Source organism: Aulostomus chinensis, chromosome 14 (assembly GCF_037954235.1).
Source record: "Aulostomus chinensis isolate RoL2024-O1b breed Wild chromosome 14, RoL_Achi_v1.0, whole genome shotgun sequence".
Lineage (NCBI taxonomy): Eukaryota > Metazoa > Chordata > Actinopteri > Syngnathiformes > Aulostomidae > Aulostomus > Aulostomus chinensis.
In genome coordinates this window covers 24,742,917-24,992,772 of record NC_141333.1, presented here as the reverse complement: position 1 = coordinate 24,992,772, position 249,856 = coordinate 24,742,917, and the positions used below count along the sequence as shown (strand labels likewise).

The 249,856-nt window shown below is 43.4% G+C and overlaps 17 protein-coding genes across 41 annotated transcripts in view; 10 read left to right on the top strand and 7 right to left on the bottom strand.

The window, feature by feature from the left end:
* The first annotated feature begins 6,589 nt into the window (after window positions 1-6,589).
* Window positions 6,590-16,590, top strand: sap130a (Sin3A associated protein 130 a). 3 transcript variants are annotated; one of them, XM_086224985.1, is made up of 21 exons: window positions 6,590-6,709; window positions 7,562-7,688; window positions 7,771-8,036; window positions 8,857-9,024; window positions 9,114-9,240; window positions 9,358-9,473; window positions 9,560-9,684; window positions 10,072-10,219; window positions 10,319-10,409; window positions 10,769-10,876; window positions 10,960-11,101; window positions 11,613-11,728; window positions 11,889-12,185; window positions 12,274-12,436; window positions 12,715-12,813; window positions 12,903-13,264; window positions 13,352-13,597; window positions 13,669-13,794; window positions 13,904-14,007; window positions 14,958-15,071; window positions 15,366-16,590. In XM_086224985.1, the coding sequence occupies exons 2-21, from the start codon at window positions 7,577-7,579 to the stop codon at window positions 15,522-15,524; spliced, it is 3,189 nt and encodes a 1,062-aa protein (XP_086081111.1). In that variant the 5' UTR covers window positions 6,590-6,709; window positions 7,562-7,576; the 3' UTR covers window positions 15,525-16,590. The 3 variants fall into 3 exon arrangements, with proteins under 3 accessions (XP_086081111.1, XP_086081109.1, XP_086081110.1); XM_086224983.1 differs by having other exon boundaries at window positions 6,682-6,902; XM_086224984.1 differs by lacking the exon at window positions 6,590-6,709 and adding an exon at window positions 7,015-7,377.
* A 212-nt stretch (window positions 16,591-16,802) lies between these two features.
* On the top strand, window positions 16,803-40,196 carry myo7ba (myosin VIIBa). The gene is made up of 47 exons (XM_086225211.1): window positions 16,803-17,039; window positions 19,688-19,789; window positions 19,907-20,059; window positions 20,589-20,773; window positions 21,924-22,045; window positions 22,148-22,290; window positions 22,367-22,480; window positions 22,573-22,726; window positions 22,865-22,941; window positions 23,021-23,140; window positions 23,716-23,855; window positions 23,953-24,163; window positions 24,241-24,376; window positions 24,456-24,625; window positions 24,714-24,854; window positions 24,942-25,100; window positions 25,188-25,280; window positions 26,254-26,348; window positions 26,427-26,511; window positions 26,690-26,908; window positions 27,400-27,609; window positions 27,691-27,903; window positions 27,993-28,151; window positions 28,233-28,532; window positions 28,611-28,771; window positions 28,854-28,980; window positions 29,942-30,061; window positions 30,576-30,749; window positions 31,181-31,408; window positions 31,507-31,674; window positions 31,777-31,894; window positions 33,014-33,140; window positions 33,240-33,406; window positions 33,490-33,671; window positions 33,752-33,873; window positions 33,975-34,129; window positions 34,242-34,395; window positions 34,999-35,154; window positions 35,403-35,508; window positions 35,591-35,704; window positions 35,787-35,874; window positions 36,026-36,132; window positions 36,498-36,683; window positions 37,804-37,920; window positions 38,359-38,442; window positions 38,521-38,640; window positions 38,737-40,196. Exons 1-47 carry the CDS (start codon window positions 16,803-16,805, stop codon window positions 38,830-38,832), a joined length of 6,915 nt encoding a protein of 2,304 aa, XP_086081337.1. The 3' UTR covers window positions 38,833-40,196.
* A 730-nt stretch (window positions 40,197-40,926) lies between these two features.
* gpr17 (G protein-coupled receptor 17) lies at window positions 40,927-47,462 on the top strand. Its single transcript, XM_086224982.1, has 2 exons — window positions 40,927-40,978; window positions 45,803-47,462. Exons 1-2 carry the CDS (start codon window positions 40,971-40,973, stop codon window positions 46,827-46,829), a joined length of 1,035 nt encoding a protein of 344 aa, XP_086081108.1. The 5' UTR covers window positions 40,927-40,970; the 3' UTR covers window positions 46,830-47,462.
* A 144-nt stretch (window positions 47,463-47,606) lies between these two features.
* On the top strand, window positions 47,607-63,536 carry inpp5d (inositol polyphosphate-5-phosphatase D). Of its 2 annotated transcripts, XM_086224981.1 has the most exons (28): window positions 47,607-48,640; window positions 49,038-49,417; window positions 49,797-49,860; window positions 51,593-51,728; window positions 51,809-51,953; window positions 52,175-52,315; window positions 52,411-52,501; window positions 52,584-52,661; window positions 52,753-52,830; window positions 52,939-53,062; window positions 54,133-54,239; window positions 54,331-54,433; window positions 54,524-54,720; window positions 54,796-54,913; window positions 55,002-55,098; window positions 56,795-56,933; window positions 57,258-57,366; window positions 57,520-57,608; window positions 57,830-57,911; window positions 58,579-58,668; window positions 58,754-58,864; window positions 58,972-59,051; window positions 59,129-59,216; window positions 59,295-59,441; window positions 59,532-59,595; window positions 59,678-59,890; window positions 59,964-60,397; window positions 60,482-63,536. In XM_086224981.1, the coding sequence occupies exons 2-28, from the start codon at window positions 49,278-49,280 to the stop codon at window positions 60,514-60,516; spliced, it is 3,300 nt and encodes a 1,099-aa protein (XP_086081107.1). In that variant the 5' UTR covers window positions 47,607-48,640; window positions 49,038-49,277; the 3' UTR covers window positions 60,517-63,536. The 2 variants fall into 2 exon arrangements, with proteins under 2 accessions (XP_086081107.1, XP_086081106.1); XM_086224980.1 differs by having other exon boundaries at window positions 47,607-49,417.
* A 4,905-nt stretch (window positions 63,537-68,441) lies between these two features.
* Window positions 68,442-86,703, top strand: LOC147250330 (AP-1 complex subunit sigma-2). Of its 6 annotated transcripts, XM_086224972.1 has the most exons (8): window positions 68,442-68,527; window positions 69,088-69,266; window positions 72,054-72,162; window positions 72,248-72,385; window positions 74,775-74,805; window positions 79,471-79,533; window positions 81,055-84,058; window positions 84,397-86,700. In XM_086224972.1, the coding sequence occupies exons 2-6, from the start codon at window positions 69,088-69,090 to the stop codon at window positions 79,521-79,523; spliced, it is 510 nt and encodes a 169-aa protein (XP_086081098.1). In that variant the 5' UTR covers window positions 68,442-68,527; the 3' UTR covers window positions 79,524-79,533; window positions 81,055-84,058; window positions 84,397-86,700. The 6 variants fall into 6 exon arrangements, with proteins under 6 accessions (XP_086081098.1, XP_086081103.1, XP_086081104.1 ...); XM_086224977.1 differs by lacking the exon at window positions 79,471-79,533; XM_086224978.1 differs by lacking the exons at window positions 74,775-74,805; window positions 79,471-79,533.
* LOC147250329 (synapse-associated protein 1-like) lies at window positions 86,559-90,780 on the bottom strand. Of its 4 annotated transcripts, none has more exons than XM_086224969.1 (10): window positions 90,378-90,777; window positions 90,148-90,266; window positions 89,998-90,064; window positions 89,577-89,650; window positions 89,330-89,469; window positions 88,396-88,547; window positions 88,113-88,171; window positions 87,835-87,979; window positions 87,578-87,731; window positions 86,563-87,495 (listed from the first exon to the last, which is right to left on the bottom strand). In XM_086224969.1, the coding sequence occupies exons 1-9, from the start codon at window positions 90,550-90,552 to the stop codon at window positions 87,604-87,606; spliced, it is 1,059 nt and encodes a 352-aa protein (XP_086081095.1). In that variant the 5' UTR covers window positions 90,553-90,777; the 3' UTR covers window positions 86,563-87,495; window positions 87,578-87,603. The 4 variants fall into 4 exon arrangements, with proteins under 4 accessions (XP_086081097.1, XP_086081095.1, XP_086081094.1 ...); XM_086224970.1 differs by having other exon boundaries at window positions 86,565-87,431; XM_086224971.1 differs by having other exon boundaries at window positions 86,559-87,731; window positions 87,952-87,979; window positions 90,378-90,780.
* A 22-nt stretch (window positions 90,781-90,802) lies between these two features.
* Window positions 90,803-127,452, top strand: shroom2a (shroom family member 2a). Of its 4 annotated transcripts, XM_086224964.1 has the most exons (13): window positions 90,803-91,287; window positions 92,912-93,122; window positions 102,295-102,443; window positions 111,676-111,777; window positions 112,140-112,157; window positions 113,164-113,286; window positions 113,679-116,145; window positions 118,074-118,159; window positions 121,199-121,768; window positions 122,280-122,855; window positions 125,152-125,317; window positions 125,468-125,740; window positions 125,826-127,452. In XM_086224964.1, exons 2-13 carry the CDS (start codon window positions 92,916-92,918, stop codon window positions 126,096-126,098), a joined length of 5,010 nt encoding a protein of 1,669 aa, XP_086081090.1. In that variant the 5' UTR covers window positions 90,803-91,287; window positions 92,912-92,915; the 3' UTR covers window positions 126,099-127,452. The 4 variants fall into 4 exon arrangements, with proteins under 4 accessions (XP_086081090.1, XP_086081091.1, XP_086081092.1 ...); XM_086224965.1 differs by lacking the exon at window positions 111,676-111,777 and having other exon boundaries at window positions 90,804-91,287; XM_086224966.1 differs by lacking the exons at window positions 111,676-111,777; window positions 112,140-112,157 and having other exon boundaries at window positions 90,805-91,287.
* Window positions 127,453-129,239: 1,787 nt separating this feature from the next.
* Window positions 129,240-129,962, top strand: cldn34a (claudin 34a). Its single transcript, XM_086225210.1, has one exon. The coding sequence runs from the start codon at window positions 129,240-129,242 to the stop codon at window positions 129,960-129,962; it is 723 nt and encodes a 240-aa protein (XP_086081336.1).
* A 5,294-nt stretch (window positions 129,963-135,256) lies between these two features.
* On the bottom strand, window positions 135,257-137,518 carry cldn33b (claudin 33b). The gene has a single exon (XM_086223971.1). The coding sequence runs from the start codon at window positions 137,303-137,305 to the stop codon at window positions 136,646-136,648; it is 660 nt and encodes a 219-aa protein (XP_086080097.1). The 5' UTR covers window positions 137,306-137,518; the 3' UTR covers window positions 135,257-136,645.
* A 2,802-nt stretch (window positions 137,519-140,320) lies between these two features.
* wwc3 (WWC family member 3) lies at window positions 140,321-173,994 on the top strand. Of its 4 annotated transcripts, none has more exons than XM_086224961.1 (23): window positions 140,321-141,138; window positions 154,729-154,838; window positions 154,958-155,158; window positions 157,079-157,155; window positions 158,306-158,385; window positions 161,133-161,262; window positions 161,669-161,818; window positions 161,962-162,035; window positions 163,983-164,231; window positions 165,579-165,668; window positions 165,757-166,328; window positions 167,851-167,971; window positions 168,136-168,216; window positions 168,307-168,393; window positions 168,549-168,744; window positions 168,863-169,033; window positions 170,736-170,851; window positions 170,944-171,091; window positions 171,167-171,331; window positions 171,417-171,509; window positions 171,591-171,824; window positions 171,900-172,027; window positions 173,211-173,994. In XM_086224961.1, exons 1-23 carry the CDS (start codon window positions 140,993-140,995, stop codon window positions 173,275-173,277), a joined length of 3,486 nt encoding a protein of 1,161 aa, XP_086081087.1. In that variant the 5' UTR covers window positions 140,321-140,992; the 3' UTR covers window positions 173,278-173,994. The 4 variants fall into 4 exon arrangements, with proteins under 4 accessions (XP_086081087.1, XP_086081086.1, XP_086081085.1 ...); XM_086224960.1 differs by having other exon boundaries at window positions 171,152-171,331; window positions 171,594-171,824; XM_086224959.1 differs by having other exon boundaries at window positions 171,152-171,331.
* Window positions 173,995-174,840: 846 nt separating this feature from the next.
* Window positions 174,841-179,393, bottom strand: traf3ip2l (TRAF3 interacting protein 2-like). Of its 2 annotated transcripts, XM_086224952.1 has the most exons (10): window positions 179,048-179,392; window positions 178,131-178,215; window positions 176,511-177,121; window positions 176,358-176,400; window positions 176,219-176,283; window positions 176,040-176,137; window positions 175,894-175,962; window positions 175,644-175,760; window positions 175,429-175,503; window positions 174,841-175,327 (listed from the first exon to the last, which is right to left on the bottom strand). In XM_086224952.1, exons 2-10 carry the CDS (start codon window positions 178,172-178,174, stop codon window positions 175,181-175,183), a joined length of 1,269 nt encoding a protein of 422 aa, XP_086081078.1. In that variant the 5' UTR covers window positions 178,175-178,215; window positions 179,048-179,392; the 3' UTR covers window positions 174,841-175,180. The 2 variants fall into 2 exon arrangements, with proteins under 2 accessions (XP_086081078.1, XP_086081079.1); XM_086224953.1 differs by lacking the exon at window positions 178,131-178,215 and having other exon boundaries at window positions 179,048-179,393.
* A 471-nt stretch (window positions 179,394-179,864) lies between these two features.
* On the bottom strand, window positions 179,865-191,981 carry chd1l (chromodomain helicase DNA binding protein 1-like). Of its 2 annotated transcripts, XM_086224950.1 has the most exons (25): window positions 191,772-191,980; window positions 191,486-191,598; window positions 189,456-189,562; window positions 189,250-189,361; window positions 189,130-189,161; window positions 188,729-188,810; window positions 188,463-188,625; window positions 188,197-188,352; window positions 187,037-187,129; window positions 186,860-186,956; window positions 186,695-186,768; window positions 186,455-186,565; window positions 185,673-185,787; window positions 185,439-185,592; window positions 185,150-185,345; window positions 184,807-184,952; window positions 183,415-183,569; window positions 183,126-183,322; window positions 182,947-183,045; window positions 182,792-182,862; window positions 182,556-182,670; window positions 181,719-181,827; window positions 181,017-181,268; window positions 180,732-180,816; window positions 179,865-180,580 (listed from the first exon to the last, which is right to left on the bottom strand). In XM_086224950.1, exons 1-25 carry the CDS (start codon window positions 191,863-191,865, stop codon window positions 180,458-180,460), a joined length of 3,051 nt encoding a protein of 1,016 aa, XP_086081076.1. In that variant the 5' UTR covers window positions 191,866-191,980; the 3' UTR covers window positions 179,865-180,457. The 2 variants fall into 2 exon arrangements, with proteins under 2 accessions (XP_086081076.1, XP_086081077.1); XM_086224951.1 differs by lacking the exons at window positions 179,865-180,580; window positions 180,732-180,816; window positions 181,719-181,827 and having other exon boundaries at window positions 181,084-181,268; window positions 191,772-191,981.
* Window positions 191,982-193,836: 1,855 nt separating this feature from the next.
* sft2d2a (SFT2 domain containing 2a) lies at window positions 193,837-197,894 on the bottom strand. 3 transcript variants are annotated; one of them, XM_086223765.1, is made up of 9 exons: window positions 197,832-197,894; window positions 197,616-197,760; window positions 197,447-197,536; window positions 197,092-197,177; window positions 196,886-196,967; window positions 194,525-194,560; window positions 194,395-194,453; window positions 194,274-194,303; window positions 193,837-194,187 (listed from the first exon to the last, which is right to left on the bottom strand). In XM_086223765.1, exons 2-9 carry the CDS (start codon window positions 197,679-197,681, stop codon window positions 194,148-194,150), a joined length of 489 nt encoding a protein of 162 aa, XP_086079891.1. In that variant the 5' UTR covers window positions 197,682-197,760; window positions 197,832-197,894; the 3' UTR covers window positions 193,837-194,147. The 3 variants fall into 3 exon arrangements, with proteins under 3 accessions (XP_086079891.1, XP_086079892.1, XP_086079890.1); XM_086223766.1 differs by having other exon boundaries at window positions 197,616-197,692; window positions 197,761-197,858; XM_086223764.1 differs by lacking the exon at window positions 197,832-197,894 and having other exon boundaries at window positions 197,616-197,825.
* A 1,532-nt stretch (window positions 197,895-199,426) lies between these two features.
* On the bottom strand, window positions 199,427-215,076 carry tmem45a (transmembrane protein 45a). Of its 2 annotated transcripts, none has more exons than XM_086223932.1 (6): window positions 214,866-215,076; window positions 202,300-202,500; window positions 201,958-202,170; window positions 201,229-201,413; window positions 200,446-200,588; window positions 199,427-200,359 (listed from the first exon to the last, which is right to left on the bottom strand). In XM_086223932.1, exons 2-6 carry the CDS (start codon window positions 202,493-202,495, stop codon window positions 200,263-200,265), a joined length of 834 nt encoding a protein of 277 aa, XP_086080058.1. In that variant the 5' UTR covers window positions 202,496-202,500; window positions 214,866-215,076; the 3' UTR covers window positions 199,427-200,262. The 2 variants fall into 2 exon arrangements, with proteins under 2 accessions (XP_086080058.1, XP_086080059.1); XM_086223933.1 differs by lacking the exon at window positions 214,866-215,076 and adding an exon at window positions 204,817-205,404.
* Window positions 215,077-218,402: 3,326 nt separating this feature from the next.
* Window positions 218,403-224,442, bottom strand: lnp1 (leukemia NUP98 fusion partner 1). 2 transcript variants are annotated; one of them, XM_086223783.1, is made up of 4 exons: window positions 223,874-224,440; window positions 221,071-221,316; window positions 220,208-220,306; window positions 218,403-218,913 (listed from the first exon to the last, which is right to left on the bottom strand). In XM_086223783.1, the coding sequence occupies exons 1-4, from the start codon at window positions 224,051-224,053 to the stop codon at window positions 218,806-218,808; spliced, it is 633 nt and encodes a 210-aa protein (XP_086079909.1). In that variant the 5' UTR covers window positions 224,054-224,440; the 3' UTR covers window positions 218,403-218,805. The 2 variants fall into 2 exon arrangements, with proteins under 2 accessions (XP_086079909.1, XP_086079908.1); XM_086223782.1 differs by lacking the exon at window positions 218,403-218,913 and adding an exon at window positions 218,926-219,975 and having other exon boundaries at window positions 223,874-224,442.
* A 4,521-nt stretch (window positions 224,443-228,963) lies between these two features.
* On the top strand, window positions 228,964-239,656 carry tomm70 (translocase of outer mitochondrial membrane 70). Its single transcript, XM_086225132.1, has 12 exons — window positions 228,964-229,336; window positions 230,828-231,001; window positions 234,503-234,629; window positions 234,762-234,871; window positions 234,962-235,110; window positions 236,137-236,344; window positions 236,448-236,582; window positions 236,703-236,810; window positions 237,453-237,569; window positions 237,698-237,795; window positions 237,893-238,015; window positions 238,099-239,656. The coding sequence occupies exons 1-12, from the start codon at window positions 229,097-229,099 to the stop codon at window positions 238,250-238,252; spliced, it is 1,743 nt and encodes a 580-aa protein (XP_086081258.1). The 5' UTR covers window positions 228,964-229,096; the 3' UTR covers window positions 238,253-239,656.
* A 524-nt stretch (window positions 239,657-240,180) lies between these two features.
* tbc1d23 (TBC1 domain family, member 23) overlaps window positions 240,181-249,856 on the top strand; it is an 11,231-nt gene continuing 1,555 nt past the window's right edge. The window contains exons 1-19 of one of the 2 annotated variants that reach the window (XM_086224941.1): window positions 240,181-240,301; window positions 241,619-241,730; window positions 243,550-243,655; window positions 244,174-244,378; window positions 244,468-244,591; window positions 244,689-244,813; window positions 244,898-244,944; window positions 245,023-245,126; window positions 245,219-245,341; window positions 245,426-245,518; window positions 245,628-245,798; window positions 245,882-245,924; window positions 246,014-246,120; window positions 246,210-246,352; window positions 247,278-247,322; window positions 247,992-248,080; window positions 248,194-248,329; window positions 249,201-249,395; window positions 249,724-249,856. The exon at window positions 249,724-249,856 is cut by the window's right edge and continues 1,555 nt beyond it. In XM_086224941.1, coding sequence (XP_086081067.1) covers window positions 240,264-240,301; window positions 241,619-241,730; window positions 243,550-243,655; window positions 244,174-244,378; window positions 244,468-244,591; window positions 244,689-244,813; window positions 244,898-244,944; window positions 245,023-245,126; window positions 245,219-245,341; window positions 245,426-245,518; window positions 245,628-245,798; window positions 245,882-245,924; window positions 246,014-246,120; window positions 246,210-246,352; window positions 247,278-247,322; window positions 247,992-248,080; window positions 248,194-248,329; window positions 249,201-249,395; window positions 249,724-249,808 — 2,091 coding nt within the window. In that variant the 5' untranslated portion in view covers window positions 240,181-240,263 and the 3' untranslated portion in view covers window positions 249,809-249,856. The remainder of the gene's footprint in view (window positions 240,302-241,618; window positions 241,731-243,549; window positions 243,656-244,173; window positions 244,379-244,467; window positions 244,592-244,688; window positions 244,814-244,897; window positions 244,945-245,022; window positions 245,127-245,218; window positions 245,342-245,425; window positions 245,519-245,627; window positions 245,799-245,881; window positions 245,925-246,013; window positions 246,121-246,209; window positions 246,353-247,277; window positions 247,323-247,991; window positions 248,081-248,193; window positions 248,330-249,200; window positions 249,396-249,723) is intronic. The other variant, XM_086224942.1, reaches the window with a different exon arrangement.

Below are 249,856 nucleotides of genomic sequence, written 5' to 3'. Positions count from 1 at the left end.
TTAGAAAAAAATTGTGGGACAATGGGTCTTGTACCTCCATACAAACTTGCTCTTGCAGACTATAGGATTTTTAGCCACCATTTAGACTTACAGACGTGATGCAAAGCCTGATGTCATTTGCAACTATTTTATTAGTTATTCTCAGAACTGGCTTCCAGGCTTGCAAGGAGTAACTAGAGACACCATCAGGAGCAAGAAGTTACAAATAGCCATCAGACGTTGTTTGTGAGACTTAAACCGAGGGTTAAAAACCGTGTCGTGTGTAGTCAACAAATCTGAGAGAACAATTCGTGAATGAGGCCTGATGTTTTAGCGATGATCACAAACAGATCCAGAGCAGAAAATCATTCTGGAGACTCACTTTTAGGGAAATTGTGGTGTGTAAATGTATGACACTAAAGCGACTAACAGTGTTGGAGACCTCCAAACAAACTTGTCGCTGAGATTATTTCAAATCATCAGTGTCTCTAAAATAAAATGTTTCTTTCATGCCCTGGACATCTTGTTCCTGTACAAATAATCTGAGTACCCTTTATCTTTTGCAACAATTTGTGTCAGTATTTATCAGTACAAAGTCGGTACATGAATTTTCAACCTTTTTTTATGCTAAAGTTAATTCGTTTTGGAGGATTCTTCTGCCCCCTGTGGAGGTTGCGGTCTTGAACTGCTCTTAAAGTATCTGTTGCTAAAGAACAAACCAGAGCAAAGAAGAGGATGTGTATTGCACTGCAGTTGTACTTGATGGCCAGAGGCACAAGTCCAGGGGAATACTAATAGGACTGTCGGCAAGAGGTGTACATTTGCAGCTTGAACTCTCTGAAGGCCGTAAGACTTGACTCTCAAATGATGTGACTGGACACCTGAAAGCAAAAACAATGAAGCGTAACGTTTTTGGAAGGCTCAAATCCCAGAAGAGCTGCAAATAAAAAGCATTACGCAGCTTGAACATTTATGGATATTAGCTATGGGATCGGTTAAGAAAAAAAAGGGTTTTTTTTAGTCATAAATCCGTGACATGGCAATTGCTGGTTAAAGGACCATATCATGAAAAACCCTGGCGGTGCTTGCATGCATTTCCTGCACTCTCTGGTTTTCCTACCAATGCATAAGTAATGGAATGAATCTGACTAGTCACTTTTGCGTGGGTTGCCATCCTGTGATTCAGGACAACATCATAGGCAGCTCCATCCCTGATAACCACCACCACCCCTTGCAGCTCCCCCCCCCCCCCCCCCCCCCCACTATCCAGAGAAGTAGCCATTTTTTTCTTCTGTTTTTGTGCATCAGAGTAGATCAGCAGCATACAACGTTACAACCAGGGTACATTAAAAATGGTGAGTTACTGCTTTGTTACATACTGTATAAGAGCGCTGAACAAGCCTTGCTTAAGCAGTGACCCTTATTGTATCCTTAAAGGGATAGTTCACCCAAAAATGAAAATTCAGTTATTAACAACTCTCCCTCGTGCTGATGGAAGGTTGGGTGAAGTTGTTTTTTTTAGTTCACATATGACTTCTGGATTTTGACAGGAAAAGGTATCGCAGTAATCTACCTAAAAACTGAAGTTGACGCTGACCAATATTCAAACATTAAAAAAGTAAATTCTAAAAGTACTCCAAATGTCCTGATGCTGTCGCATGCCAAGTTGCTCGCCTGTGAAACTCCAGCAGTCTTTTGTGGACCGAATAACTTCAGCCGGCCTTCCATCAGCATGACGGTGGGCAGACGATGACTGAGTTTTCATTTATGGGTTTCCTTTCCCTTTAAGTAACACCTCACCCTACCCTTAAGCCCCCTAACCCCAAGCTAAGCATGCTAAATGCTCAGTCCTAGACAGTAAACAAGTTACTACAGATGCAGGGGACAGATGAGTCGAGTGGTTACATTTTAATTTTCATGTCTAGGTCCCATATAAAGTTAGCAAAAAGCTTTAAGTTTGTGGTAATAAAAAATAGCAAGAGCATCTATCAAAAATTCCCTGTGAATGTTGGTCGGTTGCAAGTGGTTCCCAGGGACTTACGGATCCAATCCAGAAAGTGACTCTGTGTAGGAAAGAAATGAAATGATTAGTCAGCATGTTGTGGATCTAGAGTGTGTGATGGGCGGACTTCTACCGTCTATGCAGGTAGACAACAGCACCTGAGTCAGCACTGAGGACCAGACACGGTCGCCAGGTGCAAGCTACGTACCTGTGAAGGGCACTTGAGTAGAAGTCTAGCAGAACAATGAGCTGAGGCGCGTAGACGGATGAGTAACCAGTGATTACAGTGTGAAACAGCGCAGAGGAATTCCTGCTGTCGTTAGTTGTGTTTACATAGGAGCGTATACATGTGTTATAAGTAGGTTACAAGATACTGTCATGTAGTTGAGAGCGAGCTTTGACTTTATGAATGTATACGTCTGCCGCAGGCACCTAAAAAAGGAGACTGGTTTATCAGCATGAACATGCTTACAGTAAAACATGTACTTGCAGTAGGTGAGGGTTGGCAGAGGTTATCACGGAAGACAAATAGTAATAATATGTGTGCTTGTATCTGCTTGATAGCCTTTGCTGTTAATGATCCATTAAAACTGTAAATGCTGCTTCACTCAAAATGTGTAAATCACAGCCATTAACAGCACATGTATTTGCATGATCCTACACTCCTAACCGCTCAAAAAATACTCATGTCAAATGAGTCAATGTTTATCCTTCCAGCGAATTCCTTCCTTTGGAATTCCTTTGAGTGGTGATTTTGATAGCAATGTTTGCTCCTTGTACCAAACTGACCTATTTCCTTACCTGCTGTCGCTCCCAGTGACTTTGAAACAAACGGGGGAATTTTTTTTTAAACAAAATCATGGATCTGTTGGACTTGAATCACATTTGATGTACTGTTAAGGATGGTTTAGAAAGAGAGGCTCATCCAAATGTACTGCTCTGCACAATGGACTTCAAATATCTCTGAAATATACGAATTTGCCTTCTAAAAAACAAAACTGAATTCAATAACCTTCGTTTAATTCATTCATCTATTGTTTGATGGGATATTCATATTTGATTAAGTTCATTTGTTTCAGTTTATTTTAATTCCTGATTAGGTCATCCAGGTTTTGAGTTATCTACCTGAAAAAAAAAATGGTTATACTGTGTTAAACATGCTTGTCTTTTGTAAAAGCAGTGTTTAAAAATGACACATGAAAACATAAATGATGTCCCTACATGCACGTACATCAACAATAGTGACCATCCCACGTAAAAGGGTGGATGAATCAGCCCAGTCATGGGAGAGAGACGTGGGTGAGATGTCCCTGTAAATCCCCACACACGTTAATGCCAAGTTGTCACACCTGTTGTGCCGCGTTCACAACGCCACCATCAGGAACGTCTTTTGTGGCGTTTCCCTCACTGTTTCTCTGTGAGGAGACATTCCTCTAAAGCCACATGCAATGTTACCATCACAACATTTTCTAAACTAAGTCAGCAGTACTATCTGAGGAATGCATGACATGACGGTTTCACCAGGTTCCGGTAAGATCGACACAGCAACAGGTGTGTGTGTGTGTGTGTGTGTGTGTGTGTGAATGAGTGAGTGAGAGAGAGAGAGAGCGAGCACAGCTGGTTGTGCCTCAGCATGCAGGAATGTCAGGACCCTTTATGAGCCAGATGGATGTCAAGGATGATGAGCCCACTGTGGATTACGTGGTATGCACTTAGAGAAAGGACAGTGTTATCATCGCAGGCTCAAAGCATTCTTGTGTTCTTCTGCATTTTTAAAATCATTCACAACTTCTTAAAAGAGCTGACACGACATTTATAAATCAGCTACAGCATTTATTTTAAATTGTCAAAGGGGACTGTTAGGGTTCTTTCCACCGTCTGAATAATTATATGAATTCTGGACAAATTGGCAACATTTAGCAACTCAAGAGCTGAAAAGCCTTGAATCCCTCAGGTGTCCTGCTCCAGGGAGGCGGCTGTAGATCCACTGGATCCAGTCTTATGCAATCAGAGATGCTTCACTCTCTGAAGAAAACAGACAAACCATGAAAACAGACAGGTGATGTGATAGAACATGCATTAGTACATGTAACACTTTTTTTTTTTTTTTTTAACCAGTGCATGGCCCCTTAATGTTGCCTCAACCAGAAATTTACGTGCATTTCCCTTTGTTTATGTTCTTACCGGTGATTCTGTTCCACCGATAACTGTCATTATGGGGACCTCAGAAATTGTGACATGAGGAGTGAATGCTACAAACTGCTTTGACAAAAAGGAAATATTGAATAAAAGAAAACTTTTTCAGGTTTCAAAGTTCCACATGATACTGGTGTACACGGAACTGAATCAAGATCAGCCTCTAAAATATTTGGGATGTCAGAAATCCTGCTAGGAGAGTTTAAATCAGATTGGCACCAAGCAAAGAGGACATTTATCTTTTCACCACTGAATATGAAAGCCTCCTTCTAGGGTTAAAATCTGCACATCCATCACTCTACACAGCGAAACTCAAACAAACATTCAAGTGCGGCAACAAGAAGAGGAACATATCTTTGACCCCACAGGGCCTTAAATAGAGAAATATGTCTGTATGTACATTATCAAGGTTCAAGGAAGCTCTATCGTCAATTCTCCAACATGTGTAACACATACAAAGGATTGAAGATCAATGGCCCACGGTGCTACAGTAAGCATTCAGTATACAAATATAAGTAAAGACAATATATAAGTAAAAACAAAGTGCAAAACAAGGCAGGGTGCAAAAAAGGTCAAAATACTAAGGCACAGACACAAGTGCAACAGCACACAAAGTGGCAGTGTTGTGAAAAAAAAATAGCAGTCGAAAGCTGCATAAAGTGGCTGGTGGGGTCAGAGTCCAGAGTTGGTGCCTACAGAGAGCCGAAGGGGTTGAGGGGGCAGAACAGGCAAAGAGTTCAGCTTGCTGACAGCCAGGTGGATGAAGCTGTCCTTAAGCCTGCTGGTCCTAGCCCGCAGACTCCGAAGTCTTCTGAAGAAGCTGCGTGATGAGTGGGTGGCATCACCCGCAATAAGGAGGGCTCTGCGGGTAAGGCGGGTGCTGTAGATGTCCTGCGGGGAGGGGAGGGAGGTTCCAACGATCTTCTCAGCTGCCCCCACAATGCGATTGAAGGTGTTGCAGCAGGATACGGTGCAGGCTCCGTCCCATGCAGTGATGCTGCTTGCAGGACCTTCTCTAGGGTTCCCCTGCTCCTCATGATGGGGGCTGGGGCTCTGGCTCTTCTCAGCTTGCGGAGGAAGTAGAGACGCTGTCAAGCTTTCTTGGCCAGTGGTGAGGTGTTGTCGGTCCAGTGGGGTCCTCCAGATGTGCACTCCCAGGAACTTGGTGCTGCTCACCCTCTCCACAGCAGCACCGTTGATGCTCAGAGGAGCCTGCTGAGTGAGTGCTCTGATTAAGTCCACCACTGTCTCCTTCGTCTTTTCCACATTCAGAGAGAGATTGTTGTCTGTGCACCACACGGCCAGGTGGCTCACCTCGCTCCCGTGGTCCGTCTGATCTCTGTTACTGATGGGACCCACCGCAAACTTGACGAAGAGGTTGGAGCTGTGTGTCAGTGAGCAGCTGTGGGTCGGCAGGGTGAAGAGGGGCCTCAGCACACGTCCCTGGGGGACCCCTGTGTTTAGAATCATGGTGCAAACGCAACAGAAATATGTAAAATAGCAATGTAAAAATAAAAACATACACATTCAACAAAAAAAATATACAAATATGTTAAGAAAGTGTATTATACAATACCAGTATATACTAGTGTAACAGTGGCCCAATAGGTAAGTTGAAGTTAGTAAAATGCATGTACTGAGGAGTGAAACATTGCATAAGTTGCAGTATGGAATAATTATCTCAATAACAACATAAATTACTTTTGAGCTATGAACTACATCTTCTCATTCGGTTCTGTGACCCACTGAACTAAATACCAGATTCCTTCAGCTGAGGAAGCTAAATAGAACTAGAACATCATTTGATTCAGTCGTTACCGTTTAGGTCACGCCAGTGGGGGCAACGTCAGTCCCGTGGCTGGCTACTGCCATCTAGCGTCTAGTCGGAGGTATCGCGGTAAGTTGCAGCTGTGTAGGTCCTTAATGGTCGTGAGCAGGTAGCCCGCATCAGCTCGAGGGTTGTGAAGCGGGAGAATCTTGAAGGACTGTCGTGACCTGCAAGGCAAGTGTCACGTGATACACAGAAACAGCCGACAGCGACAGTTTCGGAAAAGTACAAGTACTTATTTTCAATTGGGCTCGGTAACCACCAGACCACCGCGGTTCAGCACGTTGATGTTTCTTATGCGTGTTCATACTCTGCTGCATTTTTTAAAAAGTGCAGGATATTTTATGCCATAACAAAATGGGGAGGTTGGAGCTTAAACCGCCCTATAAAATAAACGTAAAGAGCTAGAACGGCTGAACATGAATACGTCAGTAATATTAAGCCCATATCATTAAATTTTATAACGCTAGTAAGCCCTTACGATACGAAATGGTGTGACTCTACGAGTTCGCGATGTTCTACTCAAGAAAGCATTAAATATTTTAATCAAATAACTTACGTTTTTGAAAAATCGCATTGAGTTACACTATGCCTGTCTGATTTGTGTGAGATTTAGTCGCTCGACCTCCTCCCTGACCACGTGACTTCCGTTGTGCCGATTGTAGCGGTCCGTGGAGCTTCACTCCTCCCGGGTGTAGGCCGAGGTTGGTCTAAGTATTTCCCGAGCTTCTATTGGTCGGCCTTACGGAGGTCTCAACGCGGATTGGATGAGTGAAGCAGGGAGGTCCAGCTCTCCATAAGCGTTCTTCCGGCTTACATGTTGGGGGAAAAAAGAAAAGACGAATGGAAAAAATTGTAATCCAAAAAACGACCATTGCCTAGTAACTTCGCGATACGGTAACGCCTGCACACATCCAGACACACATTTGGTTGTCTAGTCACACTAAGTTTACACTATTTTACTCTGAAAAAGTTCAGGATTTAGCATGAAAAACAGGCGGCACCAGTGTTAGCGATTCTTGCGTTAGCTTGTTGCTAGCTAACATAGCTGGCTAGCAAGCTAGCTTCCCAGTTTAAGCTTACCGAACCAGAACCGCCGGCTATCGTGTCTGTTATTTGGCTGAGCTGAAATCGCGTTTGGTCGTTTTCACGCAGCCAGTCAAAAAGCCGTTCATATACTAGAAGGTTCTCCAGATATTTGATGTGCATGGATCGAGTTGTTGACGGGCAGTTGTGTCATACTCTTGCTGACCATTTAACGCTGAACAACGGTCCACTAAAACAACCCGGACTTGTCTTTCCCAGTCAGGTTCAGTTGTGTATTAAATCAACACCGGCGGATCGATGTCACCGTTATAACGGCGGCTTCTGTGTGGGTGCTGGCATCATTAATAACCCGCTGCACTTCGTTTCCCTGTTTGTGTCCCGCGCCGCCCGTTAAGGGTTAAACCTGACGATTTTGATTCTGCATGCTCAGTACTTGCTCTGCGCGTTTGTTTTCAAATCTCTAAACGTGTTGTACGAGAATGAATTCGCATTCATTGATACTGTTTTAGGTCATTTAAGTCAAAATGAGCTCCCAGCAATTCCCACGACACGGGCTGCCTGCTTCCAGCGGGGGGGCGCCTCAGATCCCGGCTGGGGGGAACCTGGTGTCTGTCAATCAGCCGTCAAACCCACCAGGTAACTCGATGATACTGAAGTGGCCTGAGAATGATCGTACATGTCGAGAAAGATACCCGTTAACCATTACAATTTTTGTAAGCTGGTGCAGATGCCGACACTGGTCGGGAAGCGGACCATGGGCAGCAGGATCATCCACCTGCAGGGGGCGGGGGAACGCTGGCATTCAGAGATGACAAGCAGGAGACAATGGTGGTCAGACCTTATCCACAAGTACAGACGCACAGCCAGGCTCAAGCTGCTCCCCAAACTGTGCCAATCCAACCTGGCACACCTGTAACTCTACCTACCCCCTCAGTCCACCTCCCGCAGGGCCAGCCTGCAGTCCTTACCGATGGACAGATGAAGGTAATGGTCATTTCTCTCACTGTCTTGTGTACAAATGGATAGGAAACATGAGAGGTCTTTAACATCTCAAGCATGAGGTTAACTCAGTTGAGTTGTGCTTAGATCAGCAAAGGCAGACGTTGTTTTGCGTTTCTGGGCGAATGAACCCTTGCTGTCTGAGGATGAACTTGTCAACTTCTACATTGACGAATTATAGTTTAGTCACATTTGATAATCTTTAAAAATCTAGATGCTTGGCTGGTCTATTGCTGTGGTCAGTGTGGTCATTAAGGACCAAGAGTCTAAACCAATGGATTTTTAAAGGGTTCCCGTTTGCCAAAGTTAGCATTTTGGTAACTGGTCTGTGTGGATATCAAGAGCAAGCCCTCCACCATAAATGGCAGTTAGAACAAAAGAGAGCACAACAAACTGAACTGGAACGGAACCGCCACTGGCTCATTAGAGAGTCCACGTGATGCAGTTTTTGTTGTTTATTTTCTCTTGAAATTAGGAACACTGAGACCGAATTAAACACAAAATTTTAGAGCTAAAACTGCCCTTTCACATTTTTGGATTCATACAGATCATTTATAAATATCCACTTGATAAATGAAGTTGGTTGTGTCACAATTCTATACATCTATGACTGAATTAAGGGACCACATGCTTTTATTTTGTAAGCACTATACCTTTTCATAAATTAGAAAATAACCTCAAAATTAAAAAAAAAAAAGAAGCTGGGTTTGAGTTGCCATTTTGCTTTTATGTGGGGAATATGACATTTATGACAACGGCTCCTATCACCACTGGATGTCATTCATTTTTCTTGTACGTTCTCAAGGCTGTCCTGAAGCCACCCATGCCAAGTCGTCTCATTGCCCCGGCACCAGCTTCCAACCAGGGTCATATCCCCATTCCCCCGAAGGTGCCCAGTCACATTACTGTAACCATAGAGAGCAGCATCGCCACCACCCCGTCTATCCCCGTGGCAACCATCAGTGGTCAGCAGGTGAGTTCACTGCTCTTTTGCTCTTGATTCGTGTCTTTGTTCATTTCTTGCTCACTCTAAAGACATTGGCTGCGTTCCTTATGTTTCAGGGTCACTCTAGCAACTTACACCACCTGATGCCAACTAACATTCAGATTATTCGCGGCAGTGCTCCTGCACTGCAGATTGGGACCCCCGCAGTCCCTCCACAGACCTTCACATCTCATCTGCCCCGAGGTACATATGATGTAATAACAGCCATATGTCACGATGAAACAGCCGCTCGTCTCCTTTCCTCGACCACTTCTTTGCGGCAGTGTGTTTTCTCTATCGGTGTATTTTGTTGTCCTGTAGGTGCGGCTGCAGCAGCTGTTATGTCAAGCTCCAAAACTGTCCTGCGACCCGCCACTGGAGCAAGTGCAGGCCCCGGCCAGCCCACAGTGCAGCACATCATCCACCAGACAATTCAGGTGTGCAAATGTACTTGTTGTTACAGAGGATATTGTAGCGCTTGAGGTGTATTTTGTGTAACAATGTCTTACCTCTCTGTCTACAGTCCCGCCCTGCTGTAACAACGTCCACAGCTGTGCTTCCAACAGTGGTGGCCCCTATTTCAGCCACGAGAACTCAGTCTCCAGTTATCAGTCCGACGGCTACACACTCTGCAGAGGTGGCACATGGGTGAGCATTAATCATGCATGGAGATGCTGCTTTTACAGCTATGCAGCTACAATTTCCCTCCAGGGACTGTTTTTATGCCACTTACTTGTGTTTATTTTTCATATGAGAAATTCACATTTAGATTTCAAAGAAGTAGTCCGTTTTGTCCATGTAACAGCTATTTTGAAATGTGCTCTGAGTTTCTCCTGAACCGTTTTGCTGTTTCAAATCGGTTTATCGGTAAAGGCTTGTAGATATCCAAGTATCCATTTCGTAATTCTTTGAAAATATTAAGAATAATAGTTTGAATTGTATTGCATAGAGATATTTTCTGATTATGGCTTCTTGACAAAAACCAACTTTGACCGTATCAAAGGGGTCAGTAATATGAACTGTTGAACCTTTCAGGCGTCCAGGACTGACTATTCACCCCCCTCCGGCCACCGTCAGTATTCAGAGACCTCAGACGTCACGAGACACTGCCACACGGATCACACTGCCATCACACCCTGCACTCGGGGCTCAAAAGCCTCAGCCTCCACACACCATGACACAGGTGACTTCTGCTTGATGTTGACTAAACTCCTAACAAAAATAAAACAGTCACGTAAAAGAGTGACTGAAACCATCCCATCTTTTTTCCTGTGTCTCTCAGAAGCCCATCTTCAGTACTGTAACACCAGTAGCTGCAGCCACTGTGGCACCAATTGTAGCCACTAACACTGTGCCATCGACAACCACAATAGGTAATGGACTTATTTGTATTTAACGATTAGGGAGTTAGAATATGAAATGTTTGATCAAATATATGAATTCTAAATAGAAGAGTTATTCTGACATAAACATTAGAGCCTGGCTGGCAGTGGATTTTTGGGGAAGATGCCAATGTTTGGGTTTAAAAATTCTACCATCACTGTATCGGTGTGCTGTTCTAACATTCGGTAGAAGCTCATAAGTACTTTCAGCAAAATGTACTGAAAGTATCAAAAGTCAAATGACTCATTATGCAGCAGGGTTCAGTATTTAATGTGTTATATCACTGACATGTAATGGAGCTGCTTCAGGCTCCAGTGAATATTTCTAATCCTGCCCTCTTATTATGAAGGTACTGTGCCACACACCCAAATGACCAGTAGCGCTATTGTTACCATGACGATGGCCTCACACTCATCTCATGCTACAGCACCAGTCACCACCTCTGCCATTCCTGTCGGTAAGTTGAACACCAATGTGGGTAATCTTGGAGCGTTCTATAATGTTCCGATCTCCTAACCGTCCCCGTGCTGCGGCTCACAGCTAAAGTGGTCCCGCAGCCCATCGCCCACTCTTCAACCCGCGTGCAACCGGACTATTCAGGAGAGCGAGCCAACCTCATCCCCATCCCAGGCCATCGGTCATCTCCCAACCCTGTTACCATGGAAGCAAGAAGTGACAACAGGTGAGCGCACACAGTAGAGCACACGATACAAGGAAAAAAACCTCAATATAGCACAGTTGTCTTGATCATCCTTGTCAACCGATGTGAATATTTTGATATTTGTTATTCTTTCATAATGCATCGCGCCCTATCATAGTATACAGAATATTCCTGTAGAAAGCAGTCACATAACAACCCCTAATAGATGAATTGGTAATACTATCTGATAATATTATCCGAATAATAATATTGTCCTTGAGACAACAATTCACTGTTTTATAAGCTTTCATCAAAGCCTGATACAGACCAAAATTACGTTGTGTTTTCATTTGTATAACAAGAACATTTATACAATTCTGAAATTCTCTATATTATCTTTGAAATCATCTTCTGGCTGATTAGATATTTTGTTTTCCAAGTCTAAGTGTTGCACATCATGACTGAGTTTGTGAAGATGTTAAATATGATCAGAAGAATTCATCTCAGAGGGGAAATGCAAAGTTGCCTAAACTTGTACTGTTTACTGTGTCAGGCCCTCTGTGCCAGTGCAATTCCAGTATTTCCTGCCGGCATACTCCTCATCATACCCTCTGACACACACCTACACCCCCATCAGTAGCTCTGTATCCACCATTCGCCAATATCCAGGTAAGAACACCAGACTTTTGAACTGTCAGTCATCTGCACGGTCAATACGAAACTTATCTTGTATTATTTGCCTTGTCATGTGAAAGCTTGGAAACTGCAGCCTTGAGGTGAAACTAGATGGATAAATCTGACTCAACTTGTATTTCCCCCTTTCAATAAGTTACACCTCAAGCTCCAAGCTCAGCACTGCCCACCCAAGCTGTGGGAGGCGTGGCCACCACTGTCCATCTAAACCCCATGCAGCTGATGGCAGTGGATCGGATTGGTCTGCCATCTGCACAAATCAGCACCCAAGGGATCCAACCAGCACCGATCGCCGCACAAGGCATTCAGCCTGCGCCCATAGGAGTACAGGGCCTGCACACATCTGCATCCATCACAACGCAGGGAATACAGCAGGCGCCGATAGTCACTCAGCAACAGCAGCAGCAACAACCGCAGCCAGAAGCAAAACCTGGTGAATAGTGAACATGCACTGCTTCCTCGGAATACAATGGCTTTGATGAGTCCTGACTTTGTCTAATGATTGTTCTTATTTTACTCAGGCGTTGTTTTGGCTGATGGCTTTGTTGCTAGTCCAATAAGCAGCACATTCAGCACCACCCAGCCGGTAGCTACCATGGTGCAGGCACATGCACAGGGAGGCGCTCCCACCCTGGTTTCCTCCCCTAGACCCAGCATCCTGCGCAAGAAGCCTGCCAATGAAAGGTGAGATTAACACAATGTTGTGAGATACTGCACTTCAAAGTGTTCCAAAATGAGCATCTCCAGCTTGTTTTCTGCCATTACTTGACAAGGTAACCAGAATCCCCTTTTCAGTTTGCACACCTAAGTGCAACTGTGTATCATTCTCACAATGAGGCTTTTCACTGTGCCGTAGACACTTAAAAGTCAGTAAACAACCTGCAATTAATTAAGTAGCACAAATCCTTGAGTTCATAAAGCTATGAGTACCAAGCAAAACTTACTGTCGTCGTTTGTTTCAGTTGCGTTCGTAAGACCCTGATCCTCACGCAGCCCAATGAACCCAGCAGTGGCAGGATTGAGAGTGCTGTGAGAGGAGCAGGATCTCCCAGGCCTGCAGGGTGAGCACATTTGTCACATTGCTGGTTCGTATCCTGTCATTGTGACTTCCGCTGTGTCCCTAACCTGACACGTTTGATTCTTCTCCCAGTGTTAAACCCAAAGCTGAGGTGCACATGGCAGTTGCTCCTCCTGTCATGGCTACAGTAGAAGCACTACCCACTCAGGGAGGGGAGCAGCAGGCCGTGTCCTCAAATGCTCAACACCTGGCCCAAGCCATCCCCACCATGCTGGCCACACCAGGCCCGGTACCTCCCTCTCAGCCCTCCACTGTCCTCTCAGCCCTACCTGCAGCCATGGCTGTGACTCCACCCGTTCCTGCCTCAATGGCCAACACGGTGGCATCTCCCACTCAGCCTGCAGCCAGCGGCACCGCAGCTTGTGCTGCCAGTTCCACCTGCCCAGATGTGAAAGTCAAGCAGGAGATGGAGGCGATGGACTCGTCTCAGCCAGGTGAGTAGCGTTTCATTGGTGATGTGACCTGGAGAAAGTCTAACACTGAAATATACACAAATGTGAACCATGAGCCCTCCCCCTCAGATCCAAATGTGAACTTGACATCGGGCCCAGTTCTCACCAGCCAGGCCTCCACCCTGAGCACTCCTGCCACAGGAGACCTGATCCCTGGAGCCTCCCCAAGAAAGAAGCCACGCAAGCAGCAGCACGTTATTTCCACCGAAGAGAGTGAGATGGTGGAGACCAACAGCACAGATGAGGAGAAGGCCCCAGGCAGGCCCCTCACTGGCAGGGCTGAGAGGAGGGAGTCTCCACCGAGGGAATATGTTGGTAAGTATTCCCATCTGTTGTCAAGTGTTATCAACACTACCGTGTTTGCTAACACTTTTTTTCCCTGCCAGACGAGGAAGGAGTGCGCTATGTGCCCGTCAGGCCTCGGCCACCTGTTACCCTTTTGCGACATTACCGTAATCCCTGGAAAGCAGCCTACCACCACTTCCAGAGGTACAGCGACATTCGGGTCAAAGGTCAGTGGTTTCTGGCACATGTTAAAAAAAAAAAACCTCCTATCATTTTATCATTTCAGTACAACTGATTTGTTTTGTTTTTTTCCATCTTAACAATTCTGTCTCTCAGAGGAGAAGAAGGGCACCTTGCAGGACATGGCCAATCAGAGAGGTGTGGCATGCAGAGCACAAGGCTGGAAAATTCACCTGTGTGCTGCACAACTCAGGCAGTTGGTGAGTTCTGAGACACATCAGTCGGTTTGTATCACAGATCTTTGTGAGAATTCACTTAGAAATTGCATTGCCTTAGAATGACATACTGTCAGGGGTCGTAAACACGTGAAGCTTTTTTCCTCTCTGCCTGAAGAGAGAAGTCATAAACGTGTATTTAGCTTGAAGCTAATGGAGACTGACGACCAGGCGATTGGCGATCAGGTGGTGAACCAGCGATTGAATGGACGCATCGTGATCGTTTTATCCAAAGACAGTTGGATTGCCGATTGGCAGTTTTGGAGGGATGGTTGGTCTGCAGCATTAATGTTACGATGTGACTGTAAGCAAAATCAGCTTCATATCAAGCCTGACTCTAAAAGGCAGACTATAAATACAACTCGTCAGTTCAAAGGCATGGTGACATAAAGAGCAGATTTATAAAAGCAATGTTTCATTGTTTGTATTGCCATTGTGGCGAGTTTCTTTACCACAAGCTCAGCGAATCTGTCCACCATGCTCGCTGCCTTTCAGTGACGGACGCCCCCCAACACGATAGGATCATAAATCATCCATCTCCATTAAACAAGATTGGATGGTCTGAAAATAGAGCTGGTCGCCCTACCCTACTGATGACTAAAAACTGCAAAACTCTCCAAAACATCTGTTTACAGAATCATTGCACCACCCCATTTAATATCATTTGTATCCAGTTATATACTCAGTAATCCCCAAAAACCAAGATCTGGCTAAAAACAAACTAACTACAACACTAGTTTAGCGCAGCTGGGACGGAATGCATTCAGCTGAACTTGTTCACAATTACGCCCAACCATGAGTCTGTGTTTTCAGCTCAAGTCAAAGCGTTGGTGCATTACTGAGCATGAAAAAGTAAGGTGACTGACCATTGTGTGATGCATTTGGAGTATTTCATGGGACCTAAGATGTGTCTGTGTCTATTATTTGACTGGTAGTCGAATTTGGAGCACGATGTGTACAGCCGCCTCTCCACCCTTCAAGAGGGCCTGATCCCAAAGAAGAGAGCAAGTGCTGATGATGACCTTCACCGAATCAACGAGCTCATACAGGTAAGACAGTCAACCTCTGAGTGCAGCAATTCGATACGGTTCAGCTCAATAAGACACGTGTTTATTGGTCAAATGAACTAAGATCGGCATTCAAATGAATCTTATCATGTTAGGAGGGTAAAGAAGACCCGAGTGTATCAGCCCCTCAATTATTGTTGTGGTGATCATGCGCAAGCCAAGTTAAAGACTCACACTTATCAGCTCAGACGGCAGCAAATCCAGTAGCTGTGCATGTGGATGAGTGTGTCTGTGATCGGTCCCAGCAACTTGAGAGCACTGTCTTTCTGTCTCCAGGGTAACATGCAGCGCTGCAAGCTGGTCATGGACCAGGTGACCGAGGCCAGAGATACAATGATGAAAGTGCTTGAGCACAAGGACAAAGTGCTGAAGCTGCTCAACAAGAACAGTGCCGTCAAGAAGTCCTCCAAATTGAAGCGTAAAGAACGGGCATAAGTGGGACCTTCTTTTTTTTTTTTCTGTTGGCGCCACCATTGTCCCCCTCTGGAGGGGTGAAGGAGCTGCTCAGAATTTGGTGCTATGATTTGCTGCATACAATCGCAAGCACCCTCCTTATCTGCCTGAGAAGCAACAGGAGGGCTTCGAGACCCCCGAAGCAGAAAAGCCCATCAGGAGTAGGTTCTCATTCAAGACACGGCACACGCGATGAGCGTGGAGCTTTGTAGGTTGCAGTAGAGTGGCTTACTGGATGGCCCTGTCAGCCCCCCCACCCCACCCCTTGTTTATTTTTGATGATCCCAGAAGCCATTTTTACTAACTTAGTTTCTGCCTCTTTTTTTAAAACAAAGTCTGAACTGCCACATAGATATTAGGCACTAAATGCAGGTGCAGGGAATCCCACAAGTACTTCAGTGAGGGTGACGGACCTGAGTGGTATTGAATGGTATAAATCATCAATCATTTCTGCAGAGTCCTTCAGTCAACCGTATACAGACTACTCTCATCAACCTGTGCCTTCATTTGTCTGCATACATGAACTGGGATGTGTGAAAGCTGCTCCATATGCTGTTCAAATATTCACCTTTTAATACTACAAGGAAGCTCAGATTTGTTCCTCCAGTCAGTCAGCCACATGTAATGGCCCTCGAAAAGATTATGGAACAAGGAGGAGTGATTTTTAGGTTAAAAAAAATGAAAAAAGGATGAGAAGCTAATTTGAATTGATATATTATACACATATAAATGCACATATAATTTAAATCTTTCATCAGTCATCCGAGGAGACTGGACAAAGGTGATTCCAAGACTTGGATTTGGTTTCAGGAAGTCCATCAAGTGACAAAGAGCAAACCTACAGCGGATTCATGCGCATCACTCTTAACGTGTTCCTGGGTTTCCATTGACCCGTTTTTTCAAGTTTTGTACACAATGAAACATGTTGTGCTGTGAGATGTGCTGCTTCATTCTGCAGTGTACCAATAATGAGATGAAGTGAGCCAGAAACATTCAGCTATTGTACATTGTTTTTGTCTGTGTAATTATAGTAAAGATACTTAAACAACACCAGAGACGCGGTTTAGTTTGTGCTCAGCTTCGCTGTGATTAACGCTGACCTGAAGAAACGGGAAAGAGTTCATTTCCTTTTAAAGCTGCAACGGTCGACTGACAGAAAATGGGACGCAAACCTGCAGACGAGGTGAGTAAAAAGAGCAGGTACCAGTGGTTGGGTCAGTCTACCGGAGTAACGTTACTTCACACAGGGTAACCTGGCCGATGGGCGTCCCCTCCCTCCCTGCCTTTCCTCCGGATGTTCACCCGAGCGGAGTCTGCGTCACCAACCGCATGAGCCTCACTAGCGATACCGGGCTCCGAACAACAGCCGTCCGAATGACACTCGCTTGGCAGGGTGGCCTCTGCTCTACACTCGACCGACGAATCATTCCACTGATTAACTCAGTCATTCGAAGCTCGTCCGTCTGCCTCTTCACCGGCCTGCAGCCACGAGCCGAAGTAAACAAAAGCGCGTGGCTAGCTAGCAGCCACGTGACTCCACGGTCGGACTGATCGTTCTGACCCGCCTTGTCGATAAGAACTTATTCTTATCTAAAAAGTAATTTGGATCCATGCAATTTATTTGTCTTGACAGAGGGAACAGGTCTGTGTATACACAGATGCGTTTGAAACATTACGGTAAAGCCACAATTTGGTTTTAATTTAGTGGTTTTATAAGTTTGTGGGCTGCCTCTGTTTTTGCAGAGACAAACGGTAGGCTATGTATGAAAAACAAACAAAAATAAAACTATGATCACATCAGCATTTTGTTGAGCAGTCCGACTGCATCCGGCTCACGATCCCCTCAGGCAACACACTGATTATTACAAAGACGTGGATGGAGGCAGAAAATTCACTTTAAAAAGAAACTTTATGGTTCAAAATGCCGTCGTTACACAGGCATAACAACAAGCTTCAATAATTGTAAAATACTCCAAGCATCTTTTTATTTTTTAAAAAGGCTCATTGACCAATTATAATATACATATATATGTATATATATATACACACATATATATATATACGTATATACATGCATATATGTATATATACATACATACACATACATACATATGTGTGTGTATACGTATATATGTATGTGTATATATGTGTGTGCGTATATATATGTATATATATACATATATACACATATATACTGTATATATATACATACATACATATATATACACACACATATATATACACACACATATATACGTATATACATATATGTATATATACATACATACACATACATACATGTGTGTATATATGTATGTATGTATATGTATGTATGTATATATATGTGTGTGTATATATATGTATGTATGTATGTGTATATATATATGTATGTATATATATATATGTATATATATATATGTATATATATACACATATATACTGTATATATATGTGTGTGAGGCTGCACGGTGGTGCAGTGGTCAGCACTGTGGCCTCACAGCAAGAAGGTTCTGGGTTCGAGCCCCGGCTGCAGCACGGGGTCTTTCTGTGTGAGTCTCCATGTTCTCCCTGTTCCTGCTGGGTTCTCTCTGGTACTCCAGCTTCCTCCACAGTCCAAAGACATCAAGAGAGGACGAGGCTGATTGATACTCTAAATTGACTGTAGGTGTGACTGTGAGTGTGAATGGTTGTTTGTCTCTGTGTGTTGGCCCTGTGATGGACTGGCGACCTGTCCAGGGTGAACCCCGCCTCTCGCCCGTAGATGCTGGGATAGGCTCCACCCCCTGCGACCCTTACTAGTAAGGAGTAAGCGGAAGACGACGATGGATGGACGATATATATGTGAATGAATTTGTGTTATTATCTTGTTCCGTAGTTCTGGCATCTCACCTGTGTGTGGTTTTACATGGACTGTACCAATGTTGCAAGTTGATTGCTTTCCTATCTGTTTTATGGATCCTCCTCAGTATCATGCAGTCATTGACTTTCACATGTGATTATATGTCACGAAACATGATGAGACATGTTAGCTGGACAGATAAAAACCGCCTGAACAGTCCAGCAAAATGATAACAGCAACAGGTTTGGCTGGCTGTGACACAGTGTCAGTCCTCCTCTGTAGTTTGGTGCAGCGGATCAGTGCAAGAGTTCCCACACCTGGTACTGATGAAGTGTTTGAGGTAGTTCAGTGACTCCCTCATTCAGCTTCACTATCGGCTGTTTACAACTTGATTGCTTCCCAGCACAGCGCAGCACATCAGCAGTGCAGGGCCTATGATGAGTGTGTTTACTGGCATTTGTATATTACGCTTTCCTCTTTTAAGCACCACACCTCATGACCTGAGGGTCTGTCGTCCAACATCACATCTCCATGTGTTGTGAAACAAACCGTTTGGGACATGAAAATTACATGTATTTTTTTATGTTAACAATATCTTTATATATATATATATATATATATATATATATATATATATATATACACATACATACATGATCACATTTACACCTGTTAAATAACCACCGTCACTTTACACATTTAACAGCCAATGACTGGTGCACTGTGACGATATTACATCTGATCTGGTTCTGCCTCCACCCTGAGTCCTGCGGTCGGCTTCACTGGGAGGTTCTACCTTCTCGGGTGCAAAGTCAAAAGGCCATAAAGGGAAGCTTTGCTCAGAAAGCTTCCTGCTTCACTTTTCATTGAAGGAAAAGTTCCCTCAGCAGCAGGTAAGAGCTGATGCAACACACACACACATCAGAATGTTGAGAATAACTGCTTCAACTGACATTTTTAAAATTTTAATTTTATCATCATTTATTTCTTCTTATAACCAAAGGGATTCAGGATATTTTCCACAATATAAACCGAGTCAAATGGTCTGGATAGACCGAACCATGAGTGTGATATTGTTGATTATTACATATATACATACATACATGTCTGGGCTGAATCTGCAGTCACTGTGATTATGTAAATTTGGGTGATGGCAGTTTTGTGCTTTTCTTTTCAGGGTGAATCCAGATTTCAGCGATGCTACATTTAGCAAAGGTACCAAGGACTAACTATCTCTAAAACAACCTGATGTGTCATGATGTTCAGACAGTGAGATTTTCGGTACAACCTCATTTTTGTGTCTTAGGGAGACTTCGTGTGGGTGGACACTGGTGTCGGGTTACCCGTTGGTGCTCAGGTGAAGGTGACAGACACTGGCCAGCTTCAGCTGATCGATGATGAAGGGAAGGTAAAACACACACACACACACACACACACACACACACACACACACACAAAAGCTAACATTGACCAGGAAAATCAGAGTAAGCCTTCAAGATAATATCCTTCCCACAATAACACACAGGAGCACAAGGTCAACAAGAAGACGGAGGGTTCCATCCGGCCCATGCACCCCACCTCTGTCAAGGGTGTGGACGACATGATAAGGCTGGGTGACCTCAATGAGGCGGGGCTCCTCAGGAACCTCCTGGTGCGACACAAAGACGGCATCATCTATGTAAGTTTCTTTTCCTTGGATTCGCTCAGATCCACCCAGGTTTATGAGAGTGGAAATGCTTACACCTGTGCCCGTGTCTTCCCTTGTCTTTCATGGCTTCAGACTTTGACCCCAAGTTTATCACAGGGCTGTTTGTTTCCATGGAGACTAACGAGCCTCTATGTAACTGCATCAAAGCTCAACAGTGTATCTTCAGTTATGAATCAGGCCATTTTGTAATGCAGAAATAGTAAACATGGTGAATGCTGGGGGCAAAATCGACAAAGACAGATTTTGTCACACTTGGCTTGATACTATCAATCACGGCTTTCATGATCACAGCCACCACTGAAACTTTTACTCCCAGTGGTTTATACTTAGAACACAGATCTCGTGCTCTGCAACTCTGAAAAATAGATAACATAATTTGGTTGCTCTCTCTCTCTCTCGCTCTCTCTCTCTCTCTCTCTCTCTCACACACACACACTCACACACACAGACTTGTCGACTGTGCTCCTGAGTGATGGTTAACGTCCCTCTCTGTCTCCAGACGTACACAGGCTCTATTCTGGTGGCAGTCAACCCCTACCATCTGCTGCCCATCTACACCACAGAGTATGTGCACATGTACACGGATCGAAGGTTGGGTGAACTGCCGCCACACGTCTTCGCCATTGCCGACAGCTGCTTCTTCAACATGCGCCGCAACCGAAGGAACCAGTGCTGTGTCATCAGGTTCATATTTTGTCTGCAAAGATGTTCTGAGACTGAAGTTGTTTTATTTGTGCGTGGAATATCTTGCTCCAATGATTATGATCGTTAAGAAATAACGTGAAAAAAGAGGCTACAGAGCAGGAAGAGAAACTCCGCAAATTATATTTTGAACCACAAGAACTAAACTGAGTGTTAACTTCCTAAACTGCGTTTTCTGCATAAACTAAACTGGTGGATGAAGGACACTATATGTTTAGGGCATGCATTTTCACAATGATGGCTTATATGATGCACCTCAGACTCGAATGGTCCATGCTGTGCCCCTGCACCAGGTCATGGCAAAATTGGCCTGGTACTTTTTCCTTTATCCTTCTGGACTGTTTGTTGCAACTGCAGTAAACAAAAATGCTCATTGACAGCAGGGACGAGGCCAGCTGTGTGCGTCTCTTTTTAGGTTCAGGCTTGTCAATTAGCTTGTGCACAACTAGAAATCAGCTTGTAAGGGGCTAAACAAGCTATAAGAGCACTGCTGTGTTTTTTCTGGTCAGCAGAGCCTCCAGGCTGTTTTTTGTTTTTTTTCCCCCATACTACAAAAGCGAATCATCCCAACACATCGCAGCAGCCTGCCATCACTTCTCTGACACCTAGCCTGTCAGAAATGATGCAACAACACCACAGCACTCTGTTTCTCACAAAGCAAAATGCATTGGCCATCACGATGGCAAAGGAAATGAAATTATTACGACCAAGCAAGTCCCACTGTTCACGGTGATGCCAGAGCTTCCTAACATAGATACAGACCCTTGCTGACTGACCCTGCAGTTGTAGCTATGCAGCTATTGGCATGGCGTTCCTGATCCAGATACACGCTGTAACATTAAGAGGGATGGAAGTTTTATTGATTATTTTAAGGTTAAAAACCCTAATTTTCCAAGATAACGATGTAAATAATCCTGGCAATCCTCTCGTGTTTTAGGGTCCTTGTAAAGAATCACAACTGTGCTGCTTGTGGTTTGTATTCATTTGTGTCAGACGCATAAACACAAAGTCCACAATCCTGAATGTAGAGTCCTCTAATCTGTGTACTAACTATTTCAAGTACTACCTGCATAAAGGATGTTCTTGACTGCCTCTTCTGTATGCGTGCTGACCTCTCTGTATTCCTCCCCAGTGGAGAGTCTGGGGCAGGGAAAACCGAGAGCACCAAGCTCATGTTGCAGTTCCTGGCTGCAGTGAGCGGCCAGCACACCTGGATCGAGCAGCAGATCCTCGAAGCCAATCCCATCCTGGAGGGTATGGGAGCCTCAACACCCACATGGCATCATTCAACTCTCTTCATAATCAGCTGCATTTAGCATTCGATGCACTCTAATGGAATGCATGTCTACCTCTCAGCCTTTGGTAACGCCAAAACTGTTCGCAATGACAACTCCAGTCGTTTTGGGAAATACATCGACATCAGTTTCACCAAGGCAGGAGCTATTGAAGGAGCTCGCATTGAACAGTACCTGCTGGAGAAGTCCAGAGTGTGTCGTCAGGTGGGCAAATGGAAGATTTCTCAGGAGAAGTAATGTCAAAACATTTTTGATAAAGAGCATTTGTGTCCATGTGCAGGCGCCTGAGGAAAGAAACTACCACATCTTCTACTACATGCTGACGGGCATGCCGGATGAGCAGAAAAAGATTCTCTCCCTGGGAAACGCTACAGAGTACAACTATCTCACCATGGTACCGAAATAACTTTGGGAACCACTGAGCTGGTTTTCCAGGATGGATTTGTGTGAATCACAGAGAGATTCAGCTCTGTTGTGTATCACCAGGGGAAGTGCACCAGTTGTGAAGGGCGTGACGATGTGAGGGAATATGCCCACTTCCGTTCTGCTCTGAAGGTCCTCATGTTCTCCGAAAGTGACTCCTGGGAAATCAGCAAACTTCTAGCCGCCATCCTTCATATTGGGAATGTAGACTTCAAGGGTAAATATAGTACTGCATTTACTCTACCATATATATCTATCTATATCTATACATCTATATATCCACTGTATATCTATATTATATTTGTGTTTGTGTGTATTTATATAAGTTGTTAAACGTGAGATTGTTTTTCTTTAGGAACCATCGTAAATAACATCGAGGGCTGTGACGTTGTGGCATCATCCCATTTCAACATGGCTAGCCAACTTTTGGAGGTACGTTTAGGTTTAAAAAACAAAGAAAAGAACAAGTGAATAAGATGAGACCCTAATGGAATTTTCTCCATAACCTCAGGTGGACCCCAAAGCCCTGGAGAAGAGTCTGATTCAGCGCTCCTTCATGACCACCAGAGAGAGTGTGATCAAATCTCTGACCTCTGCTCAGGCTGTGGACGGCAGGGACGCCTTTGTCAAAGTAATAAACTTAAAGATTTTCAAGAGCTGCATTTATTTCAGAAATGCGTGTGCTGTACAGACGAGGCTGATTGATTCTCTAAATTGACCGTAGGTGTGACTGTGAGTGTGAATGGTTGTCTGTCTCTATGTGTTGGCCCTGCGATGGACTGGTGACCTGTCCAGGTTGAACCCTGCCTCTCGTCCGAAGGCTGCTGGGATAGGCTCCACCCCCCCACGACCCTTAACAGGATAAGAAGGAGAACATGCATGGATGGATTTTAGACATCCCCTTGACATCACTCTCCTAAAAACAAGTTTGGAATCATATAAAGCTGGAAATGGTAGACAACTGGTAGAACTGTTCTAAAAGAACAACCCAAGTCTTAACACAGAAATCAATCCTTAAAAATGATAAATATAACTAAGATGGATATTCCTTATTTCCAAAGGTAACACATAAACTTACCAACTAACTAACTAACTAACTAACTATCAAGGGCTTCTATAGGGGCATTGACATGAGGTAGGGTAATCCCTTAGGGCCAATTAAGATCATTGTGTGTGTAATTAGGGTTCTTTGTATTCTCTGTCCAGGCTATTTATGGACGACTTTTCATTTGGGTGGTGGACAAAATCAACACTGCCATTCACAAGCTGCCTGAGGATGCCAAAGACGTCAGGCACTCGATCGGCCTCCTCGACATCTTTGGTTTTGAGAACTTTAAAAAAAACAGGTCAGTGATCCCAACACAGAATCATAAATCTGGATAAATCTGGTGGAAGTGTATTTGTTGGAGGACACATTTTGATGTGGACTTTTTCATGCTGCAGCTTTGAGCAGCTCTGCATCAACTTCGCCAACGAGCAGCTGCAGCAGTTCTTCGTCAGGCATGTTTTCAAGCTGGAGCAGGAGGAGTATGCCCGGGAAAACATCGTTTGGAAGCACATTGACTACAAAGACAACCAGGACACCCTGGATGTGCTTGCTGTCAAACCCTTGAACATGCTGGCTCTTATTGATGAGGAGAGCAGCTTCCCCAAGGTCACCATCCTACTTGCGTGTGCAAATATCCTGCTGCGAAAGGCACATTTTAACTTTTCTGTCTTGGGTGTCTTCAGGGCACAGATGCCACTATGCTCCAAAAAATGAATCAGGTTCACGGGAAAGGGAACATCTACGTTCCCCCTAAGAACAACTATGAGACCCAGTTTGGAATCCTCCATTTCGCTGGAGAGGTCTACTACGACTCCAGAGGTAATTCTCAAACTAACCACAAGTCTTGAGTCCCTTAAAAGTCCTCTGTCACGTCCTTACTGGGTCTGTCCTGATTTAGGTTTCCTTGAGAAAAACCGCGATGCTCTCAGCTCCGACCTGATTCAGCTGGTGGAGACATCCACCAACAAACTGCTCAAACAAGTGTTCCAGTCTGAGCTGTCCTCCACCACACCCAAGAACAGCGCCAACCCCAAGATGATCATCACCCCCACCAGGAACGCCCTCCGGGTCAGTGTCATCCTCACAGTAATGATCAGCTGGTAATAAAACAACAGCAACAAAAATTGTATATAATTGTGATGTTTCTATTTGACAGCAAGTGAATGACGGCAAGAAGCGTGTACCAACATTGACGGGTCAGTTCCGTCAGTCCCTGGACTCACTGATGAAGACACTGACGGTGTGCCAGCCGTACTTCATACGCTGCATTAAGCCCAATGACTTCAAGAAGCCCATGGTGAGGAGAGGAGCCACATTAACTCAGCTGAAATATACAAACAAATATTTTCTGTATTATCAGTCACATCTCCTGCTTCTGTGTCAGCTGTTTGACAGAGATCTGTGCCTGCGCCAGCTCCGTTACTCCGGAATGATGGAGACAATCAGGATCCGGAAGGCTGGTTATCCTGTTCGCTACACATTCGATGAGTTCCTCCAACGCTACCGGGTTCTCCTGAAAACGTCCCACTGTGATCCCAAAACAGTCAGTTAGGCATTCTAAGAAAAACGTTTTGACAGCGTTCTTTATTCTGACCTCACCTTGGTTGCGACGCTTCCTCCGTTCTATCAGGAAAGTAACCAGAAGTGCTGTGAATGCATTTGTGAAGCTGTGCTCGCTGAAGAGGGCGACTGGAAGACCGGAAAGACAAAGATCTTCCTCAAGGTGCTGCCTTACAACACTACTGCTACTATTAATATTATTTCATTATGAAGTGAAAATACAGACAGCCGAAGCAATAGGACTAAAAACAAAAAACAATATTCAGCAAAATTGATACATAAAGCAAACAAACAAGCAAGCAGACAAAGAGAACCAGTAAAATGCTTATCATGATGACAATAATTAAAATAATGATAATAAAAGAAAAACCATACAAAAACAAAACAATATCAATGCAACAGCAGCTTCGCATTATTACGTACACTCTTTTGTTAATTGCTGTCATGTATGAAAGCATCGGTAATGGTTCAATAAGTCAGGTCACGTTAAATGAAAAAAACGTCAGATTGCTCAAATTAAACTGTGTGAATTCAGTCCAATAAAACAAGATAGATTGTAATGAAATTTTGACATTCATGGTCCCCAGGAGATCAACCTGCAAAGTTATGATTATCACCTTGTTACCAGGTTTTGTCTGTTCAATACCTTGGTTTATGTGGAACTTGTTATATTTTGGGAGATAATTAATGCACACAAAAGCTATTGGCCCTGGCATGAGGTGGAAGTGGAAGCTGCTAAATGTGCTGGAACATTAAGACCAGCGCGGCTTCAGAGTCAGAACCACCGATGCAGAAGAGAAAAAACAAACAAAACAGCACTGTGGGAAATATCAATGAGAGGTTGTTTTCAAAGGGTAACATTTTTGTGTGATAAATACAATATTATATCTATCTATCTATATATGTGTATGTATATATTTATATATGTGTGTGTGTGTGTGTGTGTGTGTGTGTGTGTGTATGTATATATGTATATATATATATATATATATATATATATATATATATATGAGAAGTTTGAATTTTTTTTCAAATTTAAATTTGTATCTGTGGCTAAATTTACTATTAAAGAATCAGTTGTTATGTGAATGTTTCTTCCCATCAAAAATCATCTTTTGTCACAACGTCCATCTCAGGACTTCCATGACACCATGCTTGAACTGGAGCGAATGAAACAACTGAATGGGAAGGCGCTTTTGATCCAGAAAGTCCTCCGGGGCTACAAATACAGGTATGGGGAGACAAAATAATTGAAGTGACATGTTGTATGATTGGCACCTACATGTGTGTGTGCGTTTGTCTTTGGCAGGAGAGAGTTCCTGAGGAAGCGGGCTGCTGCTGTTGTCATTCAGAAACACTGGAGAGGACACAAAGGCAGAAAACTGTACAAAGTGGTGAGTCTTCGGAAGGATGCGGCTGGTCAAATTCTACATTTCCAATCCCATAAAACGATGACTATTCCTCTGTTTCCAAAGCCTGATGTAGCTGCTTCCTCTTCACCGTGCAGGTCCCATGTTGCTAAAAATCCAAATGTTTATTCTAAAGCCTTTTCTATTCCTGCTCTGTTTCTAGGTCCAGCGGGGCTTCGCGAGGCTACAGGCAATTGTTCACTCGCGGCAGCTCTACCTCCAGTACAAGAAGGAGAGGCAGGCAGCCATCGTGCTGCAGGCCCGAGCCAGAGGCTACCTGGCCAGGAAGGAGTGGAAGAGACAGAGACAGGCTGTGATCCTCCTGCAGGCCCACACCAGGGGGATGCTGGCCAGAAAAACACTGGAAAAGATGAAGCGTGACGTGAGTTCAACTTCCAAGGACGATGGCTGAATCAGATTTATAAGAGGAGTGTGAGGTGGTCGTGACCGGTGGTTGAATGAGATATGATATGACACTTGACACTGACCTTGCCAACAAACAGGTGCTTTTATTGTATTAATACGTCTTAGTTCTAGTAAATTCAATTATTGTAGAAGAAGATCTAAATGTAAATACATGTAAAAGAACGTCATATTCCAAGAATTTTAACAAGTGAATTTCCTGACTGTACTGGCAGATTATTTGTACTTTTTACAAGCAAAGAAAGACAATCTCATTAGAATGTAGTCAGAACAATAATCTGCCAATGCAGTAATAAAAAAGTTGGTTTAAATCAGATCACATTTTCTTAAAAATAAGCCCTTTTATTTGATTGAGATGTTGTCTGGTAAGGGATTCAGTCTAAATGAGTTCATGTGTTCATGTGCAGCTGTTCGGTTTTTGTTTGTGTTCCCTTGTCATATTACATTCAGATGTACCTGTCAGCGAAAGAGAAAGAAGAAGAGAGGCGGCTCATTTTGGAGAGACAGAAACACTTGGAGGAGGTGCTGAGACAAAAGAAAGAGATGGAGACCAAAATCCAGTCTGAGTCCATCACAGACCAGGAGATGGTGGACAGCATCTTTGGTTTCCTGCCCAGTATGGTGGGAGGGCAGGAGGGGCAGGCGCCTGTGGGATTCGAGGTGTGTGAGACGTGATGTGACGTCCCCGTGAAGGCTAAGAATAATCAAGTGGATGAGTGACATCTGTGTGTCTGTTCTAAGAACTTTGAGGTGAAGAGGACTGCTCCCGAGGAGATCGACATAGATGACGTCCCCATGGAGGAAGAGCCCCCCATAGAAGATTACGATGACCTGGACGAGTACTCCTTCTCCAAATTTGCTTCCATGTACTTCCAGGGTGCAGCCTCCCCCACCCACATCCGCCAAAGGCTGCGACAGCCGCTGCTCTACCACGAGGATGAAGGAGATGTCCTGGTGCTTCCCTCAGACGACTCTGGAGTTCACCATCGATCTGCTGCTGTTTCATCCTAGTTACCACGGTGTGTCTTTTGTGTCATCAATAGGCTTCACTGACAGTTTGGTGGATTATTCTGAGGTTCATGGGAGATCTGCCTGAGCCAAAGAAGCAGGTCAAGGCAGCTTCCACCCAGGATCGCTTTCTGGCTCAAGACCTGATCACTAAAAAGGACAGACGCTTGAGCCATATGGTTGGCCTTGATCAGGTAAGTACCCTCCTAAAGCAAGATGCTAATTCATTTTTAAGCTCATCATATATTTTAAAAGGTCACCTCTGTCTGTTTTAGAGGGTCCTACGGAATAAAAAAGACAGAAAGGCTTCGGCAGTCCCAGAGGAGCCAACTCAAAACAGAAAAGGCTCCATGTTCACAGATCTGCTGACCAGAAACAGGAAACCATCTGCGGTTCCCAGTGAGACGGCTCAAAACCTCAAGACATACACTGTCCCAGAAGGAAGCCCTCGGCCAAGGAAGGGTTCCACATTCACTGACCTGCTGTCCAGAGGAAGAAAAGCATCCACCATTCAAGAGAATGGAATCCCGAAATCCACTTCAAACCTCAGGAAACCTTCCATCATTATGGAGGAGGTAAGGGGGAAGCCTTAAATCTGTACTATTGTAAGACTAATTTATTAAGCTGATGTTGATTTCATGTTTTTGTTACAGTCAGAGGATCAAACTGAAGTGTCCAAGCCTCCCACCCTGCAGACTGTCAGTGAAGATAATGATGTCATGGTTGGAGAGGGACCCACCCTGGACCGCCCGCTGACATCTCTTGAAAAACTCCACATCATTGTGGGATATGCTATTGTCCGACATGACCTCAGGTTGATGTTGTAAAATCAGTTCTTATTAAGGAATTTTTTTTTTTAACCATCTACTAATGACTCATTTGTGTTCTTTGTCCAGGGATGAGATTTACTGTCAGATCTGCAAGCAGCTTCAGGATAACAACAATCGCAACAGCTACTTCCGTGGCTGGATCCTGTTGTCTCTCTGTCTGGGTATTTTCCCTCCGAGTGAGCGCTTTATAAAAGTATGTGATTTTAAGAAAATCTACCTACATTATCCCCAATATGCTACATTTGACTTTTATCAGTTGAAAAACAGAACACAATTTAAGTTGCATGTTAGAAATTGCAAATGAATAAATGAAATTTATCAAATTTATGTGTTTTGACACTGAGGCTCGACTGAGAATGCATCCAGTAAAAGTCCTGCCTCCTGGAATCTGGTTGTCCATCCATCCATTGTCTTCCGCTTATCCCTACATTAAGGGTCGCGGGGGGGGTGGAGCCTATCCCAGCGTCAATGGGCGAGAGGCGGGGTTCACCCTGGACAGGTCACCAGTCCATCGCAGGGCCAACACATATAGAAAAAAAAACATTCACACTCACAGTCAATTTAGAGTATCAATCAGCCTCGTCCCCAATTGCATGTCTTTGGACTGTGGAGGAAGCTGGAGTACCAGAGAGAACCCACACAGGAACAGGGAGAACATGGAGACTCCACACAGAAAGATCCCGTGCCTGAGCTGGGACTCAAACCCGGAACCTTCTTGCTGTGAGGCGACAGTGCTGACCACTGCACCGCCGTGCAGCCGTAATCTGGTTGTGTTTAGCTAAAAAAGTGTTTTCATTCATATCATAAATAAAAGACATGGAACACATTTTGGGTGACTCAGCTTCTGTTCTTCAGCCCAAAAAAATGTGTTCAGTTTATTTCAAAACTCAGTAGCATTACGTAAGCGATATAATAACTTCAAATCCAAGCATGCATGAGGTGATGAAACTGAACACATGCAGGTTGAGTAAGACTTTGACTCATCATTCATTCATTTGCCTGTCATAAATATTATTTAGTTTCATTCATAAAGAAGGTTTGTCACAGCTCGTCTTATTTGTATTATGAACAGAAGTTCAGAAATAGACATTTTGTATCCCACATGCTGTGATAATATTTTACTCATCCATTTTTTTAATCTCTTGTCTTTGCAGTACCTTCAGAGTTTCATCCGTTTTGCTCCAGGGGGCTACTCCTCCTACTGTGCTGAGAGGCTGCGGCGCACAGTGATGAATGGAGTGCGAGGGGAGCCGCCTGCCTGGCTGGAGCTACAGGTATTGTAGCTGATATAAGAAGCTACAGCAAAAACTTTAAAGAGTCCGTGCACTCGAATTACACAGTTTTTTTGTGGTAGAGAGGAGGAGAAATTACCTTTGTGTTGCCAACATCTCCATCTTTGAAAACTGCCAGCAGTGAGGTGTGTGTGAGTGTTTGTTACCAATAGAACTAAGGACCTTGTTTCTGGAAAAAGATGTTGCTGATCTCAATCTTGAGGTTTTTTTTTTGTTTTTTTGTTTAATACCTCTCACCTAAAAAGAAAAAAAACAAACACCTAAAGCTTTCGCATGACCAAATACCAGTGTTTTTAAAGGACACATATCTATATAAATAAGACGTTTACTTGTAGATAATTTGTGTGTGTGTGTGTGTGTGTGTGTGTGAGAGAGAGAGAGAGAGAGAGAGAGAGAGAGAGAGATGAATTCGTATTCACCCCAAACTTGTCATTTCACACTCACGACAGATCTTGATTCCCGATAACCAACATAGTTGTTCTTTGTGCTTTGAAAGGCAACCAAGACAAAGAAGCCCATGATTGTGTCTGTGACGCTGATGGATGGGCGCGCCATTAATCTGCCTGTTGACTCAGCATCCACCTCCAAAGAGATCTGCCAGGTCCTCTCCAGCAAAATTAAACTCAAAGATCCCTTTGGCTTCTCCCTCTACGTGGCTCTGTATGAAAAGGTGAGCGTGTAGTTCCATCAGCTTAGTGTAGCGGCAGTGTAGCGGCAGTGTAGTGGTGGAGATGCCGGTGCAGATTCCTCCCATGAACCAAAAGCATGCAGGTCAGGTTAACTGGAGACTAACTTGCCTACAGAAGTGATTTTTTTGTCAGTCACCATGTGCCACTGATTAACTGGCTCATTACTATCACTAATTGACCAATGTTAATGAACGTTTAATGTCCTTGAAAAATTCTAGGAGTGGCTGTAGCGAATCCCTGGAGTTTACTAGGCTGAAAAATCAACATAAAAATGTTAGGAGATGTTCTTCTGTTCTTCTTGATGATTTCATCTAAATGTGGAGGCACAACATAACGGGCCCCAAGATGGATCCCTGAGTGACTAAGGGTTCATGGAAATATCTGTAACTTCATTTGTTGACTGATTGTGAAGGTGTGGGCGCTGGGGAGCAGCCGGGTGCACGTGATGGACGCCATCTCCCAGTGCGAGCAAGAAGTAAAGAGGAGAGGAGGACAGGAGCAGCACGCTCCATGGCGTCTCTTCTTTCGCAAGGAGGTCTTCACCCCCTGGCATGACTGCAAAGGGGACACGATCAGCACAGAACTCATCTACAAACAGATCATCCATGGTCTCAAGTTTGGAGAGTACCAGACTGACAAGGTGGACATATACAGTATTTTCATGTTTAACTCTCAAATTTCCTGTCATACCCTCCAATCTGTGACATATACTGTGTTTTTCCGCCTCTCTTGACACAGGAGGATAATTTAGTTGAGCTCGCTGCAAAGCATTTATACATCCAGCACGGCTCAGACAGCAGTCCAGAACATGTAAAGGAAGCTGTCCAGGCCTGCATCAGCAGCGCCCTCCTGGAGGCCAAGTCGGAGGAGAAATGGGTTCAAATGATCAGCACCGCTCATGCTCAGGTCAGTGACATCGCATGTCAGAATTATTCTACATGTTTGGGGGTAAGAATGCCTTTATACTGGTTTCTGTCTGTTTTTTTTTTCTTTTTCTCTACCATAAAGGGAAAGTATTTGAGTTCACGGCAGAAAGCAGATTCGGTGAAGGCAGAGATGGTGGACTATGCCCGCAATAAGTGGCCCATTTTCTTCTCTAGGTTCTTCGAGGTTTCCAAACTGTCTGGTAGGCATCCACTCACACAAAATGTTTCTGTTTTTCTGTTGCCATGCAAATCAATAATTTACAGTTTGACAAAATTTGGACATTTGTGATGGTGAGGTTACCCTCTCCTGGTCTGCGTGTTCCATCAGTCTGCTAACACGTTCAGTCAATTCAGAACCAGCCACTCACTCACAGATTTAATTGACTTTGGTTTTGATTTTATTTATTTCTTCAAATCATGGATACAGATACACTTGGAGATAAACTTGATAAATGATGAGTAGTGATGCAGTTTTCAACCAGGTCCCTCTGAGTAATTGGCTGCTACTTCTTGTGTCTATGACAAACGGGTGTGTGTATGACTATTTATGTGTGTATGACACAACCTACCACTGAAGTTATGACTGCAGCAAAGTAGTAATGAGAGAATAACTTGTTCCAGAACAGCAGTCGCCCTCCCCTGGATTGCAGAATCAAAGCTGCTTAGCTAAATTTAGACATTTGTCCTTAATGAAAACAGCAATAAAGCAGTACACCTGAAGACAGAGTAATGATTAATTAATTCAGGTGGTGCTGGTAAAACGATAGGAGGCTGCTGACCAGTTCCCATGATATCGAACCCTAATGGAGCTTCACAGTGAGCATGTTTAAATCTGACCCTGATTGATTTATTGTACACGTGCAACATGAATATTTAATAATATGAATTATAGAAGTAATGATTTTATCTTTTAACGTGCTCTTAAACTTCCCTACAATTATTCCCCCCGATACTTCTTGTGAGGGTTTCAAGCAATTCTCCTTCACACTCGTTTTTTTTTCACTATACGTTGTCTATTTGAGGGTTGTTGTTTTTTTGTGTGTTGAAAAAATAGAATGTAAATTTACAGCTGTTTATTCTTTAAATCCAACTGAACGGAGAAGCTCTGAATCCATGACTACTTGTCAGAAATATCATAGCTACTGTGTGATCCACTGAGAAATCACAAAAATGATTGACAGATGAACAGTATTAAAAAATAATGTTTGTCTTACAACTCAAATGTGAACGCGTCCTGCCTTCAGGTTGAGGAGAGGTTTGAGTGACTCTCATGTTGGACGGATTTATAGTCCTGCTCTGTCTTCCGTGGATGTTTCTAGGTCCTCCGCTGCCAAAAAGCAAGTTCATCGTGGCCATAAACTGGACTGGTATCATCTTCCTGGATGAGAGAGAGAAGAGGCTGCTGGAGCTCTCCTTCCCGGAGGTCACCGGAGTCAATACCATGAGGTAGAGACCACAAAAGAAGCACAAAAAGAAGCAAGGTCTTATTTTTAATTTCCTGTTTGAATGCTTTCGTTGGTGACCGGGCTGTGCTGGCTCACGCAGGGAGGGAAAAACGTCCGGTCACGCCGTGTGTCTGCTAACATTGAAAGGAGATTTCACTTTGAGTGGATCCACAGCTGAGGACATGGCAGAGCTTGTGACCATGTTCCTCAGCGGGCTAACTGAGCGCTCACAGTACGCCGTGGCCCTGAGGGAAGTCGACAGGCAAGGTCAGAACACTTTAGTCTTTGTTTCACACCTCATTCAGCGACTATTACTCACAGCGGAGTGACTTCGGAGTTGTCCTCTACAGATGACGTCACATTTCTGAGATTCAAGAAGGGAGAGCTCATCATAATTATCAAAGACCATGAGTTTTCTCAGCATCATGGTTGGATAATGGGCCAAAATGAGAGAACGGAACAAAAAGGAGCTGTCCCCTCTGATGCCATCTTAATCCTGCCAACGCTCAGCAAACCCACCAAGGAGGTCATGGTACGGAGACGGCTGGGGCACATCTTCGTCACTAGCAAAATATGGTTTAATAAAGGTAGTGTGTGTTTTCTTTTTTTCAGAGTCTCCTCAACCTCTCTCCCAACCAGAGGAAGAACATCATACTGACAAATCAGAAAGAAACAGGCACAATGGAGAGATTAGCTCCTGCCACGCTCAAAGAATTCTCCCTCGAGTACTTCAGGTATTTGAAAATGCCAAATATGCTCATTTGTAACTTTCTACCAGGTGGATAATGATCTGCAGGACAGTTCTAACTGCAGAGCTACTTGTCTTGTCACACAGGCAGCCCACGAAGGATGTGAACCGTCAGGTGATATCTAGAAACGCTGCTCCTGAGAGGCTGTGGGTGAACTCCAGAGAGCCCATCCGACAGCCCCTCCTCCAGAAACTGGTGAGCAACTCCGAGCTCAGTTACAAAGCCTGTCTGGCCTTCACTGATATCCTTGACTCACCATTTCCTGGTTTACTTGTCTACATACCGGAGTCATGACTTCTCTTCATAAAACTGCATGAGGTTCAGATTACTGTTCTTCCTTGACTGTCATGCACCGATCCTCAAGTATATGGGAGATTACCCCACTAAGCAGATGCAGAGTCCTCTTGAGCTAACTGACCAGATCTTTGAACCCGCCACTCAAAATGAGGCGCTCCGGGATGAGATCTATTGCCAGATCATGAAGCAGATGACCACCAATAACAACCGGTATGCTCTGATGTCACTTTCGTCACACAAAAGATACAGATACGATACAGATGTTTCATAGAGCTCCAGTCTTGCTTCTGGACATGATTGAAGGAAAGACATCTATGTTTTTGTTTTTTTTTATTCTTGATCTCTGGAATCATTTTTAAAAGACAGATATCCAGCACCCTTTCAGTTTATCTTATTTTTAACACCTCTGTACACTGGAATATATTTGGGATTTCGGCAGTGAGTTGGAAAAATACGGTATTTTAAGAGGTGAACTGTAATTCTGCGGTCGAGCATTTTGTGGACAAGGTTGTTAACTAGATGACATAAAGCTGAACAAGTATTAACTGGTTAATGTAAGTAGCTAATAGGAAGTAGTTGCAGTATAGTCTTGGAGTGTTTTCTTTATTTATAGAGTAGGAAGACACTTAAAGGGACACGACAACCTTTTTTTTTTTTGGAAAATAGTTTTAACTGCCATCTTACGAATGCAGCACAAAGGAGATAAAGCATCTATGGTAAATCTGTGTATTTCCGGGGAAAAAAGTTGTCATGTTCCTTTAATCTTTAACATAAAGCTTAACTTGCTCAATCTTTTTGTCATGGCTCACCCAGGTTCAGCATGGAGCAGGGCTGGCAGCTGCTGTGGCTCTGCTGCGGCCTGTTTCCTCCCAGCCAGTCTCTTCTGAAGCACACTCAGAGATTTCTGGAGTCGCGGCGCAGGGAGCCTCTGGCCAGCGACTGCCTGCAGCGCCTGCAGAGCTCACTGAGGTTAGCCTGTCATAGGATTGATGACTTATTCAACACTGAGCAGCAGGCAAACGCGTGACAGCATCTGAACCCAGAGAGACCAGATCATACTTGATTGAACTTGATTGCAGTGATGCTCCTCACAGTATCTGTTTCTACAGTTGTTTTAGCTCACCTGTATTAGCGTTATATCTGCACTCCATCCATGGGTTGTTGTGACAGATAAAAAGTAATAAAGATTTGATGGAGCCTTTCCTGTCTGTGTGTAGGATGGACCCCAGGAAGCTCCCACCACACCAGGTGGAAGTAGACGCTATCCAACAGAACAGCACCCAGATCTTCCACAAAATCCATTTCCCCAACGACTCAGAGGAGGTATCACATTTATAAAGTAACAGAAAGTGGCCCAAGTCAAACATTTTTTAGATATTGAGGGTGATCAATCACACATCTTCAGATATTTGAGGTGGCGACAAGCACCAGGATCAGGGATCTCATCCGGAACATTGCCAACCAGCTCAATCTGGCCTCAGCAGACGGCTTCAGTATCTTTGTCAAAACACATGACAAGGTGACATTTCTCAACCTCCCACATCATCATCTGCTGCGTCTGCTTCTTGGACCAACAGACAGTAACTGTGATTCTATTTTAGGTTCTAAGTTTGAGTGACACGGACTACTTCTTTGACAGCCTGAGACAAATCACAGACTGGTCCAAGAAAGCCAAGCGGATCAAAGAAGGTAAAAGACCAGACGTTATCTGATTAGTGTGCAACGGATATTTGACGGTTCTCTGGATGTACCAGTAGAAATCTGTGTGTGTGTGTGTGTGTGTGTGTGTGTGTGTGTGTGTGTGTGTGTGTGTGTGTGTGTGTGTGTGTGTGATCTGCAGGTGAGCAAATCAGCGTACAGTACCTCGTGTTCTTCATGAGGAAGCTGTGGTTCAACGTCATCCCTGGCAGAGACACTGAGGCTGATGTTATCTTCCATTTCCCACAGGTGCACTTCAGCCTTCATCTCTTTCTCCAGGCTAATTCATTTTTCCATTTTATGAACTCTTCTTGAGAATATAATCCTAGTATCAGTATGTCTCAGTAATCTCTGTATGAGATTAGAAAGAAGGACATTAAGATGTCATTACAGGTTGTGACCTATTTTTTGTCCCAATAAGTCGAAAATGTGGTGGAAAAGTCAGACTGTCCCAAATTGGTGGACAGTTACCAGACACACTTAATTGACAATAGTTTTGGCTTCCATCTTCTTCTTCTTCTTCTTATGCCTGACACCCCTACCAGGGTATAGGCAATAAGGGACCTCCAGTTCTTCAACCTTTGCATTCTTGTCTATCTGATTCTGGTTTCCAGGAAGAACCTAAATACCTGAGGGGCTATCATGTCTGCACCAGAGAGGAAATGGTCAACATTGGAGCTCTGCTTTTCAGGATAAAGGTCAGCAGTGACAAGAGCCAGTTTGTTATGATCCCTAAGATGCTAAAGGAGCTGGTTCCTGCAGACCAACTGAAGGCTATGTCTGAAAACGAGTGGAAGAAGGTACGCCTGTCTCACACTTCATTTATTTCATGTTAAGGTTTCCTTGATCCATATTCTGAGAGATATGTTTGGCGTTACTCTTTAATCCTCTATCATAATAACATTATGCACCTTTTTTGACTTTCCATATCATTTTGAAGACAGCTTTTATTCCTCCTCCAGCTCGCTACATTCGCTACTGCACTAGGTCATTTGATCTGATCAAGCAGGAGAACCTGTTGCTAGCTTGTGGCATTGCTTTCCTATTCTAGCAGCTAGCTTGGAAATCTTAGCACCAAACAGTACAACACATTTATGAGGGAAGCTAGCCGTTAGCGACAGCTGTTGGTCGATGGTCACAGTGGTCCAGAAGGACGTTTAAGTACGTTTCTGTTCCTCTTTGTCCCGTTTTGGTTCACTTGAAACCATATTAGAGTAATATAGTACTCTGCTAATTCTCAGACTTGAATGCTTCAGCATCCTGTGTTTTACTGCTTGTATGAAAAAAACTGTTTAATTTTGATTGAAAAGATCAAAACCAACAGACCCAGTCCTTCTGTATGATTGATACTGAGCAGAGGGGCCTTTTGTCCTGATAACTGGCTCGAAAGATAGATGATCAAACTCTTCATGACAACAGTAACATTTGTACTGAACTGTCACACTGCTTTAAGGTTGAACCCCCACCTTACCACACCTATATTCACCTCTGAGCGCTGCTCAAGATAGGCTTCATCATGTCAAACAAGATGTGCCCTGTAATTCTCAGCAAATCTAACCGAGGCAGGTGCAAACAGTTCGTTCTTTGAGAACATTTTTCAATGGAATGATGCACACTTAGTACCCTAGTGAAAACAGCTGCAGGGGGGCTCGTGTGGGATTGATTGAGATGTACAGCAGCCGTGTTTATCAGTCAAGGAAGATGACATCCAGCGTCAGATTGGTGCTGAGGGATGTCCGGCTTTAGATACACAGGTAAAACTTATTGAGAATTGATAGTAATTTTAAAAAGTCGCCTGTTTATGAACAATACCATGTTGTGCTACACACTATAACATATGGCCTGTAACTCCATGAGCAGCAGTGCAAACACAAGTGTATTGTATGTTCCTGTGTGATTTATGTGTGTTTTCATTTTCAGAGTATAGCTGCCGCCTATAACAAACATGCTGGTATGAGTGTTGAAGAAGCTAAGGTGGCGTTCCTGAAGGCGGTTTGCCGCTGGCCGACATTCGGCTGTGCCTTCTTTGAAGTGAAAGTAAGCTGGGTCTTGCATTAGGTGGTATATGGATTGCAAATGCTGCACTGCAATATCAGCGCAACATCAATACTTGCATGCATTGAAATGTTTTCTAATATTTCAGAATTGGCCCAGTGGCTTATAATTATAGAGGCCCAGTTTTGCTCAGGTCTCAGGAAACAGTGTGGTAAATTCATGATCATGGGCTTTTCTAAATGTTTCATACTTTTTCAAATTTACAATGTTTTCATGTGTTTGTCTTTAAACACAGAACATGAATTGACTTTTTCAACAAATGATTCATTTACATCAGTAAATATCAACTATCAGACAGATTTCGGGCTACAAATCCAGGACTGTGCATCTGTAATAACTTTATTTTCTCAGTCCGGCAAATCGCCATGGTGACAGTGAAGAAGATAATCTTCATATTGTCCCTCCTGACTTTTATTTCAGCAAACATCTGAACCAGGTTTTCCAGACATTGTGCGAATTGCCATCAGCAAGCAAGGACTGACAATCATCCACCCTAAAACCAAGGTTTGAAACATTGCGTTCAACATTGTGTCAGGTTTTGCTCTTGTGTCTGATCACGGGCAATTATTTTCTCCTCTGAAGGAGGTGCTGGTAAATCACCCATTCAACCGTATTGCTAACTGGTGTAGTGGAAGCACCTACTTTCACATGACAGTCGGCAGTTTGGTGAAGGGGAGCAAATTCCTGTGTGAAACGTCGCTGGTGAGACTTGTTTTAAATGGTTCTCTATTATGAGACAAGCAGGATTTGTGGACGTTCACCGGCACTTCTGACTGCCTCTGTGTCCTCCTTGAACAGGGTTACAAGATGGATGACCTTATTACCTCCTACGTCAACATGTACCTCCGAGAGAGGAAAGCCATTCAAACCAGGAACCAGCGCTTCAACATCTGAGTTCCACTGTGTGATGGAACTTGTATATACACACGCGCACACACACACACACACACACATGCGCACACACACACACACTTGCGAAAAGTTTAGTTCTTGAGAGATTAATACAAGTAGAGTAAAGGTAGCACGATGCTGTGCTGTCCTCACTTCATCTCTTTACTACACGAGGACCAACCCGTCTCAGTAATAAATGAACGTCAATCCCAAATATTTATCATGTAATTCAATGCGTTCTTTATCTACTTACAGTAACTTGACCACCTGTAACAGTAACAGTTGTTTTAGATCGGCATAACTAAATGTAGTATCACTATTCTACATTTATGTTTCTTCATTTAAGTTCATTCGCTGGTCAATAACTGTCAATGTAATCTATATTTTGGTGCAGAGATTTTGTGACACGGGCTGGATTTATGAATGGTGTTTGTCTTCCTCTGATCAAAAAAATGCATGTTGCGTTTGGCTGTTCATAGGTAATTTAAACATCCCAGTATATTTCATTTACAACTGTCTGTATCATATGTTTTTATACATTTATTTTCACGGTCGGCAGAAGACAGATTGCCTCAAGTGCAGGAGGCGGCAGGCTAGCAGGGTGGTGATGAATTTAAATTTATTGTTAAAATTAGCAAAATGCTAAAGCTGAAATATGAGCATGGTTAAACTAGTTTTATCCGTTAATCTAGTGGAACTGAGAGCCCGGAGCAAACCTGATGAAACAACGAAAAAAAAAACGAAGACAGAATTCATGGAACTGAAATACAACTGAACCAATCACACAACAGGAGAGCAGGCACATGCAGGCTAATTACTGCTAAGAAACAGAAGACAGTAAACAAAGCAAAACAAGAATGAGCTGTGAGATTTTAAAATGAAATAGGAAAATAGAAAAATAGAGGATGAGATTTTTTTTATTTTTATTAGAACAATAACAATCACGTCAAGTCCAAACTGGAAAAAAAAAATACAGAAGTCTCAAATCAAATCAACAGTCCTGTGACAGACATTTATATGTGCACAAAGTTTTCACATAAATGGACTTGAAGTTCTAAGCATATGTAAAATAACCCTTTAAGTTGTGAAATGTGTATTTGGTTGTGTAATCATGATATTTTTTTCCATGTGTATTAATCTTTCAGATCTTCACTTTACTCTCAAATGGTCACACATAAACATCACACTAGTTTCCCTCCATATTTATCTGCCCGCCTTAAAACCATAGAAGATACCCTGAGGAGATTTTGTGTAAACCAACAAAAGTTCATTGTTTCTTCTCTAAATGAATCGCGTGTATCTATGAGGCGTGAGAAATGTGGGAATTACGCATTTTCTTCTTCATTAAAAAAAAAAAAACATCTAAAAAGCCAAAAAGTGTCCATTGTGCCGTGTGTTTTGGTTTTCAGGCTTGTCCTCCTCTTCGTCTGTTTATGTATTGCTTGCTTCTTTCATGCTCACCAACTATTGAAAAAACGTGATAACAAGATTTTAAATGAGTCGTCCACGTGTTTGGATGCACCGACGTAAACATGATACACACCAAACAAGGACCTACTTATAAAAGCATTGGGCCTCTTGCACGAATGTGTTTCCCTTATAATTTGTTTCCCACCAAAGATCTTTTTCGGTTTTCCTTGAGACGAGTGGACGTCAGTGTCATATTTGAAGAAATTCAAAGGAACGAGACGGGCGGACAACTCCAAAACAGGGTGCCTCCAGCCAACAGCTGTCACCAGCATGGAGGTATAAAAAGGGAAATTAGTGTCCCTCAGGTTTCATGTCTGTGGTTAGTTACACTGCAGATTTGTGCAGAACTCAGCAGCCCATGTTTATTTTCCACTTGTTTGCACTTTCTGTTTAGTATTTTTAGGTTTGAAATAAAACCTCTCCACCCGCCAAGTTCTCCTATTTCTTGTATTCAGGCGAGATGTTTTGTCATTTACCTTGACATCTTTCGACTGCTGTCCTGCGAGAGTGGAAACATGGCTTCCTCAGAAGTGGCGCTGGTCTTTCTGTGACATGTCTTATCAGCTCTTGTTGCAGGCGTGGTCACCCTGTCGGGACCCCTGAGCTGATAAGACACGTCAAAGCAGGACCAGTGCGACTTCTGGGGAATACTGCGGAACGACAGTCGAAATATGTCAAGGTAAATGCCAACACATCTCGTCTGAATACAAGAAATAGAAAAACGTTCTAGAAGATTTGCAGACATTATTAATCTTTTTGGTCTCAGCAACCAGCTTTACAGTAATGTTCAACAAATGTCTGTCAGTTAGTGGTTATAGACACCCCTTGCTGGGTCTGTGGGATGGATTATGGCGTTGCGAGGCTCCAGTAGGCCTGATCACTTAAATTAAAAGTTAGATTTATGTTGGCAGCTCTATCAGGATGTGATACTCGCCAGTAAAACAGAGTTGTACCGCAGCGGCATGATCCAATCATGGTGCAGTGTTACGTGTGCTCTCACTATATTTACTTAGTGCTTTTTTAATTATGGCATGCAAGTCACTTCACAAAGTTGCCACATTCCTACACACACACACACACACACACACACACACACACAGCGGCTGCCATCTGACTCATCAGCAGCAGTAATGGGTTCAGTGTCTTGCTCAAGGACACTTCGTCATGGTCCCTGAAGTGGTCTCATCTCGCCGTGATGGAAATCCGTGTTATTCTCGTCACATATTCATCACCAAGGAGTTATTTTTAGCTCGTCATCGTCTCGTCTATGTCATGAAAAAAAGCCTCGTTGACAAACATATTTCGTCATCATTATTGTCTAAGAAATTAACACTGTTGTGGCACAAACAAGAAGGACAAAAATATCGATGAGTGAATGCAATCTGTCTTGGCTCCAAAACCTGAATCTGAATGTATAAATAAACTGTAAAGTGGTTCAGGGTCTGTCAGATAGAAACCATGCAACTGATCTCTGGTTACAACTCTCCACTTAAGAATCACAGTATTTCATGAAAGGAAAGGAAACAATTGACAACGACCTCAGAAAGAAACATTGGTAGCTCGCTAGCAGCCAGACATGCTAATGCTAGCAGTACCCAAGCACAGGGAGAGCTAACAGGGAGAGCTAACTAAATTCAATTTGTTTTTTTCCTAATATGAATTACCGCATTTCTGATGTTCAACAACTGCAGGAAACATCTGGGCTGGTGGCAAATGGATGGATGTTTTTCCAGTGTGCGAGGCAACCAGTGTGTGGGTGCTGAGGTTCACCGCTGACCCCGAGCGTCTGTAGTGGTTCAATATGAGACTTGATGTCCTGTGAGGGAGATATAATTAATTTATTGTTTTTACGGCAGTCATTCAACTCAGTGAGACCCATCTCAGAAAGCAGCTGCAGACGGGAGCCTGGTGAGACTCAGCAATGAAGTGAAACAAAATGCAATTCAGCCTGAGTTGCAGGCTGAATTGCATTTGTATGTTTCATACACGAGGCTCAATGTCCCATGGTGTTGCCAGAGAGAGGGTAACTATAAATAACTCCAAAGTTTTGATTGCTGAACAAGATTCTATTTTCAAATCTACAAATTTCCAATAAAACATATTCTTGACAGATGATTATTACTGCTGAGCTGAAACAGACAATAAGCCATTTTCCCTGTGGAAGCCTGTTGGTAACTGTTCAAAAACTCTTTTTGGACTGAGCCCTTACTGAAATGAGAAGAATAATATATCTTTGACTCCAAGCAATTACACAAGGCAATGTTTTTGCTTTACGGTTGTGAGACACACATCAGACAGAGTGGGGGGGAGCCCAACAAAAATGGGTGCTGTCCCAATTAGCACTTGGCAGTAGATTATCAGGGTAGTGATCTCAAGTCTTGTCTGCACATATAGTGGCTTCATTCAGGTCTGGAGAATACCATTTGCATATCGATGGCATCGGGAGGAAAAAGGGCTGATGTGTGTGATGCACAGCTGGGATCTGCAAGTATGAAAGAAATATTATCCCTCAGCCAGTGGGTCTTCTCTCCACATCTGTCTGGCGGCTATGTGACTGATTATTTTAGGCATTCCAATTCAGGAAGCCCCCAGGAGGGAGGGGACCAACAAGGGCCTCTGTTTCCTTCAAGCGTCCCCCCCCCCCCCCTTCACCCCCCTGAGTTCTTGTTTTTCGGTTGCTCTCCTACAGGGCATGAGGCCCTCTTTAGACCTTAACAGACCATCAACAACTGATCATCTCTGAGACTTCAGTCATAAACTTGCCAATTAACAACACAGGCCATCTTCTATCTATCAGTGGGAGGGTGGGAGTTTGGGAGCTCCACCACTTGGCTTGGTCTCCATGGAGTCATACCCGAAGATTCGTTGTGACTAAGGCATGCCATTCTTCTCCCCGCTGCTAAAATGCGCTGCTTATTCTGACTCAGGCTATTGTGGAGTGCACAAGTGGCTCTCTGAGGAGAGGGGATGGAGAAAGAAAGGGTGGGGTCAAGGTTCAAACGAAAGTCTCCTATTGGGACTCCCTCTCTGTTATCAAATTTGTTGAGACACAAAAAGAGCTACAGTCTCATTCCAAAGAGCATCTTGAGGGAGAGCAAAGAGGGTTAGAGGACAGCACTCTTTGTTGTCAGAGCTCCATGTCTGTGGCGCGGCGGTGCAACTCCCAGTCTTCTCTTCGCTCCACAAACAGCTCCTGCTCTGCTCCTGCTGTCGGCCACGTTGGGTCAGCAGCTGAATTTCCTCTCAGCCAACCTGCTTTTCTTGTTGCGTTGCCTTTTCTGAAGATCTCTGGTAAGTCTGATTTTAAACCTGAGAAATTTGTCAAACAACAGATATGGGGATGTTCATTTGTTTTTACCAAATTCGATACATTTCCTGATTTAAGTGTCCGTTTTGTCATAAATATCTCCACAGCTGATTTGATTTTTGATCAATTTTATACAAAGAACGAATTTAAAGCAAACTTTTTATTTTGTAAAGTTAACACATTTCACATTAACTTTATTTTTCTTGAGGTTTATTGTGTCAAGTTTAGTCTAATCCCTGGCAAGACCAGACCCGAGCTGCCCTCTTTGTTGTCACCAACTCTCTCTATTGTGATGCAGGCATATTTTAGGATTGTGTCTCACCAGGATTTTCCCCCCTGGGATCCCTATTTCTGGAGGCCTTTTCATTAATCTAAACGTTTCCTCGTTTGTTATCCCTGCAGGCACTGCAGCCGTCTCTTTGTGCTCCTTAATGTTGCGAGTCTGAGCTGTCACTGAGAAATGCCCTTAATTGCCAGTCAGAGCAGGACTCACAGTACACGCATACACACACTCGCTCTCACACACGCTATTCAGAGATAAGCTGCTACATCTGGATGGTTCCTTACGGGCAGACGTTTGGGCTGAGATTTAGCTCTGGCAAATAAAGACATAAAATCCTTTTCCGCTTCTTGTTAACGAGTTTGCAATTGTTCAACAATATTAATCACTCAATGTTTGTGGAGCTATCTGCGTTATACATTCTGGTTACTTCACCCAACACCCTTCACATCTGTGGGAACTGCAACACATGTTTTGATATTGATCTTGGAATCTGCTTGGCAGCCAAAGTTGAAGACCAAGAGGAGTCTTTTCCTCAATTAATTATTTTCAGACTTGTTCACGCCCCGGTGATGTTTGTGTAGATATCAGGCTAAGGCAGACATTGAACAGATTATAAAAACATATCAAGAGCAGTGGGGTGTTGGCGCTTGTCAGAGATGTCACAGGGACGGGGGAGTGGGAGGTTGCTTCTGAGGTGTGTCTCAATAGTTAGACAAAAAGAAACAATGTGCAATTGTTTGAGGAACGTTATTATACAGTCAAACTACAAAATTTAAATTTGTTGCTTTAGAAAACACACCAGATAGATATTCCTTAGAAAAATCCCTTTTGTCTATTCCTGTTAAAGAGAATAGTTTTGCAAATGTTTGTTCGCATCTTTCTTGTTGAGATGTGGATGAGACGGTCAACGCCTGTTAGCTGAGCTTCGCTAACCAGGGTCACGGTTATCATGGTACTTTTAAAAAAGGTTTCTAACATTCAAACATGGTGTGGTAACAGTGCAAGCAGACATTGTTACTTTTGGACAGAGCCAAGCTAACTGTTTCGCTCTGCTTCCTGTCTTGAAGTGATACTTCACCCAAAACAGGTTTGTTTGTTTTTTTCCTTTCAAGTTACGTACAAATAGATGTCTTGCGCTAACAACAACATTTTTTCCACCGCTGCATCGCCTCTTTGTGACTCCAGCATGCAGAGAGAGCCAGCCGGGTGTATTCAGCTTGAGGCTAATGAGTGACTGATTGCTGGTCCAGGATAAAGTACACCTTCTTTATCCAGCCATATTCTCAGTAATCCACAAACACTTTGGTTTGAGCACAAAAAACAACAACAAATAATTTGATTTGAGCTCAAATCAAACAAAGTATAGCACTTCTGGTTCGGTGCTCCTGTGAGCACCTTTACCTTTACAGACTCATCCTACTCCTCAACAACATGGCGAAACTTTCACCAGAGTACTTCTGTTCGAATGCTCCTTGATGAGCATACTAACTGACCTGTGAGGGCAGATTATAGAATTAACAAAAGACAAACAAGACTGAAGATCTAATGACTTCCTGGACATGGAGTGTGCAGAGGAAGTCCAAGTCTTGGAGTCATAAGAATGAAGTAATTACCTGCTGCGAGGGCACTGACATCTGTTGTTTCCTTGTGAGACTGGCACAGTGTCAAACACTCCCATGTCCATTGTGTGTGTGGGGGGGGGGACATGGTTTCCTGTCTCTGGCAACTTTGCTGTCTGAATACTAATAGTGAACTATTGTAGACATCAAAGCCACTTTAAAGTCACGATTTCAATTCATGGCAGAGATCAGACATCGTGTTTTTTTAATCTGTTCTACGTGATTAAACAATATCGTACGCTAGAGGAGAAATTGGAGAAGAGAGTTGTAAATCTGTTTTCTTTGCTTCCTCAGCCTCAAGATGGAGTCTGCGACCACAGAGCTGCCGTACATGCTATCCAATCAGTCATCGCAGAGTTGTGCAGCGATGGAGACGACAGCTGAGAACATTCTGTTTGGCTGCTTCTATATCCTTGTGTTCTTTCTGGCTCTGAACGGTAACAGCCTGGCTCTCTGGATCTTCTCGCACCAGCGTGGCACTTCCTCTCCCGCCAACGTCTTCTTAATCCACCTGGCTGTAGCAGACTTGTCATACGTGATCATCCTTCCCCTGAGGGCCACCTACCACCTCACTGGAGGTCACTGGCCCTTTGGGGAGGTGCCCTGCCGTGTGGCAGGCTTTTTGTTTTATGTCAACATGTACGCCAGCTTGTACTTCCTGGCCTGTGTGGCAGGGGACCGCTACCTGGCTGTGGTTCATGCTGTGAGGTCGCTGAAGGTTCGCCGTTCTCGCTATGCTCACATCATTAGCTTCTGTCTCTGGGCCCTCGTCACCATCTCCATGGCGCCCCTGCTGGTCACCCACCAGACGGCGGAGGTGGACGGCATGACGATGTGTTTGCAGCTGTATAGAGAGAAAGCCTCACATAAAGCACTGATCTCACTTGCCTTGGCCTTCATGCCACCGTTCCTCGCCACGCTGTCCTGTTACCTGCTCATCATTCACAGTCTACATCGGGGCTCCAGGTTAGAGCCGTCCCTCAAGCTGAGGGCCCTGCGCACCATTGGCTTGGTCATGCTCATCTATGTGGTGTGTTTCCTGCCATATCATGTGAGCAGGGCCACCTTCATCCTGGGTTATAACCACCCTGATGTATCGTGCCAGACACGCAGAGGCCTGAGCCTGGCTAACCGCATCACTTCCTCCCTCACTTGCTTGAACGGTGCCATGGACCCGCTGATCTACCTGTTTGGGGCAGAGAAATTCCGAGGAACTCTGATGCGGTTGTTTTGCAAAGATAGGCCAGCACCATCAGGGGCCACCAGCGGAGAGTTAAAGGGAACACGCGAGAGCTCTGTGAGTGCCAAGTCTGAATTCTGAAGAGGAGTAAATGGAACTTGATCTGGAATGCTGTGTCAATAAAATACTCTTCCGTTGTTGCCAAAAGGTTTTCCAAATATTAACCGCGGGAGGTTAATTTGGAGGGCACATTCACCATTCAGGGGATTAGTCATTCATATCGCAATGTGCTCAACTCTCCACACTGCTGCCTTAAGTTAAGGCCAGTTCAGCCTTCACAGTTATCCACGAGCTGACCAACCCAGTGCCAGGAGGAACCAACAGCACCAACTATCATATTTCCATTAGGGAATTCTGCAACTCACTCAAAATGTGCAAAAGCCTTCAAAGGTCATCCTCAGAGCCCTCAAATGCTTCGCACTTACAGACTTTTCAAAGTGACTGTTATGAGGTAGGGCCATCTGGAACATGCTTCTGCTTCTTTCATGTCTTGCAGCTGCATGTGACCTGGACAAGGTTCCTGTTGGTCAGCCTTGTGCTTACAACAGCTTCACGATGATGTTGGGTCAGACACCGAAAGACTGTATATATGTTTATGTACAAAGTCAACATGTCATGTGTATTTCCTATTATTTTTATCCGACCCTAAATGTGATGAAGACCAATCAGTTATCTTTTTTGTAATTTTGATTTCAACGATTTCCTTTTTAATAGCAGATAAAAAAACAAACCTCCATCCATCCATTTTCTTCCACTTATCCTGTTAAGGGTCATGGGGGGCTGGAGCCTACCCCAGCAGCTTTCAGGCGAGAGGCGGGGTTCACCCTGGACGGGTCGCCCCCTCTCTTGATGTCTTTGGACTGTGGGAGGAAGCTGGAGTACCAGAGAGAACCCACACAGGAACAGGGAGAACATGGAGACTCCACACAGAAAGATCCTGTGCCGAGCCAGGACTCGAACCCAGAACCTTCTTGCTGTGAGGCGACAGTGCTGACCACTGCACCACCGTGCAGCCCAGATAAAAAACAAACCACTGAATTTGCAAATACTTTGGGGATCAAATACAGGGAAAAAATTGGGGAAGTGCTAAATCTTGAACATTAACCTGACTCATCAAATGTGCATGTTAGCATGCGGAATTAACAATGTAGCTCAAGGTAGTGCTGTGCAGCCTCAGATCAGCTGGCATGCCTGTAAATGTACAGATGGTGTATTTGTAAACCCAAGTATGTATTGTTTCTGTGACTTTCTATTGTTGTGAGACACTGTTTATTTTGCTTGTGTTTGACAAATCTTCCTCATGTTGGCTTCTTTACTCACACATGTAGTTACTGTTATATCCACATTTCTATGATATTGCCCCTCTTCATGAATACTAACACTGCCATTTTACTGCAAATTGTTTGGGTAAAAAAGTCAGCATCAAAGGGTTATTGGACATAAAGGCGTTCATTTGACAGCTGGCTGTTACCACATATTCTTGATAATAAACTTGTAACCACAATGACAAACACACACTTCAGATAAAATCTTTCCTCTGATAAAAAAGAAAAACCGACAACTTGGTTGTATATAACATTTCTGTTCTTCTTTGCGATACTATGACTTCAAGTCCTTGTCGCTGTGTGAATCTTTGCGTGAGTTGGTATATCCTCTCAGTGCTGGCAGTGATGGCTGCCACGTCGACATGCTCTCTGCAACTGTGACAGACCTATTTCAAGCACAGAACAGAAACCCTCCAAGGCCACACTGACTTGTCACACGTAGTTCTCCTTTTGTGTCATGTGACCCAGGTTGTGGTTTTCAGCAGCTTCTTTTACTCCTCTTATTCTGCAAGACTTCCTGTCCATCACATGAAAACCACAAGCCACCCTTCACTTGTATTCCCAAATGTATGTATGTATTTCTGGTATTTCTTCATTCACGCTTGATAGCTTCTAAGGAAATATGATCACATTATTATTTTATCTTTTTCAAGGTTAAAGTGCAAATACTAGTAGAGCTTTAAAAAACAATAGAAATCTCACACGGAACCAAATGAAGCTTCTTATGCACATCATTTATTTTCGAGTGCATTCAATATGGACACTTTTCCTCTGGAACAAGCAAAAATCATCATATTTGTTTTTTTTTCTCTCTTCCCTTTTCGGCTGGTTCCACCTCACGTCGCCGTTTGCCGGACAGTTAACATAAACAAACACATCAGATATTAAAGGGCTTGGAATGCTGATTTGTGATGAAAGATTTCAACTGAAGTGATGGTCTGTGTTTCCATTTCTCGCACTGCAGGTCTGTACAAAGTACAGAGGAGGCAGCAAGGCCCTCCTCTCATAACTTCTCAAATGAGGAAGTTCAGAACAGAGCAAGTCACAGCTTCCTTTACAGCTTTCACTTGCAAGTGGATTAACAAGAGAATGAAAGGTTTTAAGAATATGCAATGTGAAAGATGAAAATAGCCAGGAAGAAAAACTGAGACTTCTTGTGGAATATAGTTTGAGTGGATGCAAAGCTATTGATTTGAGAGGCAGGATGTCAAACAATCAACCTTGGTGCCATGGCAATATAACTCGATCCAAAGCTGAGAATCTCCTATCCAAAGCAGCAAGAGATGGAAGTTTCCTGATTCGGGACAGTGAGTCCGTCCAGGGAGCATATGCCTTGTGTGTTTTGTAAGTAAAACTCAAGTTTTTAACTTGCGCACATGCTAATAAACTCTAACTTTAGTTTCTCTCAGCTTCCCTTCGCTAAAAATGTTTTAAACTCTCGTTCCTCAAACCTTTATAGGATGAAATATGTTCTGAGATGTAAGAGAAAGTGAATGAGAACGTTTCCCTCTTGTGTTAGACTGTATAATATTGTATTTTTCCACATACGCAATGCTAAAACTAGTTCCCCTTTAGTTGTCAAAATGTGAACCTCTTTGCCTTCTGCAGCTTTTATCAAGTTGAACATGGCAACCTGCATTTGCAATTCACCCGTCAACATGGTTCTTTACTTTACATGATCTTCCACTGGCAAACGTGCACTTTATTATCATTTTAACCACAGACACCAGAACTGTGTGCACACATACAGAATCCTGCCCAATGAGGATAAGAAGCTCTCTGTCCAGGTGGGTTGACAGTTCAATGAGTAAAATACATTATTCTATAAAGTGTCAACAGCAATTCTGAGGATGGGGGGGCTGCATCTCTTAAATTACGAGAAATAAAAACTGGGCAATTTTCAATGTTCCTGCACCTGTAGAGCTGGAACCTAGTTTGAGAAGTGCAACATATTTAGGTACCCAATATACAGTAGTTGTCACCATCAGTGACTAGCTTACATTAGAATTTCTCCGAAGTACAACTGTTGGTTTTTTTGGAAGAAGAAAGAGCATTCAAACTAATGAACATTTATCACAGTTTCTTTTGTTTGCTAGATGGCTAATGGCTGGTAAGGCATTCTAAAAAGATATCATAAAAACAAGGAAAACATCTAAACAAGCGTTCTCTAGACCAGGGATGCACAAACTGTTTCCATGGAGAGCCAAAACAGAAACCTAACGGTGGGCTGCAGGCAATGAATGCAAAATGGTGCTAAGATCCTACATTCCCTGAGCTGAGTATCCAAGAAACTTTTACATAGTTGACGAACATCTGAAAACTACATAGTTCAGCAACAAAAGGATGTGTTTTGTATGGTGCTTCCATTGTATTACAGATCGGTTTTCAGAGTTTTTCAAATACTGAAACATAAGAAAATGGTACTAATATAGAACAGCTGCAATATCAGCTCGATGTAGTGGACCTGGCACCTGATCAAATGACTGAAAAAGTAATAAATGATTATATACTTAAGAGCATTTCACTACAAAAATAAAACAGTTTAAAAAGGATTTACCGAATAATCCGACATTTACTGAAAAATTCCTTAATCAGAAATTTAAAACACATTAAAAATATCCCTGTTATTTAAATCATTATCTAAACTCCAGGCCTGAGGGTGTTTAAACTGAGCCAAAGTGCCCCCCTTTGGGCAGGCCTACTCTCAACACTGTGAAGAACAACAGGAAACAACAAGACATGAAACAGATGATAATTTGTAACAACAACACTGACTAATTATTACATGTAAAGTCACATGTGAATGCAAAATACACAGTAATCTTATTTTGACACATTGTGCTGTCGTGCATGGCATATTGCACATTAAGAAATAAGATTAAAGGTGAACATACAGGTTGGGCTTCGATGACAAATTCATTCATGCATTTTTTTAGCTTTTATTTCTGCACCAGGAGAAGCTACTGGAGCTAGAGGATGCAGCTTGGAACTGAATGTTAATAGGGACCAACACAATCATGCAATCAAGCTTCATCACCATAGAATTACAACAATGACGGGAGGTTTTGGTGATTGGAGAATAGGCAAGCATATAGGTATAATACTTTCTTCTGTGTGTATCATTTATTTTATAAATGAAGCGTATCATAAATAAAGTTGGTGAAAGAGGCAGTATACTTCACCTGTAGTCCTTCTGAGTGACAGGATAAAGATGGTTTAAAGGAGGTGCATCAGAGCTGCTCTGGCTTCTACATCAGTTTGTTGATCTGATTGGTTGAAGTTAGCATGAGATAGACGCACGGTTCGAAAGTGTCTTCCCTTTTCCTGTTTCTATTTGCAGCTTCTCAAATGGTTCTGAGAAACAATATTTGCAATGTGTCAGATTTTCCATTACCTGCTTTAGCCAAACAAGGTAATGGAAACAAATGTAAGAGCTCTGAATGATGTTTCGGTTCAACTCAGGCACTTTTGTACCACAACCGCTACAGACTAATGAGCCTCTTATGTTCTGTGCTTCAGGCATCTGAGGGAGTTCCTATTAGGTTTTTCTCCCTTCTGTCTGAGCTGGTGGAGGCATACTACAGTCCCAACATGGGTCTGGTCACACATCTGCAGTATTCTGTCCAAAGGGAGGAGGAGCTAGACGAGGAGCCAGGTCAAACATCCTCCATTCATCCATGGATTGGCTGTACTATAAAAATACATCTAAACCTCCTTGTTGTATGTGTCCTGCAGAATCCAGTAATCAACCGCCACAGCTTCCTCCCCGGAAATTCACTTCCAATGATGGAAAGGACTCAGAAGTCAAGACATCTGAGCAGGCCTGCAAGTCCCTCGCTGACACCTTCCTGATGAGACTGCAGCATGTGGACATGTCCACGTATGGTCACGTTTGCAAAAAAAAAACTGCATTGATTTAGCACAGATAGCAACGCATGCAAAATATCCACATGGGCTGCATGTGTAGGAAGCAGTCATTTCTAACATAGTGACTCCTTCGTATGATTATTGCCGCAGCAGGGATTTCTCACAGTAATTGGCTTCGCTGAAGGTGAACGCAAGATTTCTACGGAACACACTGATTCTACACTGTATTTCCAGTGTACCAGAGGAGCATCAGATGGCCATTCAAGACTACTTCAGGACCTCAATCTGTTTGGATGCTGAACATGTCCAGAATGGTAACCCCAATCTCCCCAGCCTAAAGAAGCTAACCATGGCACTCTGCAAGAATCTAAACAAGTAGGGTTATCAGTCAACAGACCGTACAAAGACGCCCTGATATCATTCAGCATGTGGCGAAGTAAACCACATTTATGCTCTTTGTTGTAATGTAGTGAAATTTCCCGCACCCTGCCAACTCTGGAGGTTTTTCATCAGTCTTTGGACCAACAGTTCCCATCAGGGATGGGACAATTTCCAAAGCATGTGGGTAGCAACCTTGATCCTTCATAGTATTTTCAACTTTAAAAAGATAAAAGTAATTGTATATTTGTCCTTTTATTTTCAGATGTATGCAGATTCAAGTGAATCTATTTCCTTTAGGCTGGAGCAACTCACTAAACTGCTCTACTCAATAGAGGATAAGGTAATGTTCAAATGCTCATTTTACCAATAATCACTCACTAATTGTCCATAAAACACGTGTTGGTCACAAAGAACTCTGTTTCTTTATTCAGGCTAAAAATGCTGTCTTTAATGCCACTGGATATGAAGGAGGTCACAGAAAATCCCTGATACCACCGGTTACCTTTGAGGTGCTAGTCTTAACTGACTGTTATGTCAAAATGTTTTTAAAAAATGAAGTGAAGTAAAATAACAAGCGTTTTGTGACGCAAGTGAATATACTCCATTCTCACTGGCAGGTCAAGCAAGAGTCTCTTGGTATTTCCATGAAAGTGTTCCTGAAAGTGGATGTCGAAAGTGGAAAGCTCTTCATCAAGAAGTCCAAAGATGGGCCTGAAGATAAATACTTTGTGCACAATAAAAGTAAGAACTTTGATAATCCTTTCACCTTTCTGCTCGGTAAGTCCATATAACATAGTCGACCAGCTAAACATTATTTCATGTTCTTGTTGGATGAGATGTACCATAATAGGGAGCCTATAATTTAACAGAGTGAAGCAAACAGAGATGATGCACACCTACATATGGTGGTATACTATCAATGTACTGAACAATGTACCTCTAACAACATATGACCACATAGGTCAGGTGGTTTGTTTCACTGAACCGTCTTAGAAGGTGCCTGTGTTTGAAAAAGTGCACATACCTGAAAAAAAGAAAAACCCCAAAAACAACAAAACTTGGAAGGTAATTGGAAGGCAGCAGGAGGAGGAGCAACAACATCTTTTCCATGCAGAAAAGCCTTCATTCTTTGAGAGAAGGGATACTCTCCAGTTCTGATGCTATAGCAGCTAACCTCCTCAGGAGCGGCCATTGTTGTTTTGACCAGGCAGTCTCACCGCAGTCACGTCTAAGCCTGGCCCCCCTGCCTGCTCAAATGACGCTGACACTGGTTTTGATGCGAATGCATAACTTGAAGCCTGACAGGAATCCTGGAATTGATGGCTTAAAAAAAACGCCACTGTGGATGACAACTGATGCTCTTTTATTGTTTTGAAAATTGCAACTATTATTATATATAATTGGCAGCGAATTGCAATAACAATGACAATTGACTTACACTGGTGTTGTAATGTATTAAATTCTGTAGTACCACCATGGAGTTTTAGCACATGACGTGTTAAGAGACTGTGATGACTGCATGTTTTTTCTGCCTGCCCAAACCCCTAGAATTGCTTTATGTTAACACTAAGGAGGTTCTAACATGGAATCGGTGCTGTATATAATCCCTCCCATATGGCATGTGCGTGACATCAGCTTCCTAGCATTTCCACTTTAAGCACATCAGCAAACACTGTCATTAACTCCAGGCATGACTGGGTACACGTACGACACCTCGCAGAGCGGCTAGTGTGGCCGTACATTTGTGTATTCGCCAATGTAACCTGACAATCCTGCGGAACCTCACAGGTGCTCTTTAATCTCTTTTTCAGTCCTTCAGCTGGTGAAATCGCAGAAAATGCATGCCAAACTTGTTATTGTGGTGGAGACTGAGAAAGAGAAGATTCTGCGTAAAGAGTTTGTGTTTGAGAACACAAAGGTAATCATTGTAATGAATGTAATGAAGGCTTCGGTGATGTGCAGTGTACGAGCCAAACTTTTTTAGATTTGCTTCTTCTGTGTCATACCAGAAAAGAGAGGGTTTTTGTCAACTTCTCCAACAAATGAAGAACAAACACTCTGAGAAGCCCGAACCAGACATGATCACAGTGTTTGTTGGCACCTGGAATATGGGTAACACAATAAAAGCAAATATCCCGATGAATCTGGATTCACGATTGATCCTATGTTGCAGCTGTAAAATATGTTCCCCCGATTCAACAGGGAATGCTGGTTTGCCCCACGATATCAATTCCTGGTTTCAGTGTAAGGGCCAAGGAAAGACCAAGGATGACACTGCAGATCACATCCCGCATGACTTTTATGTCATTGGGACGCAAGAGGATCCTTTGAGTGAGAGGGAGTGGGCCGATACGGTGAAAGGTGTCTTGAGGAACATCACAAATATCAGCTTTAAACAAGTGAGTGACTGAAGTTAAACAAAAATGCAGCCGCCACGCCGTCAGATAAAATCATATTCATCTCTCAACATCCAGGTAGTGATTCACACACTATGGAATATTCGGATCATTGTCCTGGTAAAGCCTGAGCACGAAAACAGGATCTCCCACGTTTTCTCAGACAGTGTGAAGACAGGCATCGCTAACACTCTAGGTGAGCGCTCCCTCTTCTCTACAGGCCTCTAACGCTGTGACATAAAGGTTCACCGGACAATGTGTGATCGGTGACATTTGCTCTGTAGGAAACAAGGGAGCAGTGGGAGTATCCTTCATGTTCAATGGTACATCCTTTAGTTTCGTCAACAGTCACTTGACCTCTGGAAGTGAGAAGAAGCTCAGGTGAGCAGGAAATCACATTTCCAAAACTAACAAGTTTTAGTACCATAGCTGTAACACAGTAGGCAAATTCAAAATGGAAGGCTACCGCTGTGTTTCCTGTTCGGTGTTAGGATGCCTCATTTGCAGGCATCTGTGGTGAGGATCTGGGAAAGGACAGGCCAGGTATGTTGATGTAGCCATTAGAGTCCAAACTCAACTGTGGTGATGTCACAGAGTCATTTTCAAGTGATGCCATCTTTGAGGAATAATCTGCATAAAACTCCAACTCACAAGCTTAGGTATGGGAGGTTGGTGTGCTAACAAGGAGGCTAAAACCACAAGCACTAGAATCTGTTGCCTCACCAGTGTGTCTGCTGAGGTGCTTTCTGAGTCTGAGTCTGACTTTGGCGTCCCTGGCCGCCTGGATGCTCATGAAATTCGTCGTTGTCATCATCGTCCTCCTCCTATCCGGTCGCAGGGGCAGCAGCCTCAGCAAGGAAGCCCAGACTGTCCTCCCCCCAGCCACTTCCACCAGCTCCTCCGGGGGAATCCAAAGGTGTTTCCAGGCCAGCCGAGAGATATAATCCCTCCAGCGCATCCTGGGTCGGCCACAGGGCCTCCTCCTGGCAGGGCAATCCTGGAACACCTCCTGAGGGAGGTCCAGGAGGCGTCCTCACCAGATGCCCGAACCAACTGACTCCTCTCGACATGGAATAGACATGAAATTTGAATTTGGAAATTCATGTAGCAACGGGTGCAACCTGCTTGGAGCCATTGTGAAGACAATCTCAACGCCCATAGTAGCATCACAAATAAAGACAGATTCACTTTTCTGATTCATCTATTAAAATAACATAAAAGTACAGCTGATAATGAAAAAAGGACATGGATAAAAGAAAAGCGTTGTTTTGTCAGACTTCCATTCGCCTATGCTGGCCTGAAGCTTTCATGTTTCTCTCTATATAAAAGCTTTTTTCATTACTAGAAGGCAGCAAACCTAACTCTGGCTAATTTAACCATACCAGTTATATTGTTTGTCATTGTACCACACATTCCATCACACTCGCACCTCAAAATCCAACCTAATCCCTAGGATATAACTGGAATAATGCCCAATGATGTGTCAATTGCCAAAAAAGTTAATTGAGGGCGAAGGTACCTGAACCAGACCTTTAATTCCTGTTTATGGACACCATGAAGGACATCATCCCACTTACACCACGGTCACTAGCCAAAAAAAAGATTATTCATTTATATTTTTAAGAAAGTTGGCACGGTGGAGCAGTGGTCAGCACTGTCTCCTCACAGCAAGAAGGTTCCAGGTTTGAGTCCCGGCTGGAGCCCGGGGTCTTTCTGTGTGAGTCTCCATGTTCTCCCTGTTCCTGTGTGGGTTCTCTCTGGTACTCCAGCTTCCTCCACAGTCCAAAGACATCAAGAGGGGACGAGGCTGATTGATACTCTAAATTGACCGTAGGTGTGACTGTGAGAGCCAATGGTTGTCTGTCTCTATGTGTTGGCCCTGTGATGGACTGGTGACCTGTCCAGGGTGAACCCCGCCTCTCACCTGAAGGCTGCTGGGATAGGCTCCACCCCCCCATGACCCTTAATAGGATGAGTTAGAAAATGGATGAATGGATGGAAAGTTTTACAAGAAACATCACCAAAAGTATTTCTAGTCTTGACATCATATTTTGTCTCTATCTTCCTCTTTCTGCAGGCGCAATCAAAACTACATCAACATCCTGCGATTCCTGAATCTGGGAGATAAAAAGCTCAATCCGTTTGACATCACAAACCGCTTCACCCACCTCTTCTGGCTCGGTGATCTGAACTACCGTGTTGAATTCCAATCCACTGTAAGTTGCAGACAATAAGGGAAATGCAAAGGAAATACAATATACTTTATATACTATCAAATGTATGTATATCTATATGTGTGTGTGTGTGTGTGTGTGTGTGTGTGCTATATATGTCTTCTTCAATTTAAGGAACCAGCATAACATTTTAGGTGAAGATATTTTTGTTAGACTTCTGCCTTGACAATTACTGCAGTAACATATCTTTCAGTTCTGTCTCACTGAGTGAACAACCTGTGAACAACCTGTGCATAGAAGAGTCTGTCAGGTGCTTAAGATCCTGAGCTTTTTTGGAAGGAAAAACTGCCCGGTTTTCCCTCACAGGAAGCAGAATACATGGTGACAAAGATCAAACAGCAGCAGTACCAGGAACTCCTCTGTAAAGACCAGCTCAGCATGGAGATGAATGACGAGAAGGTCTTCTTGCATTTTAGTAAGTCATGAATGAGCACACGGGGGAACCTGACCAGTGCATACGCCTAACCTGCAATATGTGGCATGTGATTGCCCACTTCTCATGACCTGGCGCTTGGATCCATTGTCAGCTTACATCAAAACATTAACATATTTATTGTTCTGATTTCAGATGAGGAGGAAATCTCTTTTGCACCCACATATCGTTTTGAGAGGTACACACGAGAAAAGTACGCCTACACCAAGGCCAAAGCAACAGGGGTACGCTCATGTTTAGTCAGATGTCTTTCCTTCCTTCCATGCCGTGTAGAAACATCTCATATCATAAACACAGAACATGCTCATTGCTGTAAGTCATCTTAGTGCATATGGCAGTACATTGAGACCTGTATAGCTCGCGATACGGCTCATTTACAGGCACCAGTTTAACCAGCTGACAAGCTTTCAGTCCTTGATTATGCATTTATGATGAATTCTTACAGACCAAATATAATTTACCCTCGTGGTGTGACCGAATCCTGTGGAAGTCATACCCTCTGGTTCATGTTGTCTGCCAAGCTTACGGTGGGTAACTCCTTATGAATATCATTACATAATAAATCACAAAATTAGATCACATCCTATCAGCTGAATTTGCACAATTTTAGCAATAGGATGGTATTAGCTTCTTGCTAGTTATTACTCATATTGGTATAGTCGTGTGGTCTGAAGTTTAGTTTGCATTGTTTGACTTTTCCTTTGTATAGAATGGCTGCACTTTTAATAATTCTGTCTCATAAACTTGTTTTCTTGGGATTTAATGGTTAGATAAGTCATTATTTCTTGATAATGAAACATGATTTCTTGTGACAACAGGCGAATTTGTCCCGTTAGTTTGATGAAACAATTCATCACTGTTGTCTCGATAGTAAGGGAAATGCATCGATGATAACACAGTTGATAACCTGGAATCACAAGATATCAGCTTCATTGAAGTGAAAGTGGGATATGTGGAGATATGTGGGAAGTAAATTCATTTATTCAAGCTGCAGACATTTTCAAATTGAATCAGAGTAACAAACAGATGCATGTCTATTCTTTTTTATCATGATTATTTTAAACTATTTCCATTTTAATCATATTTGGTTGCAATATGTTGTATTATTTTAGGTGTAGAATGCGTTGATTGCTGCCGGCAGGTGTGCTGTGTGATATTGGACAGGATAAAGTCGATAACCTGTCTAACTTGCAGGATGCACTCAGGACATCATGACCAGCGATCACTCACCTGTATTCGCCTCATTTGAAGTGGGAGTGGCCTCACAGTTTGTCTCCAAGCAAGGTATGATGATCATCTAGCCTTCATTACAGAAGAGTTGATGTGGTTGACCCTAAAACTGCCATGTGGCACTCTCCAAAATGTTCAGACCTAAACAGTGCACCTCCAGGCGGGATACAGATCATGAACTGTATGGCCACCTTGCAGACTAAATCAAAGACCAAGTTCTTCATCGAATACCATTCCAGCTGCTTGGAGAGTAGGTTTTGACTTTTTGATCAGCCATACTTTGATTACAACATCTTAAAGACAGAAGGTAGAAAAAACAAAACAAAACACTGCACATGTTTTGATAAATGCCTTCAGAAATGGTCAAGACATCAGAGGGCGAGAACATGGAGCACACTGACGGGTCAATTAAAGTTTGGTTTGGCAACCAAGCCCAGGTGAGCTCAAGATGCCGTTTTGTTGGTGTGCACTTGTTGTAGAGGCAAACAATCATCATCTTCACTATCTTTTCAAGCTCACCCCTATAATCTCTGACCCTGAATACCTTCTGGACCAACACATCCTCATCTGTGTGAAGTCGACAGACTGTGACGAGTCGTACGGTAAACACCTATCAATCACTGGCCCTAACACGCTGAACTGAGGGAGACTTACTGTTTGCTGGTGTGTTATTTCTGAAGGAGAGGGTTGTGTTGCGCTGCGAGCAGCTCAGTGCTGCTACACTGAGTTTCATATCACACTGACACACCACGGAGAGAAAACAGGCATTTTGAGTGGTGGCATCCAACTCCAGACATCTGCAGGCAAGCCTACTGAGAAGTTATACGGTGAGTCTGAACATTTTTATTCCCTCGACGACTCAGCATTTTCCCTCTCCACTTGTACTAGCGTAAGCCCCTGTTCCTCTCTGTTTCCAGATTTCATCAAAATTGAAAAGGATGACTCTGTCACCTCGAAAGGCAAAAGCAGTGACCCTAACAAGTGAGATTTTCCTTCAGCTTGTGGTTCATTTCAAGTAACATCACTTTAGAGTGTGTGATATATTCTGTCCTCTGGTTAACAGGACTTCTATAACCAAAGCACACGACATTTCTAATCCAAGTTACGTGGGAGTGACCTATAAATGTGGCAATGTGACAGATAGGGGCTGGAGTTACAGCATGCCACCAAAAAATCTCCCTGTTGCCAGCCAAGGGGGTAAAGACCCCCTGCGGAGCCCTTCTGATGTGGGCACACACAGTCCCCCTGGCAAACCATCCACCAACCAAAATCCAGTGTAAGAGTTGGTTTTACTGCTGCTCATAAATAACTGTAGGATATGACTCATAAAATGAGCCTTTGTCTTCCAGGCATGATGAAAAGATGTTTGACAATCCCCTGTATGGTTCCATGGGAAAACCCCACACTCAGAGTCAGGATCAAGATCCCCCACAGAAGGAGCACCTCACAATCCCAGATCCCATTTTTCTATCCAAACCAGCAGATGGAGACCCTGAACGTCCCCCAGTGCCCACACCACGCAACCGCTCCTACACCTGCTCTGAAACCAAACCTCTTCCAGGGGCCCCCAGCACTCAGCAATCCACAATGCAAAAGAAACCGGTGGTGCCCTCACGTTCACAAGGGTGTATGCCAAACAACCGGCCTCCTTTACCTGCCAAGTCACGGCCGAGCCCACTAGAGCCCCAGGCCCCAAAACCCAGAGACAACAGAGAAAGCACTGAACTCCCAAGTAAATACAGACCGGCTGTAAGACCTGGCCAGCTGCAGCCCCAAAAAGACAGTAAGGATGACCTCTCTGTAAACCATCAGTCTTACATTTATATTCACACCAAAGTTCACGCGATGGTACAAATTCTTTTTTCAGCTCAACCTGACGTTCCAAGACGGGCCGCTCTGTGAAGGGAGATCAGGCTGACCCCGGCTCTCAGCGAGTCACCCCCCACTCCCAAGTACACCCTGATGAGGACTCCTCGAGGGAAGTTGGTGTTTATCCCCGTTTCAATAAAGAATCTGTGGTTTGAATTAGAATGTTTGAATGATCTCTTAAGACTGCCTTCCCACACTGACATCCATTTCAAGAAAGCTGGACAGTGATTGGGTGCTTTTCTTTTTTGTATTCACGACTGTGTCCTTTCCTGGAGGAGCAACTGATTATTTAATTTTCAGCATGACATCTGACCCACTGTACCACTCGCTGTCTTCCTTCTTTACAACTCTCAAAAGTGTTTTTAAGGGTTTTAAAGAGGCAGCAGACTGAGCCTCTCTGCCTGTTTCAGAACCATGATACCGAAGGTTCAGCTTCAGCTTTAAACTGCTTAACGAAAAATGGATCCCATTCTCGGAGTTGCACTTCAGCACTGTTTTTTTTTTTTTTCTGTTGAGTCACAAAACAGCAGCATAGTGAAGAGTTTCAAGCATGTATTTAAATCCTCAGTAGCTGTAGTGAAAGCAGCATGCAGTACAGTAACAGTGATTCTGTGTTTTCTATTTTGTACATTTTGCCCCGGTGAGTTTTTAGAACTCAGCCAGCGCCGTTACAGTGAGCGGTTGTTTGAACTTAGACAGGTTGACTTTGTGGCTGGTGATGATAAAGTAGCTGAAGTCACCAGTAGTGGTGTCAAGCTTTCATTCCTCAACTCCATTCACACGTCTTATGTGTGTCTGAAATTAGAAGAGACCGACACTGGCTGCCAATTATTGAGTCCATCAGGATTTTGTGGTCCAACCAGTACCGACTGGCCAATAAAGGACTGTTTCTACTTTGTGGCTAAATTGGGTGTTAGGAGGTTTTCTGCCAGTGGGAATCGGGCTTAACAGAGATATGCTGAAGGATCTAAAGCTCTTTGGGGTTTTATAAGTTCTCTCTTCCTTGTTTAGGTTCTGAGAGAACTGAAATGATTGATCAGCAATTTTCATTTTGGTATCTGTGATAAAGGGCCCTCGCTGTAAAGCAGAACTCAAGGTTTTATAAGTTAGTGATACGATCCTCCTCAAACGTGCATGAACCCTTAGAGCCCCAAGCTGATTTTAGGGGTAATTTTACATCCTTTGCTTTTGAGCTTTTATCTTGGTCATTGTAAGGTCAATCTCTACATGCTGCATCTTGTTTTGTTTTTTCAGGACAGTCTATGCTATCAAGATAAAACCATCAGTTCACTTGGCACTGCTTACATATATTTTATAAAAAAATGTTAAAAAGAAAAATATTGCTTGTTTTTTGGGGGATTTTCTACATGTGTCTCATCGTAGAAGGTTTCCAGCACACATATCTGTGCATACTGAGTTGGGGGGGGCTCCCCTGGAATCTGACAATGTAAGCACCATAATGGTGGGACGTTCTATGACACCACCATTTGCAAAAACATGTGGTGTGTGCATGGCGAGAATAAAAGCCGTTTTACTGAAATAAAAACAAATTCTGCTCATGATGAAAACTATGATTCATTTGAAAAGAAACATGCATAAATAATTTTTTTTTAAAAATTACACACTGTTTCCAAGAACGCACAACTATATACAGATATCAAAAGGGATTTAACCCTCGTTATAACTTGAGATTGTACACTGCTCTGCCAAGGGCATCTTTCCAGTCTCTGAGACTGACCTGTAGTGACCTGACCTGAACCTGAACCGATCTGCACATGCACATGTACAGTAGCCGCCGTCCGGTAAAGTGTGTATGCCTGTGCTCTTCTGTTTACTTAATACTGTGTACACAGAGCCTCAATAAACTGAGGAGCAGGCCAGAACAGTGGCTTCACCCCCCTCTTGTGGTGATTTATGCTTCACTTCTGTCAGACATGACTGATGTACATGTAACAACAACAACAACGGTTCTTGAACCTGCTCAAGGACGTCTGTCTCATAGAGGCCAACAAGGTTGGGACAAGAGAAAGAAAGAAAGACCGATCTATCCTCACGGGCTAAGTGTTATTTCTTTTTTGCCTCATCTAACTTTGAAAAATCCTGTTTAAACAGGACAGAAGTATTTACAGAGACATTTTACCCAAAAGAAAGCAGATTTTCATAGTAACTTAATCAATTTATATACAATTTTCCCATTTCATTGGCCCACCTGTAGCAGGACTGGGTGTGGTTAAATAGTCTTAAGTTTAATGTTATGAACCTTCTTAAAAAAGGAATCTGCAGGTTTCAAAGGTAAACTTTCAAAGCAGTTCTGAAAAAAGCAATTGTGTGTGCAGACGTGCTACAGTTAGTTCTGATTTTCAATTTGGTTTCCATGAAAAGTAGGTCAAGTTGTCATTGACCCTCTTCACCAGTAGATGGCAGTATTTAAAAATATTATACATTACGTGTTTGCTACAAAAATCCTTGAACAGGAACTTCCTGGTGTGCGGGCCTTGTGCAGCTTCCTGCTTAGTATTCAAATACAAAAACTGTCAACAATACTGTCAAAAGTTGCTGAATTATCTAAGTTATTGATACAGATGTATCCAAGACTTTTTGTTCCATTTGGTATGTGATGTTTTATTCTGTTTTTGCAACATAGGCTACACCATGTATTTATGTGTTTACCTTTATCATGTCAGAACCACGCAAAAGTATCTGGATGAGTGTGCATGTCTTGATAATGTGGCAACCAATAAATGGCAATTGAAAAACAAAGAAGACACTTTGGTTGTTGTAACTGGGAACCCATCAGGGGTCCTGGCCTAATTTACAGCCCAGTTACAGGGCCACATGTGCTTCCTGTTTTAGAACTGCACCTTCCCCACTATACTATTACCAGCATCATCATCATCATCTTCATCATTGCATGTTCACCCTCACCTAAAACCTGCATGTTCTTTGGTTGCAACATCATGTTGCTCGTGAGAATTATTTGTCACTGTGCTAAAAAAGTACCCTGGGAATTATTCTCCAGTTGTCAAAAGCTGCAAAATTCTTTTACAAATAAAAGCCCACAACTGTAAAGAAGAAAGTGTGTACAACATTACAAACATACCAAACTTACACTGGACCCTTGTCTATTCGATATGTAATCTTCCTTTCTATCTTCTACCTTAAGATTAATCATCCGGGCAACTGAAGCAGAGAATCAGAGAGCACAAAAGCTCTCTCTGGAGGAATGAGGATGTTTTGCTAACGGGCATATTCCAGAGTGAAACAATCAGAATTCAGAATAGTAACACAAAACAGGACAAACCAGAATCACAAAGGATTCAGTCAAACCCAGGACAACTGCAAACTCACAGATATTCATGTGAAAAGAAAATGTGACAAATGCAATGAAAGCAAGTGTGTCTTATTGTTCCAGTCTCGTGAAACTCCATCATAGAACACTTGGAGGCTTGAGTGAAGTGTAGCAGCTTGCAGAACAATATGGAGGGAGGGCACTGTGCATGTGTTTAGCCACACCCACGTTACCTGTCTGTTGACGAGAGTGTAAAAAGCTGACTTACAATCACATGACACTTCCAATGTAAGGCCCACCTAGATTTGGACTCAGATCACTGGATTCTGAGCCAAGGGGGTGAAACGCGAAACAGTGGACCCCCCAAGCAGGTCAAGCACTCAGTGTCTCTTGACAAAAGTCTTTTGGTACCCATCCTGATTCAACCACTGATTCAGCCTCAACAAAAGTATTTCCCCTGAGCCCCTAACACAGGGGTGGGCTATCACGTGCCATGGAGGGCCGTGTGTATTCAGGTTTTCCTTCCAACCAAACACTTTAACAGGTGATTCCACTGATTAACTCTCTTCTGTGGCGGAAGGTGTGTTAATCAGTGGAATCACCTGTTAAAGTGTTTGGTTGGAAGGAAAACCGGCATACACACGGCCCTCCATGGCACATGGTTGCCCACCCCTGCCCGATCACTACTGTCTGAGTAAGTTTCAATTTCTGTGTACACATTAGTTTGGGAAAGGAATGTGTGTGAGCTCCAGACAGTATCAGTTATTATCAGTCCAGACGGTAATGGTCTACAATAATCACAAAGTTCACTCACGTACAGTCAGATTTATGTCACATAGGCCCTTGTTATCTCATCCAAATGCTGTTTGAAGGAGTATAGTAGTAATGATATCATAAAATTTTCCAGGTTTGTTAAGAGCCAGAGACTCCAGCTGCTGACACACCCAAGTCAAGTCAAGTCAATTTTATTTGTCTTGCACCAAATCACAACAAAAGTTCTCTCATGACACTTTCCAAGTAGAGCAGGTCCAGAACCACTCCTTCAATGAACCTCCACCCAACAATTCTCCATCAGCAGCACATCCTGCAACAGTGGTAACAAAAACCTTCCTATTGACAAGCAAGAACGTGGAGCAGATCCAGGATCAGTAGGGATGGCCTTCTGCTTTGACCAGTTGGGGGGAAAGAGAGCAGGAGAGCGGGGCAGAGACAAAGACAGACATACAGAAAGAAAGAGAGGGACAGATAAAGTGGGAGAGAGAGAGAAGAAGAGACTGATGGACAGACGGGTACGTGAGCAGGTGGAGCTACGGGTGGCAGCTGGAGCCTCTTCAGGTCTGCAGCCTCCTCCAGCAGCACCAGGATCTGGGATGAGGGGAGCCTGAAGGCTCTGGAGAAGAAGACAAGTTAGTAATACGTATGAGTATGATTTATATATGACACATATAGGAGGACAGAGTGGAGGAGAGAGAAGCCCAGTGCACCATGGGAGATCCCCCAGCAGTCTAAGCCACAGGTGTCATACTGGTCCAGTAAGGGCCAGTGTGGCTGCAGGTTTTTATTCCAACCAAGCAAAAGCAACACCTGATCCAACTTAAATCAATCAAGCCGTGTCCACACAGCTCATTTGTTGGATCAGGTGCTGCTTTTGCTTGGTTGGAATAAAAACCTGCAGCCACACCGGCCCTTACTGGACCAGTTGCACTGGACCGACTCTAAGCCTATAGCAGCAGATCTAAGGGCCAGCCTAAGCAGCCCAACTATAAGCCTGATCAAAAAGGAAGGTCTTAAGTCTGCTCTTAAACATAAAGAGGGTGTCTGCATCCCGGACCGAAACTGGGAGACAGTTCCACAGGAGGGGAGCCTGATAGCTGAAGGCTCTGGCTCCATTCTACTGTTAGAACTCTAGGAACCAGCAGGAACCCTGCATCCTGGGAGTGAAGGGTTCTAGCTGGATCATAGGGGACTAGGAGCTCTGTCAGGTATGAAGGAGCCTGACTGTTGAGGACTTTGATGGTAGAAGGAGAATTTTGAATTCTATTCTGAATTTGGAGCCAGTGGAGCCATGCAGGGAAGCCAGCACAGGAGAGACATGGTCTCTGCTACCAGTTCTAGTCAACACGTGGGCAGCAGTGTTCTGGACCAGCTGGAGAGTCTTTAGGGACCTCCTGGTGCAGCCTGATAGGAGGGAGGTGCAGTAATCCAGCCTGGAAGTGACAAAGGCAGGGACTAGTTTTTCTGCATCCTTTTGACACAGGATGTGTCTGATCTTAGCGATGTTACATAAATGAAAGAAAGCAGTCCTGGAGATTTGCTTAATGTGGGAGTTAAAGGACAGATCCTGATCAAAGAGAACTCCTAGGTTCCTTACGGTCGTGCTGGGGGCCAGGGTGATGCCATCCAGGGTACCTGTCTCATTAGATAGGGTGTCTCTAAGATGTTTCAGGCCCAGGACAATAACTTGAGTTTTGTCAGAGTTTAATAAAAGGAAATTATGGGTCCTCCATGTTTTTATGTCCTTTAGACAGGCCTCCAGTTTAGTCCGCTGGTTTATTCCATGTGGATGCATTGATGAGTACAGCTGAGTGTCGTCTGCATAGCAATGAAAATTAATCGAGTGTTTCCTAATAATGAGACTGAGAGGAAGCAGGTATAGGGTGAAGAGGACTGGTCCAAGCACAGAGCCTTGTGGAACACCATTACTGACTTTAGGAGGAGGAATTACTGTGAGGAAGTACAAAATGAGATCAGCCTCGTGAATATGACTGAAACCAGTTTAGTGCGGTTCCTTTAATGCCAATGACACGTTCCAGTCTCTGTGCAAGGATACGGTGGTCAGTGGTATCACAACGTGCATTAAGATCTAATCAGACCAGCACAGAGACGAGTCCCTCGTCTGATGCTAGTAGGAGGTCACTGGTAACTTTGACTAGTGCTGTTTCTGAGCTAGGATGAATCCTGAACCCTGACTGGAAATCCTCTAATAGGCTGTTGCTATGGAGAAGTCACAGAGCTGTTTAGCAACTGCTTTCTCCAGAATTTTGGAGAGAAAAGGAAGATTTAATATCTGTAGTTGGCCAAAACTCCTGGATCCAGGGTTGCTTTTTTGAGAAGGGGTTTAATTCCTGCTACTTTAAAGGACTGTGGGACGTAACCAGATAACAGCGACACATTGATCATATCTAAGAGGGAGGGGCTAACGAGGGGAGAGAGTCTTTGAGCAGCTTAGTGGGGATGGGGTCTAGAAGACAGGTGTAGGTTTAGAGGAGGAAATTATTGTACTGAACTCATGAAGGTCAACATCAGTGTTGAAGGATTCGCCTCCAAGCTCTAGGTGCATAAAGTCAGCCTATCCAGTGTTTTTACTCACAATCACTGCTCTGCTATGAAACTCTCAGCTGGTCAAAAGGGGGACTTGAACCGAAGCTGCCAAGAGTGATAGCCTAAACACAACGCCTTCCTGCCTGAATTGCGCTGAAGAGATTCTGGATCTCAAATTAATACAGCAAATAACATGCTGCTGCTCCTGAGGTTACTGCTGCATGTTTCTGCTCCAGCAGCAACTTTTACAATGCTACAGCGCCACCTACAGGGGAAACTGTAACAAATACAAGAGAAGTCCGGATTTGTTAACAATGTTGAAGTTATCATGGAATATTTATATTGAAGAAAATTAATTCTTATTGACTTTAATGTGTGGTATGTGGTATACAAGGTGGAGCTGCTGATGCCATTCTTCAGCATCTCCACATTGTCACAGAGAATAGTACCAAGTTAAATTTGAATCAAGACAACAGGACTGTGCAAGCATTATCCCCCCGTTGGTGGAATTATATTAGGTTTGCATATATATATATATATATATATATATATATATATATATATATATATATATAAAAATAAAATACATTGTGTGTGTGTGTGTGTGTGTGTGTGTGTGTGTGTGTGTGTGTGTGTGTTTGTATACACTAAAATCCAAACGTTCTGGATAATAATAATTTGCACATTTCTCACACATTCATAATCATTATGGCCCTGGGCTGCTTCAGTCCAGAATGGCTGTGCGCAGATATATTGGGTTGCTGCTTGTGAACGTGCATGTATCATTGCTGAAGCCCAAAGTATGGCTAAAGCTTTGAAAATCCTAACATATTCATAGCCCTTTAATTACGGCTTTGAAGAAGCATATTACTCGTTTACAGCAAGAGAATGAAATGTTTCTTCGAAAAATTGACAAATAAAACACTGTTTGCTGCAAAGACAGCTGAGTGCCCAGCAGTAGAGAAATACTGGAACATTTTCCGTGTTGTTAAGTGGTATCATACTGATTATTATAGGGTTAATGTTTTATCTCCTGTTAATTGATGGTGCGTTTTACTAATATTACTAAAATGAGGGTTAGGGAGTCTCAGAGCGCTCACTTCCATCCCTGCTGCCTCGGCCTTGAGGGTCCCCCCTGAAGGGACCGCAGGGGAACCGAACTCATCATTCGGTTTGATGCCTTTAGTGGAGATATTTCAATGGGCGGAACCCCTCGGTCGCTTGAAGTTTGATTGATATCTTGACAGCCAAACACATCCACATTGCCGATTTAAAGCATCGAAGAGGCGGGGCCTGTTTGCCTAAATGTTAGCCAATGAGCAGCCGTCTGAGGGCTTAAGCAGCCAATCAGAAACTTGATATCAACTGGCCGTGTTTCAGGGTGGCGTTGGGTGGTTCATTTCTTCTGAGGGGAAAACACTGCAATTATTTACGGTAAGTTGTTTTGAGAATATATTTTTAAACAGTTTAGATTTGAATATAACGCTACCTGTACGCTTGGTTGCATGTCGTATTTTAAACTAGCTAGTCGCCGAGCAGGCTAATTCCGCCCGCTGAATAACGGCGTTCAGGGCACTTCCGTTTAGCTGTCTTGAAAACCTTAAAGGCGAAATAAAATGTTTCACCTCGTGTCTTTGGTACAATCGCAATAAACTGGCGTTTTTAAATGTATTTAAAAAAAATTGAATTTTGTTTGATCTGTTCAAAACGAAAATGTTACAGGTTAATCAGCTGTTTACAGTTTAAACACATATAGGAGCAGACTACATACACATAACTTAACAAATATACTGGGATTATATATTTATTTTAAAGAGTTCCCTTTTTTTAACGCACCTAACTGGTTTTGTCTTGTCGTGTTGTACATTTTCGTGCACTCAATGGTGGATGTTTGTGAACGCTTTTCCAACCTCTCCACAGATGTCTGTAACCTCCCTCATCATCACACGCTGTCTCACATCGCTCACATTATGTCTCTCTGTTCTTCATCTCAGATGCAGTTCATGCTTCTATTCAGCAGACAAGGCAAACTAAGGCTTCAGAAATGGTATGTGCCCTTGTCGGATAAGGAGAAAAAGAAGATCACCAGAGAGTTGGTGCAGACAGTTCTGGCTCGGAAACCCAAAATGTGCAGCTTTCTGGAGTGGAGGGATCTCAAGATAGTATATAAGAGGTGCGTCAAAACTGGGACTGTTGAAAGTCACTGGAGACTCAAATCCACAATATCCTCCTAACTGTGTAATAAAGGGTGTAAGTAATAAGTATTAGAAACAAGTGTCTATTTAAGTTTTAAATATTTCGTTGTCTATGATTAATGAACTTTACTGGAATCGGCTCTGATTGAATGCTGTTGTGCTCTGACGTTCACTATGAAAATTACGCAGTAAAATGCTACGTACCCGTCTTTACATCAGTTGTCTCTTGAACATGAGAGTCTGCCTCTTTGAGTCAGAGCCATCTTGTCTTCACGTAGGCTGTTGTTTTCCCATCAATGATATCCTATCACTGTGCGGGTCGATTAACCCAGTCAAAGTGATCATTCTGCTTCTCCCTGGTTCCAGTCTGTGAGCCGTACCAGCCAGAATGTCTCTGTCTCTATCGGACCTTTCTCTCGCTCCTCTTTGTGCCATCATGCTTGTTTGGGCTTTCCCTGGGTGCACATCCACCAGTGAAGATGACAACTTGTCTTTCTTTTATTACCTGCTGCAACAGCATGTGGCTGAGGCTGACTTCGTTTCCACTGTGTGCGTGTGTGTGCGTGTGTGTTTGTGTCATCAAGGAAAATATATAGTACTGGAGACAACGACTGCTGCAGCAGCTAACACAGAGGTAGCCTGGTGAGACTATATTCGTGAGCTCAGATGTTTTCTGCTTTTATTGACATCATACACAAGCAAACATTTCAGGCATCATGCAATAATGCGCAGTTTACACCCAAAAAAAAAGACAGAAAAAAAAGACTGCTTGAGCAAGTCTAGTAACCTAAATTGTTCCAACAAAGAATTTCAGAATGTTTCCAATATTGGCTTTAAATCCTTCCATCCCACATAATCCTGAAATATTTACATAGATTAAGTGCTTTCCATGTACTGTCAAAGTATGTACTATAAACTTATACATTTTTCCTGTAATAGTACTCAAGCTATAATAGACATGATATTGACAGGGTGCAGTAACTCCTTGGACTGATGGTCGCTCTGAAAAAAACTCCCGCTGGAAAAAAACAAACAAACGTAAAATTTGCAGTCAAGATCTCCTGACAGAATCCACAGGGGTTGTTGTTCTACTTAACTCTTTGGATGGATGGATTTCATCCACTCATTTAATGAGTGGATAAGTTAAATATTGTTTTTCTAACTTCCTTGCATCCTTGTCTCGATTATAATGCTCTCAGGTGAAATCAAAGCCATCCACCTCTGAGCTTGAGAGACACAGACGGCCTCACCAGGCTGCACAGAGGTGGACAAGTTCTGACAGAATCACCTGTTGATAGGTTTTCTCATAGTTCTGAATGTTTGTTGTCACTCTCATATTTCTGGTTGCACATTCAGAGTCGAGAGACTCCAATTTGATAAAAATGCGCATTTTTTTCGGTTTTAGGTCAAACTTCCAGAAACTCGAAGTTCGTTTCTAGACGATTTTATGGCAGATCATTCGTGTGTCATTCGTAGACGTGGCTTAAAATGGGAGCGGTAGACTGGGGATGGCAGACTATTCAAGAATCCTGATGACCCAACAGGAACAGACCAACACAGGCGTTTATCTGCTGCGGATAAATAGTAATAAGAACGTTGTCATAATTATAAATTAAAACTGAACACCAGCGCCAGTAAGGACATCCTGTGATATTCAGTATGTTTGCAGTCGTGGAAATATCTTTTTTTTTCCTCTCTTTAATGTTCTGAATAGAGCTATCGTTCTGAATAACTTGTAAACAGCTATTCTCTTAAGAACTTTGTGGATGTTGGAACCTGAACGATACCTTCACCTTCAGTTAAGTTGTGAAAGATGTTCAGTTATTATTTTGAGAGGGTGATGATGACTGTTATTGAATATTGGTGTTGTTCTCATTAGTTTCTACGTGTTAATTGTGAATATTTGAAGACGTTTGAGAATCTGTCCTTAAATTTTGGACTGTAACTTTGAACCAGAGGAAATGAGAACGTAGGATGTCGTGGCGTATTTGCAGATGTCCCAGTGGGAGCCGTTATTTTGATCCAACAGTAGCTGCTTTTTGATGTTTAGCGGCTGATGTTGAAGCAATAAACTTAAGCACTAAACCGGAAACAGCAGTTAATGCAAGCCAATTTAAATGTTAACAATTATGTGTCATACATTGCTGGTGGAACTTGGCTTCAGCTTTACTTTTGACTGTTGAAAATACAACCTAGAATAAGGCTCGTGGATTCTTGCCTTACTCAAAGTCATGGATTGTAGATTTGACTGAGAACCTCTACAGCCACATTCGGGAGCTAATCCTGATAAAGAACACGTGCACAGGGTCTGACTGTTATCTGACTGTCTGTGTGTTGCACAATGTGACAGAGATACATTCTGAAAAATGTTGGGCTTTAGCAGTGGCCGGGTTTTCTTTTTAAACTGACCAGCTTAGCACATTGTGCCTTGCTGCCCTTCTGGTAGGATCAACTGACCACCTCCTTTGTTAGCCAATCATCACATGCTTAAAGAGCACCTTAGGGATTATGGAGGATAAAGAACCCTGCCAGAACGAGGCTTAACTGATCCAGCCCTCTGCTTCCGGTTACTGGTTTTTAAATGAATACCCTGCACAGAGGAATCACCAGGCCTTAATAACAAAGAAGCACCATCGCAGCTCTTTTTCAGTGAGCGCGGAGATCTTGTGTCACAGTGAGAAATACACAAAGTCAGCTCTTTATGTACTTTGCGAGGTTGATGATGCATTATTCAGGCGGTTGACTGACTTTTCACTCTGTTGCAGATATGCCAGTCTGTACTTCTGCTGTGCCATAGAGGACCAGGACAATGAGCTGATCACACTGGAGATCATCCACAGATATGTGGAGCTGCTGGATAAATACTTTGGCAGTGTGCGTTTGTGTTGTGTGTTCATTCTGTATCAATTGACCCCAGTCGAGCTTTGACTCTTCTCATGATCACATCTTTGCTCAACAGGTTTGTGAGCTGGACATCATTTTCAACTTTGAGAAGGCCTACTTCATTCTGGATGAGTTCTTGCTGGGTGGGGAAGCTCAGGAGACATCCAAAAAGAATGTATTGAAGGCCATTGAGCAGGCTGATCTGCTGCAGGAGGTAAGCCATCAAAGTTGTGACGGGGGGCAGAAATGGTTTCGTACGAATACTTGTTTTTTTTGCCCTACTTCATTAGTAAACTGCATCTCTTTATTCTTGATTTAGTGTGGTAGTACTGCTTACTCACTTTGCTGTGATTCAAGTTGGAGTGCTTGAATGTCACATAATTCAAATCAAATTGGAGTCCCTAAAGTATGACAGTATTGAGTTTGATTACAAACATTTTCTGAAGAATGTCCTCCTCTTTAGCATGGTGCTCGCCAGTCATATATTCCTGTTTATGTCGTCTCCCAGCAGTACTGGGACTTAAGTCAAACTGCACAAATCCTACACAAGTCTTAAAAAATGAGATTGAAGATTTGGAGCCATACAAATATGAACCTCAGAGTGACTAAACCCCCAAAACAACCTTTTACAGCTCATAACCAGTTCATATAGTTGTAGTATTGTACAGTTTATAGTTATTAAGTGTTACTGACCCAAGGTACACATTTTCACATCTTACAGTCAAGTATTTGAATTCTAAATATTAATATGAATAAAACATATAAAAGGGTGACTGCCCTCTACTGGTTGAAACACTGCTGTTTCAGTTAAATTTTGCTATAGACTGACCTGATGGCTGGTGGCGTAACAGTGACTGAACAACTGCCTGCCTCCCATAAAACCTACGTTCATCCCTGCTCTGTAGTGAGTTGTGTCAAGACCTCCTTATTGGCCCTGCAGCTGTGATGGTTTTTGGCTACTTATTTTTGAATCCGCTGTGATTCTTGCTATGAAAGCTTGTGTCTGTTACAAATTAAAGACTGCCCCAAGCTCTTGTGTACTTGCATTTTGCTCCAGCACCCGAATTGGTCACTGCAGCAGCGTCTTTTACAACTCTGGACAGTGTTTGTTTTCACAAAAGGGACAGAGGGAGTCAGCCTCATGAACACGGACAGACAACATGTTCCTCAGGCTGACGGCTGCAGATCCCAATGAACAAGCACGCATGTAAAACATGGGTTGACCTTGAAGACCCAACCAAATTGCTAGAATGCCAAATTAGGTGCACCAACCCTGCAGTGCAGTGCAGGCATCGACACCTGTCTGAACTACGCTGGGGTCATCTACAAATACCCCTGGTCGGGGGAAACAGCTACATCGGCCACATTAGTCACGCAGGTCAACAGACAGTGTTGTACACCTCATGATATCAGAGGCAGTGTTGAGCCGCAGAGCCGCCTGTTTTGTGAGTTGTTTTTATATTAACATCAATCAATCAAATTGATACAAATGATGAAGAGTAGCTGCAATGCAAACATCACTAGAACACTGATATCCTGCTTCAAACCTCCTCAGAGAACTCAGACACACACAGCTGGCCCACAGCTGCATTAATGGAGCTGCTGGTGGAGGGGAAAGTAAATGCTTGCATTGTCCAGCTGGTATTCCAAATTGAGGACAGCCCCAATGGGCACATCACAGGACTGCTGTGGTCACAGGCCTCGTGTCCTCCTTTGACCCTCTTATTTCATTGTATTTCTTATCCAAAAGGCCTCTCCAGTTCTGAAGAAGTTCCAGAACTGAAGAAGCCTCTTGGGTAAGAGGTGAAACGTCTCCTACACCAAAGGAAGTCCAGTTGCCTACGCCTAACCCTTAGACTCGGTTACAGAGATGTACCAAAAGCCTTTAATGTGCATCAAAGTGCTCTGGCGCCTCTATTTCAAAGGTTATTTTGATTTTGGAGGGTCAAAGGAGGACACGAGGCCTGTGACCACAGCAGTCCTGTGGTGTGGCCGTTGGGGCTGTCCTCAATTTGGCAAATGAGCTGGACAATGCAAGCATTTACTTTCCCCTCCACCAGCAGCTCCATTAATGCAGCTGTGGGCCAGCTGTGTGTGTCTGAGTTCTCTGTCCAAGAGTTAGGCGTGGAGGCTTAAAAGGCTTCTTCAGTTCTGAAGAAGTTCCGTAACTGAAGAAGCCTCTTGGATAAGAGGTGAAACGTCTTGTACACCAAAAGACGTCCAGTTGCCTACGCCTAATTCATCGACTGCCATGACTGTATGGCTATATGACATTATGACTGTAACCTGTTTACTTCAAAGCGCTGTTGCTGGGGGTTTAGTGACTCTTTAGGATTCAACTAAACATGAGGTTTGGTCAGCTAAGGGAGGCATAACTGCCACTCATTATTTGAAGGGAAGTCAGCTGGGGAGAGTTTCCTCATTGATCAGTATTTTATACCAGATCACCGTCTTCTGTCTGAGCTCCATATTGTCCATCTGTATGTCTTCCATTTTATTCCTTGTGATTTTTCTCTCATCTGCTTTACTGTCCTCAGTGTAGATTGCTTGCCCTGAATCAGCTGATATTTCTCTCTTTGCCTGTGTATTCTTGTGATTTCCAGAATATAGACTGTCAGACACGCCTTTTTGCAGGTACTGTTTGTAAAAGCCTACATAGCTCTTGCTGTAGTGTTAGATCAGTAGCTGTAGAGGTAATAGATTCATCAGCACACTCAGCGGAAAGAAACATACAAGCAATATTTCAAGTGGAAAAAAATGCACCACAGATCGTGAAGTTGCTGGTGTGTTTCTCTGCTTCATAACAACTTCTGCCTTGACATTTATATGTCACTGACTACACACTGACTAATAACACTTTTGTTACAGCACATCAACATTCAACACCTTTTACGAAAAGTGAAATGCAACATTCGACAGCTTGTGGTGTTTTAAAGATTTCAGTCAGAAATGCACATGAGGAGCAAACCCAAACACTGTAGAAAACATCACTACAATATGATGATGTGATTCCAGTCACCTCACAGGTGTTCCAGAAACCCAGAGATACATCTTTAGAAATGTCGATGCATGTAGACCCCATCTTAACTTAGCCATTCAAGATGTCTTTCCGAAGAATTTAGACGTGAGTTCGCACTGTCCAAACTTACTGTAGTTGACAGCTGACGTGTCGGGAGCACAGAAACAAAGCCCTACTGTCTGCCGTGCTGAGACCACTCACTGGCTCGCCGCCTCGATGAGATGTCCATGTCCCTGTAGACAGAGCGTTAGTTTGTGTAGCAAAGCCACACATTTGTTAATGTCAGAAAATCAAAGTGTGTGATGATTCAGGTAACCTTGAGGTTGTGTTATTAAGGAGAAATCAGAGAAATTAAAAAGGTTTCAAAGGATGTGTTTGTGAGAGCAGGTTTCAGCATTAAATACACAGTAAATGGCATATGACTGTATACTCTATTTGTTACACAGTAGTCTAGAACTGATCAAATCACTGTCGGAGGGCAGACTGATGGCTTTTGCTACGTTTGTTAAACACCGTGTTAATGCAAATAGCGAGCCAAAAGACCACGGCTAATGAGTTCCTGGCAGCAAAATCAGGCCACTGCTGCAGAGCCGTGAAGATCCAGAAGAGAAATGTACCAGGAAGTGCACTCAGATAACATTCTTCAAATTCAGCTATTAGGGACATCGTGTACTCAGCTGAGATGGCAGAAGAACACACATTTATTACCCAAGTAGAAGCACTAAATCAACCTGTTTATTCAATTAAAAGTAAATCTCTTAAATTTGCTCAAAATTAAAGAGTCTTTTATGTTGTTTTTGTTGTGCTTTAAAACTAAGGGCTGTTTTTTTTTTAACACGTAAGGAGTAGAAACTACAGATGTTTGTGTTCTAATGTAGGTCGAAAAAGTAAAAGGTTTGCAGATACCTTAAAAGAAGTAAGTAAAGTAACAAAATATTTGTACTTCGCCGCTTCCTGCCTCTGGTGCAAAGGCAGGGTATTTGGGTTCTGTCATTTGTCATCTTTGCATCAACGGGACTCAAGAGAAAAACAGAATTAAAACCAAAGAATCACCGGTTGCTGATGCATGTTGCTTTATGGAGATGAAGATTTACTGGTCACTCCTGTATTTATTGTTAGAGCACCTGACTGCACCATTAAAGGCAACATCCCAGCATATTTATTTTTGATTAGGAAGTATATTTATACTATTTAAACATCTCAGGCCTGTCTGCTGTTTTGAATTTTCACTTGAGTATGAAATTGCCTTTTGTTCTATTTGATGAAATCTATTTTCATTTTGTCTGTCGTAGTTTTGGGTTGGGTCACTAATTATATTTGCAAATGCTGAGACATTTGTGGGAGACATTACTTTAAATGTGAAGTAGTCTAAACTAAGCAAGGAAGTCATGCGATCAGGTTCAGTCTGGCCCTCAACCATTAACAGTGGGGTAGCTGCTGTCTAGCCACTTCCTTAATCTGGGAGGACAAACTGTGAGGTGGTGCATGGATCTGCGGTCAGCAGGACCATCAGTTAGCCTGGTGGTACAGAACATGCTGTGCTGTGATCCTCTAAGGTTTATGGTAAGTTCTTAATTTAGCCTCATCCTTTTATGGTTCTTGTGTGAGCAGCTATTTAATATCCTGCTCTCAGGATCCAAGCCTCAGGTTTGCCAGTTCACCTTAAGCCGGAGTCGTTGAGAGAAAGAGATCTCTGATTGGCTTGATTCTGTATTTATAGAGCCAGAGTGAAGACTGGGGGAGTTTGCCCAATGAGGAGATCTTGTAAAGAGCCTAGATTCCATCCATGCCTCCACCCAGGCACCTGGTAACTACCAGACTGGTGCAGTCAGCCAGTCAGCATGGGTTTCCAGTACTGCGTGCTGTGAACTTGTACTGCATGTCACTATGACTGTCTAGTAACGCTGAGTGAAATACCCATGACATTGTGTGAGGGTCATACCAGACATGAGCATTTGGGTCATGTCTGAGTCCACTCAGCTTCACTTACAGGCGGCATAATCACACACTTTTCAACTTGGTTGAGTTTCATTTCAAATTTGGATCATTTTGACAAAATCGTTTGGTTTTCTCCTCTCGGGTTCAATTTGTAGTTTGCTGAATGTTGCTCAGATTTGAAACGTGAAGTGGAAGAGCTATGCTGCCTGTGTGAAGTGCAGCCTGTTATTTTACTAACTGCACTGAATGAAATAACTGTGATTTATGATGATATTTGTTATTTACATAGGCCTCTAAACAGTAACACAATCCTGAAACCATTTTAATAACTTACATTGCCTGACCCCGAATCATCATTTTACATTTTAGGGATAACTTTCATTTAATATTTTATTATTAAAAAATCCTAGAAAAAAGGGAAAACCCATGCCATGTGTCTGTTTCAGCACTCTCAGATTTTCCTAACTTGTCCTTGGTATGAATATTTGAAAAGGGGTCACGAATACATTGTTTCATTTGCAGTTTCCTAAAATAGTTGGTGATTTTATGCCTCTATGGCAGCAGAGGCCGGGGGCAGTAGAATTAGTCCTAAAGTATGTCCATACATTCAATTTTTCATTAACCTGATATTTGGAATGCCTTTAGGGGAATTTCCTCAAATTACATTCAACTATCCACTGGGAAGATTTTGGTGGTCAAAGGTAAAGGTCACTGTCACCATAATAACTAAGGATATCTCAGCAACGCCTTGAGGAAATCTCTCTCTTACAATGTCAGAGAGAGGCCCACTGGGACTCTAGGATGAACTGACAGGAGTTCAGTGGTCAAAGGTCTCTGTCACAGGCACACATCTTGGAGGCACACAACTGCAACGGTGTGTTTTTTAGTTAGTTTTAAATTAGCGCCGTCAATTTAAAGTTTAACCAGCATCTCAGCTGAGCGTTGGGAGAGGATGAATGAGTGAGTCCTCTTGTGTAAGGACCCAGTGTTCAGGAAGAGAGAGGCTCAGTGCCCTGAGAAGAAGCTACTGTTGTCTTTATGTTCTGCTTGTTCTTAATGGTTTAATTTTACGGAGTTAGAAGCTGAACTACGGCTTTTAGTTCTTCACTTTGCTATTTGAGTCAAGTTTTGCTTGAATGTGTTTTTTTGTTTGTTTTAAGCAGCAGAAACTGACTGTCTTCACATTAGCAAGTAGTTTGTGTGCATTCCTTCATGATTCATAGTGGATTTTGACCTTTTCATCGGAGTTTTTAACTGTAAGTGAAGAAAAAAGAATACTGACAACAGTTAACTGAAGTAATGGTACTGCATTTGAGCAGTTTTCTGAACAGAAGTACCATTATCAATTAGTTATTGTTGTGCCTTTTCATTTCAAGGTCATATTATAATCAGAAGTATAAAACAAAATAAATGCAGAAGAGCTTATGTACTTGAATTATTGCACGATAATGTGGAGGAGCACTTCTGTAAAGTAATCAGGTTTCTTGGACCAGAGTGCAATTTTGAGATGTGTCATATAGTCACCATACATTGGTTTATAATATAGATTTGAATAAAAGTCCATCCATTTTCTACCTCTTATCCTGTTAAGGGTCGTGGGGGGGTGTAACCTATCCCACCAGCCTTCGGGCGAGAGGCGGGGTTCACCCTGGACAGGTCACCAGTCCATCACAGGGCCAGCACATAGAGACAGACAACCATTGGCTCTCAATTTAGAGTCTGGATTAACCTGGTCCCCTCTTAATGTCTTTGGACTGTGGGAGGAAGCTGGAGTACCAGAGAGAACCCACACAGGAACAGGGAGAACATGCAGACTCACACAGAAAGATCCCGTGCCCGAGCTGGGACTCAAACCCGGAACCTTCTTGCTGTGAGGCAACAGTGCCGACCACTGCACCACCGTGCAGCCTGTGAATAAAAGTCAATTTCCTGGTTTTTATAAGAAAGGACTTCATTTTTTAATATTGCAGAAGACATCAGTTGGTGATATAATGTTGGAGTTAAGCTGAGGTGCTTCTGGACCTGCTGCCTCTGGCTCTAAGTGGCATTAGTAGATTATAGTGCAGTAATTACATGGAAAACATACCACAGTGGATTTGGCCAAAGCTACTTTAATAAGCCTTTAATGAAACATGTCTCAGGAGCCGGTCATTACTTTGGTAGCTAGCAGATCTGCTTTTGCAATAATGATGCCTCTGAACAACTCAGCTCAACTCTGCATTTGGGTCCTCCGTGATGAATTGAGGGGAGAAACCCCCACCAAGAAGCCATTGTTCTTGTAGTTTATCTACTAGTCTCTGAGCATGAACTGGTGATGTTGACCTGAGCTGTTTGACTCACAGGTATGATGGTCCCAAATTTGGCCTCAGAGTCCTCAGGTCTTTTCCAGAATTAGGCCCACTGAGGTGAATACTCTGTGTTTGTGGATTTAGGTCGTCTGTACAACTAGAGCCCTTTAGTCATAATTAGCATCAGTGTTTTTTTACACGTGAGCCTGTCTGTAATGCAGTTCCTGCCCAGTTAGACCGTGTCCCTGTTCTCCTGTTCACTGTGACAGTCTGTCCACTGCTGGAAATGTTTGCACAGAAAACTAAATGTCTGTCTTTGTCAGTCTATCTCTGTTATGCTTTTCCCTATAGTCACTGACACTGTCCCCGCTACCTTATTATTTGTTTTCCAAAGTTTGAAGAGGCAACACAAATTAGAGTTACTTCCCATAGTTAGTTTCAAGTGCATGTCCATACCCTCTCATGTAAAAATCAACAGAATGTTCCTGTTTTTTCCCTCTGACTCAGGTAGGATGCAATTTCCTAAAGAAAACCATAACGATAGTTAAATCAAGCTTAAAGTCGTTCCCGCTGATCCCCTGATGAAGGCCGTGTTGGGCGACACGTGGAGAACGGCAAATTGTGGCGCAGCTGAAAATAATTAAGACTAATTAACAGCATCAGAGACAAAGGGCCTGTATTTCCAGTGGCTTAATCCACTCTATCTTTCGCAGTTGACTTCAACCCCACCTTACAATGAGCACCTGTTCATTTTTATTTTTAGTACAATGTTATGTGAAGGCAGCGTTCTTTGTCCTTCTGCAACTCAAGCTAAAATCACATTCAACCTGAACAGAGTAATAAAACACCCTGAGTGTGTTTGTGCTAAGGTCAGTCAGAATAGCAGAATTCTCCAAAAACGGTCCTCTAAATGGCAAATTAAAAGATCATCTTCCTCACAAATGCCGATGTTGGCTTTCTGTTTCAAGGATTAGATGAGAAGTTAGATGAGTAAGCATGCCGGAACTATTTCTTGGTGTCTGTGTGCCAAATGTCTTGCAGTCAAAGATCAAACAGGATATACCATGTTAATCAGAGAGCTTCAGATACGTAATTCACACATCAAAACAGATATGAGAATATGGTTTAAAAAAAAAAAAAAAAGGTCAAAGGATTTCTGAAAATGAGTAAACTGGTGAAAGGTTTTGGTCTAGTGCTGCATGATTAATCGGATCACAACATCAGCCGCTGCAATGCAATTGCAGTTTATTTTCAAAAGTTACTGCACAAATGTTGCAGAAATTGGTTTATTTTTATTGCTATTTATCAAAACATTCTTATTTTGAAAACTACTGCGCAATTGTTTTTGTTTTTTTCCATTATGAAATACGAGGTTGTGTGTATCAGAAAAACCCATTTCAAAATAATCAGTCATTTCTTGATCACCAAGCAAGTAGGTTCATGATGCCATTGCTGATCATGTTACAATTACGATATCGTACACAACAAGAAACGCGCTATCACTTGGTCATGCAGCACTAGTTTGGACTTTGTCACTCTACATCCTGCCTGCTGCCCTGTCTCCTGCATGTCCTGTGGTTGAATACGGTGCTGCAGTGTTGTTGTGTTTTCTAAGCTGTGTGCATTTCTCTCCCTCAGCCCCGTCATGAGTACTTTAATGTGCCTGTGTACTGACTGGCTGCCCTGGCTGCCGCTCCTGCTGCTGCTGCTGCTGCTGCTGCTACTGCTGCTATCCACCATGCATGCTGAGCTCCTCAGTGCCTGGCACCTTTCTCTCTGCCCTCTGAGCACCTGTCATTGTCACTGTTTTTGGGATGTTATAATATTCTCAGCTCACAATTCACTTCACGACATGACAAGCACGATACAAAGTTTTCATGATACTAAAGGAAAATGGTCACATTGAGGTTGGATCAGGGCTTTTCCACTCGTAGAGTTGCAGAGAGTCATAACCCATTTAGTCTGAGGTCAGTCATCACCGTGTCTTGGAAGTACTGATACCTTTAATGATGAAACATTGTCCCTTGCCTGTCATTGGGTCACTTCCTGTCGATTTCATTGCATCAGTTGAACACTAGGGTTGGGTACAATATGGTGCAATATTTGTAATGCAGAGTGCAAAGTTGGGCCATGGCAACACATCAGATTGAGGAGGTACCTCATCAAATGCAAAATATATCTAAAACCTGAAGACTGAACCTTACCTTGACAGCCTGAAAGTCCCACATGGTTGCAGATAATGTAGGAAAGACAGTTCCCTCCAATACCACCACCTTCCAATGGCACGACCCAGTACTTGGTACCAGCTCTGGTATTGTTTTAAATATGAATGGTACCCAACCCTATTGGAAACCTCTCTTTAATAGCAGCAAGTTTTCATGGCCTACAAGTATACTTTGGAGAATGTTCAGCTCAAGGTCCACTTACCACAAATTTTGTTGGTCTTTCAGACACATTAGGGGCAGGGTGGCTCAGGTGACCTCTGAGGCTCCTGTCCACCATCAGAGACAGGAAATGATTAGTCCACAGCACTGGTGGAAAGACCCAGCGTTGGTTTCCCAAACAAATTACACTGACATAATCTACTTTCCAAGGCGCCATGTTGACATGTCACGACAGGTAAACACAGGTGTAACTGATGAAAGAATGGGACTGTAATCAGTTTTTACCGTGCTTACAGGGGGGAAGACGAATGAGTGTATGTGTCCTGGTAGCTGCACCTCCGGCCGGTTGAGGTGCCTGTTTGGGGGAGAGGAAGGATTGGAATTATGGTCACCCTCGTACACTACATCCTCCTGGTGTAACTCTTCACTGTCAGATGAAGAGAGTAAAGTAACCACTCGACGTCATTCTTCTTATTTTAAAGTAGCAGATATTGTAGGCTGTAATGACCACCCATTTATAATGCTTTTTCCTTGCTTAACTTGAGATTGGTTTTTAGCCATTATCCTCTTTGATGGGCAGCAAAGCGATAAACAGGAATTGAAAATGGAGACTATTGCAAGATAATGTTGGTCAGTTTGGGCGTTACACTGGAGGAGTGAAGATGAACCTCGTGTCTCAGAAGTGCAACCAAACATCCTCACAGATTTAGGATCGAACTAACAAGTTTCAGCTCAGTGTTTAGCGTGGACTTGACATGCTAACTTAAGGTTCAGCTTATCTACGACAGGCCTACCTAATTAAGGCTCATAATTAGTATCATTGAGGACACCTGGGTTTACTCTGCTATGACATGTCAATCTGTCTGCACTGAATCCGGCCTATAAAGACTTTCTGGTAGAGAAATGTTAAAGCTCAGTAAGAAGTCTGTTAAGTGGACCTTGATCTAAGGACTTAATCTTTTTTAAACAGTCAGTATTTAGAATTTCGGATCTGTGTTGATTACCAAGAATGACACTGAACAAAACAATGCAGCCTTTTCATTCAGCCAATAACTTCAGCAGCCAATTGACATCTTTGGCTGAAATAAGCTGCTGTAGTTATCTCACTGAAAGGAAATCTGCACTCTTATTGAACGAGGATGAGAAGGATATTGAAAATGACTGTTTAACGTCTACGACTCTGATTTCACAGGTCAAATTTAGATAGGACAAGTCACAAGGACACCATTTTTATGACTTTACTTTGTCTGCAACTCAGTACATGGGTAAAGTGTGCCCCCTGTTGCACAGGTTGTACTCAAGTTGACAGTACACCTTAAAGGCTAAAGTATTTATTTGTAGAATGAAGTTTAGTAAGGAATGGTCACTTGTGAGGTTAGTTAAACACTAATTTCTGAAGTCTTTCTGTCCAAGTGGCACTGATTCCAACATGTGTAGGTTGCATATTTTTCTCTTGTGAATTCACATAAGCAGTCATGTGTTTTCTCTTCTTTTATGATGTCTGCAAGAATTTTTCCTGTTTGCATCGTCTCTTTAAATCACATGTATTCACATTTTATGGTCCTTAATTGTAATTAGGTGTCATTCTGTCTTCTCGTGTGTGCTGTTAATAAGCTGAGTTAACCTTTAGGCCCTGACTGTTATTCTGTTGATAAAATGAAAAGACAGGTGAGTGGTAGGATGAATGCTAAGGAAACATTTGCTCTTTGCACTGATTAAATAAGGGCTCTTTTGGCTTTCACACAATTATGATATTGAACATTAATCAGAACAATAATCTTGTTAGTTTTACATTTCCAGATATCAAGTACTCACTGCCTAAGCACTTAAAATGTTAGCACAATCTACTTTTGTCCTATGAACAACACAAAGTAGAACAAAATGAGAAATTTCAGCTATTTTATCAATGGTTAATAAATGTTTTTTAATTGTCATTAAAAACCCCAGTGTCTTTCTTTGATTGAATGGGCCTATGCCTGAGGACATTGTCAAGCACCATTTGCATTGCACATGGACATGCTAAACCAGTATGAAAGCTGGGTTAATAAATTATTACTGTAAAATATTTCCCTCAAGTGGGGAAGTCTGCAATTGGAGAATAATGCTGTTTATATTCAAAGAGCTGGTATCAGGATTACTCAACTCCAGTAGGAACCCCCTGTAACGAAGAAGAATGTTCAGCTCCTCTGAATATAAAGCACTGCTCTAAACCTCCTCTTCTCTTTACCTTCTGCTCAACCTTGTTTTAGGATGCAAAAGTAAGTGCTTCCTCTTCTTTCTGCCATGGGCCTCCAGCCCTGATGTTTATGTTGTCAGAAGCACATTAGCTCTGGTACAAACTATCACACAGGAAAAGACATGAAAATCCCTGACACCAGAAACATTCATGTATTTATTTCTTGTCACTTTAATAAAAATAATATTACTTTTAATGTCAAATCGTCCAATTCAGAAGGTACGAGGTAAATTGCATGGCGATTGAATGACTCTGAAACTGTTGAGGACGCGACGATGATACACCAGACAAAATGGGAGTTACTGTGTGCACTTAGGTGTGTGTATTTCACTGGAGTTGTGGTTCCTTCCCTCCTCACAGGATGCAGAGACCCCGCGCAGCGTGCTGGAGGAAATTGGACTGACATAAATGGCCCTCATCATCATCATCATCCACATGCCACATACTCCTCCTTCGACCAGCTGTCTTGCTGTATGTAGCTGATACAAACTCTCAAGTTATTTATTCATGCGCGCACACACACACACACACACACACACACACACACACAATTTTACTGTGCATTTCAATGTGACCTTGTCAGAAACAAGCCTTTTTTCCTTTTTTATTCTGAGAAATTGTAGCACTCGTTGTGTGTATTCTTCTGACTCATTCCTTCAGTGTGATGACCGTTAACTGTCACTACTTGGAAATGAAGGTTTTCTTTCTTTGTTTTTGTCTGCACTATAGATTAGACTGTATAGGTCTGTGGTACGCATGATGGTGCTGCACTTGATTTAAGTCACCAAAGCTAAGATGATCACTGTGTTTTGTGAGACCTTAATATTACGATATATTGTAAAGGGAAGTCAAAGTATTACATTTACAGAGCCAAAGAGGTATATTTCATCCTGCCTTAGTTTCCTAAATATTGCGTTGTGATTATCATAAATCTAGATTATTTCTAGCACCAAACATTTAGATGTATCCAAATGTACCCACTGAGCCCTCACTGTGCGGCACCGCTGCTTCCTGAGGTGGCATCACTGTGGATCAACTGGCTCGTCTCATACAGACTGTTCTCTCAGAGTCCAGAAGCAGATCAGGGTTGTTCGTCTGACTTTGAATTCTTTGCCATGATCTCTGATGTTTGTCCATTCCTCATCCATTACAATGAGACAATCTGTTACTGCTCCACAATTCAGATGTACCTGCATGAAACCACACTGTACCTGGTAGTAAAGTGCATTCTTCTCTGTATTATGAGCAAGACCTCAACGTGATTGTCTTATTTTTAATTTTTATTGGGATGAAAACATTTCACTAAATTGGCCCCGCTCACAGCTGCCAAAATGACGTCATCGAAGAGTAATCGGGTGTCATTAACATTAAAGTGATACTTTACCCAAAAGGTTTTTTTTTTTTTTAATTATTTTTTACAGTCGACTACTCAAAAGTGAGTGTCTTGAGGTCATTATGAAGGTTTTTCACCGCTGTGTGTGTTACTTGTGTGTGACTTGAGAATATAGAGAAGGCCAGCTACGCTAGCTTGCTACGAACAGTGCCCGGTGGCCACCTGCTACAAACATCAGCAAAATGAACTACAACTTTTCTGGTTGTATTTTTCTTTCACGGTAGAAAGATTATGGTTAGTCTGTTTATAAGTCAGAGGGTTACAATTCTCCAGCTAGCTAGCGGTCAGCAACAAGTGTGTATTCACCAGGAACACTGGCAGGAAATTTGAAAAATCATCATGAAACCTAGACATTTTATTAGTATGAGTCAATTATAAATTTTTGAATGAACAAATGACACTAAAAGATGAAAAGTTGCTTCATCTTTCAACACCTCACAGCGACGCTTTCAGAGATGGATAAGAGGGACATGGGCGACTGCTTTAGCCACTGTTTGTACAATTGTAAATAACAATGGTGGTATTTGTGCTAACCATGCAGACCAGTTCGACAATCTAAAATCACAATCTGTGCTTGAGTATTTTGTTTCAAATACACATTAACCCCAACAGGTGTCTCTTCACCTGCACTGTGAGGGTATTTGATAGACGACCTGCTTTTTGATAACCTGTTTAAGTGAACGCGCCACGTCGGTAGTGTTAAAACAAAGGCCGTGCGACATACTGTACAGCATGTGAACTACCTATGTGCTCCTGACATATAGAAGCTACGATTAGTAAACAGCAATAGTGTCACTGATTCACAGCTACTTTTTAAATGACGGACGCATCTACACATTAACACTCAGAATGCCTTGGTCGCAGCACTGTGCTAACGTCATAAACTGCCATTTAATCTGGATTTTACACTCCTTTTGCACACTTGATACATTTTTAAGATGCTGATATTCTTCAAACCAAAATGTTTTTTTTTTGTTCTTTTTTCTGTGTAACAGGTTCTTTTTAAAACTTTACTTCCTCGTTTGATTTCATATGCAAATGTTTGTCTACTGTTCAGCATGTGTTTACACGTGTTTGCCATTCTATACTGTAGAGAAAAACACAACAGCTTCAGCATGAAGGTAATATATAGAACTAGACTCTTGGGTCTCTTTTGTTTTGTTTTTTACTGAAGAAAAAATACAGTATTGCAAATGGAAAAAGAGGTGGATTGTGTTTTCATGTCAAGTTCAGCAATAAAGAATGCTTCAGGGCAAAGAATAGTTTCTTTCCTTGACTTCTCTACTGATCATTCTAGTGTTCACGTTGAGAAGACTGAAGGTGTCACAGTTCATGACATGATATTTGAAGTACGCTCGCTGGTCATGGCCTTACAAAAAAAAAAAAAAAGAATAATTTTGATTTTTTTTTTTTTTTCCGTTGGTAAAAAGCTGCAACAAAAGAAAACAATACACAGACTGTAATAATAAAGTTTGAGTTTATCTATGAATGTAACAGGTCTATGCAATTTCAAGCAAGAAAAAAAGGAAAGATTTTTAAAACTGCCTTCTTAAGTAATGCTTTCGTAAACAGTAAGATAACAATGCCTGTCCTCATTAAATCAGTTTATACAGTAAATGTGTGTAAAGGGCATTTTAAAAGATCCAGCCATTGTCTTATTCTGTGGAGAACCTAAGCAGGCTCAGGGAGAACATGCTACTCTACACATGGACGACAGGGATATAATTTATCTATAAATAAAAATGTCGGCTCAGTCACATGAAAAGAAAAGTTCAAGTTTAGAACATGTTCTATGGGTCACATGATGATAATGTACCTGTTTAATTCAGATCCTTTCAGCAGCAGACTGAACAGCATGGCTGCAGACATCCTGGTTGTCAATAATTCTGTTCTCAGTAATAGTGATAGTGAATTTCTCCATGCGTTACCTGGATTTTGGTAAACAACAAGTACTGATCATGACCACTGTGTCCCAGCAGGGAGGTTCCTCCTCCTCTGTTTCCTGCCACAGAAATACCACGGAATGCTTGATGAGGTTCAGTGGTATTTCTCAGTCTAAGAGGCTCCTGGAATATTTGGCCATTAGGGAAATTAATCATCGTACTAAAAGCACTTTTCTAACTTAAAAAGTGTCAAAGTAGCACTTACAACTGGAAGCGGTAGACTGAAGTGCTTTAACTGTCCTCTTTAAGCATCTCTTCAATCTCTCTGTCACAGTTATCGTCACACCTCTCATTATCAGCCAACACATCGTACTCCCGAAGCTCCGCCTGCAACTCTCTCTCCCAGTCAGCCATCTCCTCTAAAAAACAAAAAACAAAACAAAAAACAGGACTCATAAGTGGAATTTAATAACAAGCCACACTGATGCGTCCAGACAAACAAAGAGACGAATGAAAAGGTACCCTCCTGCGTGTCTGGCTGTTGCCGCTCGTCATGAACTAGCTGCAGCATCTCTTTGCGAAGGTCATCCTCATTTAGCTTGCAGGAGTCAAATGCATCGCTCACAAACTCAGACACACCTGGACTGGCTGGGATCTCCTCTTCATCCTTTCAGGACAACAGCATCAGGAGAACAGATTGTAACTAAACTTGTTTTGGACTGAAGCTTGCTATTACAATCAACTCCTCCAACATTTTCTTTTAGGTTTGATCACACAGAAGAGGGGAGGTGGTCCTTTACCTCACTGATCTTTGGTTTGGAACTGCTGATGGCAGCAGGGGGTTGTTGCTTAGCCACATCTGCAAAACAAATTTGAGGTTATCCATTAAGGAGGTGAAAAAGCAATTATGTTCCAGGAAAATTGTTTTCCTATAACTGCTTATAACGCGGATTTAAGAGTAGAACATTTCTCTAAACTACTGGGAAAATGCCATGTTGTTATTTGGTTCAAGGGATCATGTTGACAAAAATAAAATTCATTTTAGTAGATCTCAATAGTTTTACACTACAAATCAGATTTTACCCTCATGAAGACCATCATCCTGACTGGACACAGGTTTCCCATTGTCCCTCCACCCAGCAGCCTGGTGCGCTGCTAAAGCTGTGAGCTGAGCTGACTGTTTTATCAAGGACACGCGGTAGAAGTAATTCCTCCAGAACGCCTCCTCCTTTACCCTACAGTGTTGTAGAGGAAAGGCGGTTAAAGGGATAGTTCACCAAAAATTAAAATTCAGTCATTATCTACTCAACCTCACAACAAGAGAAGGTTGGATTAAGTGTTTGAAGTCCACAAAACACTGCTGGAGTTTCACAGGAAAAGGTGTTGCAGTAATTTACCCTTTAAGCAAACTGAATGGTGACCAGGTTACAAATGTCAAAAAAAATCCTCAATACTGCCTGTCTGGAATGACTTGAAGCCTCAAAATGCAAAATTGTTATATATATATATAAAAAAATAAAATAAAAACAAAAACGGCCTTGGCGCCATGTTTTTAGCTTCACCTTTGATGGTAGCCTGGAGCTCCCAGCCATGACACCATGTTTTTGGTGTCAATAAAAACAAAGCAACACCGCATGATGAGGCTTCAGGACACTCTGAGTACCTCTTGCAAGTGGTATGAAGACATTTTATGGTTTTATTATATTTTTTATATTTGAAAATTGGTCACCGTTCACTTCGGATGTTTGGGAGATTGCTGATACACTTTTTCCCGTAAAACACAATCAGTGTTTTGTGGGCTAAAAAAAACCTCATGTGTCCTTCCAGTGGCATAAGGGTGATCAGATAACGACTGAAACGGCTTGTTGGTCAACTGTGAAGCTCTGCAACACATTCATCAGTGTAAAATGTGCTGCACTAATAAAGTTTGATCGAGTGATTGATTGATTGATTGAAACAATCATCTGGAGCGATGTCCCTGATGACAACACAAGACCAGGTATTAAAATATTCTCACTGTTTGGGGACCAGATGGAAGCGCATCTTCCGAAGCAGCTCGTCTTCCTCTAACATCACCATGGCAACAGGATACATTTGCTCAAAGTCAAAGTGAAATTGCACCCCAGCAGGAGGGTCACGCAAAAAGTTTCGTTTATCCTGTCAACCAAAAAAAACAAAAAAAACATGTTGATTTCATTATACTGGTGTATAATGGAAGTATTTTTACTATCTGAAATATTGTGTGCGGAATAAAGATGAATTACAAGAGAAAGAGATAAAATCTGCTGCTGAATGGTGTCTTCTTCGTTAAAACCAACCCATGGAGGCACCGCCGCACCTACAAGGATTTATTACAAACAAATGTGACAGGCATGCCATTGCAATTTCTTTTTTTATTAGCATTATACACTCAGCCATGTTGCATGATATCACAAGGTAAACACAAGAGTAAATGATCAAGTTACTATCGGTTCCATTCCATTTAGTACATCTCAGCCAGTCTCAGCACAAGCAGCCCTGGCATGCTTACATGGAACAGGGCCATTAATAACTATGGCTCGTTTTATGTGTGTGTGTGTGTGTGTGTGTGTGTGTGTGTGTGTGTGTGTGTGTGTGTAACTACATGTCAAAATGGTAGCTGGTTAAAAGGTCTGTCAACAAATCTAACAAAAACAAGGTGCTTACCTAATTTTTTAGCATTTTTCTCCTGAACAAACTTTTCTTGCTCTTTCTGGAAATCACCCAAAATGGTCTGAAGAAAAAAATCCACATTTTTATGCCTTATTTTAACGTAATGGGGCAAGTACAATTCACAATGGACAGAGAAACATTTACCTTATCAATAATCCCATTGATATTCCCCTCCTCCACAGTTTTCTTTAATGTTTGTGCTGTTTCGATGACCGACTCGGACACTATTTTGGAGGCACTGCTGGCGATATTATAAACGTAACCTGTAAAGAACAAACACGACTGACAGTAAACTAACCAGAAAATTGCGGAGAAGCCTAAAGATCCAATGGGTGTACAAAATATATATAAAACTAGATATTAATCACACTTACCACTCAACCCCTTCGCTTTTTCGAGAAGGTGAGGTGGCTGTACACCTTTCTCAACAATCTGCTCGCTTTCTGTTGGTTTGTTTATCTCATGTATCATGTCTTCACCAACTGACTCGCTTTCTTGTTGACCAATCTCTTTTTCTATTCCAAGCCAGGCTCCCAAGTGCTTAAACATAGTTCATATGTCTTGCTAATATGTTTCGGCGAAGATATCTAAAATGCTATGCCCACCCAACTCGTTTAAAGGTCAATTTTACCACGAGTTTAGAACTTTACAATTGCTGCTAACGTTCCGCCTGGACTACTTCCGCGAATCAGTTAAGTATGGTCCTACTAAGCACCTGTAAGTTAACAGGTTGTCATAGAAACACACGCGTTCATTTTGTCCCTTACAGGTTCATCAAATTGCCATTTACTGGAGTACAAAGTTGTATTTGACGCCCAGAAGGGTTAGACAAAGCCTTCGTTTGGTGTTAGAAAATATGATGTGTTTTTTTTTTAATCTTTGCACATAAAGCAGAACATTTAAAAGAAAACAAACTTTTGTCAGACGACGATAGATGGCGCGCTTGTAGTGTATTTAGCTATGCGGCTGGTCTCCCTGTTGTCCACGGCAGCGGCTAGCTTAGCTTAGACAATTTAACTCTCCAGTGTCTGAGTCAGAGCGTCGTCGGTTGGTATCATGAAGGAGAATACGGACTGAACTCCTGCGTTAAATTCAACAGGGGAAAAAAAACCTCCCACAAAATCGTTTACGTAGCAGTGGAATATTTACAACGCGATGCGTTTGGGAATAAAACCGTTTCTAAAGACGGACGAAGTATGTTTGAGGTAGACCGGAGAGATAGCTGCGTGCCACCCCGGACAAAACGGCTGTGATCACCGGTTTATCCAGAAGTTCGATTCGCAGGTAAGGTCAGCCATTGAGCCATGAGGGTTTTTTTCCCCCCCGATAACTTGTCATAAAGATACTCGGTCAATTGCTTGATTTTATAACACGCGATTAGTTTGACACCAAGATAGAGTTGTCAGTTTTATGAGGCAGGTCTGATGTGCTGTGTTTATATGATTGTCGATACATGCGAAGATGGTTTCCATTGTTGTGTGAAGTTCTCGCACACATAAGAGCATTAAGTTGAAGGCAGCCTGTCTGGAGTATGACAACAGGTGCTTTCCCAGCTTTACACTTATCAAACATAAGTTTTAAGGAGATTCTTCATTATTGTGTTAAAAGTTACTAAAACCGTTCCCAAGACACAATGGAATTTTTGACAGAACATTCAGACATTGATGTTAACGTATTGATCCGTAGTTTCTTTTAAATGTAGAGTACATATTTTATTCAAGAGGCCATTATGGAGAATTGTTATTTCTAATCATTCCAGATTTGATGTGTTCACTGGCCTGGGACTAACCCAGTAAACTGAAGTGATGATGAACTCTTAAAAGAAGAAGCAGTTGTGCTGAAAAGATATCTGATGTCAAATTTAAACAAAAAGATAGAATATGCATGATGTATACTGAAAAATGTTACATATTTATCGAATGTCTGACCATCTGAACTATCACCAAGCGAAATTTAAATCTTGCCCAAAGCCTATTGGAATTTGCCAAAATAAAGTCACACTTCCTGTGTTGTTACAGCCCCCCTGGTGACCCTGCTCTGTATTGGTATGCTGTGATCATTTTTCTGTTGTTCCTAACCATAACTGTCAGCGAAGAGTGCTGACCTCTGCCCTGTTGAAACTACAGGGGGGCAATGAGCAGATAGAATTAACAAAAGTATCTAGACTAACACAGTTTTTGAAGATGCAGTTCTTCAAAATGGAATAGCTTAAGAGTACATTTTTGATTTAATTCTGGTATGTTTTGATGTGTTTATTTAGCTTACATGTGTATCATCGTGTAACACTTTGATGAAGAGAGGTATTATTTTTAATGTAGCATGCATCTGCAAAAGGAAGAAAAATACATAAGCCACAGATAAAGTAAGAAATTAGAGAATAAACTGATTAACTAAGGCTACTTATCAACCAGTATGTGGTGAGTCATAGAATAATTACTGAATTTGCTTCTCCATCCTCTAGCAGATACTCAGTTTCTTTGTTTTTAATGGAGATTGTAGAGCAGTCAGTAATCTTTCCAGGTCACGCTCAGGTTCAGCACGACTTAAAAGATCAGCAGTAAGACGTGGCAGCAGAGCGCGTTGCTGTGAAAGTGATCAGTAATATCCTTATCATTTCTTAACGACGGCCCAATGGAGTCACATGGCTGCCATTGGAATTCTATCGTGAGGATTTTGCAGTGAACTGGGTGGTAGGGTTGAGTGGGAGTTACAGCTGGATATCATTGACTTAGTACTGGAGCAGAGCATGCTTAGACCATGTCCCTGAGTTGGACCCTAAATAGGAAATAGAGGACTGAGTGTGATCCTCAAAAAATATTGGTCCACTTTACGATTTTAGGAAAAGTATTTGTCATGTGCTGCGTGAACATGCTCATGCTGTCTTTTTCTTTCTTTGCCTCCATATTAGTGCCATGGATGCCGAACATTATAAGAATGACCCACACTACATAGAAGCACAGAGACTTTGGCATGTGATGCAGAAACCAGGAGATGTGGAACAGAGGAGCAGAGATGGGGAAGGCTGGAAGCTGGTGGATATATTTCTTTCAGGAGGTGCACCATGGGGATTTACTCTCAGAGGGGGAGTGGAGCATCGAGAGCCTCTGCTCATAACCAAGGTAAATAGTCCAACAGACTGTTAGTGTTTCAGAGACAGCTGAGAATTTAGGTGGTGTGTGTGTATGTGTGTGTAGACTTTTAGCTGCAAGGCTGAAGTAGTTGTAGCTGTCTTTTTTCTTTTTTTTTTAAATCCTCAATCTTTATCATATAAATTTTCTCCAGTAAGTTGTTCATTTCAAGCAAAATCTAAAATGTAACATTAAAAAAAAAAACGATAAGAAATATACACATACAATTTTTACAAAAAGTCACTCCTCAAAACTGGAAGGTTTATCAGGTCAATAAGTAGAAAAGGTGTAACAGTAAAGAAGGGAACTTTGCTAACTGTTCACAATTACATCAACGTACTGTAAATGTCTAATCGTTATTGTACTCAAGTCTCTCTAAAGGTGTCCAAAAAAATTAGGAAAAAGGCTCCTCCTTTGGGTCACAAACAATGATTGCTCGCTGGTGAAGTAGGCTGCAACATAATTTGCACTTTATGTTTGCATAATCATCAGTGTGGTCATCAGGGCGCTGCTATTATCTCGTTCATTGCTGCCATATAAATCAACACAAGGTGCCGACTGCTTAGACATTCTGCTGTGCTGTTGTGTGTTATCAGCTTTTCCTTTGGGTTGATAATAGGATAGAGTAGTGTTGCCCAAAGTCAAGCCTGGAGGTCAAATTGTATAAGTTTGATTTGGCTGGCCATACAGTATGTTTTAAACAAAACAGTAGTAAAACTATTAACAACTATAATAAACAGCTTAAGAGTATAAAATGAATGCCCACAGTATATAGATGATCGCTTATGCTGGTTTCCTGTTTGTGAGGTAAAAATGCTCTTGATATGAGGATTATTTGATAATAATTTTGATCAGTCGATAGAGTGACACTTTCTATGACTTGTCAGTTTAGCGTGAGTGAAGCAAGAAAGACAAAGAGGCAGAGACGGTGGTACACTGACAAAAGGCATTATAATAACCATGTGTATGGCTTTTGGGCCTCTGCTCACCAGGAACACCTACCAACTTCTGTTGAGAACACTTGCACATTCTGCTTTTTTAAGGCTGTTGCTAATCGTTGAATAATTTCATCCAGAGATAGGGCTGCTCACTTATGGCAAAAAAAAGATCATGATTACGTCAAGGAGGTAATGGAATTGCCAGGGTGTGTCTGCTTGTTGTTGTTGTTGTTGTTGTTGTTGTTGTGGTTGTTTTTTTGAGGAATATCTCAAAAAACTAATGAACTTCTTTGATACGTTTGGTGGAAAGATAGGAAGGAAGATAGGTAATATTACAAGGAACGAGTGAGTAACTCAGAGGCGATCTGGATGAACGTGTTGAACCTGAAGACTGCTCCACTGGCAGTGGTTTAACTATAAGCTGTTTTCTGGATACTAAATACTTGAGTAGATTTCAGCTTCTGGAAATCATCTTGATGGTATTTTGGATTTATAAACCTATTGCAATATTACTGTACTGTATTGTATTGTGTCCACATAGCCTCCTCAGGGAATTGAGTGTTTTCTGTTTGTTCTAGATGATTTTGTTCTTTAACCTTAAAATTATGTAAAAATCTTTGTTGAACATAATTAATAATCATTCTTGCTTTTTTGTTAGTGTTCCTTTTCTAACTCCTTGACGCCAGAGTCTTTCCAAACAGTTGGACTGAGTTTATTTTTCTTGTTGGCCAAAGGCTCTTGCTGTCATCCCATCACAAAATGAGAGTATGTTTATGAAATAATAATCATCTTTATCGTGTTTTCATAATCATTGGAAGCCACTATCATATTAAATTAATCAAAATATAAGTTGGGTAATGGTTCAGCCCTACATTGAGCACATCTGGACAGGCAGCCACGCTTCAGACTGGGCTGATCTGTGCTGCCAAAGCATGTGGCACATTTGGCTGAATCTGTTGTTTTCATTTCAGAATTGTGTGTCAAGTTTCTCCAAAAATGTGACACTCGGTTGAACTTTATTTAATTCTTTTTCTGTGCCATGACCTTGCTAAATGAGTGAAATGCCCATGAGAGGGATACCTAACCACAGTACCGCCCAATCAGATCTGTTAACCTCACGTCTCTTTTGCCTGTGTAATGATTTACCATGAAAGACCTTGCTGGTTCATTTGATATGGTAAAATATCAGCACCTGTTAGACAGGAGCTTTGTCCCTGCTTCATTTTTGGCCGTCATTTCTGTATTGACCCAAAAGGGGGTCCAAAGTTCAGATGAGAGGAGTGAAACTAATAGCTTAGTTGTGAGCATACTCACCCCGTTACCGTACAAGTATGTGATTGTAGTGACTAGAATTCAGAACATTTTAAGTCTTTAAGCTACTAGAGCGAACATTGCCCAGTTGGACTGCAGCCCTCTGGTTTGATATTGGAAGCATTTACTAGTTAATGTTGGTCACTGAATACCACATCTACAACAAGGAGCAGCACCAGAGGACCTGTTTGCATCTGACGGTGAGATTATAATTCCTCTGAACATTAGAGAAGTCTGTCACTCTGGAATTCTCACCTGTATGATTAGATCTCTTGAAAGACTATTAACACTTTTCTCTTCCTGGCTGCGCTTAAAGACATTTCACTGTAAACTCACTAAGTAAATTGGTCATGGAACAGACTTAACACATTTGTCTAGCTGACTTGAAGTGCCTCAGAGTTCATTTTGCTGCCACTTTGGCTATGGTGTGTCTTGTTATAACCCACCTGGACATCTGTTTTGTTTTGTTTTTTTGTTTTGTTTTTGCTGAGTTAGATTTAAGTTCAAAAGGTAGCTTGTGGTACCAGGAACAAGGGAGGAATGTTGAAGCTTTGTTTGATTTTCTCAATATTGTGAATTATGTGTGACAGCCTCAAGCTCGTTGGAATGGCATGATGGGATAAATTAAGTCAGGATTAGTGCTCTCTATTTATTTATGCTCTTTTGGAGCAGGTCTCAGAGCAAAGGAGCTGATTTATAAAGGTCTCTCACTGAAATATTTATATTAACTAGATAAAGAGCTACGTTAACCTATTTCTACCCATCTCCAAAATATGATCAAACGTGTAACAAGTGATAAGGCCTGCAGTACATTTCTAAACCTTCAGCTCCTTAGTGGAGGGGAGGGGGCAATGAAAGCCTCTTATTACCAACATCTGTCTTTCTAATGATGTCTCCATTTGTGAGGTCATAAAGATGGACTCAAAGGCAACGTACTGAGGTACACTCATAAACCTGTGTACTGCCTGATGCAGTTTGTTGTTTGTATGTTGGTAATTTTATTGACATTGTAAGCTCCCATGTGAGTCTACTTTACCTACTTTTTTGTGAGCTGAATGTCACATGTAATCCTGCAATATCTATTTTTTTGACAATGCACAGAAGGAAGCATATAGTTTCTCTGTATTTACTTTCATCCATTTAGACCAAATGGAACAAAAGCTTTGTTTGACTGTTGAAGCCCTGACAAGAAGTCCACATCATTTTAGGCATTATTTTTGATATCCAGGGGGCATGAGGGCAATTCATTTTCCATTGAAGCCAATAGTTTAAGCATTTTTTCATGTTTCTATCTGCTGCGTGGGCTGTGCAATAAAAGTTTTTTGGGACGTTGACAGTTCTATCAAAAATGTTGGCCACATCTCCCCCACAGCTATGAACAAGTTGTCACTTTCTTGATGTCAGAAAACTACTTAAAGCTTTCCTTGTACTAATTAACTGTGTATGTTGGAAGAACAGGTTTTTACAGTGTGAATTATTAGTGTTTTCCCACATTCTAAGAAAATGAGACATTGTAATTCAAAGTGACAGGCCCTCTATCTGCAGCATAACTCAACTATCTTCAGCAGGAACTGACTAACTTTCCTAACTGCTGTTATAATCTATTATATTTATACTTCTTTTCATCTAAGCATACTTTTGTGATGTGGGCAGTGATGCCTGTCAGTTTAACCGATTGTTGTTAGAGGCCAAAATGATCAATTTATGAACTGCTTGTCTTTTCTTTTGTATGTTGGATTAATAAAGCAATGCATAACAAAAAAGGACCGGGCCCACAGTTTGATGAGAGGGTTAGAGTATTGGCTAGAAACATATCCTGGTTCTAATTAAAATTCTTAAGATTCCACTCATAGCTCAGGTTATATTTAAGGTCTTCGTGGACTTAAAGTCCTTTCTCTCAATAAACTTAAATAATCCTATTTTACAAAACACATCTGGTCATGCACCTCATGCACATGTTTAGTTTGCCAGAATGACATTTTATATGTACTGCAACATTGCTGGCTCTTACCGTACCAGTACCAGGCACACAAAACACATCTCTGTTCCTACACGCTGCCACAAATTAACTGCAGGTAAAGAGATTTATTCTGTTATGGAATCGATTGAGAACTTTTGTGGGCAAGATTTATTTTGACTATTCCAGGAGTGCAAAACATTGGCACTGGCAATGATTCATTGTAAAAGTGGTTTGTCGTGGAAGGAGATGTAAATATTCAAATAGTTTTCTGTTCTAGGAAATGGGATTTTGGAGGCAGGAATATGGAATGCTGGAAGGAATATTGAGTGAACTCAGAAGGTATAGGGTTAGTGTGTTCAAGGTGGGGGTTGCAGGTCAGCACAGTCTAACAACTCCATTTCTAACCAAAGCATCATCTCTTCTTATTGGCGCACATAAGTGAGCATATATACTGATTGTAATGTATCTTGGAAAAGCCAAAATGTGGTCGGGCCTAAAATTTGACATTGCCATCTATCAGGCAGTGGTTCTAGGGTGCATGGCTAAAACATTAGAAAAAATTAAATTATTTAATACCATCTCTTGGGAGTTCAGCTCCATCAATGCCACTAACATTCACAGCACTAAGCTAACAGTGATTTATTGTATTTATACAGGATCTCTGTAAAGGGTAGAACTTGTCTGTCTTCAAGCTGAGGTCAAATATGGGTTGAGTTTGTGTTTGTGGGTGCTGCTGGCTTGTCAAACAGCAATGAACACTCAGTATGATGTGTGAAGGCAGTGCCATGAGGTCTGAGTTCAGTGCCCTTGTCAGCAAACTGCACAGGACATCTGTCAGCAGAAAAGAGACATTCCTTGCCCTCATCACCACCACATCCTTCCCTTCATGTCCCACAAAGAGACAGGAGGCTATTTTTGAGGCTACTCTGGCATTCAGGATGGCTGCAGTTTCACTGATTATAGCCCAGAGGAAGATGGTAAACAAAGGACATGGTATGGCTGAGGCTGATTGGGTTGACATGGTGAAAAATGTTTAGAGAAGAAATATAAATCTCTTGTTGTTGATGTTGTGTGTCTTCCTTTATTCGCCCCTTTTGTTTTGCTTCATGCTGGCACTTGAGTCTGTTGGTTATTAGCAAAGCTCGTCATATTTTTAAAGTGGAACCTTGATCCTGTTATGCTGCTTTGAATAAAAGCCAGGCTCGGCTGGCCTGCAGATGTTCTAATGAGTTATTGACTCTGAAAACTGCCTTCTTTATGCTCTGTATACACAGCAGTATGTACCTATCTATTAATAATGTCATCAAGCAATCTGTTTTCAGACAGAGGGCCAGATGTGCATACGTTTGAGAGCCCAGAACAAACAGTGTCTTGGCTGTCCTGGGCAGTCTGCAGCAGAAACAAGCTGTGTCTTTCATTTGAATGTGCTAAACCAGTGGCTGATCTCATTATCAGGGCAAGTCACTGTCCTGTACCTCCCACCCCCCCAACACGCATGCACGCACGCACACACACACACACACACACACGAACAGAATCACTATTATCCCCACCAAAGGTCTTTTTTTTTTGGTGTCACTTGTTTGTTCATCAGCAGGATTAAGCAAAAAATTACGAGACCAATTTTTACCAAACAGTGAAGTTATAGGGCCACCTGGTGGCAACGGGAAATGACATGCTTGTTAACTGTTTATACTTTGATGTACTCCTCCCAGTCAGTGGACCAGCTCCATCTCATATTGGGTTGAGAAACCCCTTAAGAACATGGTGCTGGGTTACTCTGAAGACTGAGTTTTCGTTAGTCAGTGTTACCATGGCGAGGTTAGCGAGTTTGTTATTTTGATGTAGAACAGGTAAGTGTTCTAACTGGATTCGCGACGGTCAGATAAAACCTTGTATGTTTGATGAGAGTGCCTGAATGCCTGAAAACATCTCCAGAAGGAAGTTAAGGAATTTATTTAATTTCATTGCGCCACCTTGTGGTTACAGGACGTAGGTGATGGAACATACATCGTTTGATTTACATTAAAATTACACTGTCTTGTATTGAAATGCTGAACAGCAACATCATAAGTAAATATCTGCTCTCTAGCACACCTAGTGAACGAAGGGTGTGATAGTTGCACCAGAACGAAGGACATGATATTTGCACCAGAATGCACACATCCCTCTTGCAAAATCCAAATATTATGATTATGTTTCACCTCCTTCTACAGTAGTGTGAGCCACGTTATTGTATTCCATAGCCTGAACTTTGTACGCATGCTGGAATTTTTTTTCAGCGCACCCACTAAATAAGTGGTGAGGATTTGCTTAATTAACCAAAGTGAAATGGTTGGATACAAGTGAAATTTATAATCTACTCTGTCTACATATGGTCTTGGTGCTTCAACAAACAATATAACAATCCTCATTACATGTAACAGTTTCTCACATGTAGAAAGATAGCCACTTAGTCAAATGTGCATGCAGGGCCTTCACCCCACAGTTATTTATATATATTCATCACGCTGTTGTGCAGAGAGAATTGTTTTGCAGTTCCTGTGTTACTGGGGTATTTTGCATCCATTTTAGAAATTGTAACCTCCAGTGAATGTGTTTGTCAGTGTTGGACTCTCCCTCCACTACCATATCAGGAGCATGTCAGAAACATAGCCAGCCATCGTAAAACCCCTCACACTGAACTGCCTAAACCAACTGGATTTATTTAAATGGAAAGAGGCTCTGATCAGTGCTATCTGGGCTCTGTTTTTCTGCCCTGAGGTTGAAGACCATATAAGACGTAATGGTCTGTTGATGTACACATACCTCTGCTGTTCAGTCATCCAGCCCCCTCTCACAGGTCAAATTGAGAGCTCGTAATCAAGTGCAGAGCTTGGCTCTCGTGTGTTAATGTGCCAACTGCCAAGCGGGTTCTCGCTGCACTTCTTTTCACTGTGAGCTGTGCTGTTTGGAGCATCTCATGTCTCGACAGCATTCACCTTTTTACACATATCTATCACTTCAGACATGCTCGATTTAATAGCTCTCGTTGACCATCGTGTCATGGGTCCTCTCCAGAGATACACCAACACTTGAGTTCACTGTACCTCCCTCTGACAGATGTGTTATTCCAGGTGTCAGCCCTCAGACAAACCCAGGGTGGTTTGTTTTGATATCACGCCACTGGCTTGGAAAGCACCTTTTTAAGTATTTTTATAGCCTTTAAGTCTTGTCTTTAGAAGCTGGCCTTCCTACTGTTCGGATTGAAAAACAGTGCTTTTCTAATGTCACTGTAAAGCATTTTTCTTGTTAGTTATGCGTCTCTTGATTTTGATACTCTAACTGGCTGTTTGTTCACATATTTCAAAGTCTTTGGCAGTGAAAACATAGCATTAACCACTCACTCCATATCTTCTGAAGGTTCGTAATGATTAATATTTCATCATAAAAGTAACTGCTAATCGGTAGTTTCCTGCATTGAGGAGTGCCCAATCAGTGAAAAACAACCCCTGAACCTTCAGTAAACTAATACATTTTGACTTTCTGAACAGAGGTTAAAAAAAGAATTTCACCCCGAATCTCTGATTTCAAATGTTTGAGCTGTAGCTTCCAGGAAAGCCAAACATTTCTGGGTCCTGCTTCTCAGAACAGACTCTTTGGAGACTTGAACTTTTACAATGGCTAGGTCAGTGGTTCTCAGACTTTTTGGGTTGTGACCTCCCAGGTTAATCAGGTTGGTTCTGGTTCAAGCTCCAACCCACTCCTTGCACTTTTTTTGCCCACAAATGGAAAGATAAATTTAAATTTTGAATCAGTACATCCTTATCCTGTTGGAGGCAATGAAGGTACATTTTGGAGGAGTCTTGTAGTTTTTATTAACAGTTATAGTTTGAACTAACTCAGTGTAATTGATGCCAACACAAATCACGTCACTGTTACAGGGATTAGAATTGAAAAAACTTGGAAAACACCCAATTTCTTTCCTGACCTTCATGCTGAGGAACCCCTTCATATTTACGTCCAGTCGTGTGACATACATTACTTTTTTGTTTGTCTGTTTAAAAAAAATAAAAAGAAAAGAATTTTGATAAAATGTAATGATGATTTTTGTCCTTAAGGATTTGAATCACGTTTCTCTCATGAGGCCTACTGCCCTAGTCAGTTGTATTAGACAACAGAAAAGTTACCATCCAGGGTCACATTAGAAGAATCTGCTCTACTGGAGGTCATAACACTGCAGTAAATATCAGCGTTGTGTTAACACTGAGAAGTACACATTATCAAGGTTATGAGATTATTTGATCTTGGGAACTTCTACATTGTGTAGTCTTTTGGAACCTCTCGTAAACTGTGATTTGTTCTATTGTCCGATACATACACATTTTTAGGTGACAGACATTCATAAAGACTGTTGTCTATTTTTTTTTTTTTAAAGATTTCACAATCGTGTCATCCGGTACTCAGTTGTTGATGTTTTGACTTTGCAAATATATGAAAACTGAATTTTTGCCAAAAGGTGTCCTGCCCACCCACCATCCATCTAAAACCACTAAAAAGAAGTCAGGTTGTGAAGGTAGCAGTTCCAACAAGGAACCCCAGACTTCCTCTTCCCCATCTCCATCAACCAGCTCTGACTGGGGCGACGTTCTGGTGATCCCATCCCAGCGTGGAGATATCGGCCCTCCACCTGGTCCTCAGTCTGCCCTGCAGCCTCCCCCCAGCTGGAAGTGCCTGAGATGGCATCCTAACTAGAAGCCCAAACCACCATGTTTGATTCTAACATCTAAAGATGTTCTAAAGAAATCTAAAGAAAACAAGTTGAATAAAGGAAACTTTTAGAGAAAATGACAAGGAATTACCAAAGTGTTTTGTATCATGGCTGCTCATTTGCTAATTAGCTAGCAAGTCAACAGTAGTCTCTTTGTAATATTACGTAATTCTCACTTTTCCCTCTGCTGTGTTTGTGTTTCAGGTCGAGGATGCCAGCAAGGCAGCAGCTGTAGGTCTCCAGGTGGGAGATGAGCTTGTCAACATCAACGAGATTCCCCTGAGTGGTTACAGACAAGAGGCAATCTGCTTAGTGAAAGGATCCCATAAGACCCTCAGTCTGGTGGTGAAAAGGTAGGTAACCAATCCCCAGTTCTCCTCCCTGACCCTGTCCCTCTGCATCTGCTGCTGTTACATGTGGCCACCCCTCTTAGCCTAACAGGTCACCATAGTAACATCTCCAACATACCAGGGTGACAGAGGAGATTGAGGATCCTGGCCTTGCAACTGTTTGTACATGCGTCACACGACAAGCCCACTTCTGGGATTTCTAGCTGTCACTGTTCAGTTCTTGCTAACTGGACGATCCTGTTTTGCCAGGCTGTACTGGGTTATAGTTTAGGTTTGTGACAGTTTTTCTTGATGCTGAAAGAAGGAAAAGAGGTTGTGGGTGACGTCACACTGGCAGGTGTGGGAACGTTGACCTCTGGGATGTTAGCTAAATGCTGCACTTTGGCACTGAGGATTTTTTTTCGTCTATGAAGAACACCACACATCAGTTGCAAAGTGATGAGGCTTTATAACATAGTAGTTTGCTTTGTTCTCTTAAACCACAAATCTCACTCTTTCTTAATGACCAAAGAACAGTCTTCTGGTGAGCAGTAAACCAACAATAAATGATTGCATTGTCTACCTGTCATCAGTCAATCTTTGGGATTTATTGACTGTGGAGTTTCGTATTCATATTATTGTTTAACTGATGAATCATTTGTCAACTCAGTCCCGGAAGCCTTCTTACAAGTGGTCTTGTGTGTGCAACACTGGTTTCATTGTGTGTCTTTGCCTTCTGCATTTCTTTCTGTATTGTATCATATCATAACGTAATCCCTGAACAAATCCTACCGTACAAGGAAGTCCACTCACCATTTATCTCTCCACAAGGACGCTGCTCTGAGCCTCAGCCATTGTGTTTATGTCTCAAGAGACGTCTCTATTATAGGCCTTGAAAACATGAATGCGTGACTGTAAAAAACATTTTATTTAATTAATCATCATTTAATTATTGAATCATCTGTGCTATTTTTCGTATTTACATGTAAACTCACAAAACATGAAGCTTTTAATGTGTGTCAGCATAAAGGAAAACATATTTTGTTAACCAGCCACTTCCTAGGGTTCAATGTAAAAAAACAACAAAAAAAAAACCGCAATATTTTTGCACAATTATTTTTCAAGTTAAACAGTTTTGTGTGTTTGACATGACAGCTGTCTGCATGTTATGTTCTGCATACTGTGCACCAATCAGCAAGTGCTTGTATCACAATCGAATGAGTGTTTGCTCAAGCATTAGCCTCTGTTGAACGAACACAGATGTCCACGGCATCTACAGCCCTGATTGAGTTTTCATGGGAATCTCTTTAACCCTATAACTAAATGTTTGGTAACTGATGATGATCTCCTCCGAAGTTTTGTTTCTTGTTTAATCATGTCTATTTAATATAGAAAAATGATTTAATATCTAAACCTTCAGAAACATTTACTGACACTATCAGAATGGATTTTTCTAAGGTCACAGTGTTACTGCAGTTAGAATACCTATGAGCTTCATAATGAAGTGGTTTTGGAGATTATCACTCTGTCCTCCATCGTATTTGCTTGAATGTTAGCATACCAGCAGAAATGTGTCATTTATCATACAATACTGTGGCAACAGTTCTGAAACAAGGTGTGTGTAGGCTGTATGAACCAGCAGATGAGACTAAAGAAGGTATCATGAAAGGATCTGGTTATTGTTATTTCAGCAAGCTCAGGATTCTAAATGGAAAAAGATGTTTCCTTTAGGAACAAGTTTTATTGTTCATATTGTGTTTGAGACAGACGTTGAGTCCTGTGGGGCTGCCAGTTCCTTCCTGCTCCTCGTCTTTGTTTAAGAATTGACTTTGTGTCTCTTGAACAGTATATCCACTTCCACAGTCACTTTCCAAGGCCACTGTTATAAAAATTAAAAACTACTCATACTTTGTTTTTCAAACGTGTTACAGTTGTAACATTCCACATTACTGTGAGGTCTCAACTGGAGCATTAAAGCTTGTCTGGAGCTTGATCTGTGCCTGCACATGTAGGTTTCTGTCTGCCTGGAGAGACCTTCTTTTCTGTCTCAGCAATAATGTTGGATGTTTGAAAGAGGATCAGGAAGCTGTCGGAACCTGCTCCTCTCCACAGGTGTGGTCTCCACAAACAGCAGAGGGGCGGAGCTTGAGCCAGCCACTCATATGTTTTGTGTGTTGTGTAATGTCATCTGGTGGATGGGAGTAACCAAAAGGGGTGAGGCTTATCGCACATCATGTATTGCAGGGACAGGTGTGGTTACCTGTGTGGGAACATCTCATCGTCTTTGCACATGCCTCAACAAAACCAAGCAATTAAAGTTTTTAATGATACTTTTACACTTTGAAACAAAATCAAGGTGTGAGCTGTTGTAATTATATTTCTCATGCATGACTTGCTTGAAACGAATACAGCCCCATACGGTCATATACTATCATGTGCCACACTAGCCCACTGCTTTTGTACTGTTAGTCCTAATTGGGCATAAAGCAATACAAGTATTGGTAGTAACCAAACACGTATAGTCTTTATGTTGAGGCTTATATTTACTAGTTGACACTTTTTGCAGAGGATTGATTATCACAACAGTTGCAGTCGACTTACTGGTTGCAGCTCTAGAGATATTCTCTGGAATTTACAAGAGACCATGGATGCACAGACATAGTGCCTTGATTTGTTCAGCCCCTCTGTGCCGCTGTGCTCATAATCAATCAAAATATCTTTATGAGTTATTACATGACATTGTGTGATGTTGTAGACATCATTAAAATGAACCTACAAAGAATTGTCCCCCTTCTTTGCAGTTTCCCGAGGCATCATTAAAGCTTATTTAGGGAGTTTCAGATCCTCTCAGTTATTCAGCTGTCACTGTAGTTGTCTGCCCAGCAACTTTAAAGTTTGGTTGACTCTCATGGGCAGAGAGGTATTTATAAGAGCTAAAAGTGAATATAATATCCACCAAGTGAACAGAATCATGACCGAAATAAACTAATGTTGGTGTTAATCCATAACTGCTGACTGTTTGCCAACAACTAAAAAGTGATATGTCAGTGTTGTGCTCACAACTTGTTTCAGCTGCCCCCAAGTGGCCAAGAAATTAGGTAATGAAGCTTTAAAGCTGACTTCCCCAGAGCAGTATTGTATGATTCTCAGTCCTTTGTCCTCAGTGTTGCTTTCAAGGGCATCAGATTGATTGGTTTTTCCATGATGTCTTCACATTTTTTTGTTTTCCTCTTCAGGTTAGGACAGAGAGGATTGTGCTCTCCACCAGGACCCCTGTAGCCTGGACTACCTTCCTTTCCCTTCCCCGGGGTTGTTTGCGCTATATCCAAGCAACTAGGAGAATCATTAGACTGTACAACATGGAGCTTGTAACTTTTGGTTTCTGTTATTGTTACAGAGCAGCTGTAGTCACTGTCATATTCAGTTATTTTGCTCTAGAAGTTTCCTGTGGCAGTGTGGCCCTTCCTTTAGTTTTAGAGGTGTCAAAAATATACTTTCTACACTCAGGTTTCATGTTCATTCCTATGTTAGATGAGTCAGACCTGCACAGTTTGGTGCACAATCCAATTATACTTAGAAAAGCTTAGGCCTAACTTGCAGTGTACATGTTGATTAGAGGTTGCAGTGGAATAGCTTACATTTACAGGCCTTTGTTTTTCTAAATAAGCCTATGTAGCATGTGCGGAATGCTGTGCACCGAATTCTTGTTGTAAGTAGATTTCTTAAAATTGTTTGGGTCTCGGCTGAGGAAATCGTAGAGATTTCAGTGTAGCCCAATCCGAACTGCACCCCCTCAGTTGTTCTGTCGTTCATTCCACTGCTGAGGTGAGTTAACAGTAAATTGTTGAGGTTCCAAGATTTTACCAGTTTTACAGGAAAGAGGTTTCAGTTTAATCTCTTTTAAACCACAAAGAGATAATGCACATGCTCTCAAATATAAACAGAAACCGTCCACATTGGAGGAGTGTTGCTTTGTCATTGTTTGAAACACAGTAACATTTTGTTTCCTGGATCAGACAGAGATTTTTTGTCATCAGCTCTCTCCAATTACTGATATTGATGGGAAAAATCCTCCTATTACTGATATTGATGGGAAAAATCCTCCTGAGAGAACTACAGTCAGAGCATGTCATGGATTATATCCCATTTTAATTTTGACAATTTCTGATATGTCACTTTTATCTAGTGTTTGTGATATTCCAGTTCACAGTAAGTCAGTGTGAGTGTCTTCAGTTAATCTCCACTCTTTGTCATGGCTTTGTTTGTCCTCCATAACAGGTACTTACAAACAAATGAATGCTAACTGTGATTAGTGTTTTTATCGATACATTCACCAGCCACTAAATGCCCCAGTACATCCTGGACAGAGCTGATGTTAAAGGACACAGGACATGAAGGACATACTGTTGACCCCTCATACTCAGACAAAAGTTTTCCAGGTGCCTCTGCGCTGTGGGTCAGTCGGTGCAGGCACCCAGTAACTTGACAGCTGGTATGCCATTCAGCCCAGGAATGTGCTGGTCATTACTTGGGGCTCATGCTTCACTTCCCTTACCAGAAACATGACTGGTTTGATTGTAGGGTCTGCTGAAGAAGGCCATTGTGAGGTCCTCAGGGACCAATGGAATCCACCCACTCACCTGCAAGTGCATGTTCACTGCATTTCGTTGTGCGATTTTTGCGTCCTTTATTGAGACTTATTGGCAGTTATAACTTTAATTTAGCTACCCGTTTTCTGGTCCGAAGGGAAATACTTAGCTTTATTGGAGGGTATAGTTTCAAATTCTTGAAAAAAAGTGTACACTTGATTGGTACTTTGAGCAGCAGGGGAGCAATCAACCCACTCGATCTTGCCTGCAGGATCAAAGAGCCTGGATCTTTTTGTTGGGCAGTTGGTGTGTCTACTCCAGTTGGGACGTCACACTCCCCTCCCGTCCAGGATCCGTGCCCATGTCCCCTCACGGCTCACATACCGAGCACAGCAGATCATCCCACCTCTGACATCATTTGTGGCCAAGTGATTTTGCAGGCATCCCTGGTCTTAGTTTCTGTTCAACTGGATAACAAACCTGCAACCTGACTGCAACGACAAAGAGCCAGACTCTAAATAATAGAATTTTTTTTACCTTTGTTCTGCTTAAAGAATTTTCTTTGGTTGTTTTGGTTGCCCAATCGATCAAGGACTGCATCCAGCAATTTTTATAAGACTGTGCAAAACAGACAACTCAACATATCACATTTCAAAAGTACACAAAAGAACATTTTCATAACAATGGCAAGAGGAGCTGCATGAAAAGGGCACCAGTCACTGCACATTGTTGTGACTGATTAAGCTGTTTTCTGGCAACTTTTACAAATGATTCTTTTCAATAAATATTTTATCACGAGTCCATACTCTGGTGCAGTGACAGCAGTTTATCACATTTCATTTCCTTCCTATCAAGTTTAGGATGCCACAATTTTGTACTCATGAGATGTCTGTCTGAATTTCAAAAAATGTGAGCATGAATGATTACCACTAGAGTTTAAAAATAAGTAGAATTGTTCCAATAACATTTTGATACCTGAATTTTCTGTTACTGACCTGAAACTAGGTTATTACTTATTACTTCATGAACAAATAACACTCATTTTATTATTTGCTTAAGAAGCGTATCCTACTAACCTTGTAAGGATGAGATATGGAGTCCTATAAGCTGTATGGTCTGGCTAAAGCTAAATTCTTTTTGAAGAAACACATCCAGAGAATGAGGCCACAGATCTTTGTATTATCATATTTTGACTACCCCCAACATGCGTGCACACACACACATGCACGCACACACACACACACACACACACACACACACACACACACTCACAACTACACTCAACTTGATACTGTACATGTCAGTATTTTATCAGTGTAACTTTACCATGTACAATATTAGACACTTTGCTTTCATTTTGTTAGTCCCCTGACGAGAAGGAGTTGATTTACCAAAGTGGATAATATTAGCTAGAGTGGACTGAGAAGTAGCAGGGTTCTATTTCAGGGATAATATATGGTAGATTTAGAACCCTAAAAAAATAGTAAGTGAGCAAACTTGTTTGTTTGGTCAGAAATGGTTTATTAAATCAAGTACCACTTAAAATCAAATTTTGTGTGTCTTTAAATCCAACCAGTCGACGCATTCCATCATGAGTCATTTATATTTGACAACAAAATGCCATCGATTTTTGGAGCAAATGAGAATGTTAATCGTGTGAATATGTATACTGTTATATTAACTGATTTCAAAAAAACAAAATCTGTAATGAAACAGAATAATACAAAATGCCGATGGTCAATAGTTCTGGATATTTATCATGTGTTTGTGTCATCACATTGCCGACCTGCAGCTCCTGGGCAAGTGCAGCGCTCTTTACTCAAGCTTTCAGGAAATCGGGTGCCCTCGTACCCTAGAGATCAACCTGTTGCCATAGTAATGGGAGAAATGCATGTCAGCCTCACAACAGGGGAGATGGTAAGAGAGGAGTCCGGCATTTCATCCTATCATTAGCATATTAGCCGCTTAGCCAATGAGATGAAGCGAGGTTCGGGAATACTCTAAGGGGACTGGCTGTGACAATAGCCCTCCTCCCTCTCTTTACACTCTTTCACCTCCTTTCAGGGGTAAAACCTCTGTAATCCTGCAGGAAATCTCCCTCCTTCAACCTATTTCTGCTAGAAGAAATTAGTTTTAGTGATGGCTGCTTTTCCTTCTTGAATAATAAGGTTTAGAATTCTCACTTGGTGTGTGTTTGCAGGTCGTGGATCAGAGTGAGAGTTTAGTCATGATGCTCAGACCCCAGTGGTCCGCATGTCTCTCAAGTGTCTGTGGAATGTGGTGCCTGACCAGCACACGGGTACAACAGCTCTCACTTTATATTCCCAACTGAGCTTCACTTTTATTAATGTGTAGGTATGTTGGATAACACATTTCTTCTTGTGTCCAATTCGCGTTTCTACATCCAGATGTATGGTGAGTCAACATTTACTTTTTATGTCTTCAACCTTCTGACTTAAGTGTTGGAGGGCTGCCCAACTGCAGGTTTTTGTCTTGTTATGTTTAAATAAATGAGAAAGGAACACTGAACATGTTGGGAGTTTATTTGCCTGAGGTTATGACCTTAATTCTCTGTTATTGTTGTTATTGTTTGTCCTCATCATTCAGTGTGAGGTGGAGCATCATTTAGGTTAAGCTATGATCAACTGGACTAAGCATTCAACCCCAAACAAAAATTAATCTCTGAGGGAAAAGGCTTATAGTTAAAACAAATTTATCTGGGAATATTTAGAGCATTTAATCTGGTCAGGTGTCATTAATCAGTGGCTCAGTAATTCGTCTGGAATTGTAGAACATCATCCGTCTGGTTTACTTGTACACGTGTGAGCTGTTTAGTGTTAATGGGGTCTCTTCAGTGCTGGACACATTTGAGGTGAGATGGAGGTCTGAACCAATTGCTCAGAAAATGGTCTCTCTGCCCCTGCCCCCATTCCAACCAACTGATTCACTTTCCTAGCATATCTGTGCTGGCCCAGCTGTAGCCCTGACGATAGGCCTAATAAAACTAGCTTCATTTGCATACCAATAGCTGGCGCCATGTGTGGCTGCCTCCGAGTGCCCCAGAAACAGACATGGAGGACTGAGATCCACGTTGGCTTTTCTTTGTCCACTAAATAGGGTTTTACTCTAATCCACTATTAATGTTGTGGAATCGTCCCAAATTATTATATTTATTCAACTCTGTCTTGATCTTGTAGTCCTGTCATGGATCCAGTGAGTATGACTATAGTTTAGACAATAGGTTAAAATCAGTTTATGCTGTTCATTCAACCCAGAGGTTTGTTTTCAGGAAGAGAAGAAAAGCCTTCATCTGAAGGAAGCTGTTGTTTGGACCTCTTGTCAGCAGATCATTGAAGGCCTTAAGACAAGGTGACTGAAGGGGCAGGACCTCTTGACCTCATGGCTTTCTTCGGCCATCCCGAGTCCAATGAGAATGAATTCTTGACCACTGCAGTGTAGTGAAGTGGTTCACAGTTCCCTCTCGGTACAAGTGGTTTAGGTCTGGGATGCAGTGTAATGCTAATGATGGACAGATGCCTGGAAGAAACATTTAGAGGTGTGTGGAGTTGTTTTTCAATGTGTTTGGTTGTGTCTTTCAGAATTTGGAAGCTCTGAAACCACATAAATGTTTTCTAAAGGTCCGCAAGTATTACACTGTAAACTCGTGTCAAGGACTTTTCTTGGCACAGTTGATGTATGGCTGCATATTTAACTGAAATACTAAAAATCACAGGTGTATTTGAGCTGCACTTTACAGTCTTGTGTCACAACATGCCAGTAGAAATAACACATTTGAGAGACTTGCAAATCCTATTTTCAAGAAATACAGAAACATACTTGCTAGACTCACCATTCCCACTAAAACCCTGAGTCATGTCATCTTATCCTGCAGCCTGGGTCAGGTGGCTCATTTCAAGCAAGGGGGGATATTGTCTATAATTTGTTTAAAAATATTTTTCTTTTTTTTTCTCCTGACCCTTTCCATTATAAAATTGTACCTATAAATTCTGTACCCCTGCAAGTGTAACTACAGCACTATCAAAGTGCTCCTGTCAAATGATAGAAATGCTGCCTGGGAGGCAGACAACAGCTTGCATTGAGGGTTGAGGTGGCTGATCTGACTGTGTAAGAGATTCTCTATTCTCTAAGCCCCCTGCCCCATGCTGGGCTTGTCTTCCTCCAAGGACCATATGGCAAAGTCTGTGCAAAGCCTGCTCACCTCAGCTATGCCCTGTGCTGATAATACACCTAATGACAGATGAATACAATTGTGTGTCTCATCAGTTTTGCCCTCTGTGGTATTGCTTAATCATATTTCTGCATGAAAACTGTGACAACATGAGCACACATGAGGTAGACCAGCAGAGGGGGCTATAACACTGGGCATCAACTGCAGTTTACACTTAGATTAGATTGGTAGATTGCATGTTAGTGAGTAGTGAGACACAAATAGTCTTTTATAATTTAGCTGGGTCAGATATTTAGGGTAGTGTTTTAGTCTTGATGAGCTTTGCAACCAACATACTCAGTTGTCTGCAATTCCTTAGTGAGCACCAACTATGTCTGAGTGTAAATGCCACAGTTGGTGGTGTTTGTCTTTTCTTATCTGTGTGTCCACTCTCCTGTGGCTGAGCTCTTGGTGTGTGTTCCTCCTCCCTGCTGCCCAGGAATGTGAAAATGGTGGATATTGTAGCTCAGAAAATGCCCTCAGAGAATGACGTGCATGTGGCCAGAAGCTTTCTTACGAAGATTTTGCGAAGTTCCATGAGGTACAGTTCTTTGGCTCCATCGTAATCAGTAGTTCCTAATCCCATTTTCATCTCCTCCACTCCATTCCTGTGTGATCTGTACCCATAATCAAATGAATCATGTGTCTAGAAAGACTGTTGTCTTGATTCTTCTCATAGTTTCTCTCTTCTCCTGTGGTTTATTACCTGGCATGTCTATTTGGATTGTCCTGTGGTTCATGTCATTAGATGAATGATGTTCATTCCCTGTGTACAGCATGCTGGTGACATGTAGATAGAGGTTTCTTGTCTACATTAACTTGGAAATGTTCTAATAATTTTAGTCCATTTCATTTTTTACTGATTTGTTGTCATGGTTTACCTTCTCCTGACATGCATCACAGAAAGAACCGCTTTAAAGGGTATGTTCCACATGCATAGTTGTACTGTTTGTGATGAATCAGTAACATGCTGTAACTTTGAGTACAAGATGAACGATCAGCATATTCATACACTTACAGTTCCAGCCACTTTATCAGGTATACCTTTCTAGTACTAGGTCTGACCCCCTCTGTCGTAAAAAGCAGCAGGGGGAGGGCTGTACCAGCAGTTTCGGTTATAAAAACTGAAACTTCTTTTCCTTTCATCGATTGAAGAATTCACGTCTACTCTGCTGGCTGCCTCCTTCACATCTCACCTTGTAGCTGATGCCCCTTTTGCTGCCAAATAAGCACTTGTTCTTCCTAGCTGGGCCACCTGCTGGCCACTAGCATGAGAGAATCTCTAATGTCAGTCAATTAGACAGTAGATGAAATGTTGTCCCCATGACACAATTGGATGAAAGCTCCCTCATTTACATAATAAAGTAGAAATGCACAGGAACATTAAATTACTGACAGAAAATTGAAAAATGAGTGTAGGGAAGTAAACGGGAAAAATGCATAGGGGGAAAATGAATTTGTTATAACTTAAGTTTTATTTGCATTTTTGGATATATTTCACGTTATAAATTTTCCAAAATCCTGTAGAAATAAACATTTCCAAACTAGGTGGTGTAGTATAAGCAATATAAGCTGTACTCATTTGAAATGTGTTCTTTTTCATACCATTCTCCATAGAGTTGGTTGTACATGGAAAAATTCCAATAGATCAGCAGTTTCTAAAATACAGCAGCCCATTTTACATGAACAACCATGCCACATTCAAAGCCACTTAAATCAGCTTGATTCCAAGTTTTGGTCCTTCGTTTGAACCTCTTCACTATGTCTAAGTGCCTTTAGTTTCTGCCATGCCATGACCTTAAGCAGTTGAACAGGTGTACCTAATAACGTGGCTCTTGAGTGTATTTGGAAGCACACACTGATTTCCATAAAGGGGTTGCTTACTTATTTACTGTGTTTTTGTTTTGTTTTGTTTTTTTCTATACAGGCGAAATGAACCCATAAGCAGGCCTCACTCCTGGCACTCAACCAAGTTCAACGAAAGCCAATCTGAGACTGCCAAAACCCAGTCTCCTCCCACACAAGCCTGGCACACCACATATGATGCAAGGTAACACTCTGATGTTTGCTGCTTGACTCTCAGTATGTGATTATGCTTGAAGCGACTTCCCATAGAAGTTTCCCTTTGAGTAGTCATTCTGCAAGACTTGTTTTCTTGTGAGCTTTAACTTGTGAGAGGTTTTGGTGAATGTTGTAGTTCTTTTTTTTTTTACTTGGGTGATATTGTTTGTCTTATTGACAAGTGCTTTACCCTTGAATAAATACAACGATGGAGACAGCAAGAATTTAAGTTGTCATTGATACTGTATTGTTAAACTGCAGAGATTATAAAAAAAATAGCATATTGCTAACAAATTTCTATCTAAATTGATGAAAAAGCAAAAGACAGGATTTTGATTGTTTTTTCACTGCGTGTTCTTTTCTTTTTTTTTTAACTTCTAGCTCATCATCAACTGATCTTTCCTCCGGTTGGGAGCAAACAAACCTCCGCAGAGTGTCGGACCAGTTCAGCTCTCTTGGCAGCATGGATAGTCTAGAACATGTGTCACACCCGTACCCTGCTGGCCAGCTATCACCTGCTAAGTCCAACAACAGTATGGAGCACCTTGGAGGAGGAAAGCGTGACTCTGCCTACAGCTCCTTCTCCACCAGCTCAGGCACACCAGACTATACCCTCTCAAAGAGCAATGCTGCCTCAACAGAGAATGTGTTGTATAAAGTAAGTCAGTGGGATGCAGGAGGGAAGCACAACAGTGGCAGAAACAGCCAAGGCCTGATGGAGGGAGGCAAGCAAGATGACAAGCTCACATACTTTCAGATGCCAGGAGGCTGCGATGCTCCACACACCGATGACCAGGCCGGCTCCCGCCACTCCACTTCAAGTAGAACCAGCTATGGACCTGTTTGGAATGTTCCTGAAAAAAAGAAGACCACCTCCCCCTCTCCTCCCCCACCACCCCCTCCTACACGCAGTGACAGTTTTGCTGTTACCAAGGTACATGAGAGAGGGCTCATCATAAGTCACCCTGAGGGACCTAATTCACATGTCCCTTGTAAGACCTCTATGGAAAACCGCTGCAGCCATAATTTATCCCCGAAAAATGACAGGGACACTTTTTACCCTTCAGCTGAGACATCCAACCTTCAGTACAGTTCAAACAAACAGTACTCCCTGTCCAGCAGTGACGTACGGCAAGGTCAGGCGTCCCACATTAGCCAACCCCATCACCACAGACACCATAGTGACAAAAGCACTCCCTACTCTCAACCCTGGGCTGCATCTGGTCCAAAGCCACAGAACATTAGTGGCTATTTTTGTAGCATGCAGGAATTGCCTACAAATGGTTCTGGACAGCACTTTAGTCAGAACCAGAGAAGAAACTTAAGCACCTCGCAGGCAACCACAGCTACTGACCAAAACACTGAGAGCAGTGGACATAGCCGATACTACTGTATCACTTCATGCCAATCCACTCAACCGAACCCCCAGTCCTTGTCAGGGAAACCTGAGGACAGGAAAAGTATCACGGGTGTGGACGTGACACAGGCTGGAAATGAGCGGAGCTCTCTTAGCCCGCATTCAGTCACCAAAACCAAGTATCATCTGCCCCAGCAGCAGCAACACTCCTCGCTCAGCAGAGACAGTAACGGACAGAGCAAGCACCAATTTTCCACTGTTCTAGAAACCTCTGTACCGAAACCTGGTTGTGATGATAAGGGAAATCAGAGAGGACACAACTCATCAAATGCAGAAGCTCAGCATGCGATATGTCCCACTGGGAGACCATCTGAACAACGGAGGTCTCTTCCTCTGCAGCACAGAGAATTACCCCAAGACCTCAGACATACCAGCCAGGTAAGCAGCAAGATCTGCCCACAGGCGACCCCCATGCTTCACTCTCTGTCTGTTGATGCTACAGGCCGTGATGAGAAATCAAGAGACACAAACTGTGAGGAGTCCCTTGAAAGCAAGCAGATGAGACGCAGCGATCGTTTCGCCACGACATTAAGGAGTGAGATCCAGATGAGAAGAGCCAAGCTTCAGAAAAGTAAAAGTGCCGCTACCCTCCCTGGTTCTGAGGGTGAGACTGAAGAAGATCAGGATCTCTGGAAGACAGCTGAAAGCAGCACCCCAGCCTCTGCTGGTAGCCCCTTCACCAACACCTACAAGGATAATCTGAAGGAAGCACAAGCCAGAGTGCTCAAGGCGACTTCTTTCAGGAGGAAAGATCTGGAGCCGGTGTTGCTGGAGCATCCTGCCGCTGAGGCCTCACCCAACTACACATCCCCAACAATGGCCTGGAAAGATCTCACTCCTCTACCAACAGTGTCAGAGGCAGGAATGAGTAAATCGGGGTCGGCGGGTGGTCAGGTAACTCGCATCGGTAGCCGAAAACGCTTTCCAACAGAAAAGAAGGTGAAGTCCTTCTCTGAACCAGACAAAATCCATGAAGTTGGCATAAAAGAAAGACTCACAAGCAATGATAACACCAGCTCCTCACTGGACCAACAGAAACTCTTCAAAGAAAGTCAGAAACCAGCATTCCCCAATCGCATGCCCCCCCATGCCTATACTGAGAACCCCTCTGAGACCAAGGGCCAAGGTCTTGTCCCCTCCAGTGAAACAAAGCACACACTTACAGGGGTCAGGAGCAGAGAGTACACTGAGGAGCTCCAGGGAGTTCCACACTCCGCACACAAGCAGTCTGTCCTAGACCAGCAGAGACTAGGCACCTTCGCAGAATACGAGGCGAGGTGGAGTACACAGAAGAAAACTCCAGAGACGAGAGCTTCAGGACGATACCGGTCTGCTGACAACATCCTGGATCCAGGGCCAGAGGAGAGAAACAAAACAGCCTGTTTCCATGAGAGGTCCCGGTCCTCTCCCTCAGCTGACTTCTACGGGCAGGTGAGACGCGGTCTCATTCCTCATGATGCATTTAATTTGAAGCATAAACATTTTATTGAAACAAACAGAAATGGGGGAAGTGTTTTAGTGCCTTGCTTTCAGTGTTGTAGCCATGTCACCAGTTCTCGAGTTCGAGTCGGTCTTGAGTCCCCAGTGTTTTTGTCCAAGTCACCACTCAATTTTCAAGTTGAGTGTGAGTCAAGTCCAAGTCAGAGTTATCAAGAAGACTCGAGTCAAGTCATCATTCTGAGTTCAAGTCCAAGTCTGGAGTCATCAGGAATCGAGTGTAGGTCGAGTTCCAGGATTGCCCCCAGTGCTCCACTCTGGAAACAAAAAAGTAATAAGCATGTCAAACAGTCATACATCCTTCATGATGTCAGTTAACTATGTAGTAAAATGAATATATGAATGATGACTGAATAGATAAAGAATCTTAATGCCATTAGTCAGCAGTAAAATGTGGAAGAAAGAACTTTAAAAGTCAATAGTTTTGTCACGTGTAATAATCACTGTTATTCAGAAATGATGTGCAAGCTACTTGATAGCAACTGTTCTATGACAACCGCTCCTTAAATTGCCCGGTCATGTAAGGTTATAGCATCTCATTATTCAAGTTTAATTCAGCTATCACATTCTCTACCTTCACTCTCTGGCATTCTGTTTTATAATGAATGCTGAGCAATAATCCACCAAACGATAAACAATACCAAGTAAATCATTCACTGAAAACAATTTGAAGTTTTAAATGTTGTTGAAACATTGTGTAGGTTGACTGCATCGTCATCAAGTGAATTCAAGTGAAGAATTATGCTTTATTATTTTTAGCTGTTTGCTAATATTACAGTAGCCACTTTTGTTTTGAAGGCCAGGCGTCACTGATGCTTGTGTGCTCAGTTTCAATTTCAAGTCTGATGGGACAAGCTGACACTGCGGTGCACTGTATTACCTTGCGTGTGTTCATTTGACTTGGCAACGGCAAAACAATTGTGAGCTCATATGCGTCAGCATTCAGTTGTCTTAGCAAAGGCAACAGTGACAATCAGAATTGTAACCTAAACTGTTATTTTTCATGATACATCTCAGGAGACTGAAAGTGTGTTATACTTGATGCTTGGACCCAGAGCTAAGAAACGCTGCAAAAAGTAACATTATCAACACTGTCACATCGTAGAGGAACACTAACGCATAATGACACGACTTATGAACACGATTATGGAAAAGTCCAACAGTCGCCTCACTGTGATATCATCAAAGCACTTGGTTATATTGATGCGATTCTGCATGGAAGGCAGCCGCCTGCTGGCTTGTTGTATATTTATTGATAAATGAACTCACTTGACTCTAACGAAGAGACCTCAAAACAGATACATGGCATTTTAAGGTTTGTCTGGTCATGGAGCCTTCATGATGAAACCTTGTTGCCTTGCTAGGCTACACATCCATACCCTAACCCAGTATCAGTCGTTAATTTGAGAATGCGGTTGGTCACATCCTCACGTCAGTGCATAATTTCTTAAGGTGATTCCGCAGCACTCTGTCAGGTTTCTAGGGTGTACAAGTGTGAGTCCAGGTTGCACCGGACATTTTCAAGTTGAAAGAGCCTGAGTCATGAGTCATCAATTTTGCGACTCCAGTGCTTGCAGATATTGAAAGGTGGCTTTACATTTCATTCAGACAAACCGACTGGTTAAAGTCAAAGGCACAAGGGAAGGAGCCAAGTCAAATAATAACCAATGTTTGTTCATAATGACACACCCTCAGTTAAAGGCAGCGTGAGGGGCACTGATTGGCTGAATTTACTTGCACTTGCAGTATGAGTTGGTTAGAGACAGGAATTAGGCTCCTGGAATAAGAGGAAGGCTCTTTTCTGTAGGTTTAGCAGACATATCCGGATCACCAAAGATGTGTATGCCCTACTTTATCGACAGGAGATTCCTGCTCCTGCAATAAAGCCTGAGGCAGAATATTCCCAAAAGGAGACTGAACCTGCTGAGTCACTCAACACTGCCACAAGGTGAGTATTTTGATTGACTTGCAAATACATCTGTCTGTCTCTGATGGGAATACTTTTTGATTGGTGCATTTGATTGGGGTTTCACTTTCTGGGTAATCCTGAATAATCTGAGGTGTATGAAACTAATATTGCATATCATTAATGGATAGAGTTGAAATAAATGCAAGTTATTTTGTGTCCAGTATTCTGCTTGACAGTGTCTTTATTATTCTCTCAGCACATTTTGTGGGATATCTTGGTGTTTCTGCTCATGACCTTGATCAGGAGTGGAGGGCATCAGTTTTGGAGTAGAACAGTGAAGTCTTTATGATCTGTCAAGGCATACCAGTGGCACTGCCTTTGGCATGGAAGTGACAATGTAAGCCATTTCTCTGGCTGTGCTTTGTGTCGTTAAGTGGAGGCTCACTCTGTAGGCGAGGCATCTGCCCGCGTGTGACACTGAGGAAGTGTTTCTTCAGTCTCCCCCCAGAATGTAAAGGGGGTCATAGTCCAGGGGGTCAGCCTGAGGGGATGAAATTTAATTTAAAAAAAAAGGACTGTTAATTTGGAGTGAAAGTTGTTATCAATGATCAGATGGATTGCCACAGCATTATTTACAGAAAATTAAATTCTCAGAGGATAAATCCTACTGATTTAGTGCTGCCAGTCTGAGGGTTATGCAGCAGAGCAGGGCTGTCCACAGTGGGACCAGGGACCAAATTTGGTCTCTCAAAAGGTTTGTTATGGCCTGCCAGATGTAAATGATAGAATCATTAGTAGTAGTAGTTTCAAAAATGATGTAAATACCCGTTTATGCTGTTTTTCTGAGGTAAAAATTCTCTTTTACATATTTGGGATTCCTAATAGTTAGTAATTTGATCCAGTGGCCAAGTGACGCTTAACACAGGATGTAGCATGAATGAAAGAAAAGGAAGAGGAGGGGACAGCGGAGCACAGATACAAATTTCAACAACACAGTGTGTGTTTGTTTTTGGCCCATGGCCCTCCATGTAGTTTGAAATTTGGCCTTCCAAAGGAAGAAGTTTCGGCACCCTTTTAACTAGCTGAGTACTTACAATTGCAATTTGTACAAGAGCTTTGGTAATTGTAATTTTGTGTTGGTGTATGCTGCTGACCACAGGTTAAAATAAGGCACACAGAAATATAGAGGCGTGTGTAGTCACAGTGCATCAGACATGTCTCCATAGTGACTGTTTGTTTAGTGGGCTGGTTGACGTGTTCATGAAGATTGACAGTTTAATTTGATGATCCTATAACAGCTCTTGTCTTCTGAAAACAGTGACGTTGTTGTGTGTCTGAGTGTCCACCTCTTTGATGATGCTATGTTAAAAATATCAGCCATGACCATCCATTCAACGATTGAGTGGAAGCCAGCTCTATTTTGGTCCGACTCCATGCTTCAGTTTACTTACTGGGAGGAGTAGTACTTCAATCCATGTAAACAACCGTATACCTTCTCTGCCTGCCTCAATCTGGACCTTTTTAGTTCTCTTGCTTGCTTCCTGAAAACAACATCATTGCAAAATAATTGGTCACAATGAGTTGAGCTGTTTGGGGAAGAAAAAAAAAAAGCCAACTGTTTATTTTGTCTGGTGAGGTTATGAAGATGACTTCATTGACTTGTTACCAGTATTTCAGGAGTTAGAATCTTCTCTCCCACACATGAAACTCATCGAAGGGTGTAGAGTATCTTGTCTTGAGCAACCTCATTGTAAGAGCCACACACCATATGACACTCAAGTTTGCATTACAATAACAGTGGAGAGGAGGTTATTGTCATTGGAAGTTGAGGAGATGAGCTAAGGGAAGCTTGCCCCACCCAGATCGTGTCACTGATACAGGCGGAAACCAACAGGTGGCTTGTGAGAGCCTGTAGATACAATACACTCGCTGCTATGGACATGACAGGGTTAAAGTGCCTCTTTGGGTGAGTTGGAATTTTATTTTCGGTAGTTAAGGAAACATGCAGTTGCTGATGTTAAACTACTCATCTACCCAATGCTCACATTGCTGAGGCAGCTAAAAATGTAATCTTGTCAGGGTCAATAACTTAAAGATTTTGTTTGTCTCTTAATGTCAGAAGTAGCATGTGACAACTCTGATAGGCAGCAAAGCAATGGTAAAAACTGCTTTATCATATGAAGGGATGGGTATTGGTAAGGACCTTACAATATGTCTCAATGTACAGTTTTATTTCTTTGTATTGCTGTATATCATACAAGGGGCTTGAATACAGATACAGTATCCTGGGAAAAAAAAATAAAAAAAACAAGCAATATACTGCTCTATTGATTTTATACATACGCACAGCTAATTGCTACCAGAGTAACTCGTACTTTGCATCACTGGGATCACATGTCATGCTTGTGTACGGAAACTTTCTCATACTTTCTCAGAGCTGAGAGTAAAGCACAAGAAGGGAGCTGAAGCTTCAGTAACAACATTTCTCTTGACTTGTCAAAGCCTATGAGAATTCCAAGCTGGAGGTTTGAATGACGGCATCTGTCCGTCTTCATGTCACCACGCTGTATCTTGTGACTTAAGTATCAGTGCAAGTTTGTCTTTTTCTGAGTACTCCTAATTGGATTTGTATTGGAGCACTCACATGCATGCAAAGGTGATCTATGAGCGTGTTTTCAACCATACACTCTACATGTCGCCATAACCTCAAAGGATATAGCACGTAGTCTGGTTGACAACAACTCAAGCCTCCTATGATGTGTAACTTCACCTACAAAGAGTTAAAAGCCTAAATGGGAATCAGGCAGGAAAAAATGATCTGCCTCTTTCTTTGCACTGGAGGAGTATTTATTCCTCTTTGCAGACTTGTGGGAGCTGAAATATTCCTCGTCAGGCTGCCAGATGAGCAGTTACCAGGGAGGAGACTTTCAGAAGAGAGGGAGATGTGTGTCTTGTCATGCTGGCACAGTCTAATCATAGTGGCTGCTGGAGGCATGCTACAGTGTATTATTTGATTGAGCTACAGATGACAGCCCATTGCTGTGTTTGTAATTAAAAGCTTTTTACTGTGTTTGTCAGCTTCTCTGACAGAGGGCCTGGGGACTGCACAGTGGGAGACAAGCCTGTGGAGTTAGAATGTTACCCAGCGCCTCCCCCTCCACCCACGACAGGAGCCAACCCTGACTGCAGACATAGAGCTACCCCTGCAACTGTGAACCACAGACCCACATCCATCTCTCATAGTCTCCCAGAGTCTGCCCTCGCTCAGCCTGAGGACCACCGCTGCACTGAACCACTGTCTGGACCAAGAAGGAAGCCTCCCCCACCCAGATGTCCAGAGATCAACTCTCACGAGTCCCTCGATAGTTCCCAGAGTGAAGACTTCACCAACGGCTCCTCCACCAGTGATCCTAACTCCGCCTTTGTCACCACCCACTCTCCAAGGGAGGATTCTGAGCAGGGCAAGGGACTCGTGGACAAAGGACAAGGGGCAGTGCACCAGCTCTCTGCTTCCTCTCCCCCGGCTTCCTCCGGCAGACCTTCAGGGCTGGCCACTATGGAGCGGCAGCGCTCTCCATCACCGCAGTTTTCCCCACAGAGACTCAGCGATAAACCTCCGGTCTCTGTTCAAGATGAAGACTCGATCAGGTACCATTTCTGTCCCAACAGCATCCACACAAGTACAAATGTTGCTATTGCAGTTATCCGGCTTAAGCTTAGTTTGAACTCATTGTACTTTTCTGCTTTTTGTACAAAGGAGCTCATTGAGAGTTAAAATGTGAGAGGCATCAAGCAGCAGGACATGAGAGGGATTCTCTGCATATCTGTAAAAGCCACCGGCACTTCAGCTAAAATGCCGACAGTGTGACATGAAACGGGGCCGTTTGTTCATCTTGTTGATTCTGAACTAATTGGTATCATCTGTAGTAAACCTATGGCTCTGCAGTTTGGTTATTACAGCTAGCAGAAAGCAGAGCAGGGGGAGGAGTCCAGATGTCTTGGATATTCTTGCTCACTGGGCATGGAAAAAATCTCAGTTGCCATAATGCAATGAAACTTAAAATCAGCATACACCGCAGCAAGAGTTTTTCTTCTTTCACAGAAAGACACAGGGAGACTTTTGCGGTAAGCTTATTCCTCTCTTTCTCTCATATTTCAGGAAGGAACATGTGATAGAAAACCAAAATACCACAGTGAAGAAAGTACCCATCAGGATTGTGCACTCAGAGGGAATCACAGAGAAGGAGAGCTGCCCATTCTTGCGGCAGAGTGAAACGCCTGTTGCTGAAGCTGAGGGCCCAGACATCTGCCGGCTCGGCAGCCTGGGAGCTGCAGGGCAGGACTCTGTCTTCTGTGCTTTTACTCGGCAGAAAGACGTGGACAGTATGCCAACTGCTCAGGTAGACCGGAAGTCTCAGAGAGACTCATACATGACCACTGTTGGGAATCAAATCAACTCCAGCCGCCAGCAGCCACCACAGCCCACAAGCAAGGCAGGCAGCAACAAAGCAGCTGTGACCACAGGTCTGTCTGAGGACCAGAAGAGGGAGGAGCTGGCCAGGGACATCATGGGGAAGGATAAATCACTGGCTGATATTCTGGACCAGAGCAAGATGAAGACCACCATGGATTTGATGGAGGGCATCTTCCCTCAGGGCGAGCAGCTGCTGGAAGGGGCTCACCAGCGCAGGAAGGTTCCCTCCAAACAGACAGCGACCCGGCCTGCTGAGGAGAGGTCAGCCTCTAACTTCAGCTCCTTTACTGGGCCTGAGAGAGGGCCAGGCTAGATTACCAACTACCTGGAGTCATTTTAGATATGGGCCTTATTTTCTCATGTTCTGAGTCATGTTCTGAGTCAAAATGATCAATTCAGACAAAAAAAGACACACATGTCCTGTAAGGTGCTTGTTTTTGCCGTCAGGTGTGCTTCCGTCCATCTGTTTTTATGCACATTTTCTACATAAGTATTATTATAGATATGACAAATGTTTTAATGCTGGGGGGACGTGGTAAAGTCGGTCTATCAAAAGGTGCACATGAGTAAGTGCAATGGAAACAATTGAGTGAATAAATGAGGATGTACTTCAGTCCCGCGATGGTCAGGAACTCTCCAAGAGAACATGGCTGGAACATTAGTTGTTCAAAACTCACCGTGGCCGTTGTCTGATAGCAAGTTTTATATCATTGTTTCGCTGCACCCTTGACTTCTACAGTGGTTAATGGTAGAATTTTTGCACCACCTACTGCTTTCCTCCATGAACAAAGCAACACTCCGGAGTGGGATGGAAACATGCGTTCATTTTTTCCATTTTTTTTTTTTACCATATTTCTGAAAATTGAGGTCAAATTTATTGAACATATGGACAGAAAGCCAACTGTGGAGAGGCTCAGATTGTTACAAGTGTGTGACAACAGATGGACTTTCATGGCATCAGTCCTCTATGAATATTACTGCGTTTTGGAGTGACAGGTTTAGCTGTTATCCTGCAATGTTTCATGTGTCTTGATGCCAGGACAACTTTAGCTTTTCACAAGATATCCAGTCATGATTACAATGACTAGACACAACCTAATTGTGTTTTAATCCACTCGTACACAATCGCTCAGCGCAGAAAAATAAGGAAATCCACAGACATCTGTATTTTAACCTAACGTTAATACGATGTTATGCTAATTCTAGTCGTCTGTATTCCAACATCCATGTCTCTCTTGATGGCTCTTCAACTCTTACTCGTGTCATCTTCCTGCAAAAACTCCCCACCCACCAAATTTCAGGGCAAGACAGAAGTCTAGATCTGTAAGAGCCGTCTCCACAATGTTTTGTGACAGTCGCAATAACAACCTGAGTGCAAAAACAAGTACATCTCACACAGACAATGTCCGTGTTGCAGTTTAAAACATTCCGGCTCACTCTGATTCCAACATACTTTATCCTGTCAATAGTTGAAGAAGACTCACGTTTAAAAACGCCCAAATTATCCATTACCATGTGCTCTGTTCCACATGCAGTTCACCAGCTCTGATATGTCTTCACCTGTGTGTGGAAGCCTGCAGGTGAATCCAAGACAAACACTCCTGTCTTTTTGGGTCTTTGACTCACCGAGTCTTTCTAACCGTCCCAAACTTGTTGTTTCAGTTTGATGAATGCTTCCTTTTACACAAGTAAGGGTGTTTCCAGATTCCATTCCCCCAGATTACTAGAAGATTCTGCCCATCTTGTTGACAAATGTCACCCAAAGATAAAAAGAACACGTCATATCCTGCTGTCAGGATTCTCTTGTCAGTTTAACTAAACAATAGCAAAATGATCCCAACTTCATTGAAAGCATTTAAAACAAAGAGGTCCGTGAGTTTGATGGAAGTAAGGATGGGGGATTAAACTGTCAGGAATTTTTCTGTGTCTGGTGGGATGAAGGATTTGCATGAAGACCTTGTGTCACTCAGTGAAGACTAAAAGAAAGAAACAAATATGTTGACCCTTTCTACAGAAGCTTACTGCGTTCACCTGAGAAAAATGATTCCCTGTTTTGTTTTGTTTTTAATTACTGAGGTACATTTTCAGTAAAGAAAATCAGATTTTTCTGAATTAATGAGATCTGTTTCCTTTTTTAAATTCTGCAATGTTTTCTGAACAAATGAGATCATTTCTGAGTAAAAAAAAAAAAAAGATAATTTAACTTATCTCACTTTTTTTTTAAAAAGGAAGATATTTTTCCTCATGGTAAACCCATCTCATTCATTTAAGAAAAAATGGGCAGAAATGTTTACTTGCCATGAAAATATATCTCATAGCTTAAGGGAAATGGGGTCAGTGAGTGCACTAATGCTCTGTACCTAAAGCAACAAGCTGCAATGAAGCTTCGGTTAAGGGACTTTCTGTCTCACATGAGGTTTATGTCAGTCTTGCTTAAACAAAATTCTGAATTCATCCAGGAGAGATTGTTCTGGCCCTCCTACCAAACAATTCAATGACTAACTGTTTATCTGATACTCCGATTCGTAATAACACTGTTTTGTTATTTATATTCTAGAGAAAAGGAGGACAGTATGGCGGCTGCCGGCACCATGGTAACGAGCTCTACATATTACAGTACATCTGCTCCCAAAGCTGAACTTCTCATCAAGATGAAGGACATGCAAGAGCAGAATGAGGAAGACTCTGAAGATGAACTGGACATTGATCTGGCCAATAAGAAGGTATCAGTCACACATTTGGAGCACATCTGTATTTACTTCCCATGTGATGAAAAACTAGGAAGTACGCAAGGGAAATGAATACAGGAAATCTTGAAGTTAAGTTGAGGGGGAAAGAAACTTCAGTGTGCCATGTTTGCTTGCCATCTGCAGCAAGAGCTGATCGACAGCCTCAGCAAGAAGCTCCAAGTGCTGCGTGAGGCCAGGGAGAGTCTTCAGGAGGACGTCCTGGACAACAACGCCCTGGGAGACGAAGTGGAGGCCCAAGTCCAGCAGGTCTGCAAACCCAACGAGTTGGATAAGTTCCGTATGTTCGTTGGGGACCTGGACAAAGTGGTGAGCCTCCTGCTGTCCCTGTCAGGCCGTCTTGCCCGAGTGGAGAACGCTCTCAACAGTCTGGAGGAGGATGCTACGCCTGAGGAGAGAGTGAGTACACACAAAGCTTAAACATCTACTACATTTTTGTGTTCTCACACAAGAGGACTGAACGGATGTCACTGTTTTTCTCCAGCGTACGTTAACGGAGAAGAGGAAGCTGCTGATCCGACAGCATGAAGACGCAAAGGAGCTGAAGGAGAACCTGGACCGCCGGGAGCGTGTGGTGTATGACATCCTGGCCAGCTACCTGCAGGAGGACTGCCTCACAGACTACGAGCACTTTGTCAAGATGAAGTCTGCACTCATCATCGAGCAGCGCAAGCTGGAGGACAAAATCAAACTGGGCGAGGAGCAGCTCAAGTGTCTCATGGACAGTCTGCCGTTAGAGCAGAGGTTGTCTTTGTGAACCAGGCTCTCGGTTGTTTTGCTCTAAGTTGCAGTTGAAGCTGGTGTCCAGCAGAGGGGGACACAGACTAACAACCTGCTTGGATTTATGAGTCATTTTTCTCAGAAATCTGTGGTGAAACCTCAGCTGAGCCACTTCTTCGTCTTCTAACCGGAATGCCATAAAACCACTTGGACTGCCAGCATCAACATGTTGTGAAAGATGCTTTATTCCTGGCATCAAACAACCACTGTATCGAATGTCTTTCATGCCATTTTTGCTTTGTTTTTATTTTGTTTTTGTTTTTTTTAGTAATTTATTATAGCCTTTTGAATCTGTACAGGAGGGGACAGTATTTTATCTTGAACTGATATGAGCTGCCGTGCTACCTGATGTGTTAACACGCTGAGAAACTAGTATTTATCATGTTTAAATAATTTCACACAAAATACTTTCACACGACTTGATTTGGCCGAATATTTCAGTAAATACAGGGGTTTGTTTTGTCCGGAGCCCTTGAGCGAGGAGCTGTGAGCGTAGAGAATAAATACAAAGCTAGGAGACGATCATGTTGCCTCAGTTTAGTTATTTTGAGGCCTCGAGAGCTAACTTTTTCACAAATACATAATAAGTAAATTGAGGGAACTTGTACTTTCTTCTAGAAATAAAAATATTGTTTTCTCTATTTCCACAAACGTATTTATTCCTTTCTCCAAGGCTCCATAGTTTTTTGCTAAACGACTGTATATAATCTAGTGGCCTTTTACCGAGACTTCTGTGTCCTCACTTTTCTGCCACATGAAATGGGATAAACTGAGAGTGTGCAGGTTTTAGAGAGCACTTGTTCAACTTCACCAAACAGAAGAAGCACTACACATTCAGACTTTGGCTCAAATGAAATCTACATTTGAAGTGCCTGGAAGTCACCACGTTGTCACGGCGATCACTCTCCAGTCTTAAAGTTGCGTCTGTCAGTGCTGTTATGCTTCAGTCACACTCATGAAGTCTTGCTTAGATGATGAAATGGCCACATACACGTGGACCACTTTTGTATTTTTTATAGTCTTGTTAATTTACTGTGTATAGACACTCACGGTGGACACATAGTTACCACGGTCATGACTTGACTTCCAAGTTTAATTTGAAATCTAAGAACGCTTCAGGTTTTGCATTAAGAGAAAGGAGCAAAAGGCATTTTTGATCAGGTGGACCGTTGGTCCAGAACTGAAGACTGTTGTATTTCTAACTTTTTGGAGGACGTTTGTTTGTCACACTTGAATATGTTACAGTTTGACTCACTTGACACACTTCTACAGCCTGATTCTTAACACTTCATCAGCTGTGCTTCTTTATGTCTAATAAAGAGTCTGCTGAAGCCAAACGCTCGCGTCCTTTGGGGTTCTTGACTGGGATCAGCTCATTCTCCAGTGTCATTTATTAACTCAGCCACGCCATCACATCTGCTGATAATGCGGACGGCGAAGACTTTGACGTGACAAATATCTTTACAGGCACACGAGTGAGGTAAAATGCGGACAGCGACTAGCGTGGTTCCTGTGGAAATACCCCCTTTGTGCTGAGAAAGCCCGACCTGAACTGAAGCCATCAAGGTAAGTAAAAAGGATCAAATGTCACCTGGATTGTTTTATTCCCTCACTTAACTGGAACGATTTAAATGGACAATCATTAACCACAGATATGCTTGAACATCGTGTGCCAACGGTTACTGAAAACATTTTTTGGAGTACATGTCTATTGATGTAAATTTACCCGCTGGGAGAGATTCCCTGGAATCTCCAAAGCTAATCGTTTTTTTCTCTCACATACTGATCAGCTGATGTGTTGTTGACTCTGAAAAGAGGTACGTAAAATGTAGTAAATAGGAGCAGGAATGTTAACGTAATACTGCATTACTGAATTAAGGAAAAATTACACAAAGCAAGTCAAATTTAACATGCAACTCGTTTTACAGCCAGTTTACGTAACCCATGTTCTTGCATCGCGACGTGTATTGATGTGCGCCAGTAAGAATACAAGTGGAGAGATCTGCAGTGAATGTACAGCTTCACCTGGAAAATAAGAGTACCGACTGTAGAATGAAGCAATGTGACCGATCACATGTAAGCATGTACATTTAGGCTCACAATACAAGTTGTGAGAGCGAATAAACCTTTTATACCACAGTTGTGAATACATGTATGAATAACTACGCTGTTTTTCTTTCCCAGCAGAGAACCACACTCAATAAATGGAATTTAAAATGGAATTAGTCATTAAAAACCTCTGTGCCGTTTAACAGTAAGAGTACGTCATAACGTTGATGAATATTTAGTCTTGTACGAGTGCTGAATAAGTAGCAACTAATCATAAATGATCATTTATTCAGACCCAGCTTTCATCATCTTTGCTCTAACCCTTAAAGTTAACATGAGCTCTTTAGTAAAAAAGAAAAAATGTACTAGACTCATTAGTTAACAGTTAACTAAGCAGCAATTAACCATTATGCACGTGCTGTCCTTGTATCTGACACCTTTTATGTCTCATAATTCTTGTGCCTGAAAAACTTTACCTTTTTTTCTTTTTTTTTTCCCAAAAGGGGGAGTTACTGTCGTGGTTTGTTGGATTTCATGCAGATTTTTCATGACTACAATGCAAAATGCTAATTACTCAGATGGCACTGACTGTTCGGTTCCAAATGTTGCCCGCATCAGTTCAGTTCTCTAAGGACCCACATCTGGTCCAAGTCTTGCCCAGCTCATTAAACGCGGTTCACATCTGGCCCACACATCCCTCGCCCGTGCCGGAGCTGAGCCCTAAGTGCCAGCAGTGTCCCAGATCAGGTCCAGATGTTCTGGTAAAGTTACAGTGCTCCAGATGATGTGAACAGGCGATAGAGGAAAAAATATTACTTGTTTGGAAAATAAAGTGAGAAAAATATCGATAATTAAACGGTGATCGAACCCTTTAAGTGTGTCCTCTGTGGTTTGGCGCAATAATGGGTTCTCACAGGTTCCCTACTTGTTTCTCATCCTTGTTCCAGTATGCTGGGATCAGTGTTGCTCTGAGTTTGCACCTTTTTAACAGAACTGGATGCTTTTGTTTGCAGCTGCAGTGATGGATGTGCGGGTAGCTGCATGAGCGGAAACCATCGCCGTGGGCGGGATGATGTACCTGGCTCACACGGCTCACTGGCAGTTCCTGGGACTGGTGGCAGGATGCCTGGCATGGATCCTCACTATGACCACAGCTGGCATCAACGAGTGGCGGGTGTGGCACGTGGCTGACATGTCTGTCATCACCTCAGGCGTAGCCTGGGTGGGTATCTGGCGGGCTTGTTTCTACAGCCACGCCCTTCCCAACATAGAGAACTGTCAGAGCATCAGCATCTTGGACGACTTTGTTCCAACGGAGATGATTGTGGCTCAGGTGCTGATGATGCTGGCAGGCATCTGTGGCTTGGCAGGAAACATCAGCGGCTCAGTCGCTGTGAGGATGGCTTACTTCTCTGTGGACGGTCGTAAGAACATCAGGCTGGTCTTTGTGCTGGCAGGGACCCTGTATGTGCTCACGGCAGTGCTCGCCTTGGTGCCACTGGTGTGGAACATGAGATCTGTGCTGAACAACAACACCATAGACTTCCCTCCAGAGTTCCACCTTCCTCCAGCTCCCATCAGGCAGCAAGTGGGTTCGGCAATTGGTGTGGGCATCTTTGCCTCCATACTGATGCTCATCAGTGGGCTGCTTTTCTTCTGCTACCAGTACGTGTGGGAGGCCCTGAGCCCAGAGGCCCCCCGAGATGCACTCCACGGTCCCCAGACTGAAACAAGCCAGCCAGACAAACAGGGCGTAGAGAATCCTGCGTTTGACAACCAAGGCGTCCCATGATTCCCCGCTGGTACGACGTACTGATTTACTATAGCAGATTTTTCCTCCATCAGACTTCGTCAAATGTTTTTTCAAAGAAAAAAAAAAATCCATTTAAAACACAGTGCCACTAAATCCCAATGTGAGAATGGCTGGAGAACTTTTCTTCTCAAATTGTTGGCTCTCACGTTTTATTACCTTAAACACTGAGCTACACATCAATCCTGGACTGACCTCCATCTCTCTCCTCCAACCGCCGCCTGCATCGCCCCCCCCCCCCTTATTCCCTACTGTTACACCGGCCTGCGCTCCCCTTCCATGAACCAGTCTGCCATCCAGTCCCCCATCAAGCTGGCTTGCTCTCCCTGCCTCCCCTTCCATGAACCAGTCTGCCATCCAGTCCCCCATCAAGCTGGCTTGCTCTCCCTGCCTCCCCTTCCATGAACCAGTCCACCATCCAGTCCCCCATCAAGCTGGCTTGCTCTCCCTGCCTCCCCTTCCATGAACCAGTCTGCCATCCAGTCCCCCATCAAGCTGGCTTGCTCTCCCTGCCTCCCCTTCCATGAACCAGTCTACCATCCAGTCCCCCATCAAGCTGGCTTGCTCTCCCTGCCTCCCCTTCCAGAAGCTTCCTTCTTCAGCTGTTGTTAACATTTCCATGTTTCCCACATTTTGTATTGTAAACTGTTGTCTTGTCTGTACCAACATCTACTGCACGTCTGTCCGTCCTGGTGAGGGATCCCTCCTCTGATGCTCACCCTGAGGTTTCTCAGATTTTTCCCTGTTAAAAGGGTTTTCTATGGAGTTTTTCCTCAGTCAATGTGAGGGTCTGAGGGCAGAGGATGTTGTTATGATGCCATGAAGCTGGGAGACAAACTGGTGGGGAAAACGGGCTCTACAAATAAAATTGCCTGGCCTTGGATGTAAAAGGAAAATACGACATCATCCACTTCTGCAAAACAGAAACCTGACGGTAAATGGAATTGAATCTAAAAACAAAAAAAACTACAAGGAGTAAACAAGAAAAAACTGTGATATGCTCATTTTTAAAAAAGATGACAATGGCGCATATAACCAATGCAGTTAGGTAAATTAGAATAACTGCTTTGAACAAATATTCTTGTGAAGAACATGGCGGTCACTTTTAACTGAGAGACACACAGCAAGCATAGCGCACTTTCCCCTTGTCGGGGGAGAAAAAAAATCTCCAGATTTTCATGTGGAACTGCACAATTCTTTGATCGGTCCGGTCACATGACCAATGCTAAGTCTAATATACTCTCTCCTTTTATGTCCCAGCGTTTACTGGTAGAATTATCTGTCTCTTTACCTGTGAAACACTCCGCTAACGTTCACTAGCTGGTTGCTAACTTGCCTGTTGTTGGAAAGATGGCAACCTGTGTTTACCAGAACTTTTCACTTGAAATTACTGCCTGTTCCATACAGGAATTTGTTGGTTAAATTCCAACAGTGATATAAGGATTAAAGGGATTAAAAAAAAAGATATAAAAGCTGAAATATTTATAGTAATAATACTAATTATTTTGTTTTTCTATTTTTTTTGGGGGGGGGGTAGGATTATGATCCATCAAATTTGATTTTGAAATTTTGAATGAAAACTGCAATAGAGGTGGGTTAATTTACAGTTGAACAATACATTTTTTTCTTCAAAAACGATACACGACAATGCATCGAACAGTGAGGTACCTCCACATGTTGCTGTATAGCCACAGCTTGACCCACGCTGGGTTTTTGATGCTTTGCTGATGCTGGTCTCCTCTTTCTGGACTGCGCCTCATCTGCCATCCTTCACACACAAGTGCAGCCTTTCCTTGTCACATGACTGCTTTTGCAAATGTGCAGCTCATGAAAAAGTGCTACGTGTACATTTCAAAAACCAGCAATCCCTCTCATAGCACTCCAGCGTTGGGCGAAGCAGTACAGGAAGGCTGGTCGACCCCTCTTGTAAGACATCTCAACTTGAGTCTGACCAGGGGAGATGAGCTGGATATTAGTTAGATGTAGATATTAGTATATTGGTTTAGTTTTTTAGTATGAGTTTATTTTTTTCTCAAAGGAGCCCTAGCAAACTCCATTAACAGATTTTGATTGAAACTACAGTATTTTTTGAAAATTTAAATGTACATAAAAAACAAACTTCTACCCTCACTTGAGTTTTTTTTTTTTCCTTTTTGAAAAGTAAATGCATAAAGCCCTTTTTATATAATCTCTGATACAGCAGATCTTTTATTTATGTGACCGAGCAGTTCTTTTCTCTAGCCGCATCTGCACGGGGATTTCAACTTTGTCCTCGTCTCTCGTCAGCAGCTGTGTGTCCAATACCGTCTAAAAAGGACATGACAGTTTCATTTTGTCCAGCTCCTCAGAAACTCTCTCACTTCCTCCTCTACTCAGTTGCGACAGTGCAATGCCATCCTCTGGTGATATTACATATTTGCTCCAGACCAGTTGATGGAAACACACCTGACATGAAGTTTCTTTTGGCGACATATCCACAGTTGGCTTAAAATCAACTTTACAATTCAACAGAAACTCAAAAAGGGAGTCACTATTTCCTCTTGGGGTACAAAAAGGTATGACAAGGTGTGCCAGGCCAGTGCCCCCTGGTCTTCAAGCATGCAAACTACACTTCTAATATCAAAAAATGTTAAAGATAGCAATTCATTGTGCATGAATATATCTATATTTGTTGCTGCAGTCAAATCCCTGATTCAGTCCTCTGTTAATTGCAGCCAACCAGATTCTGTTTATTGGTCCTATGATGTGAATACAGATACTGGATTAAAGTTCAGTGAGAGTTCATGTAAAACATAAAAAGTTTATCACTTGTGTTGTCCAATAGTTCACTCTGAAGTAGAAGCCTGCATCTTCCCGTAGAGACCAATCAGCGTAACGTTGACAGGAACCGGGGGAGGTGACATGATGTGCAATGTGGGCTTCTAACGGGCCCCATGTGAGGAGGGATCTTAGCAGGTCAGGTTGACTTGGGGCCCTGCTCATGTGACCTGGGTGGGAGGCTGACGAGAGCAGGCATGTGAATATGAAGAGGGGGCCGCGAAGAGTGATCGTTGCCAGGGAAGGCACACGCACACACACACACACACACACACACACACACACACACACACACACATACACACTCTAGCCCAGTGGCCTGCTGCACCTCCCTGGAGGCGGCTAGCTGCAGAGAAGCAGAGAAACAAAAGACCCTCTTCAGCTGAGCACTGCTCTCTGTCAAAAACACGAGCCCTTGAAGTGGATGAGTGGCAGGCTTTTCCATGAAGGTGGTGAGGTTGCACGCAAAATCCGCCTATGTGGTATTGGAACATTGTAATAGAATTACCTCTAAAAACTGTGCAGCAACATTCCTCCAGATAAGAGAAAAGTATTCACATAATTCATCCTCAATTCCCACTCGTCTCTCCCAAGTCCTTCCCATTCCACTTGCACATTCCCCTCTGCTGATAAGCCTGACATAATACCTTGAGCTGGTTATGTTTTATCTAATCTGTTATGCTAAGTCATTTACTCTGAGCTATAATGGACGATAAGAAGGGTTTTAAGGAAGGAAGGTGATCAGTAACATGAACAACTACTTACAGTTCACTAAATCTGAGGCTGATAAACTCCTGACAGATTTGGTTTGGTAATCATCTGAAATGGCAATGAATGAAATGATCAACTTGTTATAGGGGATAGCAAAGTCTGATGGTAATCTACTTGAGGGTTTCCATAGTCAGCCACCCTATGATTCACTAATGATTCTATAATTCCACTTTATTGACCGAACCGTTGGAGATCAAAAATACTGCTCAGGTTAAACTTTTACTAAAGAGACCATATGATAATCTTGTGAAGTGCAACTCATTGTCAAAGATTAAACCAACCTTCACAACCTTTTTGGCTCTTGTCAAAAAAGCAATAACCTGTGTAGGTTAAAAACTGCTCTCAGAGGTAAAATCATTTCATATTTCATTTGTAAAAAGCACAGATTAGAGGAATAATTATTGCATGAGAGCTTTGAGAATGATTAAACTGTACCAACAAGTTCAACTCAGCCTCACCTGTTGCTTGTGCCTCCTCGCGTGGGAAATTTTTTGCAGAGGACCATTAACTTTTAATTTTTTGTACGTTTTCCTGACAATAAAATTAGCAAGAGAACATGAATTCATCCTTAGTATTTATGGAAGAAATAGAAGAAATTCAATCACTTGCTGTAGGAGTATTTCTGCACCCTAAAAAAAAATCATGTGGCGCCATATCATGAGCTATTACCTCAAAGATATGGAGAAAGAGGGACTGCGTTCATTTGGTTCACGGGTTATCTAGAAAACAGATACTTATACATAAACTCACAGAAACCAAAATTGTTCAGAGTAATGTGTGGGATTCCTCAGGGTTCAGAACTGGGACTGTTACCGTTAATTTTGTGCATGAATGGTATTTGTAAGGTGTCAAAGCAATGACATCATTTCAGTTGCTGATGACATAAATTTGTTTTGCCACAGGGACGATATGGAAGAACTCTCAGTTACAGGAAAATGGAAAAGGAAATGAAGATATATAAGTGGTTACTCTGATATGAAAAAAAATTAAATGAAAAATATCTTAAGTAGGCCCTGCAATGGACTGGTGACTCGTCCAGGGTGAACCCCACCTCCCAATGTCAGCTGGGATAAGCCCCCCCCCCCCCTTAACGGATAAGCTGTATAACAAAAGAAGCAAAAGCCTTGATAAATGCTAAATAAATAAATTTGTCCTAATTACAACAAACTGCATTGGAAACCACAAATTAATTCCATCATGGCAGAAGTATCAAAGTGAAATGCAATATTAAATAAAGCCCAAGATCTTTTTAATCAAGCCTCAGTTTACATCCTGTACAGTTCATTTATACTCCCCATACATCGCCTCCTGTGTGGAAATGCTAACACTTCCCATTCACTACCATTCATTGTGCTATGCTAACTAGCAGGTAGCTTGCCTCAGTTTTTCTCGCTCTAATGCAGCGCGGAGTACAGGAGGGTATCTCCCTTTATGTCTGGGTCACAGGAGGATGGACAACATCTGCCAAAAAGTTGGCTTGTTGCTTTAACACACACACACACACACACACACACACACACACACACACACACACACACACACACACACACACACACAGAGGGTGAGGGGAAATTTTGACAATTGTTAAATGTGGGCGTGGAGCTGTGGAAGACGTGTTTCACACACCTGCAATATCCAGCCCGCTGCTATCATATCTTATCAAACTCTTGTCTGATCTTTATCTCCACCTGAGCTGTCAGAACAGAGGGCCATGCGACAGTAAACCAAACAAAAATAAATCAATGACAAATTCAGAACTCGTCGACCCCGTTGGAGCAGCTTTATTTGTCTCTATTCGAACATAACTCTTTATGAGGAGAAGACAAGCCATTTCCTTTGTGTAAACCAGCCCCACAGCACTTTACGCTAATCAAAAGGAGCATCTCTGCAGTTGTTTGGTCTCCCTGCAGATAACTGCCCTCACACTGGGTGACACCAGCGCCTCCATGCAGCCTGCTTGGCGTCAGATGATAGAAGGGTGCCTCCCAACCCTCTTGTTCCTGACAAAGTCACTCCCATCCCCTTTTACTTATCCCCAAAAGCAAAGTCTTTCGTGTTTCCTGCCCCTGAACCACGGTATATTTTGGTGACATCATTATGTCTCATTAATGTCCTCCTATACTACATGAAAAACATGTGAAAGCTACTAATCGCCATTCTCCTTGAGAGGTGAGTCACTGTACCTCTGTCAGTGACAGAGGCAGCAGTCGGAGTGAAGAGAGCGGTGGCCTCTGACCTTTTGGCAAATTTGTGTAATTATGTCAAAGCGGGAGCCGTGAGGGTAACCTGGTCTACATTCTTCACAGTACACGCTGCCCATTAAAGCATTCATTAAACACAGCTTAGCTCAGCGAGTGACCAGGAAATCTGATGGAATTAGTCTCAAGCTGTGTTTCCACAAGACCCCCCCCTTACCACCACCACCGCAACTCAGCTAAGAGGGCGAGAGCAGGGACCACCTCAGACCAAAGAAGCCTACATGGTTATGTGACTAATGAAGCATTAGACGAGCCAGAGAGCAGCCACCGCTGACATAACTGGTTTCGTACCATCTCATTTTATCAACAAAAATAAATGTGCAACATGTTCGTAAAAAGAAGATCACCTAGTGCAGTACGAAAAAACAGACAAAATCATAAATTGAGTATAACTTTATGTGAATCATCTGACTGTGCGACGCAACGCAGCACATGATCAAACGTAGGTAGGCACAGGTAATCTGTGCTTCTTCTATTTCTGTTTTAGTTCTCATTTACAATCACAGCATTTTAAAAACTAAAGTGTCACGTGAAACACATTTTATAAGATTTTCTGTCTTGACAAGAGAAAGATCCTGAAGCCATCTTAGAGTAGAACATTTTATAAAACATTTCCTCAAGAAAAATATTTTAACTTCAGCAGGTTCCTTATTTTTCTGTCTTGTGTGATTGTTTGTTTGTTTTTCTAATAAACTACCCTGTAAGCTTTTTATCACAATTTTTCCACAAGCGCTGAAGCAACCATTATACTGTCCGTCTTCTATTAAAAAAAAGAGTATTTTAAAGGCAGGTTGACATGCTGCCGTCTCATTTAGTTCCTCAAACGTACTCTGGCCGCCTCCTGAAGGAAATGTCTGTATTCATCACCTGGTACCTCCGCTGCAGCACCGGCTGAGGCTCCACCTGTGAACATTGACAAGAGGAGACCAGAAGGATCCCGGCCACTACGAGGAGAAATCCTCCAACCCAGCCGCAGAACAAGGCGTCTCCAAACTCCCACCGCGGCACCACTTCAGGTACTTTTTCATCAAAGAAATGTATGACAGCGAAATGGGCCATATAGGAGACGGGGATCAGACACAGCACCCCAGAGACCATCCCCAGCACCCCTCCTGTGATGGTTAAAGTCTTCTTAGTATGAGAACCTCTGTGTTCTTTACAGCTGTTGACCAGGTAAAGTCCAGGTATAGCCACCAGAATTCCCAACATGCCCACAGCGAGGGAGGTACACATGAGGATACGGGCCAGCTTGAGGTCACTGGAGAGGCCCAGAAGACTATCATAAGCTCTGCACTCCATGCCACCAACATCCTGGACCACGCACGTCTCCCACAGGCCCAGCTCGTAGCTCTCTACCGGCAGCAGTGCCGTGGACATAGTTAGCCACTGTGGTAAGATAGTGGTGGCTAAAGCGCACAGCCATGCTCCAACGTAGACCAGCATCCCCAGCAGCTCTAAAGCACCGGCACACGTGTCCATCTTCCCCTCACTCTGGCCTCCACGCTCAACAGAGCTGCAAGACTTCTTCTCTGGATGCACTTAAGATGGAGAGGCCTGGGATATGGACAGACGCTGCTCGCCACCACTGATAATTTGAGTTGGCCACTCAGCCTCTGAGCTCTTTCACAACCACTCAAAGGAGCAGGCATCTGCTGTTGCAGGGAGGAGAGGGGGGCCCGCTCAGCCCTCCCCTTTGTGGTCCTCCTGCTTCCGCTGCAGTGCCAATGGGCAGCAGGGGCAGCAGTAGAGTGGTAGAGGTTGCCCGTCTTCCACTAGATCATTTTGTGCAAAAGGCCACAGGGGACATCATTAAATGTAGACGGGATATTATGTAAGTGTCTGTATGTGCAAAAATGAACTCCCCGATGTCTCATTTTTTTCGGAGACAGCCATTAAAACATGTAGATACGCCACAAATACACAGACAGGTTATTACATAGGCTGGAACAATCAACTGTGTGATTTAGATTACAACTGAAACAGCACTTACTGCTGTCCACCTGGTAAAGGAAAAGGTATAGAGAATCATAAAGGCACTGTTATGAATGTATCACGAGTCCTTCAGAGGAATCTTCTAGAAATGCCTTCAAGCTAATTCATTTAGTATCCATGTCCACCCAGATGGCGATAAAGAGGAAAAAACATCAGATCTCTCATTAGGGAAACCATGATGCTTCTTTTGGCGAAGTGTGGAGGAGTGAGCGCCATTCTTCCAAAACATATTCCCTCATTTAGTGTCTGCAAAGGTGCTCAGCTGACATGACGCTGACTGAGCTCCTCTGCTTTGCACATGCATTCTTTGTGTTTCTGCTTTTTCCCTGTAATCTAAAATGCACTGTATGTCACACACGGATAATTAAAAGTGCCTCCGAGGACAGGGAGATTTATCGATGATGACACCCGTAGTAATGCATGGCTTTAAAACTATATTCATCACTTCAGGACTGTTAGTCTCGCACTCAACTGCATGTGACTGAAAGTAAAACAACAGAGCTGCTTATTGTGTTCTTTCATATGAACGCTCCACAGCCTGTGGGAAATCATCGTAGGAGGCTATAGATCAGAGATGTGATGTGAGAAAGTGTTTCCCAGCCATAAATACACACGCGTGCGCGTGCACACACATACACATGTTCACACAAAAGGCTGTACACACTACAAACAAACATGCGAGAGATAAAAATGCAGAGATAAAATCCCCAGCCTGTTATTAACTCCTCCTCTTGTGGAGAACAAATGCTCAGCTGACTGAGCTGACGTCATGACAAAAACTACAAGTTTGTTCTGCTACACACACACACACACACACACACACAAACACACACACACACACACACTGCTGTCGTGCAGACCCACTTGTGCCATGCTCTGATGACACCCGTCTCAGAAACGCACTTCCCAAGGTACACAGGTAGGAAGATGAATCCTCACCCTGAATGCAAACTTTATTTTCCTGTGCACATGAAACGATGAGGAAGGGTTTTGCCAGTGGTGCTGCTGCTCCTGCTGGTAACAGACAGATGCAGTCAACAGCCCAGTGTCACCCAGAACACAACTTCAGCTCCAAACGGTCACTCAGATTCTTTTACAAAGACATGAATTCCCTTGCAAAATGAATGGGTGAACTTCGACACAACTAACACAGCATTAAACAACATTACCGCAATGACTTGATGGGGGTCGCAGTGTTCATCTGTTTGCGAGAGTCACTGATTTATTTTGATGGTCCCATCAGATGTTGTAATATGAACTGGCTGACACAGAGAGGGGTTCTTTATGGTCTGTCCATTCCATTTCTATGAATTAGAGATGAAGTGAGGAATTATTGCAGGTCAGGGCCGTTGTTATGACACGGCGTTAGTTTTATCGAAGTGAAACTAATGAATTAAAGAGTGTGCATGCACTTATCAGCCATCAGCCCGTACACGCTGAACATTCACATTCACATGTCTGCTGTCAGCAATGTGCAATGATGGTGCAATAAGATATTCTTATTTTTTCATTCTTTGTGTAATTTTTGTTTGTAATTGTCTAATATAAGTGTTAATATTTATCTTTTTATTTTGTTTTGTCTCATTTCATGTTTTTTCATTTTAATGTATATTATCCTTTCTTCTTCTCTCTAAATGCTGCTGAAACTATTTAAAGTTCCCCAGTGTGGGATAAATAAATATTCTTATTCTTATTATCAGCGTGCATTTTTCCAGCTATTTGTTGAGAAATCCTGTTACATTTGGTCCTTATATATTCTGCAGTGGCCTGTAAAATTGTCTGCCAATAAACTGTGATAATAGCAACATCTTAGCAAGCTAGTAGTTGTTGTGTTTATGGGTTAATCATTTGTCTTAAATATCCCAAAATTCCAAAGGGAATCAGTGACCTTAGTAGAGGGTCTTAAAACAGGGGTCTGGGGGTCCCAGCGATGCTGAGACCATATACGACCAAACAGGGTGACAGATTACGTATTTTTTTAAATAAAAGAAAACATAAAAATTGCGGTTTTGTTTTTTTTTTCAAACCCCAAGTCCATCATGTCTAAGAGAGTGGTTCTCGAAGTGCAAGTCGGGCTTCCCCAGGGGGCTCCAGAGAGCCTCCGGGAGCCTCGGTGACAGAGGTGCAATATTACATTGGTTATTAAATTATTTAACCAAGGGATGTTGCATTAATAGTTTAATGGTACGGGAATTGGCAATAAAGATTGTTCAGTCACATGATAGATTTTCTGAATTTCATAGTGAAATAAATGTCATAGGATGTATTTTTTTTAATTAATTTTAGTTTTAGATTGGATTCTTAATACAAAAAAGCAACACTGGGCCACTATTGTGTGACTCTCATATTAAATAAAATAATAATAATCCAACAAGACTCCAGGAACTGAGCAAAAGTTCAAAAAAACAAAACAAAACACCGAGTTTTGACCGCAGGGAATGACGGAGACCGACAGCAGGTAGCGCTGGTGTCTAACTAAAATTACTCCGCTGTAAACAACAAACCACTGGTCTGTCATTTCTTTCCGGCTGATGGTAATTGCCCTGATTTTAAAATAAATCAATCACATTTATTTTAACGATTTTGTGTTTGTGTAACAAGAACAACAATAACACATTTTTACTCTATAAAGCTAAACTGCCTGGCGGATCCACAGGTTGTTGCCCGACGGAGATGAACAGCTGCTAACAGTTATCGTCGCCTCTTTAGCCCAAACTAGCTGAACAGCGGTCGGGCTCAACCGCCGCACTAAAGTCATCCGGCGTGTGTTTGCTGCGTTAAGAAGCTGGAAAGTGCCGAGAAGCGAAGTTTCCCCATTGGACGGAGGAGCTCGCTCGTACGTCCGACCGTTTATGCAAATGCGGTCCTTCCCGAATATGGACACGGAGGAATGAAATATGGTGGAGGAGGCGAACATGGAGGACAGAGGACCGTGAGAGTGCTGCGCTAGTTTTTTTTTTCGGGGGGGGGGGGGGTGTTGAAAGAAACGTGGATGTACCTCCAGCGGGACTGTTTCGACGGACAACTTCGGTGGAAAGTTTTTTATTTACGTCTCCGTTGTTTGCGCCGACAAGTGCGTCGAGGTAGAGTTTGTTGTAATGCAGTGAAGACCGACTTCTTCGGGGGGATAAGAAGCAGGGCAGTGGGCTTGAGCCCTCTCACCATCCCGACGCTATGCCGTGGGTCAGCGGCGGTAAGCGGAGAGAGAGCTCGGAGCTGCCGCTGCCCGCGGGCTGGGAGGAAGCCCGGGACTACGATGGCAGAGTGTTTTTCATCGACCACAACACCCGGCAAACTTCATGGATTGACCCCAGAGATAGGTATGCTAAAGGCCTGGGAGCACTGGGATTATGCTCACTCTTATAATGGAAGATTACTTGCTTTTAACAAACTTGATTAACAGGAGGGGATGCCCGGCAGGGTGGTTCAGCCCCCGGGCCAGGGCAGTAAAGGTCCCTCCAGTCCCTTTAACATGATATGTTACGAGGTTATGATTAAAAGTGTAGCAGCGACGGATGAATCAGCTGAGATTTGGCAGCAGTTGGCCTCTCCACCTCCTGAAGAAGTTCCCATACAAACACGGGATGTAACGCCCATGGTAGCACACCGTGCTGCCGCCTCCCAGCTCATCTCCCGGGTTATCAATGTGCTGCTTTAAACGTCAAATCTAACCGGTTTGGACGCGGTAGTAGACCTCAGCAACCCTCCCGGTTTGCTGTGTTTCTAGGTTGCATTTAGTCTCCACTCGTGAAACCTGAGATTAATCTGTCTGTTCTTCATGGAAGAGGAAACTTGATGTCTGTCTCAGCCCTCGTTTACACTCATCATTTGGCTCAGTAGATTTATGACTTCTAGTGACCTGAAACATTCCTGCTTCGCACACCTAACAGAGAGCTATTGTTACCCCCCCACCCCCTTTCCTTTCTTACCCTTTGTATAAAAGACACCTCCTAAAGACTGTGTGTCAAGTGCAGCTCTCATGTCTGCTCCATAAAGTTGCACTTCACTTCCAAAAAAAACCCAACAACAGCAACCCCAAAAAACTGAAAATGTTTCACTGGATTGGAGAGCGGAGAGAGTAGCAGGGCAAGCACTGTGAACTCCAACTCCCAGAAATCTTTGTGAAAATATGTGAGGAATGCTTGTTGGGCCACTGGGAAAGCTGCAAGGATGTGCTTTTGTGGGGACTGGGATTTCACCGGCCCAGAAACGGGCTCGATCAGGCACTCTGAGCAGTGAGATTACTGGGAATTCTATCTTTGATTGCAACTGTAATTCCTGTATGAGGAGGGGAAGGCACTGGAATCGGAGTTATGAGTCACATTTGACCATGTAACTTTGCTTGTCCCTTCCTCTTTAAACGTGGACATTTTCAAGTAGATTTCATAACGCTGATTTTGACTGTGTAGTACGTGCATGCCATCAAGATAAGGAAAAAAAAATTGATTTCCTGGAAGGCCCCCTCCTCCCTGCGAGTTGATTAACCATTGTTATGTGAGGCTGATAGCAGTTTCACAAGATCTCATCGTCAGCATCCGAGGGGGGTGGTGGATAGGTTTGTTTTTTGTTTTGCATTTGCATTACTGAAGAATGGTTTGTGCATTCGTTCGGGTGCTCGCTCAGTGATTTAAAGGGGATCCCGGCCAGAGGAATGTCTGCAGTCACCACCTGATACAGACTTTCCAATAAATCACGCCACGATGCAGAGCTCAGGCTGACTTTTCCTCCAACGTGCAGGATACAACAATGTGTCAGCTATTGGTTCTGTGTTGCCGCTCTTAACAAACGTCCTTCTTTGTAACAGCTGCTGATAGATGCATGGAGACGAACGCAGCGAGTCTCACCCGCAGCCGGGTTTGACGGCTGATCTGTTGAAGCGCAGCGAGAATCAAGAGCTGGTAGTTGAGGATTGTCTGGTATCAGCTGCATGTTATTGTAGGTCATCATCATCGTCACGAGTTGCAGACTGTAATGGAGTGTGACGCTCTGCCACAAGAGATAATGTACAAGCCAGAGACTTGGTTAGAAAGTGACCGTGAGCAGATTCCTTAGATGTGTCACAAGGAATTAGAAGAAGAGAAGTGAAGAGTGCAGTTGTTTTTTTTGAATGTTTGGGTTTTTTTAAAACGATGTGGCTCCTTTTGGACATCTTAATGTTCGCCAGGATGAAGATTAGTTTGAACTGATGTAGGAAGAGCTGAAACGCTTAATGAAAATGAAGGAGCATCTATTTTGGAAGTTGGTAAAACATTCCCTTGTTTCAGTGGCTCTGTTAGGAGGATGTTCTGCTCTGTGTGGCCAGACTGTCTTTGGGATGTTGACGAGACAATCTGGTGAAGGAAATTGTGAATCACACCAGGGTTGTATGATGATATTGGCACATAAATGGTTTCTGCAGATATTGGTCTTTTTTTTTTTACAATTATATCAGCCCAGTGGATTATATATGTCAGCCCAGTTTTGCATCTGTTGTTGAATTAGGAGGAAAATGCGGGGAATATATGATTTAAGGCTTTTCTAAATGTCTTGGGAATGAATAATAACCTCACTTTGTTAAATTTACAATGTTAACCCTGTGTTTAAAAGTATATACAAGATGTGAATAATATATAAATTGTTTTATGCAGGTCACATCAACATCGGTAAATGTTTGCTACCCAATAGGTTGTAAAATGTCTACATATCAGATTTAGGCACAAACAAACAAAAAAAAATCATCCATGAAGTTCGCCTTTTTTTTTTTTAGAGGATACAGTTTCATGTGATAATCATCAGTTTGATTGATGGCTGAAAGGGGTCCTTATTTTGCAGCAACTAAACTTGTACTTGCGCCCTACTTTTGTGAGACTGTCACCTCAGGAAATTCCTTGAACGTCTCTGAACTTCTCAAGAAACAAAACCCCAGTATTACAGCTTTCGTGAATATATGTTGTGCAGGTACCGCCGTCCCGTGATCTGGTGTGTCGCGCCGCTCCCAGCGTGGGTCATCTGATGTGTTTGAGGCTCAAGTCTGCTGACCCTTTTAAAGAGGCGTATAAATGGCGGATTTATCAAGTAATCACTCAAACTCAAGGGCCTTTGAGCCACAACATAATTGTCGGTGATGATGGAGATGTGCTGCAGTGCAGCTGTGCACCAGCCATAGTTCAAGTTTGTTCCTGCTGGTTGTATCTGCGGCTGGAAGGAGCTGTTTTGGTTAGATGACAGCATGTAGAGAAAAATTGGAGCGATGTGTGAAAGCAGTGTGCAGATACCTGGGAAACTGATGCCTTCTCAGTTTACACACAGTTTATTTCAACGTAGAACAGCAGATTATTGTATCCGTCTATGATTAGGGCTCTATTCCCAACATCAAGAGGGAATTAAACCTCACGCTTTGCAAATCCTGTGTATTTCCTGCACTTATTACCTTTACCCCAATGTCTCTAAGGTGTGCGGACAGCTCGAGCAGGTCAGGGGCAGCCCTGCCAGCCTCTGCAGATAAGCCAAGCATTTCTGCGGGGCTGTTTTGTGGCTCTGGAATGAGCGTTATGTCAGGCATGCCTACACTAATGCCCAGGGGCTCTGCTTGCTTGCAGCCCCAGACAAAGCAGCAGAACAGAGGCAGTTCCCACGTGTCTGCCTCCTCCTCTCCATCCTGGGCCCGGTAGGCCTCCTTTATTAGCTCTGTTATGCAACAGCCATGGCCGGCCTGCCGCTCACCAAAGGGAGGCCTTTATACTTGGTCACAAAGCACACCAAATTCAATTATTCTGGAAAGGGTGAGCTGTGCTCGCAGCACCGAAAGGTTATTCACATGCGCCGAACCCGGCTTTCATTTTGCTTCCCCCAGTGTTTTCATTATGATGGCTCTTTTTTGTCTGTTAGTGGGGGGAGGGTACGAACACGACATCACTTGATCTGGTGTCATTTTGCTCGTGTGTTTCCTGTGTTATTTCTCACAAGAAGACAATAAGTTTTGTCTTTCACCTCGCTCTGAGTTTTGGAAGTTCAAACCTCCTACCACCTATATTTTCACTTAAGCATGCCTCTGATGTCCAGCACCCCTAGGTTCTTCACTTCAAAGTCAAATAATATGCAACAATTAAAAAGCCAGCAAAATACATTTCTCAAGGTCGAACTTTGCATTCACTCTCAAGTTGAGTGTGCAGCCAGGACATGAAGGTTGCTTGTGTTTAATGTGTATATTGTGAAGAATGCTACCTAAACAGGACATGCCAAACTCACTGGACTAGCTCAGAGCTGTGGGCCTCCATTGTTGTTTTTCCCTTCCACATAGCTGCACAATTCTTATTCAAAAACAAAGAATAATGGAGATGACAACACTGGTTCAGCCTTTTTTTTGTAGCCTGTATGTACCCAAGAGTACATTTTAGATGTAAATTCAGCACTTGGCTGACATCTGTATGAAACACAGTAACTTGTTTGTAACACACTTAAATGTAGTTGTAAACAGATATAACAACTTTACAAAGAGTTCATACGTACAGAATTTTTCAGCAATGGTAAGTGTGCAGACAGATGTGATACAGCTGCCAGAATGGCACAACCCTCATATCTGTGCTCCAAATATGAAGCAACTTAGTTTATCTCAAAGATCTCCTCACGCATGTATTGATATTTACAGCGATACTCATAAATGCTACTGAGTGTCTTAAAATGTGCAGAAAAACAATGATTATCACATTTAGAATCCTTAAAACAACACCTTTTTGCTGTCTTTAAAAATTCCAGATTACATAAATACAAAGCTATTTTTCGTTTCATGTGTTTAACTTCTGGACACAAGATGTCTCCTACTTCTGTAATGTCTCTTTTTCTTTCTGTATAAAGTTCCACGTTTTGTGTGTGTGTGTGTGTGTGCGCGCGCGCACATGCGCGCGCTGAATTTTGGACCAGGAACAACTTCCATAATATGTGTGATATCACAAATTATGGTCATGGGACCGCATTTTAAAGTCAGATTTTCACTGAACAAATTCCCACTTTGACTACTAAATGTGAGAACAGTATTCCATCCAGTGTCAAACTCAACACATGGCTCCGACATTTAAATGTAGGAACTAGAATATTAACATTTTTGACTGCAGGGGGACTTTACTGTACAGCTGAGCTAGTTCATGGAGGAGTCCTGGTCTAAAACTGTTTACATTATTTCTGCAAAGCTAACCAGGCGACTTCATCAAAAACTTGTCGAGGATATCTTTGGGTTAGCTGTCTTTGACAGAGCAGTGTTGCAATGGTGGCTATGAGCTCGTTCATTCAACCCAGGTTTTCTTGAGCCAGTTGTGAGCACGCGCATACAAAGTTGCTGCTTTGTCTTCAGATGACGGGTCACATACACAAGGGCCTCCAACTTCCCTCGGGAAGAATAAACCATCATCCTTAACAAACATGATGAATTAAATCAGGCTAAAAGCAACACACCCACAGTTACTGAAACCCATAAAACTAAGACTGAATAAAAAAACAAACTAAACTCGTAAATATGTCGCCTTGCAGATCATGTCAGGTCAACGAGTTCAAGACTTTTTCGCTTTAATCAGCGTCTGGTCTTTGTTCTCTTTATCTTGAATCTGCTCCGGAGCAGGTTAGGTCTGCAGGATCAGACAACGCCGTACTTTTGCCTTTCACAGTGGTAATGTCAGAATCATCAAATCACATTGGACATTGATGTGTCTCAGGCGAGAAACTAGCAAAAGCACAAGAGCCGTCAGCCATCTTGCTGGACCCCTCTAGTCCAGGTCATCCACGTGGAGCGTCAAGAGATATTGTCAATCATGGCAACGGAAGTGTCTGATGCTGGCAGTCTTGTGTTCTGAAAAAAGAAGAAGAAGTGATTGTGGACCCCATAGCAGAAAATATTCAGCAGTATAACATGATGCTACTGTAGCAGAGAGCTAACGTTATTACTCAGCTGCCATGGTAAGGTTGATCCCTTGAGGAGAGGTCAGAACGGCAGGGAAATACCACAGTTCAACAAATCTTTCCTTGGTCTCGGTGTTACGCCTGACAGCAGCAACAGATGCATCCTTCGTCTTCACCGTGATGTTTACATGAGTGCATCAGAGAGAGCTGCCATCCTATTGGTCAACATCGTATGGCCGCACGCTGCAAGAATTGTCACACCAAAAGAAAAAAAGCCTAAAAAGACGCAAAAAGCAAGACTCTCCATAGTGGGACATCCCAGAAACTTCATTAGAGGATTAGTCTCTCTCCATGGGATTTTATTGGTTTAGAATCTATAGTCTGATCCTGACATAGGTTACCGTGGTGATTGACATATCCCACTTACCAAAGCAGAAGGGCCAATCACTGTGAAATGTAAAACACTGGTTTAATGCCTCCAGATCCCCACACTCGGCCGTGATAAATAGTATCAAAACGCATACAGGTTTACAATGCACGCTGGCCACGTTGTGTTTCAATTATCAAACTCTCCCTCTGAATTAAAGTCCCATCAAAAAGTGAACTGCCTGATGTTATTTTTTACTTTTATTTATTTAGGGTAAATCAAGGGTCAATCTCTGAATTGTGGCAACTTTTCTCAGACTGAGGGAAAAAAAACTTATTGTGCAATATTTATAAGAAATCTGCCTGAGGTGCTAAATAAACACCATTTCTCCATAACTTGTCACTCTTTTTCTAATGGTGGGGTGTAAGTCATCTGTTCCTGAAGATAAAAATGCTCAACAATATTGACAGACATGGTCATCAGACACATTTTTCTGAAGCCAGCACCTTGTGATAGCCTTTATACCAGCTGCCAACAAAACCTTTAAGGGGTGGGAATCATCTTAACATAGCATGTCAGTAATGAAACCAAGGTAAAGGGATGTAGAGATTGTACCAATACTGAAACCCAATATTTATGAAATAATTTCCAAAAAGTCTAAATAAGTGGACAGGAACAAAAGACAACGGTGTGATCGACCAAAACCTCCCCACAGTACCAGTTTGTTTAGACTCCTGCTTTGGAGTAATGAAAAAAACAGAACTCTCTCCATGTCTGGGAGTTGATGGAGGAAACTGTTGTTCAGGAATAGGTGAACTGCTTTTGAGAGGCTGAAATTGTCTCACTAACTCGCATGTCTTGCTTCATGACGGAGGCCCTAGCTACTCGCTTTAGATTCATGTGTCTCACCCAGGCTGGAGGATGGCAGGGGTTTTCTCAACGTTTGTGCGCCCCACCCCACCTCAATATTTACTCCTCTCAGTTGGACAGTCCTTCCAGCCTGGCAGAAAGCTGTCATGACTGTTCTGCTCTTGTCATCGTTGACCCAACCCAGAGAGAAAAGCCCTTCCCATGTGTCCAGACGCTGTCTAAATGTGCACAGAGACAGAGATGGCGGTCTACTTATAGTAGACCTATTTCCATAAGATTTGACAGATAAAGGGAGAAGCGGGTCCGTCTGTCTATCAGCTGCTTTGAGCCGGGCTCTGAAATGCTGCCCCAGGTCCCCAGAGAGGCTGAGCATAAGTGACATTCCTCACAAAGTTGTTGTCCCGTTCCTTTTTTAACACAGAACGGCATTAGTGCAACAACACTTGTGGCCTTTCTTTTTCTCTCAATGTCTGCCCCCCCCCCCCCCCCCCCAAGGAGAAGAGCTAACAGAAGGAAAGCAAGAGGTCAAAACGGCAACCTGCAGAATTGTGTTGCTTCATGTACGATGTTGTTTAGGCTTTAATGTCAACTGGCTGAAGTATATGATGGACAGCAGCACTCTGAACCGTATGAACAGCTTGTCTGCTGCTGTCAGGTTAGTTTGCTGGTGTGGTGATTAAAGGGGACAGTTAGCCGGTAGCATCTTGGCTTCCATAATTAAATATACCAAGGAATATTATTTTTGGTGTCATGCAGTCATACGTTTGGCACTTCTTGGCTTGCACATTGTTGTGGTTGAGGAACAAAGGCTGAGGAGCTGCTGCTGCTGATGGGGATGACCCGACCAGACGGGGTCCGACAGCCCAGACTCCAGTTTCACATGCCTTTCTCATGCACCAGCTCGTCGCCGGGCAAAAGGGGGCTGCTGCAGATAGAAATATCCTCTGAGACAGCCCAGGATGGCACAGATTATTCTAGAATTAGCGGATGTCTTTGACAACTGAATATATTTATCAGGGAAGTCGTGAGAGTCAAGCAGGCCCTGCAGCATTTAAGTCCTCCACAGCTGAACATGCCCGTCATTCTCTTTCTATTTCAGATATCTCATTTTCTGTTTCCTCTTTGAATGAAAGAGGATCATGAATGTTTCAACGTTTTGCACAAAGAATAACTTACTTGTTTTTACTGCTGAGCCTAGCTAACCATACTACCTGACCGATAATGGAATACTGGGGCCAACATTGATTTTAGTGAGTGAAAACAATTCTTTATATTAGAGTTGGGCTGATCCCTATTCTCTAAGAGTCATCTATCACTCAGCCGTCTACCTTGGTTAGCTGGTTTATAGTTTGAACAAAGTCAGCATTTGTCTCTGAATCACCAGGCTTGAGAATAAAAACTAAGTGATGCAGCTAAAAGGCTACTGCGACCAAACTGACATCTCCATGTGGCTCAATGCAAGCTCATATTCTGGTGTATGTCAGAGCTGCGCCGAAAAACTGCTGGCCATTGCCGGTTCTTCTGAACTGGCCTTGTGGCGATGTAGTGATTTAGTGACAGCTGGATCGTGACGTAAATTCTTGATGATTTCTGTGATTGTGCTTCATTCTTCTCAGGTGTTGTTCCGCTGTGGTCGATGTTTTGGGGGTTTCTGAATTTAGGCTGCAATCAAACAGCTGCAGAATTATTACTCGAGCTTATGAGTCTACACCACAGTGGAACCTAAAAAGCTGAAAGGGGGGTTTTGAGGGTACTCTAGTAAACATTTGCACCACCTGCCTTTATAAACCATGTGATGCTAACATGCTAAAGAAAGCAAATATGTTGCTGCTCACTGGAAAGAAAGCCAAGCTGCGGTGATTGTCACACTTTTTGTGAGGATTTGGTCATGAACAGTGGAGCACGTGGACATTGTACCTGATGATGACATTATATGCAAAGCTAAAGGAACACCAGACCTTCCCACAATGTCTCCTGTGAGGGACATGATTATGTTCCCCAAATTTCTTGGTAAATTTTGTGTTCATATCCTTCCAGTAGCAGTTGGGACATTTTCTACAGAACCACAAATGTGAATCATATAAATGCAATGAAGTTATAAGGTAAATGAATCCTCTGTGGACCACAAATGTCTGTCTGAAATGTTGTGGGCTGGGATGGTGGTGATATTCCAGTGAGGGTCAAAGGTGGAATGTCAGATGACTGACATCGCCATCCATAGCGCCGTGCTGCTGCCGAATCCTCCTGACAGTCACGGCTTAGGAGGTCCTTTTTAATGACAAGAGAGTTGTATACCACAGTGGCATCTACCCCGCTGGCTGGTTACCAGGTCACAGCGTCAGCAGACAGTAGTTGAGCCAGGGTTACTGTGTCAGTCCAACAAGAACATGACACAATTATTTTTTTCCGACTGAGGGGAAAAACTGAATAATAGAGCATCCTTTTAACCCATGTCATGTTGCTCTTTGGGGTCATTATTTCATATTCCAAAGAAGGGTCCTGAAAATATGCTGATACATGAAGAGCAGTTAGTTTATTTCCCGACTGTACTCAGCCAATATTGCCCTTCCTCTGCTGTCGACTTCAGTGTGTGTGTGTGTGTGTGTGTGTGCGTGTGCGTGCGTGCGTGTGTGTGTGTGTGTGTGTGTGTGTGTGTGTGTGTGTGTGTGTGTGTGTGTGTGTGTGTGTCTTCATCTGTATGAGTCTGTGGCGCAGCGATTACCGTCTCCCCAGACCAAGACATGACTTGGAAAAACAGAGGCTTCTGTCACAAGACTGCACAACAAACCAGACATTCAGTTATTCTCTGATTCAGATCTGGGAGAGGACGTGTTTTCCTTCATGCCTCTGACTCCCTTGGGAGGTAAGAGGACAGTTCAGGACTGGACTGACTCTCTGACATCACATGACTTCCCATCCAAAGCCTCTTGTGTTACAACAGCTGTAATCCAACATATATAGCAATTACTGCCTGGGAATGCTTTCTCTCGACTCAGCTTGCTGTTCTTCCAGTCATCACTCCTCACTTACTCATTATTGAGATGAAACCTGACGGCGAAGGTGTGTGGCTGTCCTGTCTGAGTGTTCTTTAAGCATTTACTAGTGCACTTAATGTCTGGACATTTGTTTACCTTCAACAAACACTTGGAGCAGGAGCTGGTGGGGAGTGTGCTTGTGTTTGTCTTGTCCTTGTATCTTTGGCTCTGTGCGCATGGTTGAGTCACCTCCTTTAACTGTCACCATGCTGCTGGCGCTCTCTCGTCGATTGTGCAGGTATTTAAAAATGGCTGCATGTCGAGACAGGTGCTATCAAGGATGTGCGGCACTTTTTTGTTGATAGGCACCCACCTGGGTGCTTGCCTTGTAACAAGCAGTGAGACGTGACAAATAATATCGTAATAGTGTTGAGCTGTCAGTTGATTAGGAGAGTCGGATCACACACACACACACAGAGGAAAAAAACTAGAAGGATTCAGTTTAGGCCTTGTATTTTATTCAAATATTTTGAGAAGATGGTAGCAAAGGCAGAGGGTTTGGATATCATTGGAGAATTAAATTGAATTTTCGAGCTAGACATGGTCTTTCCACATTCATTGATGAAGATGTTAATCTAAATAATTTTGGTCATGATTTGATGTTGTGTTTTATGGAACCTTATATGATGATCTGAGGATCCCCCATTTTTTCTGAGGTAAAGCAAAAGCAAAAACCTGTGCTCCCTGTTCCACGCGATGACCAGAAGTTGGAGTGACCAGAAGGCTGAAGTATTTAAGACTGTATTGCTGTATTAAGACTGCAGCAAAAGGCAATCTGTGTTATTTAAATAAGGCCTATCAAGCCCCCCCGACAAGTGTGAGGGCTGATGTGTATTTTTGTCATCTAAATTCTCTCTTGGAAGTCTGCATGTGCTGGGCTTAATTGGCAGCACTGAAGAGAATAAATCTAATCATGTTGATTTTCTCTCTGCTTATTGAAAATTTGATTCTAGGAAGTAGGGTTACGAGCACAATTTGCGACATCACAAATATTTTGGAATCTGGTCTAATATTTAGTCAAGTTTGAATTCTCAAATGCACAAGTACTTAATATAGGTTTTATAGTAACAAAGTTGTGTGTCTTGCACTTAAACTTGAAAAATGTTTTTGTAATCTGCATTTCTTTTTCTAAAGTAGAGAGGAATAATTAGCATTTTATAATTTCGGAGTGGTTGTTATATTGTGTTCTGCATATTATTTATGGTGTTTTTGTATGTCCTAACCCTCTGTATAACAGGGAATCCTTGGAATCCTCACATTGGAATTTTCCACAGTTGTAGCGGCCAGTTATGGAAAGAGTTAAAACCCTCTGAGGTTAAAACTTCCCAACTCATATGATTGTGACAGCTGAGGGGACTCATTGTTGTTGTACAATTTACTCACAAGACAAAAAGGTCTGTTCAGGTCCTGAAGGATTTGATGCTCGTTATTGTTAACGAAATATCTTCGGGTTTATGATGATTTCCTCGAAACAACAAAGCATGTAAGGAAATCATTCATGAATTTTGTCAATGTTTTATGAAATGTTAAAAGATAAAAAGATTGGTGAACATCGCTGTTTCTACAATCATATGGCAAACCCATCGTCACCGTATTAATTCAGATGTTTTCATAGTCACGTCCCGTGAAGGAGAACTTGTATTTCAGGTTTGATCGTGTGAGCAGCTGATGGTTCTAGATACCTGAGAGTTGCGGTCACAGTCAAATTGAAATATTGACTTATGATCCGGCCATGCACAGTTAGCTGCACATCGTCCATCAAGACGGCTTGCTTCACCCAAAACGTGTGTAATGTCAAGGGCGTTTATTGAATGTAAAGCGTTATTGAGGGCTTTTGGAGAAACCCGTGGGATTCCTCTTCGATTAGGATGGCAAAAACTAAAGCTTGTGCCACTAATAATGTGTTTACAACACTGATGAGCTGCTAATGTCTTTGCCGTTATCTCAGATACTTCTTGATGTTTAAAAAAAGGTGAATAACTGTTTCCTTTTTAATTTGCTCTCTCACCATACCCTCCTTTATCAACCTTTGCCCTGGGATCATTTCTTCTGGTGTGTGTGTGGAGCTTCTGCGACGGTCTCCTGAGGAATGCGGTGCAGAATGCCTCGGCTACTCTCCCTGGGCTGTCCCCTCATTGTATGCATACCTCGCCAGGACCTGTCTGCATTGTGAGGGCTGATGGTTGCTGCCTGGCTGATTAATGGCAAACAGACAGTTGCTGTATGTGTCGCTGTCATCAGGCCCACTAGGTCACAGCTCTCTGAGTGTAGATTAGAAGCATCAGCAGCACATCAGCTTGATGTCATTAGCTTGGCCCCATCACTGTCACAGCCTGCTGATGGAAGCACCACTAATAAATCCTTACCCCTCTGGTGGATGGCTGTTGCTCAGGGGGTCTGGTGGGTTGTGTAGTCATTAAAAGGGTCCTGTTTTGATCTCCAGCTCCTCCAGAGGCCTTGTTGAGGTGTCCTTGAGCAAGACAGTGAACCCTAACTAATGCTGTCGCCATCAGTGAATGGGTGAAGCACTTTGAGTTATCGGTAGAGTAGAAAGCTATTATACAAATACTGTCCTTTTACTATTTTAGGGTTAAGGAAAAAAATGTGTCAGGCTTGGTGGATGCATTTATGTCATTATTTTTGTTTCATGACAAATGACGATGCACTGTGAGTGTCACAGCCTGTAGCAGCAATCCTACTGAGAATTATCGCCTGACTCTGTGGCTCCCCACAACTGAAGTTTATAGCTAGATGAAGTTGTCCAGTTTTCCAGCCACAACTTTTGGGGGATTGTCACCACTCTCATAATGTCATCGTCCACCACAGCAGTAAGCTGTCAGATAAAAAGCTTTAGCTGGGACAGACGAACACGGTTATGTGGTGAACATGAGGATGCGTCAGCTTCAGAGCCAGATATTTGTCTCAGGAGTAGCTAGTCTGCTACCAGTATGTCACTGTTGTGTTCACCCACACCAAAAGAAACGTCATTCAGTGCTGCTTTAAGATTAAACATTTTCACCATCTGAACTCAGTTGAACCTTGTAAACTGTGAGTTTGTAACTCTGCCAGCATAGAATTTTATTATGTTTGATTATGGATATTTTTTATGTACATCCATTAATCCTGTTCACTTTCTAAAAGCAGAAGGTCTGGAATTAGTTTCTCAATTAATGGAAGAACTTTTTAAACTTTTTTCTTAGAAATAAAGGTTCTAAATGTTTTTATTTTAATTTGAAATTCTGGGATATGAAGAATCTATTAAAAAAAAAAGTGTGTTAGACAGAATGATTCTGGTGTTATTCCAAGCGGGGAAATCTCAGAATCACATCGTCATGTTTACCAAATGAAGCAGCAGGACAAATAAAATCAAAGTCACGATGTGCACCTTTTGATACTGATGACCTGTGATGGGGTTCGTCTTGAAAGAAGCTGTGAGGCGGTGGCACATACAGAGTTCAGACGATCAGACCTTTGCTCTTTAACATGATTAATGCCGTTTAACTTTGCAATGGGAAGGAACCACAGCTACATTTGGAACTGAACGTTTTCAGCCTCGCCGACCAGCCGGTGATGCTGTAGGAACATCCAGATCAGTCTAGTTTCCAGGGATGACATCATCTCAAAGTCATATTTGTGATAGGCTCTCTCAAGATGAAAAAGAAGAGTTTGGGGTTGTTAAAACAGCAGGTAGCCAGCAGACTCAGGTTCACATGTGCAGGCGCCATCCGCAGTGTGACAGCTGCACTGATTTCATGTGTCGTATGTCGTAGGATCACCAAGCCGCTGACGTTTGCTGACTGTGTTGGAGATGAACTGCCTCTCGGGTGGGAGGAAGTTTATGACCAGCAAGTGGGAGTTTACTACATTGACCACATCAACAGTGAGTATCCCGGATGTCTGCACCAAAACAAGCTCATTATTGCAGGTTGCTGGGTCTCAAAGAAACTATTGCATTTCAGCATTCATTTATTAGCGAATTTTACTGTGCCCTGTTGTTAGAGACTACCCAGATTGAGAACCCCCGGACTCAATGGCGGCAGGAGCAGGAGCGCATGCTGAAGGAGTACCTGGTGGTGGCCCAGGAGGCCCTCGAAGCCAAGAAGGAGATGTACCTTATCAAGCAGCAGCGTCTGGAGCTGGCTCAGCAGGAAATGTTGCTCTTCCATGATCTCTCTGAGGACAACCGCTCTATCAGCAGCAGTAAGACACACTCCAGTTTCCACACCTGACACAGAATAGAGGGGCCTGTGCACACCTGGGAGGAGGATCCTTCCTTATGTCATCCGATCACACATGGACAGCACTGCTGCTGCTTCAACATGCGTCTTCACATGCAGTCTTCTGTGATTGGATCTTGTGATTCTGTGTGGGAATAATCTCCCACATTACTTCAGTTTTCAGTGTTTTAATCTGCGTATTTACCTGAGACAGTTTGATTTTATTACAAGTGGAACACTGTTTCATGTTGCTGAAATTTCTTCTTTGTTGCTGTAGATCAATGCATCTATTTATGTCTGAAATTTATAATGTTTCAGGAATAACCATCTAGCGTTGATGTCTGGTGTTTGAGTGGAGAGGGACCGAGTGAGAGAGAGAGAGAGATCAGCTGATGGGCAAGAGACATTCGCTCCAAATCGTAGAGTATGCAGCACCGCCAGCGCTACTTTCACGTGTTTACCAGTTGGAAATTAAAAGCAGAGGGGAAAAAAATGATCACGATACCCATCGCAGCTGCTTCTCAGAATGTTCCTAATAAATCAAACCACGAAGATGTTTAATGAAGCCATAATAATATCTCTTTATGAACTTTTGACATGGTCAGACTTGTGGAGCTTGTAATAGCGCTCTGCCGTTCGTGGGCTCGGCTGTGGGGTTTCTGCTTTAACAAAGGACATCAGCTGATGAGGCAGTCCTTCAGTGTGGGCCAGGACGCATTTGTGGACACACTTCTGAAAGAATGTGGCCACATGTTGCCCAGACCACCTCCATATGTGGTTTCAGTGATAGGATCTCCGGACGTAGTCAGGACACTTTGAGTGTGTGTACGACTGGTGTTAAGACTAACCACTGGTGATCGGATGGCTCTGGAAGGATCTTACAGCCTGCACACTGAGTCTGTTTTTGTTGTCTGAAATTGACGCGTGTTTAAAGAAAAAAAGAACCTTGTGCAGTATCAACCATATTTACAGACTAGCTTCCAAGTTCTTGGACGTCGGGATTTTTCAGTACAGGTTAAATGTTCAGCTTTTTTTTTCACATCCCTGCAAAATGTTTAAATGATCGTTTGACCATTTGCAGCCACCGTAGCCTACAGGGGAACAAAAACAATGAGTGTGATTAATAAGAATGAACAGAAACGAGAGAGAGAAAGAGAGTCTCTTTGTGTCTGTACCTCTAACATGCTGCCACTGCGGTTCAGGGTCGGTTGGTCCACAGAAACTGGTGATCTTCTTTCATTGTGTGGTTCCAGTATAGCTTGCAGCATATCAAACTGGACCCCTGACATTCTGAAATACACCTGGAAGTGATGAGGATATTTCCGCAGCTCCTTTGTCAGCAGGTGGAACCCTCCTTGCTCTTGTCTTGTTTTAGGATAAGAAGAAACCAGCATTTTCTTTTTCTTTTTTCAAGAAGTGACAGAAGCACAAAACCATCCTGACTGCTTCACCACTCCATTTGTCTCGTATTGTGAATTTTCGCATCGAATAAAAAAATTAATGCATTGGACTCATCGCGCAAGGAATCTATGCGTAACTTTTTCCCCCAGATTTAAAATACACATCCTCAAAAAAAAAAAAATGGACTCAGTATGCAAAGGCCTTAAGTAGCAGGTGTGACATGGCCTATGAGATTGTTTCAGAGAGGGGTTGAAGACCTGCAGGTTGCAGATCTATAGAAATGATTCTAAACTCCCTGTTCCTGCTTCACTCCACCCTCCCTTTTAACCACCTCCACCCAGTTCACCCTCTGACACACACAAAGGGTCCAGGGGGTGTCCTCACTGAGAGTGAAGGCAGAGAGATGACACCAAATCCCCATTCATGTATTTATCTTGTTCACCTTAAAAATCCGCACTATCCACTAATCACCCCCCCCAACTTTCTTTTTATGTTTTCACAGCGCTCTCCGGCTCATCCTCAAATGCGAAATACGACCCCGACCAAATCAAAGTGGAAATAGCTTGTAGAAGAGAGCGGGTAAGTCATTATCGGAGGAGAACAATGGGCCGCAGCAAGGGGCCCCTTTTGGGCAGAAAAGGGGGCTGGGGTGTGGCCCCTACAGGATACTGTGGCTCTGGCCCGGGGCCTCAAGAGGATGAGGATGAGATCATCATCAAAGGGTCAGGCAGAGGCTAGGTCACTGACTAACAGGGCCAAATCAGACATTTCTCTTCGCTCCGTCATGTGGGTGAGGTGCTTCCTGCATCAGGAACATTTCAACACGATGAGGAGGCTCCAGTTGTTCTGTTACTGGTAATATTCATTCACTAAGTGTGTTCTGGACTGGTGCCTAAATGTAGACTTCCCACTCACGAGCCGCATCCACAAATCTGCCGAGAGAATATGCGGTAGCCATTCGCATCTATGCTAAAGTGATTTATTGCTGAATTCAGCGTCATGACACTAATGAGTTTACGTTTCTAATGGAAATCTATCAATATGAATATAATTATTACAGATGTTCTGTAAAATGAATTACACACAGTGTGATCATTAGTGTTCAGTCCCATGAGATGTTCTTCTGTTTTCCCCATGTGGGAAAACTAGAGCAACAGCAGGATGATTGAGACTAAGAACTGGCTGAGAGTGTGCTGGTAATAATATCTTGGCCTACACACGCATACCACCATCTATGTAGGGTCCAGATGTATTTGAAAGGGGGTCCGATGGTGTCAGGTCTTGCGTACTGTGTTTTGTGTTTTTACGTGGTATATTTTATCTATTATTACAAAGAATAAATTGCCCTCCACATTCCTCCCAACATATTCAACCTAAACAGTCTCTAAACCAGATTATTACAGTTATAAAAATCACATACAACATTTATTTTATTATTTTAAGTGTTAGGAAGCATAATTGTCTGACTGGTCAGATGCTCTGTTAACATAATCTTGTTTTGATAAAGCGCTGGACTGAATCATTGCCCAGCCGTAGTTTTACATCACATTATGTCCTTATACATAAGTATCATATTTTTCTAAATCAAAACCTTGGGGGGGGGCTGTACAAACCCAGCCCGGCATTCCTCCATGTGAATAGTCATGAGTAAGCAGTTTGGGTCGGTGGTGGTGGTGAGAGAAGCCCTTTGTGCTCCATGGTAACCCGGTGCCTGGCCTTGTGTCTGCAGCTCTCCAGACTGAAGCAGGAGCTGGCCCAGGTGAAGCAGGAGCTGCAGTATAAGGAAATGGGAGTGGAGACCCTGCAGGAGTGAGTGTTCCTCTGCCTCTGTGTCCCAGACCCACCCTTCCTCCCATGGCCACCCTTCTCCTTCCTACAACACTGCTCCCCCACCCAAAGACCCTTTCCATGTTTTCATTCTCTCTTACCCTTCCTGTTCAGTCCTCAACTCTGTCTGTCTTTCTCTTCTCTTTGTCTCCCCTTGTGTATGATGTACAGAGTGATGTTACTAGATCACCAGCTCATCAAGGGGCTGAGATTGTAAAGATAAGTGAGCAAAAGGCCCTCTGACGCATTTGGAAACTGTGAGTGTTTCTACAGAATATTGAGGAGATGCTCATCTTAAGCTCATATTTTCAAGGAAGTTCCCCATCTTTCCTCTAGTTTGTGCTGATTTCCAAAATACACATAGTGTCTTTTTGTCCTGGGAACATTTCAGAGCTCTTCCAAAGTTTGATGTTAGAAATAGAAGCTCCGCCTCTCGGAGGAAAAAGAGAGTGTTTGAGAAAAGGCAAATGGAGGGAGTTTTTTGATGGAAAAGGGGACTCCACCTCAGGAAGAGGATGCACCAGTGGAGTGCAGGGAGCCAAGGCTCAGCCTGGAGAGGAAGTTGCTGTGTGGAAGGGGGGGGGGGGGGGCGTGGGCTTGAGCTTGAGAGCAGTTTCAAAAACAGAGATATCTGGCTGCAAATTCCTCTGCACTTCCTGAGTCCTGGCAAAGAGTCTCTTATCTGTCAGATAAAACACAACTGGAGGGATTCCCAGAATAGCCGGTAGAATACACAGCTTAGAGAAAAATGGAGGCGTGCTCCTCTTGAGTTTTTGTGTATGTGTTTGTGCCTTTGTGTGTGTGTGTGTGTGTGTGTGTGTGTGTGTGTGTGTGTGTGTGTGTGTGTGTCCTATTGTTTTCCCCACTGGTTTTTGCCCACTAGGGTTGAGGACCCTACAGCTGTTGTCAGCAATATAGCTAATTGTTCTCCCTGCCATGTCACATCAGATAAACCAGACAAACACTTTCTGTTGTAGAAACCCCCTCCTTAACCAAAAGAATGCAAGAGTTTATCTCTTTCGGACAGTTTGGGATAGCAGTATCTCCTTTGCTCATCTGTATTCCACCTTATCTTGACAAATTTCTTAGATGTTTAGACCCTGCGTACACTGAGCAGCAGCCGTGTAACCAAAATCTTTACTGGTGGAATTGAGAGGACTCAACATCAGCTCTGCATTCTTTAGCAAGCATCTGTGCTGCTCCACAGCATGCAGGGTGGGGGTTCAATTCAGGCAGGCACCGAGGGGTGGGTACTGCCTTTTTCTTTTTTTTCTTTTTTTTTTGCTAAGCATATAAACTCCTAGGCCCTGCCAGTGGGGTGGGGGGGAACAAAGCCGGACTTGTTTTGGGAGGAGGAGGCAGGGTCGGTGGATGAACAGTACCTGCTGTTGAAGGAGAGTGAAGGAAGCGGGTTGTGGTGAGCGCGGGGGCCACGTGCCAGGCCCAGAGATGGAGGAGGAGGAGGAGGCACCATGCTGCACTCCTTCAGACCCCATCCAGCAAACCCCTTACGCCCACTCAAGAACACAAGCCAGTTCACCTCAGACCGGGTCCGGCTCATCGATTTGCATGTTTAATTTCATAATCGACACGCTCGAACCATATGATGTCTAGACTTCTTTTAGCAAGCTGATACTCAATACTGGGAGTCTCAGGCCCACGTTCCCTTCTCAAAGGCTTGAAAACAGAGATTAGCATTTACACTGGCTTGTCACATGCAATGTGTGTATTTCATAACTTACCACAGACTAAAAATACTTGGGATGTTTGTCTGATGATTTTTTATTTTGTGTGACACATTTTCTCCTGACCTGCATTCCCACATAAGTGCCACCCTGTTACTATGAAGAGAATAAGACATGTCATTCCTAATTTGAAACTATTCAGCTGCGTAAACCGGGCCGACTGGATTCTTGTAAAAAAAAAAATAATTGGCTGATTGTACTTCTGTCTCTTGTAACCCCAATTTTTTTCACGCAAAATTGCAAATTGATGTCATGAAAAAAATGGTTTTTAACTGAACATAATCACAGTTCTGTCTTTTAACATAGCTGACCCACTGACTCGCAGCAGTGCCCTCATTCCTCGATTTAATTTCATTTTCCTGGTAGCTGGGCCAAAGTTGAGCTTTGTTCAGGAAGTCTCTGGGTATAGCATTTTGTCCATGTTCTGCAAGAGCAACATAGTCTCAATTAAAGAATCTCATGTTCATCAGGGTTCACACAGTTATGAGAAACATAAAAGTAAAACAATAGATAAATAAATAAAAAGAGTCAAGCCAGAAAACTTTGGGGCAATCATAGAAATTTGCTTTAAAATGGGGTTAAGTTGATTGGCTGAGAAAATCTCTTGGTCAGTCGTTGCATTTGTGTTTTTTAACTTGACTTCATTGTATCACATTGTTATTTTCCATCATTAATTTTAGTTAAACACACACTGGTAAAGTTTTGACATGGAATTCTGTATTTATTTTTCATCTTTAAACATAAATGTCAGAGAATATATGGTTCATGAACATTTTCCTCCAAAGTCTGATATAGACACCATGGGAAAATCATGGCATTCTCTTGGAAAACTATGTATGAACCTGTATTTTGATTATATGTCATGACACTGAAACATAAATGACATTGGTGACTTTTGGGAATCGAGGGAGGAATTCCAGTGATTGTCTCAGTCCTGGTTGAGGTGGATCTTCTGTATATAACCATGTCGTTTTCATCTCACAGGATTGACAGGAAGATGTCCTGCAGTCAGACGAACTACAAGCTTGACGAGGCTCAAGCCATCTTCAATGAGCTGCGTAGCATTAAGAAGGCCATCAGCACAGGCGAGAAGGAGAGGCAGGACCTCATCCAGGTATCTGAAGGGAAATTCTCCCTTTTGTTGCTGTTGGAATATTCAATGCTGACCTCTAGTGTCTGCTGCCTCTCCTCCCCATTGTCTTCAAAGCACATTTCCAGACGTCTGAATCACTGACCACATCTCCAATTCTGTCAGCAAACTAAAAAAGATAGAGGAATAAAGAATGAATAATTCAATCGCTTGAAGAGAGTGATTCATGTATGAAGGCATTTCCCGGTCATGATTTGTTTTAAGTGCACATACTGCAGGCAGACGACATCTTCAGTGTCAAAATGATGAAAGTTCACCTTTAAATTTTGGGTCAGGTTTTCTGCTTTGTCAAACGTCTCACCCAGATGATCCCATTGTGTCATCCATAGACTATTAACTCTTCATTGTGAATAACTATCCCACCCTCCAGAGCCTGGCAAAGCTGACGGTAAACTTCCAAAGCAGCTTGTCTATTAGCGACTCAGCCAGCGAGGTGGCGAACAGCACTGGAACCCCGGGGAACTCGTCCAACCTGCAGCAGTATTGTGACACTGGCTGCCAGACGGACATCATGGGAGAGGTAGGAGGCGCTACTGCTCCTACAGCTGCACGGGTGACACTGCAGGAAGCTCCTTGTAGTCCCCTGAAACATCTCAAATTGATACTGTGATTACTGTGAATTTCTAAAGCCACCTCTTCTCTTTTGTTATTTGTTTTTTTAAGTATGGCTCGCAGGATTCCTCTCATTTGGTGGACAAAGTGAAACTTAACTGGCAGTACGAGGAAGCCAAGAAAAAGTAAGTGTGTTTGTTGTCTAACTGCAGTAGTACTATGACACACGGCCATGCAGCACTGACTCACTGGTCCTCCTCATTGTCCAGTGGGAGGACGTGTTATGAATAGTATTTGTGGCTGGTGACCGTGGCTGCTGAGCGATGTCTGGCCAGTGGAATGAGCTGGGTGGTCACATTCTTCTCTGGCCTCACTGCTGCTGCTGCTGCTGCTGCTGACTGTGTGCTGCCTTTGTGTGTGCAGCCAGAGGAGAGGACTGCCCAGTGCCTGCCTGGGTGCACACCCTGCCACTCCACAAGGTGGTTTAATGTACACACTTTGTGTAGTTTGGCTAAATATATCCCAGTCCGCTCAGCCATACATTGGAAAAATCAGTAGCAACCAAAGTGTGAAATTCCTTTAATGCTGCAAAAGATCTTCTAATGATTGTTACACCCCTGGATGAGCAGTGTGAGCTCCACATGCAGGGCGCTGATATCTGCAGCAGCCAGAGTTGCCATGTTATTACTCTGGCTACATGATTCATGTTGCTGTGGTGACCCAGCAACAGCAATGCCAACCATGACATCAGGGAGGGAAGGAGAGGGAGACCTGTGGAAACTTGCATGCTCTGTCACTGAGTCACTCGGTCTGAAATCCAGCACATATAAACACAGTTATTTCATTTGAGCAGAGGACCCACTCTCTGAGGTCCCACCTACCTCTGTCTGAGTGTATGCACCTGTAAGACCCCTAGCTGGCTGCTGCTGCAGCAGTAATGGCTGGTCAGTGCTGGCATTGTAGCTTGAGCTGAAGTGTGTGCTGGACTGAAGAGTTGGGTCTTATAGAGGGGTGCATGTTGTAGTTTTCGGTAAAGGATTCAGTGTTTTTGGTGGGTTTTTTTGACAACGGAAAAAAACAAAACAAACTGAGCTGAAATGAATAGAATAAATTAGTTAAAATAAGTGAACATAGTCACTTCAGCATTTTGCTGCCAGTTATGGTCACTGTTGTGCTAGTGCCTGTACTCTACTCTGCACCGTCTCAGCAAGGGCGGAACTGTTGATGAGTGTGTGGCGCCCTACTTTTATGTGAAGCTACAAATATTAATACGTGGCCATGGAGAAAATTGCTTCACTGCACAGTCAGAAAACTACGTAGTTATTATGTTGTTTGGTTTTCAAGTGAAAATGTAGCAACATCAACTAGGAAGATGTAAAATTTCATTTGAAAGAGAAAGTAATTGCCCCTGATATGTTGGCTTACCTGCAGCTCGATATCTCACTCAGTTCAATACATTATAAGGCTGTAGCAAACATCTGCTTAGCTTAGATTAGCTTCATCCAGAAAAGAACTAGTGTTGTTTACAACTCTCCTTAAAAGCCCCAATGTGTGGGCTTACATCTCCAGGTAAACAAGTAAGATGTAACTGGTTAAATTTTAGCTTTAATGTTGCTGTAGGTGGTTAGCCAGGCTAGCAGTTTGCCGTAGTTCCAGTATGCTAAGCTGCTAAGTCAACCAACTGCTTGTAATGGAACTATTAAGTAAGAAAGCAAAAAGTGTATTTCCCACAGTCCTTCCTCTAAAAGCTGTAAATTGTGTGACTTTGACACTTTTTTTTAGTGTTTTATATAACTTGCAGTGATATTGGGGCTTCGATCACCAGATATTTTAACTGGAAAACACATTCGCTATTATCAGTTTAAAGTTGTTTTCATAATGTAATGATGTAATACAGTCGCTTTAAGCCTTGTGTGTGTGTGTGTGTGTGTGTGTGTGTGTGTGTGTGTGTGTGTGTGTGTGTGTGAGAGAGAGAGAGAGATCTGAGTCAATGGAGGTGTTCCCATTCCAGCAGCTCTTGATACAGTCATACATTTATGTAAAAGAATGTTTGCAACTAAGCTTCAGCTGTATCCAGAAGAAAAATAAAAACATATGTAAATCAGTTCTGACCCCCCCTTCTGTCCCATCAGGGTGCAGAGTATACAGCACCAGCTAGCACAGCTGGACAGTGAGAGCTGGTCAGGGCGCGCCGAGGCAGACCGGGACCGAGACTTCATGCAGTTGCTGCGAGAGAAGGAGGCCCTCCTTCAAGAGATCATCCTAGTCAGCAAGCAGCAGCACCCTCCGGAGACGCTGCTGCAACTGGAGGAGGAGCGCTCGCGGCTGGAGGAGGAGGTGCAGAGAGCCCACAGCTCCCAGAGCCAGGGAGCCAACCAGAGGTGAGCGAGATGACCTGGCTTCTTTAATGACACCAACAAAGTTTCATTGCCATGATTATGAGGTCTTTGAGCAATGAATGTTAACAGTCAGTTTTAAAGAAATGATGTAGGCTCACACCTAAGTGTTAACCAAAAGGAGACAAACACACACACTCACACACACACTCACACACACACACACACACACACACACACACACACACTCTAGGCTCATCTGATCGTCTACCCATCATTGGGCACATTTGAACCTTGCAATAAGTGGAGGGGCAGATTTCCCTCATGGTAGCACATGATCTTCACATAAATTGTCATGTGTATGTGTACCTCTTTCCCACTGCACACAGCACACAGGTTCTTCAAACCCAGGTGTCAGACCGCTGTTCCTCTTTCCAGTTGCCTTTCTGTTTTTTGGTTTGTTTGTTTTTTGCCTGGTGGGTCATGTTGAATGTCAACACATTGGCGCAGCTGAGGGAAGTGTACAGTTTAGTCAAAGCAGCACCAAATTGTAATATCTTGGGCATCTATTCAATGTTAGGCAGCTGCTGTAAAAGCAACATGGAGTGATTGAGTTCCAGGTGTTTTACAAACTCGGCACCGACTGAACTGTGTCAGAGCATGGCTGCCTGAACACAGACAAGTTCAATTTGTGGCTTAAATCCCTTAAAGTGAAGGAAGTTACCAGTGGCGTCACATACTGCTGCATTCCCACTGGGATGTAGTTAGTAAATAACCAGACAGGAAAGATTTAGGTTGGTAGACTGACAAACTAGCAGACGTGTCACAAAAATAACAACATTTCAAACCAAAAACATTTTCTTCTATTCACTGTATCTACTGTAATAATAGAGCTGCAACAACTACTCAGTAAGTCGATTGAGGAATGAGTGGCCATTGCCATCTATGGCGCTAATTGATTCTTTGTCTGAGTCCTTTCTTTTCAGCCACATGAGGATGTGCTGCTGCATTTTTTTTTGCCACGAATAGTATGTAGATGGTTTCAAGTAGCTGCCATACTGTAAGTGTAGGATGAAGACAACTCCATACTGTATAAGCTGATAAAGTGGAAATAGCTTTTGTCTGAGGTGAATTTGTGTGCTCACTATCAGTTTATCAGTTAGTTTTGGAGTTATGGTCTTGAGATTGGAGGGGAAGTAAGGGCGCCCTCATCGCCCAGTTTCCTCTGCAGGATTTCCACATGCGCGCTCTGATACAAACCTGCCCGCTGCTGTTTCTCAGTGGAATACCGCTTAAGCAGGACCGATGAATCTGTCAGCAGAGACCACACATGTTGCTCCGTTGTGTTACATGACAATAGAGGCATGATGCCATTGTATCATCCCATGACAGGCTCCTGCAGCAGGAGAAGAGGAATGTGCTGCTGAGACAGCTGGAGGAGGCGACACGCATCACCACCTACCTTCACTCCCAGCTGAAGAGGTGCAACACACACTCACACACTCATTCATTATGCTTCAGGTCATTCTTAGAGCTCATCTCTTGAATGGTGTTTCCTCTTCTCGAGCAGCCTGTCGGCCAGCTCTCTGACTGTGTCCTCCAGCAGCAGCCGCGGCTCTCTTGCCTCCAGCCGGGGCTCCCTGGCGTCCAGCCGAGGCTCCTTAAGCTCCATCAGTTTCAGCGACATCTATGGTGTTCCCCAGTATGAACGTCACGAGGGGGCCGGGGAACTGCTTGACCCCCACTTGCGCTACCTGCTGCCCCCAGAGACAATGTCCAGAGACTGCTCCATGTTCACTGTTGAACCCCTCAACCAGAGCAAAACCAAACGCTCCCATGACACCCCTCAGTCTCTGGCCTCCCTCTCCTCGCGCTCCTCGCTCTCCTCCCTGTCACCACCTAGCTCTCCCATGGACACCCCCTACCACTCTGCCCCTCAGGACTGCCCTCTCACACAGATGACAGAGGAGTACATGGAGCAGGCGAGCCGCGGACTGTTGGAGGGGCTGCGGGCCCAGTCACAACCCCTGTCACACTGTGCCATGTTAAGCAGCGAGGATACCCTCAACCCCGCTGCTGTGCATCAAGCAGACAGCAAGAGTCATCGAGACGGTGGAGTGCAGGGGGCTTTCACCAACTCAGGCAAGTCAAGTCAGTTTTGTTTGTCTTGCACCAAATCACAACAAAAGTTCTCTCATGACTCTTTCCAAGTAGAGCAGGTCCAGAACCACTCCTTCAATGAACCTCCACCCAACAATTCTCCATCAGCAGCACATCCTGCAACAGTGGTAACAAAAACCTTCCTATTGACAAGCAAGAACGTGGAGCAGATCCAGGATCAGTAGGGATGGCCTTCTGCTTTGACCAGTTGGGGGGAAAGAGAGCAGGAGAGCGGGGCAGAGACAAAGACAGACATACAGAAAGAAAGAGAGGGACAGATAAAGTGGGAGAGAGAGAGAAGAAGAGACTGATGGACAGACGGGTACGTGAGCAGGTGGAGCTACGGGTGGCAGCTGGAGCCTCTTCAGGTCTGCAGCCTCCTCCAGCAGCACCAGGATCTGGGATGAGGGGAGCCTGAAGGCTCTGGAGAAGAAGACAAGTTAGTAACACATGAGTATGGTTTATGTATGACACATATAGGAGGACAGAGTGGAGGAGAGAGAAGCCCAGTGCACCATGGGAGATCCCTCTGCAGTCTAAGCCTATAGCAGCAGATCTAAGGGCCAGCCTAAGCAGCCCAACTGCCTGGGCTGAGCCTGATCAAAAAGGAAGGTCTTAAGTCTGCTCACAGGAGGGGAGCCTGCAGGCTGAAGGCTCTGGCTCCATTCTACTGTTAGAACTCTAGGAACCAGCAGTAACCCTGCATCCTGGGAGTGAAGGGTTCTAGCTGGATCATAGGGGACTAGGAGCTCTGTCAGGGATGAAGGAGCCTGATTGTTGAGGACTTTGATGGTAGAAGGAGAATTTTGAATTCTATTCTGAATTTGGAGCCAGTGGAGCCATGCAGGGAAGCCAGCACAGGAGAGACCTGGTCTCTGCTACCAGTTCTAGTCAACATGCGGGCAGCAGTGTTCTGGACCAGCTGGAGAGTCTTTAGGGACCTCCTGGTGCAGCCTGATAGGAGGGAGGTGCAGTAATCCAGCCTGGAAGTGACAAAGCAGGGACTAGTTTTTCTGGATCTTTTTGACACAGGATGTGTCTGATCTTAGCGATGTTACGTAAATGAAAGAAAGCAGTCCTGGAGATTTGCTTTATGTGTGAGTTCAAGAACAGATCCTGATCAAAGAGAACTCCTAGGTTCCTTACAGTCGTGCTGGGGGCCAGGGTGCTGCCATCCAGGGTACCTGTCTCATCAGATAGGGTGTCTCTAAGATGTTGCGGGCCCAGGACAATAACTTGAGTTTTGTCAGAGTTTAATAAAAGGAAATTATGGGTCCTCCATGTTTTTATGTCCTTTAGACAGGCCTCCAGTTTAGTCTGCTGGTTTATTTCATGAGGATGCATTGATGAGTACAGCTGAGTGTCGTCTAACAGTGAAAAATAATCAAGTGTTTCCTTATTATGTGACCGAGTGGAGGTGAAGGATCTGATCCTTACGCTGGAAAGAATCTCCAGCACTTGATGGTTGTTGTGTTGGATGAACTTGCTTCTCTTTGCTCTGCAGGAGTGACCCTGAGGGGAAACAGTGCCAACAGAAGCGGCAGGAGGACCAGGAGAGTCTCTGCAGGTGTTTCAGAAGATGCGCTCGCCACAGACAGTGGCGTCTTTGAGGCCTGGGGCAGGAGGTGAGAGGAGGTCCACCCAATCAGTGCCACATCAGAACATGAGCTCCTGTGCCCCCTAGTGGCAATGGAGAAAAATGCAAATCAGACAAACAACAAACCCAAAGTATTTGCATCCAGTAATGTAAGAAAAAGTCTTATTTTGTGTTCCGTCGTTCCTCCAACAGGGCTGAGGAGTCTGAGGAGATGTCCTACATGAAAGAGCTGACGTCTGTGAGCGAGCCCACTCAGATCCAACTGGGACTGCTGTGAGTAAGCGGGGAGTGACAACTGTGCGTGACTCCTCCCCTGTTAGTATCCAACACCATATTCCCTCCCTCCATTTTTTCTCTTTGCAGGTGGGAGTCCAGTTCGCAGTCTTTGCGTCTTCACCTGCTACAGCTGAAGAATCTGAACAAGTCCATTGTGAGAGAGGGATATAAAGTGTGAGTACTTTCACCTCAGGAAATGTCAGCTCCCTCCTCGTCTATTTCCTCTCTCGGAGGAAACAAGTAACCATCCTACGCCCTGCTGCAAGTCACCATTTGCATTAGTCCTGTTGAGTCAGCACAAATCCAATGTTGTCAACGTTCACGTCCAGGTACGTGAAGGTGCACCTGATTCCACTGGACGCTGGCAGGGCCTGTGCCTTTTACTGTTGTACGGCGTTGGAGCCGCAGTCACACATGAGTTTCAATGAAGGCTTTCGTGTTCCTGTTCCTGCAAACGCCCTGGCGGTGTGCGCCCTGCAGCTGTCCGTGTGCTCGCTGGGACCTCAGGCTCAGGAGGAATTACTGGTGGGTCCTCATGCAGCATTCCCACTGATGAGAGTGAAGCCACATCAGCTCCGATGTTCTTCATTCATGTGGCTGATATCTACATGAAAACAATGACTGTGTGATCATGCGCCTGCAGGGCAGAGCCCAGGTGAGCCTGGCAGATTGTGAAGGAAGTGCCGAGATGGTGTACCACTGGTTGCGAGTTCAGATATTCAGCGGGACAGAGGTGCAGAGACCCGAACAGAAGAACCTTGGCCAGCGCAGACAGCACGACGGGCAGGAAGACGAGCAAAGACCCAGAGCCATGGTAACTACATATAGTAAATAATATCAATAATTAACAGGAGTGGAGTAGCAGTTCAACATGTGATGGCATGTATCGTTAAGGAGGTGGAAGAAGTTAAAGATGAGTAAACACACAACATCTGGGGACACAAAATCACAGACTTGGTGGGATGTGCAGTGGTTCTCCCTTAACATACAGAAAAGTCTCTGTGCCTCATGAAAGGCAAAGGCCTCTGTTTGCGTGTGAACAGTTTTGTCAAGAACAGATTTTAACAAATGCTTGCATTGTGACTCAAGTGATGGCAATTGGAGTCTGTCATTCAGTCCAATTATCAAAATACTTTACATCAGCATGTTAGCAAACTAATTAGCTCAAAGTAGTGCTGATGGTGTGGCTGCCGAATCTGACGGCCAGATTTACTAACGGTTTGGGTGTTAAAGTTACAAATGAGGTGCAGTCAGAATTAGCAGGAGAAAAGCGCAGACGTACTGTACCTGACTTTGTGACTGATGTCATGTGTATTTGTGGGAGTTAACCCTCTCAGGGCAGAAAAATGGGGAGGGATATTAAATTAAAAGTGCAATATGATTGGCAAAAGTTTGAAGGGGAGTCATTTCATGCCACAATTTAACTCAGAACAAAAAACTTCACTTAAGTATTGACTGACTCGCTCAGAGGAGGGCAGGGAAAGGGGCTTCACCTTCTCGCTCCCCACATTTGGTTGTGAATTAATTGGCACTAAGGGACTGCAGCCAGAAATTAGTAAACTGCTGCAATCTGACATCTTTCCTCTGTGAGAGCAGTATTTTCTTTTGTAGATGGTCCTTAATAAACCAATCTAAACCAAATAAAAGTGCACGGAAAGGTTCGTCTCTGAGGTTCCACCCAGCAACTGTAGACGTCTCCCTGCACGCCTGGTGACACTCACGCCAGCGTTCTCAGGCTTGAGTGAACCTTGTCCTTGTAGACAGCAGCAGCTTTCAAAGACCGACGTGTTATGATCCAAGTTATTTACCATGGAATTCACTGTAGCACACTCTTATAATGATTTAAAAAATAAAGTCTATATAAACATGATGAATATATGCATTATAACATAGAAAGTGTTTGAGTGTTGCAGCAGCTAAAGTCCTCCCCTGTACACACCCAACAAAATAGTCTAGACTTGCTGCACAGTCCAGGGACAGAGCTGCGCCTGACTTCCTAATGTTGCACCTCGCTAGCGGATCCCCTCCTGAAACAGCCGCTCCCAGTGACGCTGCTTTGGGATTGTGACCTCATACAAGTTTGTGCTGCTTAGTAAATTCAGTCTAGCTCACTTTCAAAGGAATTTTGTTTGAAGAATAAAGCAGCTATGTTCTCGCAGAGGTCTGAAGAGGGAGATGTAGATGTACGTAGGTCTGATCTGGAGGTAGCCTGTGACATGCATGCCTCATTTTGGTCACATTAATCATCTTGTCTCCAGACTTGAACCTGAAGGGACAGTCGTATTGTGGATTTGAGTCGGACAGGAATCCTCTTGGTTGCACATCACCTAACAGTTAACAATCCTGAGGCGCTAACAGAGAGACACAACTCTGTCGCATGAAACTGTAAATCTTGCGGCGCCTTTGGGAGAAATTCCTCCTGCCACTGTTGCTATGCAGCTGTTAGCTTCCAGTCTGCAGGTGTCCAGCTGGTTAAAGGGAGAAACTCACAGGAATGTGCTTCTGCGATGTTACAGGACACTGTATGTGCTCTACTGTCACGCACCACCACCCACCTGGAGGAGCGGGAGGCCGAGCTGGAGCTGCAGAGGCTGCAGAAGAAGGACGAACCGGGGGAGGCGGCATCTGAGAGGTGCTTCAGCAATTTTAATTGATCACACTTGCATGCGTACAGAATTCACCTCTTTTTTTCTCAGAGTTATTTGACTTGTGTGTGTTTTGCAGGAGCTGGCAGGCGGAATCTGTGGACAGCGGCTGCAGCAACAGCACAGCATGTACAGCTGCCTGCTTGGAGGGCTTGTGTGCAGAGGGCATCTGCGTCGCCTCCAGGGTGCGCTGTGACCAGACGACCCTCAAAGTCTCCATAATAAAGGTAAGATCTTCCTCACTGGTAGCCTGTAGCTGGTTCCTCTGACCCCTCCATCTTCATCAGTGTGGGCTATTGCAGGTGGAGAAGGCCACCATGACAGAGGGTCTGTACCCAGAGCCGGTGAGGGTCCGGCCCAAAGAGAGGGGCAGTCGTTGGGGTCATGCCTCCCCTTTCATGCGTGGCAGCACCATCGTTCGCTCCCAGACCTTCTCTCCTGGGGCTCGTAGCCAGTACGTCTGCAGGGTGAGTTTTGGAAAAGAAAAAAAAATTGACGTACGTAGGGTATATTTATGATAGAAGGTTTCATGAAATCTTGTTTTACTTTCAGTTGTACCGCAGTGACAGTGATAGCTCAACTTTACCAAAGAAATCCCCTTTTGTTAGAAACACATTGGAAAGAAGAACACTGCGATACAAGCAGGTACAGAGTGATGCATGATTCTCCACATCACGTGTGAGGCTGTCCCCTATTCCCTGTCTGAAGTGTGTTTGTGTGTGACAGCAGCAGTCATACCGCTCCTCCTTGGCTGAGCAGCCGACACGCACCTCCCTGGACCTGGAGCTGGATCTCCAGGCCTGCAGGACACGTCAGAGGCAGCTGATGGAGGAGCTGAGCGCCCTGAGGGAACTCAAGCTACGACTAGAGGAGCCACAGGCCAGCGAGGCCAGTGAGCTTCCCCACTGGGCTCTGAGAGACGAGCGCTTCCGCTGCCTGCTCAGGGAGGCCCAGAGACAGGTGAGACCTGCAGCAGAGTACAAGCCACCTGGGGTCCAGCCCCTCAAACTATGATTCTGGTTTGTTGCTCTGCAGGCGACCCAAAGCAAACAGGAGCAGCGTCAGGAGGAGGCGGCAGAGAGGAGGCTGAGGAAGGCTTCCAAAGAGGTTCTGCAGATGAGGGGGCAGAGCCAGAAGGAGCCCCTGCCTGTGCAGACTTTCAGGTGATGATTCGTGCTCAGCTTCCATGCTGCTGCTTCCTCACAGCCTTCTCAGGGCAAGAATATCGTTCCACAGACAGTAGAATTAGTGCTTAAGCATCAGTGGGAACGTTGGAGCAGCTCATGGACAACATTGACGCTGTTGAGTCACACGTCACACCTCAGCCAAAGAAAACCAGAATGCTGGACGAACTCACACGGGGTTTCACTGTGGTAGCCGGCAACGTTTCGTAAGGACAGATTCATCACTATGCAGATGTTATAAAACCTTACTGAGTAACCACAGGAGCTTGAAGGTGGTGAGCTTCTGCTGTGGGATATTAAAATACCTTCTTTTCCAAGACAGAGAGAGAGATGGAGGTTTCGACATGTTGCCTCTGCATTAAACAAATCTTGACTTGACGATGCGGTCATTAGTCATGTTCTCATGTCAGCATCTTTGTCTTCTTTCTTGTCATTACACAAGTGAAGCCACGCCCTCGAGCCTGTGTGCAGCTCAATACAATGAATAACAGAGGCCCAATACACATTTGGCTTCAGCACCTTCTTCATCTGCTTTGTCTGAGAAGGACAGCGAGGCATCACTGAGATCCAAGTGAACCTGGTGCAGTTTAACATGTTTATTGGTTTTCCATTTGTCATGCACCACTCATAAGTAAGTCAGCAAGTAGGTTAGCAGCAGACCCCCGTTTGAAGTGATGTCACACCAGAAGCCTCACAAGCATTTAAACCCAAGGAATCTGACCTTCAAGTTGCAGAAAATTTCCTGACATCCAATAGGAATCCATAACAAGCTACAAGAAAATGACCAGGAACTAAGTAGTTTGAAAACTTCACGATAAGAAAACTATGTTTCCAATGATTGAAATTTTATATCTCAAGGTCAGAAAAGTGATGCTTTGTCACGTTTTCTGTTTTTAAAATCCCCCGAATGTTGTTTTGGAAGGAAATGTGGATTTGAAGCCCACTTTGACAAAATCACGTTTTATATGTAACGCACGAACCGGAGGCTCAAGCTGAGAGGATCAAACCATTTGATCAGTACCACCAACAGTTGACGACAATGATCGGAACTTTATCGCACAAACAATAAGAGGATTATATTTACGCAACAAGCTGCTTCAAAATTTTTCAGGCTTTCATTTTATCAAGACAAAATGTGTATAAATTTGTTGTTTGTCTGCAGAGAGAAGATGGCTTTTTTCACCAGACCAAGGTTCAATATACCTCCGCTGCCGGCTGACGACGTATGAGAGCTCGCCGCTGTATTCTGTGACCTAACATGAAGTATTTGTTTCTGAACTCATGAAGTACAAAGTTCTTCCTCCCGAGGACGTCAGCGGGGCAGATGATGTTGAAGATGAGAAGGTTTCACAGTTTAAGAAGTGTTTGACCGGCTAAACACACCAGACTGTTACTGACAAACAGCTCGGCCGCTCATTTCCCTTTTTGGGGAAGACGCCGTTCCTAAGGACACATTCGCTCTCTCCCTCTCTCTCTTTACGCCTGTACGAGTTACTTCTCTTGTTTGTGCTTAAACGAAGCTGGAAGACGGGAACAAAAGTCGGTTTGGACAAATTCACTGTACTGTAACTTATTTTATAGTACTTTTCCTTGAAGGAAATTTAAGAAACGCTTCCTGCTTTTTAAGTGTATTTTGTAGCTTTGAACAAATAGCACTTCAGTGTTTTTACATACAGTAAAATGGAACTATTGTCTAATTTTGTTTCTATTACCTAATTCTTAAGATTTATTTACATCAAATGTCACTTTGTAATCCACTTTTATTACAGATGTCATTGTCTTTTTGTTATGTTATTAAAATTAATATTATTTCATGTACTTTTCAATATATGGATGAATATATGAAACACTGTATTCAGATTTTTTATGATGTCTGTATGAACATCTGCAGTGTTACCTCTTGTGAAAATAAAACCATTAAACCACATGAGCTGGACATGCAGGTTCATCAGTAGCGACGGAGAGCTCGTGGTCTGTGCACACGTTTTGGAAAAAAATTGTGAGGATGTCACACCTGATTTCTATACAACCACAAACGGGTTACAGTGACCCATTTGAGTCTGAACTTGCAGATTCTTGAGAAGCTCTACCACGCGCGCACGCACGCACACACAAGGCAAGCAGCTGTGTCAGCAGCTTATCAAGACTTCCTGTTTAAGTGTTTCCACCTTAGCCAGGCCCCATTTCTGCTTCTCTGCTCTCAGGCTGCATTCCTCCCAAGACAGCCAGAAGTCGCTCAGCTGGATGTCTGACTTGGAACTGTCAGGCAAGCGCACCAGCGTGTTGGTGTGCTTCACATCGCATCAGATTCTCGTGGCTTGTTCACAAACACAAACATGCCGCTCACTATTTGAAAAATGCTCTTAAAACCCCACAGGCAAACCAGTCCCAGGTCTGTGCTTGTCTGTGTTTTCACGGGCAAGTGTTCATTTGAGATGTACATCAAACCTACACACACACGCAAGATGACGGGTATTTCAACATGTAACCCTTCATTTGAAATCCTGAGCACAAACTATTTTCAGTATCACCTTACCTGATGTCATGTTCCAGCGCGGAATGAAACCTTGTGGAAACATAAATTTGATTATCTTGCAGTTGAACTGTGGGAAAACACCTTCTCAGCAGCCAACCGGCTCAGCACCTGATCAGAAGGCACACTTCTAAAGCAGCATCACCCAGACATCACCGAAGTGAAACCGGCGACCCATCTGCAGCCATTTCCTGTTTAGACAACAACTACAAAACGATGACGTCTTCAAAAAATTGGAGCAAAGGACATTCTTAATGTATTAACTTTTATTTTTTCTCATCAAAAAAAAGGAAAGAAAAACAGTGTTTGCATGAGATAGACACTGCACTCCAATAAAATCTGGCTGCTATTTACATCTCCTGATGACGGTGCACCCTGCAGCAAATTCATCACTGTTCTCTTCACTGTTGTGCATCGGGGAACTTGTCAGGTTGAAAAATGAATCAAAGCAGCAGCAGTAACCAGCGGCTCTGTGTTCAAAGTCATTCACTGTACTTACACGACAACTTCAAATGTCACAGTAAAATCAGATAAGACTCCGCCCACCCCCAGCATGAGGGTGGTTGTTATCGCATCAGTCCAGCCCCCTATTTCAGCGTCTATATGGGGATGGAGACGATGGTCGGAAGTTCCCCGATAGGAGGCGGATTATACTTCTCCACCCTCATCAACCGCCGCAGAATGTCATCACGGTCACGCGGCCACCCATAAACATGCGTGTTCTGAAGCCAGTTTGGCACATGACACTACAGAAACACACACAAGCAGGAGAAGGTGAGACTGCTGTTGTTGCGACGGCATAGACGTTTATCATTTCACAGCACGCAAGACGCTGTATAAAACCAACCTTTTTAGCCCCGGGGAACAAAATGGGAATGAACCTGAAATTCTTGCTTCCATTCTGGATGAATTCATTCTGGAGCTGCACGTCACACGAGAAGAAAAGAAAACCAAACTATATATATATATATATATATATATGTGTGTGTGTGTGTGTGTGTGTGTGTGTGTGGACAGTCAACAAAAACCAGAGCGAGATGTTGCAGTGGAGCAGCGGCCAACCTGCTTGTGTATGTAGACGGTGTTGCAGGTCCTCTCGTCGTTCTCCAGGCCGACGAGGGACGTCGTCACCGTCTCGTAGTACTTGGGACTGATGATTATGATGATCAGATACTCTTTCTGGGGGAGGGGAGAACATACTCATTCGGTGAGTTATTGTCACGGTTCTGAAACAGCTAGGCAGCTCCATAAATGCAATTTTTTTTCATGTTTTCACTGGAACTCGGTGGACAGTGATAATGGGGAGTGTTACCTGGCTGAGGTACCGCTCCATGAAGTCGATCTTGCTTATGCTCCTAAACTGCTGCTCAAAAATGTCGATCTGAAAGCAACGAAAGCCTCGGTGAGCGTTTATCCAAGGTCCTACCATCTCGAATCATAGAGAACATCCCTACGTACGTGGGTATCAAAGCCGTTGTGTCGCAGCAGAGCCACAAAGTTGATGATCTCATTGACGTGCTTGTCATTGTCTGCTTCATACGTGACAAACACCCTCCCTGTGTTCCAGAATAATCATACATGATGAAGGGATTTACATGCTGCAAGAGGAATGTGAGGGTCAGCAGGTCAACTCTTACTCTGCTCTAGTGACAGCTGCGTGCTGTAGGGGGCGTGCTTCTCCTCAGCTGGAGCGCTGCAGCCGCTGTGGCACAAATATGAGCTGCGTGAACTCAACATGGCCACCGAGGGGCAGAAGCACAATAAAAAACTACTCACATCCGTGTGAATCCAGCTCCAGGGAGTCGGCCAGCCGCTGGATCTGAGGCAGGAAAGACAAAGAGGGCCCTCATGACTGCAGCCAAAAAGTCTATGATGTCACAAGGATGCACGCATGTCCGTGTGAGGACTGATCAAGACAGTAGGACTTACAGTAGGGGCCATGCGTCTGGTGGTACCCAGGCCAGAGGGGCCTCCTGTTAAAGGCCTCTAAAGGGCACTGAGCACAGCAGGCAGCCCCCTGTGGCGAGCAGGTGTAGGGGGACAGGGTGTGGTGGCGGGTGGGGGGGTTGGAGTGCAGCGAGAGTGGCTGCTCCAGGCTGCTCTCTCCATCCGGAAAGGACAGGAATTTGTACCTGGAGAGGCAGCTGTCGCCGCAGCAGCTGGAGTAATCTTTGTGGCTCAGGGATGAGTGCAGGCTGCTGGGGTAGCCAGACCAGCTGCTGGCCATGCTCGGGGGCAGCCACGCGCCCTCAGCCTGGCTGGGGAACGGTGTGGGCTGGCTGTACCCTGCTGGCAAGCTGCGAGGGGGCCAGTAGCCACAGTAGCCTGGGCCGGGGTGCAGGGGAGAGTTGGGCTTGAGCCGCTGCTCGCTGTCTAGCCTGTGTCTGCTGGGCAGGGGGTCAGTGACGCTACTGTGCTCTGGAGGGGCGTGGGGGGTATCATGGCGCTGGACAACAGTGGCTTCTTGCTCCTGCATGCTCATGGTTTCATCGTCCTCTTGTGGCGTGTTGTAGTGGCTGCTCAGATACCGGCCCAGCAAACTGGTGTGACAGAGGAGAAGGAAGATTCCTGTTAATGCCAGGGATCAACAGTGTACCAACATCTGACCCAATAACAGGTGACAGTGTGTGTGAGTGTGTGATCTAAGGATGGGATTTTGAGAGTCAATTGTTGAGGCCTTTTATCAAATTGTCTGTTTTTTTTGTTTTTTTTTTAAGAGTAGAAAATATTCTACACAGTACTACTTCAGGCTGCACGGTGGTGCAGTGGTCAGCACTGTCTCCTCACAGCAAGAAGGTTCCAGGTTCGAGCCCCGGCTGCAGCACAGGATCTTTCTGTGTGAGTCTCCATGTTCTCCCTGTTCCTGCTGGGTTCTCTCTGGTACTCCAGCTTCCTCCACAGTCCAAAGACATCAAGAGGGACCAGGTTAATCCAGACTCTAAATTGACTGTAGGTGTGGCTGGGAGAGCCAATGATTGTCTGTCTCTGTGTTGGCCCTGTGATGGACTGGTGACCTGTCCAGGGTGAACCCTGCCTCTCACCTGAAGGCTGCTGGGATAGGCTCCACCCCCCCCACCCTTAACTGGATAAGAGGTAGAAAATGGATGGATGGATGGATGCACTACTTCATTTTAGGCTCAAAAACATGGCTGTAATGTCAGATATTGACCATGAAACTTTTGCAAATGTAAACCGTTTGTTCAACAAAAGTTCTTGACGTTCCTTTTTACCCTGGGGAGTTTACAAAAATAAAACAGAAAACAGGCAGTGGGTCCATTTTATTTTAACTATTTAATCCTATTTCATTTGGGAAAAAGCAGGACTTTATGATGTTTATTTGAATAGGCAATGTAATAAGATGACATTCACAAATACACATGAAAATCCCACAGCCCCCCCCCCACACACACACACACACACACACACATTTCAACTTTTTTTTTGCCAATGGTCATAACAACGAACTGTTACAAGGTGAACACGTGTCGATTGTCGAGGGGGGGAAAAGAAAAGAAGAAGAAGTCCCCTCCCTGGTGTGGAGATGCTCACCTATTTGGAACCGAAGCTGAGTGGACCGGAGCAGGAAGCATCATTTGGGCTCTTCCTCCTGACGTCCATGTGTGTGACGTTGATGCTGCACGCGAAAACACACGTTGTGTTTTAAACAGCAACGATCCAACAGAACAAAGGCCAGGTTTAAAGAGCAGGGACAACCCAGCAGCAGCGGCCGGCTGCTGTTTCAGCACCTCAGAGACTCCGACAGTCATTTCCAGCCCGTGGCTGCGTGAGAGCACCACCGCTGTATGACCCGGTGTCTCCCACTCCCACGGAGGGGACTTTCCTCCGAACGGTTGGTGGTTGATGCTGAACAAAAACACCAGCAAACAAACCAAGACTCGGAAGGAAAATCAAAGCAACGATCATCCAGGCTTAGAACACACTTGTTAGAGGAGAACGAAAACTGTCCTCGGTAGTTAAAGCAGCGGGCACGCGCCCACACACACACGCGCGCGCGCGCACGGGACTTCAACAGTGACGTTCGTAGTTTTATTCAAGTTAAATCGATCTCAGAGAGACGACATAAGAAGGGAAAGACCCTCCGATGAACACTCGAATTCAATTTTTCTATCGTAACCGACTTTCACAATTAGAGACACGAGTGTGGCTCTCCATCACGTCAGGTGGATTTAGTCCGTTTACAATGACCTTCAATTTTTCCTGTTCGTTAAGCGCCTGCGCGAACGTGCGCGCACACGCACGTGCGCACGCACACACACACACTTCAAACTTCCCACTGAGACAGAACCTGGTAACGTTCACTTAAATACAAAAGCTGTTGTTTTTGTTTTGTTTGTTTTAAAAGACGAGCAGAGAAAACAGAAGCTGCCGCCAAGCTCGCCTCTCCGTGAGTCGCAGCGAACTTGTTGTGTAACCTGTTGTTAAGTCAACAGCTTCAGGTGAATTACCGTCACTGGTTGAAGGTTCCGTCTCCGCCAGGTGCCTGGAGCTCCTCCGCCTCTAATCACACCGGGGAACAAACAACGAATAAACAAACAACTCCTCTCGCTCCTCCACTGTCACCGGACACTTTCCGTCAAATAGTACGAAATAGCGGCGTCCCTTCTTCCTCTCGGGACAGATATAATTGACGGTTTTGAGGACTTCAGCTACGGCTAACCCCGCCCCGCGCACACGCGCCACCCACCTGCCTGTGCGTGTGCGTGTGCGTGTGTGTTTCTCAGTATATGGGAACATACAAGCGCACATTTTGGAGAGGAACAAGCACGATCCTGAAATTGTGGGATTAAACTGAGACGAGTCAACGGAAACGTTATTGCTGACGACACGACCGAGGGACCAGAGCCACTTCCGGGACAGCAGCTGTGCAACAAGCCCTGGGTCTGTAGCACGTGCGTTCTCTGAGGGCCCCCTGTGTCTCCACTTGAGCCCCGAGGGGACAGTAAAGAGTAATAATGATAGTCAATAATGAGTCGGCTTTTGAATGGATAGCTGTCAGTATTAGTTAGTATTTAGCGTTTCCTTTACAGTGACTGTCATATTTTGGGTTATTACTGTGTAACTGTGACCCACGATGTGGAAAGTGTCCTGAATGATGTGAAAGGAAAAGAAAAAAAGATTTTAAAGTCTAATGTTTACCCACACGTTGACCAAAATCTATTTGAAATGTAATATTTTATTTGCATGTCACGGCCAGAATTGATACATTTATTTAACTAACATTGATTGCAGAAACATGTAGAGGTCCTGACTGCCCGATATCTACAATTTTGTCCCATGGCATGAACTCCATCCTTATGACACAGCAGCTGCTAATATCTGATTAATCACTACAGGGTTATTAAAGACATTAAATGTCTCACGTTGAAAGAACCACAAAGCAAGTAGTTAAAGAGATGTGGGGTTGTAAGAGACACTGATGCTAAGTCAGTGTCCCACAGCACCAGGAGGACGATGGTGGTGCTGTTGGGTCAAAGTCCCCAACCTGTGGTGACGCTAACTACAAAATACTTCATCCCTGCTGCAATACATTGGTTAAACTCTAGTTTTTGGGTCAACGGTTGAGTTTAGGCTGGTTAGGCAAGTAGTTATTAGTCAATGCAAATAACACAAAAGTGATTATTCTTCCTTTTTGTGTTGTGTGTCCTCAACAAACACCAGCTTTATGCCTGGACTTAAACATCAGTGTGTTAGTGCAGCAACAGCCTCAGTGTCGACAAAAACCAAACCAGCTCCGTAAAGACATTTATTCAATGTTACAAGCTGTGTAGACATTTAGTGCATTTTCAAATCACCAGCAAAGTTCATTTAAGCTTGAGGCAAAAGGAATTTTAAAAGCTTCTAAAACAGAAGCTGCATCATTTGAGCCGGTGCAGGAACGGAGTTGTGCTGACTTTTCGTTGTTTGGAGAAACAGGACTCCAGCCAGGCCTTCTGCACAGGGACCGCTTGAGTGTACCGGTGGACCAGATCCTGGAGCTCCTGGGTGCGCACACGCACACGCACACGCACACGCACACACACAGTGACAACATTTCTTTCTACAATAATAATGGTCTTAACACACACATTTGCACTCAGGTAAAAGAATAGCGTGGGCCAGGAGTCCGATGAGGACCAGCATCATATTAACCTGTAGCTGGATGTTGTTCTCCACCTCTGCAACGATGTGTGTGACCTCCGGGCTCATGATCTCCTCTTCGTCTCCGTCATAGGTGCACTGTAGCTAAGGAGCCGTGGCATTTTCACACACTCACACTCACAAACACACACTAAAGACTAAGTGCTGCAGCTGTAAATGTGCAGGAATGTGATCTCTACCTCTGCTCAAACTTTATTGTATCCTGACATCTCACACCATCATCGTCATCCTTTCAGCGTGACTGTGAGGAAAACTCTTCATCAGGAAGGATATGTGATGAGGTAGCGTGCCAGCCTCTTCCTCTCTGACGAAGGCAGGTTGTAGAAAAACACACTGACTCCTCTCATGAAAGTGGGGAGCTCTGTGGGGCTTCGGCTCAGTGGCAGCGTGGAGGGCCCCGCTGCGTCTACGTCGACGGTGCCTGGATTGTGCAACTGTGGTTCAGGGGAGGATGTTGACATGGAGGCCGCAAGTGTCTGAGGTGTCGTCATCTTCCTGGAACTTCTGGCACTTCTGCTGTGATAGTATCTGTTGGTCAGGTTGAGTGAAATCATCTCAAAATTTCCTGAAACATGAATCACTAATTTACCAATGAATTTCCATTATTTTTTTCCAGGCATTTGAGGAAAGATTTCCTGATCAAACCTCCTCCGAAATGACTGAGAAACAAACAGAAAGCCTTGTCAAAATTTACCAGCATGCATTTCACTAAAATGTGTGTTTTGTGGTTTGATACAGCACAAGCACGTGAAAATGTCCTCTTTTTTTCTGCCTTCAGTCAATTTAACTGAACCAATGATACTCTAATATGCAGCTATTTGTAAGCAAATTTCTATTACATTGTTTTTCCAACATTTTTTGGCTTTATTTATTTTTGAAAAAGCTTTCAAGGCCTGGAAATGACTTTTTTTTTTACATTCCATAACTTCTCCAGGTTTTTCATGACCATATCGATGCTGGAAATGGTTTGTAGGATACATGAAGGTGGGGATGCCTCTGGACGCCAGGTGTTTCCTGATCAGTCTCTCCGTGCCGTACCAGTTGAAGCCTTTAGTGGCGTGACCGATGCGTGGAAGGTGGACGCTTGCTTTGTGAGAGGACACCAGCAAAGACAGAGTCAGGATTTTTGGGTCCTGTGTTAACACGCCTCTCAAGCTGAGCCGAAGGCAGTGCTGCTGTCAACCACAACTCTTTGATGGCTCTGTCTTAAACTTGAGGCGAATAGTTTTGTGTTGTCTTCCATTTTGGCTGCACATAAGATGACGCATGGCTGATCTTGTTGGTCAAGTCTGTCATGCTTCCAAGCAGCTTCCTTATGTGACCTTCTTGTCTTGAGTCACACAGGCTTATCTGACTACATGTGACTCTCCGACTGATCTTGTGGAGTTACAAGCAAGAATTCAAATGAATTTCATTCAAACACTGTATTTTAAACTCCTATGGGAACAAAAAAATGAAGTTGCCAAAATACAGAGGCATCAGTCGCCCTCAAACGTCAGGTGCAATCGGCTAACTTCAAGTCATATAATTGGTGTTAATGTCAGCTCTTGTGTGTCGTTTAATGTTGACATGTTTCAGTACTGGTCATGGCTGTAGCTATCCAAGCAAGTTTAGAAAAGTCTGTACCCTGCAGCCTCAGAGGGGCAGAGCTGGTGGAGAATAATCTAGAAGACTCAGTGGACGAGCAGCAACAGACAGTTGACACACATGGGTGAATGCCTGCACATCCATGGCTAACTTGTTCTTCTTCTTGAAAAACTCTGAGCAGGTGAACATGGTTATTACTACTGTTTTCCAGAAAGTGTCTGACTCTACCTTTATGGCGTTTGGCTGCTGCATAAATCTTCTTTAGACCTTCGTCCAGAGCCGATAGAAAGATCCCAGACAGGTTGTTGGCTTTGTCTCGTTGCTGTGCGACTATAAGGGCCAGCTGATGAGACAGTAGGATATTAAAAGGTTAAAGGTTAAAAGGCCAACATTGCCACATTTTCACAGCCCTGAACATTCGATCACAAACGCTGCGCAGAGGCAGCACGCGTCAGAAAACTTACTTGATCTTGGCCGTCCAGTCTGGACTGTTTGTCATCGATGGGGAAGAGCAGCACGTTTCCCACTTCCAAGTCTGAGACAACGCAACATGATGAACATTATACCTTCTGAAGAGTTCTTAGAGCATGAATTTGTCTTTCTAATCAGCCCACCTTACCTTTCATCTTGCCAGCCAGCTCATACTGCCGCCGGGGTTCATCTGATCTCACCTCTAGAGCTGAGAACAAGCCCCCCCGGCCCCACCAGCCGGAGTCATCTACACACACCAGTCAGCCAGTTAGTCAAAGCCATAGCAAAGAAGACACTGATAGGTGTGATGCATCAGTCGACCCGTACCAACACAGTGGACGATGATGGCATCTCCCTGTGCAGCATGAGGATGAGTAACATCCCCCAGAACATAGTGGATAGCTGTGCTGTCCGAGTCAGTGGAGCACACACTCCTGTCATCCTCCTCCTCCTCCTCCTCGTCTTCACTGTCCCCAGCCTTTAGGCAAACTGATCTGTAGCCGCAGGACTCCCACCACGCCATTCTGCAGTACAAATACACCAAAACACACAATATAAAACAGAAAGAGGAGGGTAAAACATGACTGAGCTGAATGGATTCCAGAGGAAGCTGCACTTTTTCCTGAGTTTCTGCTCCTGCTGCTTCTTCTTCATGTCCTCCTGGTGTTTGGCTCTCTTGGCTGCAGCTTCCTCCCTCCTCTGCCGCCGCAGCTCCAACTCAGCCTCAGTGAGAGGTTTCCTTTTCCTCGTTTGAATCCCAGGAGCCAACACCTACAAGTACATGGAAATTAGATTCCACTTTTGAGTCTGTAGAATCCCCATAACTGGGGTTTATCTTTGGCTACAGTTATGTTCACATACAGTTGCTGTGGCAACACAGGCAGCATCAATAGTTGCCTTGAAGTGAACAAAAAGAGTGCATGATACAGTGAACACTTCACGAGAGGAAACCACATCTGCTGAGTTTGGAACAGACACCATATATGTCCATGCCTCACATGTCTCATCAGTGCGATGGGCTTTTTGTTGGTGTGTATTCTGCATTTGACTCGGTGATTAGTCACTGATTACTGACTGCAAAAGGACAGACCTGGTCTATTTGAGGTGTTTGGTCCACTGGGAAAAGAAAAGCAGTTCATCATAGGTTTAAACGTACCTCTCCTGAAGTGTGGCTGCTTCTTGAGCCCACAGTGCACCCCTTCAGCATGTTTCCGAAAAATTTGAATTGTAGTTTTAAAGTCATACTGCTGACAATATCAACAGATGCAAATGAAAACCTAGACTCGGAGGTATGATTTTATTTACTAATGGCTCATTCACACTATGAGATTTTAACCCTGATTTTCACCAAGTGGTTTTGGAGCTCGGTGGCAAAAGGCAAATGGGCCCTGGAGGATAATAGCATGTGCTAACTGTTCAAAGAGACAAGTCCAGTGGCTCACTGGTGGGTTATTGACCTTTCCCAGGTAGCAGCACTAAACATCTGGGTAGATTCTGCGCTAAACTTCAGCAGGAGAGAATATGAGAGGGCAAGTAAACAACATCTCAATCCATCCTTGCAACTATGTGCTTCTCTCTCTCTCTCTTTTCTCAGCAACATCTCATTTTGGGACAAAAGATCCTGTTTCACACAACATAGTTCACCGAGTCCTCCTGGTGAATGATCCTGCATGGTGTCCCGTAGTATGTAAACCACTTAAAAAGAAGGTGAGCTGTGTGGAGTGAACTTAGCGTAAATACACATTAAGTCAGATTGAGGTGTAAACACACCAACATCAGTACTTCTCTACTTTGGTGTGAACCAAAAGAACCGAAACACAGGCTTGGAAATGATGTGATTCATGGATCTTTTTTTTTACATTAACCATCAGGACCTGAACGAAGCCAATTGACGGGGCCACAAAGCCTCAGCGGGTGGTTCCTCCTCTGCTTCAGAGGGGATGACTTTGGATAAATTAACTCAACAGTGACAGGCACACACACATCAGTGAAGGAGACTGAAGCTTACACCAGCTTTGTTCCGTAAAGCTCGTCCCTCACTGACAGCTTGCTGGAATTCGGCCTGCTGTTCCTCCAACAAGCGCTCAAAGTGCTTCTGGTCCTCAGAGGAGGGGTCTTTACTGTAGTCTTTCCCCTCGAAGTAGTACATGTGGTCTGACAGACAAGAATAGAGCATTACTACCACGGATTTCAAGCAATACTTCTGGTACTTGTAAAAGTATAATTAAAAACCATCGGTGGTGTGAAGTCTGTTTGCAGATGTGATATTGACAGGATGAGAGTGAAATGTGAAAGGAGCAGCATGCTTTTGTTGAACAGCTTAAAAGGTTAAAGACCGCAGATGTTTTTACTCTGTGCATCCGATTCAGAGCAGCTGTCTTCTTCCTCTTCCTCCTCTCTGAATGAGGTGAATTCTTTATCACCATCATCATCCACCCAGCATCCGTCATGTGTTGCACCGAGGATCTTTTCCAGTTTCACATCCTGCACAGAGCTTTCTGCAGATGAAAAGAGCTTATCTACTCCAAACTTCAAGATCTCGCTGAGCTGTAGGGAACCGCAAGCATGAGTGAGAAAAAACAAGTGGGGCAGTTTTAGATGAAAGTAGAAAACCACAAATTTTTACTAAAATTGACAAACCTGCAGTCCTGCAGCAGCTGACTGAGCTTCATCCAGCAAAGAGAAGCGTCCCTCTTCAATAACAGTGTTGGTGAGGTGCAACTTTGACACGGCACGTGAGTACATGATCTCCTCCACAGTGTCCCTGGCCAGCAGGCGGATAACCTTCACTGGCCTGTCACAAGACAGCAGTACAAAAATGTCACAATCCAAACAAAAACCACGACGTCGCCTACTGTCATTTATGTGTGACACCTGTTCTGACCAATCCTGTGGCAGCGTGCGGCAGCCTGTAGGTCGTTTTGGGGATTGAAATCACTGTCAATGAAAATGACGGTGTCAGCAGCTGTAAGGTTCATCCCAACTCCTCCTGCAAGGACACAGAGTTAGGACGCTGACTGCAGGCCCACAACCTGTGCTTTTCATTGACCTGTTCCCTCTCTATTACCACCACTGCAGAAAGAATAAAGACACAAAACAGCATCAGCTGGGACAGGAAATCAAGAGTCTTTCTCAACACTGTCAGGCTGCATGTACAGTAGTTAACAAAATTTGCTGGCCTAGTTTGCACCAGTTTGTCATCCTGCCACTGCTCATCAGTCTCACTCCTTTTTATGAGCTTGGCTGTTGCTTCAGACATAAGAGAACCCTTACTTGCGCATCACTGTTGACTACATTGTAACACCACATCCAAGCACCTTGTAAAAGAGTTGTTTACAAGACGAGAAATGGTTGCATGAAGCAAAGACTGATTCAGAATTCAAATCCTTTCAAAACCTCAAGCAAGAGCAAACCTTCCTTTTGTTCGGAGGGAGTTTTTTTTTTTTTGTCACTGTATTCACCATTTCCATTCACCTTATCCAATGTGATTTTTCAAAATGTCCATTAACATATATCAGTCATATCTACAAACCTATTCATGTAAGACAGGTGAGTGGAAAGGAAAAGCAAAGTGTCAGGCATTCCCAAAATCTTGAAACCTGTAATGAGGACATTCTACACATTGCTGATTGATGATAAGTTCTAACCGCACGCACCTGCTTTAGTGCTGAGCAGAAAAACAAAAATATCTTTGCTGCTGAAGTTCTTCACTGCTAAATTCCGCTCCTCCCCTCGGACGGACCCATCTAGACGTTCATAGCTGTACCCTGAACAGAAAAGCTCCTTTTAGCGTTTCGTGGCACGACATTGAACAGAAATTATTTCACACAAACTAGAAACATCTCTGGCATTTCTATTCATGTGTGAGGAAAAGTCCCCCAGCCCTCCAGTTTCACCTCTGTACTCCAAGTAATCCTGAAGAATGTCCAGCATCCTCGTCATCTGAGAGAACAGCAGAACTCGATGGCCCCTTGAGTCACAAATAAAACAGTAACACACCACTGATGGAGGTCTTGATGATGCAGCAGCATTGTGTCCACCAGGTGGTGCCACATACTCACCCTGCATGTACGTAGCTCAAGATGCTGTCTAGAAGGCAAAGTTTTCCACTGGCTTTAATGAGGTGCTCTCCCATCTCAAAGGGCTCTGGCTCCACCCCTGGGTGAGGATACGGAAGATCATTTGCTACTATCGGTCACATGGATCCTTGCTGTTGCTCCACACTCAGCGCATCTCACCGTCAAACAAGTATGGGTGGTCAACACACTTTCTCAGCTGGATTAAGATGTTCAGTAGCCGAGTCTTGCTGCCCTGTTCACTTCCAAAAGCCTCTGAAAACACAGATTTGTATAAGCTAAACATGAGTATTAATGTTTCCCTTTACAGAATGCCACATTTGTGGGAAAATACACATAGAGACCATCATTTTTAGCACCAGTAAAACAAATGAGAAACCCCTCTGTCCTCTCTGTGTGTATTAAACCCCTACCAGACTGCTAGCTAGCTTAGCTGCAGTGAATGCCAGGGGTGGGGCAGTCAAGAAAGCTGCCAAAATTTCAAACCCACTTTGCCTGCATGAACAGAACTAGAGTTGAGCTCAACTTTCAATTAGAAAAAAACACAATGCTATCATTTTAGTGTCAGATAGAGACCAGGTACTATTTTCCTGCCCATGCGCAGTGATTTAAAGCAGCATCTCAAAAGACTCATCATAACTTTGATCAACAAAACAAAATGATTTTGGATGACTAGAAGAACGACTGCTCCTCCTCATCATGGCTGACATTTGTGGATGAGGAAGATGACATCTGGACAAGCCACAGCCCTGATCCTGATCTAACTGAACTGAAACATGCACAGAGGAGGAACTGCAGGCTTTGGAAGCTGAGAGAGCAGAAGGTACAGGAGGCTGAGGGGGCCGGGCCCCAGTAGTTCCAGGTATGTGTGAAAGAAAACAACATCTCCCAATTTTCAGAAGTTTTTTGCATAGTTAATGTTTATGCTTGTGTGAATGTGTGTACAAATTTATATTTTTAATTTATATTCTATGCTGCTGCCTGAGATTGCTCAAAGCAAAATTCTGTTGTATATTTATATACAAGCACAATAAAGATCTATCTATCTATGTCGACCCTCTTTCCATTCATGCAGGCAGAGTTTATGTCATGACTTTGAAGACTGCATGCTTCCACGTCCTATTGTTGCATTCATTTAAGATAGGCTAACTCACTGACAGCTGTCTGGTGGGGGTCTGGAGCTCCAGAGCGCACACAGAAGGGTGTCTATTGGTTTGTCTGGCACTAAAAATGAAACCATATTTCCCAAAATGTTGGCACCTTCCTTTAAAGAGGATTCCAAAAAAATTGCGCCGAGACAAAGCATGGCGTGGGTATCTCACCAAGATCCTTCATCAGAATGGCTTTGTAGTATTTCTTCTGCAGTGCCGAAATGCCATGGTACACCACCAGTTCTGTCTTCTTGGGCAGATCAAGAGCCACCTCTGACTTGACTCTACGAAGCAGGAAGGGCTCCAGGACACTCTGGAGCTCAGCAGCTGTAAAGAGGGGCAAACACCAACCGGGCAGTACGGATGAATTAATGGGACATAATCAGAGACTTTCTCTTCTGAATGGAGCTTTTTCATTTTTCATTGATTTGTCATACCAAGAGCAGGTTGACTCTGTACACCGGAATAAGAGTTGACAAAGTGATCCGCCTCATCTGCCGTGAAGATGCTGGGCTGAATGAAGCTCAGCAGGGAGTAGAGCTCCCGCAGGTTGTTCTGGATGGGAGTCCCTGTCAGCAGAACTCTGAACCCAACTGAGAACTACACAAGCAACACAGAGAGACAGTGAATGAAGAGGTCAGAGGAAGCTCCTGGAGACAGTGGTGATAGCTGGAGAGAGGAAGACATAAAGCCACAAAGGTACCTGAGTCAGGGTTTTGTGCAAGAGAGAGTTCTGATTCTTCAGTCTGTGAGCCTCGTCTATTACAAGTACTTTCCACTTCCATCTGAAGACCAGAAAGAGTCTGTGTATGTCCATGCAAAAGCTCACAAAGTTCATTAATAGAAAATAATGTAAAGACAAGACACTTGAATGCATGAAAAATAGAGATCAGAGCTTCTCATTGCAAATAAAACATCAGTAGTCAGTCAGTCACTCATCAGCACACACATGCCAGATATCTAAGATACAAATACTCTGTTATTGGACTGGTCTGCTAGGTTTTTGTTTTAAAATATCAACACCCTCTTAACTTGTCATTTCACTTTATACCAAATTCCACCACATCAATGTAAGTATAACCGCATAAATCTGAGCACACTCACTGTCTCAAGAATGATGAATCTTTGAGACACAGCTAAAAAAAAAAGAGAAAATTTTGAAAACATGTCAGTTTTAAAACAAAAAACATGAAGTCACGTTGATCCCTCAGAACATTCACAGACCTCATATGTGGTGAGCAGAACGTGGAAGTCCTGCTTTTCCGCATCCTTCTGGATCTCAGCGCGTCTGTTTTTGTCTCCCTTGTAGCACAGCACATTCAGAGATGGAGCGAAGCTGTCCCCGCCACACAAGAAGGTTTTAGACTGTCACAACCATCACATCTGATACACGGACAATGTTTGTCACAGACGAACATGGTCATTTTTACCGTTCCAGCTCTTTTCTCCAGTTTTCCAAGACTGAGAGCGGGCTGAGGACCAAAAACGGACCTTCCTCCTGAAGACCTCCTGACATATACACCAGCAGAGAGATCGTCTGAAAGCACAAGTGATTTTCCTGGGCTGTGAGGGAAACTGGGAACCCAATTGACACATTAACTTTTCATATCTTAGAAAATACACACAATCAGTGTTCATACATGGTATATTCTGGAGCCCCAACTTTGAAAGGAATTACCCTCTTCTTGTTCTCAACGCTATCATCCTTTATAAACAGCCTGAAGCAGCAACTCGTGAACAACTTATCGTCACTGTAATCATCAAAATATTGAAATTTCTGATTCACATGCTGAGTACCATCATAGTTCATCATGTGAATATTTCCTCGACAAAATATCTGACAAAAAATGTTCACACTTCTAAGGTGATGTCATCAGATGGCTTGTGTAGTCCGGTCAACTATCCCAATATTCTTTTCTTTTTCTTTTTTTTAAATGAATACATTTGTAAAAAAAGAAGAAAAAAAAAGCAAACTAGGACTGGGGAATGCTTTGGATTTTGTTTTAAAAGCACATGAAGTTATCTCCTGTTAAAACAATGGTTTCTTAAAGTTTTTCATGTTGTCATTCCTGATAGAAAACAGTGACTTTATTAAGTGGTTAAACCAGGGGTTAAAACTAACTTTTTTCACCATCATCCCGAAAACGTCCCGAAAAACATATTGAACCGTCTCGTATCAACCCGAATCGTCCCGATTTTTAAATTTTTGAAAAAAAAAATTCATCTCAAGAGAAATCATGCAATGAAACAGTAGTTTTAGTAGATATTTACAGTGGTGGACAGGAAGTAAATTTACTTGAGTAATGTACTGTACTAAACAATTCTGTAGCACAATCTGCGTCAGTGTATTCTTTAATTGCACTTCGCAGTGCAGAATTCGCGGCGCGAATTCGCGAGGCGAAATTTCGCCGCTCGCGTAAGTTGAAAATATTCAACTTACGCGAAAAATTCGCGTCAAGACACCCAATCAGCGTTGAGGATGTCCTGACGTCACCGCTGACTGAAACAAGATGGACAAGTTGAGTTTGGCTGTGTGGGAACCTGGTGCGATACGACACTACGTTGTCAAAATTACAAGAACCAGTTGAATAAGTTTGTGTCCTTCGTGAAATCCTGTCACCGATCCCAGCTAGCAGGTCGTTAAACTGGCCAGTCGTCGTCCGAAAACACCGCTGGAAGCGGCAGTTATCCAGACGGAGCCCCGGGAGGAGATCGGTTCACCGAGCGATGAAATTCACCGAGCTGAGCTCGCCTCTAGATGGCGTTGTTAACCCACATACGACGGCGTTTAGTTTTCCGACGTATTTCGGCCTTCCACAGCAGGTAGAACGCAACAGTTGTTTTAATATTCATGGTGAAATGGCGGAAAGAAACGTTGCCGGAAATACTCGCTACTCGGGCAGGTGAGCAAATTTACGTATTCGCGCGAATGACACAAATGGACACTGAAATGATCCGGCGTCAAATTCGTGCGAATGACGCGACGTGAAATTTGCGTTCGCGTTTGGTGTGAGCAGACTGCCAACGCGACATCATTGAGTCACCACACAGTGACAGCAGACAGGAAATAAAGGGTCTTTGGGACAGTTGTGTCAGTCCAGCAGCAGAGAGCAGACAGTGGCTGCAAGCTGTCTGCTTCTCACTGGGCAACACACACGCGAGCGCGCCAGCCAACTGAATTTTTCCATTTTGCTTTTCAAAATTCTTTTGGTCCCGGGGGAGAATATTGATCCTCCCGATGGCAATTAATTACGACGACGGGACGCCGTTAGTTTTAATCCCTGGGTTAAACCAGGACAAGTCATGTATGAAGAATTCTGAAATTGCCCAGTTTGGAAAGCACCAGAGGCCATCATCACTGTCTTGATGTTATTTATAATAATAATAATAATATAGTAATATCATGCTTATAAATCCCTGTTAGCAGGTCATGTTTAGAAACGCAAGAGGGACGTCCGACCTGGCAGGTTTTGCCCAGACCCATCTCATCTCCGAGGATGCATCCTTGCTGGTTCCCGAGACACTGAGTCAGCCACCGCACCCCATCTAGTTGGTAGGGTCTCAGCTGGATCCCTGAGGACACAAACGGGTCGCACTGATACTGCTGAACAACAAATACTCCTCATGTAAGGAAGTTAACTCTCTCAACCAACCACTGAGGCAGTTTGGTCAGCTCTAGCCAGCTAGCTACCTAGCTACGACAACAGCAAAAGTCTGTTTTAAGTGGCATGCCACGCTAAACGTACCTCGAAGACCCCACTTCTGCACGTCACTCAGGGTGAGAGACGTCTTCTTCTTCTTTGCGACTTGTTTTTTTATTTGTGATAAAAAGTCGGCCATGTTTTCCAGACGGGACCATAACAAACTTAAACTTCCACAACTTGTCCAGACAAGCCAGCCGAGTGAAGGCGGCAACCGTCAAACACTTCCGCACCGCGTCACGTGACGCTAGAGAACACGGCACGTGATACTGGAGGAATTGGCGTTTGAAGACTAGAAACCTGGAGGAAACAAGAATATGATTTACACTTACATCCAACTCACGTTTAAACATATGGAAACATGTACATGTTAATTTTTCTCAACTGTTTTTGAAGTTAATATTTATTACAGCCCAATATAACAAAAATATGCCTGAAAAGGTTGAATAAAAACAATGACAACATTTAGAGAATTATAACATGCATACAAGTGAAATACCAACACATCACTATGTTCTGAATAACCATAGTTTTAACAGCAGTGATTTTTAACCAAACTGGAGGAGTCATATAATCTGGCAAGATAGCCGTAAAATAGATAGGAAAGCCCTTCGTAGAACCAGAGCCACCTGCGCCTCAGCGTTAGCAGAGGAACACAAGAACAACCCCAGGTTCCTCTTCAGTGCTGTAGCCAGACTTACAGAGAACCACAGCTCTATTGAGCCAAGTATTCCTTTTTCCCTGTGTAGTAATGACCTCATGAACTTCCTTAGTGACAAAATTCATCAGCTGGCACCAGGTCATCCATAACCCCAGGAGGCAGCTGGAGGACCAGACATACACCTGGACAGCTTTTCTCCTGTTGACCTTCATGAGTTCAGTACAATAATTTCCTCCTCTAAACCATCCACCTGTCTTCTAGACCCCATCCCCACTAAGCTGCTCAAAGACTCTCTACCCCTCGTTAGCACCTCCCTCTTAGACATGATCAATGTGTCGCTGTTATCTGGTTACTTTCCACAGTCCTTTAAAGTAGCAGTAATTAAACCCCTTCTCAAAAAAGCAACACTGGATCCAGAAGTTTTGGCCAACTACAGATATTAAATCTTCCTTTTCTCTCCAAAATTCTGGAGAAAGCAGTTGCTAAACAGCTCTGTGACTTCTCCATAGCAACAGCCTATTAGAGGATTTCCAGTCAGGGTTCAGGATTCATCCTAGCACAGAAACAGCACTAGTCAAAGTTACCAGTGACCTCCTACTAGCATCAGACGAGGGACTGGTCTCTGTGCTGGTCTGATTAGATCTTAGTGCAGGTTGTGATACCATTGACCATCATATCCTTCTACAGATACTGGAACGTGTCATTGGCATTAAAGGAACCGCACTAAACTGGTTTAGGTCAGGATGTGCTTGCTCATGGAGAATTGTTGGGTGTAAATTCATTGAAGGAGTGTGGTACTGGACCTGCTCGACTTGTTAAGTGTCATGAGATAACTTTTGTTGTAATTTGGCACAATACAAATAAAACTGACAGCACTAAAACAGAAAAAAAAAAATTTTTTCAGTTCTTTGCTCCCAGATTACTGGATACTTTAACTACAAAGAGGAAAATGTATCTTCTTTATAGTTTATTCTATATATTCACACAATGTGTATCATATTTTGGAAACTGTCACAGTCATTGTTGTAAAAAGTAAACTATAGTTCTCAAACACATATGTGTCTATGTGGAGAAGTGAAATGAGACAGACTCAAGTTACGAAAGAGAGGAAAATACTTAAGTGAAAGGTGTTCACTTATTAACCATTACTGGTGTGAAGGTTAAGACTCTATGTAGCCTGTTAAAACTTCAATGCAATCTGAACTGTAACCTGATAATCACGTGTCTGCCAGCATTTGGCTATGCATTTGTAAACTAACTTTTAGTTTAACTTGATAGATTTAAATGGGAAGTTTGAGTTCATGAGCTTTTCTCATTTTCCTTTTATATTCTGGGAACTACATGGCTATAACATGGTCACAATTCATGCATCCTATACATCTAATGGGTAAGAAGTGGAGGGCTAAGATAAGGATTCATTTATTCTTCTGTGTTGGAAATATGGAGGCATTTGTGCGATCATTTACATATTTATTAGACATACATTCATTAAGTTTTTAAAAATGCTATAAACAAAGCAGTAATTAATAAATGTAAAAAAAAAAAATCATCACTAAAGCACAAGCAGAACATAAGAGATTCATGAAATCTGTGTTTTATCAACAGAGGAGGGATGTGAAGCTGGGGGAGTCCCAGGCTAGCTGAGGCTAGCTCGCTAGGCTAGCAACTGTCCCAGCAGCTTCAAAAGGACACCTGGTTCTGTCTCTTCATAAAAACGGCTCTTCACCCAGCCTGAACTGCGCGCGAAAGCAAGGCAGCTCTCATTTCAAGCAGATAGCCACCATCTTCATTATGGCCTCCCTGAAAAGTCAAGAGTTTAGATGAGACGAGCAGACTGGATGTGACAAGATGCGGAGGCGGGTAAAAGCGGTTAAAAGATGACAAACCTGACACATGGGATGTATGAAAGACTGTACCTGTAGACAAATCAGGTGTTACATCACAAATTAACAGTATCCTGAGACAATTAGGGACACTTATTAAAATTCAAGACTAATAGTGACTCACCAGGAAAATGCCAAAACTTGCAAGATGACAAATAGCAGAGCAAGCCCAAAGTTCTTCCACTGCCAGGAGAAGACAGTTACTCGACTGTAAGTGTTTGAATTCTGCTCATACGTGATTGTTACTCACTTACCCAGAAGGCAGCGCAGAGAGTCAACACAATACAAGTCTAGAACAATGAATGAGACCAATTAAGAACACAGGTTCAATTAAACACGCTGTTCTCTATCAATTATGACAAAGTGACTCGATTTTAAGATGCACTGCTCAAAAAATTCAACGTTCACCTATTATTTTTCCCCCCATCAAGTACGGAGCTCTGGAGTGGCCACAGAGAGAGAAAAGAGGCTGTCATAAATAACTCGTACCCAGGCTTTTGTTGCCATGAGAACATCTTGAAACAGAGCCAAACATCAGACTTCCAGGGAGCTCACTTTAATGTGGTAATACACAGCAGGTTCCTAGTGTTCCTCTCTGGCCTGCCACTGAGCCTGAGGGTGTTTGTAGCATCTCTCGCCCTGCAGAGGAAGCACATGGCGTCCACCTGCTAGCACGCACACAAGGAAATGATGATGCTCACGATAAGTTGGGATTTTGTTGCGAACAGGGGAAGGACCGTGATAACTAAAACCGAAAAAAAGTCCTTCCGTGATGTTTCCTTGTCAGCTGACAGCGTGGAGCCACTTCTTACACTCCAGCAGGTCACGTATGGTTGGTGTCCCAGGCTGCTGGTCCTGATGGTGTCAGCAGGGTTAGCGGAGAGAACAAGGCACCTCTCAGGCTACGTTCATACTGCAGGCACATGTCTAACTCAGATGCTGATGTGATTTTATTACTATCCAACTGCTGTCTGAACAGTCAGATCAGATTTCATGCAACTTTGACATCAATCAAAGCAAATTTGTCACAGGAGGACAGGAGTCAATGAGTGAAAACAAACCCTGGGACGTGGCTCAGGTGAAGATATTCAGTGGAGAGAGAGGAAGGTGAGTATTTATGGCAACACTTCAACACGAGTAAAACTTGAGGGCTCATATCATAATAACTCCTTCCATGATACTTCATCGTCATTGTCTTAAGAGTTTATTGGAGTTTAGGAAACTAGATCATATGTGTGTTACCACCACCACCTGGACTGGAACCTCTGTGAGAAAACTTGTGACTTAACTGTTAGTCTTCCTTTGTATGTGCGGTTCAGTTCATGACTGAGGAGCTCACACAGGAATCCAACATGGACCACATTTAAAAAATAAAAAGTCATCGTTGTCGTCGTTGTCCTCCGCTTTATCCGGTTGGTCCGGGTCGCAGGGGCAGCAGCCTCAGCGAGGAAGCCCAGACTGTCCTCTCCCCAGCCACTTCCACCAGCTCTTCTGGGTGAATCCCGAGGTGCTCCCAGGCCAGCCAAGAGATATAATCCCTCCAGCGTGTCCTGGGTCAGCCCAGAGGCCTCCTCCCGGTTGGGCAATCCTGGAACACCTCCTGAGGGAGTCGTCCTCACCAGATGCCTGAACCACCTCAACTGACTCCTCTCTACATGGAGGAGCAGCAGCTCTACTCTGAGTCCCTCCTGAAGGACTGAGCTTCTCGCCCTGTCTCTAAGGGAGAGCCCAGCCTCCCTGAGGAGGAAACTCATTTCGGCCGCTTGTATTCACGATCTCGTTCTTTTGGTCATTACCCAGAGCTCATGACCACAGGTGAGGGTTGGAACGGAGATTGACCGGTAAATCGAGAGCCTCGCCTTTTGGCTAAGCTCCCTCTTCATCACAATGGACCGATTTAGCGCCCGCAACACTGCGGATGCCGCCCCAATCCGCCTGTCAATCGCCCGCTCCATCTTACCCTCACTCATGAAAATGACCCTGAGATACTTAAACTCCTCCACCTGAGGCAGGATAAATAAAAAGTGAACAGCCAAACCAAAAAGAATCCGATTTAAGTTAAAAGCAGGGTTCAGCATTAAGGCTGGGACTGTGAGCGCAGCTTCAGTCTCACACCCACGCGTCCTGATGACGGAGGACGTGCATATGCACATGTAACAGGAGCTGGGATGCTCATGTTGGGTTTTCCTTGATTTCTAATGTGAGAATGTACAGTAAGTTTTTTTTTCTTCCTTAGAGATACATAAGCTTAATCAAGTGCATAATAAATAATGCATCTGACCACAAAAAAGGGATGGACTAAGTGAGCTCCTTGAACGCCGGAGAGATGCTGGTCTGATGTGCTGGTCCTTTTCAAAAAACACATCTTGTGGCCACAAGAGAATCAGAGTGCAGGAATATCTTATATCACAGGGCCATCAAATATTGCTTCCCTCTCTTTGGCCACTACCAAGTATAGTGAGTGTTAGTGATTGGGTACATTTCCTTGTTAAGTAACAACATGAGATCTCAGTTTTCAATCCAGTTCCACATAAATTTCAACCCCTAGTTGTGTGTGTGTGTGTGTGTAACACAGCATGAGGTTAAATAATAGAGGTTAAGGTTTGTGTGCTCACAATCATGATGGTGGTGGCCAGCGCTCTTGTTTTGTCACACATCCTTTTCAGCTGCTTGACTGGTCCCATCAGAAACATGGTACTGTTGGACATCAGGAGAAGAGATCAGCATTCACGACTACGCTGCACACGTCACTGCTCACTACTGCTCAGATAACACAAGGCCCCCATCAGAACTGAACACCGCTGGGCTTGTTCACACTGACCTGCCCAGAGTGCAGATGTTTCCAAAAGTGTAAAAGACTATGAAGAGAGTGATGCCAATCTTGGGGAGGAAGAGGACACACACTCCCTGCAAAACACACAGGAGGAAAGACAAAGGGATGCCACATTATGGGTCTCACACACACACACACACACACACACACACACACACACACACGCGCGCGCGCGCAGTCACTGGTAAAAGGCTGGAATGGTTGCTACACCACGTCACTGAACATCATCAGCATTCCTCAGATCAAGACCAACCAGTAAGACGACATCTGCTCTCACTGGGGACTCCGGAGACCAGGACACAACACTGGGGTATGATTGAGCGACAAAATGATGTTTGCTTACCAGAACAGTGCACGCTGCCCCCACCACAAAGCAGGCGATGAAGCCCTTCAAGCGTGTGGCCCAGCTGAGGCTCGAGGCCTCATTGACCGTCTGCAGAGTTCATGATCCATTAATTTCTTAATTGAATTACACTTTAACCACGAAAACTACCGCCAGAGTTTAGTTTTACCTCTAAAATTGTTCGGTCATCTCTACGCGCCTCTTCGCCGCTCAGCACCGATTTTAACTTGTCCATGGCCGAGGACCCTTCAACATCGACGGATGGACAATCAGTACGAGGGTTTCCTGGAGCCCGAGAGAAGATTTCCTCTTACCTGTAAGGATGTAAACCAACGTCACATGGCTGCCAGCAGTCTGCGAGTTGACAGGTAACTTCCCTGCCTACCTGGCCAGGTGGTTGATTGTAGGTGAGTCACACCTGAGCGCTGAAGCAGGAGGGAGGTCCAATAGTCGCAGAAAGAAAGGAAGAACTATTTCTTGAGCATGAACAAGTTTTGATTATATTATTGCCATAAAACATAAATTGCCAAATATATTAACCTATGATGAAATAACACCTGCATTAAAAGACATTAAAATAATGTGAGCATTCATTAAATGGGACAAAATACTGACATGATATATATTGTATTTTGTAAATTTACCCATCCATCTTCTACACCGCTTTTCCGTTAAGGGTCACGGGGTAAATGTAAGTGTTAATAATTAAATAAGGGGATCAAAAGAGAAATTAATTAATTGATTGAAAATTATAAAAAATTCATGAAAACATGAAAGTGTTCGAATGGAGTGCTTGAATGATTGAATAACTACATAGAATATCAAGTGATGGTTTACACAAAGGTCAGTAACTACGGAAGCAAATTAAAACTGAGAATATAAATATAAAACTGATCATTTTATGCCTTATTTCATCAAACACAGCAAGGCCTTTATGCTGTGAACATACACTCACCGACCACTTTATCAGGTTCCCCTGCTCATTTGCTTGTGAACACTAATAGCAATCCCATGGCAGCAACTGCATTTAGTAAGTAGAGGTGGTCAGGATGGCTTGCTGAAGTTCACGCCTGCACCAGAACTGTGGGGAGAGGGGATCTAAGTGACTTTTAACGTGACAGGGTTGTTGGTGCCAGACTGGCTGGTCTGAGTTAATCAGAAACTGCTGAGTGATTGGGATTTCATGGTCAAGAGGTTTTCAGAGGATGGTCCGAAAAGAGAAGCCATCCAGTGAGTTGCAGTTGAGAGGTCTGAGGAGAGTGGGCGCTCATGGAAAGGCAACAATAACCACTCGTTACAACCAGGGTGTGCAGAATACCCTCCAGATGGCCTCCAGCAGCAGAAGAGCACACCAGGTGCTGCTCCTGTCAGCTAAGAACAGGAAGCTGAGGCAACAATTTGCAGGCTCAATCAAACTGAACAATAAAACATTGCCTGGTCTGATGAGTCTCAATTTCAGCTCTGACATTCAAATGGTTGGGTCAGAATTTGGTGGAAACGACATGAAAGCACGGCTCCACCCTGCCTTGTCATCAGTCTAGGCTGCCCGTGATGGCGTGTGGGATACTTCCTTGGCATACTTTGGGCACCTTGGCAACAGTTGAGCATCAGTTAATCGCCACAGCCTCCCTGAGTATTGTTGCTGGTAATGTCCATCCTTTTATGACCACAGTGTACCATCTTCTGATGGCTACGTCCAGCAGAATAATGCACCATGTCACAAAGCTCAAACTGGCATAAGCGTCATAAGCATGACGATGAGTTCACTGGCCTCCACCGTCTCAGTACAATAGAGCACCTTTTGGATGTGGTGGAACAGGATATTTTCATCATGGATGTAAAGCCATGACGCTATCATGTCAATATGGAGCAGACATCAAAGGAATGTTTCCAACACCTTGTTGAAATTATGCCACGAAGAACATCCAAAAAGGTTCATCTAATAAAGTGGAAAAATCTCACATGAAGCCACTGTCATGAATAAAAGCCTTTTTTTATTGTAAAATTCAAGCTTGGACAAACAGAATAAATTTAATGATGCAAATTGTGTGTCACTGTTAAATGTGACGGAGGCAACGAGATCTTTGCTGACTCCTGTGGTTAGATCTGTGCCGTGCTTTACTCAGACATAGAAATGTGGCCATATATATTCATAGTGCCTCATAAATACACATTCTTATATTCAAAATAGTAGGGGAAAAGTACAGGTAAGTATGAATGGAAATAGAAAACGTGCATAAGCCTTAAGAATTAAATTGAAACTACCCATAGTGTTTAATTAGCAATCAATCAGTAAAAAATATGAAATAACAAAACCAAACATTTGAAACATTTTAATGAGCACTCTTAAAGCTTCTTATTCTTATAACTGTCATGAGGGACTTCTTGATATCATGAAACATGGAAAACTTTAAAAGATATGCTTTCAAGTAGAATATGTCCTAAGGTATGCTGCACTAATGACCGTTTCAAACACAAGGTGGCACTACATCACCACCTGTCTGACAAGAAATGTTGGCAGTCAAATGAAAAGCATGTCATACGTCCAAGAGTCACCTTTAGTTTAGTGCAAGCCAGCACAGACTGTATGTGAAGTACTAGGCAGCAATCAAATAAATAGCAATGATCGATTTGAGTATTTATAGAGTTTGGCTACGGGAGTTACTGACGAGGCAGAGGTAGAGGCTTAAGTAAAGCACACATGGACCATGTTCTTTTCCTCTTTCTGTCCATGTGTTTTCCTTGTGCTGTTGTACTGCAGGTGGAATTTCAAGCATCAAATCCCTGATTTAACTGTGGCTGAAAAACAATCCTGTTTATAAGACCTCATCTTCTGACTCCGGATCCCTGTCTCTGGACTTCAGAAGGCCGATTTCCACCGGAGGGGTCCGCTTCAATCTGGAGCGAACCACACTGCAGAGAAAGCACAACGCACAGTCAACCCTAACTCAAACTGTTGAGGGCTGTTAATAGAAGTGTGCATGTTAGCTGCTTCTCACAAGCTGACGGTGAAATGAAGCATGCCCACGATGAACATGGCAAAGGCCAGATGCCAGGAGTAACACGTGGTGACAAACATCATGTTGTTGTGATCCTTCAGGTCCCACTCAGGGCTGCGGGGAGGGTACAGCACAAAACCAATCTACAGCCAAAGGGAAGGCGAGAGTTAGCTATGACAGATTTCTCCAACACACTACGGTACACCTGCACTGCAAGTCGGACAGTGAAAGTTTAGATGCGCTACAGTGCATCTGCTCGGGGAAAAATACACAGCGCCTTCAGCAAACTGATGTTTATTCATCAAGTCTTGTGGTTTGAGGACTACTGAATACAGTGGCAATTACAAGTTGGACTTAGCAGATTTTTTTCAGAGTTGGAGTCCTGACTTTTCCATTGCATTTTCTATATACTTCAAGCCCCTCCCCCCTTCCTTCTTCAGTGGTTGTTAACATTTCCATGTTTCCCACATTTTGTAATGTAAACTGTTGTCTTGTCTGTAACAAAATCGACTGCACGTCTGTCCCTCCTGGTGAGGGATCCTCCTCTGTTGCTCACCCTGAGGTTTCTCAGATTTTTCCCTGTTAAAAGGGTTTTCTATGGAGTTTTTCCTCAGTGGATGTGAGGGTCTAAGGGCAGAGGATGTTGTTATGATGCCATGTGAAGCCCTTTGAGACAAACTGTTTGTGAAAACGGGCTCTACAAATAAAATTGCCTTCCTTGCCCCCCCACACACACACACACACACTTCTGAGAGCAATTGCATCTATACATTCAGACATTACCTGCCAGAACCAGGTTCCCTGCAGGAGTGTGAGAGTGCAGCGCAACAGCTCTAGAATTAGGTTGCCTCGGTGGAAGACCTCCTGGAAGGCAACGAGAGCCCCGCCAAAGATGGCGTAGAGCAAGAGCTGATGCAAGTGGACGTCCAGCATAACCCTGCCATGGAGGTGGTAGAGGAAAAGAAAGCCTGCAAGCACAATTGAAAATGATAGAATAAAGTTGGAGGAACATATTTCCACTCACTTATCACTTTATTTGTGACATTCTTGTATTTGGGAAATGGTGTTTTCACTCCAAATAACCATGCACTCATGGGGATTTTTCTGTGTGGCTTTTTTTTTTTAAACTGTACTCCAGATAACTTCTCTATCATCAAGCTTCATCTGCTGATGTTGGCGCGTGTGTCCAGGGTGTAGCCAAGATTTAGCCTTGTACTTCTAACAATCGCATTTAGGCTTCAGTAATCATAATCGCGTTCAATTGTGAAGATTATCGAGTGAAACATAATGTGTAAATCCCATAAACTTTTTGTTCATCAAGGAGCTTATTGTCTGCAATGATGGAAAATCTAATGTGAAAATGTCTTGGTTTTTGGTTGAGGGAAGCCATAGTAATGCTGGTTTCTAGGTTTGCCTAAAAAAAAACAAAAAAACATCATCCTTGCAGCACTGGAAAGAGGGACCTTTCAAAAAGGGAATTTACTTATGAGCAATATGATTTTTTTTTCTTACCCTCGTTAAAGAAAGCAATAGCCAACATTAACCTATCCAGTGCTAGTGGGGCTGCTTCTGTGGTGTGGATGATCAGAGACACAGTGCCAGCCAGTGCAAAGAACAGGTACATGGTGGTATGCTGCCAGTTCATCAGATGTTTCCAGTTTTTCTCCGTCGAGTCATACAGCTGTAACTTTGGTCCATCTGCTGCAAACTGCTCTGCTAGCATCCCTGGGTAACAGAAACCAGGACTGTTAAATCCTGTTTGTGTTAGTGTGTGCATTGTTGTGAAAGTCTGAATTTAAATTACCCAGGTGTTTATTTCTCTCAATTTGCCAGACTTACTTTGTGAGGGCTTACCAACACAAGAGAAGAAGACTATGACAGAGCTTTCGATGATCTCCAGGCGGCGCTGTGACGCTCTGCTGGCGAGCCGAGTGGAGCCTAAATTCTTGTTCTTGCGGGTGGTGTGCCATAGTGAGTACTTTGCTGTCCACCACAGTCCAGCTACTAGGAAGAAGCTTCCAGGGAGTACATGGCCCGCGAAGCTCCCCATGTCACCTGAATCATGGGAAAAAACAGACAGGGCATGAAGACACGGTGTTCCCCAAGGTTCAGTGCTTGGGCCGATACTCTTCACTTTATATATGATTCCTTTAGGTCATATTATCCAGAAACACCATAAATTTCCATTGTTACGCAGATGATACTCAATTATATTTATCAATAAAGCCGGATGAGGGCCAACCGTTATCTAAACTACAGGCATGCTTTACAGACATAAAGGCCTGGATGACATTTAATTTTTTACAGTTAAACTCTGATAAAACAGAACTTATTGTCCTTGGCCCCAAACACCTTAGGGACACATTATCTAGTGATACTACTGCTCTGGGTGGCATCACTATGGCCTCCAGCAGCACTGTTAGGAACCTAGGAGTTCTATTTGATCAGGATTTGTCCTTCAGTTCCCACATCAAAGAAATTTCTATGACTGCCTTTTTTCATCAACGCAATATCTCAGTAATTAAAAACATTCTGTCTCAAGGTGATGCTGAGAAACTAGTCCATGCATTTGTTACTTTTGGGCTGGACTCTTGTAATTCTTTATTATCAAGCTGCACTAACAAGTCGTTAAAGACTCTGCAGCTGGTCCAGAATGCAGCCGCATGTGCTGACAGGAACTAGGAAGAGAGACCATTTCATCCCTGTCTTACTTCCGCTGCACTGGCTTCCACTAAAATCCAGAGTAGAGTTTGCAATCCTTTTCCTCATTTTTAAAGCCCTTAATGGTCAGACTCCATCCTATCTGAAAGAGCTCATTGTTTCTTATGAACCGACCAGAGCACTATGCTCCCAGCATGCAGGTCTACTTGTAGTTCCTAGTGTCTCTAAAAGCAGAATGGGAGGCAGAGCGTTCAGGTATCAGGATCCACTCCTGTGGAACCATCTTCCAATTTCGGTCTGGGGGCAGACACCCTCTCTGCATTTAAGAGTAGGTTTAAAACCTTTGTTTTCACTAAACCTCATAGTTGGGGCCAGTCAGGCTTATCTTGGACCAGCTCCTAGGTTATGCTGCTATAGATTTAGACTACCGGGGGACTCCTATGATGCACTGAGCTTTCTCCTCCTCTCTGTTTCTATTAATCTTTATCCAAAACATTTGCATGTATCAATGCATCCATTAACCTAAACTTCTTCCCCGGAGTTGTCTGTGCTCTCTCGCCCTGCAGGTCACCTGGGGCTGTAGACACTGGAGCTGTAGATGTTGGGTTGATCGCTTCCTGTCCTGGACCAACTACCCTCTAGTCTTGGCCCTGTGTTTCTCTCCTTTCTACCCATCCATCCCTCTCTCCTCTTATCCCCTTGCCCCCCATCCCTCTCTCCTCTCCACCCTCAGCCCCATCTCTCTCCTCCCCCTCTCAACCCCAACCAGCCAAGGCGGATGGCCACTCACTCTGAGCCAGGTTCTGCCTGAGGTTTCTTCCTGTTAAAAGGGAGTTTTTCTCACCACCATCACCAAGTGCTTGCTCATGTGGGAATGTTGGGTCTCTTTCATCTGACTTAAAGAGTAAGGTTCTAGACCTGCTTATTGTGTAAAGCGCCTTGAGATGTCTTTTGTTGTGATTTGGCGCTATATAAATAAAGATTGATTGATTGAGGCTGCAGCCAATGTCTCAGCGCTGCCACCCCAAGGAGGTGGAGAGGGCAGAGGCAGGATGGCTTGGGGGAAAAGGGTGGAGAGGATGGGGGAGGTCAGGAGCAGGGGAAGTGCGTGCAGTTTTGCATCAACAACACAGGTGGAATTCTCCTGGAGGATAAACAATGGAGCAGATGTTCTTCAGTAGCTGATAAGACTGCCATGTTTGGATTTGGGGCAGAGGAGCACACATTCCAATCGGTCTTCTCTTACAGTCCAATTCAAATTCATATTATGCTATATTTTTGTGGTCCTCAGCATCAGCCTCTCCACAGAGCGATCAACTCCTCCGAGTTGGTTTCCACTTTGCGTTTCAGTTCATGAACTAACACAGTCAGTTGTTGCACCGCTTTGCCAACCTCATTAATAATGATGGGCAGGTTTGGAGATCCAGATTTGGTGGCAGCCGTCGTCTTGCCAATTTTGCGGTATGTGAGGGCACCTCCAAGTCTGAGGTGGAGAAGCCCCGCAACCATGAATCCAAACAAGTAGAGGTCCTCGATATCCTCAACAGAGAGAGGCGTCAAACATGCTACACGCCAGCTTCCTCAGGAATCGAAGACATAGCCTGCAGGGTGAGTTCCGTCCGTGCAGGCAGGTTCCCCTGGTCCTGATTTCCTTGTTGAAATTATGGTGTCAATAGCGTTGAGAGACCAGCTGATCAATTCCATACTTACCCAATAGTAGTTTTGAAGTGGAGAGTTCACAGCCAAGTTGAGATAGAAGTTGAGACAAGATAGAGATAAGACATAAAGGAGGAAAAAGGAGGAGAGAGGAGGAGTGCGACCGCTCTCGCCAACCCCAGTTGGGGATACAGATTGATTGATTGATTGATTGATTGATTGATTGATTGATTGATTGATTGATAGGTGGCACGGTGGTGCAGTGGTTAGCATTGTTGCCCCACAGCAATAAGGTTCCAGGTTCAAGCTCCTAACCCTAACCCTTATAAGTGTTAGAAAATGGATGGATGGATGATTGATTGATTGAGGATTAGATTGTGTAGATGGCAAGGGAACTCAGTCCCCTGAACCAAAGGGTTTTTATTCTTCAAATCAAATGTAAATGCATTTATGAGCGAAAAGGGAAAAATGGGGTTTTGAGTTGATGCAATAATTTTAAAAATGTACACAAAATTCCTTTTTTCACCACAAAGTTTTGATGTACTAATTAAAAATCAATGTGATGAGCTAACAAAGATTCACGACTTGTATGACGAAGACAGCGGAAGGCTGATGAGCAGAAAATAAAGAATCTCCATGACACCAGAAACCGCTGTGATGCTTCAAGGCTTGTTGGTCTGAGGGAGTCTGAGAGAGAAGGTCTATGTTCGGGCCATAGCTCTAACTTTCAGGTATTTCAAAGTATCTTCCACTGTGATGAAGATTCAGTATATTATGGGCACATTTTTGCAAGTATGCTGTGTTAACCTCCAAACTGATATCTGTAAATATGACTAACAGATAAGTATAATAACATCAGGCTTCTATTTCCTTGATTGAATGCTCGCCATCATGTCCCCGGTGCGAGAGATGCTGTGCACACTCTGATGAGGTCATCATCCACTGCTGTGTGACCTGAGAGCAGCTGAGCACAAAAAGTCAGTCTGTTTTGTTAGTGTCGACAACAGAGATAAAGAGCTCCAGTCTGTGTTATTTGACCGATGTGGATTTGAAGATAACTTACCAGAGTTACAAGCAGTCATTAACAGCAACACTGACAAGCTCGTTCCTGATGTCACCTCAGTAAGTCTCAGGTTTCTGTAAATCCAGTAACCTGACAGTTGTCCAGATCAGATCACATGATCTACATGGACAGAGGCTCTGTTTACCTTTAACTTGTACAATAGAAAAAAAATGACTCCGGTTGTTATGTTTGTTTCAGGGAGAGCGCCATAAAGTCTGTTTAGGATCAGTCTTAACACATATTTATAAGAGTGGTCATAAAATAAACACACCATTTTCTACACAACCTACATAACTAAATAATATTTTGCACAGTTGTTAATATATAGTCACATTTCTGCATAATCTATCTTCTGCTGGGGAACAATCACGATAAGACTTTAAGCATAATAATTAGTGAATTTCTCTTCCTGGAACCATCATCTTATTATGGTGGAGGAGTCTGAGTGCCCTATGGACCCTCGAAGCTAAGCTGTCAGGGGCATTTTGCCCCTGATACGGTCACTCAAGGCAGACTGGTCCTAGGCGAAGGGCCAGACAAAAAACGGTTCAAAAGACCCCTCATGGGAAGGAAATCAAGGAGTCAGTGTACCCAGCCTGGACGGTTACTGAGGGCCCTGCCCTGGAGCGTGGCCCATGGGCAAGCGCTTAGTGGCTGAGCCTTAGCCCATGGGGTCCGGCTGGGCCCAACACGAGCAGGTTACATGGGCTCCTTCCCCTGTGGACCCACCGCCCGCAGGAGGAACCAGAAGGGTCCGGTGCAGTGTGGTTTGGGCAGCAGACCAAGGAAGGGGCCTTGGCAGTCTGATCCCCAGACATGAAAGCTGGCTTTTGGGATATGGAATGTCAACGCTTTGGCGGGGAAGGAGCCGGAGCTGGTGGAAGAGGTTGAGCGTTACCGGCTAGATATAGTCGGCCTCACCTCGACACATAGCTCCCGGTCCAGAACCCAAGTCCTTGAGAGGGGTTGGACTCTCTCCTTCAGTGGAGTTGCTCTGGGTGAGAGGTGGAGGGCTGGAGTGGGCTTTTTGATAGCCCCCAGACTCTGCCTGTACATTGGGGTTTACCCTGGTGGATGAAATGTTTGCTTCCCTGTGCCTTCAGGTCAGGAACGGGTCCTGACTGTTGTCTGCGCTTATACGCCTAAAAGCAGAAGCTGTCATAAGCCTGCTCCAAATCCACAAAAGCACGCATGGACTGGTTGGGCAGCATGCAGGTAGAGTATGCACGCTTTTTGGAGTCCCTGGGAAGGGGGCTGGATGGTGCCCCAACTGGGGACTCCATTGTCCTTCTAGGGGACTTCAGCGCCCTTGTGGGCAATGACAACGTGACCTGGAGGGGGGTGATTTGGGGAACGGCAGGCCCGACCTGAACCTGAGTGGTGTGCAGTTATTAGACTTCTGTGCGAATCGCAGTTTGTCCATAACTAACACCATGTTCGAACATAAGGATGTCCATCAGTGCATGTGGCACCAGGACATCCTAGGTCATAAATCTGTGATCGACACTCGGGTGAAGAGAGGGGCTGAGCTGTCAACTGATCACCATCTGGTGGTGAGTTGGATCAGATGGCAGGGAAAGATATTGCGCAGACCTGGTAGGCCAAAACGAGTCGTGAGGGTTTGCTGGGAACGCCTGCTGGAAGAGCCTGTCGGGATGACCTTCAAGTCCCACCTCCGGCAGAGCTTTGACTGCATCCTGGAGGCAGTGGGGGAAATAGAGTCCGAATGGACCATATTCTGCTCTGCCATTGTCGAGGCGGCTGTTGTGAGCTGTGACCGTAAGGCTGCTGGGGCTAGTCGAGGCGGTAATCCCAATCCCGCAGGTGGAAATCAGAGGTGAGGGGAGCCTTCAGGCTGAAGAAGGAGGCCTACAGGGCATGGCTGGTCTGTGGGTCTCCAGAGGCAGCTGGCTGGTACCGGCAGGCCAAGCAGGATGCAGCCATGGCAGTCACTGAGGCAAAAACGGGCGTGGGAGGAGTTTGATGAGGCCATGGATATTGGCTATCAGTGGAAAAGGTTCAAGCAAACCGTCCATCACCTCAGGGGGGGGAAGGCGGCAACTTGCCCACACTGTTTACAGTGGGGACAGAGGCTGCTGACGTCAACTGGGGAGATAATTGGATGGTGGAAGGAATACTTTGAGGAACTGCTCAATCCCACCAACATGTATTCCATAGAGGGAACAGAATTGGGGGAGTCATTCAATCTTCGGAGCAGAAGTCACTGAGGCAGTGAAACAACTACACAGTGGCAGAGCTCCGGGAGTGGATGAGATCTGCTTTGGGTATCTCAAGACTCCGGATGTTGTCAGGCTGTCTTGGTTGACACATATCTACAACATTGCATGGTCATTGTGGGCGTTGCCTGTGTAGTGGCAGACCAGGATGGTGGTCCACATCTTTAAGAAAGGGGACCAGAGGGTGTATTCCAACTATCAGGGGATCACACTCCTCATTCTCTCTGGAAAGGTCTATGCCAGTCTACTGGAGAGGAGGGTCAGGGCGATAGTCAAACCTCAGATTGAGGAGGAGCAATGTGGTTTTCATCCCGGCCATGGAACAGTGGATCAGCTCTTCACCCTCGCTAGGGTGCTAGAGGGGGCATGGGAGTTTGCCCAACCAGTCCACGCGTGCTTTGTGGATTTGGAAAAGGCTTATGACCGTGTTCCCAGGAGCACCCTGTGGGGGGTACACTGGGAGTATGGGGTGGATGACCCCTGACAAAGGGCTATTCAGTCTCTCTACTGGAGGAGTGAGAGTCTGGTCCGCGTTGCCGACAGTAAATTGGACTTATTCCCAGTGAGGGTCGGATTCTGCCAAGGCTGCCCTTTGTCACCGGTTCTGTTCATAACTCTCTGCTTTTTGCGGATGACGTGGTCCTCTTAGCTCCATCAAGCCACAACCTCCAGCTCCTGCTGGGGCAGTTTGCAGCCGAATGTGAAGCTGCAGGGATGAGAATCTGCACCTCCAAATCTGAGGCCATGGTCCTCAGCCAGACAAGGGGGGGGGGGGGGGGGGGTCCTGCCTCAGGTGTCAGGTGAAAAGTTTCTCAGGATCTTGTTCACGAGTGAAGGAAAGATGGAGCAGGAGATTGACAGGTGTATTGGGGTGGTGTCCACAGTGATGCGGAAGCTAAACCGGTCCGTTGTGGTAAAGAGGAAGCTTAGCTGAAAGGCTAAGCTCTTGATTTACCTGTCAATCTACGTTCCAGCCCTCACCTATGGTCATGACCTTTGGGTAATGACTGAAAGAACAAGATCCCGAATACAAGCGGCCAAAATGAGTTTCCTCCACAGGGTGGATGGGCTCTCCCTTCGGGACAGGGTGAGAGGCTCGGTCATTCAGGGGGGACTCAGAGTAGAGCCGCTGCTCCTCAAATGTTGAGAGGAGTCAGTTGAGGTGGTTCGGGCATCTGGTGAGGACGACTCCTGGACGCCTCCCTCGGGAGGTGTTCTAGGTATGTCCAACCAGGAGGAGGCATCGGGGCCGACCCCAGACACACTGGAGGGATTATATCTCTCGGCTGGCCTGGGAACGCCTTGGGATTCCCCCAGAAGAGCTGGTGGAAGTGGCTGGGGAGAGGACAATCTAGGCTTCCTTGCTGAGGCTGCTGCCCCTGCGACCCAGACCCGGATAAGCAGAGGAAGACGAAGATGAAGAATTTGTGAATTTAACTACAGAAGAGACCTGATGATCTTTGCAGTTAGGCAGGGAGAAGAGTGGATATAGTATACATAATCAGCCAGACAAGTTTCAAATATATATATGTATATAAATTATTGACAAACTATCCAATATCATGCATCACTACTAGAGTTTAGTCCTCCACCACAGCCTTCGCTAGTCACTAAAATCATCATTTATTTCTTGATATTAGGAATGTGCCAATCCAGACCTTGGTGTTGGTATTTCCATCCATCCATCCATTTTCTATACCGCTTATCCGTTAAGGGTTGCGGGTGGGCTGGGGGGGCCTAGACATATTTCCAGATAAATATAAATATAATTGGTGAATCTAATATTTCCAGAGGAATTCAAGTACTTCACCAAATATTCCTCATCCTGCAATGTTACACAGTGAAAGAAATTAATTCTGTCACTTTCCTCTGTCAGTCATGCGCCTCCTTTCATGACGTTTTTTTTCCTGCTGCCAGTCAGGCAAACAGGCTGTGCTGAAAACCCAGCCTCCTTGGTGGAGGTAATGAGAGGGGAAAGGTGGAGGAGTGGCTGCAATTTAGTTTAACAATGTCATCAGACATAATTAGTGTGTTTGTCCTGGTGACGACCCTTAAGCTGTCCTCCCAAGAACTGAGAGTGTACACGTGGAGGGACTTTTTACTTTCGCTCATTTACCAATTAAACTGCACTGAAAAAAGCAGTACAATGCGGTGTTGCAGTTAAACTAATGCTTTCATCATAAACTAACAATCGTAAAACATGATTCTATTTTTTTTTTATTTAGAATGTGGTTTAAAAAGTATAAAGTCAAAACCTCACAGGAAAGTTTTAGCACGAGCAGTACATTTTTCATTCTTTATTTGTGATGGTCACTCATCATGTCTTTGACAGTTAAAGCAGCATCTGAGTTGTGTGTGCGGTCGTCACGGGGCAGGCCTGGTGGCAGAGATGCCACGATGTATTCCAAATATTCAATATGCCAGTATTTTTACTACTGATTTGGCCAGTGGTAGATATTTACTGATTTTACCTGCATAAATTGAAGCTTTTATGATATTCACATCTTGTACATACTGAAAACTATCATGTAAATGTTGAGAATGTGAAATGTTTTCCTTTACTTCCAAAACATTTGGGAAACCCCATCAATTGTATATTTACAACATGGTTTTCTCATTGTTGATGATATTAGCAGAGCCTTGGACTCATATAGACCATTATCTGCTAATACTGCTGACACGCCGATATTATATTGCATCACTATCTGGTGTCTGATCCTAAAGTAGTTATTTTCTAAAGAGGATAAAAGTTCCACCAAATAAAATAATCAAGCACATTTGATAGTATGGACGCCGTCAGTTTTGGCAGGAATTTTCAGTCCGATGGCCGACATTTGTTTCACAATCTTTACATGTGTTTTCCATGATGTACAAAATTCAAGTATCATATGAGCTTGTTATTTTTCAAAATCGTGACAATAAAATATCAATATCTGTAAATATTGGCAAAATCTATTTGTCTTGCAGCCTTTAAAATAATAATTTAAAAACAAACAGATCAGCATCTCAAAGTAAGTGGGGTGGACTCAGTCTTTGTCCACGTCCTCATGATTTCACTGTTAATATAAATATTTTCTAAAGAGGCTTTTTAACCTGTTTGCTTTCACACTCCTTCATTGATGCTTTTTAGACCCTGGGAGCAAATCAGCGCCAACAGTGAGCAGAGAATTCGAGGACGGGGAGGAGAGGTGGTTGTGATGGAGATGACGGACAATACTATGGCCGGCAACAAAAGCAACCTTTTGAAAGAGGGCACTCAATTCAACTGGATTGTCTGACAAATCAAACTGAGCTCATCTGTGTCTGAGGAAAACACTTCAGTCGCCATGGCGATCAGCCTCTCTCACTCTCACTCCAGTGCTACTCGATGCCTCAGCGTTTGGTTGCATTTGCTAGAGATGCCAATGTTTGTGTGCCACCTCATCCCTGATATCCACGGTTCCTGTATGCCTTCATATTAAAGGTTTGATTGAATAAAGGCGCGTTTAATCACACTCAGAGGTTGCGAGCAGGTTGGTACTCAGTTACTCAACAGATAGTTACTTTTCAGATGTAAAATTTTTATCTAACAAAACTTGATAAGTTGGAAAAATATTGTGTACAAAGGCCATGAAGACCAACTGCAACATTAAATTACAACCGATGAGTTCACCAATAATAAAGATGCAGTTATTTTCCCTGCACATTGAGAACTTCTGCTGCAAAATAAGGCTGCAACTGACAAAGACTTTCACCATCGATTAACCTGACAATTATTTCCAAGAATAATCGATGACTCACTTCATCAGTAACCTGCCACACACATCTGAAAATGCTCGTCACATTTTCCCAGAGACCGAAGCAGCGTCTGCAATTGGCTTCAACAGTTCAAAACCCCCAAAACATTTCATTTTTCTGTCAAAAAAGCAGCAAATATTGATACTGAGAGTCTGGAACCAGCAAATGACTTAAAAAAAATTAAAACTGGAAAGATCAATCACTTACAGTTGGTGATTAATCTTCTTTTGAGTGACTAAACAATAATTGTTACAGCCCGGAGGTCCTCCGGGGCGAAGACTCGCCACTTCAAAAGTCAATTTGACCCCCTAAACACGCTCGAAAACTCACCAAATTTAGTACACACATCGGGTGCGGCACAAAATTCGATAATTAAAAAAAAAAGCAGCACTCTACTCAATAGCGCCACCTAGATACACAAAAAAAAACACGCCACGGCCTGTAGGAATGTCCTACAGACATGGGAACAACACCCTTTAATTCGTCTCATCAAGATGGACAAATCCTTCACAGACACCCCTGACCTAACTCTAACAGGACGTCCACAATTTGGACACGAATGTCCAGTTTTGGACAATTTTGCGCCCCGAACAAACGCTCTCTCCTCCGAGGGCGTTCATGGTATCGCTTCCAAAGCTTAATACGTGACTCTCCAAACTCTGCTGATTACAAGTTGTTAAAAGTTTTTATAAAGTGTAAACGGTTTGAGTTTTATAAGCCCTCAAAGTGGGGGAGACACTTTTTACACTTTTCACCTTACAATGGAAACCAATGGGGAACCTCTCTTCTCATGGAACATACTCTCAAACACTCGCTTCTCACATGTAAACTAAAACTCCCACAGCCTCAAAATACACACCACTGCATTCCTGACAAAAATCCCTACAAAAATATGGTATTGTGCTCCACTTTTGCCCAACATATGCAGAGCTATTTGATTTTGACAAATTAAAAAAGTCACAATCCTCCTCTCTCTCCACTCTGACACAGACAGCAGAGAGCAGTGGGGGAGGGGTTCTTAAAGGGCCAGCTCTCAGCTCTGCTCTCCACTCTAGCACAGATCAAAGACAGAGCAGTGGGGGAGGGGTTCTTAAAGGGCCAGCTCTCAGCTCTGCTCTCCACTCTAGCACAGATCAAAGACAGAGCAGTGGGGAGGGGTTCTTAAAGGGCCAGCTCTCAGCTCTGCTCTCACTCTAGCACAGATCAAAGACAGAGCAGTGGGGGAGGGGTTCTTAAAGGGCCAGCTCTCAGCTCTGCTCTCACTCTAGCACAGATCAGAGACAGAGCAGTGGGGGAGGGGTTCTTAAAGGGCCAGCTCTCAGCTCTGCTCTCACTCTAGCACAGATCAAAGACAGAGCAGTGGGGGAGGGGTTCTTAAAGGGCCAGCTCTCAGCTCTGCTCTCCACTCTAGCACAGATCAAAGACAGAGCAGTGGGGAGGGGTTCTTAAAGGGCCAGCTCTCAGCTCTGCTCTCTCTCTAGCACAGATCAAAGACAGAGCAGTGGGGGAGGGGTTCTTAAAGGGCCAGCTCTCAGCTCTGCTCTCCACTCTAGCACAGATCAAAGACAGAGCAGTGGGGGAGGGGTTCTTAAAGGGCCAGCTCTCAGCTCTGCTCTCACTCTAGCACAGATCAAAGACAGAGCAGTAGGGGAGGGGTTCTTAAAGGGCCAGCTCTCAGCTCTGCTCTCACTCTAGCACAGATCAAAGACAGAGCAGTGGGGGAGGGGTTCTTAAAGGGCCAGCTCTCAGCTCTGCTCTCACTCTAGCACAGATCAAAGACAGAGCAGTGGGGGAGGGGTTCTTAAAGGGCCAGCTCTCAGCTCTGCTCTCACTCTAGCACAGATCAAACACAGAGCAGTGGGGGAGGGGTTCTTAAAGGGCCAGCTCTCAGCTCTGCTCTCACTCTAGCACAGATCAAAGACAGAGCAGTAGGGGAGGGGTTCTTAAAGGGCCAGCTCTCAGCTCTGCTCTCACTCTAGCACAGATCAAAGACAGAGCAGTGGGGGAGGGGTTCTTAAAGGGCCAGCTCTCAGCTCTGCTCTCACTCTAGCACAGATCAAAGACAGAGCAGTGGGGGAGGGGTTCTTAAAGGGCCAGCTCTCAGCTCTGCTCTCACTCTAGCACAGATCAAAGACAGAGCAGTGGGGAGGGGTTCTTAAAGGGCCAGCTCTCAGCTCTGCTCTCACTCTAGCACAGATCAGAGACAGAGCAGTGGGGGAGGGGTTCTTAAAGGGCCAGCTCTCAGCTCTGCTCTCACTCTCTGATCAGACTCAGGCTTCTAACTCCTCAACTACAAGGCCCAGGGATTTGACCAAGACACCCTTGGATTCAGGCCGGCGACTGCCACTCAGGCCCTAACAACGCTGCTTGCAGCTTTAATTTTTACACTAATGTACGATTTACTCTCCTAAAAGTTAGTATAAAGGCTTTGTACTGCAGTATTATTTAACAGTGTGGTTTTGCAGCTGAAGTGATCAACATCTGTGTGACTGCAGAGTTTGAAGTGAACTTGTCGCATGTTGTTGGTGAATAAACTTCCTCTGTGGTGTATAGATGAGTGTTCCTGTGCCAGCAGCCTCACAGACTGAAGGGAAATAAACATTCTGATCCTATAAATAGACCTTTACGCTTTCTCGTGGGAACCAGACTTAAAAATTAAAAATCTTAAAAATCAACTGCACATATTGAAAAAAACAAATTTCATAGGAAAACATTTTTCAAATGCTGCTTTAAAGCAGACAAGAGCTATAAAGTTTGTGAGTAGAGAATGTACAACCTGCTCAACAGTTACTGAAAAGCAGCTCACGGAATATCTCACCATGTGTGCCAGGACGTTTTTTTAATGGTTAAATCTACAAGAATGAGCCTACATGTAACAGTTTCCATAACATCAGAGCTTAAAAAGTTCTACACTATCTTTTATGAAGTGATGGGCCTGAGACCTCATGTACAAAGATATATGTCAAGTAAACTTTGAATTCCTTTACAGAAAAAAAGCAGGAAAAAAAAAGGGGGGGGTGTCTTACCTAAGCAGGTTTGTATCTGGAAATGAGAAGTTGCTGCACAAAACGTGATATTAAACCAGAACGAAATCAAATCATCTTCATTTTCCCATCACATGGGTCGCTTTCCAGTAGAAGGAAAGGGTTTTCTCTTCTGGTCCCCGGCAGGACGCGAAGTAAACATCTCCTCCGCAGACTCCAGACCAGACTCGTCTCACTGAATTTTTTTTCTCCAGTTTTTTTTTTCGGGCTAAACACTGTTTAAGCTTTTTTTTTTTTTATCCCCTCAAACAATCCCATTGGATGACCGAGCTACTCTGACGTCATCAACGCGCGCTGTAATTGGCTGAAGTCCACGTCAGTCTCAGGTGTCCACGTGTGCACTTTCACTCCGCCCGCTGCTCGTCTTCGTGAGGGGGAGACCGCTACTTTCCGTCCTACGCGGCCGCCCGGCCTGGGGCTGGGCAGTGACGAGCGCTGCCGCACGTACTCGACAGCTGGAGCTCCTCGCTATCTCCTGGCGGGAGGCTCGGCCCCCGGTCCGGAGCGAGTGACACTGGAGCGAGGATTGTCGAGTGGTGGTGCACTGACCCTGATTCATTTGACGGGTAGCAAGGCAACACAAAACCACGATTACATGTTGTTCAGTTATTAATATATAGTGCTGAAGTTGTTTATGTCAAGTATTATAAAGGGAACTTTAAACTTTAGTTAGAAAAGTTCTAGTTACATTTAAACATAGAGTTGAAGCTTCTTTTTTTTAAAGTAAAATGACTTAAAATTTGATTCAGACATTTAAGCTTCTTAATGCCTGAGGGGATTCTTGGCAAGCATTGTAACCAGGTAATCATAAGACAAGTCTTGTGCTGTTAGGTTTTTTTACTCTTCCTTCACATTTTGGGGGATTTACTGGGCTCATTCCTCTGCTGTAAGGAAAAATCACCTGACAAGGTTGTATTCTGCATATAGAATTAACCCCCAGAGCAGGAAATATTGTTAAACCGCAAAGAAACGAGGCAACTTTTTGAAACTATTGTCTTTGCCCATCATTTTTAGTCTCCATTCCAGCTCTTCTGAGTGTGTCAGAGAGCTGAGACACACACAGACCAGCTGAATGCTCGTTAGCTCTGCACAGTGAATGGTAGCAGAGGGGAAATGTTAGCATACCTCCATCTAATATGTCACATTCAGGATCTAGGTTTGTCCAGAAGTAATCCTCCTCATCCTGTCCTTCAAAGCTGGCCATAATCAGTAGTAACACTCTCTTTTCTAGTCCTCAACACACTTTTGTTGTTGTTGGCTGAGGTTGCAGTGGGGCTTTCTAGGTGTTGTGTCAGATCACTGCCCAGTCAGGAAAGTAGTTCAGCTTTATGTGTCACTGTAAATTTACTGTCTTGAAGCTGTAAATGCTTAATTCATACCAGTGTTATGCACAACTATAGTTTATTAGTTTTAAAAATTGGATTTGACGAAGTTCTGCCTTCACTACCATTCGTTGCGCTAAGCTAATTAGTGGTCATCTGGTGTCTGAAGGTCTTAGTTCCCTAATACACACAAAGGAGGAAGAGTATCTATCCTCTTCATTGCCTGATATGAAATGAGATCCAGCGGTAAATGAAACAGACACATTAGCTATTAGCTAATAACAGTGAGGTTGGTGACAGCAGTCTGTCAGCGCTGAGCATGCTAACACACGGAAGCAGCGAAATGGAACGGAGTCATCATAAACATTAGTGGTCACTCCTGTGTTTGTCCTTCTGCCCCAAGAAAGGAAAATAATGGTGTAGCCATAGCTATTATGGGATGGAGGTTACATGCTTAATTATATTCCCATGGCAACCTTAAGTGTTATTCGAATCCAACCAATGGAAGTGAAACGATAACAATTGTTAATTATTTATTCAGATACAGACACATGGCATGTTTGTTGAAAGCAAACCACAGCACATTTTAACAAGGACGTGTAACGTCAGAGTGACTTTATTTTCAGAGCGCAGGCAGAGGAAAGCCACGCTTCACCTGTTTCTGTTTCTGATCAGTGTCTGTTGATCGTTGTATAACTTCCGTTAAGCAACGAAGAGTCAAAAATGTAGCCCAGCAAGAAAAATTCTCAATACTTGACACAAAAAAAAAAAACCATTCAAAAACCAGACGCACCTCTCACACACGAGACCTTAAATAGTTTAGCTACAATGCTATTTTCCATTTAAAGAAAGCAAAACATCCTTGATACTTCCAATTTATACTTTAACACATCCACATGTGTTGCTGATGGGTTCATTTTGTTGGACATAAACCCAAGAAAGACAATAACTGTTTATATCCAGCTACATAAATATTACATACCAAATAGTTTTTTTTAAGTTGTTCTATACAAATTTTATATATGTACAGGCTGTCCAATTTTGTTGGACATTTAGCACAAGCTGGAAACTCTGATTTGTCAGTGCAAGAAACACAACACAACAGAGACGCTTGAAAACAACATTATAGAGTCAAATGCAAATTATTTCACATGAAAAACAAGAGAGTAGAAAAGGCAGGGAGCTGGTGGAGTGGAGGGTGACTCACTGATCCTTTCAGATGATGAAGGGTTTATACACTTTCAGATCAGCTAAAAGAGCCATTATTGCTCATTTCTCACCACAAAATGTTGTTCTGTCATGAATAAAATCCAAAATATATCAAAGATGCAACTGTCTTTGCAACATTAAAGTGACACACAAACTTTATGGAAAATTGTCTCCCCTCTTCAGAGCCAGGTAGGAAGCTAGATACCTTTCTCTCCTCTGTGCTGCAGTGGGGAGCTGTAACCTACAGAGACCAACCAACTGCTTGTTAGCTTAGCGCAATGAATGGAAGCAGATGGGAAGTGTTAGCATACCTCAGTCAGACTACTCAGCTTCTAGTTTGTGTGGGGTTTTTTTTTTCCCCCTCTCTGTATATTCTTGTTCAAATGGATCAGGCTCAGGATCTTGGTCTGTTAAGAAGTAGTCCTCCTCATCCTCTGTTACAAAGCTGATAACGATCAGTCGGCGTTGTCGCGCTTCCAAAATCTAAGCGAGCCTCTTGTCTTTTGGGCTGAAATTACAATGTGACTCTTGTGGTGCAGTTTGAACTCAGTGCACTCATAAAGTCGTTCAGACTATAGCTGCAGAATGGCTATACGGGCAATGACGAAAACACAAAACATGGGCAAATGTTTTTAACTCTTCCTCCTCACATGTGATGAGCGGTCGGGGGTTCAAAACACATACAGTATCATGCCCAGCCCTGGTTACATTAATCGAGGCTGGGCAGTTGGGGAGGAAAATGTATTTGATTACTCTTGATGGAGGTATGCTTACACTTCCCATCTACTTACATTATTTGTGCTAAGCTAACTAGCACTCAGCAGGTGTCTATGGGACTCCATTCCTGAACGTAGCACAGTGGCGGAAAAAGAATCTATGTTCTTGCCTGGCTCTGGGGAGGATGGACAATAGGAGCATTTCTCTAGAAGATGGTGTGTTCCAACATATTTCATCTTGTCAGGCATAAGAGGTATTAAAATGGAAAAAGTTGTTTATATATATATGTGTGTGTGTGTGTGTGTGTGTGTGTGTGTGTGTGTGTGTGTGTGTGTGTGTGTGTGTGTGTGTGTAGACTTTTGAAACTATACAGAGCCTCCTGTAAATATGAGCAGTCAAAAGAAGATGTAAGATTTGGGGTTGTTGTTATCTTAAAAACCCTTTGGATGCTGATGGAATCTGGATAAAAAGAGAGAAATCTCTCATATTAGGGCAATCATTTACACAGAACTTTCCAAAGAAACAATTCTCTGTCTCTCATACAGCGTCCATATCCTTCTGTGACAGGTGAATCGCTTCACGTCATTAAGGTTTGGGTATCCATGCAGGAGGACTGAGGTATGGAGGAGGTTAGTGGGCTACATGAGCATGCAGGCTTGGTGAGTGGAAGACAGTCATGGGACTTTGATGCGGGATGAAGACCAGTAGAGGGGCTTTGGTATGGAGACGATAACACGACACGTGGGACACGACTGTTTCTTCCACAGCCACTGCTCCATGCACTGAAACACATTTGAAAAGAGATTAGTGCATTCATTTGTCTGTCAGGATGAAGGTTTTTCACTTCTTCAGGAATCCATTTTCTTCTCTGGTGCCTGGAAACCAACATGCAGTGAGCACATGAATAACATGAGCAGTGGGACACTGTTGCCACAGGTTCTACTGCATTTAGACAGACTGTTGCATTGAAGAACCCTGGTTATAAAAGAGTTGAATAGCTGTCTCTCATGTGAAATCAAAAGAACATAGATTTCAACTTGTAAGATCTTGTCTCCTTGGTTATTTATTGATTTTTTTTGTCTTGTCTTTCACAGCACACAAAAAAACAACCTATGACTTAGCATAAGCGCTTGCAACCATAAGAGCAAAAAATCTGACACAAGTCCTCAGATGTAACTGTACATAAGTGACTTCAACACAAAAAAGGAAACATGCAAAGTGAGAGGCGTCATCCACGTGCACATGGTCTATTGCACATGCCGTTTCTTGTTTAAGACTTTCAATTGTTCTGTACATCTGTAGAAATGAAGTGAGAACAGGAAACTTCAAGTTTAAAGAACTTGAAGAATTCCAACAGTTCCCAAAATCCAAGGCCTTCCCAAGAGAAATGTTTTTATAATTATTAGGTCCTGAGCCAGAAGGAACTCCTGGCGAAGACCCTATTGTTATGAATTCTCTTTTTGACACGGAAAAGAAAGATCTGTAATGACCGCAAAGCTGAGTTCAGGCCAACAGGACAGTTTTACAGAATCAGCTCAGGCACAGTCAAGACCCTGAGTTTTCAAAACTGGAACGTCAGTCTGTGGGTTGGTCTGTGGCTGCGTTCCTTCCATCTCTTCCTCCCTAATTGAACCGCATCCCTCGACAGATGCGTTGCCTCCTTCCATGGAATGATATCAGCGATGTCTCCGCAGGGACAGTTGACGGCGAGGTGTGTGGAGCTCTTCCTTAGGGAAAACTGGTTCATCCGCCGACTTCCTTCTCACATCCCAGAATCTGTGCACCTGACCAGCTGCTGCTTCACTGCCGCTGCGTGGCTGACACTGCTCTAACCTCCGCACCACCTTCAGCCCCCACCAAATGGAAACATCATAACCAGTGAGTATCAAGTCCTCCCACCAGGGGGCACGTACGTAGAACGCTTCAATGCTTCCACAAAGTACAGCTGTTGGTGGATTGTTTTCATATTTCACATCATGCATGTCAGGGAACAAGCTGCCTCCATGCACCTGATGGTGTCTCACATGCTGGGGAATGTAAATTCAGTATACAGGAGACCCGTACGAAAGGCTTTACCTCTTTGTGAAAACGGTGTGTACACTGCAGCTCTTGAACCGCCCCGCCATTCTTACGCATGTCCTCATGACAAATCAGGCACAGCTTCTCACCATCATTCTGTGACAGAAAGAAACACGATGATATTAGTGCTTATGTCATATTTTTACAATATTCATGTTCGCTAATACCTGTAAATTCAGTTTATCATACAAACATATTTACACACACATTTTTTAAATTTTGAAATATTTGCACAATTCCTGTCCAAGGATTGGAATATTTCTTAGCAAATAATAATAATCTTATGGCAGCTATATTTAGCCTTTTCAGTAACAGTGTACAATTGTGCAACTTTGCACATATCATTCTAGAAAATTGCGATGGAAAACCTGAATTAAATAGTTTTAACTCCATTTGTCCATTGAGTTATCAATATAATGTGATGTGCATACTATCAGACTGCACAGCAAGTCGCATTTCTCAGATCTAATTTGAAGTTTATATAATAAATGAAATATTTGTGAGGTTCTTGCCAATACCCATCCCCACAAAAAAATGTAAAAAGCAAAACAAAAAACAACTTTCGTTCTCACATTTAATTAGTCTTATCGCATAGCTTGAAAGAAGCACAGACAAAAGCGTTGTGTTGTGTAGATTAATTGCCAAGATTTAATGTTATGTCATTGAAACTTGTCCATGATCCTGTCAGTCCATTAAGGTAATACCCCTTTAGATGCTTTGGAGCTCTTTAATCTGTAGGAACCTCATAAAACCCAGCTGCATTAGTGGAATTCAGTGTACCTGCAGGTAACAAGATCATCCATAAGGCACATAAAGTACACCAACTACTTTAAAATGAATTTTATTGACGTCCCGCTCACCAAAGACATGATCCGCTTGTCGCGAATGCAAAGTCTCTTTTCAAAGGACTCAGTGAGCTCTGGGATGGTGCTGATGCGGTTCTCTAGGATGGCTGACTTGGGACGGCAGTTGTCATCTGAGGAGGCACGACGAGCTCTCTGGTGCGGCCGGACTTCCCCCTTCTCTTCTCTGGATTTGATGTGGCTGGGGGCAGGTGCCATGGTCGCTGCATGGAGCCGGTTCAACTTCATGGCATCTAATTGTGACTGTAAATCGAATGGAGGAGGACAAAAAGCCCTTTTATGCAACCTGTGTGTAATTCAATCAGAGTTCCTTTCAGTGCAGTGAAAAATGTCAAATGTGGCATCGGTGAGAGTAATCACCCCCAGACAGAGAGCTCAGCTGAACTTCGTCTCTTAACAGGGTTAATCTCTCCTAATATTCTTAAGTAAGAAGTTAGCAAAGCACCAAGCTAATTATAGGAATGTTACCTGTTGACTGAGGTCAGTCAGTTCCCTTAATATTTACACAACAGGGCTTATCAGAAGACAACAACGTTGGAGCACATTGAAACAGGATATAGTCAAAATGTAGCAACACTATGGGGAGATGTCATACTGGTTTGTACACCGAAGACACACCTTTCCGTGACTGCAGAAGAGTCACGACTAAGATTGAGGACCCTTAAGTTCCCACATGTTAATGAAGTGGTACGTCAAGTGGATGTGAAAAACAGGTGGAGTTTGGTTTGTAGGAGTCCCAGTGACCAAGACCAAGACCATGATTGTCTCTTTTAAGGAGTTCATGTATGTGGTGCTGCGTGTCTGTTGGAGGTTGACTTCTAATTGGCTCCTTCTCACATGAGTCGCTGCTGTGATTCATTCATGGAAACAAAAAGGACAGTAAGGGAACACCAAGTTTCACTGATTGTGAAGTTGACAAAGTGGTTGGAGAGGTTGAGAGCTTCTCCGTCTGGTGGCATCAGCACACAGTGCCTGATGTAGTTAGTTGGGCTCTCTGAACCCTGACTGCAAGGATGCACACAATACAAGTATGCAAGCCACAGGTTGGATAGAGGGTGGACCCCATCACTCTCCAGAACATGGCTGCCATTCTTGTAGCGGCTGGTCTTCTAATGGCATCTACATCGTTACATCACTCAACCAGATTATTTCCAGTGCACACAGTGACTAGTAATTGATCACTTGTGCCTCTCAATCAGTCCCTCACATCGGTGGGTAGTGGGTGATTCAGTGCTGCACACATAATTCCACTCATTGAATAAGATGAATAAATAAGCCTGTCTAATTACATGCTTAGCATGCAAGTGGCGAGTACGGACACTTTTCTACATTCCTGCAAGAGTGAGTTTGTTTGAGCTGAAGAGTAACATCTCTAAATCTTTCACTGTCATGGTTCTTAATAGAAAACAGATCGGAGGACAGGCTGGGGAGGTCTGATGAGGCAGTCAGCTGAGTCTAATGAAAGCCGTGTGTTGCAGTGCATTCGCACCAGAGTTTAACCAGGCTGATGTGATGTAACACAGAGCCCTGGAGACAAGTACGGTACATGGTAGCCAGCCACTCACAGCAGCAACGGCTCTGCACCACTCTTACATTCCCAAATGAGTACACAGGCCCGGGCCTTGAATCTTAATGGCAACAAACTAAATTTGTTTGTAGCCCTTTAAACACTCCAAGCAAAACCACCGACGTTGCAAGAAAACTGCTCTTCACTACCATATTCGTATTTTTGGGGGCCATTTTTGTAGCATCATCTCATGCACAGGATTCATGCCAAAATGTAACAAAATGGCTTATAAAAAAAAAAACACCAAAGTAAATAAACAGACAGGCAAAAGTTCTCCTCTTTGTTTCTCATTTACTCCAGAGTCTCCTCGCAAAAACAGAGTTGCCTTCAAACTCAGGAACAACTATCTGCAGCTCTTCAGGTCTCCGCTCGGAAATCACAAAGCAGACTCAGATAATTCATTCCTCAGTCAGAAAACAGCACAGGGGTTAAAGCACTGCAGTGTCGCTGCAGTGAACACTTGGTTCTGCTGCATGAGCAAATGAGTGATGAACCAAGTGTTATTGTGTGTTTTTAGCTCAGATGTGTGAGTGGGGCACTAAACTACCTCAAATTCGCCTTCACTCTGCTCAGTTACCGTACTCCATTGATTGAATGGATGCGTTTGTGTAACGCCACATGTCCCATTTTGACAGAAACCCCGGCTGCCTACCCTTGGTGGTGGAGCGTACAAGTGGGTGCACTTGCTGGCGCGATGGTTGCAGTATTTCTGAGCCAGTGTTGGCAAATCACACTGATCATGTGGCCCCTCCAAGCGCTGTTGTGCTGAAACAACTAACAGGGGCCAGCAGTGACAGGACTGAAGGTTGGATAAATAAGTATTTGTATTAGTTCTCTGACATCTTATACCTGTCAATCAGCAGAGAATAGAAACTGAAACTGAAACAAAAGGAACAAAATGACAGATTATCTCCTTGACAGACCCCCATAGCCTGCATCATGCTCATACCAGAGCGTGGGATTTCCTCATCTGCTGAGTTTATAAACTGCTGTTCAGTCTTTAAATTCCATCTATACTTTGATTTTATACAGTAAAACTTCGTTTGCCAGCCTCTCAAGCTTACATTCTAGTGTAAATTGTGGCCAAAAAAAATGGTGCTAGTGTCACATCACTATTTATGCAAAAAGATACCTTGACATATCATGCTACAGTTGTCCACATTTTTCCTCTGTCAGAACAATACTTACTGAACAGTAAAAAAAACATTCATTTTCAGTTCTGATGATTCTTACCATCGTGGGCAGTGATGCTCTTCGATCAGTGTGTGTTTTTGCAGGTCTCCTAAAACTGCGTTTTCTTGAGTGCCCGCCCTCGGCTCCATGACCCCAGTAGCTACTCATCCACTTTGTGAAGTTTCCATCATCGTCTTCATCATTGTCCATAATGATAGCAGGCAGGAGCCTGAGAGACATGGTTTTGCGAGGAGAAGGGCAGATGAACGTGTGATCCTGGCGAAGTGGTGCAGGGAATGCTGGGCTGGCCCACCAAGCTTCAGCTCTACTACACCGTGTTGTCCCACAAGTAAAAGGTAGCGTACTATTTGATCCCTCTGGTGCCTCCAGCAAGGCTGCTAGAGTTGTGTTATTCTTAGGGGATCCAAAAATACACAGCCAAGCTTTTGCTCAAGTCTTTAGATAAGCAAATCCCCTGTAATCTAGTTAACGTCGCTGGGAGAAAGTACAAAAAAAAAGAAGAAAAAAAAAGGAGGTGATGGGAATAAACAGGGAGGAACGGGGAGGTGGGGAGGAACGGGGTGGGTGATGTGACTGCAGCTTTTAATCTTTCCATTACAGTCATGGGCCCGGGGGCAGACAAGTGAAACTCCAATTTCCCCATACTTTCCACTAGCTGAGTACATCAAAGCTGTCAATAATCACGGAGTGCAGGCTACTTTGTCTGCTGCTATGAGCCTGCGGCTGGTGTAGTACAGGACAGCAGGGAGCAGAGCCGTTCATATCACTGCAGGGACCGCTGAATCCCGCTCTTCTTTTTTGTTATTGTTACTTTTTTTTTTTTTTAATTTTGTCAAACTGAGGAATCTGTCACCGTGCAAATGCACCAGTTCAGCATAGAGAAGAACAATGTGCACAAATTATAGAAATTTTAGTGAGCACAGATCATGGAGCGTTGATGTACAATGATGATGTACATTTGAAGTGCCTTTGGGCTTAATTTTGTCCAATGAAGGAAGTGAGTGTTTGCAGGACACTCTCACGAAAATCCTTACTCTTGGAAACTCAGTGTCTGTCCACACGTTTTGCAGCGTGTGAGCAGGTCCATCATGGGTGTTTGTTGTTGTTGTTTTTGCTGCTGTCTTCAATCAAAGACTTGCCACTTGTCAACTGTGAGAAATTGTCCCTTTTATTTATTGTGTTTTACTTTTTTTTTTGGCCAACCTCAAAGGAGTAATCGTTGGCAAGTCACATCCATAAACACTATTTCGCAAACAGTTGCATTCAAGTGCAAACTTAAATTTGTGTACACTGTGAAAAAATGAATCGTTGTGTTTGTCGTTCATCTTCCTTCACAGAGCGAAAGGATCAGAAGGCAGCTAATCATCCCAGAGCATTGAGAAAGAGGGCGACTTATCTGGGCTGACACTGTTATGAGACATTCGTGCTGCTTTGCACAGGTAACCTTGTGCAACTGAGACCCTGATGACAGTAATCTGTTGTTTTCCCAAGATGGAAGCCTATTAAGTTTGAATCTGAACAGAAACGGCCAAAAACAATGAGATCAAAATGCTTTGAATACTGGAAAATATGTCGTAGGCACATTACAGTTTGTGCTGTCCAGGACAGTTGAATTTACCAGTTGAAGTCTAAAATGCAAAAAGTGCCAGCAAAAATGTCACATATTTCAAATTAAAGTGGGAGTAGACATGCCAAAGAGCAGCGGTCTGTCTCAGTGACCTTATGTTGACCAGAGTTTGCGCCCGTAGGAGCGTAGGCCACAACATCTGCTAAATTTAACTTGTTATTACTGAGTTATATGGAATCCCTCGACTACCTAAACACACTTTCCAGAATGCCGAGCAGCCAGAAAGAGAGGTTAACAACAAACTGAACAAACAACTAGACCTGCATGAGCACCTGAGGGTAATCAGATTCAATCATCGAACAGGGATAATTTGCTGTGATGATCAAAATAGTCCACGCCTTCGTTTAAAGGCTTGCCAGCATTACCAGAGCACAGACGCGCCCCAGGCTCACAGTTTACTTAACGTCTGGTGGCAGCAGCTGAAATGAAGCCAGGCAGCGCCAACGATACCAGGAATAACCCACACAGACAGGAATCGTTCAAAGATCGGGCGTTTCTGGTGTGACAGTTTGCACTTTGCAATTTTGCGAAGCGACAATATCTGCTCTGTCAGTGGAGAGGGTCACTGCAGCTCAGACTCATGCAAGGTTATTGTGTCTCATCACGTGTTGTTTAGTGGTGAAATTGATTTTTTGGGCTTTTCAAAACAAGCTACTGTGTCAGTGCACAATTGATTGTTTTGAGACCAGTGACATGTTTTAACACAGCTGGGACACACTGAATTTGAGTGAAATATTCTCTTATTCTATGATTAATATTATTATTGTAGTTGCTGTTAGAACTATAAAATGACGTGACAGAGAAAATAAATTTGCTCACTGAAAATAGTTTCACTTTGTAAACCTCCATGACAGCGCATTACAAACGTCCGCAGCCTCATATGTTTTGATAACAGACGGTGCTACGAGTGACGCACAAGCTGTCAATCATTGAACAGGTGCATTCTTTGACCACGCCCCTCAGCAAAAGAATCATCCGCCTCTTCTCTTTGTTTCCTCACCTCATCTCCTCCCTCCCTTAGCCCCTCACACCTGAGATGTTAGCGCGGGGGCGCAAACCTTCCCCCCTCAAGAGCCACAACATTAAATAAATGCCAAAGTGAACACACATTGTGCTTGTAATAAATCTTTTTTCTGTCTCTGCCATTTCTCCCCCCCCCCTTTTTTTTTGCGCCACCTCCACGCTATCATCTGATCAAATCCCCCCCCCCCCCATTATTTGGGATGGATTGTCAGGGGATCCTTGTTCAGATAATGATTTTACTTTCTAATTTTCCTCATCATTCATCGTATTATTTACCTATTATGTGTATTTATTTATTTGCTTGTTGACGTGTTTGTGTGCCCTCAGCACCTCCTGTGGGCAGCCCTGCCTACCAGCCTGTAGCTGAGTTGATTTGAGTTTTATGATCCCTGAGGGTTCATTACATCATATTTCTTTTCAATTCTGTGTACAACATGGTATGAATATGAATATTGTAGTTTTTTATTGAACACATACACTTGTAGCCTTTACAGATTACTTTATGGTGAAATAACTGATTTCTGTTGCCGTGTGGCTCCTTTCACAACCGTCTTTGTAAAGACATTCGCAGACTATTTGCACACTGTTTGCATTCAAAAATATCTTGTCAATATTACAGCAGTAGAGTTGTGTGTTATACATTCGTTGCAAAAAAAAACCCAAAACATAAAGGACCTACAAAAGAATGTTTCTGTGATTCTATTTTAAAAAAATAATAATAAGGAGCAAATTTTTGTCAAGAGGTAGAAGTCAGTTGCAGCAAGTGCACCTCAGGGAGCAGTTGCTCTCACGAGGGTCTGCGATGCTTCCTCCTGCTGGTGAATTTGAACTCGGGGAGGTGCTGCTCTCTGGGTGAGGACAGATGCCTGTGGGTGGAAATCCAGTAGTCAGGCTGCAGACAGACGCACAGGCACAAATTGGACGGCTGAATCTGGCAAAGCTTCACACAGCCACACCCAGCACAAGTTCTGGAAGCTACAATTTACAATGATGCTTTCATTATTATTCCTTTAATGTTTTCATGTCAGTAATTCATTTTACTGTTATTGACCTCGCAGCTTTGTAGCTATAACTCAATACAAAGTTAACCTAATGTATCCTGATCTCATCAGACCAAATCGCCTCTGCCACAGCGAGTGAAACACAAACTAGATGAGTCACGCGGCTCCTGGGATTCCTATTTTTGGCTTCTATCCGAACCTTTCATCTGTATTTTGGTGGCCAACAAGCCCATCAAACGATTGCAAATAAGCCAAAGAAAAGCATGAAATGAAGATGAATAGAAAACACTGCAGCAGAAGGGTTAGGAGAGGTGAATACTGAGAAGGAGTTAATTTAGAGACTACCAAGATCCACATGGATGAATTCCATATGACAGCTCAGTGACTTTTGCAGTTTGGATGTCTTAACCCTTTATCTATTGCGTCGAGTGTGTTTCGCATGGTGTCACGTTTTGTTTTTGGCACCTTAGACTGTAAGGAACCACATTTCTCTTTTGGCTTGATGAAAGATACATTCAACATAGATGCTTCTTTTCATCTAATGACTCTTGTAACATTAAAAATCAGCTTTTGAGAACAAGACTTTTGAACTTAAACACTGAACTTTGAACTTAAGTCATTTTACAACAAGTAGTTTCACTTTTTGTTTGGAAATTTGTCAGTAATTTAACTGTACCTCTGCTTGAGAACCTACTGAAGGGCTCGTTAAGACTCCAGATACTCATTTTTCATAATCTCTTCTGCTGACAAGCACACATTGAGATAATCACACATTATGTCATTACAAGAGATGAGTCTGTTAGCAGCACTGCCGCCTGGTGGCCGCAGTCAACCATCACAGAGTCATTTGAGATGGAGATCAGAGTTCCCTCAGTGTGGTAATTATATATATAAATATATATACACACACACACACACACACACACACACACACATTAACGTCTTTGATGGGGGGGAGGAATCACGTTTTTTCTTCTCCGGGTAAAATGAGGAACTGCAGGTTCAGTGGTAGCTCTGCCGTGTCCGTCGGGGACTTGACGACTGAAGTCATGTGATCAGAAATCAGAATCAGATTTATTGGCAAAGTTTGTAACACTAACAAGGAATTTGAGTCCGGTTTACTCAGCTGTCTGTGAAATAAAAAAGTTATGTAAAGGTTTATATAGAATAAAGATAGAAGACTAAGATAAAATAAAGACGTCAAATTACTAGAACAATATATACAAGCCAAACATATATACAAATACATATAAATAAGTAAATAAGTATGTATATGAATGAATAGTGCAACCGTATCCGGAGTGAAGTGGTGCAAATATGCAGAAGAGGTGATGCAGCATCCGTTCGTGAGCGTCACAGTTCACCCAACACTTGCGCTGACATACAACACAGCTCCTCATTTCTAAATAATAAAACTGCGCAGCTGCGGAGATGTTGTTTGGACTACAAATGCCACTGCCATACTACAACTACCCTCAGCCAACGCGCTGTTCCCATCGTTCCTTGGTGCGCGTGTGACCTCGCGCCGCACGGGAAGACGGTGCGCACAGGCTCACGCTGTGTGGTGGACGCGGTGGTGCTAGCTTGCCGTCCATTGCTCGGTTGTAGATCATGGCTGCTTCAAAGCCAGTCGAGCCGCAGTCCGGTACTGGATTACCCCGCTGGCAGCTGGCACTGTTGGTCGGGACCCCCTTAGTGCTCGGGGTTGGGGCGGTGTACCTGTGGAACCGCAGGAGGACGAAGGAAACCCGAGGGAAAGAAAGCGGGGAGCGGAAAACACCAGAAGGTAGCGCCAGTCCAGTGCAGGGCCAAGACGGCGTAGCTCGAGCCAACCGGGAGCAGGAGAACGCGGTAAATTTGCTCTTACCCTTGTTTTTAATGTATTACTAGCCTACTTTTACGCACTTATTCGACCTACCTTCGTACGAGCTGCTCACGTTGTCTGCCTGCACGTGTCATAGCCCCGAAGGTAGACCCAAGGACACCCTACGTTAGCGTCAGTGACAGCTCCAGTCAGAAGAGCAAGGCCACTAGCAGCCGGTTTATAGCTGCTGGATTAACCTGTGGTAATTTGCTAGCTGAACGAGCTGTCCCAGAAGCGAACGTTACTGAGGGGCTACCCGCGTCAACTAGCTTGGAAGGCTAACGCCCCCTTGAAGCGCACTCGTAACTGCTCCGCGGTGCTGGAGGTGAAGTTGAGAGCATGTGGGCACAACGGGAGAGTGGAAGTGGAGCCGCTCAGCTGGACTGGTGAATCAGGTCGAAGGTTTATGAACTGTGCAGCAGGCTGCCATCTTTCACTATCACCTTGCTTTTTTGTGTCACATGAATTTGTCATTTATGACCACACCCACAACTCTCTCTCTTTTTTTTTGGAACTGTTATTTTTTTGTATTGTTTTTGGTTGAGATATTAAATTCACAAATATGACAACGATCTTCCAACGATGTCACTGTGAATATGCGCCATTATTGTGATTTATGGAAAATGAAAACACCTGGCTGTTAAACGCAGGAAACTCTTTAACTCCTTAAGATGTGCAGTGTTGATGAGGGGAAATGTAAAAGTCATCATTCGCAGGCTTGATTTGTAAAGGGGAATGATTTGTAAAGGGGATGTAGGATGAAAACTCCATGCATTTAACTGGAAAGGAGACACAATATAGCACATTTAAGGCACATACACACACACACACACACACACTCAGAAATTATACTGACATTTTCACCTTTTTAAACAGGAGTCCAAATGGGCTTGTAAGTGTAATCTTCATAAATGTACATGCAGCATTTTTGAAAATTGCGTAACTGAAGTTTAGCGGTGAATCATCAGATAATTGATCGTTCTACGATTACAAAAAACCCTGCTTATCAGTGAAAAATTCTTGTCCAAGCAAACATGCCATGAATGTTCATTATTGTAAACTGAGTGTCTTTTTGGAATTTCTTCTGATATTCATCTGTCAGGACTTGTGTTGGCATATTTTTTTACCCCTCCATACAGCAGTTTTAAATTCTGATATTTTTTTTTAATCAATTGACCTGAAAATGTCAATCTATTTATCATCCACTTTGAGAAAAATGCAGATGAACATTTTCTCAAGCTCAGTGTGTCATGAGATAACTTTTGTTGCGATTTGGCGCTTTACAAATAAAATTGGCTTGACTTGACTCAGTGTGGTGACAATTACAACACTGGGTCCCACCAACAGTCCAAGAACCACCAGATTCTCGCATGTCCATAATGTTTGGATGGGGAAAGGCAGCAAACTTTGAATAATTTTACATATTTGTTTGGAATAAAAGGGTTGAATAAATGTTGGCTTTTCCTGCTCTTGCCTAGAGTCCTCTGGATCGGGCCCAATCAGCGAAGAACAAGGGCAACAAGTACTTCAAAGCGGGCAAGTACGAGAACGCCATCCAGTGCTACACAGAGGCCATTGCTCTCTGCCCTACCGATCAAAAGGCGGACCTGGCGACATTCTACCAGAACAGAGCAGCAGCCTACGAGCAGCAGGTTGGCACCACTGTCTTGTTGATATTTTACAGGGTCCGTACGGTTTTCCAGGTTTTTCATACCTGGATATTCTGGAAAAGAAGTGGAAGTCTGTCTGGAAAAGTATTTGAAAATAAAATTTTAAATAAAAATATTGGAGATTCAATGAATATTTGTTCACGAATACTGAAATAATAAGAGTATATGTGGCTCAGTTAAGATCAACTGAGAAAAAACTCCTCTGCTGAGTACAGATTTACTTTAACAAATGTCTACAATGCATTAAAACTGCATCACTTGTCATTAATGTTAGTTAAATTCATGCTTGTACATTTTGCCGTGGCTTTCACTGTACTGTAAGTGTACGAACCCTGATTTCAGTTCGTAAAATGAAGGGCGGCAAGCCTCGGAGGTGGAGTGGCCGTCTAGCAACCGAAGGGTCGCTGGTTCGATCCTCACTTCCCCTGGTGACCACGTCCAAGTGTCCTTGAGCAAGTTACTGAACCCTAATCGCTCCTGATGGCCCTGCGACGGACTGGCGACCTGTCCAGGGTGAACCCCGCCTCTCGCCTAATGTCTGCTGGGATAGGCTCCGCCCCCTTGCGACCCTTAACGGATAAGCAGTTTAGAAAATGGATGGATGGATGATTTTAAAATGAGAATTCCTACTGATGTTTCCCAGAAAATGTAAAAAAAAAAGGTGAAACAAATCTTGCGAGTGATGTAACTGTCAAATGAAGGAAAGAACCTGAAATATTTCCTAACATCCAGTCACATTTTTCCTGTAGTTACAACAGCGTTGTCATTAGAGATGCACCAATCGCATTGTTCGTGGCTGATTCCAATTTCCTTTTTTTTGGTTGTTTCTGATTTTCTGCTGAAGAACTGTCCTTGACAGAGAATCAAGACTTAAATCGGCGTTTCTTCAATGGAAAGTTTTATTTTCATTATTACAGAAAATATTGCTCTTATAGTTTCTCCCGAATTGCACCGGGTTACTGGATCTCTCAGACTCAGACAAATTCTTAATAAATGTATTTTAACAAATAAATGAAATTCTTCTTAAAAAGAGTAGCTATGTATCGAGCTGTATCTAAAATATAGCCAATAAAGGATGCAAGAAGCTGCAGGCTACTTCTTAGCTCTGAGCGCTACTAGCCGTAGCCACTTTCCCTTTGCTAGCTTCCTCAACTTGGGCAGTGGACTGATGAAGCTTTAAGTGCTTGTTAGTTTGTTTATTCATTAGTCACTCTTATACTGGACAGCAATCTGCTAACTTGTCTTTTTTGCGGCTCGGTTCGAGGATTTAGACAGAGTGCAGCAAATTGGGGGTCAGTTTTGGCCCGGCAATATTCCTCCTCCGAGGGTACACTTATTGGCGCCTCCACTGCTATTAAATCCAAGCTGTCAATGTGCCGACTAGATTTGAGGTGGGCGGAGGTGTCGATGATGACATAAAACTGCTGTGCGACCCACAGCCGGGAGTTAAAAATCAGGAAACAGCTGATGACAGCAGTCAAATCATCACTTCTGCAAGATGAGATACTGTGGAGCCGCTGAGATCAGGGAGCTGTTAGCCATCACCGTTAAGGTTAGCCATCACCGTTAAGGTTAGCCATCACCGGGAAGGTCCACCAGTCGTTTAGCCTCTAAATGGCCCCGGCATGTCCTCGGCTGCTCGTTCGTGACTTCCATAGCAAGCATTGAAATTTGAAAGCCTAAAAACATCATCAACTGCATCGGTGATTGCAGGGATTCAACAATGCGCAGTGCATCAGAACACGGTTCCTCTTGTTCTGGTGCCATTGTTGTTTTGAAACTTACAGACGGGGCTAAATGTTCTTCCGACCCATGTGTTGTTCATCACATGTTCACGCGCAACTTCAACCTCACGTCACGTGTTGACGCCCACACAAGTGGCGGCTTTTTTTTTTCTTTTTTTTTTCAAAGAGGAATATGAGGCCTCCATTTCACACAGACAGTGTGTGAGATTTGGCACATTCTGAGTTGCCTCTTAATTAATGTGCTCTTGTTGCATGCGCAGAGTAGCTGTTTATATTGTGTGTTTTTCAGGTCTGTTTTTGCCATCAGAAGAATCCACATGGTGTTTTATTTCGTGAATTGGCAGGATGCACTGTGCCATTCGTGTGGAGATTTCCTGTCTGGCTCAATCTGCTATGTGCAAATTGACACCCTTGGAAAGATGAGCCCCTTTCACACTGCATCAAAAACGCGTGTTTTTCGGCACTCTGAAAGGGTCAACCTGCATCGACCAACTCCCCAGGCGACCCGGGTGTTTAGCGGCTCGCCTGCAGTGTGAAAAAGGCAACCCGCGTCATCTCAGATTTCACGCGACCTTCTTGTCGCATCCTGATTTTGTCACTGTGCCGCATGTCAGGCTTCGCCTGTAGCTTCTTCGGCCCCCTTCCAGACGAGCCAAAAACTCCATCCTCCTTTGCTGCATTAGTGCTTGGACATTTTCCAATCTGCGCCGAGTTTGTATGTTTTGCAAAAGAGACAACATTGTTGTGCACGTAACGACAAAGCTAACATTTGACTCGACAACGTCCATGTTGTCGTTTGTTCACCTCTCAGTGTTCTGGCGCACGTTTACGTGTAATGATGACATTGTCGGCGCGATGACTTTCGAGAGAGAAAAACACAGGCACGCAGCCTCACAGCGGGAGTTCAGACCAGGGTCTGCTGGAAGCTTGAATGCGCCCTAATGCCAAGCAAAAGAAGGTCCAAAAACCCGCGTTGACACGTGTTTTTCAGTGTGAAAAGGTTAATAGACTTACCACTATTCCCAGTGAAGCAGCACGGTGTGGCAAGTGGTTAGTATTCGGAAAGACGTGACACAGACTGGCCAGTCACCGTTCCCTGCCTGGGCAATTGGTGCATCCCTAGTCAGTTTGCTTTTGCTGAAAACTGGTTTGACCTCTAGTTAATCTTTAGCAGGTCTTGTACAAATCACCATCAGCTTTAGAATCATAGGTCACATGAACATGACGGGAGACAGCAGGAACAGTAGGGAGAAATATCGTGTTTCTGCGTGAACCTGTCAGAAGTGATGGTTTGATGCCTAAATGCAGTGCCAAAAAAAATATGGTCGATGCCAAGCCCCATTAGTCTGTCCCAACCCCTATCATAAATAATGGATTAATCCTGGATGGCACTCCAGGCCTCTTTATGAAATTAACATGTCTGTCACTTCATTAAAGAGATTTTGGTCAAACGAGAGCAAAACAACCAAATAATCCACCAGCTGAGTGGGAGACAGCAGCCAAAGATTTGGCCCCTGAAATAAACATCGCAGTAGATAAACATGGGATCAGAAACTATGAAATATTACAAGCACACAAAGCAGAATTGATTGCTTCTGTAAAGTTTTATTTGCTGATTAATATTAAATGCCGGAATGAACTTAAGATATTTGGGTGTGTGTCGTTACACATCTGGTCGTCAGGAATCCGCTGTATTATCAGACATGGTTTGATGACCAGTTTCTTCCTTTTGCTTCAGATGAAATGGACAGAGGTGGTGCAGGACTGCTGTCAGGCTGTGGAACTGAACCCACGCTATGTCAAAGCCCTGTTCAGGAGGGCTAAAGCTCTGGAAAAGCTAGACAACAAGAAGGAGTGCCTGGAAGGTGAGGCTGGACTTTGCTAAAAAAAAATATATATATATATATATATATATATATATATATAAGTACAATTGTCATTGGGATGAAGACTTTCAAGTTATATTGGTTTTTGTTTGTTTGTTTGTTTGTTTTCAGATGTCACAGCCGTGTGTATTCTTGAGGCCTTCCAGAACCAACAGAGCATGTTGCTAGCAGACAAGGTGCTGAAGCAGCTGGGAAAAGAGAAGGCAAAAGAGAAGTACAAAGTATGTGAACACATTTTAGACTTCTTTGTTTTTTAAGTTACTCCTCTTGGAATTGTGAGGTCATGGACTTTTTGTTACATCCCACTACAGAACCGGGAACCGATGATGCCTTCCCCTCAGTTCATCAAGTCTTACTTTAGTTCATTCACTGATGACATCATCTCGCAGCCCCTGCAGAAGGGGGAGAAGAAGGATGAAGACAAGGACAAGGAGGGCGAGGCTGCTGAGGTCACTGAGAGGTCAGAGCATTCCCTCCACAGTAGGGAAAAAGTGATGATAATAATTATAGTAATATTAACATTTAAGAATATTCAAAATTCATGGTTAAGATGTACCAGGAAACTGCTGATCACAAATTGGCCTCTACTGGAGGATTGTGGTTTATTGATCTGAGGACCCCTTTCATTCCAAAATGAGCAGACGATGCTCCACGATGTCCAGTAAAAATTGCGAGGGATTTGGCGTCTACCGGCCTGAACTGTGTAAGCGATCACCGAAACCGCTTTGCTGCCAGGTGACAATTTTTGGACCGTTTGAGTTTGGCCTTTGTGAACGTGAACCAAACTGCAACGATGTTATCATCCTCGCTTTAATTCGAATCAGAAAATGGACTTTTTGGTGTGAACACGTCCAAAGGTACAAGTAGATCATGAGCTAATCGCCTTAACATTTAGATGAATGGGTGGCGCAGATGATGTGTGATATTCAATATTGGTGTCAGTCTTGCAGCTGCAGCTGGGCCTTAATTCGTAAATGTTCTGACTGCAAAGAAACAGAGCCGGAATGTAATCCATCGAACTCGCTCTGTACATACGTTCCCCACACCAGCAAATATGAATATTTCTTTCTGTATAGAAAATTCTATTCTTCATAGAGCTGCCGGTCAGGAAATAACAGGAGTTTATCTGTCAAACTGCTGTGAGAGCCGTGCATTGATGTCAGGTTATCAATAGATGAATGGTAATGACCTCATCCACGACATGTGATTGGTCAGTGGGTGATGGTTTGACCTTCTGTCTTACCTCTGTAACCCTTAACTTGCTCCTGGACAGGTTAGGACTGCAGTGCATTTTACTGTGGTGACATCTTCCACTGAGATGTCAGCCACTTGTGTATGAGAGAAAATCCCAGGTTGAGCCTTAAATGACCTCACTGACACTCCTACCAATCCTGCTTGGTAGTTCAGGTCCAGTGTCAAAGGGAGAAGTGTGAAACGTCGCCTCGGGTCTGCACCGATCATCATCTGGTCTTCTCCACTTCCTTAGCTCTGGCTACCTGAAGGCAAAGCAGTACATGGAGGAGGAGAACTATGACAAAATCATCAGTGAATGCACCAAGGAGATTGAGTCAGGTGGTCGATACACTGCAGAGGCCCTGCTGCTGCGCGCCACATTCTACCTCCTGATCGGCAACGCCACGGCTGCTCAGCCTGATTTGGACCGGGTGATCAACATGCAGGATGCAAATGTGAAGGTACGACCTGTTTTTTCCAAGATTATCAGAGCAGTTACTATTGATGTAGTTGTAGGGAGTTCTCAGATGCTCATAGGTTTTCTCTTCTTGGTCTTCTCTGCAGCTTCGAGCCAACGCTCTGATTAAGCGTGGAAGCATGTATATGCAGCAGCAGCAACCTCTGCTCTCCACACAAGACTTCAACATGGCCGCAGACATTGACACACGCAACCCTGACGTGTATCATCACCGGGGTCAGGTGGGAGTCTGCTCTAATTGGTACCCATGTAGAGTTTCAGTTTCCAACCATGTGTGGGTGCTCCAGGTATTTGCTGTAGTGCAAGTGAAGGTGGTTATGTGATGTTGTGTTTCCTCTCAGCTGAAGATCCTGCTGGACCAGGTAGATGAGGCGGTCGGCGACTTTGACGAGTGCATCCTGCTCAGACCTGACTCTGCCCTGGCCCAGGCCCAGAAATGCTTTGCCCTCGTAGGTTATCATTTAAATTACTATTGCCTGATTTTGATTTATTTTTCAATCAAACATGTGCATGGTCACATTTAAACAAAACTGCGAGTGCCATGGCGACATATGAGCTCCAGCCGCAGACCATCTCCAGGTGGCACATTTAATTCTTTTGGCTGGTAAAAGCTTGGTGGAGAGAACTTCTCATCTACTTGACAGGTGAGCTAAAGGTAATTTTGGACTCTTTTTACAGATGAAAAGAGGAGAGAGAACTTAAAGTTCAGAGTCCAAAATAGAAAGGAATTTCTCCATGACAACCCAACAGAAAAAGTTTCACGTTAATTGTTGTGGTATGTGACTTTTTCTTCCAGCAGGTACAACATAGTTTTGTTTTTGGTTTCAAATGAGTCAACTACTCCAGTGAACAAAGTGATTAAAACCAACTCTGGTGATTGTAGTAGTCCGGATTCTCTCCTCTGTCGGTGATCAGCGTTGTTCCACGAAACCCGAAGTTTCATCTGATCTTGCTTGAAAGCTCAAAGTAGGCAATAAATAGCATAAATAATAAATAGCCCTAATGGAAAACACAAGCATTTAGAAGTGGTACCATGCAGGCTTCTGGTCTTTGTAATGGCTGCTGTAACATTTTACCGTCATGTACTCCAGTATAGACAAGCGTATACTGGAAACAACCCGTCACAAGTCCAGATAGCCATGGATGGCTTTGAGGATGTCATCAGAAGGTTTCCCAAGTGTGCTGAGGGCTACGCTCTCTATGCTCAGGTAAGAAATCAAAGAATTCTCTGTTTTTTAAAATGGCTGAATGGCAGTTTTAAAATCAGGTGTGTGTGTGTGTGTGTGTGTGTGTGTGTGTGTGTGTGTGTGTGTGTGTGTGTGTGTGTGTCTGTCAGGCTTTGACTGATCAGCAGCAGTTCGGAAAAGCTGATGAGATGTATGATAAGTGTATTGAACTGGAACCAGACAACGCTACTACATATGTCCACAAGGGGTAGGTCTTTTTTTCCCAGGATGCATGCTGCTAAAACACCATGTGGTTCATAGGTGTTAATTAGATATTGATTGGTAATTGCTGGGTGTATATCCAGTTTACTACAGCTTCAATGGAAACAGGACCTTGATTTGGGTCTAGAGCTCATCAGCAAGGCCATCGAGATCGACAACAAGTGTGACTTTGCCTACGAAACGATGGGAACCATTGAAGTTCAAAGGTGAGATGAAGTACCTGACCTCAAAACGCAGTATTCAGTCTTCTTTTAAAGGGCTTGCACTAACCTGAGAAAATTCCTTTCAGGGGCAATCTGGACAAGGCAATCGAAATGTTCAACAAGGCAATCAATCTAGCCAAGTCAGAGATGGAGATGGCTCATTTGTACTCGCTATGTGACGCAGCGTACGCCCAGACAGAAGTGGCGAGGAAGTACGGGCTGAAGCCGCCAACGCTTTAACTCCTTGGCCGATAGATTGCCAAACCCACTCTTCAATGCTGAACCTAACTGTTAAAGTGAAACTGTCTGACTTGCATTGATTTGTTAAAAAAGAAAAGAAAACAAAAATGAAAGAAACTGAAGAGCTCTGAATATAAATCCTGTTTACATCGCATTGAAAGGGTTTGTTGTTGTGGAAAAGGAGACGAGGCTGCGAACCAGTCCTCGGGTTTCCCTGAAAGGGGGGCGGGGGGAGGGGGGTCAACTAACATCACTTAATTCAACCATATCATCATCCACCCTGTTCATCACTCAGAATGAAAAGATAGTTTTTTTTCTGGCTGAATGACATACATATACCCTTTACAAATATCTTTTGAACTGGTTTCACACAGGTTTTTGTGACACTTGTCTCTTCAGACAATACTGTGAGAGCTGTGTATAGTTCTAATTTATGCTGATCTAAAGTGTGTTCGTCCAGTTACCTTCCTTAATGTAACATACAGTATCGGTTCCAAATGCAAGATTAAAATTAGAGTCAAATGTGTAATGTCTGTGTCTGTAATGCTGGAGTCGATGCCATGGGCCAGGGCCGACAGAGAGGTTCGTTTGGAAACCTGAAGTGGGGGGGAGTTCTTTATTTTTGTTTTGTTTTTAAATTTTAATGTTATGAGATTGCCCATTTTCTTTTTTTTTTATATTTTGTGCAGCATGTTCATTATAAATATGTGTAAATTCAATGCTTGTGCTTCTTTTGAACACTAGAACATCAGACTGGGCAGAACACTATAGATTAGCTAAATCAAGGTTTAAGTTTTCAAGAAGTTATTTTTGAACTGCATCTAGTGTCGAGATGTCACAAGGGACTTGGATATTCAGTGATTATTTTTTTATTGCACAGTTTTTCATGCAACATTTGGTTATATCTTTTGAGGGAATGCCCTGAAGACAGAGATTTTTTTTTTTTTCCTCTGAGACCCTACTTTTAAAATGATCTCTCACGACTCGAGCCTTATTGTTCTAGTCTGCATGCAGCCTGAGGATATCTCGGTAGGATTGTGTATGATTTGGTTCTTATGTAGCAAATGCGAAGTCATCTTTTCAGGAAATTAGCCACCGTTGCTAAATGACATTTCCACCCACTTAGCGATAGCTCTGGCTACATTTTTCTGGAAGGAGATCAAATATCAAGGAACCAAATCGTGCATTGCTGTTACAGCTGGGAGGACTGCTTCCTAACAGAGCTCCCCAAAACAAAAGATGTCAACCTGAAACAAATGGACGTGACCTTCGGCTTCTTACAGGCTCTTCATTTTGACTGGCAAGTTCCACTGACATTCTTCATCAACAATATGTATGGTGACCAAAGTGAGAAAGATTATGAATCCTAATAAAGTTATAATTCCTGGAAAGAATCAGATTTGCCTGTTTTGTTTCAGCTTGATTATTACATTTGTTTTTTACTAACCAAATCCAAATTCAAGCAGTTTAACAGCTGCAACTGAAGCCACTGGGTCAGTGAGTCAACTCTGGAAGCTTGAAGATCAAAAGTTTTCACTCTGGAACCATACAGATCCAAGTCATACTTAGAGACATTTTTTTTACAGCACACAGCATATGACTCCTCAACTACTTACATGCATGGACATGGTCTCTCTCTCTCTCTCTATACATATATATATGTATGTATATATATATATATATATATATATATATATATATATATATATATATATATGTATATATATATATGTATGTGTATATATATATGTATGTATATATATATATGTATATATATATGTATGTGTATATATATGTATGTATATATATATAAATATATATATGTATATATATATGAATATATATATATATATATATATATATATATATATATATATATATATATATATATATATATATATATATATCGGAGTGGTCTTTTGTTGACAATTGTTGCCCATCAATCAGCAACAGCATCTCGCGACAGATGCGCGGTGTTGACGGCATTTGACGTGTCTCCGTCAACTCAAAAATGGCGGAGGCCGTGGAGGAAGCTCTTCAAGGCAGTTGGTGAGACAATTTGATTTTGTATTTACATAAGATGAGACTTTTTTTTTGGAATGTCAAACATTTTTACTGCCGTCCTCTGACACATAGTGATGTATAGTGACCAGAGACGAGTTTACGTGTCTTATCTGCTCTGCTGAATGCTAATCTAATACCAGACTGCTATCGTTTATGCTCGTTGGCTAGCCAGCTAATCGTTAGCTAAATTGGTTCTTCAAGATTTAAAGGCGAGACTCGGACACTCACACAAATGACCCAGGAGGGTATTTATCAAACGACGTAGTTAAGTTTTTATGGGTTCATCACCTTTAACCAAATATTAGTAATTTCGTCGGCAAAACCGCTAGCTAACAACTAACTTAGCTATAGCGGTGGTGTTTGTTCCAGTTGCAATTTCAACTACAGTTCATATCCAATTAACATCTAAATTAGCGCAACCTAAAACCTCCGTTTGTACCTGGATAGGTACGAGGGCGGTACAGGAGCTTATAGCTTATTACTGGACGGCGAGTTAAATTTGAACAGCTGGGCTACGAATCAACCACCTCGACTCGTTATCATGTTTCAGGATGTTTCACTGGGATGGGAAAGTCTCCTCTGTCACTTTTAGTTGGTGTGCGACACATGCACAACAAAAAAAAAGATATCTATTGCCGTAAAATGCCATTAATTTAATATGGTATTGATTAACTGTACATAACAGTAGAGGTGCCTGTTCAAGTAATCACACAGGTAAACAAAGAGGAACATTTCCTCTAATTAAAAAAAGTTGTTATTCAAAGAATTATTGCAACTAGTTGATCAACTGTTCTTCTTTTAATTCTTTTTTTTCCAAGTAGAATGATCAAATATTCACCAGTTGCAGCTTCTTTGTGATATGTCTTTTGTCAAGACACAGTATATGGGGATTTATACTGTTGTAAAAGAAAAAAATTGAATATGAAATCCTGATGTTTTATGTATCTAAAAACACGTGTGATAAAATAGACCATCGCAAGCCCCTAGCAAACATTCATTGTTTGATCCTTTTGTATGAAATTCCCTTCAGTGACTAATCGAAAACAATATTTCTGTTGAATTATTTGGCAGACCTGTTAAGCATAATTAGCTTTAACCCATTATTTAGTGTATTAATTAAAAATCTGATTACATACAAGATATCACAATCATAGATTTATGATGAGACTATGTCAGTTGTTTCCAAGCATTGTCAAATTTAACACGTGATAACATTTTATTTTGGTTACTTATATTAAAATTGAACCACATCTATACTCAAAGAGACCATGTTCAGCCTGTGTGATCTCCCTGTCTCTTCAGGGACCAGGATCTAGCTGAGGCTCTGGATTCTGGAGGTTCTGACATGGAGATGGAGAGAAGCATCATCCAGGACCAGGAAACATCTGCTCAACACAGGGCTAAGATGTGGAAGGTGAGAGATGTGACAACTACAGAGAGAAACCCTCCCTGATGCTTTTTTTTTATTGCAACCTGTAATTCCACAAATCTGATGATAAAAGTGACATTCATCAATAAAAACTGTATGACCTGACACAAGTGCTGCTGCTATAATTAGTCCACTGCTGATGGGATGGTGAGTCTCAGAAGTCAACAAACCTGAAAAACAATCCGCACATACTAAACATATGTGTGTCTTAATGACACGCCCACTCCACTGACAGCTTCCACTTGTGTATGAATCCACATAATTGTGACGTCAAGTTAACAGGTACAACAACCCTAGGCTGTCACAAATCCTCCCTCAACGAGGATGATAACATCTAGTTTTACTGAATACTCCACTGAGATGCGTTCCTACTATTTTACAAAAATGTGATGGATAAAACATTAAACACCTGGTTCAGGATAAGCCAGTTCAATCAAACAGCACCACAAACGATGCCTCCAAAATAAAAAAAAAAAGCAGTAAGTCTCTCAATGTGATGTTTGAGGGCTGTTCAGCAAATGTTTTTCTCCCTTTTACTTTTTTGTTTTAGAATTTTTTTTAGTTGTATTGTTTAATTGTATGAAATGAATAAAAGTGCTGATCAAAACAATTTAAGAAGAGAAAAAAGGAGTGAACTACTGCTGGTTTTGGTTCTCATTTTGGCTCTTTCAGATTACTTGAAGGCTCAGTAATTGTCCAATTATCTTTGTGACTTGGCAGTGAAGTGAAATGATAGCAAATATATTGCATTCATCATCAAAAATAGTGACACTAACCCACATAAAATATCTCAATGATTTAAGTTTGTTTATATATCCTTCGTCTGGACATGACTGGACTTGTGGTTGATTTTCAAAACATGGCAACAACTAAGGCTACTCATACTGTTCTGGAAACACTGAATGCTTTTGAAATCACATCATTTTTCTAACTTCATTTGTTTTTATTGTTTGTGTCTGTTTTATTTTCAATAATTCCTGTGTATTTGAACACGGCTTCCAACTAACGCTTGGCCGATTGACCCCTCTCCCATTTCATGTAGACAAGGAGTTGCCCTTCTGCTTTCTTGTTCCCTTCATTTTTGTTTGTCAAGTTCGATGTCATGGACACAATCACTCACTCAGGCAGCACACCAGAAACCAGTTACCCAACAACAGCAGGAGGGCAGTGACAGTGTTTCTCTTGTTACTAGTTTAAAACGCCTGTCTGTTTCTCAAACTTCACTCAACTTGGATGCAGACAGATTTGCCAGTGTTTCACGCAGCAGTTACCACCTTCAGTTGCCTCCATCATAGAGGATAGTGGAGTCCCAAACCCCTCATTGTGTGTGAGTGGTGGCAAATGATCACGTCCACATGGGTTAGTTGTTCACATCAATGCTGATGTGAGCTAATAAACATCTGTGTCTGGTGAGGGACCTTTTTAAGGAGTTAATGCTGATTGAGCCCATTCCCTTTGAAGGCACGAGCCTTGGTCTAGCTCATCATTTCCACCAGATAAAGAACTAAAGCATATTCCTGCTGGGACCAGTAGAGTGCTGTTAAATCCAAATTAATCCAGCCATCCATTTCCTATACCAGGGGAAGTGAAGATCGAACCAGCGACCCTTTGGTTGCTAGACGGCAACTCTGCCTCCAAGCCGGCCCTTGGTCCACGTTAAGTCTCATGTTAATCCATTCAGCCACATTTCTTAAAGATGAGTGGTTACTTGGTGGAGCAGCAATTGAGTCGCTGACAACAACTCCTGCTGACCAGTCTCAGTTGCTGCACATTCAGCTGTAATTGAATTGTTCTTTGTTGGCAGATCGCTCTAAATGTCTCCGGAAAGGGAGACAGCCTTTTTCCCTGGGACGGGGTCCTGGATTTACCCGAACAGACTCTCATTCACAACCGCAGTCAGCAGCTCATTGGTGAGTACAAGCATGTGGCACTAATTCTTTTAATGCGAGAATTTCACCGTTGGCTCCAAAGAAGGCAGAAAGGAATGATCATTCAATGATTGATTTTGCATTCTGAAATGGTTGGATTATTTAATCCTATTAACTGTGGAACTGTGATTTCATTTGTTTTAATTAAATGATGCTTCTTGAACAATGCGTGATACACCAGTGAAATTAGTTTAAGCACATTGAGTAATTAACTATCCAAAGAGCTTTTTATGGACACACAGCTTTGATTCCAAAACACTTCCAGATGAGGCTGCATATCATGTTGATGTGGAACACATGACACACACGTACACACTCACCTGCAGGAGAGGAGACTTGACGTTTTTGTGCTAATTTTAGATTTCAGTCAGTCTGCTCCTCTGAAAAGTCAACAAGTCCTGGTACTGCTCAGAATAGCACGCATCTGATGAAAGGGATTCCATTCAGGGTTTTCATGTTGAATGCCACGTTTCACTCCCTGGGTTGATTCCTGTGATTAGACCAGCTGGAAGCATCAGAGGAGGAGAGAACTGAAATGGTGTCCGATGTTGAGTCAGTCATCACCTTCTACTGCAAGTCTCGCAACATTAGCTTCATGCCGGAGCTGAGCTGGCCGCACCTGCTCAAACCACTCCTGGGGCTTCGGCTCCCCCGCAGTGACCTCTACAACTGCTTCTATGCAGTCATGAACAAATACATCCCCAGGTGAGTCACCGCAGTGCTCTCGTCTTGCTTCATTTTCTACTTAGACACTGTGTCATGGTTTGTAATATGTTTCAAATCTGTCCGCTCAGGGAATGTGCGGCAAACGGGCGTCCCTTCCACCTGTACAGACTCCTGCTACAGTACCACGAGCCAGAGCTCTGCTCCTTCTTGGACACCAAAAAGATCACACCAGACTCCTACGCCATCAACTGGGTTTGTTTGTATTTCTGTTCATCTTTGCGTTTCAAAGTAAAAGCAGGTCGCCATCATTCACGGATGATTAATCTACACGTGTGTCTTTATTCCCCAGCTTGGCAGTCTGTTCTCCAGCCACTGTCCGCCTGATGTCACTCAGACGTTGTGGGACTCCTACCTCCAGCAGGCTGACCCTTTCCTAATCTTCTTCCTCATGCTTATCATCCTTGTCAATGCCAAGTAGGTAGTCACTACTGGAAGCTACACAGGAGGTACTTGGACAACTTCCATGAAAAATTGACTTGTGATTTGATTTACCCTCAGAGAAACCATCCTTGCACAAGAGGGGGGCAACAAAGAAGACATCATCAGTAAGTTTGCTTTCTGTCTTTTTTTATCTGTTTGATGTCATGTTTCTCGTCACATGAGCAATGTTTTCTCTCTCACAGAAATGCTCGAGGCATCTCCCTCTCTACTGGAAGCTGAGGACATAGAAGATTTGTTTTCTCTGGCCCAGTATTACCAGAGCAAGACCCCACTGTCACTCAGAAAGGTACAGAATTAGTATTTTAGGGAGCCAAGACTGCAAACAAAGAGGACACATTGGATAAAAGTGCTGTTCTTGCTTGTTCTGCTGTCTGGTAGATGCACCAGAATCTGTTTGGGAGCAGCCTGGTGGCTCTGAAAGAGGAGGACACGGACTTGAGTCAGGCGTTGTGTCTCCCTGTATCTGTTCCTGAGATTCTGCAGGCCAACCAGCAGCAACAGGTCAGCACCACTTTCCACTCACCTGTAACACAGCATTTTAAACTAACTCAGCAAAAGAAGATAAGGATAGATTTCATTCTTCAGGATGGGGTGCGTTTCTTTGTGGTGGATTGTCGGCCTGCTGAGCAGTACAACGCTGGGCACCTGTCCACTGCATTTCACCTAGACTCAGACCTGGTAAGTGTTTGGTAACGCTGTAATAAATCCACTTAGTTGTTGTGCAGTCAGATAACCTAATATTGGAGAAGTTGAATGTGTAGCATAGTTGTCTGATGACTTCCTGTAGATGCTCCAGAACCCATCGGAGTTCGCACTCTCCGTGAAGTCCCTCTTGGAGACACAGAAGCAGTCTTTGGAGTCGGGCTCCATCGCCAGCGGGGAACACTTGTGCTTCATGGGCAGTGGCCGAGAGGAGGAGGACATGTACATGAATATGGTCTTGGCTCACTTCTTGCAGGTAAAGAGACCAGAGACACTTGAGAAGAGAAGAAAACCACACTGATTTGTTTCGTCTAAATTGATCCACTCTTTCTGTAATAGAAAAACAAAGAATATGTCAGTATCGCTAAAGGAGGCTTCATGGGTAAGTGGCTGAATAATTTATGATGCATTGTTAAGTCAGTTTGGATTTCGTGAAGAGCTGGAAATTCACATAGATGAGTCTGATTTCAGCCCTGCAGCAGCATCTGGTTGACATGAACATCGAGGGCCTTGACTCTTCATACGTCCATTGGATCGTCAGTACATCTGGATCTCACAGCAGCCTCAGCTCGGCAGATGTATGTGGCCAGATGTCTCGAAGAGCAAACATCAGCTCAGACTTGCTCTACTTGCTTACATGGATCATTCTCTGATTGTAACAACACAGGGAGAGTCTCTGGGCAGCTCTGGCGATGGCAAAGGTGTCAAGTCTTTGGTGAACAAAATGACGTTTGCTCTCAAGTCCAAATCAGTGAACGTAAAGGAGAAGATGATCAGCTTTATTGAGAATACCTCTACCCCTGTCGACAGGTGAGAAGCCACTTTCCCTTCTTCAGACCTCTTTACTTCTTGTTTTCTGGGGGTGTTGATGTTGAGCTTAAAACTGGTGATACACTCCACAACTTCTGAATTTCGGGAGTTCTTACAAGATTTGTAATTGCGCTGAGTCTCTCCTACCTCCTTGTGCAAGTTGGCACAAAAATCGTAACGTGTGATGGGGGTACATTGAATGTGCAGATTTCTCACAACATGAGTGACTCAAACATGAGGAGGTGGAAGAGTATATGTTGTGAGCCTGTGTTATAATCTCTACTACCATATCTGTTGCACCTAGCATTAGCCTAGATAGCCTAGCCTTGGATACCTTTACCAAAAGGAGTTGGATTCACTTGCCTCCAACTTGTGTAGAGTCCATACTCACCATGTCTACCCCTCCATCACTTCACACGAATGTCTTTTTTTGTCTTTGTCTGGCTTTTTTTTTTGTTTTTTGTTTTGGATGCATTTAAAAACAGTTGCTGGCCCCTTCAGCTCCATGTTTGTTTAATCTTCCAACTTTTATTTTCATAATTCTGTTGCACTTCGTGCATTCATAATTTGGTGCAGTTGTTAAAAGGGTTTTTTCAGTCTTCATAAAAAATCTGCTGCATCCAGTCACTTAGTGTTTCGTCTTGGTCTTTTCACCAGCTGTTAGGATGATGAAAGCTGTCTCGTGTATTTGGAGTTTTAGGGTTATCAGTATGTTCTGAAAATAAATGTTACATTTTTCAATTTCCCTCAAACTTCAGGATTATTATGTCTTTACACCTCCTAAAATGTGAGAACGTTTGTGAAATTTTTTTGCAAATTTTTCAATTTAGTTTCAGCCTCCATGTAGCGGATAATCCTTAATTTTTCTTCTTCTTTTTTAAAAATATTTATATTTCACCATCCCTTGTGCCTTATTCCATGCTAGAATATCTTTCAATCTGCCCTGGCCAGAGAAGGTGATTCCTGATCGGTAAGAGTTCCCTTAGTAACGTTGAGCTGTTTGTCACCAGCATGCCCACTGGCTGTAGACCTGTACCAGTAGCCAGGGTAGTAGGAGACTTGGCCTGTGTCACATTCACGCATGCCGCCCCTGACGCTACCACTCAAGCCTAGAATAACTCACACAGTGCACACAATATGATAGTTTTCTGTCTCCATGCTTCCACTAACCTCACGTGGCTCTGCTGTTCAGCCGCCAGGATCACTTACTCATCTGCACATCTGCAACTCACCAAGGCTGTTGTCTCTTTCTAGTATTGAGGGGAACACCTCAGCTTCACTGCTGTTTGCTTATAGATGCACTTAAGTGTCTTGACTTCCATCTCATAATTGTTTGCTAGCCAGGGCTATACGGAAAGGATGAAAAAATACAAAGATTTGCTACAGATAGCCCTGATTATCATGCAATTTCTGTCAATCTGTTGATAACTAGTAGGAATGTCTCATTTAACATCTTTCTTCACATTGAATAGGTGAACTTGTTGCAGTAGTGGGCTTTCATGTCTTCATGTCATTGCTGTTTGTGTTCAATTTTGCTGTTATTTAACGCGACTTTTCAATCTCAGGCATTGTTGTGTCTTACCGTGTCTGTCAGTGCTGATGTTTGGCTCTTGGTTGCACCGTTGCCTTCTGTCTCCAGACACGTGAGCAGCAGCGACCGTGTCGGCAAACCCTACCGGGGAGTGAAGCCCGTCTTCAGTATCGGAGATGAAGAGGAGTACGACACAGGTGCGGGCCGGGTGATGACATCGGCACCCAAAGATTTAACATGTGATGAGCATTTTATTTATGAAAAAATTACAGAACAGTCTCACACTGATGCATACCCCCTTCTTCCATAGATGAGATTGACAGCTCATCCATGTCCGACGATGACAGGAAGGAGATTGTCAACATTCAGACCTGGATAAATAAGCCAGATGTGAAACATCACATCCCGTGCAATGAGGTGAAAGAAACTGGTCACATGTTCCCCAGGTGAGTTGGTTAGTGAGATAGATAGATAGATAGATAGATAACACTCTGAATAATAATGTCCTACTATATTTTTTTTAGGTTAAAGTACATGTTTAAAATACTTCAGTGATATTTCCTCCTCCTTCATTAAAAAATCTAAACTCTCTGACCATTGCAAATATTCTTTATATTAGTATTTTAGTTTGATACCATCATGGCCGCCCTGTACCATGAGTACACAACAGGAAATGGGCTTACAGTCATTTCCATTCAAGTCTCACACGTTTGGACGTGAGCAGAGGCTAGGATAAAATGTCAGATTGTGCACACATTTTCAACTCCGGTGACGCACAGTCAACCTGGTGGAGTCTGAGGTTTGCTCTGAGAACTCTCTGACCTTCTAAGGTCTTTCTAAGCATCTGCGGTCACGTGTTAATTTAAGCACGGCTAGTGACGCTGAAACAGAGCAGACAGGTCACTCCCTCCTTTTGGCCAGATTTTGCTTCTCCTTGTTTTAATAATGGAGAATCTATTTTTGTAATCTGCAGATGGGGATTTCTGCACTTAGATCTGTGCCTCTTTCTCTGCTGGATTGATAGATATGGCCCAGGAAGTTTAAGATTGAAGCATTATTGGTTCCAAACTACTTGTGGTCACACACAGTTTTCAGGATTGCGCATCAATCCCAGATTCACGGGGAAGTTTCCTTCCTCAGCAGCCACATGACAACAGCTCTCTTGTTGCAACCACATTCTTTTGGAAACAAAACAAATTGTGGTTTATGGAACATGTTCCTCACGTGACTTGGACAGGATGATTCCTTGTTGCAAAAGTTGCCTCAAAGAGGATTTCATTAAAAATGACTAAACCATGATTGTTGTTTTTTTTCCAGCCACTTGTTAATTACAGCGACACACATGTACTGCCTGCGGGAGATCGCCTCCAGGAAAGGCTTTGCCTACATCCAGTCCCGACAGGCTCTGAACTCTGTGGTCAAAATTACATCCAAAAAGAAGCATCCAGAGCTCATCACATTTAAGTTTGGCACCAACAACTCAGCAGGAGTGGAGATCTCGGCAGTTGAACGGTGCGCGCGCCTCTGTTACACACTTAAAAGCTGATGATGATCAGGAAGACCCAAACTGGGTGGGATTGAAGTCACATGTTGTTTTTAGACTTAGGTTTGTGTTCAGATGTACAACAAACCAGACCAGGCTAGTTTATTCCTGCCTTTATGCTAGGCAGGCCAGCTCCTCTAGTACCCATTTAGAGATGGCACTTGGGGGTTAATAGTGAGATAAACCTTTATTGTTCGTCGAAGTGTTTGCAACCGCTTTGGAGAATATTTCTTTACCTGACTCAAATATCTGCTGTGCTCTGGCCCTCTAACTTCCTTTCTCCTTCCTTCTTCTTAGGTATTTGATACCCAACGCTGGTGACGCCACCAAGGTCATCAAGCAGCAGATCATGCGAGTCCTCGATGCTCTGGAAAGCTCGTAAAGGGGGTCGGGGTCAACTATGATACAAACTGTTAGAAGAGTCTCTGTC

What these genes read in the sequence shown, in the direction of transcription:
- myo7ba (XM_086225211.1), top strand. Translation starts at nt 16,803, where the DNA reads ATGGGCGTCCCCTCCCTCCCTGCCTTTCCTCCGGATGTTCACCCGAGC. An exon ending in AGCCAATCCCATCCTGGAGG is followed by an intron (nt 22,046 to 22,147) that starts GTATGGGAGCCT and finishes TCTACCTCTCAG; the next exon opens with CCTTTGGTAACGCCAAAACT. An exon ending in AGTCCAGAGTGTGTCGTCAG is followed by an intron (nt 22,291 to 22,366) that starts GTGGGCAAATGG and finishes GTCCATGTGCAG; the next exon opens with GCGCCTGAGGAAAGAAACTA.
- lnp1 (XM_086223782.1), bottom strand. Translation starts at nt 224,053, where the DNA reads ATGTCTCTCAGGCTCCTGCCTGCTATCATTATGGACAATGATGAAGAC. An exon ending in GAGCATCACTGCCCACGATG is followed by an intron (nt 221,317 to 223,873) that starts GTAAGAATCATC and finishes TTCGATTTACAG; the next exon opens with TCACAATTAGATGCCATGAA. An exon ending in CACACCGTTTTCACAAAGAG is followed by an intron (nt 219,976 to 220,207) that starts GTAAAGCCTTTC and finishes TGGGGGCTGAAG; the next exon opens with GTGGTGCGGAGGTTAGAGCA.
- inpp5d (XM_086224981.1), top strand. Translation starts at nt 49,278, where the DNA reads ATGTCAAACAATCAACCTTGGTGCCATGGCAATATAACTCGATCCAAA. An exon ending in CCATTCCAGCTGCTTGGAGA is followed by an intron (nt 58,865 to 58,971) that starts GTAGGTTTTGAC and finishes AAATGCCTTCAG; the next exon opens with AAATGGTCAAGACATCAGAG. An exon ending in AAAAGCAGTGACCCTAACAA is followed by an intron (nt 59,596 to 59,677) that starts GTGAGATTTTCC and finishes TCTGGTTAACAG; the next exon opens with GACTTCTATAACCAAAGCAC.
- LOC147250330 (XM_086224972.1), top strand. Translation starts at nt 69,088, where the DNA reads ATGCAGTTCATGCTTCTATTCAGCAGACAAGGCAAACTAAGGCTTCAG. An exon ending in CTCAAGATAGTATATAAGAG is followed by an intron (nt 69,267 to 72,053) that starts GTGCGTCAAAAC and finishes ACTCTGTTGCAG; the next exon opens with ATATGCCAGTCTGTACTTCT. An exon ending in TGGATAAATACTTTGGCAGT is followed by an intron (nt 72,163 to 72,247) that starts GTGCGTTTGTGT and finishes TTTGCTCAACAG; the next exon opens with GTTTGTGAGCTGGACATCAT.
- LOC147250329 (XM_086224969.1), bottom strand. Translation starts at nt 90,552, where the DNA reads ATGTTTAAGCACTTGGGAGCCTGGCTTGGAATAGAAAAAGAGATTGGT. An exon ending in AAAAGCGAAGGGGTTGAGTG is followed by an intron (nt 90,267 to 90,377) that starts GTAAGTGTGATT and finishes TGTTCTTTACAG; the next exon opens with GTTACGTTTATAATATCGCC. An exon ending in TTCCATCTGGTCCCCAAACA is followed by an intron (nt 88,548 to 89,329) that starts GTGAGAATATTT and finishes ACAACACTGTAG; the next exon opens with GGTAAAGGAGGAGGCGTTCT.
- cldn33b (XM_086223971.1), bottom strand. Translation starts at nt 137,305, where the DNA reads ATGGACACGTGTGCCGGTGCTTTAGAGCTGCTGGGGATGCTGGTCTAC.
- tmem45a (XM_086223932.1), bottom strand. Translation starts at nt 202,495, where the DNA reads ATGGGGAGCTTCGCGGGCCATGTACTCCCTGGAAGCTTCTTCCTAGTA. An exon ending in AGTCTTCTTCTCTTGTGTTG is followed by an intron (nt 202,171 to 202,299) that starts GTAAGCCCTCAC and finishes TCTGTTACCCAG; the next exon opens with GGATGCTAGCAGAGCAGTTT. An exon ending in AGGGAACCTGGTTCTGGCAG is followed by an intron (nt 200,589 to 201,228) that starts GTAATGTCTGAA and finishes CTTTGGCTGTAG; the next exon opens with ATTGGTTTTGTGCTGTACCC.
- tomm70 (XM_086225132.1), top strand. Translation starts at nt 229,097, where the DNA reads ATGGCTGCTTCAAAGCCAGTCGAGCCGCAGTCCGGTACTGGATTACCC. An exon ending in GCTGCTGAGGTCACTGAGAG is followed by an intron (nt 235,111 to 236,136) that starts GTCAGAGCATTC and finishes CCACTTCCTTAG; the next exon opens with CTCTGGCTACCTGAAGGCAA. An exon ending in TGTATCATCACCGGGGTCAG is followed by an intron (nt 236,583 to 236,702) that starts GTGGGAGTCTGC and finishes GTTTCCTCTCAG; the next exon opens with CTGAAGATCCTGCTGGACCA.
- traf3ip2l (XM_086224952.1), bottom strand. Translation starts at nt 178,174, where the DNA reads ATGATGCTTCCTGCTCCGGTCCACTCAGCTTCGGTTCCAAATAG. An exon ending in TCAGCTTCGGTTCCAAATAG is followed by an intron (nt 177,122 to 178,130) that starts GTGAGCATCTCC and finishes CTGTCACACCAG; the next exon opens with TTTGCTGGGCCGGTATCTGA. An exon ending in GGAGCTGGATTCACACGGAT is followed by an intron (nt 176,284 to 176,357) that starts GTGAGTAGTTTT and finishes TTTGTGCCACAG; the next exon opens with CGGCTGCAGCGCTCCAGCTG.
- chd1l (XM_086224950.1), bottom strand. Translation starts at nt 191,865, where the DNA reads ATGGCCGACTTTTTATCACAAATAAAAAAACAAGTCGCAAAGAAGAAG. An exon ending in GCAGAAGTGGGGTCTTCGAG is followed by an intron (nt 191,599 to 191,771) that starts GTACGTTTAGCG and finishes TTGTGTCCTCAG; the next exon opens with GGATCCAGCTGAGACCCTAC. An exon ending in TGGAGAAAAGAGCTGGAACG is followed by an intron (nt 189,362 to 189,455) that starts GTAAAAATGACC and finishes TGGCGGGGACAG; the next exon opens with CTTCGCTCCATCTCTGAATG.
- sft2d2a (XM_086223765.1), bottom strand. Translation starts at nt 197,681, where the DNA reads ATGGACAAGTTAAAATCGGTGCTGAGCGGCGAAGAGGCGCGTAGAGAT. An exon ending in CTCTCTGCGCTGCCTTCTGG is followed by an intron (nt 194,454 to 194,524) that starts GTAAGTGAGTAA and finishes TTCTCCTGGCAG; the next exon opens with TGGAAGAACTTTGGGCTTGC. An exon ending in TCATACATCCCATGTGTCAG is followed by an intron (nt 194,188 to 194,273) that starts GTTTGTCATCTT and finishes TTGACTTTTCAG; the next exon opens with GGAGGCCATAATGAAGATGG.
- shroom2a (XM_086224964.1), top strand. Translation starts at nt 92,916, where the DNA reads ATGGATGCCGAACATTATAAGAATGACCCACACTACATAGAAGCACAG. An exon ending in ACCCGGCCTGCTGAGGAGAG is followed by an intron (nt 122,856 to 125,151) that starts GTCAGCCTCTAA and finishes TTTATATTCTAG; the next exon opens with AGAAAAGGAGGACAGTATGG. An exon ending in ATGCTACGCCTGAGGAGAGA is followed by an intron (nt 125,741 to 125,825) that starts GTGAGTACACAC and finishes GTTTTTCTCCAG; the next exon opens with CGTACGTTAACGGAGAAGAG.
- wwc3 (XM_086224959.1), top strand. Translation starts at nt 140,993, where the DNA reads ATGCCGTGGGTCAGCGGCGGTAAGCGGAGAGAGAGCTCGGAGCTGCCG. An exon ending in AGACGGACATCATGGGAGAG is followed by an intron (nt 161,819 to 161,961) that starts GTAGGAGGCGCT and finishes TGTTTTTTTAAG; the next exon opens with TATGGCTCGCAGGATTCCTC. An exon ending in GAACACTGCGATACAAGCAG is followed by an intron (nt 171,510 to 171,590) that starts GTACAGAGTGAT and finishes TGTGTGTGACAG; the next exon opens with CAGCAGTCATACCGCTCCTC.
- sap130a (XM_086224985.1), top strand. Translation starts at nt 7,577, where the DNA reads ATGAGCTCCCAGCAATTCCCACGACACGGGCTGCCTGCTTCCAGCGGG. An exon ending in CACCTCTGCCATTCCTGTCG is followed by an intron (nt 10,877 to 10,959) that starts GTAAGTTGAACA and finishes TGCGGCTCACAG; the next exon opens with CTAAAGTGGTCCCGCAGCCC. An exon ending in CTGCACAACTCAGGCAGTTG is followed by an intron (nt 14,008 to 14,957) that starts GTGAGTTCTGAG and finishes TTTGACTGGTAG; the next exon opens with TCGAATTTGGAGCACGATGT.
- cldn34a (XM_086225210.1), top strand. Translation starts at nt 129,240, where the DNA reads ATGATGTACCTGGCTCACACGGCTCACTGGCAGTTCCTGGGACTGGTG.